Source organism: Molothrus aeneus, chromosome 31, assembly GCF_037042795.1.
Source record: "Molothrus aeneus isolate 106 chromosome 31, BPBGC_Maene_1.0, whole genome shotgun sequence".
Taxonomy (NCBI): Eukaryota; Metazoa; Chordata; class Aves; order Passeriformes; family Icteridae; genus Molothrus; species Molothrus aeneus.
Window position 1 is genome coordinate 3,102,427 of NC_089676.1, and position 271,467 is coordinate 3,373,893.

At 54.3% G+C, this 271,467-nt stretch overlaps 17 protein-coding genes and 2 long non-coding RNA genes across 27 annotated transcripts; 10 read left to right on the forward strand and 9 right to left on the reverse strand.

The window, feature by feature from the left end:
• Nucleotides 1–3,029: 3,029 nt before the first annotated feature.
• ARHGEF11 (Rho guanine nucleotide exchange factor 11) lies at nucleotides 3,030–39,552 on the forward strand. The gene is made up of 40 exons (XM_066568048.1): nucleotides 3,030–3,095; nucleotides 8,169–8,263; nucleotides 10,095–10,193; nucleotides 11,032–11,081; nucleotides 11,513–11,570; nucleotides 12,138–12,274; nucleotides 13,181–13,252; nucleotides 13,780–13,911; nucleotides 14,839–14,949; nucleotides 15,669–15,749; nucleotides 15,869–15,934; nucleotides 16,075–16,176; nucleotides 16,798–16,896; nucleotides 17,765–17,807; nucleotides 17,954–18,050; nucleotides 18,761–18,910; nucleotides 19,645–19,668; nucleotides 19,904–20,057; nucleotides 20,345–20,429; nucleotides 20,875–20,904; nucleotides 21,779–21,908; nucleotides 23,478–23,654; nucleotides 24,289–24,336; nucleotides 24,686–24,981; nucleotides 26,190–26,336; nucleotides 27,019–27,101; nucleotides 27,694–27,819; nucleotides 28,603–28,720; nucleotides 30,286–30,464; nucleotides 31,630–31,705; nucleotides 32,466–32,636; nucleotides 33,284–33,371; nucleotides 33,480–33,581; nucleotides 34,210–34,280; nucleotides 34,945–35,235; nucleotides 35,411–35,881; nucleotides 37,364–37,456; nucleotides 37,989–38,164; nucleotides 38,395–38,677; nucleotides 39,118–39,552. Exons 1-40 carry the CDS (start codon nucleotides 3,064–3,066, stop codon nucleotides 39,141–39,143), a joined length of 4,869 nt encoding a protein of 1,622 aa, XP_066424145.1. The 5' UTR covers nucleotides 3,030–3,063; the 3' UTR covers nucleotides 39,144–39,552.
• A 438-nt stretch (nucleotides 39,553–39,990) lies between these two features.
• Nucleotides 39,991–41,725, reverse strand: LYSMD1 (LysM domain containing 1). Its single transcript, XM_066568046.1, has 3 exons — nucleotides 41,583–41,725; nucleotides 41,033–41,319; nucleotides 39,991–40,620 (listed from the first exon to the last, which is right to left on the reverse strand). Exons 1-3 carry the CDS (start codon nucleotides 41,676–41,678, stop codon nucleotides 40,491–40,493), a joined length of 513 nt encoding a protein of 170 aa, XP_066424143.1. The 5' UTR covers nucleotides 41,679–41,725; the 3' UTR covers nucleotides 39,991–40,490.
• A 251-nt stretch (nucleotides 41,726–41,976) lies between these two features.
• Nucleotides 41,977–44,810, forward strand: SCNM1 (sodium channel modifier 1). Its single transcript, XM_066568042.1, has 8 exons — nucleotides 41,977–42,051; nucleotides 42,676–42,746; nucleotides 42,817–42,905; nucleotides 43,267–43,367; nucleotides 43,862–43,947; nucleotides 44,151–44,275; nucleotides 44,366–44,495; nucleotides 44,640–44,810. The coding sequence occupies exons 1-8, from the start codon at nucleotides 42,001–42,003 to the stop codon at nucleotides 44,737–44,739; spliced, it is 753 nt and encodes a 250-aa protein (XP_066424139.1). The 5' UTR covers nucleotides 41,977–42,000; the 3' UTR covers nucleotides 44,740–44,810.
• Nucleotides 44,791–49,990, reverse strand: TMOD4 (tropomodulin 4). The gene is made up of 10 exons (XM_066568040.1): nucleotides 49,842–49,990; nucleotides 49,337–49,471; nucleotides 48,799–48,955; nucleotides 48,124–48,246; nucleotides 47,168–47,257; nucleotides 46,388–46,518; nucleotides 46,099–46,206; nucleotides 45,821–45,964; nucleotides 45,362–45,506; nucleotides 44,791–44,891 (listed from the first exon to the last, which is right to left on the reverse strand). The coding sequence occupies exons 2-10, from the start codon at nucleotides 49,457–49,459 to the stop codon at nucleotides 44,869–44,871; spliced, it is 1,044 nt and encodes a 347-aa protein (XP_066424137.1). The 5' UTR covers nucleotides 49,460–49,471; nucleotides 49,842–49,990; the 3' UTR covers nucleotides 44,791–44,868.
• A 546-nt stretch (nucleotides 49,991–50,536) lies between these two features.
• On the reverse strand, nucleotides 50,537–54,452 carry VPS72 (vacuolar protein sorting 72 homolog). The gene is made up of 6 exons (XM_066568039.1): nucleotides 54,303–54,452; nucleotides 53,658–53,810; nucleotides 53,318–53,429; nucleotides 52,985–53,164; nucleotides 52,558–52,699; nucleotides 50,537–51,905 (listed from the first exon to the last, which is right to left on the reverse strand). The coding sequence occupies exons 1-6, from the start codon at nucleotides 54,417–54,419 to the stop codon at nucleotides 51,542–51,544; spliced, it is 1,068 nt and encodes a 355-aa protein (XP_066424136.1). The 5' UTR covers nucleotides 54,420–54,452; the 3' UTR covers nucleotides 50,537–51,541.
• A 1,161-nt stretch (nucleotides 54,453–55,613) lies between these two features.
• Nucleotides 55,614–82,763, forward strand: LOC136568138 (putative PIP5K1A and PSMD4-like protein). Its single transcript, XM_066567988.1, has 25 exons — nucleotides 55,614–55,696; nucleotides 58,215–58,249; nucleotides 58,700–58,774; nucleotides 60,147–60,277; nucleotides 60,366–60,483; nucleotides 61,748–61,900; nucleotides 62,915–63,214; nucleotides 64,572–64,792; nucleotides 65,844–65,927; nucleotides 66,081–66,129; nucleotides 66,775–66,859; nucleotides 68,057–68,206; nucleotides 69,553–69,691; nucleotides 70,488–70,541; nucleotides 71,477–71,540; nucleotides 75,061–75,098; nucleotides 75,779–75,919; nucleotides 76,688–76,802; nucleotides 78,050–78,136; nucleotides 79,463–79,531; nucleotides 80,199–80,414; nucleotides 81,111–81,219; nucleotides 81,676–81,807; nucleotides 81,896–81,963; nucleotides 82,432–82,763. Exons 1-25 carry the CDS (start codon nucleotides 55,633–55,635, stop codon nucleotides 82,621–82,623), a joined length of 2,889 nt encoding a protein of 962 aa, XP_066424085.1. The 5' UTR covers nucleotides 55,614–55,632; the 3' UTR covers nucleotides 82,624–82,763.
• A 1,078-nt stretch (nucleotides 82,764–83,841) lies between these two features.
• Nucleotides 83,842–97,737, forward strand: ZNF687 (zinc finger protein 687). The gene is made up of 9 exons (XM_066568014.1): nucleotides 83,842–83,950; nucleotides 86,269–88,313; nucleotides 89,405–89,583; nucleotides 90,347–90,523; nucleotides 91,278–91,440; nucleotides 92,459–92,764; nucleotides 93,344–93,456; nucleotides 94,085–94,226; nucleotides 95,403–97,737. Exons 2-9 carry the CDS (start codon nucleotides 86,271–86,273, stop codon nucleotides 95,874–95,876), a joined length of 3,597 nt encoding a protein of 1,198 aa, XP_066424111.1. The 5' UTR covers nucleotides 83,842–83,950; nucleotides 86,269–86,270; the 3' UTR covers nucleotides 95,877–97,737.
• Nucleotides 97,738–98,008: 271 nt separating this feature from the next.
• PI4KB (phosphatidylinositol 4-kinase beta) lies at nucleotides 98,009–119,911 on the reverse strand. Of its 5 annotated transcripts, none has more exons than XM_066568019.1 (12): nucleotides 119,810–119,911; nucleotides 116,673–117,519; nucleotides 114,179–114,223; nucleotides 110,852–111,079; nucleotides 109,591–109,818; nucleotides 108,440–108,549; nucleotides 106,176–106,280; nucleotides 105,185–105,308; nucleotides 103,675–103,940; nucleotides 102,018–102,150; nucleotides 101,441–101,561; nucleotides 98,009–99,091 (listed from the first exon to the last, which is right to left on the reverse strand). In XM_066568019.1, the coding sequence occupies exons 2-12, from the start codon at nucleotides 117,489–117,491 to the stop codon at nucleotides 98,910–98,912; spliced, it is 2,361 nt and encodes a 786-aa protein (XP_066424116.1). In that variant the 5' UTR covers nucleotides 117,492–117,519; nucleotides 119,810–119,911; the 3' UTR covers nucleotides 98,009–98,909. The 5 variants fall into 5 exon arrangements, with proteins under 5 accessions (XP_066424116.1, XP_066424117.1, XP_066424118.1 ...); XM_066568020.1 differs by having other exon boundaries at nucleotides 109,597–109,818; nucleotides 119,810–119,899; XM_066568021.1 differs by lacking the exon at nucleotides 114,179–114,223 and having other exon boundaries at nucleotides 119,810–119,899.
• A 1,112-nt stretch (nucleotides 119,912–121,023) lies between these two features.
• Nucleotides 121,024–124,849, reverse strand: LOC136568157 (uncharacterized). 2 transcript variants are annotated; one of them, XM_066568015.1, is made up of 2 exons: nucleotides 123,537–124,849; nucleotides 121,024–123,503 (listed from the first exon to the last, which is right to left on the reverse strand). In XM_066568015.1, exon 2 carries the CDS (start codon nucleotides 122,575–122,577, stop codon nucleotides 121,051–121,053), a length of 1,527 nt encoding a protein of 508 aa, XP_066424112.1. In that variant the 5' UTR covers nucleotides 122,578–123,503; nucleotides 123,537–124,849; the 3' UTR covers nucleotides 121,024–121,050. The 2 variants fall into 2 exon arrangements, with proteins under 2 accessions (XP_066424112.1, XP_066424113.1); XM_066568016.1 differs by having other exon boundaries at nucleotides 121,024–121,220; nucleotides 121,260–124,849.
• Nucleotides 124,850–125,632: 783 nt separating this feature from the next.
• RFX5 (regulatory factor X5) lies at nucleotides 125,633–130,332 on the reverse strand. Its single transcript, XM_066567989.1, has 10 exons — nucleotides 130,202–130,332; nucleotides 129,896–129,929; nucleotides 129,705–129,787; nucleotides 129,177–129,308; nucleotides 128,751–128,867; nucleotides 128,469–128,550; nucleotides 127,569–127,767; nucleotides 127,271–127,359; nucleotides 125,845–127,188; nucleotides 125,633–125,650 (listed from the first exon to the last, which is right to left on the reverse strand). Exons 1-10 carry the CDS (start codon nucleotides 130,318–130,320, stop codon nucleotides 125,633–125,635), a joined length of 2,217 nt encoding a protein of 738 aa, XP_066424086.1. The 5' UTR covers nucleotides 130,321–130,332.
• Nucleotides 130,333–133,337: 3,005 nt separating this feature from the next.
• On the reverse strand, nucleotides 133,338–142,238 carry LOC136568141 (methanethiol oxidase-like). The gene is made up of 12 exons (XM_066567990.1): nucleotides 141,737–142,238; nucleotides 137,544–137,597; nucleotides 137,174–137,286; nucleotides 136,554–136,742; nucleotides 136,298–136,418; nucleotides 136,003–136,185; nucleotides 135,431–135,612; nucleotides 135,171–135,249; nucleotides 134,693–134,814; nucleotides 134,483–134,575; nucleotides 133,938–134,056; nucleotides 133,338–133,500 (listed from the first exon to the last, which is right to left on the reverse strand). Exons 1-12 carry the CDS (start codon nucleotides 142,236–142,238, stop codon nucleotides 133,338–133,340), a joined length of 1,920 nt encoding a protein of 639 aa, XP_066424087.1.
• A 788-nt stretch (nucleotides 142,239–143,026) lies between these two features.
• LOC136568142 (methanethiol oxidase-like) lies at nucleotides 143,027–148,245 on the forward strand. The gene is made up of 12 exons (XM_066567991.1): nucleotides 143,027–143,030; nucleotides 143,981–144,034; nucleotides 144,292–144,404; nucleotides 144,876–145,064; nucleotides 145,192–145,312; nucleotides 145,425–145,607; nucleotides 145,999–146,180; nucleotides 146,362–146,440; nucleotides 146,797–146,918; nucleotides 147,036–147,128; nucleotides 147,527–147,645; nucleotides 148,083–148,245. Exons 1-12 carry the CDS (start codon nucleotides 143,027–143,029, stop codon nucleotides 148,243–148,245), a joined length of 1,422 nt encoding a protein of 473 aa, XP_066424088.1.
• An 830-nt stretch (nucleotides 148,246–149,075) lies between these two features.
• On the reverse strand, nucleotides 149,076–156,777 carry LOC136568323 (methanethiol oxidase-like). 3 transcript variants are annotated; one of them, XM_066568270.1, is made up of 13 exons: nucleotides 156,684–156,777; nucleotides 155,334–155,390; nucleotides 155,060–155,172; nucleotides 154,162–154,347; nucleotides 153,757–153,877; nucleotides 153,099–153,281; nucleotides 152,696–152,874; nucleotides 152,336–152,414; nucleotides 151,857–151,978; nucleotides 151,678–151,770; nucleotides 151,091–151,209; nucleotides 150,306–150,449; nucleotides 149,076–150,216 (listed from the first exon to the last, which is right to left on the reverse strand). In XM_066568270.1, exons 1-13 carry the CDS (start codon nucleotides 156,685–156,687, stop codon nucleotides 150,198–150,200), a joined length of 1,419 nt encoding a protein of 472 aa, XP_066424367.1. In that variant the 5' UTR covers nucleotides 156,688–156,777; the 3' UTR covers nucleotides 149,076–150,197. The 3 variants fall into 3 exon arrangements, with proteins under 3 accessions (XP_066424367.1, XP_066424366.1, XP_066424368.1); XM_066568269.1 differs by having other exon boundaries at nucleotides 149,076–150,449; XM_066568271.1 differs by lacking the exon at nucleotides 149,076–150,216 and having other exon boundaries at nucleotides 150,338–150,449; nucleotides 151,044–151,209.
• Nucleotides 156,778–158,047: 1,270 nt separating this feature from the next.
• POGZ (pogo transposable element derived with ZNF domain) lies at nucleotides 158,048–175,202 on the forward strand. Of its 2 annotated transcripts, none has more exons than XM_066568170.1 (18): nucleotides 158,048–158,414; nucleotides 160,957–161,081; nucleotides 162,306–162,481; nucleotides 162,985–163,093; nucleotides 163,625–163,804; nucleotides 164,820–165,032; nucleotides 165,437–165,546; nucleotides 166,029–166,339; nucleotides 166,607–166,761; nucleotides 167,359–167,459; nucleotides 167,707–167,853; nucleotides 168,429–168,563; nucleotides 169,016–169,170; nucleotides 169,717–169,857; nucleotides 170,641–170,700; nucleotides 171,090–171,202; nucleotides 171,494–171,518; nucleotides 172,046–175,202. In XM_066568170.1, exons 2-18 carry the CDS (start codon nucleotides 160,958–160,960, stop codon nucleotides 173,565–173,567), a joined length of 3,777 nt encoding a protein of 1,258 aa, XP_066424267.1. In that variant the 5' UTR covers nucleotides 158,048–158,414; nucleotide 160,957; the 3' UTR covers nucleotides 173,568–175,202. The 2 variants fall into 2 exon arrangements, with proteins under 2 accessions (XP_066424267.1, XP_066424268.1); XM_066568171.1 differs by lacking the exon at nucleotides 158,048–158,414 and adding an exon at nucleotides 159,101–159,238.
• Nucleotides 175,203–175,620: 418 nt separating this feature from the next.
• Nucleotides 175,621–178,502, reverse strand: PSMB4 (proteasome 20S subunit beta 4). The gene is made up of 7 exons (XM_066568186.1): nucleotides 178,332–178,502; nucleotides 177,673–177,879; nucleotides 176,975–177,121; nucleotides 176,704–176,785; nucleotides 176,432–176,560; nucleotides 175,916–176,004; nucleotides 175,621–175,747 (listed from the first exon to the last, which is right to left on the reverse strand). Exons 1-7 carry the CDS (start codon nucleotides 178,475–178,477, stop codon nucleotides 175,735–175,737), a joined length of 813 nt encoding a protein of 270 aa, XP_066424283.1. The 5' UTR covers nucleotides 178,478–178,502; the 3' UTR covers nucleotides 175,621–175,734.
• A 213-nt stretch (nucleotides 178,503–178,715) lies between these two features.
• CGN (cingulin) lies at nucleotides 178,716–192,628 on the forward strand. The gene is given in 23 exon segments (XM_066568134.1): nucleotides 178,716–178,766; nucleotides 182,134–182,255; nucleotides 183,574–183,884; nucleotides 184,153–184,194; nucleotides 184,197–184,598; nucleotides 184,985–185,076; nucleotides 185,335–185,404; nucleotides 185,758–185,849; nucleotides 186,299–186,425; nucleotides 186,635–186,814; nucleotides 187,119–187,267; nucleotides 187,432–187,595; nucleotides 187,598–187,764; nucleotides 187,972–188,103; nucleotides 188,248–188,400; nucleotides 188,822–188,992; nucleotides 189,090–189,251; nucleotides 189,471–189,560; nucleotides 190,037–190,120; nucleotides 190,646–190,767; nucleotides 191,135–191,243; nucleotides 191,669–191,832; nucleotides 192,071–192,628. Coding segments are annotated over 21 exon segments (3,078 nt in total). The 5' UTR covers nucleotides 178,716–178,766; nucleotides 182,134–182,255; nucleotides 183,574–183,596; the 3' UTR covers nucleotides 192,189–192,628.
• A 1,466-nt stretch (nucleotides 192,629–194,094) lies between these two features.
• TUFT1 (tuftelin 1) lies at nucleotides 194,095–202,782 on the forward strand. Its single transcript, XM_066567993.1, has 13 exons — nucleotides 194,095–194,136; nucleotides 196,047–196,115; nucleotides 196,952–197,053; nucleotides 197,378–197,452; nucleotides 197,933–198,031; nucleotides 198,557–198,616; nucleotides 199,018–199,098; nucleotides 199,364–199,471; nucleotides 199,713–199,807; nucleotides 200,353–200,458; nucleotides 200,915–200,998; nucleotides 201,538–201,638; nucleotides 202,044–202,782. The coding sequence occupies exons 1-13, from the start codon at nucleotides 194,095–194,097 to the stop codon at nucleotides 202,096–202,098; spliced, it is 1,077 nt and encodes a 358-aa protein (XP_066424090.1). The 3' UTR covers nucleotides 202,099–202,782.
• Nucleotides 202,783–230,025: 27,243 nt separating this feature from the next.
• LOC136568283 (uncharacterized) lies at nucleotides 230,026–231,055 on the forward strand. Its single transcript, XR_010785194.1, has 2 exons — nucleotides 230,026–230,110; nucleotides 230,717–231,055. It is a non-coding gene; the product is annotated as an uncharacterized lncRNA (long non-coding RNA).
• A 17,121-nt stretch (nucleotides 231,056–248,176) lies between these two features.
• LOC136568282 (uncharacterized) lies at nucleotides 248,177–250,573 on the forward strand. The gene is made up of 2 exons (XR_010785193.1): nucleotides 248,177–249,629; nucleotides 250,235–250,573. It is a non-coding gene; the product is annotated as an uncharacterized lncRNA (long non-coding RNA).
• The last annotated feature ends 20,894 nt before the right edge of the window (nucleotides 250,574–271,467 follow it).

The following is a 271,467-nucleotide window of genomic DNA, read 5'->3' on the forward strand; positions in this document are numbered from 1 at the left end:
GAAGGGTGGGAATGTTGGGGTTTGGTTTTTTTTTTTTTTTTCCACAGCCATTGCACTGCAAAAAAAAAAAAAAAAGAAAAAAAAAAGAAAAAAAAAAGAAAATAAAAATCAAAAACTTGGGAGAGTTCAGGGAATTCCGGACTCAGGACGACGGATCCGGCGCCTCTCGGGAATTCCAGAATTCCCAACGGAGCCCGGGAGGAGGAAGAAAAAAATAAAAGCAGGAAGGGGAAAGAAAAAAAAAAAAAAAAGGAGGAAGAGGAGAAGGAAAACGTTTAAAAAAAATGGATTTAAAGGAAAAAAAAAAAATCAACCAGATCAAAATTTTATGGAGAAAAAAAATCGGAAGTTTCAAGGAAAAATTCCTAAAATTCCAGCGTGCCAAACCATTTAATAGAAAACAAACCCTCGGGAAGTTGGGAAGGGTTGGAATTCTCTCCTGGATGAATTTGCCCCGGAGCATGATCCCGTTTTTTCCAGCCGTTTTGTTTTTTGTTAATTTCGCTTCTTTTTCGTAGCAAATCCGTAGGAAAAATGTAAAAAAAAATGACAAAAAAAGAAAAAAGACTTTTGATGGGACAGCCCCAAAAAGGGGGAATTTCTGGGGAGGAATTTCCCCGAAAGGAGGAAAAGGAGGAAAAATCCAACAGCATTAATGGGGTTGTCCCGGATTTTTTTATTTATTCCATAATTATTTAGAGGTTTTTTTATTATTTTAAGCTGTTTTTTCCGTTGGTTTCTGTTCTTTTTTTCGCGTATCTGCATCCTGGTGGGATTGAAAAAAAAAAACCAGGAATTTTCTCTCGGTTGAAATCATCAAAAATCCGGAAACACTTTGGATTTTCCGGGGAAAAACTTTGATTTTTTTTTTTTTTTTAGCGCTTTTTAAACCAATATTTACGCTTTTCTTTGGGTTCGAAAAACCCCTTTTTCGAGGGATTTCGAGGGATTTGAACTCTCCCCGGTGGGAATCCGGCAGGAATCCATCGGGAAAATTGATGGAATTTGGGATGGGAAGCGTGGCTTTGTACATAGGGTGTAAAGTAGAGGGGCAAAAAAACAAAAAAAAGACAAAAAATCCGAAATTTGTGCCTTTAAAAAATTCCGATTTCTATAAAAATCAGATTTAAAAAAAGGGTTGCATATATATATTATATATATATATGATGGAGTGCTAGAGAAATTTATGGATAATATACATATTTTTTTCCAGGGGTATCCCATAGCTCCGTATTTTGTTATGGAAGTTGAAAAAAAAAAAAACGGAAAAAAGGAAAAAAAAAAAAACTGAAAAATAAAAGTATTTTACCTCGAATTCAAAACGTTAAATAAAAACCTTTTAACAGAGAGGGCTCGCTGGTTTCTTTGGGGGTTTTGGGGTTTTTTTGCAGTCAGGGGTTCCCTGGATCCCAAAAATTCCCGAGGTCTGGGGGTTCTGCTGTGGGGTTTGGGGGTTTTGGGTGTCCCCAAACCTTCAGTGTCCCCATGTCCCCAAATCCTCGCTGTCCCCATGGGTGTCCCCAAATCCTCGCTGTCCCCAGACCCACACTGTCCTGTGTCCCCGAACCCTCACTGAACCCATGTCCCCAAACTCTCTCACTGTTCTGTGTCCCCAAATCCTCGCTGTCCCCAAACCCACACTGTCCCCATGTCCCCACACCCCGAGGTCTCCCTGTGTCCCCCCAAACCCACACTGTCCCCATGTCCCCCACACTGTCCCCATGTCCCCACACCCCGAGGTCTCCCCGTGTCCCCCCAAACCCACACTGTCCCCATGTCCCCACACCCCGAGGCCTCCCCGTGTCCCCTCAAACCCACACTGTCCCCGTGTCCCCACACCCCGAGGTCTCCCTGTGTCCCCCCAAACCCACACTGTCCCCGTGTCCCCTCAAACCCACACTGTCTCTGTGTCCCCCTCCCTCACTGTCCCCGTCACCTCCCGCACCCCCAGGACATCATGTGCCCCTCAAATCCTCACTGTCCCCATGGGTGTCCCCCACACCCCCGTGTCCACACTGTCCCCATGTCCCCCACACTGTCCCCTCTGTCCCCCACACTGTCCCCTCTGTCCCCCGCACCCCGAGGTCACCGTGTGTCCCCTCAAGCCCACACTGTCCCCTCTGTCTTCCACACTCCGAGGTCACTCTGTGTCCTCCACACCCCGAGGTCACTCAGCGTCTCCTCAAATCCTCACTGTCCCCATTACCCCCCGCACCCCGAGCTCACCGTGTCCCCCTCACTGTCCCGTGTCCCCTGCACCCCGAGGTCACCGTGTTCCCCTCACTGTCCCCATTACCCCCCGCACCCCGAGGTCACCGTGTTCCCCTCACTGTCCCGTGTCCCCTGCACCCCGAGCTCACCGTGTTCCCCTCACTGTCCCCATTACCCCCCGCACCCCGAGCTCACCGTGTCCCCCTCACTGTCCCGTGTCCCCCGCACCCCGAGGTCACTCTGTTCCCTCAGATCCTCACTGTCCCCTGTGTCCCCTCACCTCCCCACATCCACACTGTCCCTGTGTCCCCCGCAGCCCGAGGTCACTCGGTGTCCCCTCAAACCCGCACTGTCCCGAGTTCCCCACACCCCGAGGTCACCGTGTGTGCCCTGCACGCCGAGGTCACCATGTCCCCTTCGCTGTCCCGAGGTCACTCCGAGTCCCCTCACGCCCCCACATCCACACTGTCCCCATCACCCCCGAGGTCCCTCAGGGTCCCCTCACCGTCCCCTCCGTGCCCCGCATCCCGGGGCCACCCCGCGCCGCCGCCCGCCCGCCGCCCCCCTCGCCGCGGGCGCTGCCCCGCCGTGCCGGGCGCGGGGGGCCGGGCGAGCCCGGGGATTGGGAGCGGCCTCCAGGCCTCTCCCTCAGCCCGGCCCCCGCGGCGGGAGGGGGAGCCCCGCTCGGCCGGGCCGGCACCGAACCGCAGCTCGGGGGGGGTCGCTCGGGGCCCCGCGGGGCTCGCTCGGGGCCCCCCGAGGCCGCCGCTGCAGCCGCCGGGGCCGGGCATGGTGGCGGGGGCGGCCGGAGCGGGGCGGCGGCTCCGGGCACAGCCCTGACCGAGCTCCACCATGAGCGTGAGGCCTCCGCAGGCCCCGGACAGGTACGGGCTGAGGGGAGACCCCCGCGCCGGGCAGGGCCGAGGGGCTGCGGGGGCAAAAGGGGGGAACGGGGACGGGGTTCGGCCCGGGGGGGAGAGCCCGCCGCGAGTTCTGAGGGGGGGACGCGGGTTTGGGGGGAAATCGGGGCGATTTGGGGGCGCGGGGAGCGGGGAGGGGGCTCGGCTGCTCCGAGGGGGCACAGCGGCGGTTTGGGGTGAAATTCGGGGGTTTTGGGGCTCACAGGTGGGGGCTCGGCTCGTGCGGGAGCCCACACCCGGTCCCTGCAGGGGTTTGGGGTGAAACGCCGGGATTTGGGGTGTTTGGGGGTGAAATGCCGAGATTTGGGGTGAATTGCCGGGATTTCGGGTGTTTGGGGGTGAATTGCCGGGATTTGGGGTGAAATGCCGAGATTTGGGGTGTTTGGGGGTGAATTGCCGGGATTTGGGGTGAAATGCCGAGATTTGGGGTGTTTGGGGGTGAATTGCCGGGATTTGGGGTGAAATGACGCCATTTGGGGTGTTTTGGGGTGAAATTCGGGGATTTTGGGGCTCTGGGAGGGGGCTCTGCTCGTCCCGGAGCCCTCACCCCACGTCTCGGGGGAAAAGCGGCGATTTGGGGTGAAATTTTGGGATTTAAGGGTTTGGAGGAGGGGGCTCAGCTTGTCCTGGACCCCCCACCCCGCCCCTGCAGTGATTTGGGGTGAAATTCGGGGATTTTGGGGCTCTGGGAGGGGGCTCAGCCCGGTCTGCTCCTCCTGCCCCACGTCTCGGGGGAAAAGCGGATTTGGGGTGAAACTCTGGGATTTTGAGGTGAAACTCTGGGATTTTGAGGTGAAAATCTGGGATTTTGGGGCTCTGGGGGTTCAGGGGAAGGGATTTGGATCAGGGTGGAGCTCCTGCCCCGTCCCTGCAGTGCTTTGGGGTGAAATTCTGCGATTTTGGGGGTTTGGGGGATCTGGGAGGGATCTCAGGATGACCTGAGCCCTCACCCCATTCCCTGGGGGGAAAGACGGGAATTTGGGATAAAATTCTGGGATTTGGGGAATTCTGGGGGGGCTCAACCCAGCCCAGGACCCCCCATCCCATCCTTGCAGCGTTTTGGGATAAAACTCCTGGATTTGGGGAGTGTGGAGGGGAACATCCCAAACCTTTCTGATTTTTGGGATATTTCCAGTATCTGTCACTGGGAATTGGCTTTTTCCCCGTTTGTTTTGCTCCATTTTAAGCCAAATTTGGGGAATTTTTTTTTTTTTTTGGTGGGATAAACCCTTGGAAAAGCCTGGAAGGTTTTTCTGGGATAAATTCAGGAATTTTGCTTCCTGGAGAATTCCTGGATTGGGATCCCTGCTGCAGCCACGGCGTTTCCCACATGGATTTGTGTGGAAAATGAAGAGTTTGGGGCCCTGGGAGAGAAGCAGATCCCAGGAATTTCTGGGGATCATTTTCCCACCAAATTCCCAGGGTTTTTTTTTTTTTTTTTTCTGCTTTTTCCACCCCAAAGGATTCCAGGGTTCCCCGGCCTGGTTTATTTGGGGTTCCGGGGGTAACTCCCGGATCCCACCCCAGGTTATCCCGTGGATCCCCGGGATGGTGGGAATGTCCCTGGGGTTGGAATCAGGGTGGGATTTCCTGGGATTTAAGGATCTTTTCCACCCCAAAGGGTTCCCTGGCCTGGTTTATTTGGGGTTCAGGGGTACCTCCCGGATCCCAGCCCAGGGTATCCCGTGGGTTCCCATCCCTGGAAGGCCCAGCTCCAGCCCAGGGCACAGGGCGAGGTTTCCCTCCCTCGCCCCGGCACTTTTGGGATCGCTCCCGGCCACGGAATCCCGCGGCTCCCCCGGGCCAGGGGATCCCAGGAGCCGGAATTCCCGGCCCAACCGGCCCCGCCGCTCTTCCCGCTTGTCCAGGAGCGGCTCCCGTTAATCATTACCCCAGTGCCGGGAGCGGCTTCCTGCAGAATTCCCGAGAAAATAAAACCCCACCCCAACTGCAAGAACCGGGAAGAGCTCCCCGATTCCCAGCGTTTGGGGTCGCTCCGGGCGGCGTCATCCCCTTGGGATCCCTTCCCAAAAAAGGGTTTGGGATTCCCAGCTGGAAAATCCCACGGGAACCCGGCACAAACCACGTTTAAAACCAGGAAAAATGGGGGAAAATTCCCATTTCCCAACACTTCTGACCAGTGGGTTCCTGCCTAAAACAGGATTGGGATTCCCAGCTGGAAAATCCTACGGAAACCTGGGATGAACCACATTTAAAGTGGGAAAAATGGGGGAAAAAAAATCCCATTTTCCAACATTTCTGACCCCTGGGTTCCTTCCCACAATGGGATTGGAATTCCCAGCTGGAAAATCCCATGGAAACCTGGGATGAACCAGGGTTTAGAGCGGGAAAAATGGGGGAAAATTCCCATTTCCCAACACTTCTGACCAGTGGGTTCCTACCTAAAACAGGATTGGAATTCCCAGCTGGAAAATCCCATGGAAACCCAGGATAAACCACGTTTAAAAACAGGAAAAATGGGGGAAAATCCCCATTTCCCAGCACTTCTGACCAGTGGGTTCATGCCTAAAACAGGATTGGGATTCCCAGCTGGAAAATCCCATGGAAACCTGAGATAAACCAGGGTTTAGAGCGGGAAAAATGGGGGAAAAAAATCCCATTTCCCAACACTTCTGACCAGTGGGCTCCTCCCCAGAGCAGGATTGGAGTTCCCAGGTGGAAAATCCCCGGGAAAGCCGGGATGGCCCGGGGTTTGAAGCGGGGTAGAATGGGGGAAATTCCCGTTTTTCCTGCGCCCGTCCCTGGTGCTGGTGCGGGGAGCGCAGCGGAGCCGCAGCCCCCGGCAGGGAGGGAACCAAATGTTGCAAATCCCAGCAGAAAATTCCGGCGGGACCCGAACTCCCGGGATTCCTCCCCAGAACTCGGCGGCCGCGCTCGGAATGTGGGGGGGAAAGAAAAAAAAAAAAATTTTCCCTGGGAGATCCCTGAGGTTTCGGGAATTTGGGAATCTAAAGGACAGAATTCCCACGTTCCCGTTCCCCGTGGGATTTGGGAATTTGGGAATTTGGGAGTTGTTTCCATGAAAACCTGGGTGGGGGGGTTTTGGGAACCTTGGCCCCTGGGAGAGCCCTGGGGGGGATTCCCAGATCCCCAAAAAAAAACCTGGGAATGACTGGGAGGGGTTGGGAGCAGCTTGGAAGGGTTTGGGATGCAGGGAAAAGCTGGGAATTGCGGGATTATCCTGCAGCATTCCCGGTAAAAGCACTGGGGAGTTGTACGGGGAAAACCCCCCAGGTCTCCCCAGCTGCCCCTGGAATTCTGTTTTTCCTCGGAAAACCTCTGAGTGGTCGGAAATGTTGGAAAATGGGATTTTTTTTCCCCCCATTTTTTCCTCCTTCCAACCCTGGTTTATCCCATGTTCCGTGGGATTTTCCAGCTGGGAATTCCAAACCTGCTGTGGGAAGGAACCCAATGGGCAGAAATGCTGGGAAAAGGGAATTTTTTCCCAATCCAAGCTCCAGTTTTTTGGGAATTTTGGATTTTTTGGGAGGCAGGAAGGGAGGGCAGGGCTGGGGTCCCTCCGGAGGCGCCCCTGGAGTGGGAATTGTGGGAATTGATTGTGGGAATTGTGGGAATTGCCGTGGCTGGGCCGCCCCCAGGCAATTAAGGAGCTTTAATTAAGCCGAATTAAGCGACTTTTTTATAGCCTGGTTAAGCCCCGGCTGCTTCCAGAGGGGCTGGAGAAGCCTCGGGGTCCCCGGGGCGCCCCTGGCTGGGGTCTGGGCGCCCCAGGATTGCGGCTGTTATGGGAAATCACCTCGGGAACACCACGGAGCCCGGAATTCGGGCGCTTTTGGGATGAAAACCGGGATTTTTGGGGGGACAGCAGGGGCTGACCTGGCCCTGGCCTGGTGGATAATCCCGAGGTTAATCCCGATTTTCCTGCAGATTGGCCGGGAACGGCCAGGGCAGCGCCCGGGGCTGGGGCTGGGACAGGGGCTGGGAAATCCTCGGGGGCTTTTCCTGGGGTTTCTGCCCTGGGGGCTGATCCCGGAGAAAAGGGGGATCCAGGGGGGTTTGGGATCTGATCCCGGAGAAAAGGGGGATCCAGGGGGGGTTTGGGATCTGATCCCAGAGGGGGATTTGGGATCTGGTCCCAGGGAATGGGGCAGGACAAGATAGAACGGCCTCGAGCTGTGCCAAGGCTGGAAATTTGGGACGATTTTTCCATGGAAAAAGGGTTGGGAAGCACTGGAAGGGAGGGAAAATTCCCCATCCCTGGAATCTTCCAAGGAATTCCTGGAGATCCCTCTGGATCTTCCAGAGTGCCCAGGGGTCACGTCCGGCTGTCCTGGGAGTGACCAGGGGTCATCACCTGGCCTGGGAGTGACCAGGGGTCACATCCGTCTGTCCTGGGCCGTGTCTGTCTGTCCTGGGCCATGTCCGTCTGTCCTGGGTGTGCCTGGGTTCATGTCCATCTGTCCTGGGCAGTGTCCGTCTGTCCGGCCATGCCCGGGGTCACTCTGTCTGTCTGGGGCCGTGTCCGTCTGTCCTGGGCCGTGTCCGTCTGTCCGGGGCCGTGTCCGTCTGTCCAGGCATGCCTGGGGCCATGTCCGTCTGTCCGGGGCCGTGTCCGTCTGTCTGGGGCTGTGTCTGTCTGTCCGGCCGTGCCCGGGGTCACTCTGTCTGTCCGGGGCCGTGTCTGTCTGTCCGGGGTCACTCTGTCTGTCCGGGGCCGTGTCCGTCTGTCCGGGGCCGTGTCTGTCTGTTGTGGGACATGTCCGTCTGTCCGGGGCCGTGTCCGTCTGTCTGGGGCTGTGTCTGTCTGTCCGGCCGTGCCCGGGGTCACTCTGTCTGTCCGGGTCCGTGTCTGTCTGTCCGGGGTCACTCTGTCTGTCCGGGGCCGTGTCCGTCTGTCCGGGGCCGTGTCTGTCTGTTGTGGGACATGTCCGTCTGTCCGGGGCCGTGTCCGTCTGTCCGGGGTCACTCTGTCTGTCCGGGGCCGTGTCCGTCTGTCCGGCCGCGCCCGGGGCCGTTCCCCGTTCCCTCCGTGCCGAGCTGCCGTGTCCTGCCCAGGTTGAGCAGCCTCTCCTCGGCCCTGGGCGATTCCCCCGCGGAGCGAAGGGCGCCCGGGCCCCAGCGGCAGCCGCCGGACGCCTCCGGGAGCACAGGTGGGAACCGGGCCCGGAATTCCGGGAACGCAGAGGGAACGCGGCGGGAACTCAATGGGCACTGAGCGGGAACTGAGCGGGAACTGAGCGGGAACTGAGCGGGAACTGAGCAGGAACTGAGCGGGAACTGAGCAGGAACTGAGCGGGCACTGAGCGGGAACTGAGCGGGCACTGAGCGGGAACTCAATGGGCACTGAGCGGGAACTGAGCGGGAACTGAGCGGGAACTGAGCGGGAACTGAGCGGGCACTGAGCGGGAACTCAATGGGCACTGAGCGGGAACTGAGCGGGAACTGAGCGGGAACTGAGCAGGAACTGAGCGGGCACTGAGCGGGCACTGAGTGGGAACTGAGCGGGAACTGAGCGGGAACTGAGCGGGAACTGAGCAGGAACTGAGCGGGCACTGAGCGGGCACTGAGTGGGAACTGAGCGGGAACTGAGCGGGAACTGAGCGGGCACTGAGCGGGAACTCAATGGGCACTGAGCGGGAACTGAGCGGGAACTGAGCGGGAACTGAGCAGGAACTGAGCGGGCACTGAGCGGGCACTGAGTGGGAACTGAGCGGGAACTGAGCGGGCACTGAGCGGGAACTGAGTGGGAACTCAATGGGAACTGAGCGGGAACTGAGCGGGCACTGAGCGGGCACTGAGCGGGAACTGAGCGGGAACTGAGTGGGAACTGAGCGGGAGCTGAGCGGGAACTCAATGGGCACTGAGCGGGAACTGAGCGGGCACTGAGCGGGAACTGAGCAGGAACTGAGCGGGCACTGAGCGGGAACTCAATGGGCACTGAGTGGGAACTCAGCGGGAACTGAGCAGGAACTGAGCAGGAACTGAGCGGGAACTGAGCGGGCACTGAGCGGGAACTGAGCGGGAACTGAGCGGGAACTGAGCGGGAACTGAGCAGGAACTGAGCGGGAACTGAGCGGGAACTGAGCGGGCACTTGGCAGGCTCTGAGCGGGAACTCAATGGGCACTCAGCGGGCACTCAGTGGGCACTCAGTGGGCACTCAGCGGGCACTCGGGGCCAGGCTGTGGGTCCAGATCTTCCTGGGCTCTTGGAACTTTGGGATTTGGGATTTGGGGTCCCACAAGGGGGAACGGGGGGCTGGGGACAGGAGCTCATGGTCAGGGTGGACAATGACCACAGGGTCAGGGGTGGACAGTGACCACAGGGTCAGGATGGACAATGACCACAGGGTCAGGGTGGACAGTGACCACAGGGTCAGGGGTGGACAGTGACCAGAGGGTCAGGGTGGACAGTGACCACAGGGTCAGGGGTGGACAATGACCACAGGGTCAGGGTGGACAGTGACCACAGGGTCAGGGTGGACAATGACCACAGGGTCAGGGTGGTCAGGACAGTGACCACAGGGTCAGGGATGGACAGTGACCACAGGGTCAGGATGGACAATGACCACAGGGTCAGGGTGGACAGTGACCACAGGGTCAGGGATGGACAGTGACCACAGGGTCAGGATGGACAGTGACCACAGGGTCAGGATGGACAGTGACCACAGGGTCAGGGTGGTCAGGACAATGACCAGAGGGTCAGGGTGGACAGTGACCACAGGGTCAGGGATGGACAGTGACCACAGGGTCAGGATGGACAGTGACCACAGGGTCAGGGTGGACAATGACCACAGGGTCAGGGGTGGACAATGACCACAGGGTCAGGGTGGTCGGGACAGTGACCCCGAGGCGTTGCAGGCCCTGGAACTGGGGGGTTCCTCGGAGCCAAACCCAGAGTCCAGAGCCTCACTGCCTCCTCTTCCTCCTGTCCCCGTGTCCGTGTGTCCCCATGTGTCCGTCTGTCCGTCCCGCTGTGCCCAGGGCTGGTGCAGCGCTGTGTCATCATCCAGCGGGACCAGCATGGCTTCGGCTTCACCGTCAGCGGCGACCGCGTGGTGCTCGTGCAGTCCGTGCGGCCCGGTGGGTGCGGCTGGACACGGGGTGGACACGGGGTGGACACGGGGTGGACATGGGGATGGACACTGCTGGGCATGGGGATGGAAACAGGGATGGACACGGGATGGACACGGGGATGGACACAGGGATGGACACGGGGTGGACACGGGATGGACATGGGATGGACACGGGATGGACACTGCTGGACATGGGGATGGACACGCGGATGGACACAGGGATGGACACGGGGTGGACACAGGGATGGACACGGGGATGGACATGGGGATGGACATGGGGCTGGACACTGCTGGACATGGGGATGGACACGGGGTGGACATGGGGTGGACACGGGATGGACACGGGGCTGGACACTGCTGGACACGGGGATGGACACTGCTGGACATGGGGATGGACACTGCTGGACATGGGGATGGACACGGGGTGGACACGGGATGGACACGGGATGGACACGCAGATGGACACAGGGATGGACACGGGGTGGACACAGGGATGGACACGGGGTGGACATGGGGTGGACACGGGGTGGACACGGGGCTGGACACTGCTGGACACGGGGATGGACATGGCTGGACACGGGAGTGGACAATCCCCAGGGGTCCCCTCATGCACCCCCAGCCTCAGCCTTAGGGAGAAAATGTTGGGAAAATGAGGGAACATGGTGGGAAAAAGGGGGAGAAAATGGAGGGAAAATGAGGGAGGGAGGAAGGTGGTTTTCCTTGGGAAATGTCCCAGTTTTGGGGAGTTTTGCTCCGGGATTGGAAGGGACGGGGCTGGGGGTGGGGAAGCCCCGTGGAACATTCCGGAGTCGCTCTGGGGCCCGCCCTGACCCTGCTGTGTGCAGGTGGGGCTGCCATGAGGGCCGGCGTGCAGGAGGGCGACCGCATCCTCAAGGTGGGCGCGCCCGGATCCCAGATCCCGGAAATTCCCGCATTCCCAATTCCCGGAAATTCCCGCATTCCCAATTCCCAGGAAATTCCTGCATTCCCAATTCCTGGAAATTCCCGCATTCCTAATTCCCGGGAAATTCCCGCATTCCCAATTCCCGGAAATTCCCACATTCCCAATTCCCCAGAAATTCCTGCATTCCCAATTCCTGGAAATTCACGCATTCCCAATTCCCGGGAAATTCCTGCATTCCCAATTCCCAGGAAATTCCCGCATTCCCAGCCCTGCTCCCGGGGAAATTCCCGTTTTCCCAGCCCTTTCCCACATTCCCAGGGAAATTCCCGGGTAAATTCCCATTTTCTCAGCCCCCTCCCCACATTCCCAGGGGAATTCCTGGGTAAATTCCCATTTTCCCAGCCCTTTCCCGGCCGTTGCAGGTGAACGGGACGATGGTGACCAACAGCTCCCACCTGGAGGTGGTGAAGTTGATCAAGTGTGAGTTGGGATGGGATGGGATGGGATGGGGTGGGGTGGGATGGGATGGATGGGATGGGATGGAATGGGGTGGGATGGGATGGGATGGGATGGGATGGGATGGGATCCATCCTTTGGGAATTTGGGGGGAGCCTGGAAGTGTTCCCAGCCCTTCTCCCCTCGTTTTCCCAGGAAATCCTTCATCCCAAATTCTCCCTGGAAATGCTTCCCACTCCCAGTTCTCCCGGAAGTTTTTCCTGGAAATTTCTTCCCTTGGAAATCCACCCTGGAAATCCTTCTCACCACTTTTCCCAAGTTTTTCCTGGGAAACTTTCTCACCTCAGATATTTCCTGGAAATCCTTTCCCCCCCCATTTTCCTGGAAATCCTCCTGGCTCCCTTTTCCCAATTGTTTTCTTGCAGTCCCCCTCATCACCCCTTATCCCGGATTTTTCCAGAAACCCTTCCCGCCCCCGTTCCTCCCGGAATTTTCCCCTCGTTGCGGATTTTCCCCGCAGATCCCCCCACATCTCCTTTATCCCAGGCTGTCCCTGGGCGCTCCCCTGACATTCCCGTGTTCTGTTCCCAGCCGGTGCCTACGTGGCCCTGACCCTGCTGGGGTCCCCGCCGGGCCCCGTGGGGGTCCCGGGCCCCCAGCAGGAGCCGGAGCCCCCGGGCTGTGCCCCGGGCGCCCCCCAGCGCATCACGGAGCCCCGGCCGCTGCAGGTGAGGCCCGGCCCCGGCCCCGGGGCTGCCCCGGAGCCCCTGAGGGGATCCCATGGTCCCCATGGTCCCCATGGTCCCCATGGTCCCCATTGTCACCATGGTCACCATTGTCCCCATGGTCCCCATTGTCACCATGGTCCCCATTGTCACCATTGTCCCCATGGTCCCCATGGTCCCCATGGTCCCCATTGTCACCATGGTCCCCATTCTTGTTCCCATCCCCATGGTCCCCATGGTCCCCATTGTCACCATTGTCACCATGGTCCCCATGGTCCCCATGGTCCCCATTGTCACCATTGTCCCCATTCTTGTTCCCATTGTCCCCATGGTCCCCATGGTCCCCATTCTTGTTTCCATTCCCACTATCCCGTTATTCCCATTGTCATTCCCGTTATTCCCATTGTCATTCCTGTCATTCCCATTGTCATTCCCACTGTCGTTCCCGCTGTCATTCCCATTGTCATTCCTTCTGTCATTCCTGCTGTCATTCCCGTTATTCCCAGTGTCATTCCCGCTGTCATTCCCGTCATTCCCATTGTTATTCCCGTTATTCCCACTGTCATTCCTGCTGTCATTCCCGTTATTCCCGCTGTCATTCCTGCTGTCATTCCCGCTGTCATTCCCACTGTCATTCCCGCTGTCATTCCCGCTGTCATTCCCGTTATTCCCATTGTTATTCCCGTTATTCCCACTGTCATTCCCGCTGTCATTCCCGCTGTCATTCCCGTTATTCCCATTGTCATTCCCGGTGTCATTCCCGCTGTCATTCCCGCTGTCATTCCCGTTATTCCCACTGTCATTCCCGTTATTCCCGCTGTCATTCCCACTGTCATTCCCGTTATTCCCATTGTCATTCCCGCTGTCATTCCCGCTGTCATTCCCGCTGTTGTCCCTCTGGCACTGCAGGACCCCGAGGTGCAGAAGCACGCGGCGCAGATCCTGCGCAACATGCTGCGCCAGGAGGAGGCCGAGTACCAGGTACTGCCGCTCTGCACATTTCCCTTTGGGGCTGCTTTGGGCTGGTTTGGGCTGGTTTGGGCTGGTTTGGGCTGGTTTGGGCTGGTTTGGGGCTGGTTTTGGGCTGGTTTTGGGCTGTTTTTGGCCAGTTTTTGGGCCTGTTTTGGGGCTATTTTTGGCCTGGTTTTGGCCTGGTTTTTGGCCAGTTTTTGGGCCTGTTTTGGGGATGTTTTTGGCCAGTTTTTGGCCTGGTTTTTGGCCAGTTTTTGGGGCTGTTTTGGGCTGTTTTGGCCTGTTTTTGGCCAGTTTTTGGGGCTGTTTTGGGGCTGTTTTGGCCTGGCTTTTGGGCCTGTTTTGGGGCTGTTTTTGGCCTGTTTTTGGCCAGTTTTTGGGGCTGTTTTGGGGCTGTTTTGGCCTGGCTTTTGGGCCTGTTTTGGGGCTGTTTTTGGCCTGGTTTTGGCCTGGTTTTTGGCCAGTTTTTGGGGCTGTTTGGGGCTGTTTTCCCCGCGGACCCCCGTGCATCCCGGTGTCTCCCCCTGTCCCGGCAGCGCTTCCAGGAGCTGCTGCAGCGGCAGCCGGGCGCGGGCGCGGCGCTGGAGGAGCAGCTGGAGGGGGCGCGGCGCCGGCTGAGCCAACTGCAGCTCAAGGTGCTGCAGGAGGCGCGGGGAGCGGCGGCCCCGGTACGGAGCGGGAATGGGAATGAACGGGGATGGATGCGGGGATGATACGGGGATGGATACGGGAACGAGACCGGGATGGATGCAGGGATGGATACGGGGATGGATACGGGAATGAGACGGGGATGGATATGGGGATGGATGCAGGGATGGATACGGGAACGAGACCGGGATGGATGCGGGGATGGATACGGGGATGGATACGGGAATGAGACGGGGATGGATATGGGGATGGATACGGGAACGAGACCGGGATGGATGCGGGGATGGATGCGGGGATGGATGCAGGAATGATACGGGAATGATATGGGAATGATACAGGTATGGATGTGGGTACCAGATGGGAATGGATCCGGGGATGGATGCGGGAATGGATCTGGGAATGGATATGGGAACGAGACAGGGATGGATCCGGGGATGGATCCGGGGATGATCCGGGAATGATACAGGAATGTGCAGAGATGGATCTGGGAATGGATGGGGATGGATACGGGAATGATCCAGGAATGATCTGGGAATGATCCAGGAATGGTTCAGGAATGTACGGGAATGGTCCCAGAAGGGATCTGGGAAAAATACAGGGATGTACGGGGATGGATCTGGGAACGATACGGGAACGATACAGGAATGATCTGGGAATAAATCCAGAAATGAATATGGGAATAAATACGGGAATGATCCGGGAAAAAATACAGGAATGGATACGAGAATTCTGGGAATGATCTGGGAATAAATCCTGAGAATCACCCTGGGAATATTCCTGGGATTGCCCCTGAGCCCTTCCCGCTGTTTCCCACAGACCAAAACTGGGGATGGGGGTGGCTGGGTGGGAATTTCCTCGTTCCAGGGTTCCTGGGATCCCCTTTTCCCTTTGGTGCCTTTCCCGGGATTCCCGGGGTTCCCCAGATTCCCCCTTTTCCCTTTTCCCAGGATTTGGGCTCCCGGCCCCTGGAGGGGTCCCCGCAGCTCCCGGGGCGCCTCCCCAGGGACCCCCAGGACGGGAACCTGGGGCTGGAGGAGCGGGGCCCGGCCCTGCCAGAGGTGAGGGGAAAAACACGGGAAAATCTGGGGAAAATCCGGGGAAATTCCGGGAAAAATTCTGGGAAAAATCAGGAAAAAATCTGGGGAAAATCCAGGGAAAAGTCTGGGAAAAATCCGGGGAAAAGTCTGGGAAAAACCCGGGAAACAATATGGGGGAATTCCAGGAAAAACCCCGGAAAAATAGGGGAAAAAATACGGGGCAATTCGGGGAAAAATCTGGGGAAAATCTGGGAAAAACCTGGGAAAAACCCGGGGAAAATTCTGGGGAAAATCCAGGAAAAGTGGAGGGAAAACTGCAGGGAAAATTTGGGAAAAGAGAGAGGGGAAGTTCCAAGGAAGGTTTGGGAAAAAGGGGGAGAAGTTCCAGGAAAACTTTGGGGAAAGCGTGGGGGGAAATGTCAGGAAAGGTTTGGGAGAAGGTGGTGGGGGAAATTAAGGGAAAAACAGGGGAAAAAGGGGAGAAAATTCAGGAAAAAGGGGGGAAAATGATTCCAGGAGAAATCTGGGGAAAGGGGTTGAAAATTCTGGGAAAAACTCCACGAAAAGCTTGGGAAAAGGGGGGGAAATTCCAGGAGAGGTGGAAAACCTCCCCCCAGAATTTGGGATCCCCCGGAATTCCCGGCTCCTTTTCCCTCTCTGGGAATTCCAAGGGGTTTCGGGATTCCCGCCTCCCCTGGGGGTGTTTTTGGGGATCCTGATCCCGGAATTCCCTTTCCCAGGTTTCCCGGAATTCCGGCTTTTCCGAGCCCGGCAGCCCCCGGAGCTCCCCCGTGCTCGGCTCCCGCCTCTCCACGGATCCGGTGGGGCTGGAAAATCCCGGGAAATCCTGGGAAAATCCGGGAAAACCCCGGGAATCCCCGCGGGGATCCCCCCCAGAGCCCTGCCCAGAGCTTGATCCCGGGTTTTTTTGTTGGGATAGGGATCAGGGAGGCCCCAAATCATCGGCCCCGAGGAGGATTGTGAGCCTGGGAATGGCAGCAACGAGGTGAGAATTCCAGGAAAAGCGGGAACTGGGGAATTGGGAATTCGGGGGGGGGGGGGGGATTTTTGGGAATTCCGGGTGGGATTTTCGAGGGGATTCCCGGGATCCTGGCAGTTCCCATTTCTCCCTCTCTGTGTTCCCAGAGCGATTCCGTGTTCCAGGATTTGGGAATTCTCAAATCCCGCCCGGCCCATCTGGGAGTTTTCCTGAGGTTCCTCTTCTCCCAGGCAGATCCCACTCCTCTGGTAAGGAATTCCCAAAATTCCCGGGATTTCCTGACCCCCTGGGATCCCATTCCCAACCCCTGGCACCTCCCAGAGATTCCGGGAATATTCCTGGGATCAGGAAGGTGCAGATATTCTGGGATTTCCTCAAAAATTCCCGGGATTTGCTGCTCCTCTGGTGCCATTCCCAATCCCTGGGCCCTTCCCAGAGCGTCCCTGCCCAGGGCTCCGGGTGGAGCAGAATTCCAGGGATTTCCTCAGAATTCCAGGGATTTCCTCAGAATCCTGGGGATTTCCTCAGCATTCCGGGGTTTCCTCAGAATTCCAGGGATTTCCTCAGAATTCCCAGGGTTTCCTCAGAATTCCCGGGGTTTCCTCAGCATTCCGGGGATTTCCTCAGAATTCCAGGGATTTCCTCAGCATTCCAGGGATTTCCTCAGCATTCCCGGGGTTTCCTCAGAATTCCAGGGTTTCCTCAGCATTCCCGGGGTTTCCTCAGAATTCCAGGGATTTCCTCAGCGTTCCCGGGGTTTCCTCAGCATTCCCGGGGTTTCCTCAGCATTCCCGGGGTTTCCTCAGCGTTCCCGGGGTTTCCTCAGCACTCCGGGGTTTCCGGCCCCGGCATTCCCGGTTTTCCCGCAGCTCTTCCACCTGTGCTCCGAGGTTTGCTGCCAGCAGAGCCCCCGCGACGGCCGCGCCCTGGCCAGGGACATCTGGGGCGTCTTCCTGGACAGGGCCGCGGTGAGCCCGGACCCGGGATACGGCAGGGGGAATTCCGGGATACAGGGGGGAATTCCGGGATACGGCAGGGGGAATTCCGGGATACGGCAGGGGGATTCCTGGGATACGGCAGGGGGGGAATTCCTGGGATACGGCAGGGGGGGAATTCCTGGGATACGGCAGGGGGGAATTCCGGGATACGGCAGGGGGGAATTCCTGGGATACGGCAGGGGGAATTCCGGGATACGGCAGGGGGGGAATTCCGGGATACGGCAGGGGGGGATTCCGGGATACGGCAGGGGGGGAATTCCGGGATACGGCAGGGGGATTCCTGGGATACGGCAGGGGGGAATTCCGGGATACGGCAGGGGGGAATTCCGGGATACGGCAGGGGAATTCCTGGGATACGGCAGGGGGGAATTCCTGGGATACGGCAGGGGGGGATCCCGGGATACGGCAGGGGGGGAATTCCCGGGATTCTGGGGGGGATTCCTGGGATTTTGGGGGGGTTCAAAGGCATTTCGGGAGGATTCAAAGGGATCTAGGGAGCATTTTCCAGGATGTTGAAGAATTTTGGGGCGATACTGAGGAACTTTGGGGAGGATTTATTCTGGGGATTTGGGAAGGATTTTCCGGGTTTTGGGGATGGATTTCCCCAGGATTTTGGGATGGATTTCCTGGGATTTTCAGAGGGTTTTCCAGGATTTTGGGAAGGATTTTCCCAGGATTTTGGGATGGATTTTCCCAGGATTTTGGGAGGATTTCCCAGGATTTTGGGATGGATTTCCTGGGATTTTTGGGATGCTTTTCCCAGGATTTTGGGATGGATTTTCTGGGATTTTGGGATGGATTTTCCCAGATTTTTGGGATGCTTTTCCCTCTCTTCCAGCCCCTGCGGGTGAAGCTGCCGGAGCAGCTCCTGGCTGAGATCGGTGAGTTCGGAATTCCGGGAATTTCCCCCGGGAGAAGGAGCCCAGGGCCGGGACTGGGAATTCCCAGACTTTTCCGGGAGCCTCAGTAGAGCTGGGAATCGGCTCCCGGAGCATTCCCAAATTCCCGGATTCCCCGGAACTGCCAGAGCTGCGCCTGCGGAACGGGGACGAGCTGCGGCCGGCGCTGCTGGAGGCGCAGGAATTGGTGATCCCAGAAATCCAGGAGCAGCTCCAGGACTACAGGTGGGAACCCCCCAGACCCCGGAAAATCCCGGGGAAATCCCAATTCCGGGAATTCCGGGAGCTCCCCGGCCCTTTTTGGGGCAGAACCTCAGGAGAACCCCGGATTTTGGGAGGTTTTGCGCCTCCCAATCCCGTTTTTCTTTTCTGCTCTTTCCCAGCAGAATCTGAGGAAAATCCCACATTTGGGGAATTTCAGGAGTTCCCCATCCTCTTGTTTTTGGCTTTTCCCACACATCCAAGGGGAAAATCGGGAATTTCAGGAATTCCTTTCTTTCCTTATCCCACTTGTTTTGCTCTTCCCAGAGAACCAAGCAGAAAATCCCAAATTTTGGGAATTTTGGGACTTTCTGGGTGTCCCAATCCTGTTTTTTTAGCTTTTCCCAGAGAGCCAAGTGGGACATTCCAGACTTTGGGAATGTTGGGAATTCCGGGAGCTCCTGATCCCGTTTTTTTTTTGGCTTTTCCCAGAGAGCCAAGCAGGACATCCCGAATTTTGGGAATGTTGGGAATCCCAGGAGTTCCCGATCCCATTTTTTTTTAGCTTTTCCTGGGGAGCCAATCGGGACATCCGGGATTTCGGGAACGCTGGGAATGCCGGCAGTTCCCGATCCCGTTTTTTTTTGGCTTTTCCCGGGGAGCCGAGCGGGGCGTCCGGGATTTCGGGAATTTTGGGAATGCCGGCAGTTCCCGATCCCGTTTTCCCCGGCCAGGACGAAGCGCACGCTGGGGCTGGGCAGCCTCTATGGGGAGAACGAGCTGCAGGAGCTGGAGCTGGGGAACGGCCCCCGGGAGAGCCCGGAACGGCGCGAGAGGGAGCGGCAGCTGGCGGAGAGGCAGCTGGGGCACCTCGGGGACATCCTGTGAGCATTGGGAATGTTGGGAATTCACTATGGGATCATTCATTGGGATCATTGGGGTCATTGGGATCATTGGGAGAGGCAGCTGGGGCACCTCGGGGACATCCTGTGAGTGTGGGGAATTCCTTATGGGATCGTTGGGAATTCACTATGGGATTGTTGGGAATTCCTTATGGGATCACTGGGAGAGGCAGCTGGGGCACCTCGGGGACATCCTGTGAGCGATGGGAATGTTGGGAATTCACTATGGGATCGTTGGGAATTCACTATGGGATCATTGGGAGAGGCAGCTGGGGCACCTCGGGGACATCCTGTGAGCATTGGGAATGTTGGGAATTCCTTATGGGATCATTCATTGGGATCCCTTATGGGATCACTGCAACAGGGAGAGGCAGCTGGGGCACCTCAGGGACATCCTGTGAGTGTGGGGAATTCCTTATGGGATCGTTGGGAATTCACTATGGGATCATTGGGAGAGGCAGCTGGGGCACCTCGCGGACGTCCTGTGAGGGTTTGGGATTTGGGAATTCCTGATGGGATCACTGGGAATTGCTATGGGAATTGGGAATTCCTGGTGGGTTCCTCGGGAACTCCTGACGGGATTGGCGCCTCGGGGACATCCTGTGATAATTCGGGAATTCCTGATGGGATTCGGGGCTGCAGTGGGAATTTTGGGGTTGGGAACGGGGATGTGGGATTGGGAATGGAAGAATCCAAGGAATTTCCTTTTCCCACAGCTCCAAGTACGAGGAGGAGCGGAGGTGAGCGGATCCAGTGGGAAAAAACCCCAGGAATTTGGACATTCCCAGTTTTCCCTGTGGAATCTCTTTCCCCCCTTTTTCCCTTCCGTCTTTTCCCTCCATTCCCAGTTTTCCCCGGGGATCCTTTCCCCGGAATTCCCAATTTTCCCAGTTTTCCCAGCGGATCTGGGCCCCCGGGGATCCCGGGGATCCCGGGAATTCTGCCCGTCCCACCCTCTGGAATTCTCTCTCCCAGCTCCCCCATGGCCTTCGCCCTCAGCACCTTCATGGCCCACGCCGGGATCCGGCCCCGGGAGTTCCGGGAATCCCGGGAATGCCGCAATCCCGGCGCCCCCGAGAAGCTCCCGGACAAGGACAAGTGGCTGCCCTTCTTCCCCAAGGCCAAAAAGGTGGGAATGGCCCGGGATTCCCGGGAATTCCCCGGAATTCCAGGGAGCAGCTCTGGGGGGAGAGCCCAGGGCACCGACCCGGGGCTTTCAGGGGGGATCCCGGGAATTTTCACCCAAATCCTGGGAATTTCAGACCTGAATCCTGGGATTTATTGACCCAAATCCTGGGATTCGGGGTTCAGGATGGGAAATTGGGGATTTGGGCTGGGAAATTGGGGATGGGGATTCGGGATTTGGGCTGGGGAGTCCCCGGGATTCCGAGCGATTCCAGGATTTTTTCCCAACAGAGCAGCAGCTCCAGGAAGGAGAAGGAGCAGAGGCAGAACCCGATCCTGAAATACATCGGGAAACCCCGGAGCTCCTCCCAGAGCAGTGAGTGAGCCCGGAATGCTGGGAAAATCCGGGAAAATCCGGGAAAATCCCGGGAACAGCCCGGCCCCAGCACGCCTGGGATTCCTGGGGATTTCCTGGGAATTTCTTGGGATTTTACAGGGATTTTCTTGAGATTTTTCTGGAATTTTCCAGGGATATTTTCCTGGGATTTTCCTGGAATTTTCTCAGCATTTTCCTTAGGATTTTCTTGGGAATATCCCAGGATTTTCTTGGGACTCTCCTTGGATTTTCCTGGGATTCTCCAGAGATTTTCCCAGCATTTTCCCTGGAATTCCCCAAATTCCCCTGGAATTCCCCGATCCCAGCCTCATTCCCGCATTCCCATCCCGGTTTTTTTTTCCGTTCTCATCCCATCAGCATTCCCGAATTCCCGGTTTTCCCCCGGGGATTTTGGGAATTCTGACGCCTCCTCTTTGTTTTCCAGCATTTCATGTCCCCCTGTCCCCTGCTGAAGGTAAAAATTCCCAATTTTTTGTTGCTTTTCCTTCATTTTTCTGTCATTGTTTTCCCTTGGTTTTGGGGTTTCTTCCCATTTTTTCTTCCCTGATGAAATTCCTGGGAACTCTGGGGTTTGGGGGGGTTGGGATTTGGGAATTTGGGAATTTGGGATTTAGGAGGGAATTTGGGGGTTTAGGATGTAGGAAGGGAGCTCGGGTTTTAGGACGGGAAATTCAGAATTCAGGATCGGAAATCTGCGATTTGCAATGGGAATTTAAGATGGGAATTTTGGCATTTAGGATCAGGAATTCGGGATTTGGGAAGGGAATTTTGGGGATTTAGGATCAGGAATCCGGGATTTGGGCTGGGAAATTCAGGATTTAGGCTGGGAATTTGGGGATTCTAGGGTCAGGGATTCGGGATCCAGGGTCAGGAATTCAGGATCTAGGCTGGGAATTTCGGGATTTTAGGGTCAGGGATGTGGGATTTAGGCTGGGAATTTTGGGGATTTAGGATCAGGAATTCAGGCTTTAGGCAGGGAGTTTTGGGATTTTGGGGTCAGGATTTTGGGATCCGGGATCAGGAATTCGGGCTTTAGGCAGGGAATTTCGGGGATTTAGGATCAGGAATTCAGGCTTTAGGCAGGGAGTTTTGGGATTTTGGGGTCAGGGATTTTGGGATCCGGGGTCAGGAATTCAGGCTTTAGGCAGGGAATTTTGGGGATTTAGGATCAGGAATTCGGGCTTTAGGCAGGGAATTTTGGGGATTTAGGATCAGGAATTCGGGCTTTAGGCAGGGAGTTTCGGGATTTTGGGGTCAGGATTTTGGGATCCGGGGTCAGGAGCTGCCGGTGTGGCGCCCCCAGCTCCCGGCGCTGCGTTTCCCAGCAGTGAGGCCGGGGAACGTGCGGACGATGATCCAGCACTTCGAGAACAGCCACGGGGAGCCCCCGGAGCCGGGCGGGGCCGAGCAGCGCCTGAGCACCGGCAGCGTCCCCGAGGAGCTGCTGGACCCCGGCAGGTGCGGCCGCCGCGGCCGGGACGGTTCCCCAGGGCCCGGGGCCCTCCCCACAGCTCCCGACAGCTCCCCAGGCCCACAGCTCCCGACAGCTCCCATGGCCCGCAGCTCCCGACAGCTCCTCACAGCCCGGGGCTCTCCCCACAGCTCCCGACAGCTCCCATGGCCCGCAGCTCCTGACAGCTCCCCACAGCCCGGGGCTCCCACAGCTCCCGACAGCCCGGGGCTCTCCCCACAGCTCCCGACAGCCATCCCCACAGCTCCTGACAGCTCCCATGGCCCGCAGCTCCCGACAGCTCCTCACAGCCCGGGGCTCTCCCGACAGCCCGGGGCTCCCACAGCTCCCGACAGCTCCCATGGCCCGCAGCTCCCGACAGCTCCCATGGCCCGCAGCTCCCCACAGCTCCCGACAGCCCGGGGCTCCCACAGCTCCCGACAGCTCCCATGGCCCGCAGCTCCCGACAGCTCCCATGGCCCACAGCTCCTGAGAGCTCCCATGGCCCGCAGCTCCCGACAGCTCCCATGGCCCACAGCTCCCGACAGCCCGGGGCTCTCCCCACAGCTCCCGACAGCTCCCATGGCCCACAGCTCCTCACAGCTCCCGACAGCCCGGGGCCCTCCCCACAGCTCCCGACAGCTCCCCAGGCCCACAGCTCCCGACAGCTCCCGACAGCCCGGGGCTCCCCACAGCTCCCGACAGCTCCCCAGGCCCACAGCTCCCGACAGCTCCCATGGCCCACAGCTCCCCACAGCCCGGGGTTCTCCCCACAGCTCCCCACAGCCCGGGGCTCCCCCCACAGCCCGGGGCTCCCCACAGCTCCCGACAGCTCCCATGGCCCACAGCTCCCGACAGCCCGGGGCTCCCCACAGCTCCTGACAGCCCGGGGCTCTCCCCACAGCTCCCCACAGCTCCCATGGCCCGCAGCTCCTGACAGCTCCCGACAGCCCGGGGCTCCCCACAGCTCCCGACAGCTCCCATGGCCCACAGCTCCCGACAGCCCGGGGCTCTCCCCACAGCCCGGGGCTCTCCCCACAGCTCCCCACAGCCCGGGGCTCCCCACAGCTCCCGACAGCTCCCATGGCCCGCAGCTCCCGACAGCCCAAGGCTTCTCACAGCTCCCCACAGCCCAAGGCTCCCCACGGCCGGGGCTCTGCGCCCAGACACCGTGCCTGCCCCGAATCCCGGTATTTTTTGCCCCAATTCCCACCATTTTCCCCCCCGCATTTCCCCGCCGTGCAGCAGCTCCCGGTGCGAGGTGCGCCTGATTTCTCCCGTGAATCCCGGGATTTTTTGCTGTAATTCCCGGGTATTTTTTGCCGTAATTCCCGGGGATTTTTGCCGTAATTCCCGGTATTTTTTGCCCCAATTCCCACCATTTTCCCCCGCATTTCCCCGCCGTGCAGCAGCTCCCGGTGCGAGGTGCGCCTGATTTCTCCCATGAATCCCGGTATTTTTTGCCGTAATTCCCGGTATTTTTTGCCCCAATTCCCGGGGATTTTTTGCCCCGAATCCCGGTATTTTTTGCCCCAATTCCCACCGTTTCCCCCCCGCATTTCCCCGCCGTGCAGCAGCTCCCGGTGCGAGGTGCGCCTGGGCCGCTCGGAGTCGCTCAAGGGCCGGGAGGAGCTGCGGCGCTCGCGGCGCTCGGAGCTGGTGCCGCGCTCCCGCAGCGACGTGGACATGGACGCGGGCAGCGACACCCCCCGGCTGCACTCCGCCTCCTCCTCCGCCTCCAGCCTCTCCAACAGGTGGGCATCCCCCAAACCCCGCAATCCCCGGAATCCCCGGGCGCCCCGAGCCCCGGGTCTGCCGTGACGGGGCTCCGGGAACGGAGTACGGGGAGGTGGGAGCGTTCGGATCTGGGGAATTTGGGATTTCGGGGGGTTTTTGGGGAATTCTTACGCCTCCGGACCCTCCAACAGGTGGGAAATCCTGGAATTCCCGGGGAGCCCAGCCCCAGGTTTTGGGGTTTGGGATGGAAATCTTGGAAAGGAAGGGAAATTGGGATCGGGGGAAGTTTGGGACTTGGGGTTTTTTGGGAAGGGCTTTGCAGCTTCTCCAGCAGGTGGGAATTCCCAGAAATCCCGGAATTGCTGGAATCCCAGATTTTGGAGTTTGGGACGGAAGTCTTGGAAAGGAGGGGAAATTGGGAGCGGGGGAAGTTTGGGATTTGGGGTTTTTGGGAATGGGATTTAGGGCGTTGGAAGGAGGGAGGGGTTTTTTTTCCTTCAGGTCCCAAATTCCTGAAGGATCCATGGAAAAATCCATGGAATTAACAGGGTTTGGGGTTGAATCCCTGGATTTCGAGGGTGAGCTCACCAGGATGGGGGAAACCTTGGGATTTGGGCACACCCCAGGGGAATTTTTCCGTTCTTTTCCCAGATCCCTGGAAAACCCCACCCCCCCCTACACGCCAAAGATGGGGCGCAGGTGAGCGACCCCCCCTGGAATTCCCATTCCCACTTGGCCCATTTTTCCCTCTTCTTTCCCCATTTTTCCCTCTTTTTCCCCATTTTTTCCCCTCATTCTTTCTCCATTTTTCCCTTTCTTTCCCCATTGTTTCCCTCATTCTTTCCCCATTTATCCCTCTTTTTTCCCTTTTCCCCAAAATTTCCTCCATTTTTCCCCCTTCTTTCCCCATTTCCCCCGAGTTTCCCCCAAATTCCCCCCAAAATTTCCCCCCTTTTCCCCCAATTTTCCCCCCAGATTTCCCCCCAAATTTCCCCCCAATCTTCTGCCCCTTTTCCCTCCCAAATTTCCCCATTTTCCCCATTTCCAGGAGCATGGATTCTCCCAGCCTGGGCTTCGGGGCCGACGCTTTCCTCCCGCACCTCCTGGAGGACGAGCAGGGCCCGGGCCCCGACCTGGAGGCGGATCCCGAATCCCAGAGCGCGCAGAATTCCCAAAGCTGCCAGGGCTGGCAGCAGCCGAGCTCCCCCGGCAGCGGCCAGGGCTGGCAGCAGCAGCAGCAGCAGCCGAGCCCCAGCGGCGCCCAGAGCTGGCAGCACTCGGTGAGCCGGGAGCTGCTGGGCAGCCTCAGCCAGCGCGAGGTGGATCGGCAGGAGGTCATCAACGGTGCGGGAATGCCGGGAATGCCGGGGAATGGCGGGAAATGTGGGGAATGCGGGAATGCCGGGAATGCCGGGAATGGCAGGGAATGCCAGGGAATGCCAGGGAATGGCGGGAATGCCGGGGAATGCCAGGGAATGCCCGGGAATGCCAGGGAATGCCAGGGAATGCCGGGGAATGCCGGGAAATGCTGGGGAATGCCAGGGAATGCCCGGGGAATGCCGGGGAATGCTGGGGAATGCCAGGGAATGCGGGAATGCCAGGGAATGGCGGGAATGCCAGGGAATGCCGGGAATGCCGGGGAAATGCGGGAATGCCAGGGAATGGCGGGAATGCCAGGGAATGCCCGGGGAATGCCAGGGAATGCGGGAATGCCAGGGAATGCCAGGGAATGCCGGGAATGCCAGGGAATGCCGGGGAATGCTGGGAATGCCGGGGAATGCCGGGGAATGCCAGGGAATGCCAGGGAATGCCAGGGAATGCCAGGGAATGGCGGGAATGGCGGGAATGCCAGGGAATGGCGGGGAATGCCGGGAAATGGCGGGAAATGCCAGGGAATGCCAGGGAATGCCAGGGAATGGCGGGAATGGCGGGAAATGCCCGGGGAATGCCAGGGAATGGCGGGAATGCCCGGGAAACGCGGGAAATGCCGGGAAATGGCGGGAATGCCGGGAAATGTGGGGAATGCGGGAATGCCGGGGAATGCGGGAATGCAGGAATGCCCGGAAATGCAGGAAATGCGGGAATGTGGGAATGCCGGGAAAGGCGGGAAATGTGGGGAATGCGGGAATGCCGGGGAATGCGGGAATGCCAGAGGCTGCTTCTGGGGGGAGCACTCCTGGGATCTGGGGGCTCATTCCCAGTTCCATGCTGGGTTTGGGGTCTCACTCCCGGGATCTGGGATCCCATTCCCGTTTTTTTTCCCAGGATTTGGGGCTGGGTTTGGGATTTTGGGTGTTGGGTTCTGCTCTGGGGGCTGCTTTCGGAATAGGACATCCCCAATGTCCCCTGTGCTGTCCCAGCTGTGTCCCCAATGTGTCCCCAATGTCCCCCCAGAGCTGTTTGTCACCGAGCTGTCCCACCTGCGCATCCTGCGTGTTCTGGATTTGCTTTTCTTCCAACGCCTGCGCCGGGCTGCTTTCGGAATAGGACATCCCCAATGTCCCCTGTGCTGTCCCAGCTGTGTCCCCAATGTGTCCCCAATGTCCCCCCAGAGCTGTTTGTCACCGAGCTGTCCCACCTGCGCATCCTGCGTGTTCTGGATTTGCTTTTCTTCCAACGCCTGCGCCGGGAGCAGCTCCTGAGCCGGGAGGAGCTGGGGCTGCTCTTCCCCAACCTGCCCGACCTCATCGACGTGCACAGTGAGAAAGCCCCAAAATCCTGAAATCCCGAATCCCTGAAATCCCAAAATCCTGAAATCCCAAATCCCCAAAATCCTGAGATCCCGAATCCCTGAAATCCCAAATCCCTGAAATCCCAAATCCCTGAAACCCCAAAATCCTGAAATCCCAGATCCCCAAAATCCCAAATCCCCAAAATCCCAAAATCCTGAAATCCCAAAATCCTGAAATCCCGAATCCCTGAAATCCCAAAATCCTGAAATCCCAAATCCCCAAAACCCTGAAATTCTAAATTTACCTCCCTTTTCCCTCCTTTTCCCATCTTTTTTGCCTCCCCTCTTCCCATTCCTTTTCCCCTTTTTCCCCCACTCCTTTTCCCATTCCTTTCTCTCTTTTTTCCCATTCCTTTATCACTCTTTTTCCCTCTTTTCCCCCTTTTTCCCCTTTGCCCCCTTTTCCCCCCTTTTACCCTTTTCCCCCCTTTTCCCCTTTTTCCCCATTCCTTTTCCCATTCCTTTCTCTCTTTTTCCCCCACTCCTTTTCCCTACTCTTTTCCCCCCTTTTCCCCTTTTTTCCCCTTTTTCCCCCACTCCTTTTCCCTACTCTTTTCCCCCCTTTTCCCCTTTTTCCCCCACTCCTTTTCCCACTCCTTTTCCCTACTCTTTTCCCCCCTCCCTTTTCCCATTCCTTTCCCCATTCCCAGGCTCCCTGTGGGAATCCATGCGGCGGCTCCGGGAGGAGCAGGGTCCCATCATCGGCGACATCGGGGACCTGATGCTGGCCCGGGTAGGGCAGACCCCGGCCCTCCCTCCCTCCTGGGCCACGGAGCCGCGGGGGCGTTTGGGGAACCCCGGGGGCGTTTGGGGAACCCTGGGGGCATTTGGGGAACCCCGGGGGCGTTTGGGGAACCCTGGGGGCATTTGGGAACCCTGGGGGCATTTTGGGAACCCCGGGGCATTTGGGAACCCCGGGGGCGTTTGGGGAACCCCGGGGCATTTGGGGAACCGCGGGGGCGTTTGGGGAACCCTGGGGGCATTTGGGGAACCGCGGGGGCGTTTGGGAACCCCGGGGGCGTTTGGGGAACCCTGGGGGCATTTGGGGAACCCCGGGGGCATTTGGGAACCCCGGGGGCATTTGGGAACCCTGGGGGCATTTGGGGAACCCCGGGGGCGTTTGGGGAACCCTGGGGGCATTTGGGGAACCCCGGGGGCGTTTGGGGAACCCCGGGGGCGTTTGGGGAACCCCGGGGGCATTTGGGGAACCCCAGGGGGCATTTGGGGAACCCCGGGGGCGTTTGGGGAACCCGGGGGCATTTGGGGAACCCGGGGGCATTTGGGGAACCCGGGAGTGCCAATCCCGGCTTTCCCGGCGTTCCCAGTTCGAGGGCGCTGCCAAGGAGGAATTCCAGCGCGTGGCCGCCGCCTTCTGCTCCTCGCAGTCGATCGCGCTGGAGCTGATCCGCACCAAGCAGCGCAAGGAGAGCAGGTTCCAGCTCTTCATGCAGGTCCGGGCCCTCCCGAGGGAACTCCTGCCTCTTTTACCTTTTCCTACCTTTTTTACCTTTATTTCCACCTTTCCTTCCCCACTTCCAGCTCTTCATGCAGGTCTGGGACTTCCCAGAGGGAACTCCTGCCTCTTTTACCTTTTCCCACCTTTTTTACCTTTATCTCCACCTTTTATTTCCCTTTTCCCCCTGCCCCTGATTTTTTCCCCATCTTCTCTTTCCCCATTTATTTCCCCCAGTTTTCCCTGCGGCGGGGTCAGGAATTCTGGGATTTGAGGATTTCCTTGGTTTGGCTCACTGAGGGTTCTGGGATTTGGGGAACCGGTGGGGTCGGGAACTTCAGGACTCGGGGAACCAATGGGGTCGGGAATTTCAGGATTTCAGGGTTCTGGAAACCAATGGGGTGAGGAATTCGGGGATTTGGGGAACCAGTGGGATCAGGAACTCTGGGATTTGGGGAACCAGTGGGATCAGGAACTCTGGGATCTGAGGAACCGATAGGGTGAGGAATTTCAGGATTCCAGGATTTGAGGATTTGGGGAACCAGTGGGGTCAGGAATTTCAGGATTCCTGGATTTGGGGAGCCAGAGGGATCAGGAACTCTGGGATTTGGGGAAGCCATGGGATGAGGAATTTCAGGATTCCAGGATTTGGGGAGCCAGAGGGATCAGGAGCTCTGGGATTTGGGGAAACCATGGGGTGAGGAATTCCGGGATTTGGGGAAGCCATGGGGTGAGGAATTCCGGGATGTTGGGAAGAAGGGGGTTCTGGAATTCCCTGCAGGAGGCCGAGAGCAACCCGCAGTGCCGGCGGCTGCAGCTGAAGGATCTGCTGATCGCCGAGATGCAGCGCCTGACCAAGTACCCGCTGCTGCTGGAGAACGTCATCAAGTGCACCCCGGGTAGGGACGGAGCGCCCGGGGCCTTCCCCGCCAAACCCTGCCCACCCCTGTTCACCCCCTGCCCACCCCTGTTCACCCCCTGCTCACCCCTGTTCACCCCCTGTTCACCCCTTGTTCATCCCCTGTTCACCCCCTGCTCATCCCCTGCTCACCCCCTGTTCACCCCTGTTCATCCCTGTTCATCCCCTGCTCATCCCCTGTTCACCCCTGTTCATCCCTGTTCACCCCTTGTTCATCCCCTGCTCATCCCCTGTTCACCCCTTGTTCATCCCCTGCTCATCCCCTGTTCACCCCTTGTTCACCCCCTGTTCACCCCTGTTCATCCCTGTTCACCCCCTGCCCACCCCTGTTCACCCCTGCTCATCCCCTGTTCACCCCTGCCCACCCCTGTTCACCCCTTGTTCACCCCTGTTCACCCCTGCTCATCCCCTGCTCATCCCCTGTTCACCCCCTGTTCACCCCTGTTCACCCCTGCCCACCCCTGCTCACCCCTGCCCACCCCTGTTCACCCCTTGTTCATCCCTTGTTCACCCCTGTTCACCCCTGTTCACCCCCTGCCCACCCCTGTTCACCCCCTGCCCATCCCCTGTTCATCCCCCGGTTTGCCCTGTAAATTCCATGGTTTGCCCTGGATTTTCCCTGGTTTGCCCTGTAAATTCCATGGTTTTCCCTGCATTTTCCATGGTTTGCCCTGCTTTTCCCCACCATTTTTCCCTGGATCTTTCCATGGGTTTTTCCCGTTATCCCATGGGTTTTTCCCACCATTTTTCCCCTGGATCTTTCCATGGGTTTTTCCCGTTATCCCATGGGTTTTTCCCTGGATTTTCCCCATTTTTCCCCACCATTTTTTCCCTGGATCTTTCCATGGTTTTTCCCGTTATCCCATGGGTTTTTCCCTGGATTTCCCCCGTTCCCAGCGGGCTCCCTGGAGCAGGAGAAGCTGTGCCCATTACCACCCCCATTTTTCCCCTACTAATGCCCTTTTTTCCCCTGGATTTCTCCCTGGATTTTCCCCATTTTCCCCATTATCCCATGGATTTTCCCCTGGATTTTCCCCATTATCCCATGGATTTTCCCCTGGATTTTCCCCTGGATTTCCCCCATTATCCATGGATTTTCCCCATTCCCAGGGGGCTCTGCAGAGCAGCAGAAGCTGCTCCGTGCCCGGGAGCAGAGCCGGAATATGCTGCGGGTGTGGGATCAATGATCTCAATCCCATTTTTCCCTGGATTTTCCCCTGGATTTTCCCCATTATCCCATGGATTTTCCCCTGGATTTTCCCCTGGATTTCCCCCATTATGCCATGGATTTTCCCCTGGATTTCCCCCATTATCCCATGGATCTTCCCCTGGATTTTCCCCTGGATTTCCCCCATTATCCATGGATTTCCTGTTCCCAGGGGGCTCGGCAGAGCAGCAGAAGCTGCCCCATGCCCGGGAGCAGAGCCGGGACGTGCTGCGGGTGTGGGATCAATGACAATCCCGTTTTCCCCCGTTATCCCCTGGATTTTCCCCTGGATTTCCCCCATTATCCCATGGATTTTCCCCTGCATTTCCTGTTCCCAGGGGGCTCGGCAGAGCAGCAGAAGCTGCTCCGTGCCCGGGAGCAGAGCCGGGACGTGCTGCGGGCGGTGAACGAGGCCGTGCGCCGCGCCGAGAACCGGCAGCGCCTGCAGGAGCACCAGCGGCGCTTGGACACCTCGGCCCTGGAGAGGACCAGCAACCCCCTGGCCGCGGAATTCCGGGTACCCTGCCCGTTCTCCTGGGAAAACGGGGGCTCCTGGGGGCCCGGGGCTGCTGCTGCTGCGCCCAGACGGCCTTGGGGACCCGCGGGGTTTAAGGGAACCCCCATTGTTCCGTGGGAATCCCCATTTCCGCACCCTGTCCTTCCATGGGAATCCCCATTTCCACACCCTGGCTTTCCATGGGGAGCAAACCCTGGCTTTTAAGGGAATCTCCCATTTTTCCATGGGAATCCCCATTTCCGCACCCTGGCTTTCCATGGGGAACAAACCCTGGATTTTAAGGGAATCTCCCATTTTTCCATGGGAATCCCCATTTCCGCACCCTGTCCTTCCATGGGAATCCCCATTTCTGCACCCTGCCCTTCCATGGGGAGCAAACCCTGGCTTTTAAGGGAATCTCCCATTGTTCCGTGGGAATCCCCATTTCCGCACCCTGTCCTTCCATGGGAATCCCCATTTCTGCACCCTGCCCTTCCATGGGGAACAAACCCTGGATTTTATGGGAATCCCCCATTGTTCCGTGGGAATCCCCATTTCTGCACCCTGTCCTTCCATGGGAATCCCCATTTCCGCACCCTGTCCTTCCATGGGAATCCCCATTTCTGCACCCTGCCCTTCCATGGGGAACAAACCCTGGATTTTATGGGAATCCCCCATTGTTCCGTGGGAATCCCCATTTCTGCATCCTGCCCTTCCATGGGAATCCCCATTTCCACACCCTGCCCTTCCATGGGGAACAAACCCTGGCTTTTAAGGGAATCTCCCATTTTTCCATGGGAATCCCCATTTCTGCACCCCGGCTTTCCCTGGAGAACCCCTGAGTTTTATAGGAATCCCTTGGTTTTCCATGGGAATCCCCCGATTTTCCATGGGAATCCCTTGGTTTTTCCCCTTTTCCCATGAATCCCAGCCCCAGTGGAAAAATGACACGGGAAAAAAGCAATTGTTGGGGTTTTTTCCCCTGAATTTTGGGGTGTTGTTCATAGATTTTGGGGCGTTTCCCATGGATTTGGAGTGATTCTCTGGATTTTGGGGTGTTTCCCCTGGATTTTGGGTGTTTCCCATGGGTTTTGGGGTGTTTCCCATGGGTTTTTGGGTGTTTCCCGTGGATTTTGGGGCGTTTCCGTGGGTTTTTGGGCGTTTCCCATGGGTTTTGGTCCTGCAGAACCTGGACCTGACCTCGCACCGGATGATCCACGAGGGACCCCTGGCCTGGAGAGTGGGCAAGGACAAGAGCGTGGGTACGGACTGGGGGGAACTGGGAGGGACTGGGATGGCCTGGGATCCAAAAATCCCAAAAATTTCCCCCAAGAACTGAAAAAAAAAAAAAAAAATCACTAAAATATCACCAAAAAAAATCCCCACAAATCACAAAAAAATCCCCAAAAATCACAAAAAAAGTCCCCCAAAATTAAAAACAAAATCCTCCAAAAACTGAAAAAATATCACTAAAATATCACAAGAAAAAAAAATCCCCCCCCAAAAAAAAAACCCCAAAATACCACAAAATAAAAAAAAATCCTCCAAAAAGTGAAAAAAAAAATCACAATTCTCCCCCCCAAAAAAATCCCCAAAAAAGCCCCAAAAATTAAAAAATAAAACATCCCCCAAGAAACCCCCAAAAATAAAAATAAAATTAAAAAATCGCCAAAAATAAAAAAAAAATCCCCAAAAATCCCCCAAAACCCCAAAAAATTCCCAAAAAATCTCAAAAAAAAACCCCAAAAAATCCCCCAAAACCCCCCAAAAAATCCCCAAAAATCCAAATAAAATCCCCATAAAATCCCCCAAAACCCACAAAAAAACCCCAAAAATCTCAAAAAAATCCCCAAAAAAATCCCCAAAAATCCAAATAAAATCCCCAAAAAATCCCCCAAAACCCCCCAAAAAAATCCCAAAAAAATCCCCAAAAAATCCCCAAAAATCCAAATAAAATCCCCAAAAATCCCCAAAAATCCCCCAAAATCCCCACGCATGCCCGACCCGCCGTGGATGCCGCAGAGCTGCACGTGCTGCTGCTGGAGGAGCTGCTGGTGCTGCTGCAGCGCCAGGACGAGCGCTGGCTGCTCAAGTGCCACAGCCGGGGCGGCCTGGGCGGCGCCGCCGACACCAAGCAGAGCTTCAGCCCCGTGCTCAAGCTGAGCTCGCTGCTCGTGCGCTCCGTGGCCACAGGTGGGAGCAGGAAATACGGGAATCCCGGGAATTCTGGGAATTCTGGGAGTGAAATTGGGGAAAATGGGGGTTTCGTGTGAAAAAATGGGGTTTTTGTGTAAAAAAATGGGGGTTTTGTGTAAAAAAATGGGGCCTCAGCCCTGTCATCAGCTCAGTGCTCTGTGGGCAGGGAAAATCCCAGAACTCCGCGAATTTTGGACGGAATTTTGGGAATTCTGCAGGTTTTCAGGGGGGAAAATGGGGGTTTTGTGTAAAAAAGGAGGGGTTTGGGGGGAAAATGGGGGTTTTGTGTAAAAAAGGAGGGGTTTGGGGGGAAAATGGGGGTTTTGTGTAAAAAAGGAGGGGTTTGGGGGGAAAATGGGGGTTTTGTGTAAAAAAGGAGGGGTTTGGGGGGAAAATGGGGGTTTTGTGTAAAAAAGGAGGGGTTTGGGGGGAAATGGGGGTTCAGCCCTGTCCTGGAGCTCAGCTCCTGCTCATCTGCTCCATGGCCACAGGTAACCCTGGAATTCCGGGAATTCTGGGGAACTGTGGGGCTGGGAATGGGAGGAGTTTTGGGAGTTTTGGGGGGCCGGGAATGGGAGGAATTTTGGGAGTTTTGGGGGGCCGGGAATGGGAGGAATTTTGGGCATTCTTATCTCTCCCCCCAGACAAGCGCGCCCTGTTCATCATCTGCACCTCAGAGCTGGGACCCCAAATCTACGAGCTGGTGGCACTGACGTCCTCGGAGAAGAACACGTGAGGGGAAATCCTGGAACACTCCCTGGGATGGGCTGGAAAATGCCCCGGGCAGGGCCGGGGCTCCCAGCTGGAATTCCCGTGCGTGATTCCCGCCTGGAATTGCAGGTGGATGCAGCTGCTGGAGCAGGCAGTGCAAGGGGCCACCAGGAGCCTCCCGGGGCCACCGAAACAGGGACAGAGCGAGGGCAGCGGGAACGGAGCCGCCAGGTGGGAAAATGGGAATGGCGGGGATGGATGGTGGGGATGGCGGGATAATGGGGATGGTGGGGATGGATGGGAATGGGAATGGTGGGGATAATGGGAATGACGGGGATGGCGGGGATAATGGGAATGGTGGGGATGGTGGGGATGATGGGATAATGGGAATGGTGGGGATGGATGGGAATGGGAATGATGGGAATGGCGGGCATGGATGGTGGGGATGGTGGGATAATGGGAATGGTGGGAATAGATGGGAATGGGAATGATGGGGATGGTGGGGATAATGGGAATGGTGGGGATGGATGGTGGGAATGGTGGGGATGGTGGGAAGATTGGGAGTGGGATAATGTGAATAATGGGGATAATGGGAATCAGAATGGGGATGAGGATGGGAATGACAATGGCAATGGGAATGGGAATGAGGATGGCAATGGGATTGGGTTGGGAATGGGATGGAGCCCAGGCGGTTCCTGGTGTCCCCAGAGGGTCCCTGGGGTGGGGGCTCGGGGCTGCCTGGCCCTGGCCCTGTCCCATTCCCATTCCCGTCCATTCCCATTCCTGTTCCCATTCCCGTTCCCATTCCCGTTCCCGTTCCCATTCCCATTCCCGTTCCCGTTCCCGTTCCCGTTCCCAGCCTGCTGCTGCCGGACCCCGCCATGTCCCCGGAGCTGGCGCGAGACACCGAGCCCGAGGATTGCTCCTCAGGTACTGCTGTCCCTGTCCCTGTCCCAGAGCTGGCAGTGATTGACCCCTGTCCCTGCTGTCCCTGTCCCTGTCCCTGTCCCAGAGCTGGCAGTGATTGACCCCTGTCCCTGCTGTCCCTGTCCCTGTCCCTGTCCCACAGGTGGCAGTGATTGACCCCTGTCCCTGCTGTCCCTGTCCCTGTCCCAGAGCTGGCAGTGACCCCTGTCCCTGTCCCTGTCCCTGTCCCACAGGTGGCAGTGACCCCTGTCCCTGTCCCTGTCCCTGTCCCACAGGTGGCAGTGACCCCTGTCCCTGTCCCTGCTGTCCCTGTCCCTGTCCCAGAGCTGGCAGTGACCCCTGTCCCTGTCCCTGTCCCTGTCCCAGAGCTGGCAGTGATTGACCCCTGTCCCTGTCCCTGTCCCTGCTGTCCCTGTCCCTGTCCCAGAGCTGGCAGTGACCCCTGTCCCTGTCCCTGTCCCTGTCCCACAGGTGGCAGTGACCCCTGTCCCTGTCCCTGCTGTCCCTGTCCCTGTCCCAGAGCTGGCAGTGACCCCTGTCCCTGTCCCTGTCCCTGTCCCAGAGCTGGCAGTGATTGACCCCTGTCCCTGTCCCTGTCCCTGCTGTCCCTGTCCCTGTCCCAGAGCTGGCAGTGACCCCTGTCCCTGTCCCTGTCCCTGTCCCACAGGTGGCAGTGACCCCGAGCCCTCGGGCCGGGCCCGGCCGCTGCAGGAGCTGCTGGAGGAGCCGCGAGGGGCCCGGGACGGGGCCGGGGATGGGGACAGGGATGGGGACGGGGACGGGGACGGGGACGGGGACAGTGACCCCGACCTGGGGGACCCCAACCCTGACCCCGACCCCGGGGACCCCGGCCCCGCCCGGGGGGACCCTGACCCCATCCCGGGGGGTCCCGACCCCGCCCCGGGAGCCCCCAAATGCCCCGGGAGCACTGGAGTGCTGGAGGCAGCGCTGGAGGACGGTGAGAAATGCCAAAATCCCAAATTCCCCCAGTGTCCTTCCTCATTCCCTGCGGAAACCCCAAATCCCCCTTTTTCCTCCCTCTGTTCCCTGGGGAAAATCCCGAATTCCCCAGTTTTCCTTCCTCCATTCCACTTGGGAAACCCCAAATCCCATTTTTCCCTCCCCGCTCCCAGTGGAGACCCTGCGGCTCCTGATTGTCCAGAGGCTCCGGCCGGGCCGGGATCCCGACCCCGAGGACGGACAGACCCCCACGGCCGGAGCGGCCTCGGGACAGGGCAGTGACCCCCGGGGCTCCGGCCAGGAATTCCCAATGTCCGGCCAGGAATTCCCAACGTCCAGCCAGGAATTCCCAATGTCCGGCCGGGAATTCCCAGTGTCCAGCCAGGAATTCCCAGTGTCCGGCCAGGAATTCCCAATGTCCGGCCAGGACTCGACCTCGTCCGGCCGGGATTCCGGGATGTCCAGCTGGGAATTCCCAGGGTCTGGCCGGGAATTCCCAGTGTCCAGCCAGGATTCTGGGATGTCCAGTCAGGAGTTCCCGGTGTCCAGCCAGGACTCGGCCACGTCCGGCTGGGAATTCCCGGGGTCCGGTCGGGAAGGGCCGGAGGGGCTGGAGCCCAACGGGATCCGAATCAACCGGAAAGGTAAAGGGGGATTTGGGGGAAATTGGGGCAGGAATTTGGGGTGAGAATTGGGGGAAATTGGGGCAGGAATTTGTGTGGGATTTGGGGGAAATTGGGGCAGGAATTTGGGGTGAGAATTGGGGGAGATTTGGGGGAAATTGGGGCAGGAATTTGTGTGGGATTTGGGGGAAATTGGGGCAGGAATTTGTGTGGGATTTGGGGGAAATTGGGGCAGGAATTTGGGGGGATTTTTGGCAGGAATTTGGGGGTAATTGGGGAAGGAATTTCTGTGGGATTTGGGAGGGACTGGGGCGCGAATTTGGGGTGAGAATCGGGGGGAATTGGGGCAGGGATTTGGGGTGATTGGGGCAGGAATTTGTGTGGGATTTGGGGGGATTTGGGGCAGGAATTGGAGTGAGAATTGGGGTGGATTCGGGGTAGGATTGGGAGAATTTTGGGAGATTTGGGGTGGGATTTGTGGGGCAATCGATGGGAATTCCCTGCAGTGCCTGATGGGATCCCTGCTGGGATTTGGGGCCGCGTTCCAGGATTTGGGGTCTCGTTCCCTGTCCCTCTCTGGGATTTGGGGTCTCATTCCCTGCTCCTTTTTGGGATTTGGGGTCTCATTCCCAGCCCTTTTCCCAGATTTGGGGTCTCATTCCCTGGGTGCTGATTTCGGGTTCGTGATTTCGGGTTCTGGGTTTCGGTGCTGATTTTTGGGTGTTGATTTCAGGGTGTTCATTTGGGGTGCTGATTCTGGGGTGCTGATTTTGGGGTTCTTATTTGGGGCGCTGATATTGAGATTTTGATTTTGGGGTTCTGATTTTGGGGTTCTGATTTTGGGGTTTTGATTTTGGGGTTCTGATTTTGGGGTTCTGATTTTGGGGTGCTGATTTAGGGGTTCTGATTTTGGGATTTTGATTTTGGATTTTGATTTTGGGTGCTGATTTTGGGGTTCTGATTTGGGTCTTGGTGCTGGTGCCAATTTTGGGGTGCTGCTTTTGGGTGCCAATTTTGGGTCCCAGCTTTGGGTGCTGGGTGCTAATTTTGGGTGCTGATTAATTTTGGGTGCTGATTAATTTTGGGTGCTGATTTGGGGTTCTGGGTGCTGATCAGTTTTGGGTGCTGATTTTGGGGTGCTAATGAATTTCGGGTTCTGATGAATTTTGGGTTCTAATTTGGGGTTCTGAACACTAATTTTGGTATTTTGGGGTGCTTCTTTCTGGTGCTGGGCGCTAATTAATTTGGGTTGCTAATTCTGGGTGCTAATTAACTTCGGGTGCCGATTTTGGGGTGCTGGGTGCTAATTAGGGGTGCTAATTAACTTCGGGGTGCTGATTTCGGGTGCCAGTTAATTTTGGGTGCTAATTGGGGGTGCTAATGAACTAATTGAGGTGCTGATGAGCTAATTGGGTGCTAATTAACCAATTGGGTGCTAATTACCGCATTCCGGTGGTGGGCGCTCCCCCTTCCCCTCCCGCCCCCCCTTTTTTGGGGGCCCAGCCCAGGAGGAGGGGCCGGAGGAGGCCACGCCCCTGCGCGGCTGCAGCCAATCAGAGCCCGAGCTGCGGGAAGGAGGCGGAGCCAGCGCCGAGGGTAACCGGCCCCTCCCCCCGCCCCAAAAACCCCGAAAGGGCCCCAAAAACCCGAAAAGGGCCACCAGAATCACAAAAGGGACACCAAAAACCCAAAACGGGCCACAAAAACCCAAAAAGGGCCACAAAAACCCAAATGAGCCACCAGAATCACAAAAGGGCTACCAAAATCCCAAAAAGATCCACAAAAAGCCCAGAAAGGGCCCCCAAAAACCATTTGGGGCCACCAAAAACCCAAAAAGTGCCACCAAAAACTCTTTGGGGGCACCAAAAACCCCTTCAGGGCCACCAAAAATCCTCTGGGGCCACCAAATCCTCCCCCGGGGCCACCAAAAGTCCCCTTGGGGACACCAAATGTCCCCTTGGGGACACCAGAATCTCCAGAAGGGCCATCAGAAACACCCTCGGGGGCCACCAGGAGCCCTTGTGGGGCCACCCCTGATGTCCCCTGATGTCCCCTGGTGTCCCCTGATGTCCCCTGATGTCCCCTGGTGTCCCCTGATGTCCCCTGATGTCCCCTGTCCCTCCTGCAGGGAATTTCTTCTACCTGAGCCTCCCCACGGGACCCCCCCGGCCGGGAGGGGACACCGGGGACACCCCTGGGGACATCGGGGACAGCTCTGGGGACACCCCTGGGGACACGCAAGGGGACACGGAGCTGATCCTGGGGACCCTGGAGAAGCTGAGGGGGAAACTGCTGAGCCTCAGGGTGAGTGACAGCAATGGGGACACTGGGGACATCATTGGGGACATCATTGGGGACATCAATGGGAACTGCTGAGCCTCAGGGTGAGACTGGGGACACTGGGGACATTGGGGACAGGGTGACATCACTGGGGACACAGATGGGAGGATGGGGACGTTCAGGGGGTCCTGGAATGGGGACATGGGGGGACACTGGGGTGTCCCAGCTGTCCCCAGCTGTCCCTGTCCCCGCAGGCCATGGAAGCCGCTCACCAGCAGCTGCTGCACTCCCTGCGGGGTGGCCATGCCAGCGTCCCCAGCGTCCCCAGCACCGTCCCCAGTGTCCCCAGTGTCCCCCCCGGGCGGGCCCCGCCGCCCCCCAGCCCCCAGCGCTCGCCGCAGGCCCCGCGGGGACACGGGGGACACGGGGGACACGGGGGACACGGTGGCACTGCCACCCCCGGCGCAGGTGAGAGCCCCCGGGGCACCTGCAGTGTCCCCTCCCTGTGCCCTTGCCCACAGCACCATGATTGCCCCGGTAATTTCCCACTTCCCCCATTATTTCCCCCATTCATTTCCCCCATTATTTCCCCCATTCATTTCCCATTTCCCCCATTAATTTTCCCATTATTTCCCCCGTTAATTTCCTATTATTCCCATTATTCCCCCATTATTTCCCCCATTCATTTCCCATTTCCCCCATTATTTCCCCCATTATTTCCCCCATTCATTTCCCATTTTCCCCATTATTTCCCCCATTAATTTCCCATTTCCCCCATTATTCCCCCATTATTTCCCCCATTAATTTCCCATTTTCCCCATTATTTCCCCCATTATTTCCCCCAGTATTTCCCCCATTCATTTCCCATTATTTCCCCCATTATTTCCCCCATTCATTTCCCATTTCCCCCATTATTTCCCCCATTCATTTCCCATTTTCCCCATTATTTCCCCCATTATTTCCCCTTTCTCTTGCAGGCTCCGACGCCCCCGCCCACCTTTAACCCGGAGGGGGGGGATGGGCTGGAATTTCCCTCCCCTCCCCCAAACCCCCGGAAGATTTTCCAGGGAATTCCGGCCGGGAATTCCCCCCGGACGGCCGGACAGACGGACAAATGCACTTTGTTGGGAATTCCCCCTTTTCCCCCCAAAATCCCCTATAAATATGTACGTACTGCCCCCCCCGCTGTAAATACCCCCGGGTGTCCCCCCCGTCCCCTCCCGGTGACAATCGGGGGTGACACGGTGACAATCGGGGGGTGGCACCCCCGCAGTCCCGGGATCCCCCCCAAAACCCAGGTTTGCCCCCAGAATCCCGGATTTGCCCCAAATCCCGGGTTTTGCCCCCAGATCCCGGGTCCAATATAAATATTATAAATACAGAGCCCGGGGGGCGCTGGAAGCTGGGAAGGATCCCCGGGTCTGGAGTCCTTTCTTGTGGGATTTGGGGTTTTTTTGGGATTTGGGGTTTTTTATGGGATTGGGGTTTTTTTATGGGATTTGGGGGTTCTTTTTCCGTGGGGGAGGGGGGGGATTTATGGGGAGTTTTTGGGAGGGGTCCCAAATCCTGGGGTGGGGATTTGGGATTGGGGGTGGAGAATTTGGGAATTTGAGGTTCGGGATTTGGGGTCCTGGAGGGGTTTGGGATCGGGGTTTGGGAATTTCGGGATCTGGATTCTCCCCAGGGATTTGGGAATTCCGGGATCCAGCCCCGCTGGGGCTGCGATGTCCCCAAATGTCCCTGGAGGCGGAGGGGAATGTGACACTGTCCTCAGGGTGTGTCACACTGTCCCCAGGGTGTGTCCCACTGTCCCCAGGGTGTGTCCCTGTCCCCAGGGGTGTCACAGCCCGGCCGGTGACAATGCTCCGGTTTATTTACAAGCTGGCAGCGGGAGGTGGCACTGTCACCATCCCTGTCCCTGCAGCCCCAAACGGGGACAAGGAGGGGACACCAGGACACCTCCCCAAAGTCCCCGTGTCCCCTCGGGGTCCTGGCAGCGAGGAGCGGTGGTGACACCTGCTGGTGGCACATCCCGGTGGCACATCCCAGTGGCACCTGCTGGTGGCACCTCCCGGGTCACATCCCGGGTCACATCCCAGGTGTCTTCAGTGTCACGTCCTGGGTGTCCCCAGTGTCCCCACAGTTGTCACAAGGTGCAGATCTCATCCTGGGCGTCCCCAATGTCCCATTCCAGTGTCCCATTCCAATGTCCCATTCCAGTGTCCCCAGTGTCCCCACAGTTGTCACAAGGTGCAGATCTCATCCTCAGTGTCCCCAGTGTCCCCACAGCTGTCACAAGGTGTAGATCTCGTCCTCGCTGTCCCCAGTGTCCCCAGTGTCCCCACAGCTGTCACAAGGTGAAGATCTCGTCCTCGCTGTCCCTGAGCGCGGCCGCCCGCGGGGTCCTGGTGAGGGGTCGGGGTCCCAGCCGGGCCCCCCGAGGGGACGCGGGGCCGGGGCCGCCCCCGCCCGGCCCGGGGCTGTGGGGACACCGGGGACAGACGGTGACACCCGGGACAGCCGGGCTGGCGCTGCCACCGCCCCGGCGCCACCACACCCCAGTGCTCCACAAGGTTCCCTCCCTTTTAGCTCCGGTTCACCCCAATCTTCTCCCAAATTTTTCCCCCAAATTTTCCCCGATTTTCTCCCAGTATCATCCCAAATTTCCCCCCAATTTTATCCTAATTTTCCCCCAGATTTTGCCCCCAATTTTCTCCCAGTTTCACCGCAATTTTCCCCTCAATTTTTTTCCACATTTTTTTCCTGATTTTTCCCAGATTTTCCCCCCCAGTTTGCCACGGATTTTTCCCAGATTTCCCCCCCCCCCCCCGTTTGCTCCATTTTTTTCCTGATTTTTCCCAGATTTTCCCCCCCGGTTTCCCCAGTTCCCACCTGGAGCTCGGGCCCTGCAGCCGCTGCGCCGCCGCCTCCTTGCAGCGCCCGATCTCAGCGTCCAAGCGCCGCAGGAAATCCGAGGCCGAGAGGTCGCGCCGGGAGGGGCCGGGGGTGTCCCCGGGGCTGTCCCCGCCGGTGTCCCCGGCAATGTCCCCGGCAATGTCCCCGGCAATGTCCCCGCCGGTGTCCCCGGGGCTGTCGCGCTGTCCCGGGATGAGCAGCGTGGCTCTCAGGAAGATGCTGTCCGAGGAGTAGAGGCGGTTGGCGCGCTGGATCTGCTCCATCTGCGGGATGGGACCGGGATGGGACCGGGATGGGACCGGGACAGAACGGGGACAGAGCGGGGACAGAGCGGGGACAGAGCGGGGACAGGGATGGAACGGGACCAGTACAGGGACAGGGACAGGGATGGGGACAGGGATAAGGACACGGACCAGGATGGGCAGGCGAACCGAACCGGGCCAGGACGGGCCCTAGATGACCCCTGGGGACCCCCAGGGCCTTCCCTGTTCCCGGTGTCCCCCCGGTGTCCCCCGGGGCCGCTCACCGTCACCCCGTAGCGCAGCGCCAGCCCCTGCAGGGTGTCCCCGGGCTGCAGGCGGTGCTCCCGCGGGGCCGCCCCGGCTCCGCCGCTCCCCGCCATGGCCCGCCCGGGGCTCCCGGCCCGGGGCTCCCGCCCGGGGCTCCCGGCCCGGCCCCGCCGCTCACGAGGAGCGCTCGGCCCCGGGCCCCGCCGAACCGGCGCGGCCTCGCGGCCCCTCCTGGGAGTTGTAGTTCCGCCGGGCCGTCTCCGCCGCCATTCCCACGGAAGCTCCCCACGCTCGAACTACAGCTCCCATCAAGCCGCGGGGGTCGCGCTGAGCGCTCGCTGATTGGTGGTTCCCCCGCCGGCTGTCCCCTGGGAAGCGCTACCCGGAAGCGGCGGTGGCGGTTGCCATGGAGACCGCGGCCTAGCGGGGCCCGCCATGTCCTTTAAGCGCGACGAGAGCGACCCGGGGCCGCTCGGGGCGCTGCAGGTGGGGCCGGCACCCCCCAGGACCCCTCCCCGGGCACCCCTCGGGCACCCCTGGCACCGCCAGGCCCAGCCCCGGCCTCCCCCGCCACGCCCGGCCTCACCCCCGGGCCGCGGCCTGAGCCCCGAGGGTCCCCGAGGCCTTCCCTGGGTCTCCCCGAGGCCTTCTCTGGGTCCCCCTTTGTCCCCTCGATGCCCCCAACCCTTCCCTCTGTCCCTTCGTGTCCCCTCTCCCTCCCCGGGGTGTCCCCAACCCTTTCCTGAACCCCCCGGGACCCCCAACCCTTCCCTGGGTCCCTTTGTGTCCCCTCAGTGCCCTCGAGTCCCCCAGGTCCCTCCCCGGCCCCACTTTGTCCCGTCAGCTCTCCCCAGGGCTGTCCAGTTTAGGGACAGTTTGGGGGCAGTTTGGGGGCAGTTTGGGGATGATTTAGCTGGGGACAGTCTGGGGACAGTTTGGGGATGGTTTGGGGACAATCTGGGGACAGTTTGGGCATATTTTGGGTGGGGACAGTCTGGGGACAGTCTGGGGACAGTCTGGGGACAGTTTAGGGACAGTGTGGGGACAGTTTAGGGACAGTTTGGGGACAGTGTGGTGCCGGGGGTGACCGTGGTGGCCCCGTGTCCCCAGAGGCGCCGCGTGGCTGAGCTGCTGGCCAGCGCCATCCCCGAGGACGAGGCGCTGCTGCTGCGCGATGGCAGGTGAGGCTCCCCCGCTGTCCCCGCTGCCCCCGCTGTCCCCAGTGTCCCTGAGTGTCCCCGCTGTCCCCAGGCTGGCGTGCTCGCTCTGTCCCCAGCGCCCCGTGTGTGACACTCTGCAGACGCTGCTGCTGCACCGCGCGGGCAGGAAGCACCTGGACAGTGAGTGGGGGTGGCCCTGAGTCACCTGGCCCTGTGTCACCTGGCCCTGTGTCACCCGTCCCTGTGTCACCTGTGCTGTCCCCTCACCCTGTCCCCATGTCCGTGTCCCCGTCCCTGTCCCCCTGGCCCTGTCCCCTCATGGTGTCCCTGCCTGTCCCCTTCCCCCTGTCCCCCTGTCCCTGTCCCCTCACCCTGTCCCCATGTCCCCTGTCCATGTCCCTGTCCCCGGGCCGTGTCCCCTCACGGTGTCCCCGTCCCCTTGCCCTGTCTCTGTCCTCCTGTCCCACTCACGGTGTCCCTGTCCCTGTCCCCCTGTCCCAGTCCCTGTCCCTGTCCCCTCACTGTCCCCTCACTGTCCCAGACCTGCTCCGTTCCTTCGGGCGGCCCCGCTGGCCCCAGGTGACCCCGCAGGGACCCCAGGTGACCCCGCAGGAGGCCCCGGGCGGGGGCCCAGGTGTGCAGGTGGGTGTGGCCGGGCTGGGCGTGGCCCCAAGGCTGTGACACCAAATGGGCGTGGCCTCTGTGGGTGTGTCCCTGGGAGGGCGTGGTCCCTGAAGGTTGGATTAATGTGGGTGTGGTTAAATGTGGGTGTGTCCTGGGAGGGCGTGGTCCCTGTGGGTGTGGCTTGATGTGGGTGTGGGTCAATGTGGGTGTGGTCTACTTGGGTGTGTCCCTGGGAGGGTGTGGTCTCTGTGGGTGTGGTACAATATGGGCGTGGTCTCCAAGGGGGTGTGGCCTATGTGGGTGTGTGGTTTCCATGGGGGCGTGGCCTCTGGGCATGTGCTAAGCGGGCACGGCCTGGTTGGATGTGATGTGTGTGGGCGTGTCTTGGTGGGCGTGGCCTCGGGCGGGTGTGGCTGCGATGGGCACAGCTCAGGTGGGCGTGGGCTTGGGTGCACGTGGCCTTATGTGGGTGTGGCCTGAGGTGGGCGTGTCTCAGTGGGCGTGTCCAGCAGGCCCCGCTGCTGGCCCGGACGCGCCGCCTGGCCCGGAGCGCTCTGCTGAGAACGGCCCCGTACAACAGCTGCTGCAGGAGAGACAGGTGAGGGGCCAGGAAAATGGGAAATGATGGGGAAGGATGGGAAGAAAACAGGAGCAGATGGGAAAGGAACCCAGGAATACCAGGAAAAATCAGGAACAAACAGGAAAGGCTGGGAAAGGGCCCCAGGGACACCGGGGAAAGTTCTGGGGTTCCCAGGGAAGGGAACGTTCTGGGATTCACCCCCTCTCCCTTCCCCCTGCCAGGTCCAAGGGCAGCAGCTCCCGGGCCGGGATCCCCGGGACGATCCCAAAAAATTCCCAGACGCCGCCAGAGCCGAACCCCGGGAATGCCGGGAATGCCGAGACCCCCGGCCCCGCACACCGAGAGGGTGAGTGAGGCCCCGCCCGCCCGTTCCAGGGGATTTCCCGGGAGTTCCCCATTCCCGGGATTCCCAGCAGCCCCTCCCGCGCTCCCCCAGGCGCCCCCAAGGACGGGAAGCGGGGAAGGAAAGGAAATTCCCGGAGTTCCGAGGAAGGAAATTCCCAATGTCCCGAGGGGCCGAGCCCGGAGCGGCTGCGGATCCTGCGGCACCACCTGCACCTGCGCAGGTGAGTCGGGAGGTGGGAGTTCCGGGAAAAATCCCAAAAAATCCCCCCAAAAACTCCCCCGAAATATCCCCAAAATATCCAGAAAAATTCCCGAAATTCCCCAAAGTCCCAGAAAATCCCCCAACCCCGTTTCCTGTGTTCCAGCCGGGGCTGGCTCCAGGATCCCGCTGGGAATTGGGTGAAGGACGGGAACGCCGAGTTCGACTCCGACGAGGAGGAGCCGCCACCACTGCCACCAGCCTGAGGTCCCCAAGCGTCCCCAAGTGTCCCCAGAGCCCCGGGAATAAAGTGGGAATTTTTTGGGACATTTTTCCACCATTTTTCCACTTTATTCCCAGCGGTTCCTGAGCTCGGGGTGGGCATGGGGGGATTTTTAGGATTTCTTCTGTTGGCGACCTGGGGGGAGAGAAAAGGGGGGGTCAGGGTAAAGTCCCAGCCCTGGTGACACTTGGGGACATTCAGGAGCTCCCTCCAAGGTGGGCTCAGCTCTGGCACCCCTGGGTGACACCTGGGGACACTCACGGAGCTCTGGGACCCTGGGGTGACACCTGGGGACACTCACGGAGCTCTGGGGCCCCTGGGTGACACCTGGGGACCCTGGGGACACTCACGGAGCTCTGGGACCCCGGGTGACACCTGGGGACACTCACGGAGCTCTGGGGCCCCTGGGTGACACCTGGGGACCCTGGGGACACTCACAGAGCTCTGGGACCCCGGGTGACACCTGGGGACACTCACGGAGCTCTGGGGCCCCCGGTGACACCTGGGGACCCTGGGGACACTCACGGAGCTCTGGCACCCCTGGGTGACACCTGGGGACACTCACGGAGCTCTGGAACCCCCGGGTGACACCTGGGGACACTCACGGAGCTCGTTGTTGCGGGTGAGGGCGGCGGCGGCGCGCGCCCGCGGGCCCTGCAGGGTGAAGGTGTAGCCGAACCTCAGCAGGGAGGGACACTGCTCCAGGGTGGCTGCCATGGCCATCTCCACCGTGTCCCCCAGGCGCTGGCACTGCGGGGACATCATTGGGGACATCATTGGGGACAGGGTCAGAGTCACTGTCACAGCCCCATCTCCACCGTGTCCCCCAGGCGCTGGCACTGCAGGGTTGGAGACAGTCAGGGCATTGTCACCTCCCCTGCTGTCCCTGCTGTCCCTGCTCTCCCCACTGTCCCTGTCCCCGCTGTCCCTGCTGTCCCCACTGTCCCTGTCCCCACTGTCCCTGTCCCTGCTGTCCCCGCTGTCCCTGCTGTCCCTGTCCCTGTCCCTGCTGTCCCTATTGCTGTCCCTGTCCCTGTCCCCACTGTCCCTGTCCCCGCTGTCACCTGGTTGTCCAGGCGGATCTCGCTCAGCGAGGGGCAGCGCCCGATGGCCGCCAGCAGCCGCAGCATCCCCGCGCTGGTGATGAAGTTGGACTCGAGGTTGAGGCTCTGCAGGCTCTGGTTCTGCTCCAGCATCTCGGCCACCGCCTGGGGACACCCCGGTGGCACCACAGTGGCACCACAGTGGCACCATGGGGACACCGTCCTTGGTGTCCCCGGGATGGGTGGACAGGCACAGGGGGGACCCGTGCAGGGACATCTGGGGACACGTGGGGACTCACGTTGGCCACCAGGTCGTTGCTGCGCGTGGCCACCAGGCTGAGGCTGCGCACGTGGGTGTTGGTCTTGATGGCCTGGCAGATGGCCTCGAGCGTGGGGACAGGGATGTCCTGGGGACAGCCGGGGACACTTGGGGTCACCACAGGGCTGGGGATGTCCCCCAGGACACGGGGTCACCCAGGGGCCGGGGTGGCACCTTGGGGACCCCCCCTTCACCCACCCTGGGGCTTGCACAGGCGCCCCTGGGGACACGCTGGGGACACTTTGGGGACCCGTTGGGGGCGGTGTCACCTTGATGTTGTTGAGGTTGACCTCGTGCAGCTCGGGGTCGTTGTCCTGCAGCCGCCGCAGCGTCTCGGCCACGTCCGTGGGGTTCGGGGGCTCGTCCGGCACCGGGCGGTACCGGTCCGGCTGCACCACGCCTGGGACAGCGTGGGGACAGCGTGGGGATGGGGCTCAGGGACATACGAGTTTGGTCCCCAAATACTGCCCCAACCACCCCGTAGAGGCACTTGTCCCCTGTCCCCTGTGTCACTCACTGTTGATGCCCTGTCCCTGTCCCCTGTGTCACTCACTGTTGATGCCCTGTCCCCATGTCCCTGTCCCCCGTGTCACTCACTGTTGATGCCCTGTCCCCATGTCCCCTGTGTCACTCACTGTTGATGCCCTGTCCCCATGTCCCTGTCCCCCGTGTCACTCACTGTTGATGCCCTGTCCCCATGTCCCCTGTGTCACTCACTGTTGATGCCCTGTCCCCTGTCCCCGTGTCCCCCGTGTCACTCACTGTTGATGCCCTGTCCCCGTGTCCCCTGTCCCCCGTGTCACTCACTGTTGATGCCCTGTCCCCCTGTCCCCCGTGTCACTCACTGTTGATGCCCTGTCCCCATGTCCCCTGTGTCACTCACTGTTGATGCCCTGTCCCCCTGTCCCCCGTGTCACTCACTGTTGATGCCCTGTCCCCATGTCCCTGTCCCCCGTGTCACTCACTGTTGATGCCCTGTCCCCATGTCCCCTGTGTCACTCACTGTTGATGCCCTGTCCCCATGTCCCCGTGTCCCCTGTGTCACTCACTGTTGATGCCCTCGGTGTTGCAGATGTTCCCGCTGCAGATGGCGTCGTAGTACTGCTTGTTACTCATCAGCGTGTACATGCCCAGGATGGCTGCGGGGACACACGGTGACACTGGGGACATTGGGGTCACAGGGGGACACAGGGCCCCCGTGTCCCCCCGGGGAGGTGGCACCGGGAGCCAGAGGTGGGGTCGGAGCTGCTTTAACTGAGGGGACACAGAGGGTGAGGGGGGACATGGGTGACATTGTGGGACAAAGCGTGTGACACTGGGGTGTGTGTGACACAGACACAGGGGTGACAGGGTTGTCTGTGACACTCAGGTGTGTGACAGTGACACTGTGACACCGTGTGACACTCAGGTGTGTGCAGTGACGCAAGGACAGGTGTGCCATGCTGGCCTCGTGCTCGGTGTCCCTCCCCAGGTGACACTGACACCGTGTGACACTCAGGTGTGTGCAGTGACACCGTGACACGTGTGACACTCAGGTGTGTGCAGTGACACCGTGACACGTGTGGCACAGCCCTTGGGGACAGCGTTACCCTCGGCCGAGGCCCTTCCTGGTGCTGCTCCCGGCCCTGCGGGGATCCCGGCCTGTGCAGAGCCCATCCCATGGAAATCCCACAGAAATCCCACAGAAATCCCATGGAAATCCATGGAAATCCAGTGGAAATCCCACAGAAATCCCACGGAAATCCATGGAAATCCCATGGAAATCCCCATCCTTTACAAATCCCACCCCCATTCCAACCCCATCCATGTCCTCATTCCCATCCCATTTCGAATCCCAATCCCAAGCCCGCTGTCCCCTCTGTCCCCACGCACCGGTGATGTTGCACATCTCGGCCTCATTCCTGATCCCATTCCTGATCCCATTCCCACAGTCCCCTCTGTCCCCTCTGTCCCCTCTGTCCCCTCTGTCCCCGCTGTCCCCGCTGTCCCCTCTGTCCCCACGCACCGGCGATGTCGCACATCTCGGCCTCGGTGGCGTTGGCCAGCGCCTCCTCCAGCTCCGGCTCCAGCGTCACCTGCTCCTCCCGCGGCAGCGCCGGCGCCGCCGCCTTGGGGACAAACGGCTTCCCTGGGGACAGGGACAGGGACATGGGGACATTGACAGGGACATGGGGACATGGGGACAAACGGCTTCCCTGGGGACAGGGGGACACCGGGCATGGGGACATGGGGACAAACGGCTTCCCTGGGGACAGGGACAGGGACATGGGGACATTGACAGGGACAGGGACATGAGGACAAACGGCCTCCCTGGGGACAGGGACAGGGACATGGGGACATGGGGACAGTCGGCTTCCCTGGGGACAGGGGCACGGGACAAGCGGCTTCAGGTGGCATCGTGGGGGTGGCCTCATTGAGGCTGGCACTGCTGTCACAGGGTTGTGACCATCCCGGGGCTGGCACTGCTGTCCCTGGGGGTGACACTGCCAGGGCTGGTGGCCGTGCCCGGGGCTGGCGGGGGCCCAGCTCGCCCAGGACACCTGAGCCGCTGGCGAGGCCGAGCTAAATATAAAATACACCCGAGCCTGGGGGCCCGGGCCCCTCCTGTCCCCTCCGTGTCCCCTCCGTGTCCCCAGGCTGTCCCCAGGCTGTCCCCCTGCTGTCCCCGCTGTCCCCAGACCTTTTTTCTCGCCGGTGAAGGGCACGAGGTCCTGGCGCTCCTCGGCCTCCAGCGCCTGCCGCTCCAGGTGCTGCAGGAGCGCGTCCCGGTCCAGGGGGCCCGTGGGGCTCTTGTGGGTCTGATCGCGCTGGCGCAGCCCCGCGGGCAGCAGCACGTTCTGGGGACAGCGCCCGTGTCACCGCTGCCCATGTCACCACCACCCATGTCACCGCTGCCCGTGGCACCGCCCGTGTGGCACCGCCCGTGTGGCACCGCCCGTGTCACCGCTGCCCGTGGCACCGCCCGTGTGGCACCGCCTGTGTCACCACCACCCGTGTGGCACCACCCGTGTCACCGCTGCCCGTGGCACCACCCGTGTGGCACCACCACCTGTGTGGCACCACTGCCCGTGTGGCACTGCCCGTGTGGCACCACTGCCTGTGGCACTGCCCGTGTGGCACTGCCCGTGTCACCACCGCCCGTGTCACCACCACCCGTGTCACCACCCACCACCCATGTCACCACCGCCTGTGTGGCACCGCCCGTCCCCCGCGCCCACCTCGGGGTCCATCTCGGCCAGCTCGGCGTCCAGCTGCGCCAGCTCCTCCGGGGACAGCTCCTGCAGGATCTTGTCCTCGTCGATGTCGCGGTACTTCTCCAGCTCCTGCCGGTACGGCGTCATGGCCGCGGGGACCTGGGGACACGGGGGGACACGGGGGGACAGCGGGGTGGCACCGCTGGGCACAGCCGGGGGGACACGGGGGGACCTGGCCGTGCCACCCTCTGCGGGGACAGCGCGGGGGACACCGAGCACGCGCCAGAAGCTGTCGCCAGCCTTTGTCACCCGCCAGGGTCACATCCCGCTCGGTGTCAGCAGCCACGAACCGCGAGTCCCCGAGTGTCGCGCTGTCCCCGCGGGGGGTGGGGACGCACCTGCCCCGCCCCGCCCCCCTCGGAGCGTGGGAATCTTTGGGAAGCGGCTCCGGGATCCCCAAATTCCCGGGGACAGCGCGGGGACAGCGCGGGGACAGCGCGGGGACAGCGCGGGGACAGCGGGGCCGTACCTGGGGCCGATCCCGAGCGCCGGGGCTGAACCCGCGGCCGGTCCTGAAGCCCGGGGGGGGAATCCCAAAGCGGATCCTGAAGCCGCTCCCAAAAGCCGGGGCCGATCCCGGAGCCCCGGGGCCGATCCCAAAGACGATCCCAAAAGCCGGGGCCGATCCCAAAGCTCTGGGGCCGCGCGGGGCATGAGATCAGCGCTTTATTCGGGCCGGGAGGGGCGGATCCGCGTCCCGGCCCTTATCGGGAACGGAGGGGCCCCGCCCCGGCCCGCGGGGCCCGCCGACCCCAAAACCCGCCGGGGGCAGAGGCAGAGCGGATCCTTCCCCGATCCTACAAACCCACAAAGCTCCGGCCCCAAAAACCGCCAGGAGAAAAGGGGGACACGGGGAAAGGTGAGGGGGACGGGGATCCTTCCCAAATCCCATAAACCCCACAAAGCTCGAGGCGGGCTTGGCCCTACAAGCCCCGAATTCGGGGGGTGAAGGGGGTCTGGACACCCCCAAATGGGGTTTGGGGGAGATGGGAATGTTCTGTAGGTTCTTCTGGAAAAAGGAATCCCATAAACTTTATTTTAGGCTTTTCTGGAGAAGGGAATCCCATGTTATTGTAGGGAAATAATGGGTTCATGAACCTTGTTTGTTGTAGGATTTCTTGGAAAAATGGCTCCCACCCTATATTTTTTGTAGGATTTCTGGAAAAGGGTTCTGCAAACCTCTTTATTAATTGTAGGATTTCCTGCGAAAAGGGGCTCCCACCACCCCACACAAACCAACCCCCAAATCAACTTTATTCCCTCATCCAACACCCCTGGTGAACAACGACCCCAGAAAAACCATCACTCAAACGGGTGACCCCATATCCCTAAACCCCAAACCCCAACAGCCCAGCACCCCAAAATCCCGGGATTTCAGGCACTGCCAACACTTGGAAAGGAGCCCCTCACCAAAACCATGACAGCTGCCAGTCCCAGCACCCCAAACCTCAATCTGTGGTGTCGGGCACTGGGGACGCTCTGTCTGATGACGATTTTCTGCTGTGGTGGGCAGGATGCAGAGTCCAGAGGCTCCCAGAGCCCCAGGACCCCAAACCCCAAACCCCAGCTCTCAGGCACTGGGGACGCTCTGTTTGATGACGATTTTCTGCAGTTTTACAAAGAACACTCCCACACCCCAAATCCCCAATCCCGTCTCTCAGGCACTGGGACGCTCTGTTTGATGACGATTTTCTGCAGTTTTACAAAGAACACTCCCACACCCCAAATCCCCAATCCCGTCTCTCAGGCACTGGGACGCTCTGTTTGATGACGATTTTCTGCAGTTTTACAAAGAACACTCCCACACCCCAAATCCCCTCTCCCGTCTCTCAGGCACTGGGCACGCTCTGTTTGATGATGATTTTCTGCAGTTTTAGGAAGAACACTCCCACACCCCAAATCCCAAATCCCCAATCCCGTCTCTCAGGCACTGGGACGCTCTGTTTGATGACGATTTCCTGCAGCTTTAGGAACGTTCCCAAATCCCCTCTCCCGTCTCTCAGGCACTGGGCACGCTCTGTTTGATGACGATTTTCTGCAGTTTTAGGAAGAACACTCCCACACCCCAAATCCCAAATCCCCAATCCCGTCTCTCAGGCACTGGGACGCTCTGTTTGATGATGATTTTCTGCAGCTTTAGGAACGTTCCCAAATCCCCAATCCCGTCTCTCAGGCACTGGGCACGCTCTGTTTGATGACGATTTTCTGCCGGCCGGGCCGCGCCCCGGTGCCGTCCCCGGCCCCTGCGGTGCCCGCGGCGGCGGCGGCGGCGGCGCTGGGCAGCCCGTGCGCCGTCACGTACTTGCGGTAGGCCTCGCGGATGATGCGGAAGGCGCGGGCGTTGGCGTAGGGGATGTCGGTGATGGGGTCGCGGTACAGGGCGGGCTTGTGCGTCACCGGGCACAGCTCCCGCACCGGCAGCCGCGGCGCCCGCGCCCGGGGGAAGCAGCGCTCGAAGGTGGCGTCGTCGCTGAAGGAGATGAACGTGCGCGAGCACTTGCCCGGCGACGGCGGCCGCGCCTCGGGGTCCAGCCTGGAACGGCAGCGGGGACGGGGCTGGGCAGGGCCTCCCCCGGGCGTGCACAGGGGGCGCTAAAGGGCGCCGGCGGGGAGCTCGGGGTGGCCAAAAAGGGGGATTCCAAAGGGGTCTGGGGCCTCAAAAGTGAGGGTCCAACGGGGGATTTGGGATGGCCAGGATGGTGCCCAAAAACTGCGACCTCAAAGGGATCCGGGGCCTCAAAAGGTGCAGCTCCAGTGGGGGATTTAGGGTTTGTGGTGGTGCCCAAAAACTGCGAATCCCATGGGATTTGGGGCCTCAAAAACTGCGACTCCAAAGCAGGATTTGGGATTTGGGGTGTTGCCCAAGAACTGTGACTCTCATGGGATTTGGGGCCTCAAAAACTGCAACTCCAAAGTGGGATTTGGGGCTGCCAAGGTGGAGCTCAAAACCTGCTTTTCCCATGGGATTACAGGGTCCCAAAACCTGCTTTTCCCATGGGATTACAGGGTCCCAAAACCTGCTTTTCCCATGGGATGAGGAGGTTCCAAGGTGAGAGTCCCAGGTCGGGATTCAGTGCCCAAACCCACCCCCCAGAACCGGAATTTGGGATCTGGGAGCTCTGAGGGGCCGCCCAGCCCCTGTGGGGCAGCTCCAGGCTGGGATTTGGGGTTCTGGGGGCACTCACCCCTCGACGTCCACGGGGTCATCGCGGCCGGGCTCGGGCAGGAGGGGCATGGTCAGGGACCAGTACCGGATCACGGGGCCCACGATCTTCCTCTTCTTCTGCACCTGCTTCTTCTTGTCCGCCTCCAGCCGCTCGTAGTTCTCTGGGGGCGGGAATGGGGGCGGGAATGGGGGCGGGAATGGGGGCGGGAATGGGGGCGGGAATGGGGGCGGGAACAGCTCAGCCTGGCTCAGGTACCTTACAGCGCTGCCAGGTCTGGTCCTGGGATCCCAGCCCCATTCCGGGTATCCCAATCCCATCCCCTCACCCAGGGAGCGCAGGTTGATCCCCTCGGTGATCTTGGCCCTGTCCCAGCCCCATTCCCATTCCCAGTGTCCCATTCCCATTCCCAGTGTCCCATTCCCATTCCCAGGGTCCATCCCCTCACCCAGGGAGCGCAGGTTGATCTCCTCGGTGATCTTGGCCTCCTCCAGCAGCTCCTCCTGGGTCAGGGGCCGCTCGTAGCTCGTCCCTCCCTTCTTCCTCTTGGACTGCACCTGGCGCTCCTGGAGCCGCAGGAACGTCTGCCGGGTGTGCTCCGTGGTGGACTGGCGCATGTGCTTCCTGCCTGGAGAGACAGGGATCAGCCACGGATCACCCAGAGATCCCCAGGATCCCTCCCCAACCCCTGGGGAACCAGGAGCTCCCCCAGAGGATGCCGTTTCCAGCTGGGATCACCAAGACCCTGCTTGCATCCCTACCCCATTCCCCCCTCACTCACTGTCTCCCCCGTCCTCCTGCAGCTCCAGGGGTGTGGATTTCACCTCCCGGCTCCTCTGGGAGCCTCCCCGCGGCCCCTCGGCCTTCTTGGCCCGCAGGCTCTTGAGCGGCTCCTGCAGGGGAGGGAGGACAGAAACCAGCGGGGGATGAGGGCCCGGGAGCGCCGGGATCTCCATGGAGAAACCCGGGAAGGGCTCGGTACCCCCCGGAACAGCTCAGTGCCCCCGGGAAGGGCTCGGGATTGGGGGGATTTCCCCGAAAACCCCGGGAAGGGCTCGGTACCCGGAGCAGCCCCGGGATCGGGGGAATTTCCCCGGAAAGGCCCCGGAAGGGCTCGGTACCCGGTAGGCCTTGGTGAGCACGCGGCGGCGCCGCCGGGGCTCGGCCTCGTCCTGCTCCGAGCCCGGCTCGTCGCCCTCGTCGATGTCGAAGTCGGAGTCCACCTCGTCATCGCTGTCAGAGTGGTCCCCGCGGTACTCGTCATCGCCGGACTCCTGGGGTAAACATCGGGAATGTTGGGAATGGCGAGAATGTGGGATCGGGAATATCGACAATATGGGAATGTTGGGAATGTTGGGAATACGGGAACAGGGGATTGGGAACCGTGGAATCCCACGCAGGGATGCCCGCAGTGCTCATTGTGCCCAAACTCCGGTGGGACACAGGGAGGGGTCTCCCTGGATCCCCGGGAACCCGTTATCCCGGGATTTATCCCGGAATCCCCCGTTATCCCGGGATTTATCCCGGAATCCGAAATCCCCCGTTATCCCGGGATCCCACAGAGATGGAGCACCCGGAGGTCCCCAAACGCTCCTCCCGGGACATCCCCCATCCCCCGGACATCCCCGTTCCCCGCACATCCCCCGGCCCCCGTCACGCCCCGCTCCCCTCACGCTTCCCGCCTCCCGCCGCCCCGCTCCGAGCGCCGGGCCCGCTCCCGCCGCGCCTCCCGCCGTGCCCGCCGCGCCCCCCGGCGCTGCGCTCGCCTCGTTGAAGCCGCCGTAGGTGGTCTGGTAGAACTCGTCCTCCTCCTCGGCCTGCAGCAGCCCCGAGAGGCGATTCCCGGCCGTGCGCCGCGGGGCGCGGCCCTCCGCCAGGCTCATCTCGGCGCTCGGCCCGCCCGCCTGCCGGGACCGCGCGGGGAGACACAGCGAGCGCCGAGCGATCGATGGGCGGGGGCAGAGACAGCGACACCGCGTGGGGACGGCGGGAACTGCGGGTGACGACATTGTGCTCGGGGGTGACGTCATTGTGCTCGGGGTGACGGCATTGTGTTTGGGTGACGTCATTAGGGATGGGGGGGGATTTTTGGATTTTTGGTTCGGGTGAAATAACCGTGATTTTGGGAAAAAAAATTTTGGGGTTTCTGCAGGGAAAAACGGGGATTTTAGAGCGAAAAATGGGGAATTTTTGGGGGACTTTCTGGAGGCTTTTAGGGTTTTTGGGGGTTTTTGGGGGGTTTTGGGGAGGTTCCCAGTGTGTGGGGTGACGTCATGGGGCGCGTGCGAGGAGTTGTGCGTGCTCTCTGACGTCACAGGGCAGGTGTGTGAGCTGTGATGTCATGCGTCAGAGTGTGGGCACTCTATGATGTCATGGGGTGTCAGGGGTGTACAGGGGCTCTGTGACGTCATGGGTTGTCGGGGCAGGGCTGTGGCTCTGTGACGTCATAGGGCAGAGGCATCTATGCAGCAGTCAGCAGTGTGACATCACAGGATGGGGATGAGTGTGTGTGCTCTGTGACGTAACCGGATAAGGACATGTGTGCTCCCATGACGTCACTTATTTGGGGTGTGGTGAATAAGGGTGACGTCATTTAATGGTGTGCTCAATCTGCTCGTGTGACGTCACTCCGCCTCACCCTCCGCCAGTCACGTGACACCGCGGGGCCCAATCCGAGCGGGGGGAGGCGGAGCCGGTGCCGGAGCCGCGCATGCGCTATGCGGGCCCGCCCGCGTGGCCCCCGCTGCCCCCATCGCCCGCGGCCGCGTGGGGTGCGCCGGGAGGGGCGGGGCTGAGCGCTGAAAGGGCGTGGTTTAGCACAGAATGGGGCGCGCCCACGCGCGATTGGTGGGGCTGAGCATGGAGGGGGCGGGGTGGAATCAGAAGAGGCGCGGCTTAGCCGTGAGGGGGTGGAGCCGTGCACGAAAGAGGCGGGGTTGAAACGCGGGTGGGCGTGCCTTTACCTACTTGAGCAATGCCAATATGCGGAGAGGGCGCGGTTTATTCCCAAAGGGGCGTGGTTGTGTGGGCGGGGGCGTGGCCGGGCGTGGCGGGCGGGGGCGGGCTGGGGGGGGGGGGCGCAGCGCGCGCTCCAAGATGGCGGCGGCGGCGGCGGGGCCCGAGTCCGGCGGCAGCAGCGGCAGCAGCGGCGGCCTCGGCGGTACCGGCCGGGAGCGGGCCCGGGAGCGGCGCCGGGGGGCTCGGGCAGGGCCCGGGGGGCGCGGCCGGGGGCGCCGGGGGGGCTGCGGGCGTGAGGGGCTGAGGGGGCTCTGGGGGCGTGAGGGGAATGGGGCGATCTTGGCGGAACTGGGGGGCTATGAGGGAGATTATGGGGTTTATGAGGGGGATTTGGGGGTTATGAGGTGTATTTGGGGGGGTTATGAGGGGGATCTGGGGGCGTGAAGGGCTGAGGGGGCAGCGTGAGGGTGAGGGGGCTCTGGGGGCGTGAGGGGAATGGGGGGATCTGGGGGGTTATGACGGGAATTTAGGGGCTGTGAGGGCATTATGGGGGTTATGAGAAAGATTATGGGGGTTAGGGGGAATTTAGGGGGCTGTGAGGGGGATTTGGGGGGTTTTGAGGGGGATTATCGGGGGTTGTGAGAAAGATTATGGGGGTTAGGGGGATTTTGGGGTTATTGGGGGATTTTGGGGGGCTACGAGAAGGATTATGGGGGTTATGACGGGAATTTAGGGGGCTGAGAGGGGGATTTGGGGGGTTTAGAGGGGGATTATGGGGGTTAGGGGGATTTGGGGGTTATTAGGGGGATTTTGGGGGGTTTTGAGAGGAATTGCGGGGGCTCTGAGGGGTCTCAGGGGTGCGGGTTTTTTGTGGGGTCTTTGGGGGTTTTGGATGAGTTTAGGGCTGGGAGACTCAGGGGGTTTGGGGGATTCTTTTGGGGTGTAGAAGTTTGGGGATCATGGGGATTTTTGGGGTCTTTAGGGTTTTTTGGGGAGTGTGGAACTCTGGGGCTGAGTGGGATTTTTGGGGTCTTTATGGGGTTATTTTGGGGGTGGGGTGTGGGGGACTCTTTTGGGGAGGGGATTTGGAGCTTCCTGGGGGAATTTTGGGGCGTTTGGAGCTTCCTGGGGGTGTCTGAGGTGCCATGGGGGGAGTCCAGACCCAACTTTTCCCTGGAAAAACCAAATTCCGAGTTTCCCTTTCTCTACAAAACACCTGGGAGCGGACGGGGGTGGGATCTGAGAGGCCCAGAATTCCCAAAAATAAAAACTAAAAGCTGGGGAGCGGGGCGGGGAGGGAGCAGTTTGTCGGTGCCAGGGAAATCCGATTCCCGTTCCCGTCCGGTGACTCACAGGGGGTGGGAACGGCTCGCGGGGATCCCAAAACCCCAGAAAAATCCCAAAAGGAGCCGGGATCGGGCAGCAAAACCTCCCAAAAACCCAGAAAAATCCCGAAAGGAGCCGGGATGGGGCAGCAGAGACTCCCAAAACCCCAGAAAAATCCTGAAAGTGCTCGGGTCGGGCAGCAAAGCCTCCCAAAATCCCAAAAAGAGCCGGGATCGGGCAGCAGAGACTCCAAAAACCCCAGAAAAATCCCAAAAAGAGCCGGGATGGGGCAGCAAAGCCTCCCAAAATCCCAGAAAAATCCCGAAAGTGCTCGGGTCGGGCAGCAAAGCCTCCCAAAATCCCAAAAAGAGCCGGGATGGGGCAGCAAAGCCTCCCAAAACCCCAGAAAAATCCCAAAAAGAGCCGGGATGGGGCAGCAAAGCCTCCAAAAACCCCAGAAAAATCCCCAAAAGAGCCGGGATGGGGCAGCAAAGCCTCCCAAAATCCCAAAAAGAGCCGGGATGGGGCAGCAAAGCCTCCAAAAACCCCAGAAAAATTCCCAAAAGAGCCGGGATGGGGCAGCAAAGCCTCCAAAAACCCCAGAAAAATTCCCAAAAGAGCCGGGATGGGGCAGCAAAGCCTCCAAAAACCCCAGAAAAATCCCCAAAAGAGCCGGGATGGGGCAGCAGAGCCTCCCAAAATCCCAAAAAGAGCCGGGATGGGGCAGCAGAGCCTCCAAAAACCCCAGAAAAATCCCAAAAAGAGCCGGGATGGGGCAGCAGAGACTCCAAAACCCCAGAAAAATCCCCAAAAGAGCCGGGATGGGGCAGCAGAGCAGCAGAGCCGCGGGATTTGTTTGGGCCAGCGGGGACGGGAGCAGGGAAAGGGGGAAAGGGTGAAAGGGTTAGGGGAAATGGGGAATTGCTGCCTCGGAGGCGTTTTTGGGGACAAACCCGCCAGGTTTGGGGCTCTCAACACCGGGATTTTTCCTTTTCCTGGTTTTCCCTGGACCTGGCAGAGTTGCTGGGAGAATCCAGCCCTTCATCCCGGTTTTTTCTCGGCTCCCAATCACGTTTTCACGTTAAATTTTGGGCTGAAGTCTATAAAAATTCCATCTGGGAAGGATTTTTTTGCTCCTTGCTTTTCCCTGGACGGATTTAAGGCCTGATCCCTGATTTTCTGCCTCTTTATCCGTGGGGTTTTTTTGGGAATGTGGGGCCAGAAGCCCCGGGAGAGCAGCGTGTGTGGGTGGGATAATTCGGGTTTTGTGTTGTGTAGGATTTTTCTCTGGTTTTGTGGGATTTTTTCCCTGCTTTCCTGGTATTTTTCTGCGGTTTTACTCTGCTTTGTGGAATTGATCCTCTCTGAGTGTGGATTTTCCTTTCTCTTGGCAGGATCCAACACCTTCAAGAAGTCCCTGACTCCTGAGGTGAGTTCCAGGCTGGAAAAATCCCAGATTTCAGGAGCTTTTCCTGCTCCTTTTCTTCCTTTTCCTGCTCCTTTTCCAAGCCTGCCTTGACCCTGGGCAGCTCCTCCCGTGGGGATTTTGGGAATTTCTCCTTCCCAAGGGAATTCCTGCTCCAAAACCCGAATCTATCCTGGAACCACCCCCAGAATCCCTGGAAAAATTCAATTTAACAGCTCCTGGGTGAACCCTTGGCTCCCTGGGCCAGGAATCGCTGGATTGGGATTTGCAGCTTTCCCAAAATTCCTCCTAAAACGTTGCAGTTACTGTGGGAAAGGCCCAGCCCAGCTCTGTTTGCATTCCAGGAATGAACCCCAAACTTTTCCAGGTGGTTTTGGGTGGGAAAAAATCCTTTAAAAATTTGAATTTTCCAATTTTTTTTTTTCTCTCTTTCCATTTTTTCCTTTTTCCAAGATGCCGGGAGGATCCCAGACCATCCGGAAAGGCCACAGAGGAGTGGATTCCACAGGGGAAACCACCTACAAAAAGGTGAATTCCCACTTCTTTTCCCTTCTCCAAGGAGTTTTGCCCTGTGGGATCGCTGTGGGAATGGGAGGAGATTCCGTAGAAATGAAGGAAAAAAGGGAATTTTCTGGGGCTTTTCCCCCCATTTTAATTCTCATCCAATGCCCCTCCCCAGTGAATTTCTATTCCCATTGAATTCCTTTCGTTCCCATTGGATCCTGGCAATTCCCGTTCCCATTGGATTTCTGTTCCCATTCCCCCTGCGCTCCAGCCATTCCCAGCCCCGTTCCCAGCTGGAATTCCCCTTCCTAGCCCTGTTTCTGGGGGCTGGAACAGGAATTCCCATCCCCATTGAATTCCCAGCCTGTTCCCAACTGTAATTCCCTTTCCCATTCCCGCTGTAATTCCCATTCTCATTCCTGTTCCCATTCCTGCTGTAATTCCCATTCCTGCTGTAATTCCCATTCTCATTCCCTTTCCCATTCCTGCTGTAATTCCCATTTCCGTTCCCACTGTAATTCCCATTCCCACTCTAACCCCATTTCCCCTGTTCCCCCATTCCCATTCCCACTCTAAACCAGTGTCCCCCATGTCCCCATTCCTGTTCTCCCATTCCCACTCTAAACCAGTGTCCCCCATGTCCCCATTCCCACTCTAACCCCGTGTCCCAGTGTCCCCGTGTCCCCGTTCCCACTCTAACCCCGTGTCCCCATTCCTGTCCCCATTCCCGTTCCCATTCCCGTTCTAACCCCCCGTGTCCCCGTTCCCGCTGTAACCCCGTGTCCCCGTGTCCCCGTTCCCGCTGTAACCCGTGTCCCGGTGTCCCTGTTCCCACTCTAACCCCGTGTCCCCATTCCTGTCCCCATTCCCGTTCCCATTCCCGTTCTAACCCCCCGTGTCCCCATTCCTGCTGTAACCCCGTGTCCCCGTGTCCCCGTTCCCGCTGTAACCGCGTGTCCCCGTGTCCCCGTGTCCCAGTGTCCCCGTGTCCCCGTTCCCGCTGTAACCCGTGTCCCGGTGTCCCCGTTCCCGCTCTAACCCCGTGTCCCCGGTGTCCCCGTGTCCCTGTTCCCATTCCCGCTCTAACCCTGTGTCCCCATTCCTGTCCCCATTCCCGTTCCCATTCCCGTTCTAACCCCCCGTGTCCCCGTGTCCCCATTCCCATTCCCGCTCTAACCCCGTGTCCCCGTTCCCGCTGTAACCCGTGTCCCCGTGTCCCCGTTCCCGCTCTAACCCCGTGTCCCCGTTCCCGCTGTAACCGCGTGTCCCCATTCCCGCTGTAACCCCGTGTCCCCGTTCCCGCTCTAACCCCATGTCACCGTGTCCCCGTTCCCGCTCTAACCCCGTGTCCCCGTGTCCCCGTGTCCCGCTCTAACGCCGTGTCCCGGTGCCGCAGACGACGTCGTCGGCGCTGAAGGGCGCCATCCAGCTGGGCATCACGCACACCGTGGGCAGCCTGAGCACCAAGCCCGAGCGCGACGTGCTCATGCAGGATTTCTACGTGGTGGAGAGCATCTTCTTCCCCAGGTCAGCGCTCCAGCCCCGCTCCCGGGGCTCGGGGAGCCCCGTTCCCGTGGGCCCCGGCCCCGTTCCGGAACGTTCCGTGTCCCCGCAGCGAGGGCAGCAACCTCACGCCCGCCCACCACTACAACGACTTCCGCTTCAAGACCTACGCGCCCGTGGCCTTCCGCTACTTCCGGGAGCTCTTCGGCATCCGCCCCGACGACTACCTGGTCAGCGGGACCCTCCCTGGGCCCTGTGCCTTCCTGGGAATTCCCTGTGCCTTTTCTCCTTTCCCTGTGCCTTCCCGGGAATTACCTGGGCCCTTTTCCCCTTTCCCTGTGCCTTCCCGGGAATTCCCTGTGCCTTCCTGGGAATTCCCTGTGCCCTTTTCCCCTTTCCCTGTGCCTTCCTGGGAATTCCCTGTGCCCTTTGCCTTCCTGGGAGTTACCTTTGCCTTTTCCCCTTTCCCTGTGCCTTCCTGGGAATTACCTGTGCCCTTTTCCCCTTTCCCTTTGCCTTCCCGGGAATTCCCTTTGCCTTCCTGGGAATTACCTGTGCCCTTTCCTTCCCAGGAATTCCCTTTGCCTTCCCGGGAATGACCTGTGCCTTTTCTCCTTTCCCTTTGCCTTCCTGGGAATTACCTGTGCCCTTTGCCCTTTGCCTTCCCGGGAATGCCCTTTGCCCCTTTCCCTTTTCTCCTTTCCCTTTCCTGGACTTCTCTGGAATTTCCCTTTCCCTTTCCCTTCCTTGGATTTCCCTGGAATTATCTTTTCCCCTTTCCCTTTTTCCCCTTTCCCTTTTTCCCCTTTCCCTTTTACCCTTTCTGTCTTTCTTTTCCATTTCCCTTCTCTTTCTTTTCCCTTTTTCCCTCTCACTCCTTTTCTCTTCCCTTCCCTTCCCTTCCCTTCCCTTCCCTTCCCTTCCCTTCTCTTCTCTTCTCTTCTCCCCCTTCTCTTTCCCCCCTTTGCCCCCTGTTTTTCTCTCTTCCTCTCCCACATTTTGGGACACCTTTCCCCTTTCTCCTTCCCACATTTCCCCTCGTGCTGCCGCCCAGCCACTCCTGGCTGCCCTTCCCCGCTCCGAGCCGTTCCCCTGCTCGTTTTGGGCAGGAAAACCCCAATCCCAAATCCCCAATCCCAATGCTCTGTTATCCCCAGTAAATCCCAATCCCCTGCTGTTCCCAATCCCCTGCTATCCTCAGGAAATCCCAGTCCCTGTGCTGTTCCCATTCCCAAATCCCCACTCTCAATCCCGAGCTGTCCCCAGTAAATCCCAAATCCCCAATCCCAATCCCCACTCCCACTGCCCATCTGTCCCCATTAACCCCACTCCCCACTCCCCTGTGTCCCCATTAACCCCAATCCCTGTCCGTGTCCCCATTACCCCCAATCCCTGTCTGTGTCCCCATTAACCCCACTGCCCTGTGTCCCCATTAACCCCATTAACCCCACTGCCCTGTGTCCCCATTAACCCCTCCCTGGCCGTGTTCCCCAGTGCTCTCTGTGCAGCGAGCCCCTGATCGAGCTCTCCAACTCTGGCGCCAGCGGCTCGCTCTTCTACGTCAGCAGCGACGACGAGTTCATCATCAAAACCGTGCAGCACAAGGAGGCCGAGTTCCTGCAGAAGCTCCTGCCCGGGTACTACATGGTGAGAATTCCTTGGGAATCCCGGGAATCCCTGCCCGGGTACTGCATGGTGAGAATTCCTTGGGAATTCCGGGAATCCCTGGGAATCCCTGCCCGGGTACTGCATGGTGAGAATTCCTTGGGAATTCCGGGAATCCCTGGGAATCCCTGCTCGGGTACTGCATGGTGAGAATTCCCTGGGAATCCCTGGGAATCCCTGCCCGGGTACTGCACGGTGAGAGAGCCCAGAATTCCGGGAATTCCCTGGGAATTCCAGCCCTGGTAGCCCGGAAATCCCGGCGTGGTGCTTGGATCGCTGGAGACAGCGGGGCTGGGCTCACATCCCCCCAGGTCTGAGCCCCTTCCAAGCCCTGAACCCCAACAATCCATGGAAAACCCCAACAATCCATGGAAAACCCCAACAATCCATGGAAAACCCCAACAATCCATGGAAAACCCCCAAACCAGAGGAATTTGATGCTCTTCCCATGTTTCACCTGCGATTTTAACGCATCCCCACCCCAAAACCCCCCTGAACCCCCCTGAACCACCCCAAACCCCCCTGAACCACCCCATAACCCCCCTAAACCACCCCAAACCCCCCTAAACCACCCCATAATCCCCCTAAACCACCCTGAACCCCCCTAAACCACCTCAAACCCCCCTGTAACCCCCCTGAACCACCCCAAACCCCTCTAAACCCACCCCAAATCCTCCAAACCCACCCCAAACCCCCCTGTAACCCCCCTGAACCACCCCAAACCCACCCCATAACCCCCCAAACCCACCCCAAACCCACCCCAACCCCCCTGAACCACCCCATAACCCCCCAAACCCCCCTGTAACCCCCCTGTAGCTCCCCTAAACCCCCCATAACCCCCCTGAACCACCCCATAACCCCCCAAACCCACCCCAAACCCACCCCAAACCCCTCTGAACCACCCCAAACCCACCCCCAACCCCACCCCAAGCCCCCCGTGCGCGCCGTGACCGCGCGGCAGCGCCCCCACGCGCGCCCGTTGCCGCCGCTCTGCAGAACCTGAACCAGAACCCGCGCACGCTGCTGCCCAAGTTCTACGGGCTGTACTGCGTGCAGGCGGGCGGCAAGAACATCCGCATCGTGGTGATGAACAACCTGCTGCCGCGGCCCGTGCGCATGCACCGCAAGTACGACCTCAAGGGCTCCACCTACAAGCGCCGCGCCTCGGCCCGCGAGCGCGACAAGGCCGTGCCCACCTTCAAGGACCTGGACTTCCTGCAGGACCTGCCCGACGGGCTCTTCCTGGACGCCGACATGTACAGCGCGCTCTGCAAGACGCTGCAGAGGGACTGCCTGGTCAGGGATGGGAACTGGGGCTGTTCTGGGGGTTTGCACCGGGTTTGGGGCAGAGTCAGGGGTGTTCTGTATCTCTGCCTGGTCAGGGATGGGAACTGGGGCTGTTCTGGGGTTTGCACCGGGTTTGGGGGACAGGTGGGGCTGCTCTGCATCTCTGCCTGGTCAGGGATGGGGACTGGGGCTGTTCTGGGGGTTTGCACCGGGTTTGGGGCAGAGTCAGGGGTGTTCTGCATGGTCAGGGATGGGGGACTGGGGCTCTTTGGGGTTTGCACCGGGTTTGGGGCAGAGTCAGGGGTGTTCTGTATCTCTGCGTGGTCAGGGATGGGGAAATTGGGGCTCTTTGGGGTTTGCACCGGGTTTGGGGGACAGGCAGGGGTGTTCTGTATCTCTGCCTGGTCAGGGATGGGAACTGGGGCTGTTTGGGGTCTGCACCGGGTTTGGGGGACAGGCAGGGCTGCTCTGCATCTCTGCCTGGTCAGGGATGGGAACTGGGGCTGTTCTGGGGGTTTGCACCGGGTTTGGGGCAGAGTCAGGGGTGTTCTGCCTGGTCAGGGATGGGGAACTGGGGCTCTTTGGGGTTTGCACCGGGTTTGGGGCAGAGTCAGGGCTGTTCTGCATCTCTGCCTGGTTTCTTCGGGAAATCCAGGGGTGCTCTGCATTTTTTCCTGATTTTTTTGGGAAATCCAGGGGTGCTCTGCATTTTTTCCTGATTTTTTTGGGAAATCCAGGGGTGTTCTGCATTTTTTCCTGATTTTTTTGGGAAATCCAGGGGTGCTCTGCATTTTTTCCTGGGTTTTTTTGGGAAATTGGGGCTGTTCTGCCTTTTGTTTCGGTTTTTTTGGGGTTTTTTTTTGGGAAATTAGAGGTGTTCTGCATTTTTCCTGGGTTTTTTTGGGAAATCGGGGCTGTTCTGCCTTTTTTCCTGATTTTTTGGAGGAAAATTTGGGGTGTTCTGCTTTTTTTCCTGTTTTTCTGGGAAATCTGGGCTGTTCTTGCTTTTTCCTGATTTTTTCGGGAAAATCAGGGGTGTTCTGTCCTTTTCCCATGTTTTTGGTGGTAAATTGGGGGCGTTCTGTGCTTTTTCCTGATTTTTTTGGGGGGAAAGTTTGGAGTGCTGAGTGTTTTTTTCCTCTTTTTTTGTGGGAAAATTGGGTTGTTCCACCCTTTTCCCGTGTTTCTGGGTTTTTTTCGTGGAAATCCTGTGCCTGTTCCACCCTTTTTCCGTGTTCCTGGGGGTTTCCAACGGGGTTTCCGTCTGCGTGGAGGATCCCGGCCCGAGCCCGGCTTTGCCCGTGCCCGGCTGGGAGCGGCCCCTCGCCGCGGGGCAGCCCCGTTGCATTCCCCGTTCCCCCCGCAGGTGCTGCAGAGTTTCAAGATCATGGATTACAGCCTGCTGGTGGCCATCCACAGCCTGGACCAGGCCCAGCGCGAGCGCGCGGCCGCCGGCGCCGCCCGGGACCGCGACGGCGACCGGGACCCCCGGGGCCGGCCCGCGGCACAGAGAGCGCTGTACTCCACGGCCATGGAGTCCATCCAGGGCGAGGCGCGGCGGGGAGGCACCATCGAGACCGATGATCAGTGAGATTGATACTGGGAGTGATACTGGGAGTGATACTGGGAGTGATACTGGGAGTGACTGGGAGTGATACTGGGAGTGATACTGGGAGTGACTGGGGTTAACTGGGAGTGACGGCACAGAGAGCGCTGTACTCCACGGCCATGGAGTCCATCCAGGGCGAGGCGCGGCGGGGAGGCACCATCGAGACCGATGATCAGTGAGATTGATACTGGGAGTGATACTGGGAATGATACTGGGAGTGATACTGGGAGTGACTGGGAGTGACTGGGGTTAGCTGGGATGGACGGCCCAGCGAGCGCTGTACTCCACGGCCATGGAGTCCATCCAGGGCGAGGCGCGGCGGGGAGGCACCATCGAGACCGATGATCAGTGAGATTGATACTGGGAGTGATACTGGGAGTGATACTGGGAGTGACTGGGAGTGATACTGGGAGTGACTGGGAGTGACTGGGGTTAACTGGGATTGACTGGGAGTGACTGGGGTTAACTGGGGTTAACTGGGAGTGACGGCACAGAGAGCGCTGTACTCCACGGCCATGGAGTCCATCCAGGGCGAGGCGCGGCGGGGAGGCACCATCGAGACCGATGATCAGTGAGATTGATACTGGGATTGATACTGGGATTGATACTGGGAGTGATACTGGGAGTGATACTGGGAATGATACTGGGAATGATACTGGGAGTGACTGGGAGTGACTGGGAATCACTGGGAATTACTGGGAGTTACTGCAATCCATTCCCTGCTCCCCTTTCCCGTTCCCCATTCCCCATTCCCATTCCCTGCTCCCCATTCCCATTCCCATTCCCCATTCCCGTTCCCTGCTCCCCATTCCCGTTCCCCATTCCCATTCCCATTCCCCATTCCCCATCCCCATTCCCATTCCCATTCCCCATTCCCATTCCCTATTCCCATTCCCGTTCCGCATTCCCATTCCCCATTCCCATTCCCCATTCCCCATTCCCTGCTCCCCTTTCCCATTCCCATTCCCGTTCCCCATTCCCATTCCCCATTCCCCATTCCCATTCCCATTCCCTGCTCCCCTTTCCCAGGATGGGCGGAATTCCCGCCAGGAATTCCCGGGGGGAGCGGCTGCTGCTCTACATCGGCATCATCGACGTCCTGCAGTCCTACAGGTCAGTTGGTCATTATTAATTAATTATCCGTTAATTAACCCACGCTTCCCGAGCCTTGGGATCCCTCTGGACCAGGAGTTTCCACCGTGGGCTCCAAACCCCGGGAATTCCCTGGGAATTCCTGGGAATTTCTGCTCCGTTCCCTCCCCGCAGGTTCGTGAAGAAGCTCGAGCACTCCTGGAAGGCCCTGGTGCACGATGGGGTGAGTGGGAAATGGGAATTCCTGTGGGAAAACTGAATTTTTAATGGAAAAACGGGAATTTTTATGGAAAAGCAGAATTGTTTGAAAGGCAAACGGCCTTTTTAAGGAAAAATGGCCCTTTCTTATGGGAAACCCCCAATTTCAGTGGAAAATCCCCAGCTTTTAAGGGAACTCACAAAATTTTGAGATTTTCCCCCTGAACTGCTGAAATTTCTGCCCGAATTCCTGGGATTTCCACCCGAATTCCTGGGATTTATTCCCAAATTCCTGGGATTCATTCCCAAAATCCTGGGATTTCCACCCGAATTCCTGGGATTTATTCCCAAGTTCCTGGGATTTCCCCCCGAATTCCCGGGATTTATTCCCGAGTTCCTGGGATTTATTCCCGAATTCCCGGGATTTATTCCCGAATTCCCGGGATTTCCCCCCGAATTCCCGGGATTTCCCCCCAAATTCCCGGGATCTATTCCCGAATTCCCGGGATCTATTCCCGAATTCCCAGGATCTATTCCCGAATTCCCGGGATCTATTCCCGAATTCCCGGGATTTCCCCCCGAATTCCCGGGATTTCCCCCCGCAGCCCCTCGGGGCTCCCCCTCCCCGCCGCCGGGGTTCCGGGGCTCATTCCCTTCTCCCGGGCTCCAGGACACGGTGTCCGTGCACCGGCCCAGCTTCTACGCCGAGCGCTTCCAGCGCTTCATGTGCCACACGGTGTTCCGCAGGGTGCCACGTGAGTGCCGCGCTGCCCGACAACGCCGCCGCTCCCGCCGCCAGTCCCTCTGCGATTCCCGCTTTTCCCGCTGCCATTCCCGCCGCCAGTCCCTCTGAGATTCCCGCTTTTCCCGCTGCCATTCCCGCCGCCAGTCCCTCTGAGATTCCCGCTTTTCCCGCTGCCATTCCCGCTGCAGTTCCCGCCCTTCCTGCCGCCACTCCCGCCGCGAGTCCCGCCCTTCCCTGTGCAAATCCCGCCCTTCCCGCCGCGAGTCCCGCCATTCCCGCCGCCATTCCCACCGCAATTCCCGCCCTTCCCGCTGCGATTCCCGCTGCGATTCCCGCTTTTCCCTGTGCAATTCCCGCCCTTCCCTCTGCAGTTCCCGCCCTTCCCGCCGCGAGTCCCTCTGCGATTCCCGCTTTTCCCGCTGCAGTTCCCGCTGCAGTTCCCGCCCTTCCTGCCGCCACTCCCGCCGCGAGTCCCGCCCTTCCCTCCGCGAGTCCTGCCCTTCCTGCCGCCGTTCCCGCCCTTCCCTGTGCAATTCCCGCCCTTCCCTCCGCAAGTCCCGCCATTCCCGCCGCCATTCCCGCCCTTCCCTGTGCAATTCCCGCCATTCCCTCCGCGAGTCCCGCCACTCCCGCCGCAATTCCTACCGCAATTCCCACCGCAATTCCCGCCCTTCCCGCTGCGATTCCCGCTGCGATTCCCGCTTTTCCCTGTGCAATTCCTGCCCTTCCCTCTGCAATTCCCGCCCTTCCCGCCGCGATTCCCACGTCTCGGCCCCACTCCCCACTTCCCCCCCCTTTTTTCCCAGCCTTTTCCAGCTTTTTTTTTTTCAGCTTTTCTCCTTCTCTGTTCCCCCAAAAAAGCTGGAAAAGTTCCTTTTTTTAACGGGTTTTCCCCCCTTTTCTGGGTTTTCCTGCTTTCTTACAGCTTTTTTTTCCTATTGTTTTCAGCTTCTTTTTCCTTTGCTTGACATAAAAATTCCCTGCCCAAGTTGGAAAAGTGCTTTTTTTGGTTTTTCAGGGATTTTTATCCCCCCTTTTCCAACCTTTTCCTCTCCTCCTTCTCTTTCCCTGACAATCTGCCTGAAATCTGCTTTATTTTCCCTGGGAAATGCTTTCCTCGAGGATTTCCCCCTTTCCTGCTCCTCCTGCTGCTCCCTGCCCAGCCCCCGGGCTGTTCCCGATTTTTCCATGGAATTTCCGTTCCCAGTGAAGCCGTCCCCGTCCAAGAAGAGCCGGGGCGGCGGCGCCGTTCCCAGGAGGAGCTGCCAGGGGGCGCTCCCGGCCCCGAACGCGGCCCCGAACGCGCCCGGGGGCGACTCCCGGGCCCCCCCGGGCCCCGAGCTGGACCCGGAGCAAGGTGGGAGCTGCGGCTCGGGCCCAAAAAAACCCCTTTGTATCCCCAAAAATATGCCTGTGTGTATCCCAAAAAAACCCCTTTGTATCCCCAAAAATATCCCTGTTTGTATCCCAAAAAAACCCCTGTTTGTATCCCCAAAAACCCCCGTTTGTATCCCCAAAAATATCCCTGTATGTATCCCAAGAACCCCTTTGTATCCCCCAAAATATCCCTGTGTGTATCCCAAAAAAACCCCTGTTTGTATCCCAAAAACCCCCTTTGTATCCCCAAAATTCCCTGTTTGTATCCCCAAAAATCCCCGTTTGTATCCCAAAATCCTGTTTGTATCCTAAAACCCCTGTTCCCATTCCCAGTTTCTCAATCCCATTCCTGACCCCATTCCCAGTTTCCCAGTCCCCTTTCTGTTCCTGTTGCAGGTTCCTGATCCCATTCCTGATCACAATCCCATTCCCAGTTTCCCATTCCCAGTTTCCCAATCCCGTTCCCGTTGCAGGCTCCCAGTCCTGTTCCCGTTGCAGTTTCCCATTCCCAGTTTCCCATTCCCGTTCCCGTTCCCGTGCAGGCTCCCGTTCCCATTCCCCGTTCCCGTATCCCATTCCCGTTCCCGTTGCAGGCTCCTGTTCCCATTCCCAATCCCATTCCCCGTTCCCATTCCCGTATCCCGTTCCCAATCCCGTTCCCGTATCCCATTCCCGTTCCCGTTGCAGGCTCCTGTTCCCATTCCCGTATCCCGTTCCCGTATCCCATTCCCAGTTTCCCATTCCCGTTCCCGTTGCAGGCTCCCATTCCCATTCCCAGTTTCCCATTCCCAGTTTCCCGTTCCCATTCCCATTCCCCGTTCCCATTCCCGTTCCCGTTGCAGGCTCCTGTTCCCATTCCCGTATCCCGTTCCCGTTCCCATTCCCGTTCCCGTTGCAGGCTCCCGTTCCCATTCCCAGTTTCCCATTCCCCGTTCCCATTCCCGTTCCCGTTGCAGGCTCCCGTTCCCATTCCCAGTTTCCCATTCCCCGTTCCCAATCCCGTTCCCGTATCCCATTCCCGTTCCCGTTGCAGGCTCCCGTTCCCATTCCCAGTTTCCCGTTCCCGTATCCCGTTCCCGTTGCAGGCTCCTGTTCCCATTCCCGTATCCCGTTCCCGTATCCCATTCCCAGTTTCCCATTCCCGTTCCCGTTGCAGGCTCCCGTTCCCATTCCCATTCCCAGTTTCCCATTCCCCGTATCCCATTCCCGTTCCCGTTGCAGGCTCCTGTTCCCATTCCCGTTCCCGTTCCCATTCCCGTTCCCGTTGCAGGCTCCTGTTCCCATTCCCGTATCCCGTTCCCGTTCCCATTCCCGTTCCCGTTGCAGGCTCCCGTCCGGATCTGCTCCCTCGCTCGGTGCCGGGCTCGGGCGGGGCCGCGGTGGCTCCGTCCCCGTCCCCGTCCCCGTCCCCGTCCCTGTCCAGCCCCTCCCTGGGCAGCGCCGGAGCCGCCTCCCCCCCCAGCAGGTGGGAACAGCGGGAAAAGGGTTTGGGATCGGGGAAAAGGGTTTGGGATCGGGAAAAGGGTTTGGGATGGGGAAAGGGGTTTGGGATGGGGAAAGGGGGTTTGGGATCGGGGAAATGGGGTTTGGGATATGGGGAAATGGGGTTTGGGATCAGGGAAAAGGGGTTTGGGATTGGGAAAAGGAGTTTGGGATGGGGAAATGGAGTCTGGGATGGGGAAATGGGGTTTGGGATGGGGAAAGGGGTTTGGGATCAGGGAAAGGGGTTTGGGATGGGGAAAGGGGTTTGGGATCAGGAAGAGGTGGCTGGGTTCAATTGCAGGGGGTTTGGGATCAGGGAAAGGGGTTTGGGATTGGGAGAAGGGGTTTGGGATCATTGCCGAGGGTTTGGGATCATTCCCCAGGGTTTGGGATCACTGCCAAGGGTTTGGGATCATTCCCCAGGGTTTGGGGCCATTCCCCAGGGTTTGGGATCATTCCTGAAGGGGTTTGGGATCACTCCCCAGGGTTTGGGACCATTCCCCAGGGTTTGGGGTCATTCCCAGGGGTTTGGGATCACTCCCCAGGGTTTGGGACCATTCCCCAGGGTTTGGGATCATTCCCCAGAGTTTGGGATAATTCCCCAGGGGGTTGGGATCATTCCCCAGGGTTTGGGATCACTCCCCAGGGTTTGGGATCATTCCCCAGGGTTTGGGATCATTCCCGAGGGTCTGGGGCCGTTCCCGGTGTTTCGGGGCCGTTTCCGGGCGCGCCCCCGTGGGGTGTGGGGAGTTCCCGTTGGTGACCCCGAATCCCCGCAGGTCCGTGGGGGTCGAGGTGCACCCGGGCCCCGCCGCAGCCGCCCCGGCCCCCAGGTGAGCCCCAATTCCCCGGGATTCCCCGGGATTCCCTGGGGTTTTCCGGGGTTTTCCCTGGGAATTCCGGGCTGTGGAGCTCCGGCCTCGCTGCTTTCCCAAACTTCCTGGGGTTTTTGGGAAATCCCAAATCCGGGGGGGTTCCCACTTCTGCTGCCCCCAGGGCTGGAATTCCTGGGGCATTCCCAGGGCTGGAATTCCTGGGGCATTCCCAGGGCTGGAATTCCCGGGGCATTCCCAGGGCTGGAATTCCCGGGGAGATTCCCAGGGCTGGAATTCCCGGTGGAGTCCCAGGGCTGGAATTCCCGGGGAGATTCCCAGGGCTGGAATTCCCGGGGCATTCCCAGGGCTGGAATTCCTGGGGGGTTCCCAGGGCTGGAATTCCCGGGAGATTCCCAGGGCTGGAATTCCTGGGGGGTTCCCAGGGCTGGAATTCCTGGGGCATTCCCAGGGCTGGAATTCCTGGGGCATTCCCAGGGCTGGAATTCCTGGGGCATTCCCAGGGCTGGAATTCCCAGGGGAGTCCCAGGGCTGGAATTCCCGGGGCATTCCCAGGGCTGGAATTCCCGGGGCATTCCCAGGGCTGGAATTCCCGGGGCATTCCCAGGGCTGGAATTCCCGGGGCATTCCCAGGGGACGCCCTCTCCATCCCCGAATCCCATGGGATTCCCTACCCTGGAATGTTCTCTCTCCATCCCGGGATTTTCATCTGCAGTTCCTGGGGACTCTTCATCCATGAATCCCATGGGATTCCCGGGTGGAACTTTCACGTTCTCCTGGATTTTTCCAGGGCTTTCCGGGTGGTTTTCCCAGGGTTTCCTGGGAATTCCGTGGGAGCAGCAGGGGGTTGGGATTGAGGGCTGGCGTTCCTTGGATTTCCCCCCAGAATTCCCCAAATTTCCCCAAAATTCCCGTTTTTCCCGCTGTTCTTCCAGCGGATCCCCCGGGCCCTCCCTGCCCCTGGAGCTGGAGGAGCTGCCGGAGACCGAGATCAGCTTTGTGAGTGTTTTCCATGGAAAAAAAACCGGGAATTCCCAGGGGCCGGGGAGGGGCTGGATCCTGGAATTTCCTGGGAATGCGGCGGGGTCGGCTCTGCCCTCGCTCCCGGGGCTTGGGGCAGCCCAAAATCCCTGGAACTGCCCCAAAAGGAGGAAAACCCCTCGTTCCAGAGGGTCTGGAATGTCCCAAATCCCCCAAAATCCCTGGAATTGCCCCAAAAGGAGGAAAACCCCTCGTTCCCGAGGGCCTGGAACGTCCCAAATCCCCCAAATTCCCTGGAATTGCCCCAAAAGGAGGAAAACCCCTTGTTCCAGAGGGTCTGCAATATCCCAGATCCCACCCAGAGCATTCCTGGATTTCCCACCTTTAATCCCAACAGGATCTGGGGGAAAATTCCTGCCCAAAATTCTGGGAATTTTGCTTAAAAATGAGGAAAATTCCGGGGTGTCTGCAATATCACAGATCCCCCAAATTCCCTGGAACGGCCCCAAAAAGAGGAAAACCCCTCGTTCCAGAGGGTCTGGAATGTCCCAGATCCCCCCCAGAGCATTCCCAGCTTTCCCTCCTTGCCCGGGGTTGGGAATTTTCGGGATGAACCCCAAACACTCCCTGGGGAACGTTCCCGCTTTTCCCGGTTTTTCCTCATCCCCTGGGTTTTGTTTTCTCTCCCCAGTGAATGGGCACCGGTGGAATCCCAGCAAAGCCTCGGAATTCCGGAATTCCTGCATTTCCCAGCGCTCCCGGGGCTGGGAACGGCCCGGGAAAATCGGGAACGGCCCTGGGAAAATCGGGAATGTCGGGATCCCCCCGGGATTCCCTGGGAACGCCGAGCACGCCAGGGATGGAAACCCCGGGAGCAGGGACCTGAAATTCCCAGGAATTCCCGGATTTTGGGATGGAGAAAGGGGAGGAGAGAATTCCTGGAAAATTCCCAGCCGGAATCGGAGCTGCGCCGATTTTTTTGGGGGGAATTTTTTGGGGGAATTTTGGGTTTTTATCCTGATTTTTTTTGGAATTTCAATAGGATCCCATCCCGGTTTTCAGTCCTGGGGGAGTTCTTGGGATTGGTAATTATTAATTATTAATTGTTAATTATTAATTTTTAATTTTTATTCAGGAATCGGGGTTTGCTCCGGGTTTTCCATGGGAAATCCCCCGGAAAAGAGGGGGAAAAAGGAGGAGAAGTCATGGAAAAACTCCTGGCTCCGCTTTTCCCAGCAGGAATTTTGGGAAGCTTTTCCCCCAGTCTGGGAAGAGTTTTCGGGGGATTTTTTGGGGGAATTTTTGGGATTATTTTTGGGGATTTTTTCAGGATTTTTTGGGATTTTTGGAATCTGAGCCCATCCCGGGATTCCCCCCCCGGATTTTTTAAGGATTTCCCTCCAAGATCCCGGCTCAAATCCCACTTTGCCCATCCCCAAATCCCATTTTTTAACACTCCCACACAATTCCCGGGGCAGATTTTGGGATGGGCTGGAACAACCCAGGCCCAGAGCGGGGAATTTCCCCCTGGATCCCAAATTCCCCGAATTCCCCGAATTCCCAGAGCCCGGAGCGGCCCCTGGGGCTGGAGCTGATTTTTGCTCCATCCCTGATTTTTTTAATGGAAAAATTCCCTTTTATCCCAGAGTCCCGCGTGGGAAGATCCCGTGTTTTATACAGAGCCTGGAGTTCCGAGCTTTTTGTGCCGGAGAGCGCCCGGAAGGCGGGGCCGGGAGGGAATTCGGGGTTCCCCGCCGGGAGGGCCCTCCCCGCTCCCCGCTCCCCGCTCCCACATTTCTGAAGGAAAAGCCGAGATTTCCCTGCCCCCGCATCCCGGATTTCCCTGGGATGGCCTTGGCCCAGCGCAGGGGATGCGGGGACAATTCCGTGGATTCCCCTTTTCCTTGGAATGTTTGTCTATATTAGACAAGGCCCCTCCCAGCCCCTTTTTATTCCCGTTTTTTATCGCATCAGGAGGGGAAATTTCCCACATTTTTTCCCAATTTTCCCTTTTTTTTTTTTTTTTCTCCAATTTTTTTCCCCAATTTTGCTCCCAATTTTTTTCCCTGTTTTGCCCCAATTTTTCCCAATTTTTTCCCCTTTCTTCCCATTTTTCCCCAACTTTTTTCCTAATTTTTTTCCCAGTTCCCCCCCCTCACTCCCAGAATGGAATATTTATGAATATTTAAATATTTTTGGGATAATTCCCCTTTTTCCTGGGAATTCTCCCCATCCAGAGGCTGGGGGGGAGGGCTGGGGTTGGAATTTTTGGGATTGGGGTTTTTTTTTTTTGTTGTTGTTTTTTTTGGGGGGGATTTTCCTGTTCCAAAGGGGGAAATTTGGGAATCGTGGTGGGGGAATTTTCCAGGAGAAAACGAGGATTTGGCTCTTCCCGGGAATGGAGCCCTCCTGGAATCTGGGGCAGAATCCCTGGAATTCTCCTGGACTTGGACTGGAAACTCCCCTGGATTGGAGGGGAATCCGTGGAATTTTCAGGGACTGGGAACGGACGTTTCCTGCACTGGGGAGATGGAATCCGTGGAATTCTCCTGGACTGGGACGGAATCCATGGGATTTTCCTGGACTGGGGAATGGATTTCGTGGAATTTCCCTGGATTTGAGACAGAATCTGCGGAATTCTCCTGGATTTGGGACAGACTTTTCCTGGATTTGGGACAGAATTCATGGAATTTTCCTGGATTTGGGACGGAGTTCATGGAAATTCCCTGGATTTGGGACGGACGTTTCCTGGGTTTGGGGATGGAATCCGTGGAATTCCCCTGGAATTTTCTGGGGTTTTTTTCCGCCCCCCACCCGGAATTTCCCTGGATTCGGGAATTGGATTTCGTGGAATTTTCCCGGAATTTCCCCCGGCTTCGGGGATGGAATTTTCCTGGATTTGGGAATGGAATTCCTGGAATTGCCGTGTCCAGCCTGGAATCGTTTGTCACCCTCGGGTCCCCAGGTGGGGCCGGCCCTGCCCTGGGGACATTGGGGACATTGGGGACACCGGGGACATTGGGGACACTGGGGGGACATTGGGGACACTGGGGGGACATTGGGGGGACACTGGGGGGACATTGGGGACACTGGGGGGGACACCGGGGACATTGGGGGGACACCGGGGACATTGGGGGGACACTGGGGACATTGGGGGGACACCGGGGACACTCCTGGGGTGGCCTTGGCTGGGGTGGCCATGGGGACACAGCTCTGGGGGTGGCACAGGGGGACAGGAGACACCCCCGGGCTGTTCTCGGAGCCCCTCGCAGACCCCGCGGGTGGTGGCGCTGGGAGGGGCCCTTTGGGGACAGTTCGGGACCTTTGGGGACCGTTCGGGACCTTTGGGGACAGTCCCGGCCCTTTGGGGACAGCGGTGTCCTCCCGGCCATCATGGCGCCCCTCCCAGAACTACAATTCCCAGCATGCTCCGCGCGGCGCCCCGCCTAGAAGGGGCGCGCTGATTGGCCGCGGTGTCTGGACCAATCAGCGCACGCGTTGTTGGGCGCTGTGGGGAGCGGGCCGGCGCTGAGGGGAGGAAGGAGCCAAGATGGTTCTGGAGAGCACCATGGTGTGGTGAGAGCCCCGGGAGCGCCGGGCAACAGCCCGGGAAAGCCCCGGGAACCCCCGGGCAACCCCCGGCACCCGCGCGGGCACCCCCGGCCCGCCCGGCCGCTTTCCCTGAGTCATGGCCGGGGGGCGGAGCGGGCCGGGCCTGAGGGGAGACGGGGCTGAGGGGACGGGGGGGGACAGGGAGGGACAGGGGGGACAGGGGGTGATGGGGAGAGAGGGACAGACAGGGACATGAGGGGACAGACAGGGACAGGGGGGACAGGGAGGGACCGACATGGACAAGGGGGGACAGGAGGGCACAGGGGGTGACGGGGAAATAGGACCTGAGGGGACAGGAAGGGTCTGAGGCAGAGATTTTGTGGGACGAGCCTCAACTGTTCCCAAAAAACGCCGGATCTGGGGGGAATAAATGTCAGCAATTCCCCAAAAGTCCCAGATTTGGGAGGAGGAACATCAGCCATTCCCAAAACAAAAAAAAAAAACAAAAAAGAGATTTTGGGGAATGAACCTCGGCTCTCCCCCCAAAAAAATCAGATTTTTGTGATAAACCTCTGCGTTCCCATAAAAATCTCATCTTAGACTGGAATAAACTTCATTTTTCCCCCCCAAAACCCCAACCACCCCAGCAGAGGGAACTTCCCGGGATCCCCTGAGCCATTCCCGGGTTTTTTTGGGAATTGCAGCGTGGACAACAGCGAGTACATGCGGAACGGGGACTTCCTGCCGACGCGGCTGCAGGCGCAGCAGGACGCCGTGAACATCGTGTGCCACTCCAAGACCCGCAGCAACCCCGAGAACAACGTGGGGCTCATCACCCTGGCCAAGTGAGGCGCTCCCGGCGCTCCCGGGATCCAGAACCGACTGGGAATGAGCCTGGGATGGAGGGAACTGGGGAGGGACTGGGGGATGATTTTGGGGCTGTGGGAACTTCGGGGATTCTTGGAGTGGCTCATTCCCACTCAGAATGGGAGGGATCTGGGGGATTTGGGGCTCATTGCAGGTGGGAACTTCGGGAATTCTTGGAATGGCTCATTCCCACTCAGAATGGGAGGGATTTTGGAGGCAGGAAAAGTTGGGAGGTCAGGGAGAAGGGGCTGGGAATTGTTGGAAACCAGCTGGGAATGGCTCGTTCCCAGTTGGAATGGGAGGGATCTGGGGATTTTGGGGAGGCAGGGAATTCATGGAGGAGGGGCTGGGAACTGTTGGGAATGGCTGGGAGCTGCTTGTTCCCGCTTGGACTGGGACCGGTCTGGAATGGGAGGGATTTTGGAGGCAGGGAAAGTTGGGAGTTCAGGGACAGGGAGCTGGGAATGGCTCGATCCCAGCTGGAGTCGGGCTGGTCTGCAGCGGGAGGGATTTGAGGATTTTGGAGGTGGGAACTTCAGGAGTTCTTGGCATGGGAGGGATTTGGGGCTCATTGGAGCTGGGGAAATCTGGGAATTGGGGGATTTCCTCCCAGATTCCCCAGGAATTCCCGGGAGTTTCTCCTGTAGCTGGGAAGCGCTGCCGGCGCCGATCCCAGCCTCAATCCCGGGAATTCCCTCCCTCCCTCCCTCCCTCCCTGCTGAGGGAGCCCCGTTGCCGTCCCGCAGTAACTGCGAGGTGCTGACCACGCTGACCCCGGACACCGGGCGCATCCTGTCCAAGCTGCACACGGTGCAGCCCAAGGGCAAAATCACCTTCGGCACCGGCATCCGCGTGGCGCACGTGAGGCCCTGCCGGGCTCCCGGCAATTCTGGATGCTCCCGGGGTCACAGAGGGCGTGGATGTGGGACAGGGGCTCCTTCTGGGGTCTGAGGGGGTGGATGTGGGACAGGGGCTCCTCCTGGGGTCACAGAGGGGGTGGATGTGGGACAGGGGCTCCTCCCGGGGTCACAGAGGGGGTGGATGTGGGACAGGGGCTCCTCCTGGGGTCACAGAGGGGGTGGATGTGGGACAGGGGCTCCTCCTGGGGTCACAGAGGGCGTGGATGTGGGACAGGGGCTCCTTCTGGGGTCTGAGGGGGTGGATGTGGGACAGGGGCTCCTCCTGGGGTCACAGAGGGGGTGGATGTGGGACAGGGGCTCCTCCTGGGGTCACAGAGGGGGTGGATGTGGGACAGGGGCTCCTCCTGGGGTCACAGAGGGCGTGGATGTGGGACAGGGGCTCCTCCTGGGGTCACAGAGGGCGTGGATGTGGGACAGGGGCTCCTTCTGGGGTCTGAGGGGGTGGATGTGGGACAGGGGCTCTTCCCAGGGCCATAGAGGGCGTGGATGTGGGACAGGGGCTCCTTCTGGGGTCACAGAGGGGGTGGATGTGGGACAGGGGCTCCTCCTGGGGTCACAGAGGGGGAAGCTCAGGGTTTCCTTAGGTGTTCATGGTGAAAATGGTGGGGGAGGCTCTAAAGCCTAAATCCATGGGAATGTCACAGAAATCCACCATAAACCCATGGGAATGTCACAGAAATCCACCATAAACCCATGGGAATTTCACAGAACCGCCCCTAAATGCCAAGATTTTCAGCCCAGCCCTGCAGTGTCCCCCTGGAGGGAGCCCCATCCCTGGGGCAGATCCTGGGAATGGGCTGGGGGATCCCCGTTTTCCTGGGATCTGGGCTGGGGGATCCCCGTTTTCCCGGGATCTGGGCTGGGGGATCCCCGTTTTCCTGGGAATGGGCTGGGGGATCCCCGTTTTCCTGGGATCTGGGCTGGGGGATCCCCATTTTCCCGGGATCTGGGCTGGGGGATCCCCGTTTTCCTGGAATGGGCTGGGGGATCCCCATTTTCCCGGGATCTGGGCTGGGGGATCCCCGTTTTCCCGGGATCTGGGCTGGGGGATCCCTGTTTTCCTGGGATCTGGGCTGGGGGATCCCCGTTTTCCCGGGAATGGGCTGGGGTATCCCCGTTTTCCTGGGATCTGGGCTGGGGGATCCCCGTTTTCCCGGGAACGGCCCCAGATCCGTGGTTTTGGTGCAGCTGGCGCTGAAGCACCGGCAGGGCAAGAACCACAAGATGAGAATCATCGCCTTCGTGGGCAGCCCTGTGCACGACAGCGACAAGGACGTGAGCAAGGGCGGGAGGGACGGGGCGGGATCACAGCAATGGGAACAGGGCTGGGAGCACAACGGGATCGGGGCTGGGATAACGGGAACAGCCACGGGATCGGGGCTGGGATAACAACGGGATCACAACGGGAACAGGGCTGGGATAACAACAGGAATAGTCCTGGGATCGCTGCGGGATCGGGGCTGGGATCACAACGGGATAACAACGGGAACAGCCACGGGATCGGGGCTGGGATCACAATGGGATAACAACGAGATCGGGGCTGGGATAACAACGGGATCACAACGGGATCGGGGCTGGGATCACAATGGGATCACAACGGGATTGGGGCTGGGATAACAACAGGAATAGTCCTGGGATCGCTGCGGGATCGGGGCTGGGATCGCAGGGTAGCAACAGGATTGGCTCCCAGAAAATCCAGGGCTCAACAAACCCAGGACTGGGGAGGGTCTCAAGTGTGGATCCCTGGGATGGATCCCTGAGGTGGATCCCTGAGCTGATCTCTGGGATGGATCCCTGAACTGATCCCTGAGCTGATCCCTGGGATGGGTCCCTGAGCTGATCCCTGGGATGGATCCCTGAGCTGATCCCTGGGCTGATCCCTGAGCTGATCCCTGGGATGGGTCCCTGAGCTGATCCATGGGATGGGTCCCTGGGGTGGATCCCTGAGCCGATCCCTGGGGTGGATCCCTGGGGTGGATCCCTGAGCCGATCCCTGAACCGATCCCTGAGCCGATCCCTGAGCCGATCCCTGGGGTGGATCCCTGGGGTGGATCCCTGAGCCGATCCCTGAGCTGATCCCTGAGCCGATCCCTGGGGTGGATCCCTGAGCCGATCCCTGGGGTGGATCCCTGAGCCGATCCCTGAGCTGATCCCTGAGCCGATCCCTGGGGTGGATCCCTGAGCCGATCCCTGAGCTGATCCCTGGGATGGATCCCTGAGCCGATCCCTGAGCTGATCCCTGAGCCGATCCCTGGGGTGGATCCCTGAGCCGATCCCTGGGGTGGATCCCTGAGCCGATCCCTGAGCTGATCCCTGAGCCGATCCCTGGGGTGGATCCCTGAGCCGATCCCTGAGCTGATCCCTGGGATGGATCCCTGAGCCGATCCCTGAGCTGATCCCTGAGCCGATCCCTGGGGTGGATCCCTGAGCCGATCCCTGGGGTGGATCCCTGAGCCGATCCCTGAGCCGATCCCTGAGCCGATCCCTGGGGTGGGTCCCTGGGCAGCTGATTCAGGACCGGCTCTGCAGTGTCGCTGGGCTCCGGGGCTGGGCCGGGCCCAGGTCCCGCCGGTCCCAGGGCGCTCCCGCCTCTCCCCGCAGCTGGTGAAGCTGGCCAAGCGCCTGAAGAAGGAGAAGGTCAACGTGGACATCATCAACTTCGGGGAGGAGGTGAGAGCCCGGGCGCTGCCGCCTTCGGGAACTCGGGGCTTCTCCGGCTCCGTGCGGGGGCTGGGAAACGCTGACGCGTTGGTGGCTTTGGGAGCGAGGTCGGTCCTTCCTCGAGGGCTTTCCTTGGATCCCAAACCCTCCCCGTCCCCGATTCCTGCCGGGACCCCGCTGGCAGCCGGGTTTGCCATGCCCAGAGCCCCCTCCCAGCACCACAACCCCACAGGACCCCAGGTTCCTCCCCCAGAGCCCCAGTTCCCCACTCCCAGCCCCTCAGCGTTCCCAAATCCCCCACTCCCAGCCCCTCAGCGTTCCCAAATCCCCCACTCCCATCCCCTCAGCGTTCCCACTCCCATTCCCAGAGCCCCAGTTCCCCATTCCCAGAGCCCTAATCCCATTCCCAGAGCCCCACTCCCATTCCCAGAGCCCCAGTTCCCCATTCCCATCCCCTCAGCGTTCCCACTCCCATTCCCAGAGCCCCACTCCCCATTCCCAGAGCCCCAATTCCATTCCCAGAGCCCCAATTCCATTCCCAGAGCCCAAATCCCATTCCCAGAGCCCCACTCCCATTCCCAGAGCCCCAGTTCCCCACTCCCAGAGCCCCAGTTCCCCACTCCCAGAGCCCCAGTTCCCACTCCCACCCCTCACCATCCCCAAATCCCCGTCCCAGGAGGCCAACACGGAGAAGCTGACCGCCTTCATCACGGCGCTCAATGGCAAGGACGGCAGCGGCTCCCACCTGGTGACGGTGCCGCCGGGGCCCAGCCTGGCCGACGCCCTCATCAGCTCCCCCATCCTGGCGGGCGAGGGCGGCGCCATGCTGGGCCTGGGCGCCTCCGACTTCGAGTTCGGGGTGGATCCTAGCGCCGACCCCGAGCTGGCTCTGGTAGGGACCCCACACACCCCAAAACTCCGTGGGATTGGGCATTGGCAGCGTCAGAATCCCATAAAACCCCAAATGTCCCAGCTCCCCCATCCTGCTGGGCCTGGGCGCCTCCGACTTCGAGTTCGGGGTGGATCCCAGCGCCGACCCCGAGCTGGCTCCTGTAGGGACCCCAAAATTCCCAGGGATTGGGCAATTCCCAATGTCAGATTTCCAATAAAACCCTGAATCTCCCCGGCACCGAACCCCAGGGCTCCCAGCCCCCTCCTGCCCCCCATCCCCAGCCTTTCCCAGATCCCAGATCCGGGGTTTTGGGGCTCTGCAGGCGCTGTGGGGCTCCCATTTCCTGAACCCCAACCCAGTTTGGGGTGTTTGTGCAGGCACTCCGGGTGTCCCATTTCCCAGATCCCAGTCCATGTTTTGGGGTGCATCCCCAGCCCTGTTTTGGGGTGTTTTGGGGTGCATCCCCAGCCCTGTTTTGGGGTGTATCCCCTAGCCCTGTTTTGGGGTGTTTTGGGGCGTATCCCCAGCCCTGTTTTGGGGTGTTTTGGGGTGTATCCCCAGCCCTGTTTTGGGGTGTTTTGGGGTGCATCCCCAGCCCTGTTTTGGGGTGCATCCCCAGCCCTGTTTTGGGGTGTTTTGGGGTGCATCCCCAGCCCCGTTTTGGGGTGTTTGTCCCATTTCCCTGTGCGTCTGCAGGCTCTCCGTGTGTCCATGGAGGAGCAGCGGCAGCGGCAGGAGGAGGAGGCGCGCAGGGCGGCCGCGGCCTCAGCTGCCGAGGCCGGGATTGGAGCGACCGGGGGAGACGGTGAGGGGCGGGGGGGGGGCTGGGGTGGGGCTGGGAACGGGATTGATGGGGTTGGGAATGGGGTTGGGAATGGGATTGGGAATGGGATTGAGTTTGTGGGATGGGATGGGAATAAGGAGGACTGAAAGGCAGGATGCGTTCAGACTGGGCATTGGGGGTTAACCCTTCCCTGGGCGGGTGGGGACGCCCATTCCTGGGACGCCCCCTGGATTCCTGCACACCCCTGGATTCCCGGGACGCCCCCTGGATTCCTGCACACCCCTGGATTCCCGGGATGCCCCCTGGATTCCTGCACACCCCTGGATTCCTGGGATGCTCCCTGGATTCCTGCACCCCCCTGGATTCCCGGGATGCTCCCTGGATTCCTGCACACCCCTGGATTCCCGAGATGCCCCCTGGATTCCTGCACACCCCGTGCACTCTGGGACACCCCCCTGTGTGCCCTGGGTGTGCCAGAGTCGGACGAGGCCCTGCTCAAGATGACCATCGGGCAGCCAGACTTCGGCCGCGCGGGGCTGCCGGACCTGAGCTCCATGAGCGAGGAGGAGCAGATCGCCTACGCCATGCAGATGTCCCTGCAGGGCGCCGGTGCGTGGGGAACCCCGGGAAAAACCCGGGAAAACCCCGGGAATACCCAGGGGCTGCCCATGGATCATCTCGGGTTTGGCTTTCGCAGAGTTTGCCCAGGCCGAGGCGGCCGAGGTGGACAGCGGGGCGGCCATGGACACCTCCGAGCCCGCCAAGGTGGGCAGCTCCCGGAATTCCTGGAATTCCCAGCTCATCCCGGCCCATCCCATCCATCCCAAAAATCCCAATCCCATCCCATCCATCCCATCCACCCCACCCCACCCACAGGACAGGCGTGGGGTCACCCTCAGGGTTCTTCCACCCCAAACCATTCCAGGACTCCCTGTCCTGCTTTCTGTGGGATTTTAGGGATGAAATCCTGGATCCTGCCCCAGTTATTCCATGGATTCCCCGCTGCACACTCCAGTAATCTCAGTCCCTCTAGACCCATCTGGATCGGGATGATCCTAAATCCCCCAGGCTGATCCCAGATCCCCCAGGCTAATCCTAGAGCCCCCAGGCCAGCCCCAGATCTCCCAGGATGATCCCAAATCCCCCAGGCCAATCCCAAATCCCTCAAGATGATCCCCAATCCCCCGGGCCGGTCCCCAGTCCCACCCTTTCCCATCGCCGTGTTCCCCGCAGGAGGAGGACGACTACGACGTGATGCAGGACCCCGAGTTCCTGCAGAGCGTCCTGGAGAACCTGCCCGGGGTGGACCCCAACAACGAGGCCATCCGCAACGCCATGGGGTCGCTGGCGTCGCAGGCGCACCGGGAGCAGCACCGGGAGCAGGGCCGGGAGAGCCGAGACAGGAAGGACGAGGAGAAGAAATGAGCCCGGGAACGGCCGGGACAGCGCGGCTGGGAGTCGGTGAATTGCTGCAATAAAAGGAATTAAAGCAGTTCCTTGGGAATGGCGGGGAGTTCTTGGCGGTTGTGCGAATAATAAAGGGAATGGAAATGGTTTCTTGGGAATGGCGGCAATGATTAAAGGGATTTCTGGGGAACTGTGGGAATTTTTTTGGGAATTCTGGGAAGGATAAAAGAAATTTCTTGGGAATTCTGGGGAGAATGAAAGGAATTCCCTGTGCTGGGGTTTCTGGGGGCAGAACTCCCTGCAATTCCCAGGAATTCGGGATTGGGAATTCCCGCAGCGGCTCCCAGCATCCCCCGCGCGGTGTTTACCGTGAGGCTGAGGGACGGGGCCGGGCTGTTGATTGGCAGTAGGATCAACCAATCAGGGAGCGGGAGGAGCGGAAGTTGTCATTCTGGCGGCAAATAATAGTGGGAGGAGGGCAGGGATAAATATGAGTGACAGCTCTGAAGACCAATGAGCAGCGACAATTGGCTTGGCGGGATTTTGGGCACTCCAGCCAGTGGGAGAGCGAGGAAGCAGAGGAGGACTTGAGTGGCAGCGCTCTCCACCAATGGCATTGCGCAACATGCGGACATGGGCGGGACATTCCCTCAGACGCCTCTGTGAGTGACAGCGCTGGCAGTGAATGGGAGGAGGGGGTTGAGGTTATTCCGGGCCCGGCCTGGGCGGGTTCTGGTGCTGAGGGACGAATCCCGCGCCCAATAGGAGCCCCCGGCCGGTAGCCGCCGCCATGGACGCTCCCCGAGGCCAATGGCGGCCGGAACCCGCTCTTGATAAACAGCGCGCTTTGACCAATGAAAAACGAGATAAGGAGGGGGGAATAATTGATCGGCAGCGCTTTTAACCAATCGGCAGCGAGATGCGCCAGCGCTGGAAACCAATAGGAAGCGAGTTAATCGCAGTGGGCGAGGCTTCGCGGGTTGAATGACACCCGCGCTTCCCAATCAACTCGCCCGCTGTGGGGCGGGTCCCGCTCAGCCAATGGGGAGTGTGGACGGCCGCGTTTAACATTGAGTGACAGCTGGAGGAACCAATCAGAATGTGAATTTTGAAGAGTGACGGGTCGGGTAGCCAATGGAAAAGAGCGGCGAGGGCGGGAACGCGCGGCGCGAGCGGCCGGCGGGGAGGGGGGGCCAAGCAGGAAGTGGCGGAGGGGAAGCGGCGCCGCTGAGGGGCCCGAGCGGGACCGGGATCGGAACCGGGAATTGGGATCGGGAATTGGGAGCGGGAACCGGGATCGGGAACCGGCAGCGGCAGCGGGGAGCGCCCCCGCGCGCAGCTCCAGGTAGCGGGGCCGGAGGGGCGGGAGCGGCCTGAGGGGGTCAAGGCCTGAGGGGGGGGCGCGGCCTGGGCGGGAAGCGCGGCCTGAGGGGCCCGGCCCGAATCCCGGGATTCGGAGGGGGCAGCGTCACCTCCTCCCTCGGAAAATCCCGGGATTCGGAGGGGGCAGCGTCACCTCCTCCCTGGGAAAATCCCGGGATTTGGGGGGGTCACGGTCACCCCCCCGTTGCTGGGATTCTGGAGGGTCACGGTCACTCCTTGCGACAGAAAAATCCCGGGATTTGGAGGGTCACGATCCCCCGCTCCCATCCCAAAAATCGCGATTTGGAGGGGTCATGGTCGCGTCTTCCCACAAAAAAATCCCGGGATTTGTGGGGATCAGGATCATTCCCCCCCATCCTGGAATTCTGGGGGGTCACGGTCAGTCCTTCCCCATCCCAAATCCTGGGACTGGGAGGGGTCACGCTCATCCCCTCTGGCCTGGAATTTCGGGGAGTTTGGCATCGGTGTGAGGAGTTTGGGGTGGGGAATTTGGGATGGGGAGTTTGGGCTGGGAATGGGGAGTTTGGGATGGGGAGTTTGGGATCGGGATGGGCAATTTGGGATTGGAAGCTCGGGATCGCGATGGAGGCCTTGGGATCCTGGATATTTGGGAAAATCCAAAAATCCCACGGAATCCCTGCCCAGACCCCCTCAGCCCTTGTGGGAATCCTGGGAAAACTGGGAATGCCGAGAAAACGGGGAATCCCGAGCCCTCCCGGCTCCTTTGGGATTTTCGGGATCCCGGGCGCGGGGCCAGGCTGCGGGGCCGGCAGATGGTCGGGAATTAATCCCCTCCAAATCCCGGGAATTTAATCCCACACGGATCTCTGGGGACGAGGCAGCTGCGCCGGGATGGGGGGAGTGGGATGGGGGTTTGGGATTGGGATGTGGAACTTGGGATCGGGATGGGGGGATCCTTGGAATTGGGGATCTAGGGTTGGGATGGGGGTTCAGGATCGGGAATTTGGGATTGGGGATTTAGGATCGGGACGGGGAATTTGGGATCACGACAGGGAATTTGGGATTAGGATTCAGGATCAGGATGGGGGGTTTGGGATCAGTCTGGGAGCCGGGATTTGCCGCAGGTGGAATTTTGGGACAATCCCTCCCCGTTTGTGGCTGTCCCCGCCTCCTTTCCCGGGAAGGATTTTCCAAACCCCGCTCCTGATCCCAAACAGCTCCCCCGGGATTGTCCATTCCCAACAAGAAGCTGGGATTGGGGTGGGGAAATCCGGGATCCACCCCAGGCACTCCCAGGGATTTGGATGTGAATGGGAAAGGACAAGGAGAGCGACTCCCCCCTGGAAAACAATTCCCAGCTTTTCCAGAGGAGCCATTCCCTGCCTGGGGAGGCTTTCCCTGGGATAAAAGGGCAGGAAAGGGGGATCTGGGGAGGAAAAGGCCCCTCCCGAGGCACATCCCCGAGGGAAAATGAATGGAATCCCACCTGCTCGGGGCTTCCCAGGATCCAGAGGGAATCCGGGGCTGGACTTGGGGCTGGATCCCTGATTTCCCACCTCAGATCCAGAGGGAATCTGGGGCTGGAGTTGGGGCTGGATCCACGGCTCTTTGCCCTCTTTCCCAGTTTTCCAAGCTGGAAAACCGTGGGATCAAAGCCCCTCCTCGTGAAAGGAGTTTTTCCCCTAAATGAACCGAAAATCCTTGGAGCTCCCAGGCCGGCTGGAGGCGCCGGAATTCCGGAATTCCAGGGGTTAACAGGGAATCGCTGTCCCCGGGATGTGGCAGATCCTGGGCCCGGCTCCAGGTCGGGAACAGGGCCGGGATTGAGCCGGGATGGGGCCGGGTCCCGAGGCTTTCCTGAGGCTTTCCCGGCAGTTCTGGGAATCTGGGGGATGGATCGGCAGCAGGGCTGGGCTGGGAAGGAGAGTTTTGGGATAAAAGGGGGAATTTTTGGGATGGGAAGGGGAAATTTGGGATGAAAGGGGGAGTTTTTGGTATGGGAAGGGGATTTTTAGGATAAAAGGGGATTTTTTGGGATGAAAGGGGTAATTTTGGGATGAAAGGGGTAATTTTGGGATGGGAAGGGGAATTTTGGGATGGGAAGGGGATTTTTGGGATGGGAAGGGGAATTTTTGGGATAAAAGGGGATTTTTGGGATGAAAGGGGGAGTTTTTGGGATGGAGAGGAGGCGTTTGGGGCGGAAGGGGAATGAGAATGGAAAAGGCTGCGGGACATCAGGGTTCCCTGGGGTTTATGGGGATGGAAACCCGGAAATTCCCGAACCGCCCCCACCCTGAACCCCTTTCCCCCCAATTCCAGCCATGGGGGACATGAAAACCCCGGATTTCGACGACCTGCTGGCCGCCTTCGACATCCCCGACATCGACGCCAACGAGGCCATCCAGTCGCACCAGGAGGAGCCCGAGGCGCACGGGAAGCAGCTCCCGGGGGAGCCGGGCCCCGGCGCGGCCCCCGAGCCCGCCCTGCCGCACCCGGACATCTCGGCCGTCAGCGTCATCGTCAAGAACACCGTGTGCCCCGAGCAGGCCGAGGCCAAGGACGGGCACGGGCACGGGCTGGCGCCGCGGCTGCTGCAGAACGGGTTCGCCGCCTCCGCCGAGGGGCCCGCGGGCCGCCCCGCCGAGCCCGCCCCCAACGGCGACTGCTGGGCCAAGGAGAAGGGAGCCAAGGGCCTGGAGCTCTTCTCGCACTTCAGCCCCGAGCCCGGCCAGGACGGCACCGACCTCATCGACCGCGCCCGCGAGGCCAAGGCCAAGGACAAGGCCCCGGCCGCGCCCCCCGCGGGCGGCAAGGAGCCCCTGGGGGACGGCCCCGAGGCGCTGGAGCCGCCCTTCCCGGCGCCGTTCCGGGCAGCGGCCGCCGCAGACGGAGCCCACCCCGTGCCCTGCATCAAGAAGGAGGAGTCGGAGCCGGAGGAGGCTCCGGGCAGGGGCTGCAGCCCCAAGGGGCTGGGGCTGGATCACCTCAAGTCCGTCACTGTCCGGTTCCCCGGCGGGGACTCTCCCGTGGCGCCGTGGCCGGGGGCGGAGCCGGGGGCGCTGGATGGCGGCGCCGGGGCCGAGCTCAAGCGCTCGCCCGGGAGCCCCCGGGAGCCCTTCTCCTCGCCGGGAATCCCCATCCCTCCTTCCCCCAAGCAGCTCTCCCTGAAGGACGAGCGGGAGATGCTGGGGAAGGCCGTGGGGAGCCCCCCGAGCGTGTCCAGCGGCGAGGAGGAGGACGAGGAGGAGGACGAGGAGGAGGAGGAGGAGGAGAGCACCAACTCGCCGTCCTCCAGCTCCTCGCGGCCGCTCAAGGTGCGCATCAAAACCATCAAAACCTCCTGCGGCAGCATCACCAGGACGGTCACCAGGGTGTCCTCGGACTCGGAGCCGCCCTCCAGCAAACTGCCCAGCGAGCAGAGCTCCCAGGAGCCCCTGGAGTGTCCCGCCGGCCTCGCCGCCGAGACGGCCAAGGAGAAATCGGAGCTCTCCAGCCCCCTGAAAAACACAGAGGGGCCCAAAATCGTCAGCGTGCAGCTGGGCAACGGCACCAAGCTGAAGGGGACGGTGCTGCCCGTGGCCACCATCCAGAGCGCCAGCAGCGCCATGCTCATCGCCGCCAGCGTGGCCCAGCAGAAATCCGTGGTGCTGCCCGCCAAACCCGGCAAATCCGTGGCCAAGAACATCCTGAGCCTGGTGCCGCAGCCCCTGCCCAAGGGGGACGCCCGCGCCAACGGCGGCGCCAAGGCCAACGGCGGCGCCAAGGCCAACGTGGCCGGCACCGTCATCTCCCGCAGCCAGTCCAGCCTGGTGGAGGCCTTCAACAAGATCCTCAACGGCAAGAACCTGCTGCCCACCTACAGGCCCAACCTGAGCCCCCCGGCCGAGGCCAGCCTGGCGCTGCCCCCCTCCGGCTTCCGCTGCCTGGAGTGCGGCGACGCCTTCGCGCTGGAGAAGAGCCTGGCGCGGCACTACGACCGGCGCAGCATGCGCATCGAGGTCACCTGCAACCACTGCACCAAGCGCCTGGTGTTCTTCAACAAGTGCAGCCTGCTGCTGCACGCCCGCGAGCACAAGGACAAGGGGCTGGTGATGCAGTGCTCGCACCTGGTGATGCGCCCCATCGCCCTGGAGCAGATGATCGGCCAGCCCGACGTCACCCCGCTGGCCTCGCTGGCCCTGCCCGCCGCCAAGGTGGCCCAGGAGGGCGCGGGGCAGGAGCTGCTGCCCGTGCTGCCCCTGGGCTCCGAGCCCGGCAGCTACAGCTGCTTCAGGTGCCTGGAGTGCAAGGAGCAGTGCAAGGACAAGGCCGGGCTGGCCGCGCACTTCCAGCAGCCCGGGGCGGCCACCAGCAGCAGCAGCACGGTGAGAGCAGCGCTGGGAGGAGATGGGAGACACTGGGAGGAGATGGGAGACACTGGGAGGTGGTTCAGAGATCTGGGAGGGCACTGGGAGATGGTTCAGGGCACTGGGAGGGCACTGGGGGATGGTTCAGAGTGCTGGGGGATGGTTCAGAGTGCTGGGAGATGGTTCAGGGCACTGGGAGATGGTTCAGAGCTTTGGGAGATGGTTCAGAGCTTTGGGAGATGGTTCAGAGCTTTGGGAGATGGTTCAGGGCACTGGGAGATGGTTCAGAGTGCTGGGAGGGCACTGGGGGATGGTTCAGGGCGCTGGGAGATGGTTCAGGGCGCTGGGAGGGCACTGGGAGATGGTTCAGGGCACTGGGAGATGGTTCAGGGCACTGGGAGATGGTTCAGGGCGCTGGGAGGGCACTGGGAGATGGTTGGAGATGGTGGGAGAAGGTGGGAGAGCGGTGAGAACATCCAGCCCTGGATCCGTGGATCCACTCATCCCCTTCTATCCATCCTGATCCCTGCTGGAATTCTCCCAGAGCTCTGTGGGATTGGGATCCCAGTCCCAGCTGGGAATTTTCCAAGATCCCAGAACCATTTTGTACCCATTCCTTGATGGAATTTTCCCAGGACTGTTTGCCCTCCTGGTTTCAGTGGGAATTCTCCCCAGGCTGGTTGGGACCCTGGCCCCCCAGGGGCCGGAATTCCTGGGGTTCTGAGGGTGATCCCCGGTTCCGAGGGTGATCCCGGGTGGAATTCCCGGTTCCGAGGCTGACCCCAGGTGGAATTCCCGGGGTTCCGAGGGTGATCCCGGGTGGAATTCCCGGTTCCGAGGCTGATCGAGGCTGATCCCAGGTGGAATTCCCGGGTTCCGAGGGTGATCCCCGGTTCCGAGGGTGATCCTGGGTGGAATTCCCGGTTCCGAGGCTGACCCCAGGTGGAATTCCCGGGGTTCCGAGGGTGATCCCCGGTTCCGAGGGTGATCCTGGGTGGAATTCCCGGGGTTCCGAGGGTGATCCCAGGTGGAATTTCCCGGGGTTCCGAGGGTGATCCCCCGTTCCGAGGGTGATCCCGGCTGGAATTCCCGCTGCTCCCGGTTCGCAGGTGTGCTCGGCGTGCCCCATGATCCTGGCCAACCGCTGCAGCTTCAGCGCGCACCAGCGCATGCACCGCAGCCGCCCGCCCCACGTCTGCCCCGAGTGCGGGGGCAACTTCCTGCTGGCCAACTTCGAGTCCCACCTCAAGGACTCCTGCCTGCACTTCTCCCGCAGGGTGGGATACAGGTACGGCCCCGGGAGCTCCGGAATTCCGCGGAGGGGCCGCCGCGGGCAGGGTGCTGGGGAAGGTCCGGAGTGGAGCTTGCCCGCGGAGCGTGGGGCAGGTTCCTCCACCGGGGGGACGCGGCTGCGGAGCCCGGGAACCCTGGGAATTGCGGGAATCCTCGTCTGGGATCCTGGCTCCCGTTGGGAATCTCCCCTGAACCGGTTTGGATCCTGCTCCTTGGCAGAATTTTCCCAGACCTGCTTTGGATTCTGGTTTCAGCTGGAATTTTCCCAGAACCGCTTTGGATCCCGGTCTCCATTGGGCATTCCCGGATCCCCTTTGGATCCCAGTCTCCATTGAGCATTCCCAGATCCCCTTTGGTTCCCGTTCTCCACTGGGAATTTTCCCAGATCCCCTTTGGATCCCGGTCTCCATTGAGCATTCCCGGATCCCCTTTGGTTCCCGTTCTCCATTGGGCATTCCTGGATCCCCTTTGGATCCTGTTCTCCACTGGGAATTTTCCCAGATCCCCTTTGGATCCCGGTCTCCATTGGGCATTCCCGGATCCCCTTTGGATCCCATTCTCCACTGGGAATTTTCCCAGAACCGCTTTGGATCCCGGTGTCCATTGGGCATTCCCGGATCCCCTTTGGATCCCGGTGTCCATTGGGCATTCCCGGATCCCCTTTGGATCCCGGTGTCCATTGGGCATTCCCGGATCCCCTTTGGATCCCGGTGTCCATTGGGCATTCCCGGATCCCGTTCTCCGCGGGGATTTTCCAGGTGTCCCAGCTGCTCCGTGGTGTTCGGGGGGGTCAATTCCATCAAGTCCCACATCCAGAGCTCGCACTGCGAGGTTTTCCACAAGTGCCCCATCTGCCCCATGGCCTTCAAATCCGCGCCCAGCGCCCACGCCCACGTCTACACGCAGCACCCCGGCTTCAGCAACCAGCAATCCAAGTGAGTGCTGCCCGAATCCCGGAATCCCGGAATCCCGGGAATCCCAGCTGCGCCCAGGGCCCCGGCAGCGGCTCGGGGGCATCCTGGGAAAGACTGGGATGGGAGGTTTGGGAATGAGGGGTGGGGATGGGAGGTTTGGGAATGAGAGGCTGGGATTTGGGAATGAGAGGTTGGGATGGGAGGTTTGGGAATGAGGGGTTGGAATGGGAGGTTTGGGAACGTTCTGCTGTGGGAATGGAGTTGGCTGGAAGATCTGGGAACGTGGCCCTTGGGAATGATGGGCCTGGTGATCCCAGAGGGCTTTTCCTGCCTGAGCCATTCCAGGACTGGGAATGTTCCATGACTGGCAGATCCTCCTCCATGGCTGGGATGAGCTCAGCTCCAACCTTCCTTTTCCCATCCCTTTTTCCCTATGTTTTCCCTCTTCTTCCCTCCTTTTCTCCCTCCCTTTTCTGATTTTCCTCTCCTTTTTCTGTTTTCCCCCTCCTTTCCCATCTCCTTTTTCCTCCTCCTCGCCTTTTCCTCCTTTATCCTTCCCTTTTTCTCCTTTTTCCTTCCCTTTTTTCTCTCCTATTCCCTCCTTTCCCTTTCCCTTTTTCCTTCTCATTTCCCCTCCTTTTCCCCTCCCTCATTTCTCTCTTTCCCCTCCTTTTCCCCTCCCTCTCTGCTCCCCCCGGCGTGTCCCCCACCCCGTTTTTCCCCGTTTTTCCCCGTTTTTCCCCGTTTTTCCCCGTTCTCCCCCGTTTCTGGCCAGGATGATTTACAAGTGTGCCATGTGTGACACGGTGTTCACGCACAAGCCGCTGCTGTCGTCGCACTTTGATCAGCACCTGCTGCCCCAGCGCGTCAGCGTCTTCCGCTGCCCGCAGTGCCCGCTGCTCTTCGCCCAGAAACGCACCATGCTCGAGCACCTCAAGGTCAGCCCCAGGTGGAATTCTGTCCAAAATCATGGAAATTTACCCCAGATTGGGGAAATGGGAGTGGGGAGGGGGACCCAGCCATGCTCTGGATCCAGAAACGCACCAGGCTCGAGCACCTCAAGGTCAGCCCCCATCCCAGGTGGAATTCTGTCCAAAATCATGGAAATTTACCCCGGATTGGGGAAATGGGAGTGGGGAGGGGTCTGGATCCAGAAACGCACCAGGCTCGAGCACCTCAAGGTCAGCCGCCGGCCCAGGCCGAATTCTGGCCAAAAACGGCGAAATTCCACCTAAAAATGGCAAAATTCTGGCCAGAAATCATGGAGATTTCCCCCAGACTGGGGAAATGGGAGTGGGGGGTGGGAGCCAGCCGTGGTCTGGATCGAGCACCTCAGGGTCAGGCGCCATCCCAGGCGGAATTCCGGCTGGGAATGGTGAAATTCTTACCAAAAATGGCAAAATCCCGGCCAGAAATGACGGAAATTTCCCCCAGAGTGGCGGGGATGGGAGCGGGCAGCGGTCAGGGCCTGTGCTTGGCCATGAATTAATCAAAACCAGCCCGATGAGAGCAATCACAGCTGCGCCTGTGGCAGCCCAGAGCAGCGTTGCTGACATCGCCTTCCTGAGGCCCCTCGGGAGGAGAATCCCGGCAAAAGGGAATTTTCACAAAATACCTTGGGAGGAAATGCACAACACACCTGGGGAGGGAAATCCTGGCCAAAGGGGTTTCCTCAGGAAATACCATGGCTACACCTGAGGGGAAACATCCTGGCCAGGGGTTCTTCAGCAGGGATCGTGGCTGCAGAGGGGCTTTGCAGAATATCCATGGCTGCAGAGGGGTTTTCAGCAAGGATCACGGCTGCAGAGGGGTTTTCAGAGGATGCCGTGGCTGCAGAGGGGCTTTGCAGAATATCCATGGCTGCAGAGGGGTTTTTCAGCATATCCATGGCTGCAGGGGGTTTTTCAGAGGATGCCGTGGCTGCAGCGGCACCTGACCCCGCTCTCTCCCTCGCAGAACACGCACCAGCCCCAGCCGGCCAAGGACGAGCCCTCCCGGCGCTCGGGGCCGCTGCTGACGCCCAAGGCGGAGCCGCCGGAGCCGCCGCGGCGCTCGGGCTCCTCCTCGAGCTCCTCGGAGGAGGAGGAGGAGGAGGAGGAGGCCCCGAGCTCCCCGGAGCTGCGGCGGGCGCGGCGCGGGCGCTTTGCCCGGGGCAGGGCCGGCCCCAAGGCCAAGGGCAGCGGCTGGAGCTGCGGCCTCTGCCACTCGTGGTTCCCCGAGCGCGACGAGTACGTGGCGCACATGAAGAGGGAGCACGGCAAGGTCGGCACCGCTCCGGGGAGTGCTGGGGGGTTTGGGGCCATTCTGGGCGGGATTGGAGGGAAAATGGAGTAAAAACGGCTGGAGGGAGAATCCCGGCTCCTGGATCCCCCTGGACGCTCCTGGAGCCTCCTGGATCCCCCTGGTTCCTCCTGGATCCCTCCTGGATCCCCCTGGTTCCTCCTGGGAATGGGAGGGTTTGGGAATGGGAATTGTTTTTGGGGTAATTCCTGATTGGGTGAACGATCCCAGGCAGGAGCAGGGATTGGAGGGAAAACTGAATTCCCACCTCCAGCTGGAGTGGGAATCCCGGCTTTGGGTCCTCCTGGGTCCCTCTGGATCCCTCCTGGATTTTTCCCTGTTTTTTCCGGGATCCTGGGCTGGACTTTTCCCGGGTTTTTCTGGAATCCCTCCTGGGTTTGTCCCGGTTCCCCCGGGATCCTGAGCGACGTTTTCCCGGATTTTTCCCGGATTTCCCTGGGATCCTGGGAGGGTTTGTCCCGGTTTCCCCGGGATCCTGAGCGACGTTTTCCCGGATTTTTCCCGTGTTTCCCCGGGATCCTGATGGGTTTTTCCCCGCAGTCTGTGAAGAAGTTCCCGTGCCACCTGTGCGAGCGCTCCTTCTGCTCGGCCCCGAGCCTGCGGCGCCACGTGCGCGTCAACCACGAGGGCATCAAACGCGTCTACCCCTGCCGGTACCACCGGGGTTCTGGGGTTATCCCTGCCGGTACCACCGGGGTTCTGGGGTTATCCCTGCCGGTACCACCGGGGTTCCTGAGGGGTTCTGGGGTTCCTGGGGTTCCTGGGTTACCCCTGCCGGTACCACCGGGGTTCCTGAGGGAATGCCAGGGCTGGGAATGGGGCTGGGAGGGCCGGGAACTGGAGGGAGCGGGGAGGATTGAGGGGGTTTGGGGTTGGGGTTGGGGTTGGGCAGGGAAAAGGGGAACTCTCAAGGAATTGGGGTTCAATTCCCAGGGAAACTGGGGTTTAATTCCCAGAAAAATCAGGGTTTCATTCCCAAGGAATCATGGTTTAATTCCCAGGTAAATTGGGTTTTAATTCCCAGGGAATCAGGGTTTAATTCCCAAGGAATCAGAGATTAATTCCCAGGAAAATCAGGGTTTAATTCGCAAGGAAACAGGGATTAATGCCCAGGGAATGAGGGCTCATTCCCACCAGTTCTGCCCAAGATGGAAATTGAAACTCCGGGAGTGAGAAGGATTTGGGAAAGGACTCCAGGCTTTGTCTCGATCCCGTTCGGGGCTGGAATTTGGGAATTCCAGCGGCAGAATTCCCGGGAAAACGAAGCTGCTGCGTTGCCAGGTACTGCACGGAGGGGAAGAGAACGTTCAGCAGCCGCCTGATCCTGGAGAAGCACATCCAGGTGCGCCACGGCATCAAAGTCACCGACCCCGCCCGCAGCCAGGAGGTGGTGATGGCCCGCGGCCCCCCCGGCCCCGCCCAGGTGCGACTTCCCGGGAATTCCGGGAATTCCGGCGATTCCTGGGAATTCTGGGGCTGCTTTGGGGCAGGACTGGGCGGGGGAGGGGGGGGTTTATCCTGCCATTCTCGCTGGGAACCCACAAATCCCAGCCCTAAACTTCATCCAGGCGGGGAGGTTTTGGATCTGGCACTGCCCAGGTGGAATTATCTGGGAATTTCCCGGGAATTTCAGCCTCTGTGGCAGGATTGATTGGAGCCTATGTCCCAAGAATTTTAACGCCCCCAAACTGGGATCGGGGTGGTCCCTGTGACCCCAAAATTTAACGGGGGCGTGGGGGGTTCCCCAATACTTTTAACCCCCCCCAAATTGGAATGGGGGGGGGTGGTCCCATTTTTTATGCCCCCCCCCGCCCCTCAATTTACCCACATTTGGCGGGGGGGGGTCCAATCCCGGAATTCCTGGAATTCCTTCCGGGAGCTGCCGCAGTTCCCGGGGTTTCTCCCGGGGTTTCTCCCCCGGGGTTTCCCTGGCCGGGATTCCCGCCCCGGCCCCGCCGTTCATTGCCGCTGTCCCGCTCATTGCCGCTGTTCCTGCTCATTGCCGCTGTTCCTGCTCATTGCCGCTGTCCCGTTCACTGCCGCTGTTCCCGTTCATTGGTTCACTGCCGCTGTCCCCGTTCACTGCCGCTGTCCCGTTCATTGCCGCTGTTCCCGTTCATTGGTTCATTGCCGCTGTCCCGCTCATTGCCGCTGTTCCCGCTCATTGCTGCTGTTCTCGTTCATTGGTTCATTGCCGCTGTCCCGTTCATTGCCGCTGTTCCGTTCATTGCCGCTGTCCCGTTCATTGCCGCTGTCCCGTTCATTGCTGCTGTCCCTTTCACTGCCGCTGTCCCGCTCATTGCCGCTGTCCCGCTCATTGCTGCTGTCCCGTTCATTGCCGCTGTTCCGTTCATTGCTGCTGTCCCGCTCATTGCCGCTGTTCCGTTCATTGCCGCTGTCCCGTTCATTGCTGCTGTCCCGTTCATTGCCGCTGTTCCGTTCATTGCCGCTGTCTCGTTCATTGGTTCATTGCTGCTGTCCCGTTCATTGCTGCTGTCCCGCTCATTGCCGCTGTTCCGTTCATTGCCGCTGTTCCGTTCATTGCCGCTGTCCCGTTCATTGCCGCTGTCCCGCTCACTGCCGCTGTCCCGTCCCGCAGGCCCCCGGGCGCCGGCGGAAGCTCTCCTCGGAGGAGTCGTGCAGCGAGGAGCCCGACAGCACCACCCCGCCCGCCAAGAGCCCGCGGGCGCCGTTCCGGTGCCGCAAGTGCGGCTTCGCGGCCGGGAGCCGCGCCGAGTTCCAGGCGCACCTCCCGCAGCACCGCGCGGAGCAGGGCGCGCCGCAGTGCCGCGAGTGCGGCCTCTGCTTCACCTCGGCCAGCGCCCTCGGCCGCCACCGCTTCATCTCGCACAAGAAGCGCCGCGGGGCCGAGCCCGAGGAGCCCGCGGGAGGCGCCGCCCCGGGAGGCGGAGCCGGGGCCGCTCCCGCCGCAGCCGCCGCCGCCGCCGCCGAGGGGAAGCTGGAGTGCAAAGTGTGCGGGAGGCGCTTCGAGAGCGCGCTCAACCTCAAAACGCACTTCAGGACCCACGGGATGGCCTTCATCCGCGCCCGGCAGGGCAACGAGGAGAACTGAGAGCTCCCCTGGGATCCTGGGATTCTGGGATTCTGGGATTCTGGGAATGGCCTCATCCGCGCCCGGCAGGGCAACGAGGAGAACTGAGAGCTCCCCTGGGATCCTGGGATTCTGGGATTCTGGGATTCTGGGAATGGCCTCATCCAAGCAGAACTGAGCCCTCCCGGGGATCCTGGAATTCCTGGGATTGTTCTGGGAATCAGCTCCGAGCCCGGGGATCGCGGCATTCCCGGAATTCCGGGATCAGCCCCGAGGACAGTTGAGCATTCCCGGGAATCTCAGCATTCCTGGAATTGCAGGATCAGGCCTGAGGAGAGCTGAGCGTTCCCGGGAATCGCAGAATTCCCGGAATTCCGGGATCAGCTCCAGGGCCAGGAATCAGCGCCGTGTACATAAATCACCCCGAGCCCTTCCCGGTGACCGAGGGAAAGCTGGGAATGGGATTGGGATTGGGATGATCCCAAATCCTGCCAGGAATCCCCTGAGAATGTTGGATTTTGGGGGAATTTGGGGTTTCTGGGACCCCTCCAGGCTCTTCCCGGGAATTCCTGGATCTGGACAGGGCAGGGGAAGCTTTTCCAGCAAAATCCACCTTTGTTGTTATTTTTGGGGGTTTTTTTTGTTTTTCCTGGATTCTTTTTCCCATTTGGGAACGTCCCTGGTGCGTTTGGTTGGGAAGGAGGCGATTCCAGAGTCCTGGAATTCCAGAGGTCCCCAGGAAGGACACCCGGACATGCCTGGACATTCCCAAGGGATCAGGAGGAGGAAAAAAGCTGGAAAAAAGGAGAGAAAAGAAGGAAAAGAGATTTTTTTTTCCTTTGGCAAAGGAATAATGACCCAAAAAACCCCAGGATTGGGAATGGATCCCAAATCCCAGCCAGGACCCTTTTCCTGAAGGAAAAGTGGGAAAAGTGGGAAAACTGCTCCCAGATTCCAGGCTGAGGGTGAGGCCTGGGGCCTTTTCCAGCTTTGTTCCAGCTCCTCCCTCCCCTCGGGATCCGGGACCTTTCCCACCTCCAATCCCCCCAGAAATCCCCTGGAAAAGCCCCTGGAAAAGCCCCTGGAAAAGCCCCCGCTCCCTCCGGCCCCCCATTCCCAGAACTCCCGGGGGAATTCCCGGAATTCCCTGTGGATACCCCCCCCCCCCCCGTAAAGCTGTATCATACACTAAAATCCCGAATCCCAACAACTGCTGTGCTCCTCCTGGGATTTGGTTTGGTTTTCCAAGGTTTTTTTCCCGTTTTTTTGCGTTTTTCGGGATGGCTGAAGCTGCTTTGGAGTTGATTTTTTGTTGTTGTTGTTTTTTTTTTTTTTAATTTTTATTCCCGGTTTTTCCGACTTTTTCCAAGCAGGAATGAGGGGAGTTTTCCCTCCCCTCTTCCCTGCAGGTGGATGGATGGAAAAAGGGTGGGAAAAAAACTGGGAAAAATCAGGTGGAATCGGCCGTTCCCAAAAATCCCCCAGGCCGGGTGTAAATATAGAGAAGAAATTAAAGTTTCTACGAGATTTAGAAGGAAAAAAATTCCAAAAAAAAAAAAAAAAAAAAAAAAAAATGGAAAAATGGCTTTGGACCCACGGTTTTCAGCATTTCAGTGCCTTGAGCTGGATTTGGGGTGGAGGGGAGGGAGGGGCTGGAATTTCAGGGATGTTCCCCTTGGAATTTCAGGGTTGGACTCCTGGAATTCCGGGGCTGTTCCCCCTGGAATTTTGGGGACGTTTTCCCCTGGAATTCCGGGGCTGTTCCCCGGGGCTTTCGGGGATTTTGGGAATGTGCTGACAGAAAGCCGCGGGCTCGGGAGGCTCTCAGGAATTCTTTATTCTGTAGGAATCGATTCCATTAAACTCCAGTGGTTTCACCCTCTGTGCCCGGCCTCGGCTCCTCCCAGGAATTCCCGGGAAAACTCCCGGGAATGGGAATGGGGAGGGGGGGAGGGGCTGAGGGCTCCGGCTGCATCCCCGAATTTTGGTCCTGCCCCCCAAAAAAGGGGCTTGGGAAGGGTTGGGGTCCCCTGGGCCCCTCCCTGTGTCCCCCTGTCCCCTCCCCTGGGGTTGAAAAACCAAATTTTGGGGTTTTTAACGCTAAAAATTAAAAAAAAAAAAAAAAAAAAAAAAAAAGGGGGGACATTGAGGGGACACAAAGGGGGGGGGGGGACACTGGGGACACCGAGGGGACACAGGGGGGACATTGGGGGGGACACTGGGGGAGAGGGACCTGAGGGGACACAGGGACGGGGGGGACGTTGGGGACACTCCAAGTGACCGCAGCCGGGGCCAGGCCTGGGCCAACGGGGGGGGAAATTCCAGGGAATTTTCCTTCCCTGGGAAGCTCCGGATCCTCCCGGATTTGGGATTTGGGATCGGGACCAGGCCCCAACCCCCCCACCCTCGTGTCCGACATTCCAGCCCCGAATTCCCGGCCGGAATTACCCGGGAAAGGGGGAGGGGAGTCCCAGCCCCGAATTCCTGGAAGAGCCGGAATCCCACCGGGAATTCCCCGCTTGGAATTTCACCTGGGATCCCACCTGGGAATTCCACCTGGGAATCTCATCTGGAACCCCCCCCGGGAGTCCCAGAGGAGGGAAGGACCCCACGGGGCTGGGAATTCCGGGAATTTCGGGATTTTGGGATTCCCAACCTTCCGGAGACCCCTCCCCGTTCCCACCCCGCACATTCCATGGGATTGGGGGCGAATTCCAGGGAATCCCAAGCAGAGAAAAGGGGGAGCTGCCCCCATTCCCACCCCCTTCCATCGGGATTCCCCCCCCACGCTCCGTTCCCGCCTTTCCTGCCGTTTTTCCCGGCTTTTCCATGGAATTCTGTCCCATCTCTCAGCAGAGTCCGGGCCAGGGGAGCAGCCAAAGCTCTGAGGCCGCTTTTCCCGCGGGAACAGAACCGGGAAGTTTGGAATTCTCCCGTTCCTTCCTGGGGGGGAGGAAAATTATTTTTTTTTTTTTTCTTTTTTTTTTTTTTTTTTTTTCCGGGGAATTTTTTCCGTTGCCGTTTCTCTTCCCCCCGGTCTGGGGCGTGCGGGTTTCACATGATGCCGTTGGTGAGGTACTGGAAGCCGTCGTAGAGCTTGGTGGTGATCGACCTCATGGAGCCGTCCACCATCTGCTCCACCAGCAGCTGCAGCTGCTCCTCCGTCAGGTTCATGTGGAAACGCTCCTTGAGGTGCCGGATGGTGGAGGAGCCGTGGAAGCAGGGCAGCTGCGAGCCTGGAAAACGGGAAAAAACGGGGAAAAAAAACGGGAAAAATGGCAGCTGCGAGCCTGGAAAACGGGAAAAAACAGGGAAAAACGGGAAAAATGGCAGCTGCGAGCCTGGAAAACGGGAAAAACGGGGGAAAAACAGGGAAAAATGGCAGCTGCGAGCCTGGGAAACGGGAAAAACGGGGGAAAAACAGGGAAAAATGGGAAAAATGGCAGCTGCGAGCCTGGAAAACGGGAAAAAACAGGGAAAAACGGGGAAAATAGCAGCTGCGAGCCTGGAAAACGGGAAAAAACAGGGAAAAAACGGGGAAAATGGCAGCTGCGAGCCTGGAAAACGGGAAAAACGGGAAAAAACGGGAAAAATGGCAGCTGCGAGCCTGGAAAACGGGAAAAACAGGGAAAAAACGGGAAAAATGGCAGCTGCGAGCCTGGAAAACGGGAAAAAACGGGAAAAAAAACGGGAAAAATGGCAGCTGCGAGCCTGGAAAACGGGAAAAACGGGAAAAAACGGGAAAAATGGCAGCTGCGAGCCTGGAAAACGGGAAAAACGGGGAAAAATGGGAAAAATGGCAGCTGCGAGCCTGGAAAACGGGAAAAACGGGGAAAAATGGGAAAAATGGCAGCTGCGAGCCTGGAAAACGGGAAAAACGGGAAAAAACGGGAAAAATGGCAGCTGAGAGCCTGGAAAACGGGAAAAACGGGGGAAAAACAGGGAAAAATGGCAGCTGCGAGCCTGGGAAACGGGAAAAACGGGGGAAAAACAGGGAAAAATGGGAAAAATGGCAGCTGCGAGCCTGGAAAACGGGAAAAAACAGGGAAAAACAGGGAAAAATGGCAGCTGCGAGCCTGGAAAACGGGGAAAAAACGGGAAAAATGGCAGCTGCGAGCCTGGAAAACGGGAAAAAACGGGGAAAAACGGGAAAAATGGCAGCTGCGAGCCTGGAAAACGGGAAAAACGGGAAAAAACGGGGAAAATGGCAGCTGAGAGCCTGGAAAACGGGAAAAACGGGGAAAAATGGGAAAAATGGCAGCTGCGAGCCTGGAAAACGGGAAAAACGGGAAAAAACGGGAAAAATGGCAGCTGAGAGCCTGGAAAACGGGAAAAACGGGGAGAAAACGGGGAAAATGGCAGCTGCGAGCCTGGAAAACGGGAAAAACAGGGGAAAAACAGGGAAAAATGGGAAAAATGGCAGCTGCGAGCCTGGAAAACGGGAAAAAACAGGGAAAAACAGGGAAAAATGGCAGCTGCGAGCCTGGAAAACGGGGAAAAAACGGGAAAAATGGCAGCTGCGAGCCTGGAAAACGGGGAAAAACGGGGAAAAAACGGGAAAAAACGGGGGAAAATGGCAGCTGCGAGCCTGGAAAACGGGGAAAAACGGGGGAAAATGGGAAAAATGGCAGCTGAGAGCCTTGAAAACGGGGAAAAACGGGGAAAAAACGGGGAAAATGGCAGCTGCGAGCCTGGAAAACGGGAAAAACGGGAAAAAACGGGGAAAATGGCAGCTGAGAGCCTGGAAAACGGGAAAAACGGGGAAAAATGGGAAAAATGGCAGCTGCGAGCCTGGAAAACGGGAAAAACGGGGGAAAATGGGAAAAATGGCAGCTGCGAGCCTGGAAAACGGGAAAAAACGGGGAAAAAACGGGAAAAATGGCAGCTGCGAGCCTGGAAAACGGGAAAAAATGGGGAAAAACAGGGAAAAATGGCAGCTGCGAGCCTGGGAAACGGGAAAAACGGGGGAAAATGGGAAAAATGGCAGCTGCGAGCCTGGGAAACGGGAAAAACGGGGGAAAATGGGAAAAATGGCAGCTGCGAGCCTGGGAAACGGGAAAAACGGGGGAAAATGGGAAAAAACAGCAGCTGGGAGCCTGGGAAACGGGAAAAACGGGGGAAAATGGGAAAAATGGCAGCTGCGAGCCTGGGAAACGGGAAAAACGGGGGAAAATGGGAAAAATGGCAGCTGCGAGCCTGGGAAACGGGAAAAAACGGGGGAAAATGGGAAAAAACAGCAGCTGGGAGCCTGGAGAAATGGGAAAATGGGGAAATGGGGAAAAATGGCAGCTGGGAGAATGGAAAATCAGGAAAAATGGGAAACAGGGCAGCTGGGAGCCAGGAAAAACGGGAAAAACTGGGAATCTGGGAGCTGAGAGACTGGAAAAATGGGAAAAGTTGGGATGGGTATGTTGGGAGTCTGGGTTTGGAATGGGGGCAATGGGATCAGGAAAGGGGAAATCCGGGATGGGATGAGGGGAGAAGGGATTCGGGATCCTGGACAATGGAAATCCGGGATGGGAGAGGGGCTGGAACAGGGAATGCCCCGGGAGAAGCCGGTTTGGACGGGAATCCCGGATCCCCACCTTGCTGCATGATCTCCACGATCTGCACCACCTTGTCCATGTGCTTGCGGGCGGCGATCAGCCCCTGCAGCATCAGCATCTTGTAGTAGTTGAACATGTCCCCGTCCAGGCCGCCCATCACCTGCGGGACACGGGGCTCGGGAACGGCCCGGGAATTCCACGGGAGCGCCCTGGAACGCCCCCGAATTCCCTGGATCCCCCTGGATCCCCCTGGATCCCCCTGGATCCCCCAGATCCCCCCGGATCCCCCTGGATCCCCCGGATCCCACTCACGTCCACGAACTCCGTGGTCAGTTTGAAGGGATGGGGGTTCCCTGGATCCCCCTGGATCCCCCGGATCCCCCCAGATCCCCCTGGATCCCCCGGATCCCACTCACGTCCACGAACTCCGTGGTCAGTTTGAAGGGATGGGGGTTCCCTGGGAATTCCTGGCACCCCCCTGGATCCCCCTGGCATCCCCCAGATCCCCCTGGATCCCCCGGATCCCACTCACGTCCACAAACTCCGTGGTCAGTTTGAAGGGATGGGGGTTCCCTGGATCCCCCGGATCCCCCCGGATCCCCCAGATCCCACTCACGTCCACGAACTCCGTGGTCAGTTTGAAGGCCGAGGTCTCGAAGCCGAGGTTCCGGGGGGAGCTGCTCAGGATGAACCCGAAGTCGATGTGGATGATGTGGCCCTCGGCGTCCAGCAGGATGTTCCCGTTGTGCCTGCGGGCATTCCCGGGAATTCCGTCAGGTCCCGCGGGACTCCGGGGCATTCCGGGAGATCCCATCGAGATTTAAGGAAAAAATCCAATAAAGGTCACAGCAAACCCGGTAAAATCCCTAAAACGCCATAAAGGCCCCCGGGGCCAGCAGGAGGCTCCCCTTGTGCCCGACCATTAATGAGCTAATTCATTAATTAATGAGTTAATCAACCCAGGAATGACCGGCCTTGCCCGGGCTGTGCCCGACCATTAATGAGCTAATTCATTAATTAATGAGTTAATGACCAGCCTTGACCGGGCTGTGCCCGACCATTAATGAGCTAATTCATTAATTAATGAGTTAATCAATCCATGAATGACCGGCCTTGACCAGGCTGTGCCCGATCATTAATGAGCGAATTCATTAATTAATGAGTTAATGACCGGCCTTGACCAGGCTGGACCCGATCATTAATGAGCTAATTCATTAATTAATGAGTTAATCAATCCATGAATGACTGGCCTTGACCAGGCTGGACCCGATCATTAATGAGCTAATTCATTAATTAATTCATTAATTACCTGTCCTTGACCTGCAGCAGGGAGCACACCAGGCTGTACCCGATCATTAATGAGGAAATCAATTAATTAATGAGTTAATTACCTACCTTTGACCTGCAGCAGGGAGCACACCAGGCTGTACCCATTAATTCATTTATTAATTCATTAATTAATTCATTAATTACCTGTCCTTGACCTGCAGCAGGTAGCACACCAGGCTGTACCTGTTAATTACCCATTAATTCATTAATTAATTCATTAATTACCTGTCCTTGACCTGCAGCAGGTAGCAGACCAGGCTGTGCCCGTTCATTATCCATTTATTAATTCATTAATTACCTATCTTTGACCTGCAGCAGGTAGCACACCAGGCTGTACCCATTAATTCATTAATTAATTCATTAATTACCTGTCTTTGACCTGCAGCAGGTAGCACACCAGGCTGTACCCATTAATTCATTTATTAATTCATTAATTACCTATCTTTGACCTGCAGCAGGTAGCACACCAGGCTGTACCCGTTCATTACCCATTAATTAATTCATTAATTCATTAATTACCTATCTTTGACCTGCAGCAGGTAGCAGACCAGGCTGTGCCCGTTCATTACCCATTTATTAATTCATTAATTCATTAATTACCTATCTTTGACCTGCAGCAGGTAGCAGACCAGGCTGTACCCGGCACAGCTCCTCACGAAGTTCCTCTGGGCCGTCAGGAAGCTCTCGCTGTTGCTGGGGCCGTGCAGGCCGGGCTGTGCCCGTTCATTACCCATTAATTACCCATTAATTAATTCATTAATTCATTAATTACCTGTCCTTGACCTGCAGCAGGTAGCAGACCAGGCTGTACCCCGCGCAGCTCCTCACGAAGTTCCTCTGGGCCGTCAGGAAGCTCTCGCTGTTGCTGGGGCCGTGCAGGCCGGGCTGTGCCCGTTCATTACCCATTAATTACCCATTAATTAATTCATTAATTCATTAATTACCTGTCTTTGACCTGCAGCAGGTAGCAGACCAGGCTGTACCCGGCACAGCTCCTCACGAAGTTCCTCTGGGCCGTCAGGAAGCTCTCGCTGTTGCTGGGGCCGTGCTCCTGCCGCAGGTACTGCAGCAGCGACAGCTGCGACTGCTTCTTGATCTGGTGCAGGGACACGGCGCTGAGCACGGGCTCGATCATCCCGCTGTCGGCCGAGATCACCAGGATCTTGTAGGGCCGGATCCAGAGCGGGACCCGCTCCTGCTCCCAGATCCACTGCGGGGAGGGAAACACAGCCAAAATCCCACAAAATCCCAAAAAATCCCAATAAAATCCCAATAAAATCCCAATAAAATCTGAGAGAAATGGGGCCAACACCCGCTCCTGCTCCCAGATCCACTGCGGGGAGGGAAACACAGCCAAAATCCCACAAAATCCCAAAAAATCCAAATAAAATCACAATAAAATCCCAATAAAATCTGACTGGACCCGCTCCTGCTCCCAGATCCACTGCGGGGAGGGAAATACAGCCAAAATCCCACAAAATCCCAATAAAATCATAATAAAATCCCAATAAAATCCAAATAAAATCCAAATAAAATCTGACTGGACCCGCTCCTGCTCCCAGATCCACTGCGGGGAGGGAAACACAGCCAAAATCCCACAAAATCCCAAAAAATACAAATAAAATCACAATAAAATCCAAATAAAATCTGAGAGAAATGGGGCCAACACCTGCTCCTGCTCCCAGATCCACTGCGGGGAGGGAAACACAGCCAAAATCCCACAAAATCACAATAAAATCACAATAAAATCCCAATAAAATCCCAATAAAATCTGACTGGACCCGCTCCTGCTCCCAGATCCACTGCGGGGAGGGAACGGGGACAGATCCCGTGAAAATTCCCATAAAATCCCACAAAACCTGACTGGAAAGGGGCCAGGCGGGGGGAAGTGGGATAAATCCTGATAAAATCCCAGCAAATCTGACTGGAATGGGAAATGGCATAAATCCCACAGACATTTCATAAAATCTGACTGGAACAGGGTTAAAATGATGTGAAATTTCAAAAGATCCCATTAAAATCCCATCAAATCTGACTGGAATGGGGTTAAATGATGTGAAATTAAAGAAATCCTGTTAAAATCCCATCAAGACTGATTGAAATGCTATTAAAATGCCATCAATGTTTTTTTTAAATCTCATTAAAATCCCACAAAATCCATACAACCAAAAAAATTCCCACTGAAATCCCAAAATATTAAAAACCATCCCACTAAAATCCCAGGAAATGCCATTAAACCCCATTAAAATTCCATAAAATGCCATTAAAACCCTGTGAAAACCAGGAATCCCTCACGCACGGTTTTTTGGGAATTCCCTGGGAGCTGCCTCACCTGGAGCTGTTTGAGCACCTGGAATCCCATGAAAACTCCACAAAAACCCCCCAAAGCTCCATTTTATTTGTTCGGGAACCCCTCACGGGTTGGGATTTTTGGGGTTCCCGGGATTGCCTCACCTGGAGCTGTTTGAGCACCTGGAACGCCAGCAGCTCCTGCCGGAGGTCGTCGCCGCACTTGACGATGACGGAGAGGAGGCGCCAGGAGGGGAGGTGGCCGTAGGGAGAGGCCTCCCGGATCCTCCTGGGGGAAAAACGACGGGAAAAACGGCGGGAAAAATGATGGGAAAAACGATGGGAAAAACGACGGGAAAAACGACGGGAAAAACGATGGGAAAAACGACGGGATCAGCCCGGCAGCCCCCGGCCGAGAGGAGCTCCGGGAATTCCCAGGAATTGTCCTCATGCCATCCAATCCCAGTAACATCCCATAAAAGTCCATGGAATTCCATTAAAATCCCATCAAAATGACATAGAAAGTACCAAATCCCGTTAAAATCCCATAAAAGTCCATGAAATTCCATCAAAATCCTATCAAAGTCACATTAGAACTATCATATCCCATTAAAATCCCATAAAAGTCCATGAAATTCCATCAAAATCCCATCAAAATCCCATGAAACGCCATTAAAATCATAAAATGCCACGAAATTCCATTAAAATGCCATCAAAGTCACATTAAAACTATCATATCCCATTAAAATAATAAAATTCCATGAAATCCCACCAAAGCCCCATCAAAACTATCAAATCCCGTTAAAATCACATAAAATGCCATTAAAATATCATAAAATTCCACAAAACTCCACTAAAATCCCATCAAAATACCATTAAAACTACCAAATCCCATTAAAATCCCATAAAATGCCATCAAAATCTCATAAGAGTCGATTAAATTCTCTTAAAATCCCGTTAAAAAATACCAAATCCCATTAAAATCCCATAAAACCCCATCACCATCCCATCAGGACACGGACGACACGCCCTCAACCCCGGGGGCTTTTCCCGGGAGGAATTCCAGGCCTGGAATTCCAAGGGGTTCACCCTGGAAGAAGCCAAACCCCTCTGGAGCGGAATTCCTGGAATTCCCAGAACTCCCGGAATTGCCCACCTGACTTTCTCCTGCCAGGGCTCCTTGAGGGCCACGGCCGAGGGGTCCTCGGGGTCCCTGCGGAAGGCGGTGGGCGTGTGGGCGAGCTGCTCCGACAGACGGCGCCTGCGGGACCGCGGACACCGGGTCAGCGAAAAGGCCCCAGCTCCGGGGATCCATCGGGGAAAAGGCCCCTGCTCCGGGGATCCATCGGGGAAAAGGCCCCAGCTCCGGGGATCCATCGGGGAAAAGGCCCCTGCTCCGGGGATCCATCAGGGAAAAGGCCCCAGCTCCGGGGATCCGTCAGGGAAAAGGCCCCAGCTCCGGGGATCCCTCAGGGAAAAGGCCCCAGCTCCGGGGATCCGTCAGGGAAAAGGCCCCAGCTCCGGGGATCCCTCAGGGAAAAGGCCCCAGCTCCGGGGATCCCTCAGGGAAAAGGCCCCAGCTCCGGGGATCCCTCAGGGAAAAGGCCCCAGCTCCGGGGATCCATCGGGGAAAAGGCCCCAGCTCCGGGGATCCCTCAGGGAAAAGGCCCCAGCTCCGGGGATCCATCGGGGAAAAGGCCCCAGCTCCGGGGATCCATCGGGGAAAAGGCCCCAGCTCTGGGGATCCATCAGGGAAAAGGCCCCAGCTCTGGGGATCCATCGGGGAAAAGGCCCCAGCTCTGGGGATCCGTCGGGGAAAAGGCCCCAGCTCCGGGGATCCCTCAGGGAAAAGGCCCCAGCTCCGGGGATCCCTCAGGGAAAAGGCCCCAGCTCCGGGGATCCCTCAGGGAAAAGGCCCCAGCTCCGGGGATCCCTCAGGGAAAAGGCCCCAGCTCCGGGGATCCGTCAGGGAAAAGGCCCCAGCTCTGGGGATCCATCGGGGAAAAGGCCCCAGCTCCGGGGATCCATCGGGGAAAAGGCCCCAGCTCTGGGGATCCCTCAGGGAAAAGGCCCCAGCTCTGGGGATCCATCGGGGAAAAGGCCCCAGCTCCGGGGATCCCTCAGGGAAAAGGCCCCAGCTCCGGGGATCCCTCAGGGAAAAGGCCCCAGCTCCGGGGATCCGTCAGGGAAAAGGCCCCAGCTCCGGGGATCCGTCAGGGAAAAGGCCCCAGCTCCGGGGATCCCTCAGGGAAAAGGCCCCAGCTCCGGGGATCCCTCAGGGAAAAGGCCCCAGCTCCGGGGATCCATCGGGGAAAAGGCCCCAGCTCCGGGGATCCGTCAGGGAAAAGGCCCCAGCTCCGGGGATCCATCGGGGAAAAGGCCCCAGCTCCGGGGATCCGTCAGGGAAAAGGCCCCAGCTCCGGGGATCCATCGGGGAAAAGGCCCCAGCTCTGGGGATCCATCAGGGAAAAGGCCCCAGCTCTGGGGATCCATCGGGGAAAAGGCCCCAGCTCCGGGGATCCATCGGGGAAAAGGCCCCAGCTCTGGGGATCCATCAGGGAAAAGGCCCCAGCTCTGGGGATCCATCGGGGAAAAGGCCCCAGCTCTGGGGATCCATCGGGGAAAAGGCCCCAGCTCCGGGGATCCGTCAGGGAAAAGGCCCCAGCTCCGGGGATCCCTCAGGGAAAAGGCCCCAGCTCCGGGGATCCCTCAGGGAAAAGGCCCCAGCTCCGGGGATCCATCGGGGAAAAGGCCCCAGCTCCGGGGATCCCTCAGCGAAAAGGCCCCAGCTCCGGGGATCCGTCAGGCCGGAACTCCGGGGTTTTATCAGGGAAAATGCCTGGAGTTTGACTCTGGGCAATGCCAGAATTCCAGGGTTTTATCAGGGAAAACGCCCGGAGCTTGGCTCCAGGGAGTGTTGGAATTCCAAGATTTCATGAGAGAAAACTCCTGCATTTTTGCTTTGGGGAGTATCAGAACTCCAGGAATTTTATGAGGGAAAAAGCCTCGATTTTTGCTCTAGGGAATGTCAGAATTCAGGGATTATTATGAGGGAAAATTCCTGGATTTCTGCTCTGGGCATTGTCAGAATTCCAGGGGTTTTTATATGGAAAAACTCCTGCATTTTTGCTTTGGGGATTTTAGAATTCTAGCATTTTTATGAGGGAAAATTCCTGGATTTCTGCTCTGGGCATTGTCAGAATTCCGGGCGTTTTTTATGAGGGAAAACTCCTGCATTTTTGCTTTGGGGATGTTAGAATTCCAGGATTTTTATGAGGGAAAATTCCTGGATGTTTGCTCTGGGGAATGCCTGAAGTCCGGGGTTTTTATGAGGGAAAATTCCCGGATTTCTGCAATTCTGGGCCCTGTCGGAATTCCGGGATTTTTTGCGGGAGAATTCCCGGTTTTCCGGGAGCTCACCGGATGTCCCCGGCGGCGATGAACACGGGCTCCCGGCTCTCCTGGCTGGTGATGGAATCCACGGAAAACTGGGAGATGTTGTCACAGCTGTTGGTGTGCATCTCCGGGAGCTGCGGGAATCCCGGGAAAACCCCACAGAATTCCATGAAACCCCAGCAAATCCCACTGAGACCCCATCAAATCCCACTGAAACCCCATGAAATGCTTTAAAATCCCATTGAATCCCATAAATAAAATAAATAAAATAAATAAATAAATAAAAACCCCAAAGAATCCCACAAAATGCCATAAAGTCCCACAAAATCCCATAAAACGCCACGAAACGCCATTAAAATCTTATCGAATCCAACTAAAATCCCATGAGATCCCACAAAACACCACAAAACCCCATAAAAACCCACGAAACCCCATTTTTTTTAGGGGGGGGCCCAGAATGACAATCCCCAGACATGGAACCCCCAGGGACCCCTCAGGGACACCCGGAACCTTCCGGAAACCCCCATTGCCAGCATTCCCACGGCCCCGGCGCCCGGAACCTTCCGGAAAACCCATTCCCAGCATTCCCACGGCCCTGGTGCCCGGAACCTTCCAGAAAACCCCATTCCCAGCATTCCCATGCCCCCGGAACCTTCCGGAAAACCCCATTGCCAGCATTCCCATGCCCCTGGTGCCCGGAACCTTCCGGAAACCCCCATTCCCAGCATTCCCACGGCCCTGGTGCCTGGAACCTTCCGGAAAACCCCATTGCCAGCATTCCCATGCCCCTGGTGCCCGGAACCTTCCGGAAACCCCCATTGCCAGCATTCCCACGGCCCTGGTGCCTGGAACCTTCCGGAAACCCCCATTGCCAGCATTCCCACGGCCCCGGCGCCCGGAACCTTCCGGAAACCCCCATTGCCAGCATTCCCACGGCCCTGGTGCCTGGAACCTTCCAGAAACCCCCATTGCCAGCATTCCCACGGCCCTGGTGCCCGGAACCTTCTGGAAAACCCCATTGCCAGCAATCCCACGGCCCTGGTGCCTGGAACCTTCCGGAAACCCCCATTGCCAGCATTCCCACGGCCCCGGCGCCCGGAACCTTCCGGAAACCCCCATTGCCAGCATTCCCACGGCCCCGGCGCCCGGAACCTTCGGGAAGGCCGCGCTCCCACCTCCACCTGGAGCTCGCCGATGTCGTCCACGGACCAGGCCTCGTCGTCGTTGTCGTAGTTGGGGACGGTGCTGAAGCTGCCGGCGCGGTGCTCGGGGCCCATGCCGCACTCGGGGAGGTTCTCGGCCGAGCGCGTGCTGCGGATCCGGTTCTCGGGGATGCGCGCGGGGACGCTGGCCGTGTCGAAGTTGTCGCACTCCAGGACCTCCACGTAGATCAGGTAGGGAGCCTGGGGGGCAGCGGGGCCGTCAGGGGCACCCCGGGGCTGCCGAGGGCGCGGATCCCACAGAGGGAACCCGGAGCTCCTCGGGCTTTGGGCCCGGTTCCACCTCCTGTCCCAGCACCCCCCGGCCTGGAAGTGACACCTCCAGCGCCCCCACCATCCCCAGCACTGCCATGGCGTCCCAAATCCCGCTCTGCATCCCAAATCCCGAATTTTCCCATCCCAAATCCCGCTCTGCATCCCAAATCCCGAATTTTCCCATCCCAAATGCTCAGTCCCATCCCAAATCCCATTTCCTATCCCAAATCCCAAATCTTCCCATCCCAAATCCTGAATTTTCCCATCCCAAATCCCGAATTTTCCCATCCCAAATCCCACTTTGCATCCCCAGTCCCACTTTGCATCCCCAGTCCCATATTTTCCCATCCCAAATCCCATCTCTCATCCCGAATCCCATCTCCCATCCCAAATCCCACCTCCCATCCCCAATCCCAGGTTTTCTCACCCCAAACCCCCATGTCCCAGACCTTGTCCCTGGAGTTGAGCACCACGGCCTGCGAGTGGGGCATGCGCGCCACGTGGTGCTCGAAGGCGGCTGCCACCATCCCCAATCCCAATTCCCAATCCCATCCCCAATCCCAGGTTTTCCCATCCCCAATCCCAGGTTTTCCCATCCCCAGGTTTCCCAGACCTTGTCCCTGGAGTTGAGCACCACGGCCTGCGAGTGGGGCACGCGCACCTCGTGGTGCTCGAAGGTGGCTCCCACCATTCCCAATCCCATCCCCAATCCCATCCCCAATCCCATCCCCAATCCCAGGTTTTCCCATCCCCAATCCCAGGTTTTCCCATCCCCAGGTTTCCCAGACCTTGTCCTTGGAGTTGAGCACCACGGCCTGGAAGTGGGGCACGCGCACCACGTGGTGCTCGAAGGCGGCTCCCACCATCCCCAATCCCATCCCCAATCCCCCGTTTTCCCATCCCCAATCCCCCGTTTTCCCATCCCCAATCCCCCGTTTTCCCATCCCCAGGTTTCCCAGACCTTGTCCTTGGAGTTGAGCACCACGGCCTGCGAGTGGGGCACGCGCACCACGTGGTGCTCGAAGGCGGCCGTGGGCAGCCAGGCGCGCGCGGGCAGTTTGTGGTTGAGCAGGGACAGCTCCGAGATCAGGCGCTGCGTCTTCTGCTCCTTGGTGGGCAGCGTGGCCAGGCGCTTCCCGATGGCCATCAGCGACTTGATGAACTCCCGCTCCGGAGCCAGCCGGGCCGGCTGCGGCAGCCGGGAAAACGGGGGAAAAACGGGGGGAAAACGGGGGGGAAAGGGGGGGAAATGGGGGGAAACGTGGGAAAAATGGGGGAAAAACGGGGGGAAAATGGGGGAAAAAGGGGGGGAAGGGGGGGAAAACGGGGAAAATGGGGGGAAAGGGGGGAAAACGGGGGGAAAAACGGGGGAAAAACAGGGGAAAAACGGGGGAAAAATGGGGGGAAAACGGGGGGGAAACGGGGGGGAAAACAGGGGGAAAAATGGGGGGAAAACGGGGAGAAACGGAGGCGGCGTCACCTTCTCCACAGGGAAACACCTTCATCCCATCCCATCCCATCCCATCCCATCCCATCCCACCCCATCCCGTCCCATCCCGTCCCCTCCTACGGGATCCTCCCACCCCCTGATTTTCCCTGCTTCTCCCTGTTCTTCCCATCCCAGATTGGCTGGGAAAGGCTTGGGAAGGATTGGGATGAAAACTAAAAAGTTGGGAAAACGGGAGGGAAATGGAGGTGATGGCCGGTGGTGGTTTTCCAGTGGGATCCTTTTCCTGCTCTTCCCCACCCTTCCCTTTCCCTGCTTTTCCCTCTTCCCTGCCCTTCCCTTTTCCCGCTCCGGAGCCAGCAAGGCTGCCTGGAAAAGGATCTGGATACAAATAAAAACTCTGGGAAAAAAAGGAGGAAAATGGAGGTGATGTTTCACTGGGACCAAATTCCTGCTCTTCCCTTTTCCCTTCTCTTCCCTCTTCCCCGATCCTGGAAATCTGGGAGTCCCATCCATCCCCCGGCAGAGCAGGATCCCGGGGCCTTTTCCTTCCCCCCGGAATTCCAGAGCCAACATTCCCAGCGGGATCTCCCAGTCCCATTGGATTCCCGGGATTCGGGATCATCCGGATTCCCGGGATTTGAAAGGATCCGGATTCACGGGATTCGGGATCATCCGAATTCCCGGGATTTGGAAGGATCCGGATTCACGGGATTCAGGATCATCCGGATTCCCAGGGTTTGGGATCATCCGGATTCCCAGGGTTTGGGATCATCCGGATTCCTGGGATTAGGAGGATCCTCCCTGCTGTCCCAATCCAGGAATCCCCCAGGGATTTGGGATTTCCCCCGGGATGCAGCCGCCCCCTCCCTCCCTCCCCACACTGATCCCAAATTCCCACTCCGCATTCCCACCCTCGGGAATAACCAAGGGCTGATTTTTAGGATCCCCGAGCGCTCCGGTCATGCTGGGAACGGCGCATGCAGAAAGCCACGGATCGGGAACGGGGGAGCAACGGAAAACGCCGGAAAAATCGGGAATATCGCAGGGCAAGAGGCGAGGATGGGGAAAACCGGGGACTGGAGGATGGGGAGGGGCATTCCCGGCTGGAACCTGCGGCGTTTGGAGTCCACGTCCAAAAATTCCCTCGGGAATTCCGGGACAGCCTCGGCTTCCCTGCCCCCAGCTGGCTCCAGGAGCATTCCAGAGGCTCCCGATCCCGGCCGGATCCCCACGATTCCCTCAGCTCTGAACCCCATCCCTGCCAACCCGGGATACCCCAACCACGGCTGCTTCCCGGCCGTTCCCGCGGAATCCCGGCGGCTCTGATATTCCTGCTCCTCCCATCCCGCTTTTCCAGGGGCGCCGTCCCCTCGGAATTCCAGGAAATGCTCAGCGCAATTTCCCGAGGAACCTGGGAATCCGGGATCCATCCAGGGATCCCTCTGGATCAGCCCCACCTCGGTCCAGGGCAGTTCCTGGATTTTCCAGGGACCCCAAAACGCTTCCCAAGGATCTTCTCCCCGCCTCAGGAGCATTCCAGCGGCGCCGGGATCCGTTCGGAGCCTCTGGAGATCCTGGATCTTCCAGCCCCAGGGGCTGGGAAATTCCATCACATTCCAGAGGGAAAATTCCTCTTCATCCCATTCCAAAGGAGAATTTTCCCCTTCATCCCATTCTTTTCCAAAGGGAATTTTTCTCTTCATCCCATCCCATTCCAGCGGAATTTTCCTCCATCCCATTCCAAAGGGAAGTTCCAGAGGGAATCTTCCTCTTCTTCATTCCTTTCCAGAGGGGAATTCGCCTCTTCTTCCCATTCCAAAGGGAAATTCCAGAGGGAATTTTCCTCTTCATCCCATTCCTCATCCCAGCATTCCCAAGGATCCTTCCCACACCAGGATCCCACACTCCGGCAGAACATTCCATAGGGAAGGAGGAATTATCCCTGTTTTCCGTGGATTCCCAAGAAAACCCTGGAGAGGAGCCACTGGCCGGGCTGGGAGGAGCAGGAATGGGTGGAAATAAAGGATTTCCTGGAATTTTGGGCGGGAATTTGGGGCTTGGAGCTCATCCCAAGCATCCCGCTATCCCTAAAACCAGTGGGATTTAGGATGAGCCCAAAATTTGGGATCAAATCCCGACAGAATTCCCAAATCCAGGCGCGGGAACGATCCCTGGGAATTCCCAGCAAGATCAGAGCTGGGTTGGAACCCAGGAATTCCCAGAAAAGCCCCCCCCCCAAAAAAAATCATGGAATTCTTCCCAAAGTCCCAGTGCTGGAGGAAATCATGGACTGCACATTCCCACCGGGAATCCTGGTGGGAAAAGAGGGAAAGATTCCAAAAAAAAACCACGGGAGAAAACGGGAGAAGGGTTCATTCGGGAGAGAAAAATCAGGGAAAACGCCAGGATTCGATTGGAATTTTCATGGGAAAAAAGAAGGAATTGAGAGAATGGAATCAAGGAATGATTGGTGGGGAAAAAAACATGGAAAAAAAGCAAATCAATCCCATCCGGCCGAGAATTTTGGGAGCCGAATTCCAAGGGAAAACAGAAACAGCATTTCCTCCTCCACCTGCAACAGAAAAGCAGGAAAAGCAGGAATTCCCTCATTCCCGGATGACTTTTGGTGGAAAAATGGGATTTTCCTGGATTTTATCCAACCGGAAGGGATTTTCCCGGAATTCCCAATCTGAGGAAAAGATGCCGGGATTTTTTTGGGGTTTTTTTTTTTTTTTTTTTGGGAATATCTGGGGAATGCAGGGAAATTCCAGAGGGGTGGAATTGAGGAAATGCCGTGGTGGGAAGAGGGAGCCTCCGGAAAACGGGATCGGAACTTACGGGAGCCAGGGATTTATCCAGGCTTTCCGTACTCGAGGAGAATTCCTGGGAAAAGCGGGAAAAGGGGGGTTCGGGGCAGTTTTTTTGGGGGAATGTTTTCCATAGGGAAGAGGGGAAGGAGCAGGGAAAAGGGGGGAGAAAAAGCAAAGTTTAGCTCCAGGTGCACTTCCAGCAATTCCCAAGTTTGTTTGGTCCCATCCTCTTGGAATTACCAGGAAGATTCCGGGAAGGGAAATTCTGCGGATCTCAAGGGGGAGGGGATCCAAGCGGAGCAGATCCGAGCGCTGAATTCCCGGGATTTTCCCGGTTTTCCTCCTCTCCGGGATTCCTCACCCCGGCCCAGAAGGACCAGGATGGATCCAGCTCCGAATTCCTTGGATTTCTGACCTTTTCCACCACCAAATCCACATTTTTTTTCCTTCCCTGGATTCCAGTTTATCCCGAATTTCAGCACATCAAACGAATCCCATGGAAACGATCCCGAAAGTTCCCAAAATCCCAATTTTTGAGGCCCTTTTTACCATGGAAAAATTCCTGATTTATCCCAAGTTTTCCTGCCATTCCCAGATCTCCCTCCAAGCTCCATCCCAAGCGATTCCCATCCCAAACATCCTGAAATTCCAGCGCTTGGAGTCCCTCAATTCATGATTTTCTTCCTAAAAGGGATCCAAGGGAGCTTCATCCCATAAAAACCAGGAATTCTGGGGCTAAAATTCCCAAAAATTCCCAAAAAAAGGGGACAACCAGGTCTGGATCCCACCTGGAGGGAAAACTGATGGGAAATGACCCCAAAGTTCACCGGGGGAGGGAAAATTTGGGACGATTTTCCATCAATTTTCCCTTCCCTGATGAATTCTGGGATCATTTCCCATCAATTTTCCCTGTTTTTTCCAAGGAATTCCTGGATTCCAGAGGGAAGAGCACCCGGTGCTTCCAAGAACTCCGGGATTTCTGAGGGACAGTTGGGATCCAGGGCTGGAGCCTCCCTGGGTTTGTGCTTTCCCAGCTTTTTCAGGGTCGTTTCCAGGAGTTTCCTCATCCATAATTTATGGAAAGGCTCCGGTTTCCGCCTCCTCCTTTTCCATATTAAAAATTCATCCCGGCGGGAACGGCCCCGGATTTTTCCGGGGTGTTTTGATCCTGAATCCAGCCTGGAAAATTCCCTCCCAATCCTTCCTTCCATCCTCATCCCAATTCCCAGAGCTTGGAAAAATCCTTGGCTGCTTCCAAGGGTTCCCAGCGGAATTCCCGGCGGAATCAAACCTTGGATTTCCGATCCGTTTCCCAGGAATTTCTGGGAATTCCCAGTCACTCCCAGTCATTCCCAGTTCCTCTGGGGTGCATTCCACCCTCTGGGGGATTCGTTTTTCCTGGATTTGGGAAGCGCCGTTCCCAAAATCTGCGTCCAGCACCGGCTCGGGGGCTCCTTTCCCACCTGGAATTCCCAGCTCACCCTGGGATCAGCCCTGGAGCTCAACCCCGGTCCCAGAGGAACCGTGGGGTGAATCCCAAGGAGCAGCCACGGGATTTTCCCAGCACACCAATCCTTGGAGCTCAGCCCCTCAGAATTCCCTCAGGAACAGCCCAGACTTTGCCTCCTCCCCGCTCTCCACCTTGGGATGGCTGGCTGAGCCTTGGAGCACAACCACGACCCTAAAGGAGCTCTGGGATGAATCCCAAGGCACTTCCCAAGGCTGATCCCTGGATCAGCTCTGGGATCAATCCCAAGGAACAGCCACGGGATTGTCCCAACCCACCAATCCTTGGGGCTCAGTCCCACAGAGCTCCCTCAGGAGCACCCCAGGCCTCACCTCCTCCTCCTCGCTCTCCACCTTGGGGTTGCTGGCTGAGCCTTGGAGCTCCATCCCAACCCCTCAGAGCTCCCTCGGGAGCACCCCAGGCCTCACCTCCTCCTCCTCGCTCTCCGCCTTGGGGTTCCTGGCTGAGCCTTGGAGCTCCATCCCAGCCCCACACCAGCCTTTCCCACAGGATTCCCTCAGGAGCACCCCAGGCTTTAGCTCTTATTCCTCGCTCTTCACCTTGGGGTTGCTGGCTGAGCCTTGGAGCTCAGTCCCAACCCCTCAGAGCTCCCTCAGGAACCCCCCAGGCCTCACCTCCTCCTCCTCCTCGCTCTCCACCTTGGGGTTGCTGGCTGAGCCTTGGAGCTCCATCCCAACCCCTCAGAGCTCCCTCAGGAACCCCCCAGGCCTCACCTCCTCCTCCTCGCTCTTCACCTTGGGATGGCAGGCTGAGTCTTCATCCCAACCCCTCAGAACTCCCTCGGGAACCCCCCAGGCCTCACCTCCTCCTCACTCTCCACCTTGGGATGGCAGGCTGCGCCTTGGAGCTCAGTCCCAACCCCTCAGAGCTCCCTCAGGAACCCCCCAGGCCTCACCTCCTCCTCCTCCTCGCTCTCCACCTTGGGGTTCCTGGCTGCGCCTTGCAGCTCAGTCCCAACCCCTCAGAGCTCCCTCGGGAACACCCCAGGCCTCACCTCCTCCTCACTCTCCACCTTGGGGTTGCTGGCCGTGCGCTTCAGGTTGCTGCTGAGGCTGATGGACACCGTGGCGTCCGACTTGGACCTCTGGTGAGTCCGTTTGGAGGGGGAGAGCCCGGTGTCGGCGCCGGGCAGGGCGGCGCCCGGCTCCCTCCTCCTGCCCGCCGGCTTCAGCTCGTCGGAGAGGATGAGCCTGCGGAGCTTGGTGCCGCGCGAGTGGCGCTGCGTGGAGATGTGCATGTCCGAGGAGTAGGCGCCCAGCAGCAGCGCGCACTGCAGCGAGAAGTCGATGCTCTGGCGGCAGCGGTGCACGATGTAGGGCTTGATGGCGTCGCCCACGTCCTCGTCCATGTGGATGTACATGTTGAGCAGCTGGGGCAGGTAGAAGTCCACCTCCTCGTGGCGGAAGCAGAAGAGGCGGTTGCCGATGTAGGCCTGCACGCCGGGCTCCTTGGAGTTGTACAGGTAGGAGATGGCCATGGAGATGTCGAAGAGCTTGGACTCGAAGAGGCGCAGCAGCCACGACTGCTTGGCCTGGTGCTGGTGGCGCTTCCGCGCCGTCCGGGCCGCGGCCGAGCCCTCCTCCTCCTCCTCCTGGATGCGCGGCGCCTCGTCCAGGCAGCGCACGGGGCAGCTCTGCCCGTTGGGGACGGGCTGGGAGCCGTGCAGCCGCTGCACCTTCTGCAGCACCTCCTCGCACGCCCGCTGGGCCACCTCGGCGTCGATGAGGGCCAGCTCGCCCACGCCCTCCGTGATGACGCCCAGGGAGGAACCGCCCGGCTCCGCGGGGCTCCTCCCGGCCGCCGAGTCGCCCATGGTGGAGCAGGGGCTGCGCGGCTCAGAGCTGGGGAAAAACGGGGAGAAAATGGGGTTAAACCGGGGGAAATTGGGACCTGGGGTGGGATTCAACAGGGGGAACAGAGCTGGGGAAAAACGGGGAGAAAATGGGGTTAAACTGGGGAAAGTGGGACCTGGGGTGGGACTCAACAGGGGGAACAGAGCTGGGGAAAAACGGGGAGAAAATGGGGTTAAACCGGGGGAAATTGGGACCTGGGGTGGGATTCAACAGGGGGAACAGAGCAGGGGCTGCAGGACTCAGAGCTGGGGAAAAACGGGGAGAAAATGGGGTTAAACCGGGGGAAAATGGGACCTGGGGTGGGACTCAACAGGGGGAACAGAGCAGGGGCTGCAGGACTCAGAGCTGGGGAAAAACGGGGAGAAAATGGGGTTAAACCGGGGGAAAGTGGGACCTGGGGTGGGACTCAACAGGGGGAACAGAGCTGGGGAAAAACGGGGAGAAAATGGGGTTAAACTGGGGGAAAATGGGATCCGGGGTGGGATCCGGGGTGGGATTCAACAGGGGGAACAGAGGAGGGGCTGCAGGACTCAGAGCTGGGGAAAAATGGGGAGAAAATGGGGTTAAACTGGGGGAAAATGGGATTTGGGGTGGGATTCAAGAGCGGGGGCAGTGGAGGGGCTGCAGGACTCAGGGATGGGGAAAAACGGGGAGAAAATGGGGTTAAACCGGGGGAAAATGGGATTTGGGGTGGGATTTGGGGTGGGATTCAAGAGCAGGAGCAGTGGGGGGGCTGCAGGACTCAGTGATGGGGAAAAAAGGGAAAAAACTGGGGTTAGGGGTGGGATTCAAGGGGACAAACCCAGGATGCACCTGAAGGGAAGATGGACGTTAATTTTTTCCCTGTTAAATCGAGGATTTTTCTCTGTTAATTTCAGATTTTTCCTCGTTACTTTAAGGATTTGCTTTATCCCTTTATTTTTCCAACTCCCAAAGAAAGGAGGGAAAAAGCCCTCAGGAATTTTCCCTAAATATTCCAAGTGATTCAAACCTAGGTCACCTCCCAGATACCACTTCTTTTTTTTTTTCCTCTTCTTCTCCTCTTTTTTTTGCCACTTCTTCTCCAAGAAAACCCAGATGCCCAAATCCTGACCAAAGTCTGAGAGTTTGGCTCTGTTCCCCCATGCCCAGCACTCCAAATCCCACATTCCTGACATTTTTGTGGCTCTTAGATCCCAAAAACCCCATCAGAGCCTGAAAAAATCCCTGATGCTCCCATTTCTCAACGAATCCCAAAAAAAAATGGGGGTGGAAATTTGGGATTCCACACTGCCCCACAATTCCCATCCCTGTTTTCCCACAAATCCCAGATTTTCCTCCTCTGTCCCACTCCCAAATCCTTACGTGGCTCCAACCCAAAAATTCCAGGGACCCCCTCCCTTCCCAAAGCGCTCTGCTCATCCCAAAAAAAAACACATCCAAAGCCTTTCCCTCTTCCCAGGAACGCCACAGGATTCCAAAGCCCGGAGCAATCCCACCGTCCTGGAGATCCCCACTTTCTGAGGTTTTCCAAGTTTTTGTTTTTCCCTAAGGTTGGGAAATAAACTGGGAAAAGGCAGGGGGGAAAAAAAGCCGGAAAAAAAAAAAAAAAAAAAAGCAGGAATCCACATCCCCACCTGGATCCCAAGGGCGGCTCCTCCTGGGCTGATCCCAGCATGGACCCTGAACTGCGGGACCATAAATCACCAGGAAATCTGGAGCCGGGATCACCCAGGAATTCCAGGAGCAGAAATCTGGCAGGAATTCCAGGAGCACAGTCCTGAAATCCCACTCAGAATTCCAAGGGAGAAATCAGGGACTGTTTCCAGCAGATCCACGGGATCCACACCAGGAACGACTCCAAAACCTCAAAAACTCTTCCAGCACCGGGAAAAAAAAAAAGCTGGAAAATCCCCTTTTCCACCCAGTTATTCCCTGCCGGATTCCAGGGATGCGGAAGGAATAAAAAGGGAGGGATTAAACGTAATTATTTTTCATTATTCAACTTCCCACCAACTCCAGCCGAAGTTTTCCAGGGACAACATTCCCGAGGGGACGAGTGACCCCCGCCAATCCAAATTTTACGCAATCCATGGAATTTTGGAGGGGATTTTGGGCAATTCCAAAGCCACCAGATGGCCCCGGGAGGGAGGCGGGGGGGCCGGGTTGGCAAATCCCCCTGAGGAAAAGCGGCTGGAAAAGGCTCTGGAAGGGGAATTGCGCCACTTCCCCCGCGGGGAGCGGGGCTCCGGCAGCGATTCCCAGGAAAAGGGGCTGGGAAAGGCTTCGGGAGAGGTACCTGGAGCGATCCCATCCCGCGAGGCTCCGCTCGGCGAGCCCGGCCCTGCGGCCGGCGCGGGCGGCTCATCCCGGGCACCGGCGGCTGCTGCTGCGGGGAGAGAGGCGGAAAAACAGCCGGGATCAGCACCGAGCCTCGGCCGGGAAAAGGCCAAATCCTGCCCCGCTCCTGCGCCACGGAGCCGGCCGAGCAGCAGCAGCAGGAGGAGGAGGAGGAGAAGGAGGAGAAGAAGGAGGAGGAGGAGGAGAAGGAGAAGGAGAAGGAGGAGGAGGAGGAGGAGGAGGAGGAGGCGAGGCCGGACGCGGCCGCGGAACCGCCGGGGGGACCGGGCTGAGGGGGCGGAGGAGGCCGCGGGGGGGGCGCGGCGGGGCCGGGCTCACCTCGGCGGAGCGGGGAGGAGCGGGGCGGCGCGGAGAGGCGCGGAGGGGCCGGGAGGGCCGGTGGAGAGGCCGGAGCGGGGCCGGGAAGCGGGGCCGGCGGAGCGGGGCCGGTGCAGCCTCGCCAGGCCCGGCCCGGCGCCGCCTCACGGGGCTGAGCGGCCACAGCGCCCCCTGGCGGGCCGGAGGCGCGGGGAAAGGGGCGGGGCCTGTAGCCGGGGGCGTGGTTATGCAATTATATTAGCGTGTGGGCGTGGTTTAAACACTAATATGGGCAGTGGGGCGGGGTATGGAGGCGTGGCTTACAGCGACAGAGGGCGTGGCCTATACGTCGCGTGCGGAAGTGAGCGCGGTTTCTGTACATATATGCTTAAAGGGGCGTGGCTTCATGGTGTTTGGGGGCGTGGTCTCCGCACGGAACAAGCCCAAGGCGCCCCGCGGGTTCCGCGTTAACCAAAATCTGCGATTTCGGGGCGAAATCGCCTCGGATGTCGCTGTCACCATCCGGGGGGGTGGGGCGGGTTGTCCCCTCCTTGTCCTCTTCCACTGCGCCGTGTCCCCTCCCCGCTCCCAAGGTCCCCTTCCCACTCCCCGTGTGCCCTCCCCGCTCCCAAGGTCCCCATCCCACTCCCCGTGTCCCCTCCCCGCTCCCAATGTCCCCTCTGCACCCCCAGTGTCCCCTCCCCGCTCCCAATGTCCCTTTCCCACTCCCCGTGTCCCCTCCCCATTCCCAATGTCCCTTTCCCACTCCCCGTGTCCCCTCCCCATTCCCAGTGTCCCCTCCCAGTGCCCCCTCCGGGTGCCCGGGCTCACAGGCACACAGCCACACGGCAGTGATTGGTTTTTACTGGTTTTTACTGGTTTTTACTGGTGTGACGCAGGGGACCCCATCCCTGTGCCCGCCCTCGTGTGTCCCTGCGTGTCCCCGAGGGGAGACCCGGCCCGGCTGTGACCGCGCTGTGCCAGGGCCGCCGGTGCCACCCTGGTGCCCGTCCTGCCATCCCTGATGACACTGACGCGGACGGGAGGGACAGGCCTGTCCCCAGGGGTGCCACTGCCACTGCCACTGCCAGGCCTGTCCCCAGGGGTGGCACTGCCAGGCCTGTCCCCAGGGGAGGCACTGCCCCTGGACGGGCAGTCCCTGACAGGGATGGTGGCACTGCCACTGACCGGTGTGTCCACGATGGGGGGACTGCCAGTGACATGCCTGCTGTCCCCAAGGGTGGCACTGCCCCTGGATGGGCACTCTCTGATGGCGACAGTGGCACCGTCCCTCTCTGGCCTGTCCCTGTCAGGGATGGTGGCACTGTCCCCAGAGGGGCACTCCCTGACAGGGATGGTGGAACTCTCCCTGGACGGGCACTCCCTGATGGGGACAGTGGCACTGTCCCTGCCTGGCCTGTCCCTGTCAGGGACGGTGGCACTCTCCCTGGACGGGCACTCCCTGATGGGGACAGTGGCACTGTCCCTGCCTGGCCTGTCCCTGTCAGGGACGGTGGCACTGTCCCTGGATGGGCACTCTCTGATGGGGACAGCGGCACTGTCCCCGGACGGGCACTCCCTGACAGGGATGGTGGCACTGCCACAGGCCAGCGTGTCCCCGAGGGGGAGGATGGCATGGCCGGGCACCCTGGACTCCACGATGGTGGCCGTGACCCTGGGGATGGAGTCCCCAACGAGGACGGTGGCACTGACAAAGACGGGCGTGTCCACGATGGTGGCAGTGCCCCGGGACAGGCTGGCCCTGACGGGGACGGTGACACTGCCCAGGATCCTCCTGTCCATCACGGTGCCACTCAGGGTCACCAGCGCGTCCACAATGGTGGCAGTGCCCCGCGACGGGCAGTCCCTGACGGGGAAGGTGGCACTGCCACCCCCCGCGCTGTCCCCAGCGGTGCCCCGGGCCCAGAAGGGGCTGTCACCCGCAGGGATGGTGGCACTGCCGGTGACGGGCGTGTCCACGATGGTGGCAGTACCCCTGGATAGGCTGTCCCTGACGGGGACAGTGGCACTGCCAGGGACCGGCCTGTCCCCAGGAGTGCCACTGTCCCTGGAGGGACAGTCCCTGCCAGGAGGGGTGCCACTGTCAGTGACCAGCCTGTCCCCAGCGGTGCCACTGGCAGTGACCAGCCTGCCCTCAGCGGGGACAGTGGCAGTGCCAGGGACCGGCCTGTCCTCAATGGGGCCAGTGGCAGTGCCCCTGGACGGGCTGTCCCTGATGGGGACAGTGCCACTGCCAGAGACTGGCACGTCCCTGACCGTGCCACTGCCCGCAGCTGGGCTGTCCCTGGCAGGGACAGTGGCACTGCTCCTGCCTGGCCGGTCCCCAGGGTCAGGGGCCCTGGGGGACCTGTCCCTCACAGGAACTGTGGCACTGTCCCTCATGGGCATGGTGGCACTGTCCCTGACCAGCCTGACCCCGCTGCCACTGGCCCTGCCTGGCCTGTCCCTGATGGGGACACTGCCACTGCCTGGCCTGTCCCCAGCGGTGGCACTGCCCCTGCCTGGCCTGTCCCCGCTGCCATTGTCTCTGGGTGACCTGTCCCTGATGGGGACAGTGGCACTGCCCCTGCCTGGCCTGTCCCCACTGCCACTGTCTCTGGGTGACCTGTCCCTGATAGGGATGGTGGCACTGCTCCTCACTGGCCTGTCCCCAGCGGTGGCACTGCCACTGCCCAGCCTGTCCCCAGCGGTGGCACTGCTCCTCACTGGCCTGTCCCCAACAGCAGTGGCCCTTGGTGAGCTGTCCCGGACAGGGATGGTGGCACTGCCCTTGACTGATCTGTCCCCAGTGGTGGCAGTGCTCCTGCCCAGCCTGTCCCCAGTGGTGGCACTGCCCCTGGCTGCGCTGTCCCTGACAGGGATGATGGCCCTGCCACTAACTGGCCTGTCCCCAATGTCACTGGTCCTGGATGAGCTGTCCTTGACAGGGATGGTGGCACTGCCCCTGCCCGGCCTGTCCCCAGTGGTGGCACTGCCCCTGGCTGCGCTGTCCTTGACAGGGACAGTGGCACTGCTCCTGACTGACGTGTCCCCTGTGGTGCCACTGGCTCTAGCTGACCTGTCCTTGACAGGGACAGTGGCACTGCCACTGTCTGAGCTGTCCCTGATGGGGACAGTGGCACTGCCCCTGACCAGCCTGTCCCTGATGGTGCCACTGCCCCTGCCTGGCCTGTCCTCGACAGGGACGGTGGCACTGCCCCTGCCTGGCCTGTCCCCAGTGGTGGCACTGTCTCTGGGTGACCTGTCCCTGACAGGGACACTGCCACTGGCCCTGCCTGGCCTGTCCCTGACAGGGATGGTGGCACTGCTCCTGCCTGGCCTGTCCCCACTGGTGGCACTGCTCCTGCCTGGCCTGTCCCCACTGCCACTGTCTCTGGGTGACCTGTCCCTGATGGGGATGGTGGCACTGCTCCTACCTGGCCTGTCCCCACTGCCACTGTCTCTGGGTGACCTGTCCCTGATGGGGACACTGCCACTGCCCCTGCTCAGCCTGTCCCCAGTGGTGGCACTGCCCCTGCTCAGCCTGTCCCCAGTGGTGGCACTGCTCCTGGAGGAGCTGTCCCTGACAGGGACGGTGGCACTGCCAGTCACCGGTTTGTCCCCAGTGCCACTGCCCCTTGGTGAGCTGTCCCTCCTAGGGACAGTGGCACTGCCACGGACTGGCTTGTCCCTAACGGGGATGGTGGCACTGCCACTGACTGACCTGTCCCCAGTGGTGGCACTGCTCCTCGCTGGCCTGTCCCCAGTGGTGGCACTGGCCCTGGATGAGCTGTCCCTGACAGGGACGGTGGCACTGCCACCAGCTGGGCTGTCCCTGCTGGGAATGGTGGCACTCCTGGTGACCGGCCTGTCCCCAACACTGCCACTGGCCCTGGGTGAGCTGTCCCTGACAGGGACGGTGGCACTGCCAGTGACAGGCTTGTCCCTGACAGGGACAGTGGCACCACTGACTGGCCTGTCCCCAGTGGTGGCACTGCCCTGGGATGGACTGGCCTTGACAGGGACAGTGGCACTGCCGCCAGCTGGGCTGTCCCTGACAGGGACAGCGGCACTCCTGGTGACCGGCCTGTCCCCTGTGGTGCCACTGCCCCTGGCTGAGCTGTCCTTGACAGGGACAGTGCCACTGCCACCAGCCAGCCTGTCCCCAGTGGTGGCACTGCCCGTGCCTGGCCTGTCCCCAGTGGTGGCACTGCCCCTGGATGGACCTTCCTTGACAGGAACGGTGGCACTGCCACCAGCTGTGGGGACAGTGGCACTTCTAGTAACCGGCCTGTCCCCAGTGGCACTGGCCCTGGAGGGACTGTCCTGCCTGGGGACAGTGGCACTGGCCCTGGGTGAGCTGTCCCTCCTAGGGACGGTGGCACTGCCAGTGACAGGCTTGTCCCTGACAGGGACAGTGGCACCACTGACCGGCCTGTCCCCAGTGGTGGCACTGCCCCTGCATGGACTGGCCTTGACAGGGACAGGGGCACTGCCACCAGCTGGGCTGTCCCTGCTGGGAATGGTGGCACTCCTGGTGACCGGCCTGTCCCCAGCAGCGCCACTGGCCCTGGGTGAGCTGTCCCTGACAGGGACGGTGGCACTGCTGGTGACAGGCCTGTCCTCTGTAGTGGCGCTGCCAGTGACAGGCCTGTCCCCAGTGTCACCGACCCTGGCTGGGCTGTCCCTGACAGGGCTGGTGGCACTCCTTGTGACAGGCCTGTCCCCAGTGTCACCGACCCTGGCTGGGCTGTCCTCAGTGGGGATGGTGGCACTGCCAGTGACAGGCCTGTCCCCAGTGTCACCAACCCTGGCTGGGCTGTCCTCAGTGGGGATGGTGGCACTGCCAGTGACAGGCCTGTCCCCAGTGTCACCAACCCTGGCTGGGCTGTCCTCAGTGGGGATGGTGGCACTGCCAGTGACAGGCCTGTCCCCAGTGTCACCAACCCTGGCTGGGCTGTCCTCAGTGGGGCTGGTGGTACTCTTTGTGACAGGCCTGTCCCCAGTGTCACCAACCCTGGCTGGGCTGTCCTCAGTGGGGATGGTGGCACTGCCAGTGACAGGCCTGTCCCCAGTGTCACTGGCCATGGGTGGGCTGTCCCTGACAGGGCTGGTGGCACTGGCAATGGCCGGCCTGTCCCCAGTGGTGGCACTGCCAGTGACAGGCCTGTCCCCAGTGTCACTGGCCCTGGCTGGGCTGTCCTTGACAGGGACAGTGGCACTGCCAGGGACTGGCTTGTCGCTGACAGGGACAGTGGCACTGCCACCACCAGGAGAGCCACCACTGGGGGAGCTGGCACTGCCACTGACCGGGCTGGCCCCAAGGGGGACGGTGGCACTGACTGAGCTGTCACTAAGGGGGACGCTGGCACTGCCATTGACTGAGCTGTCCCCAAGGTGGGTGGGAGCACTTGCCCCAGCTGGGCTGTCACTAAGGGGGACAGTGGCACTGACTGAGCTGTCACTAAGGGGGACGCTGGCACTGCCACCACCAGCAGAGCCATCACCAGGGATGCTGCCACTGACCGGGCTGTCCCCAAGGGGGACGGTGGCACTTCCCTCAGCTGGGCTGTCCCCAGTGCAGACAGTGTCACTGCCACTGACCAGGATGTCACTAAGGGGGACAGTGGCACTGACTGAGCTGTCCCCAAGCTGGGTGGTGGCAGTGACACTGACCGAGCTGTCCCCAAGGGGGACGGTGGCACTGCCATTGACTGAGCTGTCACTAAGGGAGACGGTGGCACTGCCATTGTCCCCAAGGGGGACAGTGGGACTGCCATTGACCGAGTTGTCCCCAAGGGGGATGGTGGCACTGACACTGACCAGGCTGTCCCCAAGGGGAACAGTGTCAGTGACATTGACTGGGCTGTCACTAAGGGGGATGGTGGCACTGCCACTGCCTGGGCTCTCCCCACTGGGGACAGTGTCAGTGCCATTGACCGAGCTGTCCCCACTGGGGACAGTGGCACTGCCATGGACTGCGCTGTCCCCAAGGGGAACAGTGTCAGTGCCATTGACCGAGCTGTCCCCACTGGGGACAGTGGCACTGCCATGGACTGCGCTGTCCCCAAGGGGAACAGTGTCAGTGCCATTGACCGAGCTGTCCCCAAGGGGAACAGTGTCAGTGCCATTGACTGCGCTGTCCCCAAGGGGAACAGTGACACTGACACTGACCGGGCTGTCACTAACGGGGACAGTGGCATTGCCATTGACTGGGCTGTCACTAAGGGGGACGGTGGCACTGACTGGGCTGTCACTAAGGGGGACGGTGGCACTGCCATTGACTGAGCTGCCTCTGAGTGGGACACTGGCACTGCAACTGCCTGGGCTGTCACTAAGGGGGACAGTGGCACTGCCATTGTCCCCAAGGGGGACGCTGGCACTGCCACTGCCCGGGCTGTCCCCACCAGTCACCGTGTCACTGTCCACCTCCATGCTGTCCCCACCATCCTCAGCAGCTCCACCAGCCACCCCCCTGTCCCCACCGGGCACGGTGGCACTGCCACCCCCGGGTGACGCCCCCGGGGGCGAGTCCCCTCCCTCCTCCCCCCGGGCCACCTCCACGTCCTCGGGTGACATCGCGTTGTCCCCCGGCCTCTTGCGGGGCCTCCCGCGCCGCCTCTTGCGCGCGGCGCCGTCCCCCGCTGTCCCCTCCGGGGCGCGCTTGGTGGCCCTGCCGCGCTGCTGTCCCTCGCTGTCCCCGCCGCCGCCGCGGGGGCTCTCGGCCGCGGGGACGCCCACGCCGGGCAGCAGCACGTTGAGCACGGGGATGGCGGCCGTGCCCACGGGCAGCGGCAGCGCCACCTTCACGGTGCCCCCGGGGCGCGGCACCAGCACGGGCGGCGCGGGGGCCGCGCTGGGCACGGGCGGGCGCTGCGGGGCCGGGATGCGGGGCAGCAGCAGCGGCAGCCGCGCCACCAGCGCGCTCACCTGCGGGCTGCTGCCCGCCCGGGCCTCCGACGGCTTCTTCTTCTCCGGCCGCGGCTGCGGGGGGCCCTTGGGGACAGCGTCCTTCTTGGCCTGGGGGGGGAGACAAGGTGGCACCGGGCTGGGGGCGCCTCCGGTGCCCGGCCCGGCCCGGGAGGGGTCCCGGGGGTCTCACCTGCTCCTGGCTGCTGTCCGAGGGCTCCGGGCCGTTCTTCTTGGGGGCTGAGGGCGGCCGGGGCTCCTGGGGGGGCCTGTCTGTGTTTTCTGCGGGAGGAGGGGACGTGAGCGGGGTGGCGGGGGATGGTGGCACTGGGGAGGGGACACGGGAGTGGGGAGGACACTGACCAGGCGGGGGACAGCCTGTCCCACCCCACACAGCGTCTGTCCCCAAGGGTGACAGTGTCCTAGGGGGCTGACTGTGTCCCCAGGGAGGAACCCGGGGCGGGTGACGGTCCCCGTGTCCCCAGGCTGACCCGAGAGCACCATGGCCATGAGCAGGTCGGCGTGGGCCGAGCGGGGGCTGATGATGTGCTGCTGCAGCAGGAACTGCGCCACCTCCACGATGTTGTTGAAGGAGCGCCGCAGGATCTTCTCGGCCCAGTCACACGTCAGGGCACACGCGGCCTCCGTCACCTCGGCGCTGTAGGAGTGAGCCAGCTCGGCCAGCTCTGCCTGCTGGGGATGGGGACAGGGACATCAGACAGGGACAGGGACACTGACACCGTCACCTCACTGCTGTAGGGCTCTGACTGCTGGGGACGGGGACATCAGACAGGGACAGGGACACTGTCACTGTCACCTCACTGCTGTAGGGCTCTGACTGCTGGGGACGGGGACATCAGACAGGGACAGGGACACTGTCACCTCACTGCTGTGGGACTGAGCCAGCTCGGCCAGCTCTGCCTGCTGGGGACGGGGACATCAGACAGGGACAGGGACACTGTCACCGTCACCTCACTGCTGTGGGACTGAGCCAGCTCGGCCAGCTCTGCCTGCTGGGGACAGGGACAGGGACATCACAGAGGGGACAGCGGGGTGGGGACACCAACGCCTCACTGCTGTAGAGCTCTGCCTGCTGGGGACGGGGACAGGGACAGTGTGTGAGACCAGGGGCAGGAGGACAGCAGGGAGGGGACAGCAGGAGGGTCACGGAGCAGGGCAGGACACAGGGATGAGCCCATGGAGCAGGATGGGACACGGGGATGGGGACGGGATGGGATTCATGGAGCAAAGCAGGACCTGCATCCCATCCCATCCCATCCCATCCTATCCCAACCCATCCCTTCAATCCCATCCCATCCCATCCCACCCCATCCCATCCCATCCTATTATCCCATTACCCCATTATCCCACCCCATCCCACCCAAACTCACCGTCTCGGTCACTTTGAGGTCCAGGCTGGGCAGGGGAGGAAGGCTGACCACGGTCTTCCTCCGGATCCCCCCATAGCAGTACGTTGGGAAGAGTCAAGGATTTTTCCCAAGCCCAAAAAACCGGGAACCAACCCCAAAGAACCCTCAGGAATGGGAAAAAATGGGGAAAATTGGAAAACCAGGAAAAAGAATGGGAAAAAATCAGGAAAAAATGGGAAAAAATCAGGGGAAAAAGGGAAAAAGGAGCAGCTGGCACAGGAATTCCAGGCCAAGGAAGGATATTTGGACTGGCCACGGCCCCCCAGGCGCCGGGCTTTGATGTTTGGGAAGATCTCACGGATGATCTTGCCAAAGTTGGCCGTGCTCAGCGGGCGGCAGCCCAGGTTGTCACAGTAACGCCTGCGGGGACAGAGCGGGTGACACGGAGCAGGGACAGGGCAGGGGGACATGGGGACAGCAGGACAGGGGGATGTGGGATACCAGGACAGGGGCTCCTCAAGGACACATGGGACAGGAGGACAGGGATTCCTAAGGGACATGGTGACGTGAGACACCAGGACAGGGGGTTCCTTGAGGCATGGGGACATGGGGACAGGGGGTTCCCAGGGAGGTGGGGACATGGGGACATGGGACAGCAGGACAGGGGGTCCTTGGGGCATGGGGACACGGTGGCACAGGGACACGGTGACGTGGGACAGCCCAGCTCACTTGTAGGCGTCGTAGACGTCCTGCTTGGGCAGGCAGGTGTCCGTGTGCTCCTCCAGGTGGTTGCGGATCCAGCTGCAGGCGTGCATGTGCTCGGCCGTGCCCAGCGCGCTCAGCTCCAGCGAGGAGGAGCTGCTGCTGCTGCTCCAGGGCCACAGGCAGGGAGGGGAGCCCGTCAGGTCAGCACCTCTGTGCCAGCTGTGGCTGATGGACCCGCCCTGGGGCATCCCTGTGCCCACCCTGGGGCATCCCTGTGCCTGCCCCGGGTGAGGGACCCACCCTGGGGCATCCCTGTGCCCACCCTGGGGCATCCCTGTGCCAACTCCAGCCCCATCCCATCCCACCCCATAGATCCCATCCCATGGATCCCATCCTATCCCACCCCATCCCATCCAATGACCCCACCCCAAGGATCCCACCCCACAGATCCCACCCCACGGATCCCACCCCACGGATCCCACCCCACGGATCCCACCCCATGGATCCCTCCCCAAGGATCCCACCCCATGGATCCCACCCCATCCCCCTGACCTCTTCTCGCCCAGGCTGGGCCCCGAGGGCAGCTGCAGGTACAGGTAGAGTTTGTCGCTGTCCGAGAACTTCTGCACGTCCTGCTGCACTCCAGGGACAGGGACAGGAGAGGAGGAGAGGAGGAGATGAATCCTGTGGGCTGAGCCCCGGGAACGGCCCTGCCCTGCCTCCAGCATTCCCAGAACACTCACCAGGATGGAGTCCACCTTGCTCTGCACGGATTTGCTGCGAGGGACAGAGGCCACGAGTCAGGAACGATCCCAAAAACCCCGGGGTCACAATTCCAGCTCTGCCCAGGGCTCCCCAGGTCCCTCCAGACCCCGAGTGGGATCCAGGGCTCAGGGATGCAGGAAGGACCCGGGATGGACCCGGGATGGACCCGGGGTGCCCTGGGGTGATTCCCAGATTTTGGGGTGCCCAATTCCCAATCCCCCACCCCGTGAGGCCCCTCTGGGGTGCCCTGGGGTGATTCCCAGGTTTTGGGGTGCTGCCCTTACGAGATGTTGCCCCGCAGCTCCTGGAGCAGCGTGCTGGACTCGGTGGCACCGCCCCGGGCACTGCCAGCTGACAGAGGGCCCCTCCTGGTGGCCCTGGTCCCCAGCTCCTCCTCAGCCATGGCAGCCCTGTGTGTTTGTCCTGCTGGGAACAGGGAAATGGGAATTTGCTGTAAAAACAGGAATAAATCCCATTCTGGGCTCTAATGGGACTCGTGGGCACGGACAGGAGCCACAGAAATGGGACAGGGACATCTGCAGTGACCCCGGCAGGGCTGGGGGACAGGGGAACAGCAGGACAGGGGGACAGCAGGACATGGGGACCACCAGGACATGGGGACACCAGGGACAGGGGGACAGCAGGGACAGGGGGACACCAGGACAGGGGGACACCAGGACAGGGGGACAGCAGGAAGAGACCCACAGCGCCGGCAGGAAGAGACGGCCAGGGATACGGGGCCATGAGGCCACCGGAAGCGACCCCTGGGGCCGCCGCCGCCCTCCGCGCCCTCCCCGCAGTACCGGGCCGGTACCAGGGGCCGGGACCTCCCTGCCGGGGCCGAGCCCGGGGTGTTCCGGGGTGTTCCCGGGGTGTTCCGGGGTGTTCCCGGGTGTTCCCGGGGTGTTCCGGGGTGTCCCGGGGGTGTTCCGGGGATGCACCCGGGTGTGTTCCGGGGGTGTCCCGGGCGTGATCCGGGGTGTTCCGGATGTGTCCCGGTGTTCCCGGGGGTGTCCGGGGTGTACCCGCGGGTGTCTGGGGGTGTCCCGGGGGTGTCCCCGCGGTGTCCCCGGGGGTGTCCCCAGGCCTATCCCCCCCGCCCCCCCCAGCCCCGCACCCACCTGGTCCCGTCCGGCTCGGGGGGCCCCGGGAGGGAGGGAGGGGGGAGGGGAGGGGTCCCGCCACGTGCCCCGCGCCCCCCGCGCGAACCGAAAGTGGACGCGCCCCTCGCTCGCCGCGCGCGCGGCCCCTTCTTTTTTCTGATTGGCTGCGGCGGCGCTGGTCTGCCCGGATACGGCAGCGCCCGCGGCTGTGATTGGCTGAGCCCGCCCCCCCCTCAGCTGGGGGTGAGCGCCCGGATGTGGCGGGGCGGGAGGGGCCGAAATCTGCCTGGCAACAGCGATCTGATTGGCCGGGGCGGGCGGCGCGAGGGGAGACGGGTGTGCGGCGAGTGTGCAGACGGGTCACGTGGGGCGGTCACGTGGGGAGGGGTTGTGCAACGGGTGTGTGTCACGTGCGCGTGCAACGTGTGAGTGTGCAAGGGGGGTCGCGCGGGGAGGTCACGTGTGTGGGGTTGTGCAACGGGTGTGTCACGTGCGTGTGTCACATGTGCAAGGAGTGTGCAAGGCGCGTGCAAGGAGTGTGCAAGGAGAGCTCCGGAGCAGGAAAAGGAAAAGGAAAAGGAAAAGGAAAAGGAAAAGGAAAAGGAAAAGGAAAAGGAAAAGGAAAAGGAAAAGGAAAAGGATTTTCTTTGGATTGATTTCACCCCCTGGGCCAAGCCCATCCCGCAATTCCCAACTCCTGGAATTCCCGAATTCCCAAATTTCCAAATTCTGAATTCCAGAATTCCCAACTCTTGTGATTCCCAAATTCCTGACTCCCAGAATTCCCGCATCCCAGAATTCCCAAATTCCCAACTCACGGAATTCCTGAACTCCTGACTCCTGGAATTCCCAAATTCCAGAATTCCCAAATTCCCAACTCCCAGAATTCCCAAATTCCCAGATTTCCAAATTCAGAATTCCTGAATTCCCGACTCTGGGAATTCCCAAATTCCTGACTGCCAGAATTCCCGAATTCCCGACTCCTGGTTTTCCCGGGGGATCACAGCCAGGGGCCGGGGGTGCAGTCCCCGCATTCCCAAATTCCTGGGGGGGGGAAATAAATAGGGAATCAGATTTTAAAAACCCCAATTTTAATCAATTTTTAAATATAAATTCCCGCTCCCAGTTGGATCCCACCGTGTGGGAATTCCAGGGAAAAAAGGTTTGGAACAGCTGGAAAAATTGGGGGAAAGGGATTCGGATGGTTCAAATTCCACGGAGGATTTCCAGCCTCTCCCTGAGGGGAAGGATTTTTTTCCCCGTGGATTTTTCCGGGATTTGATCCCAGGATTTGCTCTTGGCTTTTCCTGCTTTTTTCCCTGGATTTCTGAGCTTTGATTTTGGGGGAAGGAAATCTCACATTCCCGAGGGATTTCGGGGAGGTTGCAGATTTTTATCGGGAAGGGGAGAACTGGAAAAGTGGGGTATTAATTGCAGGGGGTGAGGCTGAGTGAGAGCCGGCTCCGGCTTCGGAACTTTGCCGAGTTTGGGATGGTGGGATTGTGGGAAATTGAGGGATTTTTTGGGATTTTTTGGGGATTTTGGGACGGATGGGATCTCAAAGCTCATCTCGTCTCACGCCCTTGGGCGGCTCCCGCTGGCCCAGGCGGCTCCAAGAGCTGCCCGGACTGGGCTGGGGCAATTCCAGGGATGGGGAATCCATGGAAAAACCTGGGCCAAGGGAGGATTTATCCCAAATATCCACCTGGATCCCACTTTGTTTCTGGGGAAAACCTTCTCGAGTAGCCCCCAGGGATAAAATACGGGAAAAAAAAATTAAAAAGATAAAACGGGGATAAAAAGCCCAGCTGGAAGCAAAGCCCCGGGAAAAGAGGCAGCGCCGGGAATTCCCCCCAGACCCTTCCCGCGGTCCCGGCTCCGCCCGCGCCCGTCCCGGGCGTTGTCCCGGCCCCGACGCCGCCCTCGGACCCCCCCGGCATTTGTTCGTCCCGGGATGTTCCGGGAATGAGCCTCGGGAAGCTGCGGCTGATGCAGGAAACAACTTTATTGATGGCAGGGAAAGCAGGGACAGGGACAGGGATGGCCGGGAATGGCCCGCGGGACCCCGAACCCTGGAATCTCCCGAGGGCAGCCCAAAGCAGGAATCCCCCGTGGGATCCTAAAGCCCAGAATCGCCCAGGGCACCCCAAACCCGTCACCCGGGCACCCCAAAGCCCCAATCCCCCCCAGTCCCATCACCCGGGGCACCCCAAAGCCCCAATTTCCCCCCAGTCCCATCACCCCGGGCACCCGAATTTCCCCCCCGGAACCCCAATCCCGGCGCTGCCGGCGGGGACAGCGGCGCTGCCGGGGCCGCTCAGGGCAGGGTCACGGATTTGGCATCGCCGCCGGGGAAGCGGATCTCGTGCGCCAGGCACGGCCCGTTGGGCTCCTTGCCGAAATCCACCAGGAAGTTCTTGTTGACGCTCAGGCCGCCCTTGTCCGTGTCCACGTCGAGCTGCAGCATCACCGAGCCCTCCCTGCGCGGGGACAGCGGCGGCTCAGGGCGACAGCGACCCCCGGGGCCGCGCCGAGCCCGCCCGGAGCTGCTCCGGACGGCGCCGGGGAGCGCCCGGGCCCGGGGCCAGCGGCGCGGGCTGCGGCTGGGGCCGCTTGGGGTCCCCAATGCCCGATGGAGGGGACAGGACGGGCGCAGGGACAGCTTTGGGTCCCCACTTCCCCCAGGACGGGCACAAACCCAGGGCAGGACGGGCTCGGGGCCCTTTCCCCTCCGCAGCTCCCCCAGGCTCGGCTCGGGCTGTGCCCGGCCAGGCCGGACCCCCTTGGGCTGAGCTCAGCCCGGGCTCTGCCCGATCCCGACCCGGCCGCGAGCGGCTCCGCGGCAGCCCCGGGGGGGTCGCGGCCCCTCCCGCTCCCAGCCGGGCCCGGCAGCCTCGGGCAGCCGGGAGGGGCTCACTTGATCAGGCTGGGGTAGAACTGCCGGTCCCAGGTGCTGTAGAAGGAGTTGGTCACGTAGAGCCGCTTCCCGTCCAGGCTCAGCTGCAGCGTGGCGGGGCCGCCGTACACGCGCTTGCACTGGGACACACGGACTGGGGTTACTGGGGGCACTGGGGGCGCGGGGACACACGGACTGGGGTTACTGGGGGCACTGGGGGCGCGGGGACACACGGACTGGGGTTACTGGGGGCACTGGGACACACGGACTGGGGGCACTGGGACACACGGACTGGGGGCACTGGGGGCACTGGGGGCACTGGGACACACGGACTGGGGGCACTGGGAGCACTGGGACACACGGACTGGGGGCACTGGGGGTACTCGGAGCGCTGGATTCCAGCAGGGGCAGTGAGAGCAGGCTCAGGCTCACGCTCAGGTGAGCGCTCACACACGCTCACACTCACGCTCAGGTGAGCACACACTCACACTCACACTCACTCACACTCACGCTCCGCCAGCCCCGCCCCCAGCCCCGCCCCGGCGCTCCGGCCCCGCCCCGCTCACCTTGAGCACCAGCGGCTCGGGCTGGCACTTGAGCTCCTCGTCCCTGCACACGGTCACGGGGCCCCCTCGCAGGATGCTGCCCCCCACGAACACCTGCAAGGGCCGCGCTGGCACACGAGCGTTCCCCGGCCCGGCCCCCCGGCCCCCCGGCCCGGCCCCCCGGCCCCGCCCGGCCCCGCTCGGCCCCCCGGCCCGGGCCCTGCCCCTCACCTGCCCCACCAGCCGGGGCTTGCAGCTCCGGGACAGCTCGTACTGCCGGATGTCCCCGTGCAGCCAATTGCACACGTACAGGAACCGGTCGTCCTGGCTGATGACGAGGTCGGCGATGAAGGCTGCGGGCAGAGCCGGGGCTCAGGGGCACGGCCAGCACCGGGGGAGGCCACACGGGCCTGGCCTGAGCTGGGCTTTGGGGCAGGGACCAGCACTTTGGGCTCGGTCGGGATTCGGGGTCGGTAATCATTTAGGGTCCGTCCCGTTTGGGGTCAGTCCTGATTTGGGGCCAGTCAGGATTCGGGGTCCCCCAGCAGGATTTGGGGTCACCGAGCCGGCTCCGCGGTCACCCAGCAGGATTTGGGGTCCCCCAGCAGGATCTGAGGTCCCTCCGCCGGCTCCGGGGTCACCCGCACACCGTGCCCGGCTGCAGAGCTCGCCCAGGGAACAGGAATGCCACCCCCGAGGGCACACGCACCCGGCATCTTGGGCATGATCCAGCCCGACACGTCCTTGGCCGGGATCCGGATCACCTCCTCCACGGCCCAGTTGTCTCTCTGCACAGGGACACCGAGCCCGGCTCAGCCCGCGCTGCCCCGGCCCGAGCCGAGCCGAGCCGGGCACGACGGGCTCAGCCCCGCGCCCCGCACCCGGACCCTCCCTGGCCCCGTTCCCCGCTCCTCCTCCTCCTCCTCGTCCTCCCGGCCCCGTTCCCGCTCCCCACCGCGCCGCACTTGCCTCGCAGGATTTGTAGAAGCGGAAAATGGCCCCGCTCAGGGCACAGCTCACGTAGCCCTCGGCGGCCTCGGGGTTGTGCAGGAAGCGCACGGTCATCGGCAGTGAATCCTCGCCCAGGTCGAAGCACTGCGTGAGGCTGCGGCACGACAGGTTCCACACGTTCAGGCGGCGGCCGAAGACCCCTGCGGGACACGGGGGAGAGGCTGGGGGCGGCCGGGGGGGCCGGCGAGAGACCCCCGAGGGGCTCCTGGGGGGCATCGGCACGGGAAGGGCAGGAGCTGGGCAGGGGGAACTGGGAAATGCGGGATTTGGGGAGAACAGAGAGAAATGAGGGATTTGGGGAGAACAGAGAGAAATGCGGGAACTGGGGAGAACGCAGAGAAATCCGGGATCTGGGAGAACACAGAGAAATGCAGATTTGGGGGCAGCAGGACCCGCCCCCCCGGGTTCCACCCCGCCCATCCTCAGCCCGAGCCTGGCCGAGGCTCCGGGCACAAATCGGCCTCTCGCGGGCCCCGAGCCCTGCCGGCCCCAGCTCAGCCCTGCCGGCGCTGCCGCCCGCGTGTCCCCACCTTTCTTGAGGTCATCGGGGTTGAAGCCACGCCCGGCCACTCTGGGCACCATCCCGGCCGAGCTGACCAGGACGTTGTGCCGGGCCTGGTACCAGAAGTCGTGGCCGGTCGGGGGAGCCTCACACTCGTTCTCCCAGTTGCCCTTCAGCTCGAAGGTCTCTCCGTCCAACACCACGAAGCCACCTGGGACACACGAGGGACGGGCGGGGACAAATCCAGGCTGCCGCGAGTCCAGCGGGACCCCCGGGGTGCGAGTTTGGGCAGGGACACGGGAATTCCAGCAGGGAAAACTCACCTTTGCCGTGGCCAGCGGCGTCGCCCATGTTGGCGACCAGGACGTCCCCGTTGGGCAGGGGGTGGGTGACAGACAGGTAGCCCTTGTTGCACTTCCAGAACACATCCACGGGCTCGATCATCTGCGCGAACCAGCGCCGATCTCAGCCTCCGCCTGCTCGGCGCCTTTCCCGCCCGTACCCCAGAATCCAAGCCCGCTCCCTCCCTCGCTCCCTCGCTCCCTCGCTGCCGGCGCCCCCGGCTCCCCCCGGCCGTACCTTGCAGATCCGCGGCGCGCGGCACTGGGAGCCCACATCCACCACGTAGATGCGGGAGGAGATGAGGCAGGGCAGCACCAGCTTGGTCCTTTTGGCCGCGGCGCCGCTGTCGAAGCAGCCGCAGGCGGGGCCCCAGCCCGCGCAGTGCAGCTCGTCCTTGAGGTTGGGCATGGGCAGCCGGTGGATCACCTGGGCACGGCCAAGGCAGCTCAGGCCGGGCCGAGCCGGGACAGCCCGCGGGGAGCGGCCCCGGGGCCTGGGGAGCCCCGGAGAGGGGCTGGGAGCGGCCCCGGGATTTGGGGAGCCCCGGAGAGGGGCTGGGGGCGGCCCCGGGATTTGGGGAGCCCCGGAGAGGGGCTGGGGGCGGCCCCGGGATTTGGGGAGCCCCGGAGAGGGGCTGGGGGCGGCCCCGGGATTTGGGGAGCCCCGGAGAGGGGCTGGGAGCGGGCCCGGGATTTGGGGAGCCCCGGAGAGGGGCTGGGGGCGGCCGGGAGCAGACGGGACAAGGTTTAAAGGTTTTCCTCGGTTCCCCCACACAGAGATATCCGGGCGGCCCCGGAGGGCTCGGGGGGCGCAGCCCCGGCTCGGTCCCGCCCGGAGAGCCCGGCAGGGGCCCGTACCTGGCCGTAGTGGCAGGAGCGCGGGTTGAGGTCCACGGTGGCCAGGAAATCGGGCTGCTCGATGCCGGTGCACCTGTAGGTGCAGGTCACGTAGGCGACCTCCTCCCGCGGCGCTGGGGACACAAAAGCGGCTCGAACCGCGCCCAGAGACCCGAACGGGACCGGGAGAGCCCCGGGCAGCTCCCCGGAATGACCGCCCTGATTTCGGGGCGCTGCCATTCCCTGCCGGTCCCCCCGCGCCGCTCCCGACCCGGGAACGAGCAGGAGCGACCTCCGGCAGCTCGGGCCAAGGGGCTCGGCACAGACACCGAGCTCGGGGGACCCCAAAGAGCCCAAACGCCCCCAGCCCAGCCCCAGGAGCAGCACTCGCCTTTCAGCACGTCGGGGCACGAGGGGTACTCGTAGCACGGAGCTCTGCATCTGTCTGGGGAGCAGAGGGGACGCCGTGAGCCCGGCCCGGGCCCGCGCCCGAGCCCGCTCCGCCGGCTCCCTCCCAGCCCAGGGACCCCCGGGGCCACCCCGGGGCCACCGCGGCCCTCCCGGGGCACCCCTGGGAGCGCTCGGGGCCGCGCTGCCGCCTCCCGGCTCCGGGAGAGGCACCCTGGGGACAGCGCGGGGCCGAGCCCCGCTGGGGACACCTGGCGACAGCGCGGGGACCCCTCCCCACTGCGGGCACGGCACCGAGCCCAGACGGGACGGGGACAGAGCTGTCACCCGGAGCCGGGACACGAGGGGGACAGAGCCGGGACGGGGACAGAGCTGCCACCGTGAGCTCGGATGGGGACAGAGCTGTCACCCGGGTCCAGGGCACGCTGGCACCTCCAGCACGGACAATCCCTCGGGATCCCGGGTCCCCGGGGCCGGGCAGGGCCCCCGGGAGCCGCCAATGCCCCGCAGCAGCTCCGGGAGCAGCGGCCCCGCGGGCCGAGCTCGGGCCCGGCTCCCTCCTCGTGCCCGGGGCACAAGGCACCTGTGCCCAGGTGTGCCCAGCTGTGTATGCGCAGGTGAGTGTGCCCAGGTGTGCCCAGGTGTGTGTGCCCAGGTGTGTGTGCGCAGGTGAGTGTGCCCAGGTGTGCCCAGGTGTGTGTGCCCAGCTGGGCCCAGGTCTGTATGCCCAGGTGTGCCCAGCTGTGCCCAGCTGTGCCCAGGTGAGTGTGCCCAGGTGTGCGCAGGTCTGTGTGCCCAGGTCTGTGTGCCCGGCTGTGCCCAGCTGTGTGTGCCCAGGTGTGCCCAGGTCTGTGTGCCCAGCTGTGCCCAGCTGTGTGTGCCCAGGTGTGCGCAGGTCTGTGTGCCCAGCTGTGCCCAGCTGTGCCCGGGCCAGCCCCGCAGCCCCCGGGCGGGGCCGGGGCCGGGCTGGGGCCGGGGCTGCGGGCCCGGGGCTCGGGGGCAGCCGCGGGGGTCCCTTACCCATGGCTGCAGCTCTGGGGTCGCGGCGCTGGCGGCGGAGGAAGGAGCCGGAGCTGAGGGGCAGCTGCTGCTGTCTCGGGGCTGGAGCGGCTGTGCCGTGCCCTGGCTGCTCCCGGGGGCCTTTTATCCCCGCCGAAGGGTGGGGGGAGCGCGGCCAAGCCCAGGGAGGGGCTGCCCAGCGCTTGGGAGGGGCCAGCCCGGCGCTGCGGCTTCTTTCCTCCTCCCCGCCGCCAATCTGGGCCCAAATCTGCTGCTCCCTGCAGCTCCCGAAGCCTCAAACCCCGGGGCCGGCCCCGGCCGAGCCCGGCTCGCCCCGCACGGAGCGGCTGCTCCGCACCCGCAGCGCCCCCGGCCCGGCCCGGGCACCCCCAAACTGCTCCTGCTCCTGACAGGGGGACCCCGGCCCCGATCCCAGCGTCAGCCCGGGGCTCCCCGAGCCGCCTCTGCCGGGGACGGGACTTTGGGAGCTCGGGGACACCGGGGCGGGCTCGGGGACACCGGGATGGGCTCGGGGACACCGGGACGGGCTCGGGGACACCGGGGCGGGCTCGGGGACACCGGGACGGGCTCGGGGAGCTGCTCAGGGGATCCCGGGGACACCGGGCGCTCCACCTGGATCAAAGGGGGATCCCGGCGAATTTGGGATCTGCCGGGAGGGATTTGCGATCTGATCCCAGGGAATGGGGCCAGGACAAGAGGGAACGGCCTCGAGCTGTGCCAGGGGAGGCTCAGGGGAAATCTGGGTAAATTCTTCCTGGAAAAGGGAAAAGGCCTTGGAAGGGGCTGCCCGGGGAGGTTCAGAGTGGCCACCCCCGGAGAATTCCCGGACGTTTGTCTGGGTGACCGGGGGGAATGGGCCCCATCTTGGACTGGATGATCCTGGAGGGATTTTGCAGCCCCAAAAATCCTGGAATTCCCGTAAGCGTCCCTTTAATCCTCGGTGCAATTTCCAAACCCAGTTAAGTCTGGAATTCTCCTAATGGGCCCTTTAGCACTCAGCGCTATTTCCAAACATCAAATCCAGTTCCTATATCCCCCCAAAATGAGCGAATCCTACAAAAACCACAGCAAATGAACGTTTGGGTGAGCTCGAAATTCCCGTGGTGAGCCTGGCCGGGAGGAGATAAAGCTGCGGCTGATAAGATAAAGTTGCTGATAAGAGCCGGGATTACTTCCTGCCCCTCCCTGCGCCCAGGTGAGCCGGGCTGGTTCTCCCTGTGCTCTCCTGCGGCTTTTCCATGGCCAGAGGTGGGGGCAGCGTCCCCCCAGCCCGGTTCGGGAAGTTTCCCGGCCTCTCCTCCTCATCCCCACTTCCATAATCCAGGGAAAATCAGATTTCTCCGTTCCTGACACTGCAGATCGCGTTTATCTCCCCCGATTTGGAAGGGATTCATCTGGGATCTGTCCCGCCCATCCCGAAAAGCCTCTGGAGCTGGACATTCCTGCCCCGTGGAGGGAGGAAAGGCCTCCCCGAGCCTTTCAAGTCCCTCATTCCAAGCGGATCCAGAGGAGGAGAGACGCCCTGGAATTATCTCGGGCTGTGGCGGCTCCTCGGGGGCTGCTCGCCCAAAAACTTCCAACCCTTGGGAATTTTGGGACCCGGCCCAGGGCAGCGGCTCCTCCCGGCCGGCTTTTCCTGCTGGTTTGGGGAGTCCGGCTGTTCCCTGGAACAATCCCGAGGGAATTCGGGGTGCGGGCCCGCCGCGTGTCCCCCTCGGCAGGGACAGGGACCGGGACAGGGACAGGGACAGGACAGGGACAGCAACAGGGACAGGGACAGGGACCGGGACAGCAACAGGGACAGCAACAGGGACAGGGATAGGGACCGGGACAGGGATGGGGACAGAGACCGGGACCGGGACAGGACAGGGACAGCAACAGGGACAGGGATAGGGACCGGGACAGGGACAGGGACCGGGACAGGGATAGGGAGCGGGACAGGGACAGGGATGGGGACAGAGACCGGAACAGGGACAGCGACAGGGACCGGGACAGGGACCGGGACAGGGACAGCGACAGGGACAGGGACAAATGTCCTCCCTCGGTCCCGTTCCAAGCCCGACCCGGGGTATCGCGGCCCCGTCCTGGGCTGCAGTGGAGCCCCCCCGGGCTTGGAACCAAGGAAAAGCTCGCGGTTCCCCCGAGTGTGATTTTTTTTCCCGTTTATTTCTGGTGGAGGAGCGGGGAACAAACTCCCGAGCTCATCCAGTGTCACCTGCCTTCCACTGGCCGGGGAATTTCGGATTTTGTCACATTTTCAGGTGAACTCGGAAGCCAGCTCCCAAAAATCACACTTTTCCCACCGAATCATCAGAAAAGCGGGGAATTCGTGGCTCGGAAGGGAATTTGAGCTCGAGGCTTTCTGATGGGAGAGCCGGGAACGCTGCAGAGCCCCGGGGGCGGCTCCTGGGTGGAATTGCAGCCCCGCGGAGGAACGAGCAGCGGGATTTGGGGCTCCCTCCGTGAGCCAAACGTTTTCCCAAAGTCAGTGCCCGGCTGAGGGTGCGGGATCAGGCCGAGGCCGGGAAGAGAGGACGGAGAATGGGCCAAAAGGGCAGGAAATCGGGATTTAGGAGCGGGTAGTGCTGAAGGAGCCCCGGCCCCGCTGGGGGAACCTCGGGGGAAGCCAAAGCCCCGCTGGGGCCGCTGCCGGAGCCGGGAGCTGTCCGAGGTGGCGGCGGAGCGGGGGCTCGTCCCAGTGCGCCGCTCCCGCGTTCCCAAATCCCGCCGCTCCCCCGTTCCCAAATCCCGGCGCTCCCGCGTTCCCAAATCCCGCCGCTCCCCCGTTCCCAAATCCCGCCGCTCCCCCGTTCCCAAATCCCGCCGGGGCCGGAGGAGCCGGAGCGGCCGGCGGGGCGTGGGCAGCGGCCGGAGGGTGCCGGGGCTTGTCCTGCGGCCACGCGAGCTGCGCTGAGCCCGCGCTTATCTCGCTGTTATCAGCGCCGCGGGGACACGCGAGCGCCGAGCGGGGACAGGGAGGGGACACGGCGACGTCAGCTCGGGAAGCCACCGGGAGCAGCGCGGCTCGTTAATGAGGGGCGGGCTAATGAGCTGGCTAATGAGGAGCGGGCTAATGAGCTGGCTAATGAGCGGGTGTGCAGCGCCAGGGGAGGGAGGCGCGGGCACGTGGGGACACCGAGGGTGTCCAGGGCGCACCAAAGCGGGGCTGCCGGCCAAGGGCGGCCCCGGCCAGAGCCTCTTCTGCACTTTTCCAGCCCAAAGCCGATGGTTTTCCGCGATTTTGCCGCTCGCAGTGCCCAGAGAAGGCCCTTGAGGCGCTGCCCGGTGCCCGGTGCCCGGTGCCGGGGCTGTCCCGGAGCGGCCGGGGGGGCTGAGCTGTCCCCGCTGCGGGGACATCCCCGGGCGGTGTCCCCGCGCTGCTGGCGGCAGCAATTCCGTGTCCCTGTGCCCTCCGCAGTGCCCGGGCCGCTCTCCCCAGGGCCGGGAGCCGCATTCCAGGGCGCTGAGTGTCCCGGGCTGTGGCACTGCTGGCGGCCAGGCCGGTGGTGGCCTCGGGAGGGGACCCTGCTGCGAGCCCTCGGGGCCTGGAGCGGGATCTCGGCTCTTTTGGGGCCACTTCAGCCCGGTTTGGGTCAAATCCAGCCCGGCTGGTGCCACTTTTGTGCTGGTGGTGGCACCCGGGGCTGGGGTAAGGCATGGCCCAGGGCCCTGAGGACACTTGGGGGTGATCAGAGGGTTGGGGACAGCCCCGGGTGACCCTTCCAGCCCCAACTGCCAGAGCCGAGCACCCCAAATCCCCCTTGTCCCCAGGTCCCCACCAACAGGAGTCAGCCGGGGAGGCCACCCCGTGTCCTGCCCTGGCTGCAGCTGCCCCAGGGGGGCTCAGGGAGGATTTCCTGAGCCCATCCCGCTGTCCCCTGGGTCGGTCCCCGTCCCCGGGATCCCCTAAGCAGCTCCCCGAGCCCATCCCGGTGTCCCCGAGCCCATCCCGGTGTCCCCGAGCCCGCCCCGGTGTCCCCGAGCTCCCAAAGTCCCGTCCCCGGCAGAGGCGGCTCGGGGAGCCCCGGGCTGACGCTGGGATCGGGGCCGGGGTCCCCCTGTCAGGAGCAGGAGCAGTTTGGGGGTGCCCGGGCCGGGCCGGGGGCGCTGCGGGTGCGGAGCAGCCGCTCCGTGCGGGGCGAGCCGGGCTCGGCCGGGGCCGGCCCCGGGGTTTGAGGCTTCGGGAGCTGCAGGGAGCAGCAGATTTGGGCCCAGATTGGCGGCGGGGAGGAGGAAAGAAGCCGCAGCGCCGGGCTGGCCCCTCCCAAGCGCTGGGCAGCCCCTCCCTGGGCTTGGCCGCGCTCCCCCCACCCTTCGGCGGGGATAAAAGGCCCCCGGGAGCAGCCAGGGCACGGCACAGCCGCTCCAGCCCCGAGACAGCAGCAGCTGCCCCTCAGCTCCGGCTCCTTCCTCCGCCGCCAGCGCCGCGACCCCAGAGCTGCAGCCATGGGTAAGGGACCCCCGCGGCTGCCCCCGAGCCCCGGGCCCGCAGCCCCGGCCCCAGCCCGGCCCCGGCCCCGCCCGGGGGCTGCGGGGCTGGCCCGGGCACAGCTGGGCACAGCTGGGCACAGCTGGGCACACAGACCTGCGCACACCTGGGCACACTCACCTGGGCACAGCTGGGCACAGCTGGGCACACAGACCTGGGCACAGCTGGGCAAGGCTGGGCACACTCACCTGGGCACACCTGGGCACAGCCGGGCACACCTGGGCATACAGACCTGGGCACAGCTGGGCACACACACCTGGGCACACCTGGGCACACTCACCTGCGCACACACAGCTGGGCACACACACCTGGGCACACCTGGGCACACTCACCTGCGCATACACAGCTGGGCACACCTGGGCACAGGTGCCTTGTGCCCCGGGCACGAGGAGGGAGCCGGGCCCGAGCTCGGCCCGCGGGGCCGCTGCTCCCGGAGCTGCTGCGGGGCCCTGGCGGCTCCCGGGGGCCCTGCCCGCCCCGGGGACCCGGGATCCCGAGGGATTGTCCGTGCTGGAGGTGCCAGCGTGCCCTGGACCCGGGTGACAGCTCTGTCCCCATCCGAGCTCACGGTGGCAGCTCTGTCCCCGTCCCGGCTCTGTCCCCCTCGTGTCCCGGCTCCGGGTGACAGCTCTGTCCCCGTCCCGTCTGGGCTCGGTGCCGTGCCCGCAGTGGGGAGGGGTCCCCGCGCTGTCGCCAGGTGTCCCCAGCGGGGCTCGGCCCCGCGCTGTCCCCAGGGTGCCTCTCCCGGAGCCGGGAGGCGGCAGCGCGGCCCCGAGCGCTCCCAGGGGTGCCCCGGGAGGGCCGCGGTGGCCCCGGGGTGGCCCCGGGGGTCCCTGGGCTGGGAGGGAGCCGGCGGAGCGGGCTCGGGCGCGGGCCCGGGCCGGGCTCACGGCGTCCCCTCTGCTCCCCAGACAGATGCAGAGCTCCGTGCTACGAGTACCCCTCGTGCCCCGACGTGCTGAAAGGCGAGTGCTGCTCCTGGGGCTGGGCTGGGGGCGTTTGGGCTCTTTGGGGTCCCCCGAGCTCGGTGTCTGTGCCGAGCCCCTTGGCCCGAGCTGCCGGAGGTCGCTCCTGCTCGTTCCCGGGTCGGGAGCGGCGCGGGGGGACCGGCAGGGAATGGCAGCGCCCCGAAATCAGGGCGGTCATTCCGGGGAGCTGCCCGGGGCTCTCCCGGTCCCGTTCGGGTCTCTGGGCGCGGTTCGAGCCGCTTTTGTGTCCCCAGCGCCGCGGGAGGAGGTCGCCTACGTGACCTGCACCTACAGGTGCACCGGCATCGAGCAGCCCGATTTCCTGGCCACCGTGGACCTCAACCCGCGCTCCTGCCACTACGGCCAGGTACGGGCCCCTGCCGGGCTCTCCGGGCGGGACCGAGCCGGGGCTGCGCCCCCCGAGCCCTCCGGGGCCGCCCGGATATCTCTGTGTGGGGGAACCGAGGAAAACCTTTAAACCTTGTCCCGTCTGCTCCCGGCCGCCCCCAGCCCCTCTCCGGGGCTCCCCAAATCCCGGGCCCGCTCCCAGCCCCTCTCCGGGGCTCCCCAAATCCCGGGCCCGCTCCCAGCCCCTCTCCGGGGCTCCCCAAATCCCGGGGCCGCCCCCAGCCCCTCTCCGGGGCTCCCCAAATCCCGGGGCCGCCCCCAGCCCCTCTCCGGGGCTCCCCAAATCCCGGGGCCGCCCCCGGCCCCTCTCCGGGGCTCCCCAAATCCCGGGGCCGCCCCCAGCCCCTCTCCGGGGCTCCCCAGGCCCCGGGGCCGCTCCCCGCGGGCTGTCCCGGCTCGGCCCGGCCTGAGCTGCCTTGGCCGTGCCCAGGTGATCCACCGGCTGCCCATGCCCAACCTCAAGGACGAGCTGCACTGCGCGGGCTGGGGCCCCGCCTGCGGCTGCTTCGACAGCGGCGCCGCGGCCAAAAGGACCAAGCTGGTGCTGCCCTGCCTCATCTCCTCCCGCATCTACGTGGTGGATGTGGGCTCCCAGTGCCGCGCGCCGCGGATCTGCAAGGTACGGCCGGGGGGAGCCGGGGGCGCCGGCAGCGAGGGAGCGAGGGAGGGAGCGGGCTTGGATTCTGGGGTACGGGCGGGAAAGGCGCCGAGCAGGCGGAGGCTGAGATCGGCGCTGGTTCGCGCAGATGATCGAGCCCGTGGATGTGTTCTGGAAGTGCAACAAGGGCTACCTGTCTGTCACCCACCCCCTGCCCAACGGGGACGTCCTGGTCGCCAACATGGGCGACGCCGCTGGCCACGGCAAAGGTGAGTTTTCCCTGCTGGAATTCCCGTGTCCCTGCCCAAACTCGCACCCCGGGGGTCCCGCTGGACTCGCGGCAGCCTGGATTTGTCCCCGCCCGTCCCTCGTGTGTCCCAGGTGGCTTCGTGGTGTTGGACGGAGAGACCTTCGAGCTGAAGGGCAACTGGGAGAACGAGTGTGAGGCTCCCCCGACCGGCCACGACTTCTGGTACCAGGCCCGGCACAACGTCCTGGTCAGCTCGGCCGGGATGGTGCCCAGAGTGGCCGGGCGTGGCTTCAACCCCGATGACCTCAAGAAAGGTGGGGACACGCGGGCGGCAGCGCCGGCAGGGCTGAGCTGGGGCCGGCAGGGCTCGGGGCCCGCGAGAGGCCGATTTGTGCCCGGAGCCTCGGCCAGGCTCGGGCTGAGGATGGGCGGGGTGGAACCCGGGGGGGCCGGGTCCTGCTGCCCCCAAATCTGCATTTCTCTGTGTTCTCCCAGATCCCGGATTTCTCTGCGTTCTCCCCAGTTCCCGCATTTCTCTCTGTTCTCCCCAAATCCCTCATTTCTCTCTGTTCTCCCCAAATCCCGCATTTCCCAGCTCCCCCTGCCCAGCTCCTGCCCTTCCCGTGCCGATGCCCCCCAGGAGCCCCTCGGGGGTCTCTCGCCGGCCCCCCCGGCCGCCCCCAGCCTCTCCCCCGTGTCCCGCAGGGGTCTTCGGCCGCCGCCTGAACGTGTGGAACCTGTCGTGCCGCAGCCTCACGCAGTGCTTCGACCTGGGCGAGGATTCACTGCCGATGACCGTGCGCTTCCTGCACAACCCCGAGGCCGCCGAGGGCTACGTGAGCTGTGCCCTGAGCGGGGCCATTTTCCGCTTCTACAAATCCTGCGAGGCAAGTGCGGCGCGGTGGGGAGCGGGAACGGGGCCGGGAGGACGACGAGGAGGAGGAGGAGCGGGGAACGGGGCCAGGGAGGGTCCGGGTGCGGGGCGCGGGGCTGAGCCCGTCGTGCCCGGCTCGGCTCGGCTCGGGCCGGGGCAGCGCGGGCTGAGCCGGGCTCGGTGTCCCTGTGCAGAGAGACAACTGGGCCGTGGAGGAGGTGATCCGGATCCCGGCCAAGGACGTGTCGGGCTGGATCATGCCCAAGATGCCGGGTGCGTGTGCCCTCGGGGGTGGCATTCCTGTTCCCTGGGCGAGCTCTGCAGCCGGGCACGGTGTGCGGGTGACCCCGGAGCCGGCGGAGGGACCTCAGATCCTGCTGGGGGACCCCAAATCCTGCTGGGTGACCGCGGAGCCGGCTCGGTGACCCCAAATCCTGCTGGGGGACCCCGAATCCTGACTGGCCCCAAATCAGGACTGACCCCAAACGGGACGGACCCTAAATGATTACCGACCCCGAATCCCGACCGAGCCCAAAGTGCTGGTCCCTGCCCCAAAGCCCAGCTCAGGCCAGGCCCGTGTGGCCTCCCCCGGTGCTGGCCGTGCCCCTGAGCCCCGGCTCTGCCCGCAGCCTTCATCGCCGACCTCGTCATCAGCCAGGACGACCGGTTCCTGTACGTGTGCAATTGGCTGCACGGGGACATCCGGCAGTACGAGCTGTCCCGGAGCTGCAAGCCCCGGCTGGTGGGGCAGGTGAGGGGCAGGGCCCGGGCCGGGGGGCCGAGCGGGGCCGGGCGGGGCCGGGGGGCCGGGCCGGGGGGCCGGGGGGCCGGGCCGGGGAACGCTCGTGTGCCAGCGCGGCCCTTGCAGGTGTTCGTGGGGGGCAGCATCCTGCGAGGGGGCCCCGTGACCGTGTGCAGGGACGAGGAGCTCAAGTGCCAGCCCGAGCCGCTGGTGCTCAAGGTGAGCGGGGCGGGGCCGGAGCGCCGGGGCGGGGCTGGGGGCGGGGCTGGCGGAGCGTGAGTGTGAGTGAGTGTGAGTGTGAGTGTGTGCTCACCTGAGCGTGAGTGTGAGCGTGTGTGAGCGCTCACCTGAGCGTGAGCCTGAGCCTGCTCTCACTGCCCCTGCTGGAATCCAGCGCTCCCAGTGCCCCAGTCCGTGTGTCCCAGCGCCCCCAGTGCCCCCAGTCCGTGTGTCCCAGTGCCCCCAGTCCGTGTGTCCCAGTGCCCCCAGTGCTCCCAGTCCGTGTGTCCCAGTGCCCCCAGTGCCCCCAGTAACCCCAGTCCGTGTGTCCCAGTGCCCCCAGTCCGTGTGTCCCCGCGCCCCCAGTGCCCCCAGTAACCCCAGTCCGTGTGTCCCAGTGCAAGCGCGTGTACGGCGGCCCCGCCACGCTGCAGCTGAGCCTGGACGGGAAGCGGCTCTACGTGACCAACTCCTTCTACAGCACCTGGGACCGGCAGTTCTACCCCAGCCTGATCAAGTGAGCCCCTCCCGGCTGCCCGAGGCTGCCGGGCCCGGCTGGGAGCGGGAGGGGCCGCGACCCCCCCGGGGCTGCCGCGGAGCCGCTCGCGGCCGGGTCGGGATCGGGCAGAGCCCGGGCTGAGCTCAGCCCAAGGGGGTCCGGCCTGGCCGGGCACAGCCCGAGCCGAGCCTGGGGGAGCTGCGGAGGGGAAAGGGCCCCGAGCCCGTCCTGCCCTGGGTTTGTGCCCGTCCTGGGGGAAGTGGGGACCCAAAGCTGTCCCTGCGCCCGTCCTGTCCCCTCCATCGGGCATTGGGGACCCCAAGCGGCCCCAGCCGCAGCCCGCGCCGCTGGCCCCGGGCCCGGGCGCTCCCCGGCGCCGTCCGGAGCAGCTCCGGGCGGGCTCGGCGCGGCCCCGGGGGTCGCTGTCGCCCTGAGCCGCCGCTGTCCCCGCGCAGGGAGGGCTCGGTGATGCTGCAGCTCGACGTGGACACGGACAAGGGCGGCCTGAGCGTCAACAAGAACTTCCTGGTGGATTTCGGCAAGGAGCCCAACGGGCCGTGCCTGGCGCACGAGATCCGCTTCCCCGGCGGCGATGCCAAATCCGTGACCCTGCCCTGAGCGGCCCCGGCAGCGCCGCTGTCCCCGCCGGCAGCGCCGGGATTGGGGCTCCCGGGGGGAAATTCGGGTGCCCGGGGTGATGGGACTGGGGGGAAATTGGGGCTTTGGGGTGCCCCGGGTGATGGGACTGGGGGGGATTGGGGCTTTGGGGTGCCCCGGGTGATGGGTTTGGGGTGCCCTGGGCGATTCTGGGCTTTAGGATCCCATGGGGGATTCCTGCTTTGGGCTGCCCTCGGGAGATTCCAGAGTTCGGGGTCCCGCGGGCCATTCCCGGCCATCCCTGTCCCTGTCCCTGCTTTCCCTGCCATCAATAAAGTTGTTTCCTGCATCAGCCGCAGCTTCCCGAGGCTCATTCCCGGAACATCCCGGGACGAACAAATGCCGGGGGGGTCCGAGGGCGGCGTCGGGGCCGGGACAACGCCCGGGACGGGCGCGGGCGGAGCCGGGACCGCGGGAAGGGTCTGGGGGGAATTCCCGGCGCTGCCTCTTTTCCCGGGGCTTTGCTTCCAGCTGGGCTTTTTATCCCCGTTTGTGATCAATCTTTTCCCCTATTTTTCTCGATTTTATCTGTATTTTCTTCCTGTTTTAGCTCTATTTTATCCCTATTTTTTCCTCTATTTTATCCTTATTGTTCTATATTCCCCCCCTATTTTAGCTATATTTTACCACTATTTTATCGCTATTTAATTTTTTTTATTTTATTCCTATTCTATCTCCATTTTATCCCTATCTTATCTTTAGACAACAAATGAAGAGTGGGAAATGTCAGAAAATGACATGTTTTTTTTTGCCAAAAATGCCCAAAAATCCTAAAAAAAGGGAATTTCAGCTGCTGGAAGGAGAATTTTATTGGGAGTTTTGATTTTTGATCAGAAATCTCAGAGATGATTTTTAGGAGAGGCTGCTCTGGGAGGAGATGAGGCCCCAGGCACCCCAAATTCCCTGGGAAAAGTGATAGAGAGAAGAAAGGATTGCGAAAAAACGGGATAAATCCTGAATTTCCTGGGATCAAGGGCAGATAGTGGAGGTGCAGTACCCACATTCCCAAATATTCCCAAATATTCTGTCTTCCAGGGAAATCAGGATATCCATGATCAGCCCTTCTTGAGGGAATTCCAGAGGAAAATCAGGGAATGGGAGCAGAGAATTCCGGTAGCATCACAGCCACATGTCGGAGGTGCAGTCCCACATTCCCCCACTCCCACATTCCCGAATATTCCCATATATCCCGGAATTCCAGCAGGATCACAGCCAGATGTCAGAGGTGCATTTCCCACATTCCCCCATCCCAAACATTCCTGAACATTCCCAAATATCCCGGAATTCCGGCGGGGTCACAGCCAGATGTCGGAGGTGCATTTCCCACATTCCCAGATTCCCAAACATTCCCGGATTTCCCTGGAATTCCGTTGGGGTCACAGCCAGATGTCGGAGGTGCAGTCCCCACATTCCCCCATCCCAAACATTCCTGAACATTCCCAGATTTCCCTGGAATTCCGTTGGGGTCACAGCCAGATGTCGGAGGTGCAGTCCCACATTCCCCCATCCCAAACATTCCCAAATATTCCCAGATTTCCCTGGAATTCCGGCGGGGTCACAGCCAGATGTCGGAGGTGCAGTCCCACATTCCCAGATTCCCAAACATTCCCAGATTTCCAAACATTCCCAGATTTCCCTGGAATTCCAGCAGGGTCACAGCCAGATGTCGGAGGTGCAGTCCCCACATTCCCCCATCCCAAACATTCCCAAACATTCCCAGATTTCCCTGGAATTCCGTTGGGGTCACAGCCAGATGTCGGAGGTGCAGTCCCACATTCCCCCATGCCAAACATTCCCAAACATTCTCAGATTTCCCTGGAATTCCAGCAGGGTCACAGCCAGATGTCGGAGGTGCAGTCCCCACATTCCCAGATTCCCAAACATTCCCAGATTTCCCTGGAATTCCGGCGGGGTCACAGCCAGATGTCGGAGGTGCAGTCCCACATTCCCCCATCCCAAACAGTCCCAAATATTCCCAGATTTCCCTGGAATTCCGGCGGGGTCACAGCCAGATGTCGGAGGTGCAGTCCCCCCCCGGGTACCGCACCTCGTGCGCCAGGCAGGGCCCGCCCGGCTCCTTCCCAAAATCCAGCAGGAATTCGGGATTGACGGCCAGGCCTCCCCGCGCCGTGTCCACGTCCAGCTGCAGCAGCACCGAGCCCTCCCTGCAGCAATTCAATAAAAACTGCGATTAAAACCAAATTAATCATCAATTAATAACACAAAATTCATCCTAAAATTCCCCCTCAAAACCCCCCCTACATTTGGAATTACCAACCAATTAATACCAATTGACAACAAATTATGAATCAATTATAAACCAATTAGCAATCAATTAACTGCCATTTAGCAATCAACTAATAACCAATTAATCAATCAATCAACAACAAATTAATAATCAGCAACCAGTAATAACCAATAACCAGTTATAAACCAATTAATGGTCAATTAATAACCAATTAATAACCGATCAATAATCAATAACTAATAATAACCAACAACCAATTGTTAACCAATCAAAAATCAATAAATGATCAATTAATCGCTAATTAATGATCAGTTAATCACCAATTAATGATCAATCATTACCCATGAATAACCAGTAACGAGCAACAAGCAATTGTTTTAACCAATTTCAGCTAATTGCTACCCAAGGAATAACCAATGAACCCCAGTAAGTGCCAACAAGCAATTGTTTTAACCAATTTCAGCTAATTGCTACCCAAGGAATAACCAATGAACCGCAGGCAGTGCCCGACCAAGCCGCGGCGCTGGGGGTTATTGATCCTTGATCGGGAGGGCTCACGCGAGCAGGCCGGGGTAGAACTGCCGGTCCCAGGCGCTGAACAGGGACGTGGTCACGAAGAGCCGGCGCCCGTCCAGGCTCAGCTGCAGCATCTGCGGCCCCCCCGGGATCCGCTTCCCCTGCACGGGAAAAACACCGGGAAGCACACCCAGGCTCTGCAATCCTGGATCTGGGAATGGCCAGGCCCCAGCTCTGGGGAGGAAATGGAATTTTGGGGGAAAAATGGAATTTTGGGGGAAAAGAACGTCCAAGGGCTCCGAAATCCCGGAGTCGGGAATGGCCAACCCCCAGCTTTGGGGAGAAAATGGAATTTTGGGGGAAAAAATGGAATTTTGGGGGAAAAAAACATCCAAGGGCTCCGAAATCCCGGAGTCGGGAATGGCCAACCCCCAGCTTTGGGGAGAAAATTTTTTTCCCCAAATTTCTTAATTCCACGATTTTTTTCTGAGGAAAAATTGGGGTTTCAGGGATGAAACCCATCCCTAAGGAAGCAAAATCCAGGTGGGAACAACTTCAGGAGGGGTTTTGGATGTCGGGAATCTCCAGAAATCTGGGGAGAATCAGGAAAAAAATTTGGGAATCCTCACCTGGATCACGCACGGCTCCGGCTGATCCTGCAATTCCCGATCCTCCACCACGGTCACAGGTCCCCCTTTGGAGATGCTGCCTCCCAGAAAAACCTGGAAAACCGTTAAAATCCATGGGAAATCCGAATGAATCCCTTCAAAACCATGGGAATTGGGTTTTTTGGGAATTTCCTCCTCACCTGCCCCACCAGTTTGGGGTTTTTGGGGTCGGAGATGTCGTACTGCCGCACGTCCCCGTGCAGCCAGTTGCTGAAGTACAGGAATCTGTCGTCCAGGGAAATCAGGATGTCCGTGATCAGCCCTTCCCGAGGGAATTCCAGATGAAAATCAGGGAATGGGAGCACAGAGAATCCCCAAAATACCCAAATTCCCATGTGGAAACGCCAAAAAATGGGGTTGGGAAGAGTAGGGGGGAACAAAATCAACCTCAGGAATTACTGCGGAATTCCTGAGGAAATCCAGACTCAAATTCCAAGGATTTTCCTGGAAAATCCCACCCCCAGCACAGAGCAGACCCCACTCCGGATTTCCTTTGCTCATCCCAAAGTTCTCCCTCAAAAAAACCCCCAATATTTGGAATTTTTTGCCATTTAAAGATAGAATTCTGCCAAAATCTGCTCTGGATCCATGAGAAAATTCCCAAATTTCTCCCACTGACCTGGCATCTCCGGGAGGAGCCATCCTTGGACTTTCTTGCTGGGCACCTCAATCACCTTCTCCGCTTCCCATTTTCCCTCCTGAGGGACAGAAAACATGGAATTCCCAAAATTCATGGAATATCCACCCCACAATCCCACGGTGATAAAACCTCGGAGATTTTTCTAAAACCCCTGGAATTCCATGGAAAAACCCTGGAACTCCATGGAAAAACCCTTAAAACCCTCTGGAATTCCATGGAAAAACCCACAATTCCCAGTGGATTTTCTCCAAAAACCCCAGGAATTCCATGGAAAACCCCAGGAATTCCACGGAAAAAGCCCCAATTGCCTGAGGATTCCGCCCAGATCCCAGAGCTCACGGGGTTCCTGTGGAACCTGCGGATGTCCCCGCTCAGGGCACAGCCCACGAAGCCCTGGGCAGCGCTGGGATCGTGCAGGAACCGGATTTCCAGCGGGATGGAGCCCGCGCCCAGGTCCAGCTCCTGCACCAGGCGCCGCTCCTGCCAGTCCCACACGTTGATGTGCCGCCCGTAGTGCCCTGGGGAAGGGGAGAAATTCCATAAATTCCCAGTTTTTATGGAATAGTCAGCGGTTCGGAGTGAAACTGGGGGTAAAAACGGGATTTAAAAAAAAATCGGGATTTTTTTTAGGGGTTTTAGACACCAGAAATAGAATTTTTGAGGACTTTTTACGGTCAAAATTTGGATTTTTTATGAGTTTCTGCTCTCAAAAATGGAATTTCCCAGGAGATTTCCCACTGACCTCGCTCCACATCCTTGGGATCGAACCCCTGGGCCAGGACTTTGGGGACGCCCCACTCGGTGCTGAGCAGGACGTTGTGCCGGGGCTGGTACCAGAAGTCGTAGCCCAGATTTGGGATTTTTCCTCCTTTCTCCCAATTTCCTTTCACTTCGAAGGTTTCTCCATCCAGGAGGACAAAAGTGCCTGGAAAAAATTCCCAAAAAAAGGAGTTCGGAGCGATTTATAGAGCTTGAAATAAAGCAATTTTTAAAAATCTACTTATTATTATTATTATTATTATTATTATTATTATTATTATTATTATTATTATTATTATTATTATTATTATTATTATTATTATATTTACCAATAATAATAATTTCTAAAATTATTTCCCATTATTTTATTATTGGTAATAAAAATAATTTCCTAGGATTTTATCTTTTCCTGTAATAATTCCTAATATTATTTTGCTTTAAATAAAGCAAATTATTTATGTATATCTACTTCCATTTTTAAATTAAATGAAACATAAAAGCAGTCTAGAAAATCAATAAAAAACCTGCAGGAATGTGCTAAAAATTCCGGGAAAATTCCACGTATTCCATGGATTTTGCAGGATTTTGCACGGAAATGAATCCCTGTGGACGTTTTTATGGAATCTGGTAGAATTCTGAACCTTTTCCGTTGCCATCAGGATCCCCCAGGCAGCTGATGAGGATCTCCCCGGAGCCCAGGCAGTGGGAAGTGTGCGGGAACGCGGCGTTCGCCTTCCGCGCCAGCTCCTCGGCTTCCACCACCTGGAACGGGGGAAAATGGGAAAAATTCCTCAGCTTCCACCACCTGGAACGGGGAAAATTCTGGGGAAAATGGGGAAAGTTCTTGGAAATCAGTTGGCAGGGGGGAAATGGGGATTTGCAGGTAAAGGTTTATGGGAATGTTTGAAGGGAAAAGGGGGGAAAATATGGGAAAAAAGGGAAAAATCAGGGAATAAAGAGGGAAAAAAGGAAGAATTTGGGATAAAAGGATGAAAAAAAGGAAAAATAAGTGGGAAAAAGCAGGGAAAAGGGGGGGAATTCCAAACCTTGTGGAGTTTGGGAGCCCTGGGATCGGTTGCCACGTCCACGACGTAGATGCGGGAGGAGACGAGGCTGGGCAGGATCAGGAAGCGCCGGGATTTGCCGGGGTCCCCGTGGCAGCTGCTGCAGGCGTTCCAGCCCGAGTGGTGCAGCTCGTCCCCCACGTGCGGCATGGGCAGCCGGTGGATCACCTGCGGAACATCACCCGCGGAACGTCACCTGTGGAACGTCACCTGTGGAACGTCACCTGTGAAATGTCACCCGTGGAACGTCACCTGTGAAATGTCACCCGCGGAACATCACCCGTGGAACATCACCTGTGGAACATCACCTGTGCAATATCACCTGCGGAACGTCACCTGTGAAACACCACCCGTGGAATACCACCTGTGCAATATCACCTGTGCAATATCACCGGTGCAATATCACCTGTGAAACGTCACCTGTGGAACATCACCCGTGCAATATCACCTGTGAAATATCACCCGTGCAATATCACCTGTGGAACATCACCTGTGGAACATCACCTGTGCAATATCACCTGTGAAATATCACCCGTGCAATATCACCTGTGCAATGTCACCTGTGGAATGTCACCTGTGGAACACCACCCGTGGAATACCACCTGTGCAATATCACCCGTGCAATATCACCTGTGGAACGTCACCTGTGGAACAGGATCCAGCTCCACATCCGCCTTCCCGGAATTCTGGCATTGCTGTCCCTGCCAGGGCCGGGAAGGACTTGGGAGCCCGGATCTTCCTGGATGTGGGATGCCAGGTTCTCCTGGATTTTCCCAGATTCAGGATCCCACGTTCTCTCAGATTCTCCCGGATTCAGGATCCCCAGACTCCCCCAGATTCTCCCGGATTTGGGATCCCCCGGGCTCTCCCAGGCCCATACCTGGCAGTACCGAGGGGATTTGGGATCCACGTCCACGGTGGCCAGGAAGTCGGGAATGCCGATCCCGGTGTTCCGGTAGATGCAGGGCAGGTACAGCAGCTGCTCCCGGGGCCCTGCGGGCACACCTGGGGCTCAGATCCCCAATTCCAGAGTTCCCAGCAATCCCAGGATTTGGGAATGCCCAATTCCAGCTGTTCCCAGCTTCCATCCACCTCTCCTTCCCCTGATCCCAAAGCAATCCCAGGATTTGGGAATGCCCAATTCCAGCACTTGCCTTTCATGGCCTCCAGAGGGCTGGGATAGCCCGGCCCACACGCTCCGCATTTTCCTGCTGGAAAAGGGCAAAATTCCATCACTTCCACATCCCAAAAATCCTGGGAATTTGGAGCCTTCCATTGGCTCCTCATTGGCAATTCCCCACTGCCGATTCCCAGCCTTAAGTCCATGGAATTCCCCATTCCCAATTCCTTATTCCTAGCTCCTCATTCCTAATTCCCAATTTTTGTGCCTTGGATTTGCTCATTCCAGGGGAAAAACACGTTGGAATTTATCCCAATTTTTGGCTCCCTGAGTTGTCCCAAAGTGCCAGATTAGGAGGAATAAATTTGGGATTTTAGCAACGGCTGGAAAAAATGGGAGTTTCTGTGGAATTCCAGGGTTTAATATCAAAAATATTCCAAGTTCCAGGGAGGAAAATCCAGATTAAATTTGGGAAAAATCAAATTCAAATTCAATTGAAAACAACAGAGAAGCCACTGGAAAAAACCCAGGAATTTCAGGAATCTTCTCCCAAAAAAACAAATTCCCAAGGGATTTAGGGAGTTCATTTTTCAGAACATTCCAGGATTTATTTTCTTCCATAATTCCCTTTTTTTTTTTTTTTGAGCTCCCAGATCATTCCAGGCGTGTCAATCATTCCCAAAGTCATTTATTGACTTCCAGGAACTTGGGCCCAAAAAAAATTCCTCAGAAAATTCCACTTGGGAGTGAAAAAAATTCCAGGAAATTCAGGATATCTTTGGTTAGAATATTGATATTATTTGGCTACACATTGCTGCTACAAATTCCTCATGTTTGGCTGGGTTTGATCCCAAAATTCCTGATATTTTCCCCCTGTTTTGAACTCCCAACTGTGTCCCATGGAAACGGCTTCCAACTTTTTGGCCCCTCCCACTTTTCCCACAGAGCCAAAAGTCAAAGTCCTGGAAATCCGAGGTTTTATCCTCAAAAAACCTAATCAGGAAAACTATCCTGGAAATCAAGGATTTATCCCCATAAATATGGAATACGTCAGGGAAAAGCTCAAAGCTGATCTTTAAGGATTTTTCCGAGGGGTTTTCCTGTTCCCAAGCAGCAAATCCAGGAGTTTCTCTCAGTGTTTGGAAGTTTAGGGATTATAAATTCCCAATTAATTCGAGGGAAAATGGATTTTGATGAAGGAATTCGAGCTCTTAATTAAAACTCACGGGGTTTTTAGGGGATATTTAAATATTTAAATCCAGGGAAAAGCTGGACTTTCACCCCCCCCCCCCTCCACCCCCGGGAAGCCAAAAGCAGCAAATCCCGGGATTTTGGGGTTTTTTGGGTTTTTTTTGGGATTGGTGGGGATTTTGGGATCTCTTACCCATCCTGGACCGGGCTGGGAATGGGAATTCCAGGAGTTTCGTTGGATTTTTACGGAGAAACAGCCGGGAAAGGGTCGGAAGCCCAGGGGGAAAGGGGAGGGCTGCGGGAGAGGAGGAGCCAAGGGGAGGATCCCGGGCACGGAAAAAACAAAATTCCGCCTTAAAATGCCGAAGGGAAACTTCCAAACTTCTCCCTCCGTGGAATTTCCGCTGTCCCCCCCGCCCCCGATTTTCTCCTTTTTATTCCAAATTTTCCTGACTTTTTACCAGCCTGGAGAAGGAATTTGGAAATAACGAAGGAGGGAGGAGTTTTGGTTCAAAACTTCGGGATTTTCGGAATGTTTCCAGGGAATTCTCTCCCAGGGGATTTCAGCAACTTTAAAAAATATTTTGTGGCTTTCCTGGGTGAAAAAATTTTTTTTTTTTCCTCTGGAGAATCAGGATTTCACTCCTAATTCCTGCCGGGGTTGTGCCCTAATGAGAATTAATTTTATTAATTAATGATTATGTATTTCTTTAGTATGGAATTTTTAAGCAATCTGCCCTTTTCCCCCCACCTTCCAGGGAATGTTTATTTTGGAATTTCCAAAATAATTCCATTTTTTTACATCCCTGTTTTTTTCCACAAACCACCAGGAAAAGCAGAAAAAAAAAAAAAGATTCTTTTGCTATGAATAAAGAAATTTAAATTATTATTTTGGGGTAGTTCCTTTATTATTGAAGAGATGTAAATTCTTATTTATTTTTCCATTTTCTGGCTGTTTTTCACTCAGTTTTTGGGCTGTTTTACCAACACCTGCCCCAGGTGGGAGATTTTGCCGTCAGCTGGACAATTTTGGCCTCAGGGGTAGAATTTCTGCCCTCAGCTGGACAATTTTGGCCTCAGGGGAAACTTTATTGCCCTCAGGTGGAGAATTTTGGCCTCAGCTGGACAATTTTAGCCTCAGGGGGAGAATTTCTGCCCTCAAGCGGACGATTTTGGCCTGAGGTGTGAGATTGCGGCCCCGAGCATCCCTCAGCTGTGAGGGCTGACCGCTGCTCACGGCCCGCCCGGCCCTGAGGGGCTCTCGGGCCGCTCACAGCCAGCGCGGGACACCGGCCCGGTAGCAGCGCCGGCCGTTGTCCCGCCGCTCCCCAAGCGCTCAGCGCCTCAGAGCGGCCTCGGCCCCGCAGCAGCGGCGGATCCATGAGGCGGAGAGCCGCGAGGGGCGGGCGGGGGTCGCGACCCAGAGGCGCCATTTTCCCGCCCTTCCCCTTCCCTCCCTCAGCCGCCTCAGGGTCCGGCCTCGTGACGTCACCGCGCGCAGGCGGAAGTGACGTCAGCGGTATCCCTCCGCCGGCCAGGTCCCCTTTTTGTGTGTGTGGTGTGTGTGTTGTGTGTGTGGTGCGGCTGCGGGCGCCGCGCGCCTGTATCAGCCCGCCGGGCCCGACGACCTTTTTTTTCTTATCCCCCCCCTTTTCCGTGAGGGGTGAAGTAGAGGAGGGGGGGGAAAAAACCCACACGCACGCCAAGCACGGAGCCGCCCCCTGGCAGAACGTACAGAGGGCGAGCAGAGCCAGGGATAATTCCTTCTTCTTCTTCATCACCATCTTCATCCTCCTTCTCCTCCTCAGCATCCCGCCAAGTGTGAGGGGGAGGGCTCATGCCACCTGCCCCCGTGCCCTGCGGGTCGCCTCGCCCGGAGAGCGGCGGAGCCCCGTAGGAGCGAGCGGCGGCAGCGCTGAGGAAGGTGAGGCGGGGGGCGCGGGGAAGGGGGGGGATGAAGGCGGCGGGGCCCCCCGAGGGTGGCAGCGGCGGCGGTAGGAGATGGACATGGTGGGGGGGGATCGGTGATGGTGGAACCGGCTCGAACCGCCCGGGAATGGGGGAGAAGGAGGGAATGAAGGAGGGGGGGGCGGCAGGGCCGGAGCGCGCCGTACACAAAGCGGTGGCGGGAGGAGGAGGAGGCGAAGAGCAGGAGGAGGAGAAGGAGGAGGGAGGGCTCGGGGTGCCGAGGAGGGGCCGGGGAGGAGCCGCGGCGGCTCCGGCGGCCGCTCCCGCCGGGCCCGGGCGGGCGCTGAGGGACGCGGAGGGATCCGCGCGCAGCCCTCACGGCCCGGGGGGCGCGGTGAAGCGGCCGCCCTTAGGGGAGGGGGGCGGTGGTGATGCGGCCCCACCGCCGCTCCCTCCGCGCACCCCCTCCCGCCATACCGGCGGTCCCCTCACGGTTCCCTCACGGTCACCCCCCGGTCGCCACCGCCGGGGTGAGGAAGGGGCGGTCGTGTCCGTCCTTTCCCCCGTCTCCCGGTGCTGCCGCCCCCTCCTCTCTTTGGCGGCGCTTCTTCGCTGGTGGGCGGCCATGTTGGGCACAGGGATTATTTTTCCCTCTCTTTCTTAGCCGTCACAATACGCTGAGGGTGTGCGGGGGGGCTTTTCCCGGAGTTCTCGGGAGAAGCGGCCTTTTCCCGGTTTTTAGGAGAGGCTAAGGAAAAGGGGAGGGTCTGGATCAGCGGTTTGCAGGGTGAGACCACCCCCCCATCATCCTTGGCCCTGCTGGTGCTCCACCTTCGCTGAGTGAGTGCCCCTGTCCAGCGCCGTGAGGGGAGGGAGCCCCTCGGCCGCAGGGATTGGGATCCCAGTCTCCTTCCTCGGGGATTTGGGATTGATGTTCCAGTCTCCTTCCTCGGGATTTTGGGATTGGGATCCCAGTCTCCTTCCTCGGGGATTTGGGATTGGTGTTCCAGCCTTTTCCTGAGAGATCCAGGAGTGCCATCCCAGCATTCTTCCTCAGGGATCTCACCTATTTCTTCAGGGATTTGGGATTTCCATCCCAGCCCTTTCCTCAGGGATTTGGGGTGGGTTTTCCAGCCTTCTCCTCAGGGATTTGGGATCACCATCCCACCCCTCTTCCCACTTTTTCCTGTCACTCTCAGCAGCAGCTCCATCCCCTCATCCCTCCCGGATCCAAGCAGGAAAAAATGGGAAAGCTCCTCATTTTCTCCCCTGCCGGGATCCCAAAACTCCTGGGAGAGGCTCAGGAATTCCCTCCCTCCAGCAGGATTTGGGATTCCATCCCCAAAACCCTCCCGAGGCTGCTTCTCTGAAAATTCCCAGATCTTGAGGTTTTGCTGGAATTCCCTGGGGCTGGGATGTGCCAGGGAGCTGGGGAGGGATGGGATCCTGCTTCCCAAAAACCCGATTTCATTTGGATTCACTGGATTTTATTGGGATTCACCTGATCCCAGCATGGGCAGAGGATGGGAGGGATCCCACCAGAAAAATTCCCAAAGGTGCTGGAAAAATAATAATAATAAAAAAAAATTTAAACATCAAAATAAAGGATTTTAGAGGCTTTTAATGATTAATTAGCAGAAATTAAATCTGATAAATTAACGAGATGAGGTTTTTCCTGTTTTTTTTTTATGGGTGGGAAGGTGAAGGGTCAAGTCCCAAAGGAAATTTGCATTTTGTTTCACAAATTCCTCAAAATTCCCAGAATTTTCCCAATTCCTGGGTGTTTTAGGGCTGCCAATTAAACAGAATTAGTAATTATTATTAACATCTAATTTGGGTGTGTTATCCACTTCAAAGCCAAAGAAAACCAACCATTCCTGATATTTTTGGGATTATTTTTCCAGCTTCTCAAGGCCTGGAGATGAGGAATTTTTTGGGAAGAGGCAGGAGAGCATTCCAAGGTTCTGCCTGTGGGATGGGAGACAACAAAATCCCATTTTTTCCCCCCATTCCAGGAAAATTTTCCACTATTCCCCCCATCCCAGGCTGAAGCAATGGAGAGAATTCCCAGATTGGGAAGCTCTGGTTAATTTTTGTTTTTATCCCTGCAAATTTTTCCTTTGATCCCAAAATTCTTTGAATTCTCCTCCCAGTGCTTTTATTTTTATTTTATTCAGATTTTAATAAAAAGCCCCCCGAACTGAAGCTCCTGCTGCCTATTCTAAGCTGGGAATTTCGGGATAACCAAAAATCCTTTGGCATTTTTTTAAATCTTAAATTTTTTTGATTTAAAATTTTTAAAACCATGAAATAACATGGAATTCCCTAATGGGAGAGGAAGGAAAAAATTCCAATTTTTTGTGAAATCCAAGAATTTTCCACAAATTTCCCTGGGAAAAAAAACAGAAATAATCTGAAAATTTCTAGCTCCCTTTGTTTTCCCTTGGAATTTTGGGATCTAAAACCAACCCAGACCCATTATTCCCATTCCTCCCTTTGGAAAAAAAATCCCTGCGAGTTTTTTAGTGCCAAATTCCCTTTTTCCCCCATTTTTCCAGGATGGCAGACACGGACCTTTTCATGGAATGCGAGGAGGAGGAGCTGGAGCCATGGCAGAAAATCAGCGACGTCATCGAGGACTCCGTGGTGGAGGATTACAATTCCATGGAGAAAAATCCCACAGGTCATTTCCCCCTTTTCCCACTTCATTTTCCCCAATTTTCCCCCTTTTCCAACTTCATTGTCTCTTTTTTTCCCCTGATGTTTCCCATTTTTCTCAGTGACTTTTTCATATTTCCTACTGACTTTCCCCACTTACATTTCCCCTTTCCCCACAGATTTTTTTTCCCCCCATATTCCCATGAATTTTCTCATGGATTATCCCTCTCTTCCCACTTAATTTTGTCCCTTTTTCCTCCACTTATTTTCCCACGGATTTTCCCCCTGTATTCCCCTGGATTTTCTCCATTTTCCCACTGATTTTTTCCCCCTTTCCCCCCTGCATTTTTCCCCCCCTATCCCCCTGCCTTTTCCCCCCTTTCCCCCCAGCTCTCCCCCCATATTCCCCTGTGTTTTCCCCCCTCTCCTCCCATATTCCCCTGTGTTTTCCCCCCTCTCCTCCCATATTCCCCTGTGTTTTCCCCCCTCTCCTCCCATATTCCCCTGTGTTTTCCCCCCATATTCCCCTGTGTTTTCCCCCCATATTCCCCCGTGTTTTTTCCCCCCCATATTCCCCTGTGTTTTTCCCCCCATATTCCCCTGTGTTTCCCCCCATATTCCCCTGTGTTTCCCCCCTTTCCCCCTGCCCTTTCCCCTGTGTTTCCCCCCATCTCTCCCCCCCTTTCCCCTGCCCTTTCCCCGTTTCCCCATGGCTCTGGGCTGTTCCCCCCATATTCCCCTGTGTTTCCCCCCTTTCCCCCTGCCCTTTCCCCTGTGTTTCCCCCCATCTCTCCCCCCCTTTCCCCCTGCCCTTTCCCCGTTTCCCCATGGCTCTGGGCTGTTCCCCCCATATTCCCCTGTGTTTCCCCCCCTTTCCCCGTGCCCTTTCCCCTGTGTTTCCCCCCATCTCTCCCTCCCTTTCCCCCTGCCCTTTCCCCGTTTCCCCATGGCTCTGGGCTGTTCCCCCCATATTCCCCTGTGTTTCCCCCCCTTTCCCCCTGCCCTTTCCCCTGTGTTTCCCCCCATCTCTCCCCCCCTTTCCCCTGCCCTTTCCCCGTTTCCCCATGGCTCTGGGCTGTTCCCCCCATATTCCCCTGTGTTTTCCCCCCATATTCCCCTGTGTTTCCCCCCATATTCCCCTGTGTTTCCCCCCTTTCCCCCTGCCCTTTCCCCTGTGTTTCCCCCCATCTCTCCCCCCCTTTCCCCCTGCCCTTTCCCCGTTTCCCCATGGCTCTGGGCTGTTTTCCAGGCGGGAATGCTGCCGTCCAGCCGGGTGGGCAGTCGCTGCTGCTGGCGCAGAGCCCCGCGCCCGGCCTGGGGGCCGTGGTGACGCAGCCGCTGCTGCGGCCGGTGCAGCTGATGCAGAACGCCAACCACGGCACCAACCCGCCCGCGGGCACCCAGCCCATCTTCATCACCACCCAGGTCAGCTCCTGGCCCACAGCTGCCCGGGGAATCCCGGGAAAACCCTGCTTTCCTGGGAAAAATTCCCATTCCTCGCTCCGGTTTGGGTGCTGCTTTTCCTGTCACACCAAAGTCCCCCGGGCTGTGGGATGGGGGTTGGAGCCCTATGAGTGCTTGGCTCAACAAAACTTCAAACCCTCCAGAGGTTTTGTTTTCCTTGAACCCCAATCCTGAACCCCAAATTCCAGTCCTGATCCTGATCCTAAACCCCAACCCAAATCCTAAACCCATTTCTAAATCCCAATCCTAAGCCCCAAAACCCAACTCTTATCCTGGGTGATTTCCAGGTTTGTTTGGGGTATTTTTTGGGGTTGGAATTCCCTCAGGAATGGCCCGAGGGTGACGGATCCGTTGGATTGCAGCGGTTATTTTCTGGGTTGGTTTGGGACGGTTTTTGGGTTGGTGTGGGATGGTTTTGGGTTGGTTTGGGACTGTTTGGGGCTGATGCATCCCTTGGGTTCCAGGGGTTCCCGGTGCAGAACGTCCGGCCTGTGCAGAGCCCCATGAACCAGGTGGGCATCGTGCTCAATGTCCAGCAGGGCCAGACCGTCCGGCCAATCACCCTCGTGCCAGGTAATTAATTCATTAATCAAATGAGAACCATCCAGTAATAGCTGGTAATGGGAATAATGCTAATAATGATGATGGTGATGAGGTGTGACCAGTGCAGAGCCCCATGAGCCTATCCCCCTTGTGCCAGGTAATAATAATAATAATAATAATAATAGCATTAATAATCGTTTATAATAATAACAATGACAAGGGGCCAGTGTAGAACCCCATGGGCCAGGTGGGCCCCATCACCCTTGTGCCAGGTGATCATCATTAATAATATTAATAATATTTATCATTAATAAGAATAAAAGCTGTAAATCCCAAATAAAGTTGTAAATCCCATATTTCCTGGGATTGGGGTTGGATCACGGCTCTCTGTTAGTCTTTGAAGCCCCAGGTACCCGGTTTGTTAACCCAGCAGCTGGGATTGACTGATTCCAGATAGAGATTCCTAATTTGGGATTACTCGCGCCTGGATTAAAGCTGTAAATCCCAAATTTCTCTTTTTGGGACTGGGGTCGGATGACGGCTCTCTGTTTGTCTTTGAAGCCCCAGGTACCCAGTTTGTTAAACCAGCAGTTGGCGTTCCCCAGGTGTTCTCGCCGGTGGCGCAGGTGCGGCCGGGCAGCGCCGGGCCCGGCCGGCCGGCCACCAACGCCTTCGCCACGGTCATCCCGGCCACGCTGACCCTGCGCAGCACCGTGCCCCAGGCCCAGGCGCCCCAGCAGAGTGAGTCACCAGTTCTGAGCCGAGCCCAAATTCCCGACCAAATCCCAGATTCCTGATCCTTGCTCCAGTTCCTGAGCCGAGCCCAGATTCCTGATCCTTGCTCCAGTTCCTGATCCTTGCTCCAGTTCCTGATCCTATCCCAAATTCCGGATCCTGGCCCAAGTTCCTGATCCTATCCCAGATTCCTGATCCTTGCTCCAGTTCCTGATCCTATCCCAGATTCCTGATCCTTGCTCCAGTTCCTGAGCCTATCCCAGATTCCTGATCCTTGCTCCAGTTCCTGAGCCGAGCCCAAATTCCTGACCAAATCCCAAATTCCTGATCCTTGCTCCAGTTCCTGATCCTATCCCAAATTCCGGATCCTGGCCCAAGTTCCTGATCCTATCACAGATTACTGATCCTTGCTCCAGTTCCTGAGCCGAGCCCAAATTCCTGACCAAATCCCAAATTCCTGATCCTTGCTCCAGTTCCTGATCCTATTCCAAATTCCGGATCCTGGCCCGAGTTCCTGATCATATGCCATATTCCCAGTCCCGACTAGAGTTCCAGATCCTGGCCCAAATTCCTGATCATGTCCCAGGTTCCGGATTCTGGCCCGAGTTCCTGATCATATCCCAAATTCTCGATCCTAGCCCAAATTCCTGCGGGAATTCTCATGGAAAAATCCATGGGAGCCAGGGGGTGGTGTTGGGAGCTGGGCCTGAGTTTGCTTTTGGCTCAGAGTTTATTCACATGTTAGGAAATGAGGAGAATCTGGGCAGTTTGGGTAAAAAAGTGGTTCAGTTTGGGAATTCCTGGCTGGGATTTCACTGGAGTTTTGTCCAAACCATCCCTGGGGGAGACTCAAGGTAGAAGATCCAGGCCAAGGGGCAGGGGTAGAATTCCAGGCCGGAATTTCGCTGGAATTTTGTCCAAACCATTTCTGGTGAAGCCCCAGGGAGGGAACCGGAGGAGGTGGCTGAGTTCCCAGCCCCGTTCCCGTCGGGAATCCCACGGATCGCTCTCCCCTCCGCAGTGAGCATCGCCAGCTTCGTGACCGTGAAGCGCCCGGGCGTGCCCGGCGATGGCGGCAGCGGCGGCCCCGAGGTGGCCAAGCTGGTGAACACGCTGGGCACGGTGCCCTCGCTGGCGCACGGCCCCGCCGCGCTGGCCGTGCCGAACAGCAGCCCCGGCAGCGCCCAGCGCGGCCCCGCCGGCGAGGCCTCGGCCTCGGCCGCGCCCCGCAAAGGTAAATGCCCTAAACCAGGGGAGTTCCGCCGGGGAACCGTCCTGCGGGGGGTGCCCCTGGTTCGTGGGAGGCAGGAGTTGGTTTAAGATGCTTTTTGGGGTAAAGGGTAGAAAAGAGAAAAACGGGGGTTTTGGGAGGCTTTGTGGGACAAAGGGTGGTGGGAAAGGGAAAAATAAGGAATTTTGGGAGGCTTTGTGGGGTAAAGGGTAGAAAAGAGAAAAATGGGGGGTTTTGGGAGGCTTTGTGGGACAAAGGGTGGGAAGGGGAAAAATAGGGAATTTTGGGAGGCTTTGTGGGACAAAGGGTGGGAAAATTGGGGATTTTTTTGGGATTATGAGTGTCTGGGGCAGGGGAGAAGTGGAAATGGTGGCACTGGGAGCTGATCCGTGTCTGTCCCGCTGCAGGCAGCTCCTCTCCCATTCCCAGCCTGGATTTCCAGGATGGGGGGCGCAAGGTCTGTCCCAAGTGCGACTCGCAGTTCCGCGTCACCGAGGCGCTGCGGGGCCACATGTGTGTAAGTGGTCATCCCAGGACTGGGGAGCTCTAGGCCTGGCTTAACGAGTGGGGATTCATTCTAGGCCCGGCTTCATGAGTGGGGATTCATTCTAGGCCTGGCTTAACGAGTGGGGATTCATTCTAGGCCTGGCTTCATGAGTGGGGATTCATTCTAGGCCCGGCTTCATGAGTGGGGATTCATTCTAGGCCCGGCTTAACGAGTGGGGATTCATTCTAGGCCCAGCTTAACGAGTGGGGATTCATTCTAGGCCCGGCTTCATGAGTGGGGATTCATTCTAGGCCTGGCTTAACGAGTGGGGATTCATTCTAGGCCCGGCTTCATGAGTGGGGATTCGTTCTAGACCCAGTTTAACAAGTGGGGATTCGTTCTAGACCCAGTTCAATGTCTCCATATTCATTGTCCCAGCCCCAGCTCACTGTCTCTCATTAATTACCCCAGCCCCAATTAGCGAGCAGCCGTTAATTACCCTGTTTCCACAGTACTGCTGCCCGGAGCTGGTGGAATTCCTGAAGAAACGCAAATCCCTGGATTCCGAGCCTGCCCCGCCCTCGGCCAAGGCCCCCTCCCCCGCCCAGGGCGCGGCCCCGGCCCCGCCCCCGACCCCGCCCAAGGCTGCACCTGAGCCAGGTGAGGGCGGGGCCGACCCCGCCCAGGCCAAGCTGATCATGCTGGTGGATGAGTTCTACTACGGGCGGGACGGGGGCAAGGGGGCGGCTGTGCCACCGTGCCCCAGGGTGCCCACGTCCTTCCGCTGCCCCCACTGCACCAAGCGCCTCAAGAACAACATCCGGTGAGCTGTTATCTGCTAATTATCCACTAATTATCCATTAATTGTCTGGGAATAACCCAGGAATAAATTGGGATCGTGGGAGTTGTGTGGGAATGACAGGCAGTCGGGGCGTGGACACCGCAGCCTCAAGAACACCCCCCAGTGAGGAACTATCCAGGAATTTGCCAGGAATACCCCATGAATAGCCCAAACCCGGCTGGGAGCGATGCACAGAGTGCGTTTTCCCAGGACGGGGAACGGGAATCTCCGGGAATTCTGTCCCTGCAGGTTCATGAACCACATGAAGCACCACGTGGAGCTGGACCAGCAGAACGGGGAGGTGGACGTGCACACCATCTGCCAGCACTGCTACCGCCACTTCAGCACGCCCTTCCAGCTGCAGTGCCACCTGGAGAATGTGCACAGCCCCTACGAGTCCAGCAGTCAGTGCTTTTCCTGCTTTTCCTTGGGCCTCACCTGGGAATTTCCTCTGGGCTTCATCGGGGTTTTGGACAGGGAAAATTGTCCCTCCTCCCTCACCCCTTGCTTGAGGTCACCACAAAATCCACCCGAAATTCCAGCCGAGTTTCACTTCTCCAGCCCCAATTCCACCTGGAGAGCGTGCACAGCTCTTAAAAGTCCACTAAGCCGTGCTTTTCCGGGAATTTTTTATCCCTAAATCGGGATTTTCCTCCTGGATTTAGTGGGAATTTATGGAAGGAAAGTTGTCGCTCCTCCCTTGGCCCTTGCTCAAGGTCACCACAAAATCCACTCCAAATCCCAGCCAAGTTTCTTTTCTCCAGCCCCAGTTCCACCTTCTCCCATTTCCCTCTTCCCTCTTTTTTTTTTTCCTGCTTTTTCCCATTTCCCCTCCCTTTAGCCCCTTTTCCTGCTTTTTCCCATTTCCCCCTTTTCCTTTTTCCCCTTTTCCTGCTTTTCTCTCTTCTTTTCCCTCTTTTCCCCCCTTCTCCTTTCCCCACACACCTCCAACTCCCACATTTTTCCCAACTTTTGCCCGTTTTCCCCTGGTTTTGGTGCAGCCAAGTGCAAGATCTGTGAGTGGGCGTTTGAGAGCGAGCCGCTCTTCCTGCAGCACATGAAGGACACCCACAAACCCGGGGAGATGCCCTACGTCTGCCAGGTATGGAAAACTCCAGGAATTCCCGCCTGGAATTCCCAGTTCCCACCCCAGAAATCCTAGAGTTATTCCCTGTGTGTGCCAGGTATGAAAAAAGATGGAACTTTCCCCTGTTAATTGGGATTTTCCCACACCCTGCTGCTGAAATGCCCCAGATCCCGGGATTTTTTCCCCATTTTCCCCCGTCCTGTTCAAACACCCCGGCTCCCTGGATTTCCCGCCCCCATCCCGGTTTTCCCGGGTTTTGCAGGTGTGCCAGTACCGCTCGTCGCTGTACTCGGAGGTGGACAGCCACTTCCGGCTGATCCACGAGGACACGCGGCACCTGCTCTGCCCCTACTGCCTCAAGGTGTTCAAGAACGGCAACGCCTTCCAGCAGCACTTCATGAGGCACCAGGTGAGCGGGCATTCCCGGGAACAACGGGAGTTCCTGGGAGCAACGGGATTTGGGGAGGGAATTGGGGAAAAACGGCATTTGGGAATTGCCTCAGGGTGTTCAAGAGCGGCAGCGCCTTCCAGCAGCACTTCATGAGGCACCAGGAGAGCCCCAGTTCCAGGGAACTCCTTGGGAAAAGTGCCTACTTAATAACTAATACATACTTAATAATTAATAAATAATACCTACTTAATAATTATTAATGAATTAATAATATAATTAAAAAATTATTTCCAGAAGAAGAGCACGTACCACTGCAACAAGTGCCGCCTGCAGTTCTAATACCCATTCAATACTCAATAAACAATTGATAGCTACTTAATAACTATTAAATAATTAATTTAAAAAAAATTAATACTAATTACTGCTTTTTCCCATAAGAGCGTGTACCACTGCAACCAGTGCAGTTTTCAGTCCTAATATCCATTCAGTACTCAATATATAATTGATACCTATTTAACAACAGGTATTAACTAATAAACAATAACGCCTAGCGGAACAATTAATGATTAATTAATGCTGATGGTTTTTTCCAGAAGAAGAGCGTGTACCACTGCAACAAGTGCCGCCTGCAGTTCCTGTTTGCCAAGGACAAGATTGAGCACAAGCTGCAGCACCACAAAACCTTCCGCAAGCCCAAGCAGCTCGAGGGGCTCAAACCCGGCACCAAGGCACGCCCTGCCCAGGAGAATTCCTGGAAAAACTCCTGGAAAAATTCCCGGGAAAAACTCCTGGGAAAATCCCTGTGGCTTTTGTTGGCTGGGGGTGGCGGGGATGGGGAAAGGGGTGGGATTAAGGGGGCATTTGGGGAGGGGTTTATGGGATTGAGTGGATTTCACACGGAGTTTGGTGTGTGGTGGGATTCATTGGGAATTTATTGGGATTCCTTGGGAATGTAATGAGATTCATCGAATTTTGTGGAATTAATTGGGAATTTAATGGGATTGATTAGGAACTTACTGGGGTTCCCGGGGTATTTCCTATGGTTAATTGGATATTTCCGGGAGTTAATGGATATTTTATGGAGCTGGTTGGGTGTTTGATGGCAGTGACTGGGGATTCGTCCGAAGCCCAGATTCCCTGTGGAGAATCCCGATTTCCCTGATTTTTGGTGCTCCCGCAGGTGACGATCCGCGCGTCCCGGGGCCAGCCCCGCTCGCTGCCGCTGGAGCCTCCCCACGGGATGGGCCCGGACCCGGCGCCCCTGGGACCCTCCTCCGACCCCCAGCCCCTCTTCCTGTGCCACCGCAACGCCCCCCGCCGGGCCGGCAAAAAAACGTCAGCGCTTTTCCGGGGAAAACGGGGATTTGGGGAAAAAATGGGAGTTTGGGATTCTCTAGCCACCATGGGATCCTCAAGAGAGCCAGCAAAAGATAAAGTCAGTGCTTTTCCTGGAAAAAATAGGAATTTTGGGGAAACTCGAGGGAAAACCAGGGAAAATACAGGAATCTGGGGAAAGAGTGGGAATTTTGGGGTTCCCCAGCCAGTGAAGCATCCCCAAGAGAGCTGGCAGGAAAACATCAGTGATTTTCTGGGAAAATAGGGGAAATTTCAGGAGAAAATTGTGTCATTCTGGGAAAAAAAACAGGATTTCTGAGGTTGGTTTGGAAAGGTGCAGCTGGAAAACAGGGAATTAAAGCTGGAATTCTGTCCTGGAATATTGACACTATTGATAATTTAATATTAGTTCATTAATATTGATTGGTTTTAAATAATCATTCATTTGTAGCAAACGCCCGTCCTAAATCCTCCCATGCCCTTCCCCGCCCACCGAGGCCCTCCCCAAGTGCTGCTTTTGATGGATTTTGCCGTGTTTTGCCCCAGGAGCGGCCTGGGCCGGCAGACGTGCCTGGAGTGCAGCTTCGAGATCCCCGACTTCCCCAACCACTTCCCCACCTACGTGCACTGCTCGCTGTGCCGCTACAGCACCTGCTGCTCCCGCGCCTACGCCAACCACATGATCAAGTACGGGGTTTGGGGCAAAACGGGGGGAAACTGGGCAAAAACGGGGCAAAACGGGGGGGAAACAGGGCAAAACGGGGGGGAAACGGGGCAAAAACAGGGCAAAACGGGGGGGAAACGGGGCAAAACCAGAGGAATTCCTGCTGCTCCCGCGCCTACGCCAACCACATGATCAAGTACGGGGTTTGGGGGAAATGGGGGGAAACTGGGCAAAAACGGCAAAAAAGGGTGAAAAACGGGGCAAAACGGGGGGGAAACAGGGCAAAACGGGGGGGAAACGGGGCAAAACCAGAGGAATTCCTGCTGCTCCCGCGCCTACGCCAACCACATGATCAAGTACGGGGTTTTGGGGCAAATGGGGGGAAACTGGGCAAAAACGGGGGAAAAACAGGGGAGAAATGGGGGGGAAACGGGGAAAATGGGGGAAAACCGGAGGAATTCCTGCTGCTCCCGCGCCTACGCCAACCACATGATCAAGTACGGGGTTTGGGGGAAATGGGGGGAAACTGGGGAAAAACGGGGCAAAATGGGGGGGGAAACGGGGCAAAAACGGGGGAAAAACAGGGGAGAAACGGGGCAAAAACGGAGGAATTCCTGCTGCTCCCGCGCCTACGCCAACCACATGATCAAGGATGGAAAAATCTGGGATTTGGGAACAATTTTGGGCTCCTGAGCAGTTTTCCAGTGGTTTATAGGGGATTTTTTATTATTTGTGGGGTGTTTTCTTTGGCTTTACAGCCGTTTCTCCAGCTTATCCCTCACTTGCCCACCTCTTTCTCTCTCCAGCAACCACGTTCCCCGGAAAAGCCCCAAATATTTGGCTTTGTTCAAGAACTACACGGCCAGGTATGGAAAAAATTCCCAAAATCCCCATTCCAGGGGAATTCCAGCCCCCAGGAATTCCTGACCTTTTTCATTCTGGGGGAAAATCCAGGGATTTTGGGATTTATGGGTCCCATTCTCACTGGGGGGGAATTTTCATTTTAATTATTAATAATTATTATTTAATCTTCAATTATTGTCAATATTTTAATTATTATTAGTTTAATTACTAGCAAGGAACAATTGATAGTAATGACTTAATTATTAATGAGAGGTTGGACAGATTTTTATATCTGACAATAAAGTTTATTTCTTTTTCTTCCTCCTCCCATTTTCCTCCCTTTTTCCTTCCCCTCTTTTCCCCTTTTTTCCCCTTTGTCCCCCATTTTTCTCTCTTTTTTCCCGTTTCCCAGCGGGGTGAGGCTCTCATGCTCCTCCTGCCTCTTCGTCACCTCTGAGGGCGACTCCATGGCCAAACATTTGGTGTTCAACCCCTCCCACGAGTCCAGCAACATCATTGTCCAAGGTAAAACTGGGAAAAAACCCGGGAAAATGGGAAAAACCTGGAATCCTGGCCAAAATCCAAGAAATCTTCATAATCTGGAGCTTGGGTTGGGAATAAACTGAATTAATTTTACTTTTTTTTTAATGGGATGGAAATTCAGAATTCATTCCTGAGGGAGCTTGGCTTGATTCCAGTTTTTCCAGGAATTCCCACAAGTCCCACATTCCTCTAAATAAAATTAAATAGAAGTAAAAACCTAAAACACCTCAAATGAATCAGAATGAAAACTGGGAATACTCTGTTTCATTCCAGGGCCTTCTTGGATATCACATTCCAGGTAAGCCAAAAATTCCTGTTTATCCTCATCCCTCCCAGTCCATGGGATTGGGAATTTTTTCTCATCTTTTTTCCTCCCTTTTCCATCCGTTTTCCCTCCCCTTGTTTTTCCTTTTCCCTCCCTTTTTCCTTCCCCTTTTCCCTCTCCCTTTCCCTCCTTATTCCCCCTTTTTTTTCTCTCCTTTTTCCCCCTTTTGTTCCCTGTATTTTTTCCTTACCCCCCTTTTTCCTCCTTTCCCCCCTCTTCTTTCTCTCCCTTTTCCCCCCTTTCCCATTTTTTTCCTTTTTTCCCCTTCCCCCCTTTTTTCTGCCCTCATTTTCCCCTTCTTCCCCCTTTTTTCTCCTTTTTTCCTTTTTTCCCTCCCCTTTCCTCCCCATCCCCGAACGCCCCAAATATTTCACTTTTCCCACTCGCCCTTTTTTCCCCATCCCCGAACGCCCCAAATATTTCACTTTTCCCACTCCCCCTTTCCTCCCCATCCCCGAACGCCCCAATATTTCACTTTTCCCACTCGCCCTTTTTTCCAGGCACCCCCAGGACGCGCCTCAGCCCCCTCCCTGCCCAACGCCCTCCCCTCCGCCGCCTCCCAAACCCCAGACGCCCCAGAAGCCCCAGGCCCCGGCCCCGACCCCGCCGCCAGCCCCGGCCCCGCCGCCGCCCGAGGCCGCCCCCGGCCCGAGCCCGCCGGAGCCCGCGCAGCGCGAGCCCGAGCCCGGCCGCAAGGAGGCGCTGTCGGTGCGGAAGCTGCGCGTGGTGCTGTTCGCGCTGTGCTCCAGCCCCGAGCAGGCGGCGCGGCACTTCCGCAGCCCCCCCCGCCGCATCCGCCGCTGGCTGCGCCGCTGCCGGGCCCTCCAGGACGAGCGCCCCGAGCTGCCCGAGGGCAAATACCTCAGCCTGGAGGCCGAGGAGAAGCTGGCCGAGTGGGTGCTGACGCAGCGCGAGCAGCAGCTGCCCGTCAACGAGGAGACGCTCTTCCAGAAGGCCACCAAGATCGGCAGGGCCCTGGAGGGGGGGTTCCAGATCTCCTACGAGTGGGCCGTGAGGTTCATGCTGCGGCACCACCTCAGCACCCACACGCGCCGCGGCGTCGCCCACCCCCTGCCCAAGGAGATCCAGGGCAACGCCGGCGCCTTCATCGAGTTCGTGCAGCGCCAGATCCACGCGCAGGAGCTGCCCCCGGCCATGATCGCCGCCGTGGACGAGATCTCGCTGTTCCTGGACGCGGAGGTGCTGGGCAGCGACGAGCGCAAGGAGAGCGCGCTGCAGACCGTGGGCAACGGCGAGCCCTGGTGCGAGCTGGTGCTGACCCTGCTGGCCGACGGCGGCGTCCTCCCGGCCCTGGTCATCTCCAGGGGCCGCCCGCCCTGCCCCACCGCCCTGCCCAAATCCATCCTGCTGGAGTCCAAGGAGAGCGGCTGCGGCGACGACGAGATCATGGAGCTGTGGGCGGCCCGGGTGTGGAGGAAGCACACGGAGTGCCGGGGCGGCGCCTCCAAAGGGATGCTGGTGCTGGATTGCCACCGGACGCACCTGTCCGAGGAGGTGCTGGCCGTGCTCAGCGCGGCCGGGGCGCTGCCGGCCGTCATCCCCGCGGGGTGCAGCTCCCGCACCCAGCCCCTGGACGTGTGCGTCAAGAGGTCCCTGAAAAATTTCCTCCACAAAAAATGGAGAGAGCGGGCGAGAGACCTGGCGGATTCCGACTCCTCCGCGCTGCTCCAGCTGCTGCTGGGGTGGCTGGGAGAAGCTTTGGAAGTGCTCGGGAATTGCCCGGAATTGATCCGGAAATCCTTCCTGGTGGCCAGCGTCCTGCCAGGGCCGGCCGGGGACTCGGGATCCCCGCGGCGCAACGGCGACGAGCAGGAGGAGCTGATCGCCGCCATGGAGGAGAGGCTGAAAATCGCCAAAACCCGGGAATCCTCCCCGGAATTCCCGGAGAACGACGACCCCGAGGCCGACCCTGACATCCTGCACCGGCTCTTCGAGGGGGAGAGCGAGGCCGAGTCCTTCTACGGCTTCGAGGAGGCGGACTTGGAGCTGATGGAGATTTGAGAATTCCCAGAAAAAAAGGAAAAAAAAAATGGGATGGATTCATCCCGGAAATTCCTGGGTTTGGAGAGGCCGAGGAGCACCAGGAGTGGAAGGGGTGTTCCCTGGTTTTGGGCCCGAAAATTGAAGGATATTCCAAGGTTTTGGCCGCAGAAATTGAAGGATATTCCCAGTGTCTGGCCCCCAAAAGTTAAAGGATATTCCCTGTTTTTTGGAGATCCCAACACGTCCCCGAAGTTGAAGGCTATTCCCAATTTTCCACCCCAAAAATTGAAGGATATCCCCTATTTTTGGCCCCCAAAATTAAAGGAAATCCTTGGTTTTGGCCCCAGAAATTAAAGGATGTTCCCTGTTTTCGGAGAGCCAAACCCACCTCAGAAATTAAAGGATATTCCCATTTTTTAGCCCCAAAAACCCAAGCATATTCCCAAATTTTTGGCCCCAAAACAAAGGACATTCCCAGTTTTTGGAACAAAGAGATCAGATCCCAGTTCCCAGCGGATTTCTGGGATTTTTCCGGATTTGCTGTTTCCGCCGATTTTTTGGGAGGATTTTCGTGACTTTTTTTTCTTTTTTTTTAAATTTAAAAAAAACTGAAAAAAAAAAACCAAACCCTTGGATTCACTGTGTTGGTATTTCCTTGGAATTCTCTCTCGTGGGTGGATATTTTTTGGGAATTTTCTTTACCTCACTTGTACCATAATTCCTGGTTTTTAGCGGTGGGAATTTGACGTCGTTTGTGCCCGGTTTTTTTTTCCAAGAAGACAAAAAGTCCCTGGATTTAACTCCCAAAAAAATTGGGGGAATTTTTCTTTCTTTTTTCCTTGACTTTTTTTTGGAATTTAACCCAGAAAATCCCTGTTTCTTACAGAAAATTCCTTCAGATTGGCTGCGAAGATTCAGTTACTTTGGGGTTTTTTAATGGAAATTGGGAATTTGGGTGGAATTTTGGTGGAACCTTAGGGAGTTTTGAGGGAATTTGGCTTGGGAATTGTGGAGCCACCATCCACGCCAGCAGTTTTTGGGATTGGCGCTGCTTTTCCTGCCCAGGAAAACTCAATTTCCTGCCCCAGGAACTCAATTTTCCCAATTTCTCCCCAGAACCTTCCCATTGGAGGGGTAGAAAACCCCAAGTTCTCCTTGGATTCCCCCCTTTTGGATTGTTAATTATCAACTTTATTTAAAAAATAACCATCCTGGAAAAACCCCACCTTCCTTAGGGTCGAAAAATCTGGGATTTGTGACTAAAACTGTGACGAAAAACCCGAAAAAAATCCATGAAAAAAAAAGATTTTGGGTTGATTTTTCACTGCCAGCTCCGATTTTTTACCGGAATTTGCATGTTTTTTGGGAAATTTTTTTGTTTGTTTGTTTTTTTATTTTAAAAATTCTTGGAATTCCCAAGTTCCAGAGGCACCTGGCACCTGTTTTTCCATAAGATTTGTGGAGTTTTTTTTTTTTTTGGGTTTTTTCCCGGAAGAAAAACAGGAAAAAAAAATTAAAAAAATATTCAAAATAAATAAAATTTAAAAATAAAAAAAAAATATGGATCATCATGGAATTGTACAGGAGTGGAAAATGTGGAATAAAAGCAGGGAAATGGATTTATAAATAAACAGTGTTTTTATTGTGGAAAAATTTCCTTCATTCCCATGGGATTTGGGTGGAAAAATCCTGGATTTAATTAATTGTTTTTTTCCGTGGAGAATTCCTGGGTTCTTTTAAGGAAAAGTTGGGAAAATGCTGCCGGAGGAATTTTGGAAATGGGGAGGGGAAAAATTCCATTTTAATTGGATTTTTGTGGCCTCGAAATCCCTCCGGGTTTGGGATTTTGAGGAAAAATCCCATGGGATGCCCCAAAATCGTGGACAGGGTTTAGGGATTCCTGCGCTCCATCCCAGAAGGGCTTTTCCCACCTCAGAAATTCCACAATTTCGGTAAAAATTGGGATCTGGGGCCACAGCATCCACCCAGAATTCCAGAACTTCCTGAAATCTGCGTTTCCCAGGAGAATTCCCACGGTTTTTTGAGGATTCCCAAAGAACAAACACACAGATTGGTCTTAAATGATCAATTTTATTCCCAAAAAACGCCAGATTTGCCATTCCAGAGGGAAGGAAGGGATGGGATAAAAACGGGGATTTGATGAGGCCGGAGCAGCTCCTGGAGATCACTCGAAACCTCTGGAAAAACAGAAAAAAAATGGGAAAAATGGGGGGAAAAAGGGAAAAATGGGGGTTAGAGGGGCAGAAAAACCACCTGGATGTTCCTCGGGGAGCAGGAATTGTCTCCCTGGAACACCTGGATCTCACCTGGATGCCCCCAGAACCCCCGGAATTCCAAATCCCTACCTGACCACGTGGGCGATGTCCCAGTTGGCCTCCAGGGTCAGGGGCCCCTCCAGCTCCACGCCCTTCTCCGTCACCGTGGCAACCTCGTACTGTGGGAAAAGCCTGGAATTCCTCAATTCCCGCCCGGAATCCCACGGGAAAAAACCCTGGAATTCCCCTAATCCCCACCCGGAATTCCACGGGAAAAACCCCAGAATTCCTCAATCCCCACCAGAATTCCACAGGAAAAACCCCAGAATTCCTCCGTCCCAGCCCTGGGATTCCATGGGAAAAACCCTGGGATTAGCATGGGTTTGGGGTGGATCCCATGGATTTGGGGATGGATTTTGGGATGGATTTTGGATACAAACCCTATTAGAGGAGCGAGCATCCCTGCAGTAGAGCACCCTCAGGCAGCTCCAGCAGCTCCCAGGACTGGGATGGGTTTGGGATGGATGGATCCCATGTATCCCACAGATTTTGGGATGGGTTTTGGGGTGAATTCCCGGGATTTTGGGATGGATTTGGGATACAAACCCTGTTGAAGGAGCGAGCATCCCGGTAGTAGAGCACCTTCAGGCAGCGCTCCAGCAGCTCCCGCGCCTCCTCCCGCGTCGGGAGCCGATCCTGGTCCCGGTCCCGCTCCAGCTCCGCCCGCAGCAGCGGCTGCACACGGGTTGGGAATAAAGGAAAAAAACAATTAAAATCAGATAAAAAAAAAAAAAAATCGATTAAAAATTAACGAGCTAAAAAAGAAAAGAATCAATTAATAATTTAATGATGAAGTAAAGACCCGAGCCCCGGCTCACCTGGGCCAGGTAAGCCCCGAATCCCGTGGCCAGCGACGGCGCCTCGTAGGCCACGCCCAGCATGTCCACATATCCCAGGAAACTGCGGAACAACGGGACAGCGCGAATCACCCCGGGAACCGGGAATTCCCTTGGGGAAAGAGCAGGAAGCACCCCAGGAAAAAGCAGGAATTTCCCTGTGAAGCAGTGGGGAGCACGGCAGGAAAAGGGAGCAGGAATTTCCCTGGGAAGAAGGAGAAAGCCCCGGAGCTGCCGGCGCCGGGCTCCTCACCTCTCCCCGCCGTAGACGCCGGCGATGAGCACGGTGTTCCAGAGCGGGTTGATCTTGGAGCGGCGGTTGTACAGGACCCGCGTCAGCCACGAGTGCAGCGCCCGCGGGCTGTAGCTATGCCCGTCCCCCAGCAGCTCCTCGTCGATCCTGTAATTCCAGGGAATTCCGGCCTTGGAGATCAGGGATTTGGGGATTGGAGAGCGGGAATTGGAGAGCAGGGATTGGAGAGCAGGGATTTGGGGACTGGAGAGCAGGGATTCGGGTATTGCAGCAGAGCAAAAAATGCCGCTGAATCTGGGGATGGAATGCCAGGAAATTCAGGGATTTGTGCTCAAGGAATTCCAAAGAATTTGGGGATTTTGTGCCCAAGGACTTCAGAGGAATTCATGGATTTGTGTTCAAGGAATTCTGGGATTGGTTCTCAAGGAATTCCGGGATTGGAGCAGAGGAATTGTGGGGATTGGCGCACAGAAAAGATTGCGGATGCGAAATTCCCATATTCCCCTGGAATTCTGGGGTGAGGACTTTGCAGGAATCAGTCAGGGATTTGGAGATGGGAAATTCCCAAATTCCCGGGAATCAGCTGGGGATTGTGGGATGGGTAATCTCGGAATTCCCAAGGCATTTTGGGCTGGGAATTCCCGGGAATCGATCTGGGATTTTGGGATGGGGAATCCCTGAATTCCTGGGAATCTTACACCATCTGCTCCAGGAGCTGCCGCAGGTGCTGGAAATCTGCCAGGTCCCCGGAGGCTCCGAGCACGGTGGAGTCGTTGACCTTGAGGAGCCGGGAGATGCCCCGGAACCGTGCCAGGGATCCGAAGGATCCCACCGTGTCCGCGGCCAGCATCACCCCTCCGGAGAACTTCAGCCCCAGCACGGACGTCCCGGTCACCATCGGGCTCCTGGCACACCGAGATCGGGGTCACACCAGTGTGGGTCCCAATCACACCAGTCCTGCTCCCATTTACCCCAGTCTGGGTCCCAGTTACACCAATCTTGGTCTCAGTCACTCCAGTTTGGGTCCCAGTTTGTCCGTTCTGCGCCCCTGGAGTCTCCCCGGCATTCCCGGATTTTCTGCCCCTTCCCTTTCCCCCTCCCCAGTACTCCCCAGTTCTGCTCCCAGTTCGCCCCCCAGCCCTCAGAGACACTCTTCAAATGCCCCCACTTCCGCTCCCCCTCCCCAAATCCCCTCAGTCTCCCCATTTTCCTGCCCCCTCACGGACTCCCCCCCCAGTCTCCCCAGTTCCCCCCCATTCCTCCCCCCATCCCCCATCCCCCTCAGGACCCCCCACAGGACCCCCCACAGGACCCCCCCCATCCCCCTCAGCCCTTCCCGCGCCCCCGCTGCCCTCACAGCGTGCGGCCGGCGGGCAGTGCGGCGGGCCCGGTGCCGGTGCCCCGGGGGGCGATGTCGGTGTGTCCCAGAGCCCGGGGGATGTACGTTTGTCCCGGGGCCGGGCCCCCGGCCCAGAACGGCGGCGGCGCTGCCCCGACCTCCATCTTAGTCACGCCGCGATTGCGCCTGCGCTGCGGAAACGCGGCCTCTCCCCGCCGCCGTAGAGTGGGCGTGGCTTCGCCGCCATCTTGAGCGCGGCGAAAACACCGGCCGGTTCCCTCCTCAAGATGGCGGCACCACCACGTGACGCAGCACCGGTGCGGTGGTGGGCGGTGTTTGTCGTGCGGGGCCGTGCCCATTGGGCGGGGTTTGTGGTTGCGCCGGCCAATCAGTGGCGAGGGGCGGGGCCTGAGCGAAGGTAACAGGTTGCGGTGGCTGCGGCGGGAGCGGGCGGTGAGTGGCGGGGGGGGGGGCGGGGAGGGACCACCGGGAAACGGGGCCTGGGGACGCCGGACCCGGGCTGGGGACACCGGGCAGGGGCTGGGGACACCAGACACGGCCTGGTGACACCGGACAGGGCTGTGGGAACATCGCAGAGGGATCTCGGGACATCGCACAGGGGCTGGGGACACCGGACAGGGGTGTGGGGACACCGGACAGGGGCCGGTGGCACGGGAGGGGGTCCTGCCCCCTGGGCGGGGGCCTTGGTGACACCGGACAGGGCACTGGGGGCACCCGGCAGGGCGCTGGTGGCACGAGAGGGGGGGCTGGTGGCACGGGACAGGGCACCGGTGACACCGGAGAGGGCGCTGGTGGCACCGGACAGGGTCTTTCCCACCGGGCAGGGCGCTGGTGACACCGGAGGAGGCGCCGGTGACACCGGAGACGCTCGTGGAGGCACGGGAGAGGGCACTGGTGGCACCGGGAGGAGACCTGGGGACGCGCAGAGGGCGTTGGTGGCACGGGACAGGGTCCGGGTGACACTGGCGGGGGTTTGGGTGACACGCAGAGGGGCCTGGGGACGTGGGACAGGGTCCCGCTGTCCCTTTATGGGGTCCTGTCCCCAAGGAAGGGGTCCTGGTGTCCTTTAATTGGGTCCTTCCCTATGGAAAGGGGTCCCATTGTCCCTTTTTGGGGTCCCATTGTCCCTTTTTGAGGTCCCAGTGTCCCTTTATGGGGTCCTGCTGTCCCTTTGTAGGGTCCCAGTGTCCCTCCATGGGGTCCCAGTGTCCCTCTATGGGGTCCCGGTGTCCCTTTTTGGGGTTCTGTCCTGTGGGATCCCCTCAGAAAACCCTTCCCGACCTTTCAGGGCAGTGCAACTTCTGCCTTTTATCCCTTCAATATTTTGGGAAAAATCCAGGGGGATTTTTAGAGCCTCTCCCCAAATCCAGAGGATCCCCAATCCAAGGGATCCCAAATCCAGGGGTTTTGTTCCTTTTTGTTCCCGGTTTTTGGGATTGCTCCGGGCATTCCCAGACTGGTCAGACCGGTTTGGGATCATCAGAATTCCCTTTCCCTGGGCAGGATTTGGGGTTTCACCTTTTCCCTGCGGCTTTTTGGGGCCAGGGAGGGAATTCCCGGGGGGAATGTGTGGGATTGAACTCGGAGCGAATTCCTCGGGGCGGGAATTTCGGGGTGAAATCTGGGATGGAACTCAGGGCAAGCCCAGAGTGACCCCAAACCCCGCAGGGATTTTGGTGTCCAGGTAATGGGATCGTTCCCGGTTATCCCAAAGGAATGGGATCATTCCCGGTTATCCCAGGGAATGGGATCGTTCACGGTTATCCCAGGGAATGGGATCATTCCTGGTTATCCTGAGGAATGGGATCATTCCTGGTTATCCTGAGGGTATGGGATCATTCCTGGTTATCCTGAGGAACGGGATCATTCACTGTTATTCCGAGGGGATGGGATCATTCTCGGTTATCCCAAAGGAACGAGATCATTCCTGGTTGCCCCAAAGGAATGGAATCATTCCCAATTCCCAGTTATCCTGAGGAACACGATCATTCCCGGTTATCCCAAAGGGACGGAATTATTCCCGGTTATCCTGAGGCTTTTCCGCTTTTCTGTGCTCGGGAATTTTATCCCGCGGGCTCTGGTTCCAAGGGTTCGATTTCCCTGGAAACCGACACCTGATCCCGCGCTGGGAGCGGGGTCGGGATTGCCCCGGGCGCGGGTGGGATGGGATTTCCCAGGATTTGGAGTCGATGATTCCCAGGATTTGGGGTCGATGGTTGACCTGGGAACTCTGCCCAAGGCTGGGCTGGAATTCCTGGAATTCAGCTCCGCAGGGAGCCCCGGGAGCAGCTCCTGGGGAATGATCCCAATCCTGAACATTCCTGATCCCAAATGTCCCGATCCCAAATGGAAATCCCTCTCCCAAGCCTTTTCCCAGGGGAAAGATCCCATTCCCGACCCTTTTTCCGGATGAAAATTCCCATTTTTCCAGCTGTAATTCCCTCTCCCCCTTCGATCTCCGCCCCTGCCCGGTTTCGGGTTCCCAGGAAAACGGGAAAAACTGGAAAATCCGGAAAAGCCGCTCCCGGTTTTTGGGCGCGGCTCCAAATTCCCGGACTTTGGCCCCAAACAACGCCCGGGGGAGGAGCCGAGGGTGGAATTTTGGGAGAGATAAAAAAAAAAATCCCCCTGGAGGCAAAAAAAAAAGGAATGGTTTGGGATAATTAATTTGAGATGGTTTGGGATAATTTTGGATAATTAATTTGGAATAATTTGGGATAATTTGAGATAATTTATGATCATTTAGGATCATTTGAGATAATTCGGGATAATTCAGGAATTCTTTGGGATTAATTGGAACTCGATTTGGGCCCCAGGGACTCGGGAATGGGGCAGAATTTTGGGAAAACCTCACTGGGACCATTCTAAGTATTGGGAAGATCCCAAACCAGCAATTTTGGGAATATTTTGGGAAAATTTGGGATTTTTTTTCCTTTCTTTCCCACCCTTGAGCAGCTGGATTTTTCCCTCCCATTCTCCATTCTCAAAATCCCAAATTCCCTTTTCCTCTTTCAGGAAGAGGGGAAAAAAAAAAGGGAAAAAATCCTGGAAAAGGAACTCCAGTTTCATTTTTTTCCCCAGATTTTCTGGCCACTCTGGGAATTACAAAACGGCTTTTTCTGGGTCGGAGCCACAAAGGCTCTTTGTGCTTCCCTGGATCCTGGCCAGCCAGAAAATTCCCAAAATTCCACCCTTCCAAAGGGGCCGGGATGGCCCCTCCTGATTTTTCCCGACCCCATTCCCAGGGAAATTTCCCATTTTGCGGGGTTTTTTAGGCCCTAAATTCCCTTTTCTGCTTTTTTTCCCTCTGGTTTTCCAGGAAAATCCCCAAAATTCTGGTTTTTCTCAGCCCCAAAATTTGCATTTTACTGCTTTTTCCCCATTTTTTCAGGCCCAAAATTCCCTTTTCCTGTTTTTTTTCCCTTTCAGTTTTCCAGTGAAATCCCAGAAATCCTGGGAGAGCAAAGGAGCAATTCCTGTCCCAGATTTCCTCATTTCGGGAATGTCCGATCCTCTCCCGAATTTCTGGAAAATCCAAATCCTCTCCCAGTTTTCCGACCCTCCCCCATTCCCGGTTTTTCCGGAGCCATCTGGGAACATTCCCAACCCCCTCCCCCCCATGGATTCTCCACCTGCTCCAGGATGGAGCTGGGATGGATCCAAGGGTTGGGGATGGATTCGGGAATTTGGGATGGATCCCGGGATCTGGGATGGATCCTGGGATCTGGGAAGGATCCAAGGGTTTGTGATGGATCTCAGCCCTTCCCGGTTATCCTGACCCCTCCTGGCCTTTCCAAAGGTCTTCCCTGGATCCCGGAATTCCCATCGGGATCGCTCCCGGCCCCGCCCCGGCCCCGCCCCCGCTGCCCTTTGGCCACCTGGAAAAATTCCCGATTTTCCGCCGGCGCTGCTCCTGCTCAGGTCGGTTCCTGGATTTCCTAGATTTCCTGGATCCCGGGGATTTGGGAATTTGGGGATTCCACTCCCGGGATCCTTCCCCTGAAATTCCAGGGATTTTGAGATTCCTGGGATTTGTGGTGATTCCAAAGGGACGGCAGGATTTGGGGATTTGGGGATTCAGGAATTTAGGGATTCGGGAATTTGGGGATTTAGGGATTCGGGAATTCCGCTCCCAGGATCCTTCCCCGGCCATTTCAGGGATTTGTGGGGATTCCGGAGGGGCAGCAGGATTTGGCCCGGGATCCTTTTCCCCACTCCCATCCCACGCTCAGCTCGATCCCTTTGGGATTTTTTTGTGGATTTTTTGGATTCTCCTGACACTTCAGACCCATCCTGGCATCCCAAAATCCCCAATATCCCAACAAACATCCCCAAATCCTTAACTAACATCCCCAAATCCCAACAAACATCCCCAAATCCCCTTCCCCCTCTCATTCCGCAGCTCCTCGCGTCATTCCCGCGAAAAAAAAAACCCCCGGGATTTGGGGTAGAATCGCGGCTTTTCCAACCCGAAATTTCCGATTTTTTCCCAGCCGCGGCTGCTCCCGGGAAAAAAAATCCCGGGATTTGGGGCCGATTCGGGGCGGGCTCGCGGCTTCTCCGTCCCAAAATTCCCGATTTTTTTTCCCGGGGCTTCCAGAGGATTTCTGGGATCGAGGGCGGGGGGAGGTTCCGTCCTCGCGCTGTTCCCAAAATGTCACCGCTGGTCCGAAAAACCGGGAAAAAACTGGGAAAACACCGGGAACATCAGGGGAAACGGAAAAAAAGGGGGGAGGGAAAGGGGAAGACAAGTGAAAAAAGGGGGAAAATGGGGAACGCCGGGGAAAAAATAGGGAAATCGGGGAAAAAACAGGAAAAAACGGGGAGAAAAGGGGGAAAGCGGATAAAAAATGGGAAAAACCGGGAAACTGGGAAAAAATGGGGGGAAAGAGGGAAACCTGAAATAGAATGTGGAAAACTGGGAAAACCGGGGGGAAAAAGCGGGAAAAAAGAGGAAAAGCAGGGGAGAAACCGCGATAAAATGGGGAAAAAACCGTGATAAAATGAGGGAAAACCCGGGAAAAACGGGGGTGAAAAAGAGGAAAACCGGGGAAAGAACCACACAAAACGGGGGGGAAATGGGGAAAAAACGCAAAAAATGGGGGGAAAAGGGGGAAACTGGGGGGAAAAGCGCAAAAAAACGGGTGGGGGGGAGGGAAACGGGGAAACCGGGGGGAAAATGGGGAAAAATGCCAAAAACCGGGGAAAACCGAGGGAAACCCATTTTTCCCCCCCTAAGGAGCCCGAATTCGGCCCGGCTCCATGGCGGAGCAGCCGCTGGACCACGGCGTCCAGATCCGCTTCATCAGCGACCTGCGGGAGCCGCGGCGCCCCCCGCGCTCCTCCCGCGGCCGCGGCGGCTCCTACGGCGTGGCCGTGCGCGTCCAGGGCATCGCCGGGCAGCCCTTCGTGGTGCTCAACAGCGGCCAGCGCGGCCGAGACAGCTTCGGGGTGCAGATCCGAGGGGGACACCCCGAGCCCCCCCCGAGCGCCCCCAAAACCCGGCCCCACAGCGGCTCCGAGGAGGAGGAGGAGGAGGAGGGGGGGGGCGTCGAGGGGGAGATTTGGGATGGGGCGATGCGCGGGGGGCGCGGGTTTTCGGAGCAGGAAGGTTCAGGGGGATCTCGGGGGGTCCCAAAAGTTTTGGAGAAGGAGTTGGGGGGAGTTCAGGGCGTCCCAAGATTTTCAGAGCAGGAAGGTTCAGGGGGGTCGCGGGGGGTCCCCAAATCCTGGGATGAGGAACTGAGGAAGGTCCCCAAATCCTCGGATCAGGAAATTTCGGGCGGATCCAGGGGGGTCCCCAAATCTTGGGATGAAGAAACTTCGGGGCGGCCTCGGGGGATCCCAAAATTCTCAGATCAGGACCCGGGAAGATCCCGGGGTGCCCCAAAATCCTCGGATCAACACCTGAAAATCGCCAAACCCTCGGAGGAGCTGCGCCGATCCCAATCGCACGGGGACCTCAGCGCGCCTTTTCCCAAGAGCGGGGAAAAACCGGGAAAAAGGGATGCGGAAATTCCCAAAATTCCTGGGGATGTGGACACGGAGCCGCTGCGCTCCGTGGATTCCTTGATCACCAAATTCGACGGGAATTTGCCCCGCGGGCGAGCGGCGCGGAGGTTCCGCGGCCCCGGGGCGGCTCCGAGGAAGCGCTCGCAGAGTTTGGATGCGCGGAATTCCCGGGAATCTGCCGCGATCCCGCCCCAAATTCCCCAAATTCCCGGCGGGTTTGGGGGCGTGGAGGAGCAGAGCGTGGAGATGCAGGTATCGGGGGGGGGGGAATTCCTCAAAAAATGGGGATTTTTTTTTCCTAAAAAATGGGGGCTTTACATGCAAATTGGGGTTTTTCCTGATTTTTTTTTTTCCCTATAAAATTTAAGGAGTTTTCCCATTAAATTTGTGGGGTTTTCCGATGAAACTAGGGAGTTTTACCTAGAAAATTGGGAGCTTTTTCCCCATTAAATTTGGGTTATTTTCCTATGAAATTGTGGTTTTCCCCTATAAAATAATGGGTTATTTTCTTATGAAATTCTGGTTTTCCTCTATAAAATAATGGGTTTTTTCCTATAAAATTTGGGGTTTTTTCCCCCTCTGGAATGCGGGATTTGGGGTTTTTTGTTGGAATTGAGGGTTTTTGTTCCCTGCTGAAGCTGAAATCCACCCCGGACCTGCTGCGGGACCAGCGGGAATTGGGGGGCGGCGAAAACCCCACCGAGCTCATCTACAGCATCCTAAAGGAGGGGTGAGCCCCCAAAACATCCCAAAAATAGCCTCAAAAGGCCCCCAAATCCCCCCGAATTTCCCCCAAATGCCACAAAATCCCCTCGAAACCTCCCTAAAATTCACCAAAATCCCCCGAAAGTGCCCTAAAATTCCCACTCCATGACCGCAATTCCCCCAAATTTGGGATTTGGGGGAATCCAGCAGCAATTCCTGCCCTTCCCTTTTCCCATGACCCCGTTCCCAATTCTTTTCCCCCAAAATCCGACCCCAAATCCAGGAGCTCCGAGAGCGAAATTTCCCTGAAAAGGAAAACCTCGAGGCTGCTGGGAAAATTCCAGGAGCTGGCAGTGAGTGGGAAAACTCCAGGGGTTTGGGGTTTGGGATTTGGAGTTTGGGATGGGTTTGGGATTTGGAGTTTTGGATTTAGGATTTGGGATGGCTTTGAGATTGGGGATGGGTTTGGGTTTGGGCTGGATTTGGGATGGGTTTGGGGTTTGGGATGGATTTGGGGTTTGAGCTGGATTTGGGATGGGTTTGGGGTTTGGGATTGGGGATTTAGGATTTAAGATTTAGGATTTGCAGTGGCTTTGAGATGGGGGAGGGGTTTGGGATTTGGGAGGGATTTGGGATGGATTTGGGATGGATTTGGGATTTTAGGAGGGGATGTCCCCAACATCCCAAATGTTTCCATATGTCCCAGAGTTCCACGGTGGCTCCGGACTCACCGCAATCCCAAATCCTGCGGGAGGCCCTGGACAGGAAATCCCAGGAGCTGCAGCGGAGCCAGGCCCAGTAATGGGGTCACCGGTGGGGGGATGGGTTTGGGGTCACCCCATTGTCCCTTTGGGGTCACCCCCAGGGATTTGGAATCCCCTAAAGGGTTGGGGGCAGGTTTGGTGTGGCCCTTTGGAGTTTGGGGTCACCCCTGGTGTCCCTTTGGGGTTTGAGGTCCCCCAAAGGGTTGGGGGCAGTCTTGGGTGGCACTTTGGGGCTTGAGGTCACTGTGGGTCCCCCTTTGTCCCTTTTGGGGTTTGGGGCCCAAAGACCCTTTCAAGACCCTCTAGACCTCCCTTAATCCCCCCCAAACACCCCCAAACCTCCCCTAATTCCACCTAACCCCCCCAAATCCCCTCTGAACCCCAAAAAAAACCAGGAACCATTAATTCCCCCCAGAAAACCCCAATAAGCCTCAATTTCCCCCATTAACTCCTGATTTGCCCCGTTAACCCTTCATTGCCCAGGCTGAGCGAGCTGAGAGCCGCCAAGGAGGCGCTGGAGGCACGGCTGGGCCACCTCGAGGGGCAGCTGCTGGCCACCGACCCCAAAAGTGACCCCAAAAATGACCCCGACACACAGGACCTCTACCAGGTACCTCTAAAAACCTCAAAAATGGGGAAAATTAAAAAAAAAAACCCACAAAAAAAAAGCTCTAAAAACCTCAAAATGAGAAAACTCCCAGTAAGAACCACACACAAAAAAAAAAAGAAACACCAAAAAAACCCCAAATCCCAAATTTCCCGTTCCCAGGATGTTTTGGGGTTTCCCCATGTCCCAAATCCCGGTTTTCCCATTGCCAGGAGCTGCAGGAGTGCCGGGAGCAGCTGCAGGAGGTTTTGGGGTCGCGGCGGCGCCAGGAGCGGGAGCTGCAGGCGCTCAAGGGGGCCCTGAAGGCCGAGGTGGCCGCGCACGATTCTGACCTGGAGCGGCTCCGGGGGGAGATGGAGGCGATCCGGGCGGAGATGGAGCGGGTCTCGGAGGTGGGAATGTGGGACGGGAATTCGGGGTGGGAATTCACGATGGGAATTCGGGACGGGAATTTGGGGTGCGAATTTGGGATTGGAATTTGGGATGGCGCTGGGAATCCCAGGCTTTTCCCCATATTCTAAACCTCTAGAATGGGGGAAGAAAAGGGGAAAAAAAAATCCCCAGTGGAACATGGGAAAAACTGGGGAAAATCCCTCTGGAATTTCCACAGACTCAGCGCCGATTCCATGGATATTTTGGCTCAGAATTCACGGGGAATTTTTTTTTTCCTGGGGGAATCTTGTCAATTCCTTGCAGGAGAAATCCAGCCTGGAGCAGGAACGGGAAAATTTGGGAATGCAGCTCCGGAATCTGCGGCGGGAGCTGGAGGAGAGCGCGGAGGAGACGGAGCAGTGGCGGGAAATGTTCCAGAAAAACAAGGAAGAGCTCCGGAATTCCAAGCAGGAGTGAGTCCCAGAGCCTGGGGTGATCTGAAATCTGGGATTTTCTGGGATTTTCCGAGATTTTCCAGGATTTTCATGATTTTCCACTCCAAATCCCAACAAAACAGGGTCGGGGATTTTGGGATGGAGGGAATGTTGGAATGTTGGGAATTGTTGGGATTTTCCAGGCTGCTGCAGGTGCGGCTGGAGCGAGAGGAGTTGGAGGAGGAACTCCGGGAGCTTCGGGAGCGATTCCAGGCGGCGCGGGAGGATCGGGATCGAGCCCGGAGCGACCCCCAGGAGATGGAAAAGCTCCGGAAGGTGCAAGAAATCCGGGAAGTTTTATCCCAAAATTCAGGATTTCCCCCCCCAGATTTGTGACTTTTTTTGGGTTAAATTTGGGATTTTTTTCCCCAAAAATCCATTTTTTTTTCTCTAAAATTTGGGATTTTTCTCAGGAGCTGGAGCAGGCCCGGAAGGATCTGGAAAAGCTCCGGGGGGAGCGGGACGAGGCTGCTCAGGTAAGGGGGGGAAATCCCAAAAATTGGAAATTTTTTGGAAATTTTTGGGACTTTTTTGGAATTTGGAGTCCCAGATTTGCTCATTGTGGGCTCAGCCAAAGTTGTCCCAAAAAATTAAAAAGAATTCCTACAAAATCCCCCCCAAAAGCCTTTAAAATAAAAAAAATTCCTCAAGAATCCCCCAAAATCCCCCTTGGATGCCCCAAGGCCCAGATTTCCCTGGAATCAGCGCTGGAGGCATCGGTGGAGGCGCGGAAAGTTCTGGAATCGCGGCTGGAGGAATCCCAGGAACAGCGGGAAAACTGGGAAAGGCTCCGGGAGAAAGTGGCCGAACTGGAGGTGCTGGGAATTCCCAAAAACCCAAAGAAAAATCCCAAAAAATCCCCCCAAAACCAAAAAAACCCCACCCAAACCTCCCCCAAAAATCCCCAAAAAACCCAAATCATCCCCAAATCCCCCAAAACGCGTCGGGGTCTGCGGCAGGCGGAGCGCGCGGCGCTGGCCGAGTCGCTGGGATCCGGTGCGGAGCGGGAGCGGGATCTGGTGTCGCGCCTGGAGCGCTCCCAGCGGGAGCTGCGGGATTTGGGATCGGCCCTGAGCGAGGAGCGGCACCGGCGGGATCGGCTCAGCCAGGAGGTGCGGGAATTCCCAGAACTCCAGCGGCTTTCGTGGGATTTTGGGGGGTTTTGTGAATTATTGGGGTTTTTTTGGAGGGGTTCTTTCCTGGACTTGTGAGGTTTCCCTGCGGGATTTGGGATCGGCTCTGGTGGGATCGGCTCAGTCAGGAGGTGTGCGCAAAGATTCCAGGGATTTTCATGGAATTTCGGGGGTTTTTCACTGAATTTCAGAGGTTTTTTTGTGGCATTTTGGGGTGGGGTTTATTTGGGGAATCTGGGGGGAGTTTGTTTTTTTTTTTCATTGAATTCTGGGGGTTTTCCACGGAACTTTCAGCTTTTTTCATGGAATGCTGGGATTTCCACCCCCCAAAATTTCCACCCAGATCCCAGTTTTGGCACCATCCCACAAAATTCCCAATCCCAAAATTTCTGTTTTCCAGCTGGAGCAGATGACGGCGGAATCCCAGAGCTCCCTGGCCTCGCTCCGATCCCAACTGGAAGAATTCCAGGAAAAATCCCGTCGGGAACTCACGGATTCCCAAAAAATCGCCCAAGACCGCGAGGCTGAGGCAGAAAAATTCCAACAGAACCTCGGGAAGCTCCAGGACGAGGTTTGTTGGGAATCGGAGCTGAGTTTTCCAGGAATTCTGCGGATTTTTTGGGAAAATCCGTCCGGGAGTTTGAGGAATTTTGGGGTTTTTCCGGCAGGTTTCCCGGCTGAAGGAGACAATCCAGGAAAACCGGGAGGAGCGGGATCGGATCCTGCTGGACAAGGAGCTCCTGCTGCAGAGGCTCCAGGAGCTGGAGCAGGACCTGGAAAATCGGAAGCGATCCCAGGAAGAGCGAGCTCGGCATTCCAAGGCGCTGGAGGTGGGGATTCCTGAAAAAAAAAAAAAAAATCCCAGAAAACTATCCAAGAAATGGAAAAAAATTTCCAATATCACTCCCAGAAAATTCCTCCTAAAAAATAATGGAAAATTCCTAAAGAATTCCCAGAGGATTCCCAGAAATTTCCCCAAAAATTCCTCCAAAAATTTTTCCAAAATTCCCAGAAAATTCCCTAGAAATTCCATCCCAAATTCCCATCAGGAAAAATCCAAACGTCTGGAATTGGAGCTGGATGAGGAGCGGAGCTCGGTGGAGCTGCTGAGCGAGAGGGTGACCCGGAGCCGGGATCAGGTAAAACCCAGGGAATTTTGGGAATTCTCATCTTGGCAAAAATTGAATTCTCCCAGAATTCCAACCCCCGCCCCCGCCTTCAAGGACCCATCTGAAAATTCCAGCTGGGAATTGTTAGCTGGGGCGGGAATGGGGATGGCATTTAAAGAGGTTGGGAAAAGGGATAAAGATTCCCAAAGGAATTCCCAATTTTTGATGTTTGGGTGGGGATTTGGGGATTAAATCCCAATGGATTCTGGGCTTTTCCCAAACTTTATTCCCTCCTTTTTCCGCAAAAATTCCAAGGCATAAATGGGGCATAAAATGGGAATTTTTTCCAATTTTTTCCCATTCTTCCAGCTGGGAATAATCCCAGGGATCCTTTTTCCACAATTCCTGGAGAATCCCAACGCATCTGCTGATCCCATTCCTGAAATCCATGGGAAAATACATGGAACATCCTGGAAATTTGTGGATTTTTCTGGTTTTATTCCCAGATCGAGCAGCTGCGGGCAGAGCTGCTCCAGGAACGTTCGAGCCGCCAGGACCTGGAATGTGACAAATCCTCCCTGGAGCGCCAGGTGCGAGAAATCCCTGGAAAATCCTGGGAAAATTCCCAGGAAAATCCTGGAAGAATCCCAGGAAAAATCCCTGGATCCAGCCTCGAATCCTAGTGGGAATGGCCATGGGGGAACCCAGATTCCATGAGGAATTCTGGGAAAAGGATCCTTGGGAATGGGGTCATGATTCCAAAGAGTTTTCCCAGTTTTTTCCTGCTTTTTCCCTGCTTTTTCTGGTTTTTTTTTTCCTGTTTTTTTCCTGTTTTCTCCAGCTTTTCCTGCTTTTCCTTTTATTCCCAGTCCCAACTTCTGGGGTTCTCTGCCCTCTCCCAGGGTGTTTTTCCTGCAGTATTCCAACAAAATTCCCACTTTTCCTGTGCAGAATTCCCACTTTTCCTCACAGACAAGTCCCAGAATTCCCACTTTTCCCCACCTTCCCGACTCCTGGAATCCTGCAAAGAATTCCTGGAATTCCTCCCCATTGGGAAACTTGGCAAAACCGGGAAGAGCCCCGGGATCAGGGGGATTTTTGGGAATTTTTCCCAGAACAAGGAGCTGAAGAACCGGTTGGCCGCATCCGAGGGGCAGCAGCGACCCGGGAGCAGCCGGAATTCCCAGCTGGAATCGCAGCTGGAAGAGCTCCGGGAGCAGCTCCAGGCCGAGGAGAGGTGCCCGATCCCAAATCCCAAATTTTTCCAATCCCAATTCCCACATTTTCCATAATCCCAAATCCCATTTCCCAATTCCCAAATCTCAAATCCCAATTCCCAAATTTTTCCATAATCCCAAATCCCATTTCCCAATTCCCAAATCTCAAATCCCAATTGCTAAATTTTTCCATAACCCCAAATCCCTTAAAAATCTCCCCAAAAAATCCTTGAAAATTCCTTACCAGTTCCTGAGAATTGCTTAAAAATTCCTTAAAAATCCCTTAACATCCCTGGAATTCCTTAAAATTCCGTAAAGATTCGTCAAATCCCACTCCCAGGACACTCCAAAGGGTGGGGAATCCATGGAATTCCCATTTTTCCACAGGGAGAAGAGCGTCCTGCTCTCGTCCAACCGGAAGCTGGAGCGGAAAATCAAGGAATTGTCGCTGCAGCTGGACGAGGAGCGGCAGAGCAGCAGCAACCAAAGGGACCAGGTGGGGCTGGAATTCCTGGAATCCCATGGAAAAACCTGGGCTAGGATCCAGGATTTATCCCGAAAATCCCATCTGAGCCATGACAGGGAACCCTGAAATGGTTTGGGCTGGTAAAGATCCCAAAGATCCTTAAAAATTCCATAAAAATCTGAGGCCAGTGACATTCCCACCATCTCAGGGGTGGGGAATCCATGGAAAAAATGGAGCTTGGATCCTGAAAATCCCTAAAATCCCAACCAAGGAATTCCTGGAGTGATTTGGGATGGAAAAAAAAAAAACCCCAAATCCTTAAAAATTCCTTTAAAATCCCTAAAAAAAGCTCTAAAATCCTTAAAATTTCAAGGCCAGGGCCAGGCCTGGGCACCTCAGGATTCTCCCATAATTCCCAAATCCCAAATCTGACCCTGTATCCCGGGAATTCCCAGCTGAGCCTGCGGGTGAAGGCCCTGAAGCGCCAGGTGGACGAATCCGAGGAGGAAATCGAGCGCTTGGAAAACGCCCGGAAAAAATCCCAGCGGGAGCTGGAGGAGCAGCAGGAGCTCAACGAGCAGCTCCAGCGGCGCCTGAAATCCATGGAAAAGGAGGCCTGGTAAGGAATTCCCAGCTGGAAAATTCCAGAATCCATGGGAAAGGTCCCTAAACCCACGGAAAGGTCTGAAGCCCATGGGAAAACCCTGAATCCCAAGGAAAAAGTCCTAAATTCATGGGAAAGTATCTAAATCCATGGAAAAGGAGGCCTGGTAAGGGAATTCTGGTTTGGAAAAGGCTGGGAATTCCATGGGAGAGGCTGGGAATTCCATGGAAAAGGCTGGAATCCTCACCCGCAGGCGCCGCGCCGTGGACTCGGCGCTGCAAGACGAGCGGCTGAGCTCGGACGAGGAATTCGGATCCGCAGCCATCGCCTCCCTCCTGAGCGAGGCCAACCTGCAGGCCAGCTCCTGCTGAGCCTGGGAGGGAATGTTGGGAATGCCGGGAATGCCGGAGTCATCGTCATCATCATCATCATCATCATCATCGAGGCCGGGATCGGTTCCGGGCTCATCCCTGGGACAGCCCCCTCCTGCTGATTCCTGGGAATTCCAGAGCTGGGATTGAGTCCGGGATCAGCCCTGAGGTCAGCCCTGGAATTCCGGCCAGGATCAGCCCTGGGCTGCGGCTGCTCCATAGGAAAAAATTCCCAAAGCGAGGACATGAAGGAAAAACAGCTGGGACCCCTGTGGGAATCCTGGGATTTCCAAGGATTTCCCAGAATTTCCGGGTATTTTTAGGGATTTCCCATCTCCTGAGGACACTTTGGGGGAACCCTGGGATTTCCCCATTCCAGGAATTTTTGTTCCCACTCGCTCCTGAAGATGTTTGGAATAAAATCCAGCAGTTTAAGGGCAGCAGGGTCTGGAATTTTTGGGAATTCTGGATGGGAATTCTAGGTAGGAATGTTCATGAATTTTCAGGAACTCTGGGTGGGAAATTCTTGGAAATTTTGGGGAATTCTGGGTGGTATTTGGGAATTCTGGGTGGGAATTCTTAGGAATTCTCAGGTGCCACCTCTGTCCCCCGATGTCCCCCGGTGTCCCTGTGCCACCACCCCCGCAGGGCCGTGCCCGGGGCCCGCCCCGCGCCCGCACAGGTGACACCGGGATGTCCCCTGGAGCCACCCCTGTCCCCTGCGGCCACCTCCGGCCGTGTCCCCTGCGGTCGCTGCGTGGCCACCGCCCCGGAAGGGCCCCGCCCGCTGCCCCCCCAGGTGCCACCGCTGTCCCACCCCGGAAGGGCCGTGCCCACGCAGGTGGCAGCGGCGTGTCCCCAGCAGGTGCCACTCCTGTCCCCTGCGGTCACTGTGTGGTCACCGCCCAGGGAGGTGCCACCGCTGCCACCTCTGTCCCCCTGTGTCCCCTCGTGTCCCCTGCAGGTGCCACCTCTGGTATCCCCTGTGGCCACCACGTGGGGAGGGCCGTGCCAGCCCCTGCAGGTGCCACCGCTGTCCCCTGCTGTCCCCCGGTGTCCCCACCCCGGAAGGGCCGTGCCCGGTGCCCTCGGAGGTGCCCCCGGACCGGCCCGACCGGTCCCGCGCTGTCCCCACCCCTCCGTGCCTCAGTTTCCCCCCAGCCTTGAGGACATCCCGGGGACAGCGCGGCCGGAATTCCCAATCCCTGAAATTTCCCGGGAATTCCCGATCTCCACGGTTTTCTGGAAATCCCTGAAATTCCCCGGGATTGCCTCGGATTCCGCTGTGCCACCGCTGCCGGGGTTGTCCCCGGGGATGTCCCCAAGGTGTCCCCAGCTGGGGACACGGCCGGAGGACACCGCGGTGGCACCGGGGGGTGGGGACAGCGCCTGGCACGGCTTTGGGGACACGCCCGGGCCAGGCTTGCCACGGCTCCGGCCTTGGCAGGACACGGCCAGGGCGGGGCTTTGGCACCGCTGGGGACACGCGGGTGTGACATTGGCACGGCTTGGGCACACCCGGGTGTGACACTGGCACAGCCCGGCACGGCGCGGGTCACCTTGGGCACGGCTTGGCAAAGTTTTGCCCCAGTTTCCCCCCAGTTTTATCCCAGTTTCCCCCATTTTTTGCCAACTTTTATACCGATTTTCCCTCAATTCTATCCCAACTCTCCCAGCAGCTTTTCCCCTCTTTTTTCCCAATTCTCCCAACCTCCCCTTGTGGGCGTGGCCTCCGCGTTGTGGGCGTGCCCACATTGCCTCATTACCAAATTTAGCCATGCCCAAACATGGGCAGGACCCGGAGGGGGGGTGGCCAAACACCGCGAACAACAGCCGAACCCCGGGGGGCGTGGCCGGCGTGGGCGTGGCCACCTGGCTCAGGTGAGGCGGAAGTGGCGGCGGGGCCATGAACGGACTCCCGGGCTGGGCCGCGCTCCCGGAATCGCCGGTAAGGACCCCCCGGGACCCTTCCCCGCATTCCGAAATCCTGCCCCAAACCCCCCCCCCCCATTCCTGCGGCATTCCCAAAAAGTTCCTGGATCTTCCGCAAAAATCCCCGGGAAAATTCCTTTCCTTTGGCTCTTCCCGGAACTCCCGGGATTTTTTTCCTCCGTTTTGGGATCCCTTTGGCGTTCCCAGGATCCCGCTCCAAATTCCCAGACTCTTCCCAAAATTCCTGGATCTCTTCCCTAAAAACTTCGGGACCCTTTCCCGAAATTCCTGGATCCCCTTCCCAAAATTGCCGGGCCTCTCCTTTCCCCACTCCCGGAACTCTCGGGCTCTTCCCGCCCTCCTGGGAGGAGTTTGGGGGTTCCCAAATCCCTTTGGTATTCCTGGGACCTCATTCCCAAAATTCCCAAATCCTTCCCAAAATTCTCGAATCCCTTCTCTAAAATCCCCAGGACACCTCCCCAAAATCCCGGGTCCCTCGTTGTCCTCATTCCCGGAATTCTCGGAATTCCTGGGATTTTTTTCCCCCTCCTGGAACGACTGTTGGGGGATCCCAAGCCCCCTTGGAATTTCCGGGACCCCTCCCAAAATTCCCAAATCCTTCCCATAATTCCCTCGGGATCCTTTCCCTAAAATCCCCGGTACCCGTCCCCAAAATTCCCCGGTTCCTCCTTTTTGTCATTCCCGGAATTTCCGGGATGATTTTTTGGGCGATCCCAAATCCCTTTTTCCCGCGTTCCAACCTCAAACCCATCCATTTTCGGGATTTTCCCGGCTCCGTTTTCCAATGGAATTCCCGGGAATCTCTCCCCAAAATCCTCTCCCGAAATCACGATTGTTTTGGGAATTCCGAACCCCAGGGGGCGGGGGCATCCTGGAATTTTCCAGCTGGGATTTGAGGCGTTTTCCCAATTTTTTTCCCGGGTTTTTTTCCCGCTTTTCCCAGCCGGGCCTTGGGGCGGGGCTGGTGCATTCCCAAAAATCCAACCCCGCCCCAAATCCCAGGGAATTTGGGAATTTTGTGTCTCAAATCCCAAAGATCCCAGTTTTTTTTATGGATTTGGGGAACTCTGGGATTTTTCCCGGGATACCAGGCTGCTTTTCCCAGTTTTCCAGAGGGAAATTCCTCATTCCCAGCCATTTAAGGAGCAGTTTTGGATCGCTGGGAATTCCCAAATTCCCGGGGTTTTTTTGGGATTCCCCATTCCAGGATTTTTGGAGTTCCCTCCCCATCCTTCTAAGCTTTTCCCAAAAAATCCTTTGGAATGATGGAAAAAACATTGGAAAAATGGGAAAACTTACCTTGGGAATTCTGGGATGGGGTTGGGCTTTTGGGATTCCCCATCCCCGGAGTTTTGTGATTCCCAAAATTCCCATTCCCAGTGAATTCCCCCAAAAAGTCCCCCTGGGGTTGGGCTGGAAAACTCCCTGGGAATGAAAATTTGGGCATTTTGGGAATTTTCCAGTTCAGGGCAGGCTTTTCCCAGCAGGAGCTGAGCATGAGGCGCCCCACGGAATTCCCAGAATTTCCCAGCCTTGAAAACTCCCCCGGATCCCTGGAAGATTCTGGAGGGGGTCCCAAATCTGCCTGGAACCCAGAGGTGAGTCCTGGAATTTTTGGAAAATTCCCCCCCCCAAAAAAATCCGGATCTAGTGTCTCTTTTCCTTCCCTTTCTCATTCCCGATCCCAGCAGAGAAATCCAGGAAGGGTGGGATTTTTCCCAGATTTTTCCCGGATGTGTCCCAAATTTATCCTGGATTTCTTCCCAGTTTATCCCAGATTCTTTCTGGATTCATCCCAAATTTTTACCGGATTTTTACTGGATTTCTTCCCAATTTATCCTGAGCTATTCATTTGCCCAAAATGCTGATTTTTAGCCCCGATTTTAAACTGGGTTTAACCCTTAGGAGGCTGGGCCGGTGCTGAGGCTGCGCCTGCCCCGAGACCCCCCCGGGGAGCCCCGGCCCAAACAGAAGGTGCGGAAAAAGCGGGAATGGGGGGGGGAATTTGGGAATTTCATGGGGAAATTCTGGGAAATTCAGGGAAAAATGAGAATTTGGGGGGGAAATTTGAGAGTTTCGGGGAAAATTTGGGTGTTTGCGGGGGGGAAAGGCGAATTTTGGGGAGGAACAATGTGGGTTTTGGCATCATTCTGGGAAGTTTTTGGGGAATAGTGGTGAAAATTCGGATTGGGGGGAATGGGAAATCTGGGATTTTTATGGGAATTTTGGGGGGAAATTCCAGGAATTTTGGGGAAAACTGTGGGTTTTGGGAGGAAATAGGGATTTTTGGAGGTATGGGAATTTTTTTTTGGGAAAAAAGGGGAATTTTGGGGGGAATTCTGGGAGGAAATTCAGGCCTTTGGGGGGAGAAAGTGAAATTTGGGGTTTTTCTGGGAATTTGGGGGGAAAATCTGGAAATTTTGGGGAAAACTTGGGGTCTTGGGGGGAAATTTGGGATTTTGTGGGGTAAAACCAGGAATTTGAGAGAGGAAAATGGGAATTTTGGGATAATTCTGGGATTTTGGAGATGAAAATTCAGGATTTTGGGGGAAGTCTTGGCTTTTGTGGTAAAATCCAGGATTTTTGGGATCATTTTAGGAGAGAGAATTGTATCGTGGTTTTCCCAGCTTTATCCGCAGCAGGAAACAGCTGAAAATCCTGGGTTTTTCCATTAAAATCCTGGAATTTTCCCTCCAAATGTGGGATTTTCGGGACAATTCCCACCCGGCCACCACCCTGAGGGTGGCTGATCCCAATTCTGGGCATTTCCTGGGAATTTTTTCCTGAAATCGCCGTGTTTTCCCCCACAGCCGGTGGGCAGAGCCTTTGCCATGGTGGCCAAGAGATCCGACGGGAATTCCTTGGCCTCGGAGTGCGTCAAATCCAAGGACGGTGACGAGGAGATCATCAAGGTGCCCCAAATCCTGGGATTTCCGTGTGGAATTTTAGGGATAAAACGTGGATTTTTTTGGGATTTAGTGTGTATTTGAGGGACTCCAGGTGGAATTTTGGGAATTCCTTGTGGATTTCAGGGAATTCCACTCCTTGGAAACAACACAGGTGGGGAAACCCCTCCCAAAACAAACCCTGGAAAATTAAAATTTAGCAGGAAAATTCAGAGACAAAAAATTCCAGGAAATTTTGGGAAGCCTTGCCCCAACCCCTCTGGATCCGTTGGAATTCCCGGAGGGATTTAGGACGTTCCCAATCCCATTTCATTCCCGTTTCCATTCCAGGTTTACCTCAAGGCTCGCGCCGACCACGAGGAGCCGGTGACACAACTCAAGAGCGAAGTCCGGCACATCCAGGAGGTGAGATTCCCAGAATTCCACGAAATTCCCTGAAAATTCTGCAAAATTCCCACAAATTCCTGTAAAATTCCCTGATTTTCTCACAAAAGTCCCTGAGTTTACATGAAGTTCCCAAAAAATCCTCCCAAAATTCTCCAAATCTCGGCCCAAATTCCCCCCAGAACTCCCAAAAAATTCCCCTCAAAATTTCCCCAAATTTACCCTGAAAGTTCCACAGATTCCACCCAAATTCACTCAAAATTCCACAAAAATGTCTCCGAATTCCCCTGAAATTCCCACAAAATTCCCCCAAATTTTCCCTGAATTATCCCAAAATTCCCCAAAAGTTCCCCAGATTTCCAATTTTTATTTTCATTTATTTTCCTTTCATTGGTTTTTTCCCCATTTTTACTTGGACTGTTTAACCTTTTTTCCCCCTCCCAATTCCCTGAAAATTCCCACATCCCAAGAAAACCCCAACTTTTCCCTTTTTTTTCCCAGGCTGGGAGTGCCCTCAAAAAACTCCGTGAAGATTTGAGCACCAAACTCCAGACCCGGACGGAATTTCTGGAATTCCGGGAATTCCAGGAGAACTCTGAGGTAAAAAATTCGGGAATTACAAAAGAAAAAGAAAAGTGGAATTTTCCCCTGGAGAAACCATTCCAGAGGGATTTTGGGTGGAAAAAAGGGGATAATCCTAATTTTTCCGGTGGGAAAAGGGGAAATTCCCATTTTTTTTCAGGGAAAAAGGGAGGAATTCCCATTTTTGGGGCGGTGAAAGGGAAAATTTCCAATTTTTAGTAGGGAAAACAGGAAAATACCGTTTCTGGGTGAAAAATGTGAAATTTGGGATTTTCTGGAGGGATTTCACAGCTCCCAGGGATGATCCTGGAATTTTGGAGTTGCTATTTTGCCAAAATTCCCAAATTTTGCTCCAAATTGGGAAGTAGGAGCAGGTCCTGGAAATAAAAAAAAGGGGGAAAAATGGGGATAAATCCATAGAAATTTAGGAATAAATGGATTTAAATTGGGAATACATCAATTGAAATTTGGGAAAAGGGAATTGGGGAATTAGAAAAATTTGGGATAAATCCCGATTTTCCCCCTTTTTTCCTCGGATTCCAGGTGGTGCTGGAGAAGTGGAACCAGAGCTGCTCCTGCCGGGGAAATTCCCGGGATAATCCGGTAGGGAACAGAAAAAAATTCTGGAATTTTCCAGGACAGGATTTGGGTCGGGGTGAAAACGTTTAAGAAACCCGTTTTCCACCCAAAAATGGGGAATAGTTGGGGTTAATTTGGGAATATTTGGTGTTTTCCACCAAACTTTGAGTCCTGAAATTCCAAGTTTTAATTGGGATTTGGGAGGTTCGGTTTTTAGCCAAAAATCTCAGATTTTGTGAATTTTTGAGCTCTTGGAAAATTAAAAATTTGGGATTCTTGACCTCTGGGAAAACTCAAAAATGTGGGAATTTTTGACATCTTGGAAACACCAAATTTGGGGAATTTTTGAGCACTTGGAAAACACAAAATTTGGGAGTTTTGGGATGTATGGGGGACACTGGGGCCTTTTGGGGCCGTTCCCGCAGGAGGACCCCGAGGCCCCACGGCTCCTGTGGAGGCTCCAGGAGGCAGAAAAGCGGCACCAGCTGGAGCGGAGCGGCCTCGAGGTGAGCCTGGAATTCCCAAAAACCCGGAATTTCACCCAAATTCAGCAATCTTGGAGGAGAATTTTTCCCAAATTCTGGAATTTTAGGGGCAATTTTGTCCAGATTCTGGAATTTTAGAGGAGATGCTGGGGTTTTTGAGGAACTATTCCCCTTGGGGTTTTTGAGGGATCTCCAGGAAAATCCTCCTGCCAAGGAAAGTCCTGGAATGTGTCCTGGGATCCCGGGAGAGCCAGAATTCCTGGAATTCCTGGATTTCCCATTGCAGAGGGCGCTGCTGCGGTGCCAGGAGGATGCGGAGCGGGCAGATTCCGCCCGCAGCCGAGCGGAGACAGAGGTGGAGCAGCTCCAGAGGCTCCTAGCAGGCATGGAAAAGGTGATTTGGGATCAGGATCGGGGGGTTTGGGATCAGGAACCAGCGCTTGGATGAGTGGATTTGGGATTGGGATGAGTCGGAGGCCATTCCCGATATCCCACCCCATTCCTGATATCCTGACCCATTCCTGGTTTCCTGCTATCCCATTATCCCTGTATCCCATTATCCCATATCCCGTTATCCCGTATCTCATTATCCTATTATTATCCCGTTATCCCATATCCCGTTCCCCAATCCGCAGGATCACCGGGATCTCCTGGCGCGGATGGAGTCGGGACAGGCAGAGCTGGAGCGGCTCCGGAAGGCGGAAGGGGAGAGAGCGGCTCAGCAGGAGCGGTGGGAATTCAAGAATGGGAATTCTGGGAGTGTGGGAATCTGGGAATGGGAGTTCCGGGAGTCTGGGAATCTGGGAATGGGAATTGTGGGAATGGGGGAATCCTGGGAATGAGAAAATCTGAGGAATGCCCAATTCCTGATGTCCCGACTTGTTCCCGATATTCGAGGGTCTTTTGTGCTGGGCATTCCCACATTTTTTGGGACAGGCATTCCCAGGGTTTTTTTGGGGTGAGCATTCCTGGCTTTTTTGTGGTAGACATTCCCTTTTTTTTTTTTTTTTTTTAGTGGGAATTCCAGAGCTTTATGGCTGTGAACATTCCCAGTTTATTTTAGGTGAACATTCCCTTTTTTTTTTTTGGGATGAACATTCCCAGGTTTTTCTGCTGTGAGCAATCTCAGTTTTTTAGCTGAACACCCCCAATTTTTTTTTGGATGTGACCATTCCCAGGCTGTTTTTGGAGAAGGAATTCTGGGTTTCTTTTGATGTGGGCATTCCTAGTTTTTTTGGAGAGTGTTCCTGGAGATTTTTCCCGGTATTTTCTCAGCTCATCCCAGCTGGAGAAGGAGGTGGCGGGGCTCCGGGAGAAAATCCATCATCTGGACGACATGCTCAAGAGCCAGCAGCGCAAAGTCCGCCAGATGATCGAGCAGGTGATGGGAAAACTGGGAAAAATCTTGGAAAATCCAGGGAAAAAATGGGGAAAACTCTGGGGAAAAAATGGGGAAAAATTCACAGAGAAAATGGGGAAAAGGGGGGAAAAACAGGGGAAAACCCAGGAAAATTCTAGGAAAACCTAGGAAAAAACCTGGGAAAGAAGCTGGGAAAAATCTTGGGAAAAATCCAGAAAAAAAGGGGTGAAAAACCTGTGAAAAAACCCAGGAAAAACATGAAAAAATCTGGGAAAAACTGGGGGAAAATCTGTGAAAAACTGGGAAAAACTCAGGAGAAACCAGGGAAAAATCCAGGCAAAATCCATTAAAAAATCTGGGGAAAATCCAGGAAAAACCAGGAAAACATCCTGGGAAAAAATAGGGAAGAAAAAAGCAGGAAAAATCCAGGAAAAAAACCTGGGAATTGCCAATCCCTTGGAAATGTCCGGCTTGCAGCTGCAGAATTCCAAGAGCGTGATCCAGGCCAAGGACACGGCGATCCAGGAGCTGAAGGAAAGAGTTTCCTACCTGGAAGCAGAGGTGGGGCCCGGAATTCTGGGGGCTGGATCCGAGCTTGGATCTTTTTGGAATGTTGGGATCGGGGTTGGGAATGTCGGGATTGGGGTTGGGCTCCTTGTGGGGGTGGCTGGGGAACTGGGAATGGGGGAAAAGCAGGAAAAAGGCGAGAAAAGCAGGAAAAAGGGAGGAAAAGGTGGGGAAAAGGATGGGAGGGAATCAAGATCTAGAAAGTCCCACAAGACCAAAAAAAAAGCTGGAAAAAACCCCAAATTCCCACCCTGAGCCTGACCATTTCTGCCAGGATTTGGGAAATTCCTGGGAAATTCCCAACCCAACAGTGATATTGAGGATTTTGAGATGGAAAATTCCCCCAATCCTCATTTTTCCTGGGACAAACCTTCCCAAATAACTCAGGAGCTCTCCAGTCACATTCCTATGCTCCAAATTACCCCAAATCCCAGAAATTCCCATTCCGGGCACAGACGGACCATTCCAAGGCAGCTCTCCAGGGTTGGAAAATCCTTTCCGGATCCCAATTTTTTCTTTTTTTTTTTCCCCAGAATCTGGAGATGCATGACCGGATTGAGCACCTGATCGAGAAACAAGTGAGCCGGGGCGGGAGCAGTGCCCGCGCGCGCTCCAAGTCGGAATACGTCAGCAGGTGCAGCGGGAATTCAGGGATCAGGGTCAGGAATTCTGGGATCTGGGTTGGGAGTGGTGGGATTCAGGTTGGGAACTCCAGGATCTCTTCTGGATTTGGGGATTCTCCTTGCATTAGGCAATGAGCTTTTGGATTTGGGGCTGCAGTTTTGGAAGTGCCATCTGGATTTTGGGGATTTTCTTCTGGATTTTGGGGATTCTCTTTGGGATTTAGGGACCAACTTTTGGAATTTTGTGATGCTCTTCCAGATTTGGGTATAATTGAAATCTCCCATAATTTTTTCCATGTCTGCAGCAGATCCCAAATGCCTCCCACAGGAATTTTTAGGAATCCCGATCTCCCCGAAACCCTTTTCCCTGTTTTTTCCTACTGAAAATTCCTTTATTTTTTTTCCCCTTTTCCCAGCAAACGTCTCCCAGGCCCGAAGCCACTGCCCCTGATCCGAGTGGTGGAAACCTGAATTTTGGGGTCTGGGCCCAGCCGGATCCTTCCCCTTCGGAATGACCGGAATTTCCAGCTGGACTCAGAGCCCTTCCCGAGGGAAGAGGTTTGGGATCGCCCCAGGCACGATTCCAGGTTGGAATCGGGAATTTTCCCCCTTTTCCCAGCGATTTTCTGGCTCTTGCCATTCCCGTGTGGATTCCAGAGGTTTTTCCCAACCGGATTCCGGATTTCACCTTTTTTTGGGGAATTTCCAAATCAAAATCTTGGATTCTGCTTTTTTCCTGAAGGAAGATTCCAGAAAGCTTGGAGCCACCACATCGTCAACCTCCAACACCACCCTTGGACTTGGAAAATGCTCTCCCAACCCTAAAAATTCCATGTCTTTCCTGCTGAATCCTGTGTTTTTCCCACGTAATTCCCTGCTTTTCCCGCAAAATTCCATGCTTTCCCCCCAAATGATTATTGTTGAAATTCCCGCAATTTTGGGATTTTATTCCCTGTATTTATTTCTGTAAATTATCGGAGTCTCCGGGTGAGGTGGGGGATGGGCACAGGCTGGAATTCTTGAGAATTTTGGCCCAGGACTGCCCCAATCCCATGTTTGACCCCAGAGGCTCTAACCAGGATCCCTCAGGATTCCCTTGGAATTTTTAAATTCCTGGTTTTCGTATTAAAGATAAAAAATTCTGTCTGCTTTAAATCCCAGAAGTTGTGGTTGCTTGGAAAAGACTGGGAATTTTGGGGGGAAGGTGGGGGCTTTTTTCTGGGTTTTTTGGCTTTTTTGGTTTTCCCGGGTCCTGATTCCATGGGAATGGTGAAACTTTGGGATTGGGATTTTCCCAGTTTTCAAAACCAGGGTGGGGCTCAGGTAGGGAATTTGGGGATTTTTCCAGGGTTTTTCTTTTTGGCTTTTGGGGTTTTTGCGGGTCCTGATTCCATAGGAATGGGGTAACTTTGGGATTGGGATTAGGGTTTTCCGGGTTCCCAAAACCTGGGGCACTCAGGGTGGGATTTGAGGGGTCTCGGATTCACCTCCAGATCCCAAGAATTCCTCTTCAAAAGGTCTGGAGCCCCAGGATCCATGGATTTACAGGGAGTGGGGCCTGGGGACACCCAAGACCCTCAGGAATGACCAAGAGGGAACCCCCAGGACAACTGGGAATGGTCAAAGGATTACTGGAAATGACCAAGAGAGGAAAAGATGAAAAAAGGAGAGAGAAATGAAAATAAATAGAAAAATACAGAAGAAAAAAAGAGAAAAAGAGGGGATAAATGAAAGAGAGAGAGAAAGAGAAAAAGAGAAAAATAAAGGGAAAAAGACAGGAAAAATGAGAGAGATGAAAAATGAGGAAGTTACAGAAAAGAAAAAAAAAAGGAAAAAGAGGGAATTTTGGGGGTGATTTTAGGGAGGAATTGGGTGATTTTGGGAATTTCTTTGGGGATTTTTGGGTCCCCCTGGGCCCCCCAGGGATTCCAGGACCTTTAGGGGGATTTAGGGTGATTTTAGGGGTGATCTGGGATGATTTTGGGCAGATTTTCAAGCGATTTTGGGTCATTTTTTAACCCACTTTTAACCCATTTTTATCCCCATTTTAACTCCTTTTACTCCCTATTTTTGTCCCTACATATTTCCCCAATTTCCCCTTTTTATCCCTATTTTTACTCTTTTGAAACCATATTTTAACCCATTTCATCCCAAATTTTAACCCTTTAACCCCATTTTTATCCAAATCCTCAGCCGGGGTTTTTTTTTTCCCCCCCCGACTGGTTTTTTTTCCCCGGTCCCGGTCGGTCAGCGAGGCGACGTTCATCGCAAAAGTTTGGGCGCGGACCGGCCAGGGACCGGGGTTTTCATCAGGCAGGAGGAATTTTTGGAGGCTCCCGGGAACCACGTTCCCGAGGACCAATAATTGCTGGGGTGTAATTTAGCAGTTGTGATGAGAGGGATGGTGAGTTTGTGTGTAATCTGAAGGGTTTGTTAATGGTAGATGAGTGTTATTTTCTGTGTGCTTTTGTTGTTTTGGGTTTCCTGTAACAATAAATCCACAAGTAATGAAAATAGAAAAAGGTTATCATCTTGTGTTAATGTGTGTGTTTTGTTGTATTGCTCTGTATTGCAGGGTGAGCACAGGGTGAACTCTCTCCTCCTTGCTGTGACACCTGGGCTGGCAGGGATGACACAGTGACCTCTGCCAGCCCATGCTGCCTGTGCCATCACCTGGCACTGACGTGTTTGATGAAAATCCTTTTGCTGGGTTTTTTCTCCTGAGAAGCCTCAGAACAGAAATGGAACCAATAACAATCTGCTGGCTGTGGAGTGTGGGCTGGAGATGGTTTAGCAACAGGGGCATCTTGGGTTGGTCTCCTGTGCATTGTTTCTACTTGATGACCAATCATGGTCCAGCGGTGTCGGGGCTGTGAGCAGTCCCAGGTTTTTATTATTCATTCCTTTCCAGCTTTCTGATGTCTCCTTGCTCTTTTAGTGTAGTTCTAATATCTCATTTTCTTTTAATATAATAGAGATCATAAAATAATATTTCAGCCTTCTGAAAGGGGGAGTCAAGATTCTCATCTCCTCCCTTGTCCTGGAGGACCCTCAAACACCACCACAATCAGCGGCCGAGTGGGTTTGTGCGAGCCTCTCAGTAACCCTCGGCCGGTCCTGAGTCGGCAGCCCCGGCACGGCCGAGAGCGGGGAGACACTCTCTGTGCCCCGAGGGTACTGAGGGCACCTGGGCTGGGGGGAGACACTCTCTGTGTGTGCCCCGAGGGTGCTGAGGGCACCTGGGCTGGGGGCAGACACTCTCTGTGCCCTGAGGGTACTGAGGGCACCTGGGCTGGGGGCAGACACTCTCTGTGCCCCGAGGGTGCTGAGGGCACCTGGGCTGGGGGGAGACACTCTCTGTGCCCTGAGGGCACCTGGGCTGGGGGGAGACACTCTCTGTGCCCCGAGGGTACTGAGGGCACCTGGCCTGGTCGCCTTTGCAGCACAAGAGCCACCAGAGACAGCGGTAGAAGATAAAGGGCCGACTCTTAGCAGGGGTTAATCCAAGGTTTTATTAGGACCCCCAAAGGAGCTCCTGCACCTCAGGGGGCTCCTGCCCAGAGCCCCGGGAGATGTGCCAAGGTTACATTTAAAGGGAGGTGGAAACCGAAAGTAGATAACATCCTACCAACCATTAAGTGACCCTAAGGGATGGATGCTGGGGGATAGACATATAGGACAGCGTATGGGGCAAGGCTTGGGGGGCTGACCCCTGGCCTCTGGCTAATCACTCGAGGACTTGGACTGAAACTTCTGCATGGGGGGGGGATGGGAGGCTGAGTGATTGACAGAGAGCCAGGGTGGGGGTTTGGGGATGATCTCATCCTGGGAGAGGGATAACACAGGTAAAGGGAGGGGGGTACAGTTTGGGATAAACCATTTGGGAAAAATATGGGGATACAAAACAAAATTACTTCAAAGTATTACAAAGTATAAAAATGCACTACAGCAGGTTTGAGGTGCACCAACTATAATAAAATAAAATGCTTTAAAAATAGAAAAATTAAAAATAAAAATTAAATAAAAAAGAAAATTAAAAAAATAAAATAAAAAGCTTTAAAAATAGAAAAAAGGAAAAATAAAAATTAAATAAAAATAAAATTAAAAAGAAGAAAAAGCTTTAAAAATAGCAAAATGAAAAATAAAAATTAAAAAAAAAAAAATAAAGCTATAAAAATAGAAAAATGAAAATTAAAAATTAAATAAAAAATAAAAAACCATTTAAAAATAGAAAAAATAAAAAATAAAAATTAAATTTAAAAAATCTTTACAAATTGAAAAATGAAAAATAAAAATTAAATAAAAAATAAAATTAAAAATAAAATAAAAAGCTTTAAAAATAGAAAAATTAAAAATAAAAATTAAATAAAAAATTAAAAAAGCTTTAAAAATAGAAAAATGAAAAATAAAAATTAAATAAAAAAAGCTTTAAAAATAGAAAAATTAAAAATAAAAATTAAGTAAAAATAAAATTTAAAAATAAAATAAAAAGCTTTAAAAATAGAAAAATGAAAAAAATGAAATAAAAAATAAAATTAAAAAAAGCTTTAAAAATTGAAAAATGAAAAATAGAAATAAATAAAGTAAAAAATAAAAAGCTTTAAAAATAGAAAAAGAAAAATAAAAATTAAATAAAAAATTAAAAAAAGCTTTAAAAATAGAAAAATTAAAAATAAAAATTAAATTAAAAAAGCTGTAAAAATAGAAAAATTAAAAATAAAAATTAAGTAAAAATAAAATTTAAAAATAAAATAAAAAGCTTTAAAAATAGAAAAATGAAAAAGAAAAATTAAAAAAAATAAATATAAAGCTATAAAAATGGAAAAATGAAAATTAAATATTAAATAAAAAAATAAAAAAACCCCTTTAAAAATAGAAAAAATAAAAAATAAAAATTAAATAAAAAATCTTTAAAAATAGAAAAATGAAAAATAAAAATAAAATAAAAAATAAAATTCAAAAATAAAATAAAAGGCTTTAAAAATAGAAAAATGAAAAATAAAAATTAAATAAAAAATTAAAAAAGCTTTAAAAATAGAAGAATGAAAAATAAAAATAAATAAAATAAAAAATAAAAAATAAAATAAAAAGCTTTAAAAATAGAAAAATTAAAAATAAAAATTAAATAAAATAAAAAATAAAATAAAAAAGCTTTAAATATAGAAAAATGAAAAATAATAATCAATAAAATAAAAAATAAAAAGCTTTAAAAATAGAAAAATTAAAAATAAAAATTAAATAAAAAAAGCTTTAAAAATAGAAAAATTAAAAATTAAGTAAAAATAAAATTAAAAAATAAAATAAAAAGCTATAAAAATAGAAAAATGAAAATTAAGAAATAAAAAATAAAATTAAAAAAAGCTTTAAAAATAGAAAAATGAAAAATACAAATAAATAAAACAAAAAATAAAATAAAAGGCTTTAAAAATAGAAAAATGAAAAATATAAATTAAAAAACAAATAAAAATAATTAAAAGTTTTAAAAATTGAAAAATGAAAAATAAAAATTAATAAAAAATAATTTTAAAAAAGCTTTAAAAATAGAAAAATGAAAAATAAAAAAATAAAAAATAAAACTAAAAAAATAAAAAAAAGCTTTAAAAATAGGAAAATGAAAAATAAAAAAGAAATAAAAAAGAAAATAAAAAAAGCTTTAAAAATAGAAAAATGAAAAATAAAAATAAAATTGAAAAAAAGCGTTAAAATAAAAAAAATTAAATAAAAAATAAAATTAAAAGAATAAATTAATTAAAAATAAATGACAAGAAAAATAAAAACCGTAAAGTGCTGTGAAGTACCGTAAAAATACATGAAAGGGAGTGCCATGAGGCACGACTGTCGTAAAAAAACTGCCGTAAAGCGCGACTGTCGCAAAAGGTGCCGTAAAGCGCGACTGTCGCAAAACTGCCGTAAAGCGCGACTGTCGTAAAAGGTGCCGTAAAGCGCGACTGTCGCAAAACTGCCGTAAAGCGCGACTGTCGCAAAAGGTGCCGTAAAGCGCGACTGTCGCAAAACTGTCGTAAAGCGCGACTGTCGCAAAAGGTGCCGTAAAGCGCGACTGTCGCAAAAGGTGCCGTAAAGCGCGACTGTCGTAAAAGGTGCCGTAAAGCGCGACTGTCGTAAAAGCTGCCGTAAAGCGCGACTGTCGCAAAACTGCCGTAAAGCGCGACTGTCGTAAAAGGTGTCGTAAAGCGCGACTGTCGCAAAAGCTGCCGTAAAGCGCGACTGTCGTAAAAGGTGCCGTAAAGCGCGACTGTCGCAAAACTGCCGTAAAGCGCGACTGTCGTAAAAGGTGCCGTAAAGCGCGACTGTCGCAAAACTGCCGTAAAGCGCGACTGTCGCAAAAGGTGCCGTAAAGCGCGACTGTCGTAAAAGGTGCCGTAAAGCGCGACTGTCGCAAAACTGCCGTAAAGCGCGACTGTCGTAAAAGGTGCCGTAAAGCGCGACTGTCGCAAAACTGCCGTAAAGCGCGACTGTCGTAAAAGCTGCCGTAAAGCGCGACTGTCGCAAAACGTGCCGTAAAGCGCGACTGTCGCAAAAGGTGCCGTAAAGCGCGACTGTCGTAAAAGGTGCCGTAAAGCGCGACTGTCGCAAAACTGCCGTAAAGCGCGACTGTCGTAAAAGGTGCCGTAAAGCGCGACTGTCGCAAAACTGCCGTAAAGCGCGACTGTCGCAAAAGGTGCCGTAAAGCGCGACTGTCGTAAAAGGTGCCGTAAAGCGCGACTGTCGCAAAACTGCCGTAAAGCGCGACTGTCGTAAAAGGTGCCGTAAAGCGCGACTGTCGCAAAACGGCCGTAAATCGCGACTGTCGTAAAAGGTGTCGTAAAGCGCGATTGTCGTAAAAGGTGACGTAAAGCACGACAGCCGCGCTTTACAGCACCTTTTACGACAGTCGCGCTCTACAGCACTACCTTTTATGAAACTTTAACGGTACTTTACAGCACTTTATGGATTTTATTTTGTTTTTCATTATTTTTAAATTAATTTTATTTTTTAATTTTATTTTTATTGAATTTTTAGTTTTAATTTTTCTATTTTTACAGCTTTTTTATTTTTAATTTTATTTTATCTTTAATTTTTATTTTTAATTTTTCTATTTATAAGCTTTTTATTTTATTTAATTTTATTTTTTTCTTTAATTTTTTTTAATTTTTCTATTTCTTTTATTTTTTTAATTTTATTTTTAATTTAATTTTTAATTTGGATTTTTTTATTTTTAAAGCATTTATTTTAGTTTTTATTTTTTATTTAATTTTTATTTATGATTTTACAATTTTTAAAGCTTTTTTGTTATTTTAAAATTTTTTTATTTAATTTTTTGTTTTAATTTTTCTATTTTTAAAGCATTTATTTTATTTTTTAATTTTTATTTTTTAATTTTTATTTTTGATTTTTCTATTTTTAAAGCATTTATTTTATTTTTAAATTTTATTTATTATCTTTAATTTTTATTTTTAATTTTTCTATTTTTAAAGCATTTATTTTTTAATTTTATTTTTTATTTTAGTTTTGATCTTTCTATTTTTAAAGCATTTATTTAATTTTTTTAAATTTAATTTTTATTTTTGATTTTTCTATTTTTAAAGCCTTTTATTTTATTTTTTAATTTTATTTTTCTATTTTTTTGTTTTAATTTTTTTATTTTTAAAGCATTTATTTTTTATTTAATTTTTTGTTTAATGTGTTTATTTTAAAAGCATTTATTTATTTTTTTAATTTTATTTTTAATTTAATTTTTAGTTTCGATTTTTTTATTTTTAAAGCATTTATTTTAGTTTTTATTTTTTATATAATTTTTATTTATGATTTTTCTATTTTTAAAGCTTTTTTGTTATTTTTTAATTTTATTTTTTATTTAATTTTTGTTTTAATTTTTCTATTTTAAAGCATTTATTTTATTTTTTTAATTTTATTTTTTATTTAATTTTTATTTTTGATTTTTCTCTTTTTAAAGCATTTCTTTTATTTTTTAAATTTTTTTAATTTAATTTTTAGTTTTTTCTATTTTTAAAGCATTTATTTTTTTAATTTTATTTTTTATTTAATTTTTTAGTTTTAATTTTTCTATTTTTAAAGCTTTTTATTTTTTTAATTTTAATTTAAATTTAATTTTTATTTTTGATTTTTCCATTTTTAAAGCTTTTTTTTAAAATTTAATTTTTATTTTTAATTTTTCTATTTATAAAACTTTTTATTTTATTTTATTTTGTGCTCTCCAGACCAACTCAAGCTGGTGATTGTGGTGGTGTTTGAGGGTCTTGCAGTTACCCCGATTAATAGGTAGAGATGATGTTTGGAGGCCACAGTGTTACAGGTAGGGGTTAAACAGTTTTTTAGGGTCTTTCAGGTGATTTTTCAGGGATTTTTAGGGATATTTTAGGGGTTTTTTTACAGGAGTTTTTTAGGAATTCTCTGGAAATGTTTAGGATACCTTTAGGGCTTTTTCAATAATTTTTAGGGTGTTTTAATGACTGTTTTACCGGGGCGCCCCAGCCACCGAAGGCACCCCGTGCCGGCGCCGCGGCGCTCCAGCCCAGCCTCTCGTCAGCGCCGCCCGTGGTCGCTTCCCCTCTCCTGCCGCCGCCGCTGCATGGCGGGCCGAGCCGTGCCTTCCCCACCGCACCCTCCCGCTTCAGAGCTGCTGGATGGCACGGCTCCGCCGCCTCCTGCAACCACGGACGTCCCGGCATTCCCTTCCACGGCCGCAGCCGCAGCCCCGTTCCCGTTCCCCCAGCTCCGCTGCCTCCCGCACGCCCCGTCCTGCCCACCGCCATGATGACTGCCCGCACTGCGGTAGTGACAGAACCCACGCATGCGCAGTTGCTACAACCCCAGCACCAGCGATATCACTCCGCGCCGACTCATGGAACCACAGCGCTGCTTCCGGGATCAGCCGCACACATGTGCAGTTCTATCTCCACGGCCCCGCCGCCACCCCCCACTGCGTTTGCCGCAGCTTTGGTACAGCCCGGTCTCGGTTCCGAGCCGCTGCGTGCCGCTGTCCGGCCACAGCCGGCATCCCTGTGCCCTGTCACGCCACTTCTGCTGCCACTGCGTCTATACACGGCACCACAGCAGGCGAAAACTGCAGCGCCTTGCGTGTATCCTTCCGCGTCTCTCCCTCTGCCGGGCACCGAGAGATCCCTCTGCAGCGCGTAACCCTGAGCAACCGATACCTGGTGTGCCTCTGCGCTTTCGCCTTCCACACTCCTAGCACCCAGTGGGACTACTTTGTGTCACGATTCGTCTGCACAGCCACATCCATGCACACAAACCGTGCGACGAGGAGGAGGAGGAGGAGGAGGTTGGAATATGACAGCTGCTTTAATAAATACAGGACAGAGAGAGAATTATTTTGCCCCTGCAAATGCCAGCCCTTTGATCCCAACACAAAAGAATTTTGAATAAGAACTGTTCCCAAATAGCTCCAGAGTCCCCTCAGTGTTTGGGACAGATTTCTCGACCCAAAATTAGACAGTAAACCCTGAAAATTCGCCAGCATTAATGCCAAAATTAGAAAACTCACAAAAATCTTTTGATAATTTTCACCTAACAGACTGGTGTGAAAAACGCCAATCACTTGCTTTTCAAATTTTTGAAAGTTTAATAGTAATAAAATGGTTATAAAAATAGTCATACAATTAGAGTAATAATAATTTGGACAATTTGAATTAGGACAATATGAGACAACAAAAACAAAGAGTTACGGACGTCCGGGTACCTTTTTCTGGGCAGCACGAGCCTGAAAAAGGACCCCCGTTAACAAAGGATTAACCCTTAAAAGCAATAGCCTGTTGCAGAGTCATACACTTCATACATGGTGCATAAATTCCATTCAAACACAGGATTCTGTCTGCTCATCATCCACGTCTTCCTTCTAATCCTAACAGCGCCTTGGAGGTGGGAAGAAGTTCGTTTCTTCTGATAAGAGGGCAATAAATTCTTTTTCTCTGAAAGATCCAGGTGTCCTGTGGCCGCTATCTCGCTGCAAGTCCTTTCTTTTAAAAAAGTATCTTACATAGCATCGTTTCTATTTTAACAGTTTTTGTAACCTAAAACTATATTTAACACACTACTTAAGAGAATTAATACAGCATTACTTTCTAACACAACACATATAATATTATTTTTATATTTCCAAAAAGCCAATCATAAAATACCTGCATTTGCCACAATCCCCACTCTTATTCTTTGTAAATCCTTTGGCTTGAGCAATATTTCTTGTCTACTTGCATCTTCTGGACAATGCTGGCAAAATAAAACAGGGGATTACCCAAGGAAGAAATATAAAAATAGTTGCAACACATAAAATGAAAGATCTTAATTTCTTCTAATACATTACCCTACCAGCTAGGTTTTAACATTGTTTTCTAATTTTTGGACCGGTACCTGGGTTATTATACGCATATATTTTTTTTTCTTCTTTGATTTCTTTTGCTTTTTCTAGAATGACTTTTCTGTGCTCATCAATTTTCAACAATTTGATATATTAAACTTTCTACAAATACCCCCTTCTTTGGCCAATAAATAGTGTAAAGCCAACCTATTCTGATACCCTACAGTTTTTGTTTGGCTTAGCTGACTTTATATTAACTCCAATGCCTGGGCAGCTCCATTTGCTATCATTTCTATAACTGCTTGGAGTCTTGTAAAACGACTCAATAGATAATTTGGGGTCAATACAGAGTTAAGTTGCTGTGCTGGTTTTACCTTTTCATTTATTATTTGTTTTTTTACCAAATCTCGAACCATATCTTCAAGATTAAATGTAAAACAAATCCCTCTCTCTCCTTTTGGACATTCAATTCCAAATCTATTACCACTTTTTCCTAAGTTTCTTGTAATCCAATAATTTACTCCATTTTGCCTACAGGTTCTTAATTTGGATGGGTTATAACAGTGGCTGTTGACATAGGTGTGTGTAATAAAAGAGGAACTTTGGTTTCTTTCCACGTGATGCTTTCTGCAGCATTTGTGACACGATCTTGCTGGTATCCCGAAAGGGAAAAGAGAACAAATGAGTGCCAGAAACAGGAATAACAGAGGTCCAGTATGCCTTATACTCCCACCTCCCAGGCCTGTGAGGTTGCAACCCACAGCAGGTGTATTTGATCTTCTCGGTGGCAAAATACAGAGGCCAATCTGGTCTTGCCCTCTATTTCCTTGTCACTTTCTCTTAACTAATTTCCTGGCAAATTGGTTTTGACACCCTTTAACTGTGGTCTCTTACCTTCTTCAGGTATCTCTCATTCACCAGGCACTAGTAATTCCCATCCACAAAGCTAAGTTATTACTTTAACACTTTTTGCAATAAAAGCATAAATGTTGTGAACTACAATACTAATTATTCTCACAATTCAAGCATTTACTTATAACCCAGCTAGCATGTCCAGTCTTGGAATGAATCAAATAAAGTTTACTGATGGAAATGGTAATTCCCCTTCTCCCCTGTACAATTCTCAGGCTAAGGTCAGAACACAAAAACAGTCTTGATCCTTCTGTCTGGAGTATTCCTCCCCGAAGGAGATGTTTTATTCAGGCAGTGCTTGAAACCAGTGGTATAAGCATTGTCTTACTTAATTCAGTGTTATTCTTTGTACATTTCTTGGATCATTTGGCTTTTTCCAAACTATTACCACTCAGTCCCCATTGGAAAGTCAGTTTGGTATCACCCGGTTTAAATGTGATAGTCCTTTGATTCCTCTGGCATGAATTCACCCTCTTTCCGTGATTCTGATTGTTGCTTCAGTAGTACCTGGAAAGGACTTCTTAATAGCACAGTAATAAAAGAAATATAATACTGCATTAACTTTTACCATACACTTTTCTTCCAAACTTTCTGGGTTTAGCTAAAAGCTTTCTCCACAGCAGCCTCCTCTTCTTCTATCCAGCTGTGCTAATAGCTGCAGAGGCAAATTCTTCTTTCTGTGAGTTACAGTTAGTTAAATAAGAAAAGCTAGACCAATTTTAACACGAGATGTATCACATCTATTGCTTTTTACTTTTTGGGCAGCATTTTATTGTTTTAGCCTTACAAACCCATCCTTCAGGAAAAAAACCAAAAAACAAAAAACTTCTTTTTAACAGCAAACAAAACACACAAAAGAAAAGACCAAAAACCTTCTTACTTAAGAAAAACAACCCACTTTGTGAGGTTTGGAGAGTCAGCAATCTCTGCTTTGATTTTATCTTTTAGTGCTAGCCCCCCTCCCGCTCTTTTCACGGCCTTGCTGTCAATGCCGTGCTGCCACTTCGCTGCAGGGCCGGAGCAGGGAAGAGCAGCCAGGGGCATGGGGACCCTGGGGGCAGCCTTGGGTCCCTTTTGCCCTCTCTTTCTCTTCTTCTCTCTCTTTCTCTCTCCTTCTCTGTCTCAGCCCACTTACCGGGGCCGACGCTGCCATCCTTGACTCGGGACCCCGGCAGTCTGGGAGCCCCCCCGGCAGTTCCGCCACGGAGCCAGCCTGCTCCTGGCCGGCAAACCCGTGTCCTCTGCTGCCAGCACCGCCGCCGGGTCACCTCCATGGATCCGTCCCTGCCGCAGCCTCCGAGACCCCGCCGCTCGTAGGGAGCGGTCAGACACCTCCCAACCTTGATAACCCCAAACCTGGCGTCCCCAGGTGCTCCTGACATTCTTTTCCTTTCTCTAGTCAACTTCTCCTCTTTTCCCTTCAAGGAGGGCCCGTTCTGCTAAACCCTTTCTGGACCCCAGTTCGGCATTGAATAACCTCCTAACAACCGTGTGTTGAGACACTTCCCTGCCTTTCATGCAAAAACCCCGCATTCACACTTCTGCTCTCTTCTAGCACCAAGATGTCATCACTTCACATTCTAACATCTCAGAGTTTGCTAACCACCTCCCTACTTCAACTTCTCTCTTTCTTCTCTTCTTACCTGTTTTTTTTTTTTTTTTTTTTAATTCAACAGACCTCAGATGGTACGAGGTGAACCTTGAACCTAACTAAATTACTTCCAAAAGTAGGCTTACAACTTTCTTTTACTAGGATTGCAGTAGCTGTTAAATACCTACTGGCTAGCTGTGGCTTACTGAGTCTAACATCTTTGATATATAAGCTACTAGATATTTTTTTACTCTTCCTTACTCTTGAATTAAAATTTTATGAGCTATTCCATTTTCTGTATTTATGTATAAAGGATAAAGGATTTTTCTAACAAAGGTAAGCTTAAAGCTGGTACTTAGGCTAGTTTTAACTTAACTCTTTTAATTAAACAATATCTTCTTTGGTCTGTTTTACATCATCTCCTTCTGTCAATTTTTTTCATACACGAATTTTGCTACTTGTGCGTACCCCTCAATCTATAATCTATAATATTTCAATAATCTAGGTAATTTTCTGATCTCTCTCTTTGAAGAGGGAGGGAGAATGAATAAAATTCTTGCAATTTTCTCATGGTTGGTTTTCTAGCTACTTCTATTTATTAAGTGTCTAAGATATTTTACCACTGGGTAGTGAGTCTGAGTTCTTTTATTAACCTCCCTTTAATCTTGTACTAGTCTATAACTCCCATCAGACTTTACTGGGGGAAAAGGGATATTATGAGGAGACATACAAGGTTCTAATGCCCCATCCTTTATTAGTCCTTCTATTACCGGCTTCAAACCTTCCCGTCCTTCTAAAGATACAGGATGCTGACGTACATGTACGGGACAATCTTCTCTCTCAATTGTAACCCTTATGGGGTCGATATTTAATCTTCCCCTATTTCCTTCCCTTTCCTTTTTAGGGCTAGGGTATTTTTAGGGTTTTTGAGGAAATTTTTAGGTTTTTTTAGGGTCTTATCAGGGCATTTTAAGGACTTTTGGGGTACTTTTTGAGCTCTTTTTGGACTATTTAGGGTATATTTAGGAATTTCTAAAGGTTCTTTGGGGATTTTTAGGGGTTTTTTAAAAGTAGGATATTTCCAGTGTATTCTAACAGCATTCTGAGGCTGTTTTTAGGTTTTCATGGAGTTTTTAGGACATTTTGAAGATCAGGAGGTTTTCAGGGAATTTTTAGGGTTTTTTAGGGTCTTTTCATGGCACAACACATGGAGGCTGAGGGGCAGCTTGAGGGGCACTGTGGGGGCTTGAGGGTGACAGAGGCTGGGAGCTGAAGGAGGAAGAGGGAGAGGGGACAGCGGGTGACACACAGAGATGCTGAGGGTGGCAGGGGCAGCTGTAGGGTGACACAGAGAAGCTGGGGGCTGAGGGGCAAAGGAGAGGGGTCAAGGGTGACACACAGGAGCTGAGGGCTGGGGGGCAGAGGGACCGGTTGAGGGGTAAAGGGAGAGGGCTTGAGGGCTGGACAGTCCACTGGAGATCAGGGGTGCACGGTACAGCCGTACCACCCCTCACCCCAGCCCTAACCTCAGCCTAAGCAGCCCCCCTAAAAACAGCCTTTTCCCCCAACAGCAGCACAACACAGCAACCCTAACAGCGAGACCAGACAGCAACCCTCACACAGCAGCACAATGACAGAACCCTCAGAGGACAACGGACCCACTGCAAAAAGGTAGGGACGACATCTGTGGGCTAGACAGCAAGAGGTAGAGTTCAGAGACTGAGCATGTTTTTTTGAGTTTTTTTTCCAGGACTTTTAAAGGTATTTAGGGGATTTTGGAAGGGACTTTTCTGGGACTACTTAGGGTATTGTTGGGGCTTTTTCAAAGCCATTTTATGAGTCTTTAGCATATTTGGAAGATTACGGTCAGCGTCAGAGGAAACACCCTCTGAAAAGGCAGAGTTTTAGGACTGCAGTGGAATGCTTGAGCAAGGGGCCAGCGGTGGCACAGCGGGTCGGGTCCCACGCTGCCAGTCCGAAGGTTGTAAGTTTTAGACCCAGCTAAGTTGTTGTGGTTAGGGTTAGATGCTGTCAGCTTTGGTCTGGGAGAACTTCTGCACAGAAATCTCATCCCCTGCATTTCCCGACACCAGTTTGCAGGAGGTGCTCGGCACTGCCAGGGCAGCCGAGCTCTCGGCGGGGGCAGCTTTGCTCCCGGAGAAATCCTGCGCCGGCCCTCTTCCCCGTAAAGCCAAACTCACCCCCGCTGCGCGTCGACGTCCGTTCGCAGGAGGCACGCGGCACTCCGAGGGCGGCAAGAGTTCTCGGCGTCGGCAGCCGCGGTCCGTGAGAAATCGTTCTCTGCGGTTTTGGAGGCTGAATCGCAGTTTCGGCCACGGGCACACAGAGAGGAAAGGTTAATTTCCTTGGAAAGGAAAGTCTGGCAGCCCATGGTTTAAGGGGCAGACGAAGGGCTGTGCAGGGGAAGGAACTCCTCACAGGACCTTTCTTCACCTCAAGCCCCACTCCAAGGTCTAGCAGCTCCCCGTGTGCCCAGCTGCTTTCAGAGGGTTACCCGGGCACACCTGCACAGGGAGCTGCTAGTCTAGAGGGGCTAACAGGGGCATCCCAAGGGTCCCTCCAGGAACTACGGTCGGAGCATCCAGCACGGACTAGGGAGCAGCCGGACCCACCCGGGCACGGAGCAACACTTTGAGAAAATGCCAAGGCAAGAGCCCTTTTGCCAAGGGGCAGCATCTGAGCAGGCCAGGCAGCACGTGGGGTTCCAGGAGAGGGCTTTCAACTTTCCCGTTTTACTGTGCCAGTCCCTCCCAGAGCCCCCAGGCCCTCCACAGCACTCCCAGAAAGGAGAGGGGTTATTAGGAGAAAAAGGGTTTAGAAAAAAGGGAAAAAGCTTCCTTTTCCTTTATTTTTTGTGTTCAAACTGGGAGGGACTCTGCTTCCCCTGCAATTTTAGTGGTCTCAGTTGAAAGAATCCCTGCCTTTTCTATGCTGTTCGGGGTATTAATTAACAGGGAGTCCTCATTTTTGATTATTTTCCAGTTTAAGTAGAAGGGGAAAACCTTGACAATGTTTCTTATGGGTTTGAATTAAGGGTAGCCAGCTCCTTTTCGTTGTCCTGAGGCCTAAACTGAGGGAGAAGCCCAGCTATACCCTCCATCTTAAGAGTTTGAACTGAGGGAAAAATCCCTCTTTTTTCATCACTGGAGAGATTTAAAGAGAGAGGAAAACCTCTGGATTCTACTAGAGAGGAAAACCCCTCTTTTCCCAGTACTTAAGGAGAATAAATTAAAGGGCAGAAGCTATTTATTTGCCATTGTATTAGTTTCAGTAGAGGTAGCTGCCCCATTTCCTCTGTTTAAGGGGTGCACTGGAAGGAAGCTCTGCCTTTTTCAGCATTTTAAGGGTTTAAAACTACATTTCAGGGCTCTTCTTTCTGTGCCATAGGACCAAGTACCTCAGAGCAGGGTGAGCCTGGCATGCACTTAACCCTTACACTGCCTGGGAAGCTTTTTTTTTTCTTATTTTTACCTATAATGTAGGTAGGCCTAATTAGAGGTCCCAAGGAGACTTAGACAATTTTCTCCACCCAGCTTAGTCACACGTGAAATACTACTTAGTAGCCACTAAGGAATGATTAGGAAAGTTAACAGCAAATTACCCAATATATCTAGTTATGCTGTCTAAACAGAAACTTTTATTTCTTACCAGTTTTGTACCCTTTTGCTCCAAATAGATGTTGCAAAAAAAAAATCACTGATATTTTTCTGGAGAGTTTTCTTCTATAAAAAGCCCTCTACTCCCCTTGAAATCAAATTAGAAACGCCAAACACCTGCAGCCACTCTGAGGGTTTTTATACCCGGTGGGATTCACTCCCTCCCTTTTCCTGGGTGCCATGGGAACGAGAGGCGGGCACCATCAGGGGTATATTAACCCCAGCCTTTGCTCAGGGCCTTCATTCCCCCTCTGGGGTGTGCTGGGATAAGAGCTCTCCTCTCATTTCAGGTAAGAGGCTCTTTCAGTTTACCTCAGCTTGTTTTCAGCAGGTGTTTCTGGGCATCTAAAGCAACAGAGGCTTTGAAGATACTGTGAAGAAAACAGCCTGGAATACAGGGAGTATTTAAGTTCACAATTTTGGGTTTTGTGTTTAGGGGTGCTGAAGTGCATTTGTAATTTCTGATTTTGTTCTGTTTTTTTTTTTTTTTTTTTTTTTTTTTTAGGAGGAGTGCAGCTTCCAGAGGCTCCAGGTTGTGTCAACTACAACACTTTTTTCAGCAGATTCATCGTGTCCCAAGAGGCATCTGCCCAGTGTCAAAGATGATGTTTGAGATTGAGGCTTCAGGTAAGTTGAGGATTGTGACTAGGAGAGGGAGGGTGAGCAGGTATCCAGTTAGGAGTTATTGTTGGGGGCATGGGTTTGGAGGCAGCAGGGTGAGAAAGGGTGTTTATTTGAGCCCCCCACCCCAGGCCTTTTAGAAGCTGAGCAGAGGCATTCACGCATCTTACAGCAAGGTCATCCACTGCACTCACAGGAATGCCATTTGACTTTGCCTTTCTCTAACCCAGGTGTCACTCATAATAATGGCCACAGCCTTGGAATCAGGATGAAGCTGGAGCCTGAAGGAGCCAGGCACACTCAGGAGAGGGCAAGTAGCTGACTCGCTGGGATTTGGCCCACATAACACTGTACTCATACTTTGGTTTTGGTTTTCTTTATTGTAGCTGACCGAGAGGCTAACAGGCCATCACGGGGCCCTCTGAGGCAGACTCATTTCAGGTGCAACGTGGATCCTCATCACCGATCATCCAAAAGATAAGTCAGGGCCACGGCCTGGAGATGGGATGATGGGAGAGTAGCGGGTTGGGAGTTCCTGGGACAGATTTAAAAATTAGCAGAGGGAAAAGTCATCTTCTCCAAGGGGCCTCTTAGGACAGCTGAAGGGAGAGGCTCTGATTTTGATGGCAGCTTTCAGGCGGGCAGCACAGAACAGTTCCGGTCGACGTCGTGTTGTCCAGTGTACCGTGTTACCTAGCGTGTCTTTGGGGTCCCTTTTGCCTTTTCCCCTCAAGACCCTCACCACAAGCATGCTGAGTTGTGTTTGTTATCCCCCTGTTTGTCACGTTCCGTGTCACGGGTGTCCGCACACATTTGTGCCGGAGCTGCTCTGCCCTGCCCTGCCGCATAGCCTGCTGCAATAGGACAAGTCCCAGGGACTTGCAGTTTGTGGGGTGCTGCCAGACTCTAGATGATACTCCTAGATAGACACAAGATGTTTGGAGCTGTGAAGTTATCCTGCAGCCCTTTGACTTTTGTCCTCACTTTCTTTCAGACGCAGAAGGATAAAATCCAGGGCAAAATCCATCCACCCATCCCGAGTGAGGAGGTTCCCCTGAGCAGGTCAGTCACCATTTGTCTCTGCAGGGAGAGTGTAAAGTGTGACTTTGTTACAGCTCTGTTCTTTTTCTTTTTAGGAAGTAAAGCTGGATATCAGCAGTCAAGGTGAGGTGGGCAAGGTGAGCATTGAGTAGCGTCCAGAAGCAGTCATTATTGCTCCAGTCTCACTTTCCAGTGCAAATCTAAGCATCCGTTCCTGTGTTTTCATCAGCCTCGGAGCGCGGCCGAAGGGTGCGGCCCCAGGAGCCGGGCATTCTTAGCAGAACGGTGAGTGGCAGAATTGTTGGGTTTTGGCCAGTGTGCTGCAGAGATCATGCATTGATATTTGGATTTCTTTCACGTAGCTGACTGAGAAACAAGAGGGGGTTGTTGAACAACAGTGCCAGCAGGAACTTCCCGGATGTTGAGGCTGCCTTCTGTTGCACCTGACACGGACCTGCATCCCCAGATGTCTGAGAGATAAGTAGAGGGCTACAACCCACAGAGGGGATGAAAGCAGGGCGCAGGGTAGGGACCCACCGTGAGGGATTTCTGAGTCTCCTTTGGAGATGGGGGTGTCCATGAAGTGCACACCCTTAGGCCCCATAAAAGCAAAGCCTGGCTTTGGATCCCGGTGCTGAGGTGAGCAGGGCAGAGCAGTCCCGGTGTGTATCGTGTCACTTGTCTTTTGTGTATTATGTGTGTTTGGATATGTCATGTCCTTTACCTTAGGCCTTGGAGGGGCCTGTCAGAAACCCTGGCATCATTGTTAGCATCTGTGCTCTCTGCATTCCTCGGCCTGGCACCCAGGCCATGGAACTTTGGACTCAGGAGCTCAGACAGGCATCAGACTCTCTTGTCTCTTTAGAAGCATCCAGTCGGATGTCTTTTCAGGTCTTGTTCTGAGCTGTATGGACAGCTGTGCCCCGCCAGGATCCATTATGGCGGACTAGGACTTGTGAGAAGGTGAGGGCAGGTAGAGGCTTCTGGCCGTAGGATTCTCGGGCATCCATCTTTGCAGTTTTTGGAATAAATCATTCGGTTAGCATCTTCTTCCTCCAGGTTTCTCTGAGCCTCATCAGCTCGCCATCCATCTTACCTCAGTCATCTAATTTTCTGTCCTTGTGCTCCTTGCAGTCATGGTTCTTGTCTCGAGATTTCTGTCCGTGTTGTGTCCCCGTTGTCTGTCACGTCCTGTCTGTCCTGTGTCACGGGTGTGTGCACACATTTGTGCCGGAGCTGCTCTGCCCTGCCGCATAGCCTGGTGTAATAGGACAAGCCCTGGGGAGTTGAAATTTGTAATGTGGGGTGCAGTTGGACTCTAGATGACATTCCTAGATTGACCTAAGGTGTTTGCAGGTTTTGAGTTATCCTGCAGGTGTTTGACATATGTTCTAACTCTGTTTCAGGTGCAGATGCATTGCATCCATGGCAGAGCCCCCCATCCTGGGTGAGGGGGTTCCCACAAGCAGGTCAGTCACCATTTGTCTGTGCAGGGGGAGTGTCAAGGGTGACCCTGTTACAGCACTGTTTTTTGTCTTTCTTTTTAGGAAGTAAATCTGGATCCCAGCAGTCAAGTTCAGGAGAGCAAGGTGATCAGTAGCATTTCTTGTTGCTGAGCTCTCAATTCCTGGGGTAAGTCTAAGCTTCCATTCTCTTTTTTGTGCTTTAGGCAATCCACTTGGAGCCTGCCAAGCCCCCGTCACCAGCCGGCCGATGCACCGGGTTCCCTGCACGTGCGAGCCCTGTCGATGCGTTACAGGATCTGGTGATGAAACCCTGAACTCTTCTATTTAAAGGCGTCACCAGGGTAGCCTTGGGCACCTGCCAGGGAGTTTGCGGTGAGTAGGGGAAGTAGGGAGGAGGAGCGAGGGTCCCCTCAGGTTTCAGCAATGCCACATGACCTCGTCTCCTTTAACCCAGGCTTACCCCGTGACCATGGCATCAGCCTCGGAGCGCGGCCGAAGGGTGCGGCCCCAGGAGCCGGGCATTCTTAGGAGAACGGTGAGTGGCAGAATTGTTGGGTTTTGGCGAGTGTGCTGCAGAGATCATGCATTGATTTTTGCATTTCTTTCATGTAGCTGACTAAGAAACAAGAGGGAGTTGTTGAACAACAGTGCCAGCAGGAACTTCCCAGATGTTGAGGCTGCCTTCTGTTGCACCTGACACGGACCTGCATCCCCAGATATCTGAGAGATAAGTAGAGGGCTACAACCCACAGAGGGGATGAAAGCAGGGCGCAGGGTAGGGACCCACCGTGAGGGATTTCTGAGTCTCCTTTGGAGATGGGGGTGTCCATGAAGCGGCCCCTTAGGCCCCATAAAAGCAAAGCCTGACTTTGGATCACAGTGCTGAGGTGCGCAGGGCAGAGCAGTCCCTGTGTGTATTGTGTCACTTGTCTTTTGTGTATTATGTGTGTTTGGATATGTCATGTCTTTTACCTTAGGCCTTGGAGGGGCCTGTCAGAAACCCTGGCATCATTGTTAGCATCTGTGCTCTCTGCATTCCTCGGCCTGGCACCCAGGCCATGGAACTTTGAACTCAGGAGCTCAGACAGGCATCAGACTCTCTTGTCTCTTTAGAAGCATCTGGTCGGATGTCTTTTCAGGTCTTGTTCTGAGCTGTATGGACAGCTCTGCCCCGCCAGGATCCATTATGGCGGGCTAGGACTTGTGAGAAGGTGAGGGCAGGTAGAGGCTTCTGGCTGTAGGATTCTCGGGCATCCATCTTTGCAGCTCTTGGACTAAATCGTTCAATTTAGCATCTTCTTCCTCTAGGTTTCTCGGAGCCTCGTCAGCTCACCATCCTTCTTACCTCATTCATCTAATTTTCTGTCCTTGTGCTCCTTGCAGTCATCCTTCTTGCCCAGAGATTTCTGTCCGTGTTGTGTCCCCGTTGTCTGTCACATCCTGTCCTGTGTCACGGGTGTGTGCACACATTTGTGCCGGAGCTGCTCTGCCCTGCCGCATAGCCTGGTGTAATAGGACAAGTCCTGGGAAGTTGAAATTTGTAATGTGGGGTGTAGTTGGACTCTAGATTCCATTCCTAGATTGACCTAAGGTGTTTGCAGGTTTTGAGTTATCCTGCAGGTGTTTGACATATGTTCTCACTTTCTTTCAGGTGCAGATGCATTGCACACGTGGCAGAGCCCCCCATCCTGGGTGACGGGGTTCCCACAAGCAGGTCAGTCACCATTTGTTTCTGCAGGGGGAGTGTCAAGTGTGGCCCTGTTACAGCTTTTTTTTTTTTGTCTTTATTTTTAGGAAGTATAGCTGGATCCCAGAAATCAAGTTCAGGAGAGCAAGGTGATCAGTAGCATTTCTTGTTGCTGAGCTCTCAATTCCTGGGGCACGTCTCAGTCTCCATTCTCGTTTTTGTGCCTTAGGCCATCCGCTCGGAGCATGCCAAGCTCCCATCCCCTGCGGCCGATGGCCCGGGTTTGCCGCTCTCGCCAGCCCTGAATTCCGGGTCAGGAACCGCCGAGGAGCTGCGGTGAGTAGGGGAAGTAGGGAGGAGGAGCGAGGGTCCCCTCAGGTTTGAGCCATGCCAAATCACCTCATCTCCTCTTAGCCCAGACACCCCCTGTGACGACGGCCTCGGTCTCCGAGCGTGCTCGACGTGTGCGACACAAGCAGCTGAGCGTTCTTAGGAGCATGGTGAGTAGCAGACTTGTGGGGTTTTGGCCGAGGGGCTGCCAAGATCAGGCACTGATGTTTGATTTTCTTTAATACAGCTGTCTAAGAGACACCAGCCCGGTGCCAGCAGGACCTTCCCGGCTGATGAGGTGGCCTTTCTTCGCACCCGAGACCGGCATCCCCAGCTGTGCGAGAGATAAGTAGAGGGCCACGACCCACAGAGGGGATGCAAGCAGGGTGCTGGTTTGGGAATTACTGGGAGGAGTTTTTGAGTCCCCTTTGGAGATGGGGGTGTCCATGAAGTGGCCCCTTAGGCCCCATAAAAGCAAAGCCTGACTTTGGATCACAGTGCTGAGGTGAGCAGGGCAGAGCAGTCCCGGTGTGTATCATGTCACTTGTCTTTTGTGTATTATGTGTGTTTGGATATGTCATGTCTTTTACCTTAGGTCGTTGTGGGGCCTGTCAGAAACCCTGGCATCATTGTTAGCATCTGTCATCTCTGCATTCCTCGGCCTGGCACCCAGGCCATAGAACTTTGGACTCAGGAGCTCAGACAGGCATCAGACTCTCTTGTCTCTTTAGAAGCGTCCGGTCAGCTGTCTTTTCAGGTCTTGTTCTGAGCTGTATGGACAGCTATGTCCCGCCAGGATCCATTATGGCGGGCTAAGACTTGAAAGAATGTGAGGGCAGGTAGAGGCTTCTGGCCGTAGGATTCTCGGGCATCCATCTTTGCAGTTTTTGGAATAAATCATTTGGTTAGCATCTTCTTCCTCCAGGTTTCTCTGAGCCTCATCAGCTCACCATCAGTCTCTCCTCGGTCATCTCATTTGGCATCTTCTCAGTCCTTGCAGTCATCCTTCTTGCCCAGAGATTTCTGTCCGTGTTGTGTCCCCGTTGTCTGTCGCGTCCCGTCTGTCCCGTGTCACGGGTGTCTGCACACACATTTGTGCCGGAGCTGCTCTGCCCTGCCACATAGCCTGGTGCAATAGGACAAGTCCTGTGGACTTGAAGTTTGTAATGTGGGGTGTACTTGGCCTCTAGGTGGGATTTGTAGATGGACACAAGATATCTGGAGCTCTTAAGTTATCCTGCAACAGCTTGACTCTTGTCCTGACATTTTTTTCAGATTCAGATGGATTAAATGTGTGCCAGAAGGCCCCATCCTGGGTGAGTGGTTTCCTCCGAGCAGGTGTGGCACCATTTGTCTCTGCAGCAGAAGTGTATGTGGTGACTCTGTTACAGCTCTGTTCTTTGTCTTTCTTTTTAGGAAGTAAATCTGGATACCAGCAGTCAAGGTGAGCAGTGGAGAGAAGTAGCTGTTATTGCTCAGGTCTCAGTTTCTGGTGCAGCTCTAAGTTTCCATTCTCTTTTTTGTGCTTTAGGCAATCCACTCGGAGCCTGCCAAGCCCCCGTCACCAGCCGGCCGAGGCACCGGGTTCCCTGCACGTGTGAGCCCTGTGGATGGGTTACAGGACCTGGTGATGAAGCCCTGAACTCTTCTATTTAAAGGTGCCATCCAGGTGGCCTTCAGCAGCTGCCAAGGAGTTGCGGTGAGTCGGGGAAGTAGGGAGGAGGAGCGAGGGTCCGCTCAGGTTTGAGCCATGCCAAATCACCTAATCTCCTCTTAACCCAGGCACCCCCTGTGACGACGGCCTCGGTCTCCGAGCGTGCCCGAAGCGTGCGACCCGAGCAGCTGAGCTATCTTAGGAGCACGGTGAGTTGCAGACTTGTGGGGTTTTGGCCGATGGGCTGCCAAGATCAGGGACTGATGTTTGGTTTTCTTTAATACAGCTGTCTGAGAGACACCAGCCCGGTGCCAGCAGGAACTTCCCGGCTGACGAGGTGGCCTTTCTTTGCACCCGAGACCGGCATCCCCAGATGTGCGAGAGATAAGTAGAGGGCCATGACCCAGAGAGGGGATGAAAGCGGGGGGCTGGTTTGGGAATTACTGGGAGGGGTTTTTGAGTCTCCTTTGGAGATGGGGGTGTCCATGAAGCAGCCCCTTAGGCCCCATAAAAGCAAAGCCTGACTTTGGATCACAGTGCTGAGGTGAGCAGGGCAGAGCAGTCCCTGTGTGTATTGTGTCACTTGTCTTTTGTGTATTATGTGTGTTTGGATATGTCATGTCTTTTACCTGAGCCCTTTGAGGGGCCTGTCAGAAACCCTGGCATCATTGTTAGCATCTGTGATCTCTGCATTCCTCGGCCTGGCACCCAGGCCCTAGAAGTTTTGCCTCAGGAGCTCAGACAGGCATCAGACTCTCTTGTCTCTTTAGAAGCATCCGGTCGGATGTCTTTTCAGGTCTTGTTCTGAGCTGTATGGACAGCTGTTCCCCGCCAGGATCCATTATGGCGGACTAGGACTTGTGAGAAGGTGAGGGCAGGTAGAGGCTTCTGGCCGTAGGATTCTCGGGCATCCATCTTTGCAGTTTTTGGAATAAATCATTCGGTTAGCATCTTCTTCCTCCAGGTTTCTCTGAGCCTCATCAGCTCACCATCGGTCTCCCCTCGGTCATCTCCTTTTGCATTCTCTCAGTCCTCGCAGCCATTTTCCTTGCCAGGAGATTTCTGTCCGTGTTGTGTCCCCGTTGTCTGTCACGTCTTGTCTGTCCCATGTCACGGGTGTCTGCACACACATTTGTGCCGGAGCTGCTCTGCCCTGCCGCATAGCCTGGTGCAATAGGAGAAGTCCCGGGGACTTGAAGTTTGTAATGTGGGGTGTAGTTGGCCTCTAGGTGGGATTTGTAGATGGACACAGGATATCTGGAGCTCTTAAGTTATCCTGCAACAGCTTGACTCTTGTCCTGACATTTTTTTCAGATTCAGATGGATTAAATGTGTGCCAGAAGGCCCCATCCTGGGTGAGTGGTTTCCCCCGAGCAGGTGAGGCACCATTTGTCTCTGCAGCAGAAGTGTATGTGGTGACTCTGTTACAGCTCTGTTCTTTGTCTTTCTTTTTAGGAAGTAAATCTGGATACCAGCAGTCCAGGTGAGCAGTGGAGAGAAGTAGCTGTTATTGCTCAGGTCTCAGTTTCTGGTGCAGCTCTAAGCTTCCATTCTCTTTTTTGTGCTTTAGGCAATCCACTCGGAGCCTGCCAAGCCCCCGTCACCAGCCGGCTGATGCACCGGGTTCCCTGCACGTGCGAGCCCTGTGGACGCGTTACAGGACCTGGTGAGGAAGCCCTGAACTCTTCTATTCAAAGGTGCCATCCAGGTGGCCTTGGGCACCTGCCAAGGAGTTGCGGTGAGTAGGGGAAGCAGAGAGGAGGAGCGAGGGTCCGCTCAGGTTTCAGCAATGCCACATGACCTCGTCTCCTTTTAACCCAGGCTTACCCCGTAACAATGGCATCAGCCTCGGAGCGTGGCCGAAAGGTGCGGCCCCAGGAGCCGGGCATTCTTAGGAGAACGGTGAGTGGCAGAATTGTTGGGTTTTGGCGAGTGTGCTGCAGAGATCATGCATTGATTTTTGGATTTCTTTCACGTAGCTGACTGAGAAACAAGAGGGGGTTGTTGAACAACAGTGCCAGCAGGAACTTCCCGGATGTTGAGGCTGCCTTCTGTTGCACCTGACACGGACCTGCATCCCCAGATGTCTGAGAGATAAGTAGAGGGCTACAACCCACAGAGGGGATGAAAGCAGGGCGCAGGGTAGGGACCCACCGTGAGGGATTTCTGAGTCTCCTTTGGAGATGGCGGTGTCCATGAAGTGCACACCCTTAGGCCCCATAAAAGCAAAGCCTGGCTTTGGATCACAGTGCTGAGGTGAGCAGGGCAGAGCAGTCCCGGTGTGTATCGTGTCACTTGTCTTTTGTGTATTATGTGTGTTTGGATATGTCATGTCTTTTACCTTAGGTCGTTGTGGGGCCTGTCAGAAACCCTGGCATCATTGTTAGCATCTGTGCTCTCTGCATTCCTCGGCCTGGCACCCAGGCCATGGAACTTTGGACTCAGGAGCTCAGACAGGCATCAAACTCTCTTGTCTCTTTAGAAGCATCCGGTCAGCTGTCTTTTCAGGTCTTGTTCTGAGCTGTATGGACAGCTCTGCCCCGCCAGGATCCATTATGGCGGACTAGGACTTGTGAGAAGGTGAGGGCAGGTAGAGGCTTCTGGCCGTAGGATTCTCGGGCATCCATCTTTGCAGTTTTTGGAATAAATCATTTGGTTAGCATCTTCTTCCTCCAGGTTTCTCTGAGCCTCGTCAGCTCACCATCGGTCTCCCCTCGGTCATCTCCTTTTGCATTCTCTCAGTCCTCGCAGCCATTTTCCTTGCCAGGGGATTTCTGTCCGTGTTGTGTCCCCGTTGTCTGTCACGTCCTGTCTGTCCTGTGTCACGGGTGTCTGCACACACATTTGTGCCGGAGCTGCTCTGCCCTGCCGCATAGCCTGGTGCAACAGGAGAAGCCCCAGGGACTTGAAGTTTGTAATGTGGGGTGTAGTTGGACACAAGATATCTGGAGCTCTTAAGTTACCCTGCAACAGTTTGACTTTTGTCCTAACTTTCTTTCAGATGCAGAAGGATAAAATCCAGGGCAGAACCCCCCATCCCGGGTGTGGGGATTGCCCCGAGCATGTGAGTCCATGTTTGTTTCTGCAGAGGAAGCATAAATGGTGGCCGTTACAGCATTGTTCATTGTCTCTCTTTTTAGGAGGTCAAGGCCGAGAGCAGCAGTCAAGGCCGAGTGGGCACGGTGAGCATTGAATAGCGTACAGAAGCAGTTGTTATTGCTGAGGTCTCAGTTTTGGTGCAGCTCTAAGCATCTCCTCTTGTTTTTTTATTTTAGGTGGTCCACTTGCCATCTCTCCTGGCCGAGCACGCCTATGCCAGGTGTGTGCAGCTTAAGGTATCGGTGTGGCATCCTTGTCAGATTAGGGAGGTTGTGTTTTCACAGTATGTCAGCATGCTTTTCTGCTTTGTTTCTTTGCAGGTGCTGTCGCTGCCCTAGGCACGCCCTGGATCAGAGGAGGGCAGGTGAGTCGGAGTTTAGGCAGGCTGACTCCTAGGTGAGCGTTACACAGCAGCACGCTAAGCGTGTCCCTTTTCTCTTTGCAGGTATTTTCCGGGCACCCTCCGGAGCCAAATCAAGATTTGAGGTGAGCCGGGGCAGTGGTGCAGAGGAGTCCCGGGGATTACTGTTTTTGAGGGCAATAGTCAGTTTTTCTGTTTTGTCTTAGGTACCCTGAGGAGGCTCGTAGCCCAAGCTTGGAAACGGCAGCACCGAGGCACACACGGAGAGCATCTCAACGTCCACGTCTGACCGAGGATGGATTTTGTCCTCTCATCTTCCAAAAGCTAAGTGTCGGGGCCAGTGGTTGGGAGAAGGGGAATAGCATCACAGGAGGCAATTTGATGTCAGCTTAGCGGAGAGGTCTGTAGCGGGGCGGGCTCTCTGGAAGTAAAGGGAGAGGGTTTCCCCTCAGCCTCGCCAGAGCCTTTGCCGGGCAGGGCAGTTCCGACCCATCTCCACGTTCTCGGGAACTTTGCGTCGTCCGCCTCCCTCGGCCCGACGTCGTCAGGGATCTTTCCCCCGAGGAGCTCGCCTTCACGTCCGGAGCTACGGCCACGGTCACCCGGCAGTCGGCTTCCTTCTCTAGGCTCGCCGCCCCTCTCGAGCATCCTCTTAACTGCTTCGGCAGTAACTTCTTTTGACGAGTTACATTTCATCATCACGTGCTCTCGTCCTAGGGCTTCCTTTCCTTTGGCATCATCAGCCTCTGGCTCACCTTGCACTAGGAATCTCGGGTCCCTACGGGGACAGTGCCAGGCAGTTGTCACTCGTCTCTGTGTTATGTCGTCCGTGTCCGTGTTATGTCGTCCTTGTCCGTGTTATGTCGTCCGTGTCCATCGTCTTACTTGTCATAGGCCTTTGTTACGTCTCAACGCTTTATCGGCACTATTCCGTGCCACGTAGGCCATATTCTAGTCACGTTCCTTTCCGGATATCCCTTATTCCGGCATCTTTACATTTTTACTCTTTGAGACAGGAATGTCTCAAAGGGACAAGATGTTCTCATCCATCTTCCTTCTTGCTACCGGCTTTGGTAGTGCCTTTTTTTCCACGCCATTCTCTTGGAGTTCCCGAGGGAGCGTCTTACACCCTCCTCACGTGACTGCAGGAGTTCTATAGGTTCCATCTTCTCAAAGGGTACAGGGTTCAAGAATTAATCTTCCAGAGAGCTATCTCAAGTCCTGGCTTATACTGTATGTACTTACATTGTTTGTACCTATGCTGGTTTATACTGTATGTACTTATACTGTATGTACTTACATTGTGTGTACCTGTGTTGGCTTACACTGTATGTACTTACATTGTGTGTACCTATGCTGGCTTATATTGTATGGACTTACGCTCCATGCACACTTGCACTGTATGCGTCTGCTTTTATTGTGTGTACTCATGTTGTACCACTTATGGTCGGAGCTGCCCTGCCCTGGCATGTAGTCACAGTTAGGTAGCAGAGTTATAAAAACTTTACTGTTCATCTGTCTTTAGTGGGGTTTAGGGTAGAAAATTTATCGGTCAGAGCGGGGACAAGTCCTAGCTGTCAGCCACTCCGTTGACCGCTTCCTGTCGTCTCACAGGTCCCTGAGGCTACTGATTTCCCCAGAATCTACCATTTGACGTTGAGGAGCGGCAGCCAGAAGAAGCGTGGAAGCACGTTCTTCAGCGTCTCGAGTAAGAGCCACAGGGAACGTTTAAATGGGAGGAGTGCGTGAGCGTGTGTGAGAGCGCGTGTCTGTCTGTCGGCGTCTGCTCGTCTCTGAGTGTGTGAGCGCATGCTGTGACTGGATTTAACCTTGTGTGTGTGACTTGCTTTTCAGGTTTTTCAACTCATTTGTAAATTTAGAGTAAAAAAATCCCCAGCTGGGTTTAGCCCCCCCACCCCCCCCGGCTGTTTTTTTTTTCTTTTTTTTTTCCCCCCGGCTGGGTTTTTTTTCCCGGGTCCCAGTCGGTCTGCAAGGTGATGTTCATCGCCAAAGTTTGGGCACAGACCCTCCAGGGACCGGGTATTTCTTCAGGCAGGAGGAATTTTTGGAGGCTCCAGGGAACCACGTTCCCGTGGACCAATAATTGCTGGGGTGTAATTTAGCAGTTGTGATCAGAGGGATGGTGAGTTTGTGTGTCATTTGAAGGGGGTGTTAATGGTAGATGAGTGCTGTTTTTTGTGTGCTTTTGTTGTTTTGGGTGTCCTGTAACAATAAATCCACAAGTAATGAAAATAGAAAAAGGTTATAATCTTGTGTTAATGTGTGTGTTGTGTTGTATTGCTCTGTATTGCAGTGTGAGCACAGGGTGAACTCTCTCCTCCTTGCTGTGACACCTGGGCTGGCAGGGATGACACAGTGACCTCTGGCAGCCCATGCTGCCTGTGCCATCACCTGGCACTGACGTGTTTGATGAAAATCCTTTTGCTGGGTTTTTTCTCCTGAGAAGCCTCAGAACAGAAATGGAACCAATAACAATCTGCTGGCTGTGGAGTGTGGGCTGGAGATGGTTTAGCAACAGGGGCATCTTGGATTGGTCTCCTGTGCATTGTTTCTACTTGATGACCAATCATGGTCCAGCGGTGTCGGGGCTGTGAGCAGTCCCAGGTTTTTATTATTCATTCCTTTCCAGCTTTCTGATGTCTCCTTGCTCTTTTAGTGTAGTTCTAATATCTCATTTTCTTTTAATATAATAGAGATCATAAAATATTTCAGCCTTCTGAAAGGGGGAGTCAAGATTCTCATCTCCTCCCTTGTCCTGGAGGACCCTCAAACACCACCACAATCAGCGGCCAAGCGGGTTTGTGCGAGCCCCTCAGGAACCCTCGGCCGGTCCCAAGTTGGCAGACACCAGGGGGCAGCCCCGACACGGCCAACAGCGGGGAGACACTCTCTGTGCCCCGAGGGTGCTGAGGGCACCTGGGCTGGGGAGAGACACTCTCTGTGTGTGCCCCGAGGGTACTGAGGGCACCTGGGCTGGCCGGGAGACACTCTCTGTGCCCTGAGGGCACCTGGGCTGGGGGCAGACACTCTCTGTGTGTGCCCCGAGGGTGCTGAGGGCACCTGGGCTGGGGGCAGACACTCTCTGTGCCCCGAGGGTACTGAGGGCACCTGGGCTGGGGGGGACACTCTCTGTGCCCTGAGGGTACTGAGGGCACCTGGGCTGGTTGCCTTTGCAGCACAAGAGACACCAGAGACAGCGGTAGAAGATAAAGGGCCGACTCTTAGCAGGGGTTAATCTACGGTTTTATTAGGACCCCCAAAGGAGCTCCTGCACCTCAGGGGGCTCCTGCCCAGAGCCCCGGGAGATGTGCCAAGGTTACATTTAAAGGGAGGTGGAAACCGAAAGTAGATAACATCTTACCAACCATTAAGTGACCCTAAGGGATGGATGCTGGGGGATAGACATATAGGACAGCGTATGGGGCAAGGCTTGGGGGGCTGACCCCTGGCCTCTGGCTGATCACTCGAGGACTTGGACTGAAACTTCTGCATGGGGGGGATGGGAGGCTGAGTGATTGACAGAGAGCCAGGGTGGGGGTTTGGGGATGATCTCATCCTGGGAGAGGGATAACACAGGTAAAGGGAGGGGGGTACAGTTTGGGATAAACCATTTGGGAAAAATTACTTCAAAGTATTACAAAGTATAAAAATGCACTACAGCAGGTTTGGGCAGCACCAAATAAAATGTAATTAAATGCTTTAAAAATAGAAAAATTACAAAAAAAGCCAACAAAATTAATTAAAAATAAATAATAAAAAAACCCAAACTGTAAAGTGCTGTAAAGTGCTGTACAAGTTCCATAAAATGTAGTGCCGTAATGCAAGACCCTCAAACACCACCACAATCACCAGCTTAAATTGGTCTGGGCAGCACCAAATAAAATAAAATAAAAAGCTTTAAAAATAGAAAAATTAAAAAAAAAATTAAAAAAAAAATTTAAAAAATAAATGCTTTAAAAATAGAAAAATTAGAAATAAAAAATAAAAAGAAAATTAAAAAAATAAAATGCTTTAAAAAGAGAAAAATTAAAAATAAAAATTAAATAAAAAATAAAATTTAAAAAATGCTTTAAAAATAGAAAAATTAAAAAAAATAAAATTAAATAAATAAAATAAATGCTTTAAAAATAGAAAAATTAGAAATAAAAAATAAAAATAAAATTAAAAAAATAAAATGCTTTAAAAATAGAAAAATTAAAAATAAAAATTAAATAAAAAATTAAAATTTAAAAATGCTTTAAAAATAGAAAAATTAAAAAAAAATAAAATTAAATAAATAAAATAAATGCTTTAAAAATAGAAAAATTAGAAATAAAAATTTAATACAAAACAAAATTTAAAAAATATAATAAATGCTTTAAAGATAGAAAAATTAAATATAAAAATTAAATTGAAAATTAATAAAATTAAAAGGTTTAAAAATAGAAATATTAAAAATAGAAATAAAAAATTAAATTAAAAAATAAAAAAAGGTTTCAAAATATAAAATTAAAACTAAAAATTAAATAAAAAATAAAATTAAACAATAAAAAAGCTTTGAAAATAGAAAAATTAAAAATAAAAATTAAATAAAAAAAAATTAAAAAATAAATGCTTTAAAAATAAAAAAATTAAGAATAAAAATAAATAAAAAATAAAATTTAAAAATTGAAAAACTTTGAAAATAGAAAATTTAAAAAATAAAAATTAAATAAAAAACAAAATTAAAAAATAAATGCTTTAAAAATAGAAAAAAATATAAAAATTAGAAAAAAACAAAATTAAAAAATAAATGCTTTAATAATACAAAAATAAAAATAGAAAAATAAAAAACAAAATTAAAAAATAAATGCTTTAAAAATAGAAAACTTAAAAATAAAAAAATTAAAAATAAAATTAAAAAAATAAAAAGCTTTTAAAATAGAAAAATTAAAAGTAAAAACGAATTTAAAAAATTTTAAAAAGGCTTTAAAAATAGAAAAATTAAAAATTAAATAAAAAAATTTACAAATCAAATAAATGCTTTTAAAATAGAAAAATAAACAATCAATAAAAAACAATATTAAAAAATATAATAAATGCTTTAAAAATAAAAAAATGAAATATAAAAATTAAATAAAAATTTAAAAAATAAAAAGGTTTAAAAATAGAAAATTTAAAAATAAAAATAAAAAAATTTTTAAAAAATAGTTTAAAAAGAGAAAAATTTAAAAAATTAAAAATAAAATTTAAAAAATAAAAACCTTTAATAATAGAAAAATTAAAAATAAATATAAATATTTAAAAAATAAAATAAATGCTTTCAAAAAAAAATTTAAAAAACATAATAAGGTTTAAAAATAAAAGTAAATAAAAAATAAAATTAAAAAAATACAAAGCCTTAAAAATAGAAAAATAAAAATTAAATAAAAAACAAAATTAAAAAAAAAAATGCTTTAAAAAAATAAAAATTAAATTTAAAAATTAAATTTAAAACTATTTTAAAATGAAAATAAAAAGCTTTAAAAATAGGAAAATTAAAAATAAAAACAAATAAAAAAATTGAAAAAATAAAATAAAAAGCTTTAAAAATAGAAAAATTTAAAAAACCCCAAAATTAATAAAATAAAATTAATTAAAAATACATGAAAAACAAAATAAAAACTCTAAAGTGCTGTAAAGTGCCGTAAAATTTCCATACAACGTCGTAAAAGGTGCCGTAAAGCGCGACTGTCGTGAAACTGTCGTAAAAGGTGCCGTAAATCGCGACTGTGTCGTAAAAGGTGCCGTAAAGCGCGACTGTCGTAAAAGTGCCGTAAAGCGCAACTGTCGTAAAATTGTCGTAAAAGGTGCCGTAAAGCGCGACTGTCGTAAAACTGTCGTAAAAGGTGCCGTAAAGCGCGACTGTCGTAAAACTGTCGTAAAGGTGCCGGAAAGTGCGGCTGTCGTAAAAGGTGTCGTAAAGTGCGACTGTCGTAAAACTGTCGTAAAAGGTGCCGTAAAGTGCGACTGTCGTAAAAGCATCGTTTAGGCGCGACTGTCGTAAAACTGTCGTAAAAGGTGCCGTAAAGCGCGACTGTCGTAAAAAGCTGCTGTAAAGCGCGACTGTCGTAAAAGGTCCTTTTTTTCGACAGTCGCACTTTATGACACGGCCTTTTATGGAACTTTTACAGTACTTTACAGCACTTTACGCATTTTATTTTGTTTTTTAATTATTTTTAATTAATTCTATTTTTTAAATATAATTTTTTAATTTTTTTTTTTAATTTTCCGATTTTTAAAGCTTTTTTTATCTTTTTTTTAGTTTTACTTTTTCTATTTTAAAGCATTTATTTTATTTTTAAATGTTCCTTTTTATTTAATTTTTAGTTTTAATTTTTATATTTCTAAAGCATATTTTAAATTTTTTTATTTTTATTTTTTTCTTAATTTTTACTTTTGAGTTTTTGATTTTTAAAACTTTTTTTATTATTTTTTATTTAATTTTATTTTTGATTTATCTATTTTTAAAGCTTTTTATTTTATTTTAAATTTTTTTAAATTTATAAATTTTTTTAAAGCATTTATTTTTTTAAATTTATTTTTTATTTTTTATTTTTCATTTTTTATTTATAAACTATTTATTTTATATTTTAAATTTTATTTTTTATTTCATATCTATTTTTGCTTTATCTATTTTTAAAGCATTTATTTTATTTTTTTAGTTTTTATTTAATTTTTAGTTTTGATTTTTTTATTTTTAAAGCATTTATTTTATTTTTTACTTTTTATTTAATTTTTCTTTTTGATTTTTCTATTTTTAAAGCTTTTTATGTTATTTTTTAATTTTATTTTTTATTTAATTTTTTGTTTTAATTTTTTTATTTTTAAAGCATTTATTTTATTTTTTTAATTTTATTTTTTATTTCATTTTTATTTTTTGCTTTTTCGATTTTTAAAGCTTTTTTATTTTTTAATTTTATTTTAATTTAATTTTTTGTTTTAATTTTTTTATTTTTAAATCATTTATTTTCTTTTTTAATTTTATTTTTTATTTCATTTTTATTTTTTGCTTTTTCGATTTTTAATGCTTTTTAAATAATTATTATTTATTTAATTTTTAGTTTTTATTTTTTATTTTTAAAGCTTTTTTTAACTTTTTATTTAATTTTTATTTTTGATCTTTCTATTTTTAAAGCATTTTAAAAATTTTTTTATTTAATTTTTTATTTCATTTGTAGTTTTAATTTTTTATTTTTGAACTATTTATTTTATTTTTCAAATATTATATTTTATTTCATTTTTATTTTTTGCTTTTTCTATTTTTAAAGCATTTATTTTATTTTTTACTTTTATTTTTTATTTAATTTTTAGTTTTGATTTTTTTATTTTTAAAGCATTTTTTAATGTTGTTTTAATTTAATCTTTATTTTTGATCTTTCTATTTTTAAAGCTTTTTTAATTTTTTTTAATTTTCAGTTTTAATTTTTTTTATTTTTAAACATTTATTTTATTTTTTAATTTTATTTTTTATTTCATTTTTAATTTTAATTTTTTATTTTTGAACTATTTATTTTATTTTTATTTTTTTATTTCATTTTTATTTTTTGCTTTTTCTATTTTTAAAGCATTTATTTTATTTTTTTAATTTTCCTTTTTATTTAAATTTTAGTTTTGATTTTTTTATTTTTAAAACATTTTTTATTATTTTTTATTTAATTTTTATTTTTGATCTTTCTATTTTTAAAGCTTTTTTCATTTTTAAACATTTATTTTATTTAATTTTATTTTTTAATTTTATTTTTTATTTATTTTTAGTTTTGATTTATTTTTAAAGCATTTTTTTTAATTTTATTTTTTATTTAATTTTTTAGTTTTGATTTTTTTATTTTTAAAGCATTTCTTTTATTTTTTTAATTTCATTTTTATTTCATTCTTAGTTTTAATTTTTCTATTTTTAAAGCATTTCTTTTATTTTTTAAATTTTTTTTAATTTTTAGTTTTAATTTTTCTGTTTTTAAAGCTTTTTATTTTTTTAATTTTCTTTTTTTTTATTTTCCCATTTTTAAAGCATTTATTTTATTTTTTTAATTTAATTTTTATTTCTTTTTTATTTTTAATTTCTCTATTTATAAAGCTTTTTATTTTATTTTATTTGGTGCTGCCCAGACCAACTCAAGCTGGTGATTGTGGTGGTGTTTGAGGGTCTTGCAGTTACCCCGATTAATAGGTAGAGATGATGTTTGGAGGCCACAGTGTTACAGGTAGGGGTTAAACTGTTTTTTAGGGTCTTTCAGGTGATTTTTCAGGGATTTTTAGGGATATTTTAGGGGTTTTTTTACAGGAGTTTTTTAGGAATTCTCTGGAAATGTTTAGGATACCTTTAGGGCTTTTTCAGGGCTTTAAAAATAATTTTTAGGGTGTTTTAATGACTGTCTTACGGGGCGCCCCAGCCACCCAAGGCACCCCGTGCTGGCGCCGCGGCGCTCCAGCCCAGCCTCCCGTCAGGGCCACCCGTGGTCGCTTCCCCTCTCCTGCCGCCGCCGCTGCATGGTGGGCCGAGCCGCGCCTTCCCCACCGTACCCTCCCGCTTCAGAGCTGCTGGATGGCACGGCTCCGCCGCCTCCTGCAGCCACGGGCGTCCTGGCGTTCCCTTCCACGGCCGCAGCCGCAGCCCCGTTCCTGTTCCTGCAGCTCCGCCGCCTCCCGCACGCCCCGGCCCACCCGGCGCCATGATGACTGCCCGCGCTGCCGGAGTGATGGAACCCACGCATGCGCCGTTGCTACAACCCCCGCACCAGCGATATCACTCTGCGCCGACTCATCAAACCACAGCGCTGCTTCCGGGATCAGCCGCACGCATGCGCAGTTCTATCTCCACGGCCCCGCCGCCACCCCCCGCTGCGTTTGCCGCAGCTTTGGTACAGCCCGGTCTCGGTTCCGAGCCGCTGCGTGCCGCTGTCCAGCCACAGCCGGCATCCCTGTGCCCTGTCACGCCACTTCTGCCGCCACTGCGTCTATACACGGCACCACAGCAGGCGAAAACTGCAGCGCCTTGCGTGTATCCTTCCGCGTCTCTCCCTCTGCCGGGCACCGAGAGATCCCTCTGCAGCGCGTAACCCTGAGCAACCGATACCTGGTGTGCCTCTGCGCTTTCGCCTTCCACACTCCTAGCACCCAGTGGGACTACTTTGTGTCACGATTCGTCTGCACAGCCACATCCATGCACACAAACCGTGCGACGAGGAGGAGGAGGAGGTTGGAATATGACAGCTGCTTTAATAAATACAGGACAGAGAGAGAATTATTTTGCCCCTGCAAATGCCAGCCCTTTGATCCCAACACAAAAGAATTTTGAAAAAGAACTGTTCCCAAATAGCTCCAGAGTCCCCTCAGTGTTTGGGACAGATTTCTCGACCCACAAATAGACAGTAAACCCTGAAAATTTGCCAGCATTAATGCCAAAATTAGAAAACTCACAAAAATCTTTTGATAATTTTCACCTAACAGACTGGTGTGAAAAACATCAATCACTTGCTTTTCAAATTTTTGAAAGTTTAATAGTAATAAAATGGTTATAAAAATAGTCATACAATTAGAGTAATAATAATTTGGACAATTTGAATTAGGACAATATGAGACAACAAAAACAAAGAGTTACGGACGTCCGGGTACCTTTTTCTGGGCAGCACGAGCCTGAAAAAGGACCCCCGTTAACAAAGGATTAACCCTTAAAAGCAATAGCCTGTTGCAGAGTCATACACTTCATACATGGTGCATAAATTCCATTCAAACACAGGATTCTGTCTGCTCATCATCCACTTCTTCCTTCTAATCCTAACAGCGCCTTGGAGGCAGGAAGAAGTTTGTTTCTTCTGATAAGAGGGCAATATATATAAATTCTTTTTCTCTGAAAGATCCAGGTGTCCTGTGGCCGCTACCTTGCTGCAAGTCCTTTCTTTAAAAAAAGTATCTTACATAGCATCGTTTCTATTTTAACAGTTTTTATAACCTAAAACTATATTTAACACACTACTTAAGAGAATGAATACAGCATTCCTTTCTAACACAACACATATAATATTCATTTTAATATTTCCAAAAAGCCAATCATAAAATACCTGCATTTGTCAATATCCCCACTCTTATTCTTTGTAAATCCTTTGGCTTGAGCAATATTTCTTATCTACTTGCATCTTCTGGACAATGCTGGCAAAATAAAACAGGGGATTACCCAAGGAAGAAATATAAAAATAGTTGCAACACATAAAATGAAAGATCTTAATTTCTTCTAATACATTACCCTACCAGCTAGGTTTTAACATTGTTTTCTAATTTTTGGACCGGTACCTTGGTTATTATATGCATATATATTTTTTTCTTCTTTGATTTCTTTTGCTTTTTCTAGAACGACTTTTCTGTGCTCATCAATTTTCAACAATTTGATATATTAAACTTTCCACAAACACCCCCTTCTTTGGCCAATAAATAGTGTAAAGCCAACCTATTCTGATACCCGACAGTTTTTGTTTGGCTTAGCTGACTTTATATTAACTCCAATGCCTGGGCAGCTCCATTTGCTATCATTTCTATAACTGCTTGGAGTCTTGTAATACGACTCAATAGATAATTTGGAGTCAATACAGAGTTAAGTTGCTGTGCTGGTTTTACCTTTTCGTTTATTATTTGTTTTTTTACCAAATCTCGAACCGTCAAGATTAAATGTAAAACAAATCCCTCTCTCTCCTTTTGGACATTCAATTCCAAATCTATTACCACTTTTTCCTAAGTTTCTTGTAATCCAATAATTTACTCCATTTTGCCTACAGGTTCTTAATTTGGATGGGTTATAACAGTGGCTGTTGACATAGGTGTGTGTAATAAAAGAGGAACTTTGGTTTCTTTCCACGTGATGCTTTCTGCAGCATTTGTGACACGATCTTGCTGGTATCCCGAAAGGGAAAAGAGAACAAATGAGTGCCAGAAACAGGAATAACAGAGATCCAGTATGGCTTATACTCCCACCTCCCAGGCCTGTGAGGTTGCAACCCACAGCAGGTGTATTTGATCTTCTCGGTGGCAAAAAACAGAGGCCAATCTGGTCGTGCCCTCTATTTCCTTCTCACTTTCTCTTAAATAATTTCCAGGCAAATTGGTTTGGACACCCTTTAACTGTGGACTCTTACCGTTCTTCAGGTATCTCTCATTCACCAGGCACTAGTAATTCCCATCCACAAAACTAAGTTATTACTTTAACACTTTTTGCAATAAGAGCATAAATGTTGTGAACTACAATACTAATTATTCTCACAATTCAAGCATTTACTTATAACCCAGCTAGCATGTCCAGTCTTGGAATGAATCAAATAAAGTTTACTGATGGAAATGGTAATTCCCCTTCTCCCCTGTACAATTCTCAGGCTAAGGTCAGAACACAAAAACAGTCTTGATCCTTCTATCTGGAGTATTCCTCCCCTAAGGAGATGTTTTATTCAGGCAAGACCAGAATAAAACCAGGCAGTGTTTGAAATCAGTGGTACAAGCGTTGTCTTAATTCTTAATTCTGTGTTGTTCTTTGTACATTTCTTGGATCATTTGCCTTTTTTGAAACTATTACTACTCAGTCCCCTTTGAGAAAACGCCAAGGGAAGAGCCCTTTTGCCAAGGGGCAGCATCTGAGCAGGCCAGGCAGCATGTGGGGTTCCAGGAGAGGGCTTTCAACTTTCCCCTTTTACTGTGCCAGTCCCTCCCCAGAGCCCCCAGACCCTCCACAGCACTCCCAGAAAGGAGAGGGGTTATTAGGAGAAAAAGGGTTTAGAAAAAAGGGAAAAAGCTTCTTTTTCCTTTATTTTTTGTGTTCAAACTGGGAGGGACTCTGCTTCCCCTGCAATTTTAGTGGTCTCAGTTGAAAGAATCCCTGCCTTTTCTATGCTGTTAGGGGTGTTAATTGACAGGGAGTCCTCATTTTCGATTATTCCCCAGTTTAAATAGAAGGGGAAAACCTTGACAATGTTTCTTATGGGTTTGAATTCAGGGTAGCCGCCCCCTTTTTGTTGTCCTGAGGCCTAAATTGAGGGAGAAGCCCAGCTATCCCTCCATAAGAATTTGAACTGAGGGAAAAATCCCTCTTTTTTCATCACTGGAGAGATTTAAAGAGAGAAGAAAACCCTTCTTTTCCCAATAATTAAGGAGAGTAAATTAAAGGGCAGAAGCTATTTATTTGCCATTGTATTAGTTTCAGTAGAGGTAGCTGCCCCATTTCCTCTTTTTAAGGGGTTCACTGGAAGGAAGCTCTGCTTTTTTCAGCATTTTAAGGGTTTAAAACTACATTTCAGGGCTCTTCTTTCTGTGCCATAGGACCAAGTACCTCAGAGCAGGGTGAGCCTGGCATGCACTTAACCCTTACACTGCCTGGGAAGCTTTTATTTTTCTTATTTTTACTTATAATGTAGATAGGCCTAATTAGAGGTCCCAAGGAGACTTAGACGATTCATATCATAAGCATTCTTCTCCACCGGGCTCAGTCACACATGAAGTACTACTTAATAGCCACTAAGGAATAATTATGTAAGGCCACAGCAAATTAGCCAATTTATCTAGTTATGCTGCCTAAACAGAAAGTTTTATTTCTTACCAGTTTCCTGCCCATTTACTCCAAGTAGTTGTTGCAAAAAACAAAGCACTGTTATTTTTCAGAAGAGTTTTCTTCTATAACAAGCCCTTTGCTCCCCTTGAATTTGAGTCAGAGGAGCCAAACAGCTGCAACTGCTCTGAGGGCTTTCATACCGGGTGGGATTCACCCCCCTCCCTTTTCCTGGGTGCCATGGGAACGAGAGGCGGGCACCATCAGGGGTATATTAACCCCAGCCTTTGCTCAGGGCCTTCATTCCCTCTCTGGGATGTGCTGGGATCAGAGCTCTCCTCTCATTTCACTCTCATTTCAGGTAAGAGGCTCTTTCAGCTTATCTCAGCTTGTTTTCAGCAGGTGTTTCTGGGCATCTAAAGCAACAGAGGCTTTGAAGATACTGTGAAGAAAACAGCATAGAATACAGGGAGTATTTAAGTTCACAGTTTTGGGTTTTGTGTTTAGGGGTGGTAAAGTGCATTTGTAATTTCCTGTTTTGTTCTTATTTTGTTTAGTATTTTTTTTAGGAAGAGCACAGCTTCCAGAGGCTCCAGGTTGTGCCAACTACAATGCTTTTTTCAGCAGATTCATCATGTCACAAGAGGAATCTGGGAATCTGCCCAGTGTCCAAGATGATGTTTGAGATTAAGGCTTCAGGTGATTTGAGGATTGTGACTAGGAGAGGGAGGGTGAGCGGGTATCCGGTTAGGAGTTATTGTTGGGGGGGTGGTTTTGAAGGCAGCAGGGTGAGAAAGGGTGTTTATTTGAGGGCCCCCCCACCCAAGGCCTTTTAGAAGCTGAGCAGAGGCATTCACATGTCTTACAGCACACAAGGTCATCCACTGCACTCACAGGAATGCCATTTAACTTTGCCTTTCTCTAACCCAGGTGTCACTCACAATAACGGCCGCAGCCTTGGAATCAGGATGAAGCTGGAGCCTGAAGGAGCCAGGCACACTCAGGAGAGGGCAAGTAGCTGACTCGCTGGGATTTGGCCCACATAACTCTGTACTCATACTTTGGTTTTGGTTTTCTTTATTGTAGCTGACCGAGAGGCTAACAGGCCATCACGGGGCCCTCTGAGGCAGACTCATTTCAGGTGCCATGTGGATCCTCATCACGGATCATCCAAAAGATAAGTCAGGGCCACGGCCTGGAGATGGGACAATGGGAGAGTAGCGGGTTGGGAGTTCCTGGGACAGATTTAAAAATTAGCAGTGGGAAAAGTAATCTCCTCCAAGGGGCCTCTTAGGACAGCTAAAGGGAGAGGCTCTAATTTTGACGGCAGCTTTCAGGCGGGCAGTGCAGAACAGTTCCGGTCCACGTCGTGTTGTCCGGTGTACCGTGTTACTAGTGTGTCTTTGGGGTCCCTTTTGCCTTTTCCCCTCGAGACCCTCACCACAAGCATAACGTGTCGTGTTTGTCGTCCCCCTGTTTGTCACGTTCCGTGTCACGGGTGTCCGCACATATTTGTGCCGGAGCCGCTCTGCCCTGCCCTGCCGCATAGCCTGCTGCAACAGGACAAGTCCCAGGGACTTGCAGTTTGTGGGGTGCTGCCAGACTCTAGATGATATTCCTAGATAGACACAAGATGTTTGGAGCTGTGAAGTTATCCTGCAGCCCTTTGACTTTTGTCCTCGCTTTCTTTCAGATGCAGAAGGATAAAATCCAGGGCAAAATCCATCCACCCATGCTGGGTGAGGCGGTTCCCCCGGGCAGGTCAGTCACCATTTGTCTCTGCAGGGAGAGTGTAAAGTGTGACTCTGTTACAGCTCTGTTCTTTTTCTTTTTAGGAAGTAAAGCTGGATATCGGCAGTCAAGATGAGGTGGGCAAGGTGAGCATTGAGTAGGGTACAGAAGCAGTTGTTAATGCTCCAGTCTCGCTTTCCAGTGCAACTCTAAGCATCCGTTCCTGTTTCTGCACTTTAGGCAATCCACTCGGAGTACGCCGAGCCCCAGTCACTGACCGGCCGACACGCCGGGCGCGCCGCTCTCCCGAGCCCTGCGGAAGAATCACGGGACTCGGCGATGGAGCTGAGCGTTCTTAGGAGCATGGTGAGTAGCAGACTTGTGGGGTTTTGGCTGAGGGGCTGCCAAGATCAGGCACTGATGTTTGGTTTTCTTTAATACAGCTGTCTGAGAGACACCAGCCCGGTGCCAGCAGGACCTTCCCGGCTGACGAGGTGGCCTTTCTTCGCACCCGAGACCGGCATCCCCAGATGTGTGAGAGATAAGTAGAGGGCCATGACCCACAGAGGGGATGAAAGCGGGGGGCTGGTTTGGGAATTACTGGGAGGGGTTTTTGAGTCCCCTTTGGAGATGGGGGGGTGTCCATGAAGCGGCCCCTTAGGCCCCATAAAAGCAAAGCCTGGCTTTGGATCACAGTGCTGAGGTGCGCAGGGCAGAGCAGTCCCTGTGTGTATTGTGTCACTTGTCTTTTGTGTATTATGTGTGTTTGGATATGTCATGTCTTTTACCTTAGGTCGTTGTGGAGCCTGTCAGAAACCCTGGCATCATTGTTAGCATCTGCGATCTCTGCATTCCTCGGCCTGGCACCCAGGCCATGGAACTTTGGACTCAGGAGCTCAGACAGGCATCAGACTCTCTTGTCTCTTTAGAAGCATCCGGTCAGATGTCTTTTCAGGTCTTGTTCTGAGCTGTATGGACAGCTGTGCCCCGCCAGGATCCATTATGGCGGACTAGGACTTGTGAGAAGGTGAGGGCAGGTAGAGGCTTCTGGCTGTAGGATTCTCGGGCATCCATCTTTGCAGTTTTTGGAATAAATCATTCGGTTAGCATCTTCTTCCTCCAGGTTTCTCTGAGCCTCATCAGCTCGCCATCCATCTTACCTCAGTCATCTAATTTTCTGTCCTTGTGCTCCTTGCAGTCATCCTTCTTGCCCAGAGATTTCTGTCCGTGTTGTGTCTCTGTTGTCTGTCACGTCCTGTCTGTCCCGTGTCACGGGTGTGTGCACACATTTGTGCCAGAGCTGCTCTGCCCTGCCGCATAGCCTGGTGTAATAGGACAAGCCCTGGGGAGTTGAAATTTGTAATGTGGGGTGCAGTTGGACTCTAGATGACATTCCTAGATTGACCTAAGGTGTTTGCAGGTTTTGAGTTATCCTGCAGGTGTTTGACATATGTTCTAACTCTCTTTCAGGTGCAGATGCATTGCATCCATGGCAGAGCCCCCCATCCTGGGTGAGGGGGTTCCCACAAGCAGGTCAGTCACCATTTGTCTGTGCAGGGGGAGTGTCAAGGGTGACCCTGTTACAGCACTGTTTTTTGTCTTTCTTTTTAGGAAGTAAATCTGGATCCCAGCAGTCAAGTTCAGGAGAGCAAGGTGATCAGTAGCATTTCTTGTTGCTGAGCTCTCAATTCCTGGGGCAAGTCTAAGCTTCCATTCTCTTTTTTGTGCTTTAGGCAATCCACTTGGAGCCTGCCAAGCCCCCGTCACCAGCCGGCCGATGCACCGGGTTCCCTGCACGTGCGAGCCCTGTTGACGCGTTACAGGACCTGGTGATGAAGCCCTGAACTCTTCTATTTAAAGTCACCAGGGTAGCCTTGGGCACCTGCCAAGGAGTTGCGGTGAGTCGGGGAAGTAGGGAGGAGGAGCGAGGGTCCGCTCAGGTTTCAGCAATGCCAAATCACCTCGTCTCCTTTTAACCCAGGCTTACCCCGTGACCATGGCATCAGCCTCGGAGCGCGGCCGAAGGGTGCGGCCCCAGGAGCCGGGCATTCTTAGGAGAACAGTGAGTCGCAGAATTGTTGGGTTTTGGCCAGTGTGCTGCAGAGATCATGCATTGATATTTGGATTTCTTTCACATAGCTGACTGAGAAACAACAGGGAGTTGTTGAACAACAGTGCCTGCAGGAACTTCCCAGATGTTGAGGCTGCCTTTTTTTGCAAATGACACGGACCTGCATCCCCAGATGTCTGAGAGATAAGTAGAGGGCTACAACCCACAGAGGGGATGAAAGCGGGGCGCAGGGTAGGGACCCACCGGGAGGGGTTTTTGAGTCTCCTTTGGAGATGGAGGTGTCCATGAAGCGGCCCCTTAGGCCCCATAAAAGCAAAGCCTGACTTTGGATCACAGTGCTGAGGTGAGCAGGGCAGAGCAGTCCCGGTGTGTATTGTGTCACTTGTCTTTTGTGTATTATGTGTGTTTGGATATGTCATGTCTTTTACCTTAGGTCGTTGTGGAGCCTGTCAGAAACCCTGGCATCATTGTTAGCATCTGTGATCTCTGCATTCCTCGGCCTGGCACCCAGGCCATAGAACTTTCGCCTCAGGAGCTCAGACAGGCATCAGACTCTCTTGTCTCTTTAGAAGCATCCGGTCGGATGTCTTTTCAGGTCTTGTTCTGAGCTGTATGGGCAGCTGTGCCCGCCAGGATCCATTATGGCGGACTAGGACTTGAAAGAACGTGAGGGCAGGTAGAGGCTTCTAGCCGTAGGATTCTCAGGCATCCATCTTTGCAGTTTTTGGAATAAATCATTCGGTTAGCATCTTCTTCCTAATGGTTTCTCTGAGCCTCGTCAGCTCGCCATCCATCTTACCTCAGTCATCTAATTTTCTGTCCTTGTGCTCCTTGCAGTCATCCTTCTTGCCCAGAGATTTCTGTCCGTGTTGTGTCTCTGTTGTCTGTCACGTCCTGTCTGTCCCGTGTCACGGGTGTGTGCACACATTTGTGCCGGAGCTGCTCTGCCCTGCCGCATAGCCTGGTGTAATAGGACAAGTCCCGGGAAGTTGAAATTTGTAATGTGGGGTGTAGTTGGACTCTAGATGCCATTCCTAGATTGACCTAAGGTGTTTGCAGGTTTTGAGTTATCCTGCAGGTGTTTGACATATGTTCTAACTCTCTTTCAGGTGCAGATGCATTGCATCCATGGCAGAGCCCCCCATCCTGGGTGAGGGGGTTCCCACAAGCAGGTCAGTCACCATTTGTTTCTGCAGGGGGAGTGTTAAGTGTGGTCCTGTTACAGCTTTTTTTTTTTTGTCTTTATTTTTAGGAAGTATAGCTGGATCCCAGAAATCAAGTTCAGGAGAGCAAGGTGATCAGTAGCATTTCTTGTTGCTGAGCTCTCAATTGCTGGGGCACGTCTCAGTCTCCATTCTCGTTTTTGTGCCTTAGGCCATCCGCTCGGAGCACGCCAAGCTCCCATCCCCAGCAGCTGATGGACCGGGTTTGCCGCTCTCGCCAGCCCTGAGTTCTGGGTCAGGAGCTGCCGAGGAGCTGCGGTGAGTAGGGGAAGTAGGGAGGAGGAGCGAGGGTCCCCTCAGGTTTGAGCCATGCCAAATCACCTCATCTCCTCTTAGCCCAGACACCCCCTGTGACGACGGCCTCGGTCTCCGAGCGTGCCCGACGCGTGCGACCCGAGCAGCTGAGCGTTCTTAGGAGAATGGTGAGTAGCAGACTTGTGGGGTTTTGGTCGCGGGGCTGCCGAGATCAGGCACTGATGTTTGGTTTTCTTTAATACAGCTGTCTAAGAGACACCAGCCTGGTGCCAGCAGGACCTTCCCGGCTGATGAGGTGGCCTTTCTTTGCACCCGAGACCGGCATCCACAGGAGTGCGAGAGATAAGTAGAGGGCCACGACCCACAGAGGGGATGAAAGCGGGGGGCTGGTTTGGGAATTACTGGGAGGGGGTTTGAGTCCCCTTTGCAGATGGGGCTGTCCATGAAGCGGCCCCTTAGGCCCCATAAAAGCAAAGCCTGGCTTTGGATCACAGTGCTGAGGTGAGCAGGGCAGAGCAGTCCCGGTGTGTATCGTGTCACTTGTCTTTTGTGTATTATGTGTGTTTGGATATGTCATGTCTTTTACCTTAGGTCTTGGAGGGGCCTGTCAGAAACCCTGGCATCATTGTTAGCATCTGTGCTTTCTGCATTCCTCGGCCTGGCACCCAGGCCATAGAACTTTGGCCTCAGGAGCTCAGACAGGCATCAGACTCTCTTGTCTCTTTAGAAGCATCCGGTCAGCTGTCTTTTCAGGTCTTGTTCTGAGCTGTATGGACAGCTCTGCCCCGCCAGGATCCATTATGGCAGACTAGGACTTGTGAGAAGGTGAGGGCAGGTAGAGGCTTCTGGCCGTAGGATTCTCGGGCATCCATCTTTGCAGTTCTTGGAATAAATCATTCGGTTAGCATCTTCTTCCTCCAGGTTTCTCTGAGCCTCATCAGCTCACCATCGGTCTCCCCTCAGTCATCTCCTTTTGCATTCTCTCAGTCCTCGCAGCCATTTTCCTTGCCAGGAGATTTCTGTCCGTGTTGTGTCCCCGTTGTCTGTCACGTCCTGTCTGTCCCGTGTCACGGGTGTCTGCACACACATTTGTGCCGGAGCTGCTCTGCCCTGCCGCATAGCCTGGTGCAATAGGAGAAGTCCCGGGGACTTGAAGTTTATAATGTGGGGTGTAGTTGGACACAAGATATCTGGAGCTCTTAAGTTACCCTGCAACAGTTTGACTTTTGTCCTAACTTTCTTTCAGATGCAGAAGGATAAAATCCAGGGCAGAGCCCCCCATCCCGGGTGTGGGGAGTGCCCCGAGCATGTGAGTCCATGTTTGTTTCTGCAGAGGAAGCATAAATGGTGGCCGTTACAGCATTGTTCATTGTCTCTCTTTTTAGGAGGTCAAGGCCGAGAGCAGCAGTCAAGGCCGAGTGGGCAAGGTGAGCATTGAATAGCGTACAGAAGCAGTTGTTATTGCTGAGGTCTCAGTTTTGGTGCAGCTCTAAGCATCTCCTCTTGTTTTTTTATTTTAGGTGGTCCACTTGCCATCTCTCCTGGCCGAGCACGCCTATGCCAGGTGGGTGAGAGCTTAAGGTATCAGTGTGGCATCCTTGTCAGATTTGGGAGGTTGTGTTTTCACAGTATGTCAGCATGCTTTTCTGCTTTGTTTCTTTGCAGGTGCTGTCGCTGCCCTAGGCACGCCAAGGAACAGAGGAGGGCAGGTGAGTCGGAGTTTAGGCAGGCTGACCCATAGGTGAGCGTTACACAGCAGCATGCTAAGCGTGTCCCTTTTCTCTTTGCAGGTATCTTCCGGGCACCCTTCGGAGTCAAATCAAGATTTGAGGTGAGCCGGGGCAGCGGTGCAGAGGAGTCCCGGGGATTACTGTTTTTGAGGGCAATAGTCAGTTTTTCTGTTTTGTCTTAGGTACCCTGAGGAGGCTCGTAGCCCAAGCTTGGAAACGGCAGCACCGAGGCACACACGGAGAGCATCTCAATGTCCATGTCCGACCGAGGATGGATTTTGTCCGCTCCTCTTCCAAAAGCTAAGTGTCGGGGCCAGTGGTTGGGAGAAGGGGAATAGCAGGAGAAGGGGAATCACAGGAGGCAATTTGATGTCAGCTTAGCGGAGAGGTCTGTAGCGGGGTGGGCTCTCTGGAAGTAAAGGGAGAGGGTTTCCCCTCAGCCTCGCCAAGAGCCTTTGCCGGGCAGGGCAGTTCCGACCCATCTCCACATTCTCGGGAACTTTGCGTCGTCCGCCTCCCTCGACTCGACGTCGTCACGGATCTTTCCCCCGAGGAGCTCGCCTTCAGGTCCGGAGCTACGGCCATGGTCACCCGGCAGTCGGCTTCCTTCTCTAGGCTCGCCGCCCCTCTCGAGCATCCTCTTAACTGCTTCGGCAGTAACTTCTTTTGACGAGTTACATTTCATCATCACGTGCTCTCGTCCTAGGGCTTCCTTTCCTTTGGCATCATCAGCCTCTGGCTCACCTTGCACTAGGAATCTCGGGTCCCTACGGGGACAGTGCCAGGCAGTTGTCACTCGTCTCTGTGTCATGTCGTCCGTGTCTGTGTTATGTAGTCCGTGTCCATCGTCTTACGTGTCACAGGCCTTTGTTACATCTCAACGCTTTATCGGCACTATTCCGTGCCACGTAGGCCATATTCTAGTCACGTTCCTTTCCGGATATCCCTTATTCCGGCATCTTTACATTTTTACTCTTTGAGACAGGAATGTCTCAAAGGGACAAGATGTTCTCATCCATCTTCCTTCTCGCTACCGGCTTTGGTAGTGCCTTTTTTTCCACGCCATTCTCTTGGAGTTCCCGAGGGAGCGTCTTACACCCTCCTCACGTGACTGCAGGAGTTCTATAGGTTCCATCTTCTCAAAGGGTACAGGGTTCAAGAATTAATCTTCCAGAGAGCTATCTCAAGTCCTGGCTTATACTGTATGTACTTACATTGTTTGTACCTATGCTGGTTTATACTGTATGTACTTATACTGTATGTACTTACATTGCGTTTACCTATGTTGGCTTACACTGTATGTACTTACATTGTGTGTACCTATGCTGGCTTATATTGTATGGACTTACAGTCCATGCACACTTGCACTGTATGCATCTGCTTTTATTGTGTGTACTCATGTTGTACCACTTATGGTCGGAGCTGCCCTGCCCTGGCATGTAGTCACAGTTAGGTAGCAGAGTTATAAAAACTTTACTGTTCATCTGTCTTTAGTGGGGTTTAGGGTAGAAAATTTATCGGTCAGAGCGGGGACAAGTCCTAGCTGTCAGCCACTCGTTGACCGCTTCCTGTCGTCTCACAGGTCCGTGAGGCTACTGATTTCCCCAGAATCTACCATTTGACATCGAGGAGCGGCAGCCAGAAGAAACGTGGAAGCACGTTCTTCAGCGTCTCGAGTAAGAGCCACAGGGAACGTTTAAATGGGAGGAGTGCGTGAGCGTGTGTGAGAGCACGTGTCTGTCTGTCGGCGTCTGCTCGTCTCTGCGTGTGTGAGCGCATGCTGTGACTGGATTTAACCTTGTGTGTGTGACTTGCTTTTCAGGTTTTTCAACTCATTTGTAAATTTAGAGTAAAAAATCCCCAGCTGGGTTTAGCCCCCCACCCCCCCCCGGCTGTTTTTTTTTTCTTTTTTTTTTCCCCCCGGCTGGGTTTTTTTTCCCGGGTCCCAGTCGGTCTGCGAGGCGACGTTCATCGCCAAAGTTTGGGCACAGACCTTCCAGGGACCGGGTATTTCTTCAGGCAGGTGGAATTTTTGGAGGCTCCAGGGAACCACGTTCCTGAGGCCCAGTGATTGCTGGGGTGTAATTTAGCAGTTGTGATCAGAGGGATGGTGAGTTTGTGTGTCATTTGAAGGGGGTGTTAATGGTAGATGAGTGCTGTTTTTTGTGTGCTTTTGTTGTTTTGGGTGTCCTGTAACAATAAATCCACAAGTAATGAAAATAGAAAAAGGTTATCATCTTGTGTTAATGTGTGTGTTTTGTTGTATTGCTCTGTATTGCAGGGTGAGCACAGGGTGAACTCTCTCCTCCTTGCTGTGACACCTGGGCTGGCAGGGATGACACAGTGACCTCTGGCAGCCCATGCTGCCTGTGCCATCACCTGGCACTGACGTGTTTGATGAAAATCCTTTTGCTGGGTTTTTTCTCCTGAGAAGCCTCAGAACAGAAATGGAACCAATAACAATCTGCTGGCTGTGGAGTGTGGGCTGGAGATGGTTTAGCAACAGGGGCATCTTGGATTGGTCTCCTGTGCATTGTTTCTACTTGATGACCAATCATGGTCCAGCGGTGTCGGGGCTGTGAGCAGTCCCAGGTTTTTATTATTCATTCCTTTCCAGCTTTCTGATCTCTCCTTGCTCTTTTAGTGTAGTTCTAATATCTCATTTTCTTTTAATATAATAGAGATCATAAAATAATATTTCAGCCTTCTGAAAGGGGGAGTCAAGATTCTCATCTCCTCCCTTGTCCTGGGGACCCTCAAACACCACCACAATCAGCGGCCAAGCGGGTTTGTGCGAGCCCCTCAGGAACCCTCGGCCGGTCCCAAGTTGGCAGACACCGGGGGGGCAGCCCCGACACGGCCAAGAGCGGGGAGACACTGTCTGTGCCCCGAGGGTGCTGAGGGCACCTGGGCTGGGGGGAGACACTCTCTGTGCCCCAAGGGTGCTGAGGGCACCTGGCCTGGTCGCCTTTGCAGCACAAGAGACACCAGAGACAGCGGTAGAAGATAAAGGGCCGACTCTTAGCAGGGGTTAATCTACGGTTTTATTAGGACCCCCAAAGGAGCTCCTGCACCTCAGGGGGCTCCTGCCCAGAGCCCCGGGAGATGTGCCAAGGTTACATTTAAAGGGAGGTGGAAACCGAAAGTAGATAACATCTTACCAACCATTAAGTGACCCTAAGGGATGGATGCTGGGGGATAGACATATAGGACAGCGTATGGGGCAAGGCTTGGGGGGCTGACCCCTGGCCTCTGGCTGATCACTCGAGGACTTGGACTGAAACTTCTGCATGGGGGGGATGGGAGGCTGAGTGATTGACAGAGAGCCAGGGTGGGGGTTTGGGGATGATCTCATCCTGGGAGAGGGATAACACAGGTAAAGGGAGGGGGGTACAGTTTGGGATAAACCATTTGGGAAAAATTACTTCAAAGTATTACAAAGTATAAAAATGCACTACAGCAGGTTTGGGCAGCACCAAATAAAATGTAATAAAATGCTTTAAAAATAGAAAAATTAAAAAAAAACAAAAAACAAAATTAATTAAAAATAAATAATAAAAAAACCCAAACTGTAAAGTGCTGTAAAGTGCTGTACAAGTTCCATAAAATGTAGTGCCGTAATGCAAGACCCTCAAACACCACCACAATCACCAGCTTAAATTGGTCTGGGCAGCACCAAATAAAATAAAATAAAAAGCTTTAAAAATAGAAAAATTTAAAAAAAATTAAAAAAACCCCAAAATTAAAAAAAAAATGCTTTAAAAATAGAAAAATTAGAAATAAAAAATAAAAAGAAAATTAAAAAAATAAAATGCTTTAAAAAGAGAAAAATTAAAAATAAAAATTAAATAAAAAATAAAATTTAAAAAATGCTTTAAAAATAGAAAAATAAAAAAATAAAATAAAATAAATAAAATAAATGCTTTAAAAATAGAAAAATTAGAAATAAAAATTTAATACAAAACAAAATTTAAAAAAAATATAAAAAAGCTTTAAAAATAGAAAAATTAAATATAAAAATTAAATTAAAAATTAATAAAATTAAAAGGTTTAAAAATAGAAAAATTAAAAATAGATATAAAAAATTAAATTAAAAAATAAAAAAAAGGTTTCAAAATATAAAAATAAACCTAAAAATTGAATAAAAAATAAAATTAAACAATAAAAAAGCTTTGAAAATAGAAAAATTAAAAATAAAAATTAAATAAAAAATAAAATTAAAAAAATAAATGCTTTAAAAATAAAAAAATTAAGAATAAAAATAAATAAAAAATAAAATTTAAAAATTCAAAAACTTTGAAAATAAAAAATTAAAAAAAAAAAAATTAAATAAAAAACAAAATTAAAACATAAATGCTTTAAAAATAGAAAAAAAAATTAGGAAAAAACCAAAATTAAAAAATAAATGCTTTAATAATACAAAAATTAAAAATCGAAAAATAAAAAACAAAATTAAAAAAATAAATGCTTTAAAAATAGAAAACTTAAAAATAAAAAATTTAAAATCAAAATTAAAAAAAATAAAAAGCTTTAAAAATAGAAAAATTAAAACTAAACATTCAATAAAAAAACAAGATTAAAAAATATAACTGCTTTAAAAATAATAAAATTAAATATAAAAATTAAATAAAAAATTAATAAAATAAAAAGCTTTTAAAACAGAAAAATTAAAAATAAAAACGAATTAAAAAAATTTTAAAAAGGCTTTAAAAATAGAAAAATTAAAAATTAAATAAAAAAATTTACAAATCAAATAAATGCTTTTAAAATAGAAAAATAAACAATCAATAAAAAACAAAATTAAAAAATATAATAAATGCTTTAAAAATAAAAAAATGAAACATAAAAATTAAATAAAAATTAAAAAAATAAAAAGTTTTAAAAATAGAAAAATTAAAAATAAAAATATTTTTAAAAAATAGTTTAAAAAGAGAAAAATTTAAAAAATTAAAAATAAAATTTAAAAAATAAAAACCTTAATTAATAGAAAAATTAAAAATAAATATATTTAAAAAATAAAATAAATGCTTTAAAAATAAAAAAAATAATAAAAAAAAATTTAAAAAATAAAAAGTTTTAAAAATAAAAATAAATAAAAAATAAAATTAAAAAAATACAGAGCCTTAAAAATAGAAAAATAAAAATTAAATAAAGAACAAAATTAAAAAAATAAATGCTTTAAAAAAATAAAAATTAAATTTAAAAATTAAATTTAAAAATATTTTAAAAATAAAATAAAAAGCTTTAAAAATAGGTAAATTAAAAATAAAAACAAATAAAAAAATTGAAAAAATAAAATAAAAAGCTTTAAAAATAGAAAAATTAAAAAAACCCCCAAAATAATAAAATAAAATTAATTAAAAATACATGAAAAACAAAATAAAAACTCTAAAGTGCTGTAAAGTGCCGTAAAATTTCCATAAAACGTCGTAAAAGGTACCGTAAAGCGCGACTGTCGTAAAACTGTCGTAAAAGGTGCCGTAAAGCACCACTGTCGTAAAAACTGCCGTAACGCGCGGCTGTCGTAAAACTGTCGTAAAAGGTGCCGTAAAGTGCGACTGTCGTAAAACTGTCGTAAAAGGTGTCGTAAAGCGCGACTGTCGTAAAACGGTCGTAAAAGGTGCCGTAAAGCGCGACTGTCGCAAAACTGTCGTAAAAGGTGCCGTAAGGCGCGACTGTCGCAAAACTGTCGTAAAAGGCGCCGTAAAGCGCGACTGTCGTAAAAGGCGCCGTAAAGCGCGACTGTCGCAAAACTGTCGTAAAAGGCACCGTAAAGCGCGACTGTCGTAAAACTGTCGCAAAAGGTGCCGTAAAGCGCGACTGACGTAAAACTGTCGTAAAAGGTGCCGTAACGCGCGACTGTCGTAAAAGGTGTCGTAAAGCGCGACTGTCGTGAAAGGTGCCGTAAAGCGCGATTGTCGTAAAACTGTCGTAAAAGGTGCCGTAAAGCGCGGCTGTCGTAAAAACTGTCGTAAAACGTGCCGTAAAGCGCGGCTGTCGTAAAACTGTTGTAAAAGGTGCCGGAAAGCGCGGCTGTCGTAAAAGGTGCATTTTTTCGACAGTCGCGCTTTACGACACGGCCTTTTATGGAACTTTTACAGTACTTTACAGCACTTTACGGATTTTATTTTGTTTTTGAATTATTTTTAATTAATTCTATTTTTTAAATTTAATTTTTATTTAATATTTTTTAATTTTCCGATTTTTAAAGCTTTTTTAAATCTTTTTTTTAGTTTTAATATTTCTATTTTAAAGCATTTATTTTATTTTTAAATTTTCCTTTTTATTTAATTTTTAGTTTTAATTTTTATATTTCTAAAGCATATTTTAAATTTTTTTATTTTTATTTTATCTTAATTTTTACTTTTGAGTTTTTGATTTTTAAAGCTTTTTTATTACTTTTTATTTAATTTTATTTTTGATTTATCTATTTTTAAAGCTTTATATTTTATTTTAAAATTTTTAATTTAATTTTTTTGTTTTATTTTTTTAAAGCATTTATTTTTTTAAATTTATTTTTTATTTTTTAGTTTTCATTTTTTATTTATAAACTATTTATTTTATATTTTAAATTTTATTTTTTATTTCATATTTATTTTTGCTTTATCTATTTTTAAAGCATTTATTTTATTTTTTTAGTTTTTATTTAATTTTTAGTTTTGATTTTTTTATTTTTAAAGCATTTATTTTATTTTTTACTTTTTATTTAATTTTTCTTTTTGATTTTTCTATTTTTAAAGCTTTTTATTTTATTTTTTAATTTTATTTTTTATTTAATTTTTTGTTTTAATTTTTTTATTTTTAAAGCATCTATTTTGTTTTTTTAATTTTATTTTTTATTTCATTTTTATTTTTTGCTTTTTCGATTTTTAAAGCTTTTTTTATTTTTTAATTTTATTTTTATTTAATTTTTTGTTTTAATTTTTTTATTTTTAAATCATTTATTTTATTTTTTAATTTTATTTTTTATTTCATTTTTATTTTTTGCTTTTTCGATTTTTAATGCTTTTAAAAAAAATTTATTATTTATTTAATTTTTAGTTTTTATTTTTTTATTTTTAAAGCTTTTTTTAATTTTTTATTTAATTTTTATTTTTGATCTTTCTATTTTCAAAGCTTTTTAAAATTTTTTTATTTAATTTTTTATTTCATTTTTAGTTTTAATTTTTTATTTTTGAACTATTTATTTTATTTTTCAAATATTATATTTTATTTCATTTTTATTTTTTTGCTTTTTCTATTTTTAAAGCATTTATTTTATTTTTTAACTTTTATTTTTTATTTAATTTTTAGTTTTGATTTTTTAATTTTTAAAGCATTTTTTAATGTTGTTTTAATTTAATTTTTATTTTTGATCTTTCTATTTTTAAAGCTTTTTTAATTTTTTTAATTTTCAGTTTTAATTTTTTTTATTTTTAAACATTTATTTTATTTTTTAATTTTATTTTTTATTTCATTTTTAGTTTTAATTTTTTATTTTTGAACTATTTATTTTATTTTTATTTTTTTTATTTAATTTTTATTTTTTGCTTTTTCTATTTTTAAAGCATTTATTTTATTTTTTTAATTTTCTTTTTTATTTAATTTTTAGTTTTGATTTTTTATTTTTAAAGCAATTTTTTATTATTTTTTATTTAATTTTTATTTTTGATCTTTCTACTTTTAAAGCTTTTTTTATTTTTTTATTTACTTTTTAGTTTTAATTTTTTTTATTTTTAAACATTTAATTTATTTAATTTTATTTTTTAATTTTATTTTTTATTTATTTTTAGTTTTGATTTATTTTTAAAGCATTTATTTTTTTAATTTTATTTTTTATTTAATTTTTTAGTTTTGATTTTTTTATTTTTAAAGCATTTCTTTTATTTTTTTAATTTCATTTTTATTTCATTTTTAGTTTTAATTTTTCTATTTTTAAAGCATTTCTTTTATTTTTTAATTTTTTTTTTAATTTTTAGTTTTAATTTTTCTGTTTTTAAAGCTTTTTATTTTTTTATTTTTCTTTTTTTTTATTTTCCCATTTTTAAAGCATTTATTTTATTTTTTTAATTTTATTTTTTATTTCATTTTTATTTTTAATTTCTCTATTTATAAAGCTTTTTATTTTATTTTATTTGGTGCTCTCCAGACCAACTCAAGCTGGTGATTGTGGTGGTGTTTGAGGGTCTTGCAGTTACCCCGATTAATAGGTAGAGATGATGTTTGGAGGCCACAGTGTTACAGGTAGGGGTTAAACAGTTTTTTAGGGTCTTTCAGGTGATTTTTTCAGGGATTTTTAGGGATATTTTAGGGGTTTTTTTGCAGGAGTTGTTTAGGAATTCTCTGGAAATGTTTAGGATACCTATAGGGCTTTTTCAGGGCTTTAAAAATAATTTTTAGGGTGTTTTAATGACTGTCTTACGGAGCGCCCCAGCCACCCAAGGCACCCCGTGCTGGCGCCGCGGCGCTCCAGCCCAGCCTCCTGTCAGAGCCGCCCGTGGTCGCTTCCCCTCTCCTGCCGCCGCCTCTGCATGACGGGCCGAGCTGCGCCTTCCCCACCGCACCCTCCCGCTTCAGAGCTGCTGGATGGCACGGCTCCGCCGCCTCCTGCAACCACGGACGTCCCGGTGTTCCCTTCCATGGCCGCAGCCGCGGCCCTTTTCCCGTTCCCCCAGCTCCGCCGCCTCCCGCACCCCCTGGCCTGCCCGCCGCCATGATGACTGCCCACGCCGCCCTAGTGACAGAACCCATGCATGCGCAGTTGCTACAAGCCCCGCACCAGCGATATCACTCCGCGCCGACTCATTGAACCACAGCACTGCTTCCGGGATCAGCCGCACGCATGCGCAGTTCTATCTCCACGGCCCCGCCGCCACCCCCCACTGCGTTTGCCGCAGCTTTGGCACAGCCCGGTCCCGGTTCCGAGCCGCTGCGTGCCGCTGTCCGGCCACAGGCAGCATCCCTATGCCCTGTCACGCCACTTCTGCCGCCACTGCGTCTATACACAGCACCACAGCAGGCGAAAACTGCAGCGCCTTGCGTGTATCCTTCCGCGTCTCTCCCTCTGCCGGGCACCGAGAGATCCCTCTGCAGCGCGTAACCCTGAGCAACTGATACCTGGTGTGCCTCTGCGCTTTCGCCTTCCACACTCCTAGCACCCAGTGGGACTACTTTGTGTCACGATTCGTCTGCACAGCCACATCCATGCACACAAACCGTGCGACGAGGAGGAGGTTGGAATATGACAGCTGCTTTAATAAATACAGGACAGACAGAGAATTATTTTGCTCCTGCAAATGCCAGCCCTTTGATCCCAACACAAAAGAATTTCAAAAAAGAACTGTTCCCAAATAGCTCCAGAGTCCCCCCAGTGTTTGGGACAGATTTCTCGACCCAAAATTAGACAGTAAAAACTGAAAATTCGCCAGCATTAATGCCAAAATTAGAAAACTCACAAAAATCTTTTGATAATTTTCAACTAACAGACTGGTGTGAAAAACGCCAATCACTTGCTTTTCAAATTTTTGAAAGTTTAATAGTAATAAAATGGTTATAAAAATAGTCATACAATTAGAGTAATAATAATTTGGACAATTTGAATTAGGACAATATGAGACAACAAAAACAAAGAGTTACGGACGTCCGGGTACCTTTTTCTGGGCAGCACAGGCCCGAAAAAGGACCCCCGTTAACAAAGGATTAACCCTTAAAAGCAATAGCCTGTTGCAGAGTCATACACTTCATACATGGTGCATAAATTCCATTCAAACACAGGATTCTGTCTGCTCATCATCCACTTCTTCCTTCTAATCCTAACAGCGCCTTGGAGGCAGGAAGAAGTTTGTTTCTTCTGATAAGAGGGCAATATATATAAATTCTTTTTCTCTGAAAGATCCAGGTGTCCTGTGGCCGCTACCTTGCTGCAAGTCCTTTCTTTAAAAAAAGTATCTTACATAGCATCGTTTCTATTTTAACAGTTTTTATAACCTAAAACTATATTTAACACACTACTTAAGAGAATTAATACAGCATTCCTTTCTAACACAACACATATAATATTCATTTTAATATTTCCAAAAAGCCAATCATAAAATACCTGCATTTGCCACAATCCCCACTCTTATTCTTTGTAAATCCTTTGGCTTGAGCAATATTTCTTATCTACTTGCATCTTCTGGACTATGCGGGCAAAATAAAACAGGGGATTACACAAGGAAGAAATATAAAAATAGTTGCAACACATAAAATGAAAGATCTTAATTTCTTCTAATACATTACCCTACCAGCTAGGTTTTAACATTGTTTTCTAATTTTTGGACCGGTACCTTGGTTATTATATGCATATATATTTTTTTCTTCTTTGATTTCTTTTGCTTTTTCTAGAATGACTTTTCTGTGCTCATCAATTTTCAACAATTTGATATATTAAACTTTCCACAAACACCCCCTTCTTTGGCCAATAAATAGTGTAAAGCCAACCTATTCTGATACCCGACAGTTTTTGTTTGGCTTAGCTGACTTTATATTAACTCCAATGCCTGGGCAGCTCCATTTGCTATCATTTCTATAACTGCTTGGAGTCTTGTAATACGACTCAATAGATAATTTGGAGTCAATACAGAGTTAAGTTGCTGTGCTGGTTTTACCTTTTCGTTTATTATTTGTTTTTTGACCAAATCTCGAACCGTCAAGATTAAATGTAAAACAAATCCCTCTCTCTCCTTTTGGACATTCAATTCCAAATCTATTACCACTTTTTCCTAAGTTTCTTGTAATCCAATAATTTACTCCATTTTGCCTACAGGTTCTTAATTTGGATGGGTTATAACAGTGGCTGTTGACATAGGTGTGTGTAATAAAAGAAGAACTTTGGTTTCTTTCCACGTGATGCTTTCTGCAGCATTTGTGACACGATCTTGCTGGTATCCCGAAAGGGAAAAGAGAACAAATGAGTGCCAGAAACAGGAATAACAGAGGTCCAGTATGCCTTATACTCCCACCTCCCAGGCCTGTGAGGTTGCAACCCACAGCAGGTGTATTTGATCTTCTCGGTGGCAAAAAACAGAGGCCAATCTGGTCGTGCCCTCTATTTCCTTCTCACTTTCTCTTAACTAATTTCCAGGCAAATTGGTTTGGACACCCTTTAACTGTGGTCTCTTACCGTTCTTCAGGTATCTCTCATTCACCAGGCACTAGTAATTCCCATCCACAAAACTAAGTTATTACTTTAACACTTTTTGCAATAAGAGTATAAATGTTGTGAACTACAATACTAATTATTCTCACAATTCAAGCATTTACTTATAACCCAGCTAGCATGTCCAGTCTTGGAATGAATCAAATAAAGTTTACTGATGGAAATGGTAATTCCCCTTCTCCCCTGTACAATTCTCAGGCTAAGGTCAGAACACAAAAACAGTCTTGATCCTTCTATCTGGAGTATTCCTCCCCTAAGGAGATGTTTTATTCAGGCAAGACCAGAATAAAACCAGGCAGTGTTTGAAATCAGTGGTACAAGCGTTGTCTTAATTCTTAATTCTGTGTTGTTCTTTGTACATTTCTTGGATCATTTGCCTTTTTTGAAACTATTACCACTCAGTCCCCATTGGAAAGTCAGGTCGGTATCACCTGGTTTAAATGTGATAGTCCATTCCTCAGGTTTCTTCACAAGTCCTTTGATTCTGCTGGTTTGAATTCACCCTCTTTCTGTGATTCTGATTGTTGCTTCAGTAGTACCTGGAAAGGACTTCTTAATAGCATAGTAATAAAAGAAAGATAATACTGCATTAACTTTTACCATTCACTCTTCTTCCAAACTTTCTGGGTTTAGCTAAAAGCTTTTTCCACAGCAGCATCTTCTTCTTCTTCTATCCAGCTGTGCTAATAGCTGCAGAGGCAAATTCTTCTTTCTGTGAGTTACAGTTAGTTAAATAAGAAAAGCTAGACCAATTTTAACATGAGATGTATCACATCTATTGCTTTTTACTTTTTGGGCAGCATTTAATTGTTTTAGCCTTACAAACCCATTCTTCAGGAAAAAAAAAACCAAAAAACTTCTTTTTAACAGCAAACAAAACACACAAAAGAAAAAACCAAAAACCTTTTTACTTAAGAAAAACAAACCACTTTGTGAGGTTTGGAGAGTCAGCAATCTCTGCTTTGATTTTATCTTTTAGTGCTAGCCCCCCTCCCGCTCTTTTCACGGCCTTGCTGTCAATGCCGTGCTGCCACTTCGCTGCAGGGCCGGAGCAGGGGAGAGCAGCCACGGGCATGGGGACCCTGGGGGCAGCCTTGGGTCCCTTTTGCCCTCTCTCTCTCTTTCTCTTTCCTTCTCTCTCTCGGCCCACTTACCGGGGCTGACACTGCCATCCTCGACTCGGGACCCCGGCAGTCTGGGAGCCCCCCCGGCAGTTCCACCACGGCGCCAGCCTGCTCCTGGCCGGCAAACCCGTGTCCTCTGCTGCCAGCACTGCCGCCGGGTCACCTCCATGGATCGGTCCCTGCCGCAGCCTCCGAGACCCCGCCGCTCGTAGGGAGCGGCCAGACACCTCCCAACCTTGACAACCCCAAACCTGGCGTCCCCAGGTGCTCCTGACATTCTTTTCCTTTCTCTAGTCAACTTCTCCTCTTTTCCCTTCAAGGAGGGCCCGTTCTGCTAAACCCTTTCTGGACCCCAGTTCCGCATTGAATAACCTCCTAACAACCGTGTGTTAAGACACTTCCCTGCCTTTCATGCAAAAACCCCGCATTCACACTTCTGCTCTCTTCTAGCACCAAGATGTCATCACTTCACATTCTAACATCTCAGAGTTTGCTAACCACCTCCCTACTTCAACTTCTCTCTTTCTTCTCTTCTTACCTGTTTTTTTTGATTCAACACACTTCAGACAGTATGAACTGAACCTAACTAAATTACTTCCAAAAGTAGGCTTACAACTTTCTTTTACTAGGATTGCAGTAGCTGTTAAATACCTACTGGCTAGCTGTGGCTTACTGAGTCCAACATCTTTGATATATGAGCTACTAGATATGTTTTTATTCTTCCTTAGCCTTGAATTAAAATTTTATGAGGTACTCCATTTTCTGTATTTATGTATAAATGATAAATGACTTTTCTAACAAAGGTAAGCTTAAAGCTGGTACTTAGGCTAGTTTTAGCTTAACTCTTTTAATTTAACAATATCTTCTTTGGTCTGTTTTATCTAATCTCCTTCTGTCCGTTTTTTTCATACACAAATTTTTCTACTTGTGTGTACCCCTCAATCTATAATATTTCAATAATCTAGGTAATTTTCTGATCTCTCTCTTTGAAGAGGGATGGAGAATGAATAAAATTCTTGCAATTTTCTCATGGTTGGTTTTCTAGCTACTTCTATTTATTAAGTGTCTAAGATATTTTACCACTGGGTAGTGAGTCTGAGTTCTTTTATTAACCTCCCTTTAATCTTGTACTAGTCTATAACTCCCATCAGACTTTATTGGGGGAATAGGGATATTATGAGGAGACATACAAGGTTCTAATGCCCCATTCTTTATTAGTCCTTCTATTACTGGCTTCAAACCTTCCCGTCCTTCTAAAGATACAGGATACTGACGTACACGTACGGGACAATCTTCTCTCTCAATTGTAACCCTTATGGGGTCGATATTTAATCTTCCCCTATTTCCTTCCCCACCTCAAACTTCTTTGTTGTTTTTTTTTCCTTCATCCTCTTGGCCTAATTTTAAAACTCTAGCTGTCATTTTCCCATTTTCTGATATAACTCCTATTCTTAATTGCACTTGTAAGACTCTTCCCAATAAATTGCTACCTGCCCCTGGGACCAATAAGACATCTCCCATCCAAATTTTAGTTTCTTCCCTCAATTACTACATCTTTAATGACCAGAAATATAAAACTTTCTCTCTTTGCCCCTGTTACTTTCACTATATGTTTGCTCACACTATAACTTTTTGGAATATTTAACAGGCAGGTTCTCTCTGCCCCTGTGTCTATTACAAATTCCAATTCTTCTTCTTGGGGACCCACTTTTAAAGTTATCACAGGCTCCAGATGGTATTTGTTCCCCCCAGAAAATTAGAGCTTATGACCTCCCTATTCCTCCTCTGTGCCCATCTCTTTAAAGATTTTCAGATCTTCTGCTTACTTAGGACCATTTTCCTATTTCTCTTAAGTTTGTTTATCTATTTAGTTGCAGTTTCTTCTTTCCCCTCAAAAAGCTGTCCCTTAAAAACCTTTTTTTTTCCCCTGCATTTCGCCTTTGATATGCTGTCGCATTTATTCCTTTGATTATGTAATTACAAAAATTATTCATGTGTTTACTCCCCTCCTCGTTATTTTTACCCCACTCAGGAGGTACAGTTGGCATTTTGTCTTCTCTGGGGGTCCCCACAGATTATTTTTTTCCTAAGCTTTTATTTCAGCTGCTCTGATTAATTGCCTTTCTTCCTGAGAAAAATATTATTTTCATTACAGACCTCATCTCTTCTGAAGTATAAATGTTTGGACCTAAAAATTGGTCTAATTGTTCAGCTATGCCTACGGGATCCTCCAAATATCCCTTTTATTTATTTCTTAAAATTTCAGACCTCAGACGAAGTCAAAGGAGCATTTACAAACCCTGGTCCGCCCCCTCCTATGGGAGCCTCTTTTAATGGAAATAGACTAATCCCTTTATCCCATTCTTTTTGGATTTTTATCTTCTATAGCTTTTCTCCCGTATTTTTAGGATGAATCAGGAGAGGACTTTCTTTTACCTGAACTTTTAGTGTTTCGATAAGGTGATTCCTTTAGAGAGTTCCCCTGAGCAGCCGGAGCTGTGGTTACCAAGGGAACGGAGCTCAGGGCGGGACGGCGGAACTCGGCACAGCTCAGGGTCTCGGTCCTCCAAAGGCGGGGTCTGCAGCCGGGACCGCCCCAGGGGCTGTTCCGGTGCAGACCGAGCTGCAGCGTGGATCGGCCCCACGTGGCTCACGGCGGCTGATCCGGCAGAGACAAAGCCGGGACTGACCCCGACTGCAGCGGCGGGAGCCGAGCAGAGTCAGGGCAGCCGGGGATGGGACAGACGGGACCCCCCCTCGGTGCGGTCAGCGCGGTACCCACGGTGCACACGGCAGGACGGACCCCCCGCCCCTTCCGCCGGCACGGCCAGCGGAGCGGCCGCGGGCCAGGCGGCCGGGACCGGGACAGACGGACCGGGACAGACGGACCGTGCCGGAGCCGGCACAGGGGCTGGGGCAGCCGCGAACGAGTGGAGGAACAAACGGGAATGGATGAGGTAATATTTCGTTCCCAGCCTTATACTTTCACCGTTTTTCTTTTATTGCCTTTAAAAATGTTATTTTCTTACAATCTCCCTCCTGCCCAGCATGTGGTATATCTTTTTTTTTTTCCTGGATTAAACGGTTTTTACAAATAAATCCAGAGTTTACCAAAGCAAACTTCTGCTTGGATACTTTGAAATGGTCGACGAGTTAACTCACGACCTTCTCATGTTGTTTTTCTCACCACCCTTTTATTTATCCTTTGGCAAATTATACATCTTTCAGTTACTTGTTTTTCTACTCCAAAAATCGCAATGCATCCATAGTTCCTTTAAAAAAATGATCACACAAAGCCTGAGTATCCCACTGGGCGTTTTGATACATGTCCTCTGCTATTCCCTAGTAAGCATTTTATTATCTGTCTTCCATCAAGATGTTTCTATTTCCCCCATTTATCTTTTTCGCCACCTATCTTGTTTTAATTCGCCTTTTTTTTTTTCTTCCCTAAACTTTGGAATTTCCAATTTTTCCTCATTTGGAGTTAATATTAACTCTTTCAGCTCCATTTTCTGCTGCATCCTTAGCTTCCTGATCTGCCAAATTATTTCCAGGGTCTTTACCCTGCAAATGCCAACCCTTTGATCCAACACAAAAGAATTTCGAAAAAGAACTGTTCCCAAACAGCTCCAGAGTCCCCCCAGTGTTTGGGACAGATTTCTGACCCAAAAAGAGACACTAAACGCTGAAAATTCATCAGCATTAATCCCAAATTAGAAAACTCACAAAAATCTTTTGATAATTTTCAACTAACAGACTAGGATGAAGTCAGAGGCCAGATTTGCAAAGAAGAAAGTCTAAATCCTCTAGCTATGCCTGTGCCATTCAGCGAGCAAGCCGCTCTTCCTAGAACATGGGTGGCTATCCCACCTCATTAGATAAAAGAATTGCGAAAAGCAATAAGGGACGGTGGTATCTGCTCCCCATATTTTAAGCAACTGCTGAAAAGGATAGTCCTGGAAGGACGTACACTCACCCCAAATGACTGTAAAAATCTTGCTAGTATAATTCTCACAGACTCACAATATATGCTATGGGAACTCAAATGGAAAAGACTGCTTACAGGGGTACTAGCCACTTATAGACAAAGTACCGATGCAGACCTTCGTACCCTTGTCATGTCTAAGCTGACTGGTGACCCTCCTGATGATCAGAGTGATAATCGAGTGAATTTACCCAAAACAGCGTTAGATGACATTAAAAAGATGGCTCGCAGAGTCTTTTTGCAAATTCAGCCTGCAAGAAGTTTTGAAAAAGCCTATAATATGATTAGGCAAGACTTGTCTGAACCATTTACCACATTTGTGGGGCGGGTAACGCAAGGAGCAGAAAGACAATGCGGCGATGATATAGCTTGCCCAATAATGATACGGGACATTATTGAAAATAATGGCAATGCACAATGTAAAAGAGTTATCAAAGCCCTAGGAAAAGAAAAACCCACAGTGCCTGAAATGATAGATGCCTGTAACAAAATTGGGAGTCCACAGCAAGTGGCAATTATCCAGGCAAATGAACTTGGAAAAACTCTAGGAGAAAAAATTGAAAGGGCCCTTACAGCTCAAACAGCGCAAGCAGTCGCACAGGCAGCACAAACAGAAGCTTTACCTGTAAATCAACCAAAGACTAATGTCTGGGTTGCTTTAGCCAGGTCTGCAGGCTCCGATACCATCCATCTATCTGACACAAGCCCTGACAAACCTTTTTCAACCTGTCTAGTTGGAGTACCTTTCCCAAAGGGTCTTGATAATGTTACTCCTGATAAATGTTGGCCATATGATGATCATCACGTATCTCCAACTCCCAGCCGGAAACACCAAACTTATATTGATAATTCTAAAGCTGATAAATCTGACCTTCAAGAGCTAGAAATCCTAGGCTCATTAACTATGGATACCTGTTACTTCTTTCATTTCTTAGGAGAAGACGGCCCTCATTTAAAGGTTACCCCATATCACCCAGCTTATAGCAATATGACTTCTCATCTCCATCCGTCCTGACCGTGCTACCCCCCGATGCTCCTACAGGTAGAAACTCACTCACTAGCAGGAAAAATCCTTCCAATGCATTTTTTTCTATTTTTATCCTCTGAGTGTCCAACTTCTTTTGCTAAATTTCTACAGATTTGAGCTCAAATTACCATTTCTGACCAGTGCAGAGACAAATGATGAAACATTCCTGAGTTATTCTTACTCTTCATCTTATGGAAGTAGCAGCCAGCACTAAATTTGCATGATCTAACCAAAGTAGACATTTCACAGAAAAGCACTTTCTATAGGAATATTGAAAAACTATAGATTGAGGTAAAACCATCAAGTTTCTGCCCTCACTGGTGCAAAGTCACATGTTGTTTGAAGAGCATCCCACTGAATTTTCTAAAGATGTGTGAATGTGTCATCTGGACCACAGGAGATAAAGCAGGGTTAAAACACTGAGCAAAACTGCAGTTAACAAACACAAGGTTCATCAACCTTGCAATAGAAGCTTGCAGAAACCTTTCAAGGCTCATCCAATAAAGCCCCGTGGCACTTTGTTCTTCCCCCTCCTCCCAAATCTCCATCCGTCCGAGCCAGCATCAGCAGGAAATTTTGCACGGAAGCTTGCCAGATAAAATAGCTATATCATCTGCCATTAGTTTTAGAGAGTTCTTCAAAAATAGGTTAAAAATTATTTTATCTATTATTTTTTAGCTGTGTCCTAAGTTAGGGATGGGCCGAGTCTTGTGTCTTTGTCTCACAGAAAGGTGGTTCACATGTCCTTTAATATCATATGTGCAAATATTTCCAATCTGCATTCTGCCTTATCAGAAGGCTAATTAATTGCTTTATTATACTATATTACATTACAACTAAACCGAATCTGCCAAGCACTCAACCCTGCACACAACTCATGACCGTCACCCAACAGTCCCGACACGCACACACACTTGGCCCCGACAGGCCAAGGAAACAAAACACCATCACTTTGGGTAAACAATCTCCACGCTGCATTCTACTTCGGCACAAACACAGGCACAGTAAATGAGATAAGAATTGATTTTACTTCCTCTGAGGTTCAGAGAACGTGAATCCCAGAAATATTCTTGGGGAGAATTGTGCCTTGCTTTTCTCTGTGAAGAGAAATGCGGTGACAGGTGCACCCTTGCCTCCAGGGCAAAGAATCACGGAATGGCTTGGGTGGGAAGGGACCTTGAGGTTTATCTTTGATTTATCCAACACTTCAACAGGCAAGAGGGGGCTCATCTGCTTCAGAGCTGCTTGCTTTTCTCACACCTTTCACAAGCAAAGCCTGAAGCAAACCCTCCCGAGTTGCCCTATCGACCAGGGGACCCCTCAGCACTCGGCGATGCTGCCGGCAAAACCTCAAACTTTTACTCACACAGGGACGAGGCTGCGCACTCGGTCGTAACCCAGATTCTCTTTTTCCCACAGAATCCTCGAACTTCCTTTTTTCTCTCTGCAGGCCTTTTTGTAAGCACACCGATTAACAGACTACACAAGTTTCACCAGCAGACTTCAGCTAAATCCAGTTTCTACCCCAAGTAAAATTTCCAACCCCCTGTCTCACCTGCGATGTTTGGAATTTTAGGAGGTGGCAGCCCACTCGAGATCAAAGGTCCTGGGCAGGGTGCAGGCCCACGGACACAAATGCCACCCCTTTTCCACGGGAAACAAAACTCATCACCCCAGTTTCCTTACATCAGTTTGCCAAAGACGTTCGGCACTCCCAGGTCACTCAGAGTTCTCGTTGGCTACAGACTCGGTCTTGGAGTTACGGAGTTACGCTTCCTCCTAACACTCACCTCCCCACCTCAGCCCCCTGCTGCTGCGTCCCCTTCTCCGCTCCTAACCCTACTCTATTTTCCAGCCCGCCCTTGCTCCATCCCTCACTCCGCCCTTAACCCGTCTCACCACACTTCCCGCTCCATCCGTTACTTCACCCACCGCCCACCCGTGAGTCCCCTCCAGCAGCACGCAGGAGCCCGAACCCTCGGAGGACGGCGCAGCTCTCGCAGCAGGACAACACCCAGGCGAGACAGGCAGGGACAACGTCTGTGGGCTGCAGGGTGTCACAAGGGGCTGCGGGCTGAGGGCTGGAGGGTGACACAGAGGATGGGGGGAGCTGAGAGGCAGAAGGGGGCTTTAGGAGCAACTGGGGGGCTCCAGGGTGGCACAGAGATGCTGAGAGGCTGAGAGCGGGGAGCTTGAGGGTGACAAGAAAAGGGTGAGGGGGAGCAGATGCCTTGAGGGGCAAAGTGGGGGCTGCTTGAGGGTGACAGGTGAACCAGCGCTCACACCACCCCTAACCTTACCCTAAAAACCACCCCTAACCAGGTGGAGAGTGCACGGTGGAGGCCAGGGGGCCAAGGGACAATGTCAGAGTTCTCGGGGTGGCACGCAGACATTGCGGGCTGAGGGGCAAGGAGGGGGAGGCTTGACAGATGGAGAGCTCACACCGAGGGTTAGGGGTACAAAGGACACAGGGTACCAGGTAGGGTTAGGGTACAGGTGCAGCAGCCCTCAACCCAACCCCAAGGTCACCCTAAAGAGCGCCCCTAGGACCCCAGTTTTCCCCAACAGCAGCACAAGGCAGTAACCCCAACGCTGGGACAGCCCCAGAACTCTCCCAGCAGCTGCAGGCAGCAACCGTAATGAAAAGGTAGCAATGATGTTTGTGGTCTAGAGAGTGACAGGTAGGAGTTGGGGGCTGAGCAGTTTTTTAGGGTTTTTTTTAGGGTTTTTCTCATGGCTTTAAAAGGATGTTTTAGGGCTTTTTTGGAGGAGTTTTCCAGGAATTTTCTGGTAACGTTTAGGATACTTTTAGGGCTTTTTCAGGGCTTTTAAAAGATTTTGTTAGGGTATTTTAAGGGCTTTCTTAGTACTTTTAAGAATTGTTTGGGGGGGGGGGGGGGATTTGGGTGTTCTTGGGGTTTTTTTAGGACTATTGAGGGTATGTGGAGAACTTTTTAGGGCTAGGGTATTTTTAGGGTTTTTGAGGAAATTTTTAGGCTTTTTTAGGGTCTTATCAGGGCATTTTAAGGATTTTTGGGGTATTTTTTGAGCTCTTTTTGGACTATTAGGGGTATATTTAGGAATTTCTAAAGGTTCTTTGGGGATTTTTAGGGGTTTTTTAAAAGTAAGATATTTCCAGTGTATTCTAACAGCATTCTGAGGCTGTTTTTAGGTTTTCATGGAGTTTTTAGGACATTTTGAAGATCAGGAGGTTTTCAGGGAATTTTTAGGTTTTTTTAGGGTCTTTTCATGGCACAACACATAGAGGCTGAGGGGCAGCTTGAGGGGCACTGTGGGGGCTTGAGGGTGACAGAGGCTGGGAGCTGAGGGAGGAAGAGGGAGAGGGGACAGCGGGTGACACACAGAGATGCTGAGGGTGGCAGGGGCAGCTGTAGGGTGACACAGAGAAGCTGGGGGCTGAGGGGCAAAGGAGAGGGGTCAAGGGTGACACACAGGAGCTGAGGGCTGGGGGGCAGAGGGACCGGTTGAGGGGTAAAGGGAGAGGGCTTGAGGGCTGGACAGTCCACTGGAGATCAGGGGTGCACGGTACAGCCGTACCACCCCTCACCCCAGCCCTAACCTCAGCCTAAGCAGCCCCCCTAAAAACAGCCTTTTCCCCCAACAGCAGCACAACACAGCAACCCTAACAGCGAGACCAGACCGCAACCCTCACACAGCAGGACAATGACAGAACCCTCAGAGGACAACAGACCCACTGCAAAAAGGTAGGGACGACATCTGTGGGCTAGACAGCAAGAGGTAGAGTTCAGAGACTGAGCGTGTCTTTGTGAGGCTTTTTTTTCAGGACTTTTAAAGGTATTTAGGGGATTTTGGAAGGGACTTTTCTGGGACTACTTAGGGTATTGTTGGGGCTTTTTCAAAGCCATTTTATGAGTCTTTAGCATATTTGGAGGATTATGGTCAGGGTCAGAGAAAACACCCTCAGAAAAGGCAGAGTTTTAGGACTGCAGTGGAATGCTTTAGCAAGGGGCCAGCGGCGGCACAGCGGGTTGGGTCCCACGCTGCCAGTCCAAAGGTTGTAAGTTTTAGACCCAGCTAAGTTGTTGTGGTTAGGGTTAGATGCTGTCAGCTTTGATCTGGGAGAACTTCTGCACAGAAATCTCACCCCCTGCGTCTCCCGATGCCAGTTTGCAGGAGGAGCTCGGCACTGCCAGGGCAGCCCGAGTTCTCGGCGGGGGCAGCTTTGCTCCCGGAGAAATCCTGCGCCGGCCCTCTTCCCCGTAAAGCCAAACTCACCCCCGCTGCGCGTCGACGTCCATTCGCAGGAGGCACGCGGCACTCCAAGGGCGGCAAGAGTTCTCGGCGTCGGCAGCCGCGGTCCGTGAGAAATCGTTCTCTGCGGTTTTGGAGGCCGAATCGCAGTTTCGGCCACGGGCACACAGAGAGGAAAGGTTAATTTCCTTAGAAAGGAAAGTCTGGCAGCCCATGGTTTAAGGGGCAGACGAAGGGCTGTGCAGGGGAAGGAACTCCTCACAGGACCTTTCTTCACCTCAAGCCCACTCCAAGGTCTAGCAGCCCCCCGTGTGACCAGCTGCTTTCAGAGGGTTACCCAGGCACACCCGCACAGGGAGCTGCTAGTCTAGAGGGGCTAACAGGGGCATCCCAAGGGTCCCTCCAGGAACTACGGTCGGAGCATCCAGCACGGACTAGGGAGCAGCCAGACCCACCCGGGCACGGAGCATCACTTTGAGAAAATGCCAAGGGAAGAGCCCTTTTGCCAAGGGGCAGCATCTGAGCAGGCCAGGCAGCATTTGGGGTTCCAGGAGAGAGCTTTCAACTTTCCCGTTTTACTGTGCCAGTCCCTCCCCAGAGCCCCCAGACCCTCCACAGCACTCCCAAAAGGAGAGGGGTTATTAGGAGAAAAAGGGTTTAGAAAAAAGGGAAAAAGCTTCTTTTTCCTTTATTTTTTGTGTTCAAACTGGGAGGGACTCTGCTTCCCCTACAATTTTAGTGGTCTCAGTTGAAAGAATCCCTGCCTTTTCTATGCTGTTAGGGGTGTTAATTGACAGGGAGTCCTCATTTTCTATTATTCCCCAGTTTAAATAGAAGGGGAAAACCTTGACAATGTTTCTTATGGGTTTGAATTAAGGGTAGCCGGCCCCCTTTTTGTTGTCCTGAGGCCTAAATTGAGGGAGAAGCCCAGCTATCCCTCCATAAGAATTTGAACTGAGGGAAAAATCCCTCTTTTTTCATCACTGGAGAGATTTAAAGAGAGAAGAAAACCCTTCTTTTCCCAGTACTTAAGGAGAGTAAATTAAAGGGCAGAAGCTATTTATTTGCCATTGTATTAGTTTCAGTAGAGGTAGCTGCCCCATTTCCTCTGCTTAAGGGGTGCACTGGAAGGAAGTTCTGCCTTTTTCAGCATTTTAAGGGTTTAAAACTACATTTCAGGGCCCTTCTTTCTGTGCCATAGGACCAAGTATCTCAGAGCAGGGTGAGCCTGGCATGCACTTAACCCTTACACTGCCTGGGAAGCTTTTATTTTTCTTATTTTTACTTATAATGTAGATAGGCCTAATTAGAGGTCCCAAGGAGACTTAGACGATTCATATCATAAGCATTCTTCTCCACCGGGCTCAGTCACACATGAAGTACTACTTAATAGCCACTAAGGAATAATTATGTAAGGTCACAGCAAATTAGCCAATTTATCTAGTTATGCTGCCTAAACAGAAAGTTTTATTTCTTACCAGTTTCCTGCCCATTTACTCCAAGTAGTTGTTGCAATAAAGAAAGTGCTGTTATTTTTCAGAAGAGTTTTCTTCTATAACAAGCCCTTTGCTCCCCTTGAATTTGAGTCAGAGGAGCCAAACAGCTGTAGCTTCTCTGAGGGCTTTTATGCCCAGTGGGATCAGCCCCCTCCCTTTTCCTGGGTGCCATGGGAACAAGAGGCGGGCACCATCAGGGGTATATTAACCCCAGCTTTTGCTGAGGGGGTTCATTCCCTCTCTGGGATGTCCTAGGATAAGAGCTCTCTTCTCATTTCAGTCAAGAGGCTCGTTCAGCTTATCTCAGCTTGTTTTCAGTAGGTGTTTCTGGGCATCTAAAGCAACAGAGGCTTTGAAGATACTGTGAAGAAAACAGCCTGGAATACAGGGAGTATTTAAGTTCACAATTTTGGGTTTTGTGTTTAGGGGTGCTGAAGTGCATTTGTAATTTCTGCTTTTGTTCTTATTTTGTT

Coding starts and splice junctions, on each gene's coding strand:
- ZNF687 (XM_066568014.1), top strand. CDS start 86,271: ATGGGGGACATGAAAACCCCGGATTTCGACGACCTGCTGGCCGCCTTC. Junction 88,314..89,404: donor CCACCAGCAGCAGCAGCACG/GTGAGAGCAGCG, acceptor CCCGGTTCGCAG/GTGTGCTCGGCGTGCCCCAT. Junction 90,524..91,277: donor TTCAGCAACCAGCAATCCAA/GTGAGTGCTGCC, acceptor GTTTCTGGCCAG/GATGATTTACAAGTGTGCCA.
- TUFT1 (XM_066567993.1), top strand. CDS start 194,095: ATGAACGGACTCCCGGGCTGGGCCGCGCTCCCGGAATCGCCG. Junction 198,032..198,556: donor AATTCCAGGAGAACTCTGAG/GTAAAAAATTCG, acceptor CTCGGATTCCAG/GTGGTGCTGGAGAAGTGGAA. Junction 200,459..200,914: donor TCCGCCAGATGATCGAGCAG/GTGATGGGAAAA, acceptor TCCGGCTTGCAG/CTGCAGAATTCCAAGAGCGT.
- VPS72 (XM_066568039.1), bottom strand. CDS start 54,419: ATGAGCCTGGCGGAGGGCCGCGCCCCGCGGCGCACGGCCGGGAATCGC. Junction 53,811..54,302: donor CCTACGGCGGCTTCAACGAG/GCGAGCGCAGCG, acceptor TGTTTACCCCAG/GAGTCCGGCGATGACGAGTA. Junction 51,906..52,557: donor GACCCCGTGGACGTCGAGGG/GTGAGTGCCCCC, acceptor CTGCCGTTCCAG/GCTGGACCCCGAGGCGCGGC.
- POGZ (XM_066568170.1), top strand. CDS start 160,958: ATGGCAGACACGGACCTTTTCATGGAATGCGAGGAGGAGGAGCTGGAG. Junction 166,340..166,606: donor CGCCTCAAGAACAACATCCG/GTGAGCTGTTAT, acceptor CTGTCCCTGCAG/GTTCATGAACCACATGAAGC. Junction 171,519..172,045: donor TCTTGGATATCACATTCCAG/GTAAGCCAAAAA, acceptor CCTTTTTTCCAG/GCACCCCCAGGACGCGCCTC.
- SCNM1 (XM_066568042.1), top strand. CDS start 42,001: ATGTCCTTTAAGCGCGACGAGAGCGACCCGGGGCCGCTCGGGGCGCTG. Junction 43,948..44,150: donor AGCTGCTGCAGGAGAGACAG/GTGAGGGGCCAG, acceptor TCCCCCTGCCAG/GTCCAAGGGCAGCAGCTCCC. Junction 44,276..44,365: donor CGGCCCCGCACACCGAGAGG/GTGAGTGAGGCC, acceptor GCGCTCCCCCAG/GCGCCCCCAAGGACGGGAAG.
- LOC136568142 (XM_066567991.1), top strand. Junction 145,065..145,191: donor GCGCGCCGCGGATCTGCAAG/GTACGGCCGGGG, acceptor TGGTTCGCGCAG/ATGATCGAGCCCGTGGATGT. Junction 146,919..147,035: donor AGCCCCGGCTGGTGGGGCAG/GTGAGGGGCAGG, acceptor CGGCCCTTGCAG/GTGTTCGTGGGGGGCAGCAT.
- LYSMD1 (XM_066568046.1), bottom strand. CDS start 41,678: ATGGCGGGGAGCGGCGGAGCCGGGGCGGCCCCGCGGGAGCACCGCCTG. Junction 41,320..41,582: donor CGCTGCGCTACGGGGTGACG/GTGAGCGGCCCC, acceptor CCCATCCCGCAG/ATGGAGCAGATCCAGCGCGC. Junction 40,621..41,032: donor CTGCAGGGCCCGAGCTCCAG/GTGGGAACTGGG, acceptor GTGTCCCCACAG/CCCCGGGCCGGGCGGGGGCG.
- PI4KB (XM_066568019.1), bottom strand. CDS start 117,491: ATGGGCGACTCGGCGGCCGGGAGGAGCCCCGCGGAGCCGGGCGGTTCC. Junction 114,224..116,672: donor AGGTGGAGAGTGAGGAGGAG/GTGAGGCCTGGG, acceptor CGCTTTTCCCAG/GAATTCTCCTCGAGTACGGA. Junction 109,819..110,851: donor TGCTCAACTCCAAGGACAAG/GTCTGGGAAACC, acceptor GCTGCCCCCCAG/GCTCCCTACCTGATCTACGT.
- TMOD4 (XM_066568040.1), bottom strand. CDS start 49,459: ATGACGCCGTACCGGCAGGAGCTGGAGAAGTACCGCGACATCGACGAG. Junction 46,207..46,387: donor TCAACCTCAACAACATCAAG/GTGACACCGCCC, acceptor GGCTGTCCCCAG/GACATCCCTGTCCCCACGCT. Junction 45,507..45,820: donor AGATCCGCCTGGACAACCAG/GTGACAGCGGGG, acceptor ATGTCCCCGCAG/TGCCAGCGCCTGGGGGACAC.
- LOC136568323 (XM_066568270.1), bottom strand. Junction 154,348..155,059: donor AATCCCCTCGGTACTGCCAG/GTATGGGCCTGG, acceptor GATGTTCCGCAG/GTGATCCACCGGCTGCCCAT. Junction 151,771..151,856: donor ACCCCAAACTGGTGGGGCAG/GTGAGGAGGAAA, acceptor ACGGTTTTCCAG/GTTTTTCTGGGAGGCAGCAT.
- ARHGEF11 (XM_066568048.1), top strand. CDS start 3,064: ATGAGCGTGAGGCCTCCGCAGGCCCCGGACAG. Junction 18,051..18,760: donor GAGCAGCTCCAGGACTACAG/GTGGGAACCCCC, acceptor TTCCCCGGCCAG/GACGAAGCGCACGCTGGGGC. Junction 31,706..32,465: donor GGGCAAGGACAAGAGCGTGG/GTACGGACTGGG, acceptor TGGATGCCGCAG/AGCTGCACGTGCTGCTGCTG.
- LOC136568141 (XM_066567990.1), bottom strand. CDS start 142,238: ATGCCTTACCCCAGCCCCGGGTGCCACCACCAGCACAAAAGTGGCACC. Junction 137,598..141,736: donor TGGCCGGCAGCCCCGCTTTG/GTGCGCCCTGGA, acceptor TCTGCTCCCCAG/ACAGATGCAGAGCTCCGTGC. Junction 134,057..134,482: donor CCGAGCCGCTGGTGCTCAAG/GTGAGCGGGGCG, acceptor CGTGTGTCCCAG/TGCAAGCGCGTGTACGGCGG.
- LOC136568157 (XM_066568015.1), bottom strand. CDS start 122,577: ATGCCCATGAGGGACAGTGCCACAGTTCCTGTGAGGGACAGGTCCCCC.
- RFX5 (XM_066567989.1), bottom strand. CDS start 130,320: ATGGCTGAGGAGGAGCTGGGGACCAGGGCCACCAGGAGGGGCCCTCTG. Junction 129,309..129,704: donor CCCAGCCTGGGCGAGAAGAG/GTCAGGGGGATG, acceptor GAGCAGCAGCAG/CAGCTCCTCCTCGCTGGAGC. Junction 127,189..127,270: donor CGGACAGCAGCCAGGAGCAG/GTGAGACCCCCG, acceptor CTCCCCCCCCAG/GCCAAGAAGGACGCTGTCCC.
- LOC136568138 (XM_066567988.1), top strand. CDS start 55,633: ATGGCGGCGGCGGCGGCGGGGCCCGAGTCCGGCGGCAGCAGCGGCAGC. Junction 58,250..58,699: donor AGAAGTCCCTGACTCCTGAG/GTGAGTTCCAGG, acceptor CCTTTTTCCAAG/ATGCCGGGAGGATCCCAGAC. Junction 75,920..76,687: donor GGGCTCATCACCCTGGCCAA/GTGAGGCGCTCC, acceptor GCCGTCCCGCAG/TAACTGCGAGGTGCTGACCA.
- PSMB4 (XM_066568186.1), bottom strand. CDS start 178,477: ATGGAGGTCGGGGCAGCGCCGCCGCCGTTCTGGGCCGGGGGCCCGGCC. Junction 177,880..178,331: donor CTGCCCGCCGGCCGCACGCT/GTGAGGGCAGCG, acceptor TCGGTGTGCCAG/GAGCCCGATGGTGACCGGGA. Junction 176,005..176,431: donor ATGCTCGCTCCTTCAACAGG/GTTTGTATCCCA, acceptor CTTTTCCCACAG/TACGAGGTTGCCACGGTGAC.